General features: G+C 38.2%; 1 protein-coding gene and 1 pseudogene across 1 annotated transcript; both read left to right on the plus strand.

Moving 5' to 3' along the window:
- The first annotated feature begins 4,709 nt into the window (after positions 1-4,709).
- Positions 4,710-179,458, plus strand: ADGB (androglobin). The gene is made up of 36 exons (XM_087425200.1): positions 4,710-4,783; positions 31,811-31,973; positions 37,733-37,825; positions 41,337-41,408; positions 43,522-43,731; positions 52,665-52,804; positions 54,993-55,079; positions 70,216-70,427; positions 74,445-74,570; positions 76,913-77,007; positions 81,405-81,579; positions 84,625-84,715; positions 89,140-89,269; positions 93,374-93,407; positions 94,402-94,585; positions 95,362-95,425; positions 99,149-99,251; positions 101,163-101,304; positions 102,668-102,782; positions 107,172-107,339; positions 114,260-114,395; positions 115,015-115,152; positions 117,199-117,292; positions 119,643-119,777; positions 120,057-120,210; positions 125,959-126,146; positions 131,297-131,481; positions 140,397-140,596; positions 142,706-142,817; positions 153,638-153,813; positions 160,161-160,337; positions 161,276-161,369; positions 164,750-164,953; positions 172,222-172,312; positions 173,351-173,534; positions 179,031-179,458. The coding sequence occupies exons 1-36, from the start codon at positions 4,710-4,712 to the stop codon at positions 179,214-179,216; spliced, it is 4,932 nt and encodes a 1,643-aa protein (XP_087281326.1). The 3' UTR covers positions 179,217-179,458.
- On the plus strand, positions 155,465-158,176 carry LOC106803630 (calcium-independent phospholipase A2-gamma-like; annotated as a pseudogene).
- Positions 179,459-288,358: the final 108,900 nt, after the last annotated feature.

A 288,358-nucleotide genomic window follows, 5' to 3' on the forward strand; every position in this document is an offset into this window, starting at 1 on the left:
GGATTGGGCAGACGGAGAAGTTAAACTGCAGTGCTGTTGTAACAAAGGTCTCCACCAATAATAAGGGAGCTCTGGAGAGAGAAGGACCTTTCAGAGTTGTCCCAATTATATCCCCTCCCTTGCACATCCCTAGTGAGATGCAGGAAGCTCTCAGGGAGAAGCCATAACTTGGGTTGAGTGAGGAAGCTTCCTCTGGTAGGGAAGTGAGGGCCTCTGTCCAGAAGGGGGATCTCGATTACTACCATGGCATCCACTGCATAGGTGATATCAACGTTATACAGATGCAGGTTAGTTTGCATCATGATGAAGTGTTACATGACAGTCAGGAAAACTATTGCTTCTTATTTAAACAGCTTATCAAAGATGGAAATTATTTTTCAGCTTGTATCATGAAAATATCTTATTTCCTTATTCTCCCATTTTTTAAGAATTCCTACTCAGAATTTCCTTTCAAAGATAATTAAAACTATAAGTCAAGGTTTACCTAGAATAATGAGGCTTTCTCCAGCAGGGACAATTGGTTTCACATCTGTAGGATCCAAATCCTCCATAACCAGTGGGCTCTGAAGAGACTGAACATTAGGGGACAAAGCTGAATCTAGGTTGCAATTTTTAATAATATTTTCAGTGCCATATAGTAAACATTTTTTTCGACTCCCTCTGTTTGAAGGCAGCAAAGTAGCAGACTTGAGAGCGTGCACAGGTATAAAGTTTTAGTTATGTAAGGTGAATAAGTTCTAGAGATCTGCCATACAACATTGTGCGTACAATTAACAAAACTACATGGTGCACTTAAACATTTGTTGAAAGGGTAGATCTCTTGAGAAGTGTCCTTCCCACAACAAAAATAAAATAAAATAGCTCGCATTTACATCCTGGATCCACCCCTTCTGGGCTTTGGATTTGGGGCATGTTGCTATACCTTTCTAGAGCTCATTTTCGTTCTCTATAAAATGGGCTGATTGCAACACCTCACAGGATTGTGATCATGGAGGGAGTAAGAGGCAGAATAATGTGGTTAAAAAGAGCATGGGTCTGGTGCCAGAATGCACGGGCTTGAACTCTGCCTGCCTAATTTAATTTAACTTCTCTGCCTGTTTCCTTATTTTCAAAAGAGAGATCGTAATAACAACATATTCCGAGGGTGTTTATGAGGATTAAGTGACAATACAGAAAAAGAGCTTAGTAGCATGCCAAGCATACAGCAAGTGCTCAATAAATGTGAGCTCTGATTATTAGGTGTTGAAGGGGCTTGCAGAATTTGAACTGAATTTGGTGAGGAATAGAACAGGTCCTGCCGGAAGTGACCTTACAGTCTAGTAAATGAGAAGGGCCAGGGCATGAGCAATGATGAAAATAAGGCCGAGTATTAGAGGAATTTTAAAAGATGAACAAATAAAACTGTGGAAAATAAGGGAGGAGGATATTAATTTCTAAAGAAAAGTGACAAAGGACGGAACTTGAAAGGACAGTTACCCTGAACCTTAAGCAGAACGTCAGAATGTAGGCTTCCTCATTTGATTGGTTAAATTCTAGACAACTTTATAATTGACCTAATTGCAGAGGTGGCTGAACAGCACCGTCTATATAATTTCCTACGGCTGAGGGACCAAATGTCTGAAGCTGCCCAGAGCTATGGCTTGAAGAAAGAGAAGCACTGCCCCTCTCCCTGCCTTACTCCCGCCCAGTTCCAGTTTTCTGGGACTCCCGACGTGGGGTGGAGAAGCGGTTACCAAAGTCACTTCCCCATTTCAGCAGATCCCCAAGTAGCCCAAAGAGAGAGCTCCTGCCTCTTCTGTTTCTGCTGACAGGGAGAAGTGAGTATTTCTAACCACTTCCCTGTGGAGAAGGCGTTACTGCTGCCTGAAGCCAAATAATCCTTCCTCAGAAAATCAAGTATAGAGTGGAGAGAGGCTCCACTCCTCGCTCTAATAAAATATAAGTCCTGTTTCTCAGACTTTGAAAGTTGCTAAACAGAAAGACAACCTGGAATTCACTAAAGTGAGTCTCAAGGCAATCATCTGCATTTGCTGTGCTCAGGAGCCACTCTGGAAGATGACAGCAATGGTAGTCAGCCTGGAAATCCTACCTTGCTCTGCCGCCTGTCCCATGCCAGGCGAGTCCCCTTACCTCCCTGCACTTCAGTTTCTTTACCTGTGAAATAAAGATAAGATTAGCTGTTATTATTTGAGTGCTTATGGTGTTCCAACACAATATTTGAGGTATTATTCTTCCTTTTCCACAAATAAAGAAAATGGAATTCAGAGAGTGTGAATAACTTACCCAGGGTAACTCAACTAGTAAGAGTCAGCATTCAAATTCAGGTCTGTCTCTAACGCTTATGCTCTAAAGAGCTAGCAGCCCTTCCTCAGCCTGGTGTACAGCAGGAATTCAATAAATCCCAGCTATTATTAACGTTTCAAAATGACATTGATCATGATTACCATCTGCGCATTAGAATATGGGTTAACAAAAAGATAGATGTAGGGCCAATTGTTCTTTTTGCACTGGCACATACAAATACCATCTTATGGTTTATAGAGGAACACATTTGCCTCTTAGAATCATGGCCTGACAAGAGTTTAAGTCCAGAAAGAAGATAAGTTCCACGTATGCATGATGCATACATAACATAATAAAGGAGAAAGAACATTGGATTAGAAATTAATAAGCACTTTATACTTCTCAAAAAACTTTTTATTATCTCATTGTATTCTGATGTCAATCCCCTTATTTTTATCCTACTTTAGTAGATGAGAAAGCAGTCTCTGAGTGGAGCAGTGAGATGTTGGACTTAAACTGATGCTCCTCCCTTCAACGCGTGTGGTCCAAATTCCACCACTAAGTGGCCATGCAACTTCTGGCAAGACACTCTCTTGATCTGGGATTCTTCATCTGTAAAATACGGTTGGGCTGTAGATCATTTGATTTCTAAGGCTTTTCTTCTCTAATGCTCTTGCCATCTTGCAACCATTAACAATGGCTTCAGGGATAGCCCTGGCTCAAGGTGAAGCTTACCTGCCATGGGCTGGTTGCTTAAAATTGTGCTATTTTTACCCAAAAGTCTTTCTATATGCTTACGGCTATGCATTGGATTATTCTGGTAAGATTTGGCATTGAATAATATTTTCTTGAAGTTTGGCCCTCTATTTTCATTCAGGAGACTTCTCTGGGAATTTCAATCCTGGAATAAATGAGGCAGAGCCCTCAAGATGTCTTCATTGTCTTCACATATATAAGAGATGGTTGTAGGGTGTTTCTTCAGTCATAACATTAACACTGACTTTTAAGTTATCTTGCATATAGAAATACAATGAAGTTTCTGTCTGTCATCTATGTAACAGCCAATAATAATAAGATTGGGATAGTCTGACAAAGCAAAGACTATGCTGAGTGGAGAGGGCTTGGCATTCATTTGTCAAAGCAGTTGCAAGATTTCCTTTGCAGAAAGCTGCTTCTCGCCTGTACAGCTGGGCCTCTGAGCAGTGCCCGGTCCCAAGAGCAGAGGGGATTGCTTTATTTAACAATTGTTAATTATTTCTAGGCTCATGGGAGAAGCCAACTAAACCTCAGGCCTGTGCATGGTCCAATCTCTCTGAAGTGAGGTTGTATTGGGCCAGTATACTATTTTGTTTTGTTTTAATGAATTTCCAAGTTTTTCCAGCCTAAGAGTTTCTCAGCTTCATTCATTCATATTATCTCTCTGCTCCTTGAAGGCATTTGAGCTGTCATCTCTGAAATAGGGGTTCCTATCTTCTGTGCTTTCATCGTATGCTAAATATTTTACATCTTATTTATCCTCAAAACAGAATTGTGAGTTAGGTATTAGTCTTTCCTGTTTACAGATGGGTAAACTGAGGTTCAAAAGGAAGAACTTGCTGAAGCCAAAGTAACTAATCAACACCACTACGGATTAGCTGAGCATTAGGCTGGAACCTTAATAGGTCTTGGTTTGCTTGGACATGAGTCATCTGGATCCACTGCCTTTTCAAGTGAGTGTATCAAGGACCACTCGCTTCCATGACTTGAATTTATTCTTTCATATGAACGACTGAGACACCTGACTTGTTTAATCACAGACATCATCGAACCTTAAACGACTAAGGGTGTCACATCTTGCCTTCCCTGCAGGCATCCCCTTGAACTCACTGTATACATTTCTGGACCCGCGCTTTTCAAGCCATTGGCAACTTCAGTGTGTCCATAATGTCTCCTTAGTTATTACTGAAGGAACTTGTTCAGCGGAGAGAAGACCTGGGGAGAGGGGACCTCGCATCATTCCATCTTCAACTCGTTGAAAACCCACGAGAGAGTCGATATGTGTCTGTGGTTCCGAAGGGCAAAGCCAGGCAGAGGAGGCCTGGTAGAAGAACTCCAATTTGTCATAACTACCCATCAATCCTACTGTCGAGTCCAGGCCCGGGAAGCCCTGATTCCTCCCCAGACAGCAACCTCTGGGATTCCACCTGGACTTGGAGAGCTGAGCCCCTCGCTCGCGTCCCTGCCCCCGGCTTGAGCCCCGCCCCGGCCTCAGCCCCGCCCCCGATAGCCACGCCCATCGGGAGCCCCGCCCCCGGCCTCAGCCCCGCCCCCTGCCTCAGCCCCGCCCCGCCCCTTCCTCAGGACGCGCGGCGCCGTCGCCTGGCAACCGCAGACGCGGAGCCGGCTCCTCGCTCCCAGCTCAGCCCCTGCCTGGGTCCGCCTGGGCCATGACCTCCAAACCAACCAAAAAGAAAGAGGTGCATCGTATCAACTCGGCGCACGGATCGGATAAATCTAAAGAGTAAGGGACCTCTGTCTGTCCGTCCCACCATCCCACCCCTGGCCTAACCCCTTGGCCTTCCGGCTCCCCTGTAGCAAACTCTGCCAGGGCAGGAGTTCAGCCGGCCTCCTCGCAGCTTCTCCATCTTCTGCGGGAACCCAGATCCCGGAGATTCTTGCCCCCATTCGTCCCCTATGCCCGCCTCCACCCACCTCCTTCCCCGAGCCCCTGGTGTTCCTGCCTCAGCTGGCTCCCATCCGTGAATCTGCCACCCTTCCCCTTCTCCCCTCCTTCACGCTCCACCCAGGCACTCAGAAAGATTACAGCTTCCTTACAAAGGAGGCGCAGCTCAAAGGACTGCCAGTTAGGGCCTCATCTTCCTGGCGCCAAAAATAACAGAGAGAGAGAGAGAGGGAGAGAGAGAGAGAGAAACTTTCACCTCAAAGCTGATTCCCTAGTTTGTATCTGCCCCAGCCCAGCAACTAAAGACCTTTAATCAGATGATATCAGACACAAAATGGTTTTTAAAAGTTAAAACTATGTAAATATTCAGTCCATGTTACTAATGTTTCCTCCGAGAAAGTATACAGACGCTAGCTCCCGGAATCTGTATAATGCCTCTCTGTCCTGAGATGCTGTTTGTTGTGTCTGTGTATGTACCTCAATTTTTTTTTTCTTTGGTCTTTTTTTTTTTCTCTAGAAATAGTATAGTGTATTATTATTATTATATTATTGTGTATAATAGCACAGACTTTGGGCTATTGTTTGAACTTATAAAATTTCTAAAATTTGTTCCACTCTGAGAAAGTGCCAGCTGCCAAACCTTCCTCGGTGGGATCATTCATGTTCTTCTCGCTATGCCTGTGGGGTGTGTGCAGTAAATTCTTTTTAATTGGATTCTTACATTTTGGAGGCCTACTTCGTCATCTCCTTCCTTGCCTGAAGAATCTCATATTGGACTTCTGTGTACTGACCCCTAGTATTCATACTCTTTCCCTCTGTGAACTCCTCTCCCTCACTCATTCCTATGTCTGTGGATCTCTAGTTCCTAGTTCTGTCCTCTCTCATGAGCAGGCTTCCAGCAACCTGGCAAATAATCCATTCATTTTATTCACTTAAATTTCAGATACTATATTACATACATAAGTGATTTTAACAGGATCGCTCTTCTGCTGTGTACCAATGTAAGCGAGGTCATTTCAACGTTTTCTAATGGTTTCCATTCTTACAGGTCCAAGAGCTACAAGGCCCTACAGGATCAGGCCCTTATTACTTTTCTGACTTTACCTCCCTTTTGTTCACATACTAGCCTCTTCTCGGCTCCCTGGAACACCCCAGGCTTGTTCCCACCTCAGGGCCTTTGCACTTGCTGTTTCCTCTGCTGGAAAGCTCTTCCCCCTGATTTCCATATGGTTTTCTCCCTGCTTCTTTAGGTCTTTACCTAAATGCCACTTTCTCATGTCAGTGTCTTTGGTCAGCTGGTTTAAAATTGCAGCCCCCCGCTTTTATGCCAAAACAAAAACACTCCCTGTTTTCTTACGGTGCTTTATTTTTCTTCATTAATTTTTTTGTTTGTTTAACATACTATATATTTCACTTTAAAAAATTTATGTTTATTAATATGTCTTCCTAATAGACTGTAAGTTCCATGAAGGCAGGGATTTTTCTGTCTGTTTCATACACTGTTGAATTCTTAGTACCTAGAGTGATTCCTCGGTCATACATAGCAGACGCTCAAAAATGTTTACTTAATGAACGAATGACAGTGATTAAATAAGAGATTATAACAGGCTTGCAAACATTTTTTTGTGTGTGTGGTAACATTGGTTTATAACATTGTATAAATTTCAGGTGTACATCATTATACTTCTATTTCTGCATACATTACATCATGTTCACCACCCAAATACTAACTACAATCCATCACCACACACATGTGCCTAATCACCCCTTTTGCCCTCCTCCCTCCCCCCTTCCCCTCTGGTAACCACCAGTCCAATCTCTGTCCCTATGTGGCAAACATTTTTTTTGAATAACAACAACAACAACAACAAAAAACCTTAGTTGATGATGGTTATAATTCATGCACGTTGAAGGCTCACGACTCTCAAGCATGGGGAAAATCTTTGACTTTAAAGAATTTATATCCTGAAAGAGATAAGATTGTTAACTCCTGTAAAGACAGTGATCAAACCGGATACCATAAAACACAGTAGATGGCCTGGTCTTGTGATGGTTGTATCACAGGATAGAGATAAGGTCCCTGCTGGTAAGATGCTAACTCTTTCCTTGCTGCCACGTCCCATTTCTTTTTGAGATGATAATGTTACTTCTAACATGTTTATTTTTTCTAGAAAATATCTGAGTTGAATTTTATCAATAAAAATGTATGTGTGTATTTATGAAAATAGAAGATGCAAATAGTTATACAAAATCTAGGCTTCGCTAGAAACTATCGAGTGTTGAACATCAGATCATTAGATTTTGCTGTAGCATTATAAGATAGGATGTGAATTTCATTATGAATCAAGTCTATCCTCTAAATTTTACTGAAGAACTAATCATAGATAATCATATGAAGAACTAATCATAGATAAACATCGATAAACAAATTTTATCTGTGACCAGGCAAAGTCATAGTCAAAGACAAATAAGGTGTCACCCAGCATGGGGCGTAGGGATCAAAGTCTTAGCAAGGCTCCAGCATAATTATCATTTGAAGTACACTGGGGACATTTAGAGTAAGTTTTTATATGTCATTTTACCACACCTTGTGGTTACACAGCCAATAAATGTAACCAACTCTCACATGGTTCTGGATACGGAAACGAAAGAAAAAGTTTTCAGAGCCTTGAAAATGACCATCCCACAAAATCTTATCCTCCTAGAGCTGCCATCTGTAGCATATCTCTTTTATTCCATAAAATTACATGTCAGATTGGGGACAAGGACCATGTCTGGCTTTTGCCTAGCCTGGAGGCTGGCACACAATGAGCATTTGCCATTTGTTTTTTAAATGAATTGCTGGTTTAGTTACCTAGCTTGGTTTTCCTTCCTTCTGAATTTGATTGATGCCCAGTTCTCCCTCCCTTTCTGATCTGATCTGCTGTTGGCAAAGTTCAACAACTGAAATGTTAACAGCTGAGAAAGCAGAATCATCTACGACCAGCTGTGACCAAATTCATAAGTAAATACGACTTTGAGTCACCCAGAAAAATTATGCCAGGTGACTAACCTATATCTATTTTATTGATTCTCTATTTCTCTGAATCAGGAAGAATGAAATCTCCTTTATAGGGCTCACTCTGGCACAATTTTTTGTGACATTGGACATATTTTTCTATTCTCACATGCAATTTTCTCTTCTCTAAATGAAGGGCCATCTAATTAAAATTGCTCCCAATCCAACACGCCCTGTCCTCCCTTCTCTGATTTATTTTTTTCTCTAGCTCCAACCTTCCATGACTTTATAAGACTTTTTTTAACTCCACTAGGTCCATAATTAAAGTGAGGGAGTTTTGTTATAGTTAAATGTTTAAAACTTTGATTTAATTTATTTTTCTAATTCAATTTATCTTTTCAAAATTTTATCTTTGGGAACAATATTTTTTATTGTCATAACTGTCACAAAGTATAACTCTCATTATCAGTACCTAATGATAATTAGAAATTATAAACCAACCTAAATTAATCAATTTGAAAACGAATAGGCACTGCAAAGGTCATTTCACTAGTTAGATGCCACTGGAAGGATTTATAGTGATACCAAGACATAAATTTGATCTTCTTGGAAGTACTAAATATAAGTCTTTGTGTAGATCATGGATAACTCAAAAGAGGTAAAAGAAGGCATGCAATTTACGTGTTAATAGTCATTAGAAGTATTAATGCTTACACTTTAAATGCCAAAATATTTGGAACTTTAATGGGCAGTTTGAGATGGGGAGTTTATAGTTAATTTGGTGTTTATAGTCACAAGATTTTGTTCCACTTCCAATAGCGTATTCAAACCAGGATCAAACAAACAGATAAGTTGTTAAAATAACAAGAATTATGCAACCTTCCAGATTCTTAATGGTGATGAAATATCATTATACCTCTTTCCAAAACAGAATGAAATATATTTCATAACTCTCAAGTTAATCTATCTTTACTTACTGAAAAGCACATCTAAATTTCATAGAATTCTCAAAAAACAATCAACATATTTGTCTATACAAAAATTTGAAAACAGGACTATTACAAAAGTCGAATTATGATCAGTACTATGAAAGAAACATAAAATAGAAGAATGGATATCTTACTGAGGATTAAATTAAGTGAGTTTTTAGTTATCTGAGGTCCGAGAGAGCTGCTTCAATGAAACCATGAGATAGTGATTGGCAGATAATATGTTCCTCTTCCTCGAGAGATCAGGAAAAAAAAAAGAGAGAGAGCAAGACACAGTAGGGAGTTGTCTCTTATAGCTCCAGGTCTGGTCCTAACAGCTCCACCTAGAAAGACACGTACGAGGAGCAGGAAGGAAAACAACCCAGGGTTCACAATGGGCTTTGTGATCTCCCCAGGCGACCTCTGTGAACCTCAACAGGGTCATAAGCACTCACCAGTTAAAAGGTGAGGTCTGGGGACAGAAACTTGTCTAGAGGACAGCCTATTCTTTTTGTTCATTTCTGAACTATTTAGTGAGCACTTCTCATGTCCAAGTCACTGGTAGGCCTAGGAGGATACGGAATTATGAAACATGGTACCTTCTGCCCAGGGATTTGCAAGCTGGGGGGAAAAAACTAAGATTCAAACAGAAGTAACTAGGAAATAAATGGTCATGCCAAATTTGTCAGGGGCAACTTGTGGGATAATAATAGGAGAAACAATGCATTGGCCTGGGGTTAGATTAGAGAAATTGTGATATTCCTAACGTGAGGGCAGTATGAGTTAGAGCAGAGGAAGATCATTGCCAGTTGGAGCTGGTCTTTCATCAACTCCCTCTAACAGCCACTCTCCAATTCCAAAGGGCACAGGTTAGCGAGATGGTTAGTGCAGGCAATGGGAATGTTTGGGACACAGAAAGTCATCCAGGTTGGCTGGGGTAGAGGGTCTGTGTAGGATGTTCTGGCACGTAAAGCATCAAAGGTGAGTATGCAGCAGAATGAGAGGGACAGATGAAGGAATTTGAACTATATGTAGTGGGGAACCACAGATGGTTTTAAACGTCAAAATGGTGAATTATGAGGAATAATTCAACAATTGTCTGCATGGAATTCATAGTGGATTAAGAATCAGGGTAGCAAGAAGTGGGTGGTGGTCTGAGATAATGGGGATATGCCTGATTCTGGGAACTCTCCAAGAGAGTGAGGAACATTTTTAAGGTGGGGTGAGTGGGTGCAGAGTAGATCCGTATTGTGATTGTGGTCAGAGATGACAAAAGCCAAGTTTCGGATCCTCTGTTGCAGTGGTAATATTTGCTGATGATGTCCAGATGGTGAAGCCACCGTGGCTACAAGGAGAAGGAAGACCATGTAAATAACATTCGACGACAAGTTTCTGAATGCCTTGCCTTATTTATTTTTGCGTTGTCTTCAGGGCCTGGCACAATGTGTGTTTAATAAATGTGTGTGTAATTTAACTGAGTTGAACTGGAAACCTGGTGTGGCAGCTTAGCCATAAAACCCTCTGACTCAGAACCAAAGAGAGAGACTATGAGAGCCCAGAGGGAAGAGGCCCTGTCAGTTGTCCCCAGAACGCAGGGCAACGCTCTGCACAGAGTAGGGGGTTATGGAAATGTCTGTTGCTTATTTTTAACTATAAAAATCTCAGCCAAAAGCCCTGCTTAATGTGGATAGAAGTACCTTTTAGTCCTAGTGGGGTCTGCCATCAGTTCTCCCTTTAAAATAATCTTAATCTGAGCATTTAACAATTCATTAAAATTTGACATGATTTAAGTATCATCTCTGGCCGTGAAACCTTTTTGTTGTCAACTAATTTTTAGTTTGCTTAGTTGTGGAGGAGAAATGGTTTCAAGTTTACTCTACAGCAATATTAGAGGAGGAGGAGAAGTTAGATTGAAAAGATTTAAATTCACAAACTCATGGAGTTTGTACTTCGTGGTTACCTGAAAAACATAATCAAATTTATACTGCGAAACTAAAAGCATCATTGCTAATGCTTCTAGATGAGCAAACTCATGTTGCCTCAATCAAAAGTGATTATTTAAAAATATTTTAACTGACTTTAATATGACTTTAACATTTCCAGGTCACAGATTATTTAAATTAAGGGATTAAATGATCTATGAAATGATTAGCTACTTAATGTGAGATAAAATGAATAAAAACTGTATCCAAGACAGATTAAAAATATACTTTTGAGGGGCAGCCCTGTGGCGCAAGCAGTTGAGTGCGCACGTTCCGCTTCGGTGGCCCAAGGTTCTCACAGGTTCGGATCCCTGGTGCACACTGGCACACCGCTTGTCAAGCCATGCTGTGGCGGCGTCCCATATAAAGTAGAGGAAGATGGGCACGGATGTTAGCTCAGGGCCAGTTTTCCTCAGCAAAAAGAGGAGGATTGGCATCAGATGTTAGCTCAGGGCCAATCTTCCTCCCCCCCAAAAATATGTATATATATATATATATATACTTTTGATATGATTTGTGTATATAGTCTGTATAATGTGAAAGATTGGATAGAAATATTACTAACCTTTTTCACTTTCACCCTTGACAAAGAAGACATGCGTATGTTGTCATAAGAAGCATCTGAGTAGGTGCTCTGAGATTTTATGAACATTCCTTCCCAGAGTAGATCCAGGCTAATTAATTCCAGGTTCTGAGGCTATAGCCATGCTAACTTGTATGGCTGAATTAACATATGGTACGTTTCTGAAGTAAACAAATATTTGTATTTTTTTTTTTTTTGCTGGTGTCAAAATGAATGTCATAGTCCAAATATTTTGTAATTATTTTTATTCCCTCTGTCTGACCTGACGAATATCAGAATTACATATATTGCTTCAGTTAAAGTTCTCGAAATGTGAATGTGCCCTTTCTGCCCCCATTTCTTCACCTCTCAATCTTCAGTCTGGGGTACGTGGCTTCCATCCTCAGCCTCCAGCGAGACTCTCCAAGACTGGAGACTGGGGTAAACTCAGAGCGTCTCAGTTCTCTTCATCTTCAGACTCTCTCCAGCTGTTGTTTCTGAGTAGTACTGCTTAGGAGGGGAGCTATGCATTGAATCCGAGAGGAGGAAATGTATCTGGGTTTGTTATAAATTAATGAAAAAGGCTACAGGTCATCAAGCCTTGTGGATACACAGGCAAAAGGAGAGGAAGCAGGAAGAACTGTGGACTGTTCTGCTTGCTTTTGCCCCAGGTATGAGCCAGAAACACAGTGAGAGTGTAACCGGGTAAGGTCGAGGTCAAAGGTGAAGGCTGTCCTGCACACACTGCCAACAGGGCCCTTTCCACATACTATTCTAAGGAATTAATTAGAAATTGGAGACAACGCCACATGTTTGCTCCACCTTGGGTCAAAGTCTAGGAGGAATTGAGGACTGGTTTGCACTGTAGACAAAGAATGAGGTTATGGTGAAAATAGTTGGAGCTGTGTGTAAAAAAAAAAAAAAAGTAAATTGGAACGTGTACATGTACTAGCCTGTGGGTCCTGCAGAGCTGTTGTTTCTCTCGTGGATTAGGGTTAAAGTCATTATACACACTATCCATGTATTTGCAGACCATATTTTGTGCTTGCTCTTTATAAATATCAGCTTTGCTACCGGAAAGTGTCAGGTCCTGGGAAATGGCAGAAGCTCGAGCTCCCAGTGGCCTGTGTACCTTGTCTTGGGACCAGCAGAAGCAACTGCCCCTTATTCTGCTCTCTCCATTCCTCCTGTCTCTCAAGAGGGTTCAGCTGCCTACAGGGGACCATGTGCCACTCCAGCTAAGTCTCACCCCCCTTGTGCTTTCCTGGAGTTCTCTTTCCTCTCTGCCCTGCCCCTGCCTTGTTTTTCTTCTCCTACCTCCCAAATCAAGTCATTCTGCATTGCTCTTCCGTACCTCTCCTTCCTGCCTCCCTTCTCAACCTTTTGTTCATCTAAAACAACCATTCCTGATTAAAGATGACTAAACTAGCATCTGTGGTCCTTATCGTGTAATTGAGCTCAAGTACAAGTGCGCAAACCCACGTGGATGTGGTCTCCTACTCCAAGTTAAATATGTCCAAAATGGAGGTCATCGTTTTCTCTCCCAAATGTATATCCGTCCTGTGTTGTTCATTTTAGAGACTCTTCATACCGTCTTCCCTGACACCTGTACTCCAAACTTCAGTCATCTTGGACCTTCCCCTCCCCTTTGCCATCTCATCAACTTGGTTTCCACGTTCTTTGAATTTTCCCTTCAAATCGCTTCTCTACCCTGGCTCAGCATTCATTTTCTTCCCTGCCATCCTCTAGGTTGGGCCTTTATTAACTCTAAGTAAAACCACTGAGAAAACAGTCTAATTTCCTTGCCTTCAGTCAAGGGTTTTTCTTATCCAATTCACTTCATATGTAATACTGTTAGTAATTTTCTGAGCACACCATCCCACTGGTAGGATGTTCCTGCTTTGAAGGAAAAAAAAAAAGAAAGCAGGAAGGAGGCAGCAAGAGAGACAGAAATTGAGAGAAAGTGAGCTAGCCAGCCGTCAGGGCCAACTTGAGCTCCCTCCTAGTCTCTGTATCAACCAAATACTAACGTGGTATTTGCATGCTTCCGCTTTTCTGCCCCTGTGCTTCTTCCCATCCTCTTTTCTCTGTTATGGCTGCTTTCCCCTACCCCCACTTCTATCCATATCTTAAGACCTGCTTTTCCCTGAAGCCATCATTGATTTGGAAGTTGGAAGCCATTTCCCCCTTTTCTGTGCTAATAAAGCACTTTGTTGTAACCCTTTCCCTTTGGCCTGTGCATTTCTGTTATCGTGTGTTTTTATTCTCACTCATTTTAAGTTATTTGGAAATAGGAACTGAGTCTTACTGGCCTGTATATTCACCCAAGCACAATGTAGGGAGAAAATAGATAAATGTTGATCTGTTAAAATTAAGTGCCCAATTAAATGATTTTAATAAAACCAAGAGAACAAAAAGTCAGCATAACAACCTGGCTTTAACCATTTTCAATTTAAATTTTTTTTTAAGATTGCAATTTATTTCCTTACATATTTGATGTTTCTGAAGAGTGTGGCTCAGAATGCCCCCAATCCAAGTTAAGTCAATTGTGTGATTCTATTCCTACCCTAATTCCTTCAGGGTTTCAGCTGACACTACTGTGCCTAAGAAGGCATGCTGATTGCACAGTGCATAAGTAAACTGCCTCCCTCTATGAATAAAATCATGTCCTTCCTCTGAACAGCATGCTTGAAGAAAACAATGGCAAAATTCCACGCCCTCATTTTATTGAAGTTTTACTACCTACAGTGAAAATAATCTAATTAAAGCACATATAGGAGTGTGTGTGTAAATCATATTCTGCTCCTTTTTTTTTTTTTTGGCTAAAAGTCTCTAATGACGTCATACCAGCTAAAGTTTTCTTTGAAGGTTTTCAACTCTTATACTTTTTTTTATTATATGATCTTGTTAATTGATTCAAGAATTTTTTAAAAATCATTTTGTCATCTTTGCAAAGTATGTGATTAATGAGTGTTTTAAGTTTTAAAAAATTATTTAAGGGCCAGCCCTGGTGGCCTAGTGGTTAAGTTTGGCGCACTCTGCTTTGGTGGCCTGGGTTTGGTTCCCAGGTGCAGACCTACACCACTTGTCTGTCAGTGGGCATGCTGTGGTGGCGGGTCACATACAAAAAGAAGATTGGCAGTGGATGTTAGCTCAGGGTGAATCTTCCTCAGCAAAAAAAAAAAAAAAAAAGTTATTTAATTAGTGTTTTGTTAATAATTGGATTGTAGGGGCCAGCCCGGTGATGCAGCGGTTAAGTTCACACACTCCACTTCGGCTGCCTGGGGTTCGCCAGTTCGAATCCTGGGTGCAGACTTACTCACTGCTCATCAAGCCATGCTGAGGCAGCATTCCACATAGCTGACTAGAAGGATGTACAACTATGTACATAAAACTATCATACTTAACTAGAAGGATGTACAACTATGACATAAAACTATCTACTGGGGCTTTGAGGGGGGAAAAAAAAGAAAAAAGGAGGAAGATGGGCAACAGATGTTAGCTCAGGGCCAAACTTCCTCAAAAAAATAAATAAATAAATGATTGGATTATAAAGTATATTTAAATACAATTATGGATTACTTTCTTTATATCTAAAGATAATTTTGACTTTTTCCCAATTCCAAATTGTACAGGGTGTTTAATTTACCAGGAATAGGTATACATGAAAGACAAAATATGTAAACAAAACATGTTTTATTGCATATGACTTGGTAATCAAATATATCATAGAATGTAGATTTAATTCAACTATGTATTTTGACTCTAGGAACAGATACTATTGCTATCACAAAGTGATGTTTGGAATTTCTTTAATTTGCATTTTAACATCGCCAGGCTTCTTTTCTTTTTTAAAAACGGGTTTGTTGATGTAAATTTGTCATATCGTAAATTGCACATATTTAAAGGATGCATTTTGATAGGTTTTGCTGCACATCTACACACATGAAAACATCAACATGATCAAGATAATGATCAGATCTACCATTCAAAAAAGTTTCCTCGATCCCTTGGTGATCCCTTCCTCCTATCCCTCCCTGACCCCAGTCCCCAAGCAACCACTGTTCTAGTGTTTTCTGTCACTATAGATTAGTTTGCATTTTGTAGAGTTTTATATAAGTGCAATCATAAACTATGTATATCTTCTGTATGTCTTCTTTCACTCATCATAATTATTTTGATATTCATCCATGTTGTTGCCAGCAGGTGGTGTAGAATTAGTATTATTGTTTCCTTAAATATTTAGTAAACTTCACCAGTGAAGCCATTTGGGTCTGGAGTTTTCTTTGTGGGAAGGTTTTTAATGACAAATTCACTTTCTTTAATATATACAGGAATATTCAATACCTCTAATCCAATTTCTCTCTTCTTTAGTGAGTATTCTTAGTTTGTATCCTTCAAAGAATTGATCCGTTTCATCTAAGTTATCGAATATAAGGACATAGAGTTGTTTGTAATATTTCCTTATTATCCTTTAATGTCTATAGGATCAGGAGGCATGTCTTCTCTTTGATTTTTGATATTGGTAGTTTGTGTCTTCTCTCTTATATTCCAGACCAATCTAACTAGAGTTTGATCAATTTTTTTTTTTTTGTGAGGAAGACCAGCCCTGAGCTACCATCCAATGCCAATCTTCCTCTTTTTTGCTGAAGAAGACTGACCCTGGGCTAACATCCATGCCCATCTTCCTCTACTTTATATGGGATGCCGCCACAGCATGGCTTAACAAGTGGTGCATCAGTGTGTGATGAACCAGTGAACCCCGGGCCGCCGCAGCAGAGCACTCGCACTTAACTGCTTGCACCACCGGGACAGCCCCTAGAGTTTGATCAATTTTGATGATTTTCTCAAAGAAGTGGGTTTTGGATTCATTGACTTTTCTCTATTATTTTTCTGTTTTCTATGTCTATTGATCTGCTCTAATATTTATTATCTCTTTACTTTACTTTGGCTATAACTTACTCTTTTTTCTACTTTCTTAAGGTGGCAACTGAGTACATTGTTTTCTAATACAGGTATTTTGTGCTATAAATTTTCCTCTTTTTATTGCTTTAGTGGCATCCTGTAAATTTCAATATGTTGTGTTTTCATTTTTATCCAATTCAAATCCTTTCTAACTTCTTTTTTTTCATTTCTTCTTTAACACATTGGTTAATCATAAATGTTTTATTGAGAATCCAAATATCTTGGAATTTTTCAGGTTTTTTTGTTAGTGATTTCTAGTGTAATTCCATTGATCAGAGAATATAGTTTGTATGACTTGAATTCCTTTAAATATATTGAGACTTATTCTACGTCTCAGATTACGGTCTATCTTGATAAATATAATGCGTGTTCTTTGTTTTTTTTTTTTGAGGAAGACTGGCCCTGAACTAACATCTGTTGCTAATCTTCCTCTTTTTCTGTTTTTTTCTCTCCAAAGCCCCAGCACATAGTTGTATATCCTAGTTGTAGGTCCTTCTAATTCTTCTATGTGGGATGTCACCTCAGTATGGCTTGATGAGTGGTGAGTAGGTCCATGCCCAGGATCTGAACCTCGGGCCACAGAAGCAGAATGCATGAACATAACCGCTACACCACCAGGCCGGCCCCTAATTGTGTTCTTGAAAAGAATGTGCATTCTGTTGTTATGGAGTGTTCTATAAATGTCAGTTAAGTCAATTTTCATGGATAGTTTTCTATATTCTATATCTTTTATAGCCTTACTGATTTTTGGTCAGCTTGTTCTATCAATTATTGAAAGTAATACTCCTCTCTTCTACTATATTTATGAGTTTGCCTATTGATTCTTGTAGTTCTCTTTTTGCTTCATGTATTAACAAAAGTTTAGGATTATTACATTACTTCTCAATGAATTTTCTTTTTTATCATTATGAAATCACATTTTTTTAATCTCTGGTAATATTCTTTGTTCTGAAATCTAATTTTGAAGAAATATTTGTTCTGATCGACGTTAGCATGGTACATATTTTTTCATCCTTTTATTATTTGTGTCTTTATAAAGACACAAAGTGGATTTCTTGTAGATGGCATATAGTTGGACCTTTTTTTTTTTTTGGTGAGGAAGGTCAGCCCTGAGCTAACATCCATGCTAATCCTCCTCTTTTTGCTGAGGAAGAACGGCTCTGAGCTAACATATATTGCCAATCCTCCTCCTTTTTTTTTCCCCAAAGCCCCCCAGTAGATAGTTGTACGTCATAGTTGCACATCCTTCCAGTTGCTGTATGTGGGACGCGGCCTCAGCATGGCCAGAGAAGCGGTGCGTCGGTGTGTGCCCGGATCCGAACCCGGGCCTCCAGTAACGGAGCGCATGCACTTAACCGCTAAGCCATGGGGCCGGCCCCAGTTGGATCTTGCTTTTTGTCCAATCCAGCAATCAGTCCCTTTTAATTGGGGTGTTTAGACCATTTACATTTAATGTGATTACTAATATTGTTAGGTTTAAATCTATCATCTTGCTATTTGTTTTGTTGTTGTTGTTGTTGTTCTATCTTTTCTGTGTTCCTTTTCTTTCTTCTGCCATATTTTGGATAAATTATGGTTTTTAAATATTTCTATTTATCTCCTTTGTTGGCTTTTAGCTATATCTCGTTTTGTTCTTTTGGTCATCAGTTTACGGTTGATAGTACACACCTTTAACTTATCACACTCTACTTTCTTTTGATATTATACCAGTTCACGTTTAATACAAAAACATTATAATAGTATACTTATCCACTTCCCACCTTTATGCTATTGTTTTCGTGCATTGACTCTTATATGTTATAAACCCTATACTACATTAGTCTGAGCAGTTAATTGTATTACTAAGATATTTAAATGATAAAATAACATGTGTATTTAGCCATTAGTTACTACTTCTGATTTTCTTTATTTCTTTATGTAGATCCATGTTTCCATTTGGTATCATTTTTCTTTCTGCCTAAAGACCTTATTTAATTTTTTTTATTGTGGTGAAAATTTTCTGTTGATGAATACTTTCAGCTTTTTATGTCAAGAAAAAAATGTTTATATCATTTTTATTTTTAAAAGATATTTTCACTAGTTGTAGAATTCTAGCTTGACAAATATTTTTTCTTTTAGTCCTTTAAAGATGTTTCCCATTCACTTGCATTGTTTTTAAGGAGAAATTTGCTGTTTTCCTTTTCTTTGTTCCTCTGCATGTAATGTGTCTTTTTTCTCTGGCTTTTAAGATTTTCTTTTTGCCACTACTTTTGAGTAATTTGCTTATGTTGTACCTTGGCATGATTTTCTTTATGTTTCTTGAGTTTGGGGTTCATTGAAATTGTTGAATCTGTAGGTTTGTAGTTTGCATTGAAATTTTAAAATTTTTTAACCATAATTTCTTCAATTTTTTTTATTTCCAGTCTGTATTTTGATGACACCAATAATGCTTAGATTGTTTGAAGTTGTTCCAGAGTTCACTGATGCTCTGTTTATTTTCAATTTTTTTTTTATATTTTATTTTGGATCATTTTTGTTCCTATCTCTTCAAGTTCATTACTCTTCTCCAGTATCTAATCTACCATTAATACACTTCTTGTGTATTTTTTCTCAGACATTTAAGTTTTCATTTCAAGTATTTCAGTCATCTTTTTTTTTTTTTTTAAATTTCATGTGCATGAGAAGCTACCCCAGACCAGAGAAAAAAGTACCCAAAAGGCTTGAAGGACTCACACAGGGCCAGGATATGTCCTATTGTCACCAGTCAAAGCTAGCAGAAGGAAAGAAAGAATAAAAATTAGAGCAGAGATAAATGAAATAGAGAATAGAAACACAATAGAGAAAAATCAATGAAACCAAAAGTGGCAAACTTTTAGCTAGACGGACTAAGAGGAATAGAGAGAAAACTCAAATTACTACAATCAGAAAGGAAAGTAGGAACACTACTACCAATTCTACACAAATAAAAAGGAATATAATAGTGCTATGAACAAATTGGATAACCTAGATGATGCGACAAATTCCTAGAAACACAAAACCTACCAGACTAAATCATGAAGAAATAGAAAATTTGAATAGACCTATAACTAGTAAGGAAATTGAATCAGTAATCAAATATCTTTCAACAAAGAAAGTCTCTGGATTTGATGGCTATACTCGTGAATGTTACTAAAGATTGAAAGAAGAACTAACACCAATCTTTCTCAAACTTTTACAAAAAAATTGAAGAGGAGGAGACACTTCCTACTCATTTTATGAAGCCAGCATTACCCTGATACCAAAGCCAGATAAAGACGTTACAAGAAAAGAAAACTACAGACAAATATCTCTTATGAACATTGCTGTAAAAATTATCAACAAAATACCAGCAAACTGAATTCAGCAACATTGTAAAAGAATTATACACCCTGGCCAAATGGGATTTATTCCTGAAATACCAGGATGGTTCAACATATAAAAATCACTCAATGTAATACACATCAACAGAATAAAGGAAAAAACCACGTGATAGATTATCTCAATTGATGCACAAAAAGCATTTGACAAAATTCAACACTCTTTCATGATAAAAACACTCAGCAAACTAGGAGTAGAATGAAACTGCCTCAGCATAAAAAGCCATGTATGAAAAATCCACAGCAAACATCCTATTCAATGATGAAAGTCTGAAAGCATTTCCTCTAAGATCAGGAACAAGGCAAAGATGCTCACTTTCATCATTTCTATTCAACATAGTACTGGAAGTTCTAGCCAGAGCAATTAGGCAAGAAAAAGAATTAAAGGCATCCAAATTGTAAAGAAAGAAGGGAAATTATCTGTTTGCAGATGATATGATCTTATAGTTAGAAAGTTAAAAACTGTTAGAACTGGAGCCAGCCCAGTGGCGTAGCAGTTAAGTGTGCGTGCTCCACTTTGGCAGCCTGGGGTTTGCAGGTCTGGATCCTGGATGCAGACCTACACACCACTTATCAAGCCATGCTGTGGTGGCATCCCATATAAAGTAGAGGAAGATGGGCACAGATGTTAGCCCAGGGCCAGTCTTCCTCAGCAAAAAGAGGAAGATGGGCAACAGATGTTAGCTCAGGGCTAATCTTCCTCAAAAAAAAAACCCAAAAAACAACTGTTAGAACTAATAAATGAATTCATCAAAGTAGCAGGATACAAAGTCAACACACAAAATTCAGTTGCATTTCTGTACACAAACAATGAACGATCTGGAAAGGAAATTACAAAAACAATTCCAGCTACAATAGCGTCAAGAATAACATACTTTGGAATTAACTTAACCAAGAAGGTGAAAGACTTGTAAAATAAAAATTACAAAACATTGCTGGAAGTAATTAAAGACAAATAAATGGAAACACATCCCATGTTCACGGATTGGAAGATTTAATGATGTCTTAACGTCATTACTACCCACAGCAATCTGCAGATTCAATACAATTCCTATAAAAATCTCAATGACTTTTTTGCAGGAATGGAAAAACCCATCCTAAAATTTATATGGAAGGGGTGACCCTCTGAAGATCTCAGGAGTTCTCTGTCTTCGAAGCTCTCTCCTCCAGTACTCTGACCTGCAAACTCTTGACTTGGTCTCCCACAGACTCTCATTTCCTTCTCTACTCAAGGAATCTGCTGGGATATGCCTGGGTTACCTCTGCCTGCATTGTGGCCTCTGCACTGAAAACTCTCTTAGGTCCCTAAACTGAGGCAATTATAGGGCTCAACTAATTTGTTTCATATCTTTCAGGAGTCACTATCCTTCATCACTTAATGACTGTGTCCTGAACACCGATTTTATGTGTTTTGCACAGGTTTTTGGTTGTCTCATATGGGAGGGTAAATCCAATCTCTGTTATTCCAACTGAAATGGATGTGATATCTCTCAGGTTTATCACTCAAATTTTGCATTTTATTTCTAAATATTAAGATGAGAGATTTTAAAGCATTATTTACAAATATGTATCCACAAATAATATATTGCAAGCACGGATAGAAATCTTTCCTTAAAAATGAAACCCCAAGTTGGATATGATTGCCAGTATATATTATCTCTTTAAACATTGGTTTTTGATGTAGTAGAGACATCGTTATATAAGAATTTTAATTAAAAGAATGCAACTTCCAGATGTGATGAAGATTATATCAAACCAAATTTTCATAATTATTATCATTATGCCCTTTGTTTTTTGGTGAGGAAGATGAGCCCTGAGCTAACATCTGTTGCCAATCCTCCTCTTTTTTGCTGAGAAAGATTGGCCCTGGGCTAACATCTGTGCCCATCTTCCTCTGCTTTATGTGGGTCGCTGCCACAGCACTGCTTGATGAGCAGTGCCTTGGTCCGCGCCCGGGATCCAAACCTGCGAACCCCGGACTGCCAGAAGCCAAGCACGCGCACTTAACCACTACACCACTGGGCTGGCCCCCTCACTGTGCTCGTTTTTAAGTTGTATTTCAACCTCAGTGTTCTTCAATCTTCCTATTTTAAACCAGTGGCCCATTATGGGTAAATGTTAAACAACATATATTTAAGAATAACGTGTGGGTCTCTGTGTAATGGGCGAAGTCAACACTGACTAGAAAATAAGGTTCAAGTTCCACAGCAAAGTCCTAGCTGGGGAGCTGCCTGCCTATTTTGTGTTTCTCTTCAGCCTGATTTCCCCCTGCCTTATACTATATGCTCATGCGGTCCTGAAGAGCTCACAGTTCTCTGCGTCCACGCTGCTGTTTCTTGGCTCTGCACTGTATCTTATGCTGTTCTCTTTTCCTACTGATGCCTGTTCTCTTTTAAAGCTGGAAAATTTTTAGTTATCCTCCAAGACAGCTCAGATGCTATTTATTGTAGAAGTTTCTCCTAATTGCCTCACAATGGGCACAATGCCCCCCTCTTCACCAGCTGTGAATACCTCCATCTCTGCACATACCACATTATATTGAAATTGTCTGTTTACCTATTTGCGTCCCAAAATAAACTCAAGAGCAGAGATATATATTTGTGTATCTGTAACCCCATCATCTAGCATGGTGCTTGTCACAGAGCAGGTGTTCAATAAATGTTAGTTAAAAATAAGTGAACTGTTAGTTGAGTGAGATTTCCTTCTCATTCTGAAACTGTTTTTCTAAAATGTTTTAGTCTCCAGACATATTGGTTGATTTGATCCTAATTAAAAAATTCTGCATTCCCAATTTCCCTTCTATTTAAGGCACAGTTTGCAGAGAGTTTTTCCCTGATGTCAGGTCCATTCTTTCTGTTCTCTCTCAGTTTGGAAGTTTTGTATTTTATTTCTTAGAATATCCTTGCAGTGGACTGAATGTCTGTGTCCCCCGTAAATTCATATGTTGAAATCCTAATCCCAATGTGATGGAGTTTGGAGGCAGAACTTTGGGGAGGCAGTGGGGTCGTAAGTGTGAAGCCTTCATGAATGGGATTAGTGCCCTTATAAGAAGAGCTAGCTAGCTGTCTTTCTATGTGGAGACACAATGAGAAGTTGGCCATCTGCGGCCCAGAAGAGGGCCCTCACCAGAGCCAGACCACGCTGGCACCCTGATGTTGGACTTGTAGCCTCCAGAACTGTAGAAACTAAATTTCTGTTGTTTATAAGGCACCCAGTCCATGGTACTGTGTTATAGCAGCCCAAAGTGACTTAATTTTTAAAAATATGTACCTATCTTTAAATACCTTCCTACAAAGTCTAGAGTTACTCAGTATTACTCCTAAAGAAAAAACAGGCACACTAGTGTCCTTCAGAGTTCCCTTCTGAAGGAAAAGAAAAAGTAAATCTTTTTTATTTTTGATAACTTCTAAAAGCACAAAGTTATTGTTATCATTATTTGTTTGCAGGAAATACTTCTTAGAATTTTACCATAATGTTTTCTTGACTCGTTTGTTTACCATTTCTACTTGTATCCCACACTTTCATTCTGGGTTCATTTCCTGTCTTCCTGAAATAACTCCTTCCGTAATATTTTTTTTTTTTTTTTTTGGGAAGAATCTGTTATGGTAAACTCACACTTCTAAAATGTTTTCATTTAATTTAGGATAAATGTTTCTATGTCGCTTTTGAATAAGAGTTTAACTGGGTCTTGATTTCACGATTGACAGTTATTTTACCTCAGCTTTGAAGATACTGCTTCATTGCTTCCTGGCATCTATAATTGCTGTCAATTTGATGGGCAATTTTTTATTTTCAGGTAATTTGTCATTTCTTTTCGTAGACAGATTCTTGTCTTCATCATTAATCTACAATTACGTTTGATATATCTAGATGCAGATTTCCATCCCCTGGCTTCCCATTCATCCTTTGTATTGCTTGATGAGCTTTTTCCAATCCAAAGACATGTCTTTCATCATTTCTGAACATTTTTCAGCAGTCATATCTTCAAATAATTCTCCCAACCCCCACTCCCCCCATTTTGACAATTTTATCCTCCAGAAACTTCTATTATGCATATGTTGGAGTTTGTCAATCTATCCACTTGTCTGTTTCAAATTTTCTATCTCTTTATCTATGCAAACACTTGATTTTTAAAATTCTACCTTATAAATCCCTAGTCCTCTTCTCTCTCCAACTTTATTTAGTCCACTCTTTCAACATCTGCATTTTTTATTACTAAAATTTTCCAATGTCTCTTTATTCATTTGGTATTATTTTTGTTTGTTTGTTTGGTATCTTCCTGTTCTCACTGCAAAGCAGAACCTTTCCCTCCTTTCTCTTTTTGGTAATTCTAAACATATTCATTGACCTTTTAAGTTTGCTACATTGTTTCTCTTTCCTCGGGTGTGATTTCTTTCTTTTGATATATTATTGACTGTCCTTCATAGTTTTAAGTTTCTTCTTTTGCTCTGTAATGTTAGTTTTTTGGTTCATCTTTTGTAGATGTTTTAAACTCATGCATACTGTTCTGTGCCATGTGGTTTGGATGGCTTTCCAGGATGATTCCCTCCCTACCCGTTGCTGAAATCCAGTTGAGATGTGCTACCGAAAAGGACAAGATGGTTGTTACAATATTGAAATATTTCCTCATCAGTTGGCAATTAGGTGCTTTTTTGAGGTCCCTGAAGAATGTCTCTCTCTCCTTGAACTCTGGCCCCTCTCTGAAAACCCCAGGACCTATCCACAGTTCAGATACTAAATGGTTAATGGACCAGCAGAGGGCCTCTAGCCCGCTGTTCCAATACAAGAGCAGAGTCCTTTCTAACTGGTGGGTGCATCTGCCATAAACTTTTAAAATATTTTTATATTACCCCTGCTCCCACCCGAGTCTTCACATTGGGAGGTTGGAGGCTTTCCTCCCGTGTGGGAAGTGCTTTTCCTGATACCACACCCACGGTGGAATACGCACCCCCATCCTCATCTTTTCTGTCTTGGCCAGCCTGTCTATTTCCTCATGGAACCACAGGAGAGAGGCACATTGTCTGTTACACCATAAACTATAGAGGGATATACCAGCCTTAGTTCAAAGCCAGGAGCTCATGAGTAACTCTAGCCACTTGCTCGTTCACAAAGCCTGTTTCTGGCCTCTTGCTATTTACAGGGAAAATTCAACTTCTTTTCCAAAATAGACTTGTAGACTTCTAGGTTTGGACTGCCACTGCTAAAATCCAATTCCTAGTACCCACTTGAGGATTACACTATTCCAGCCTCCAAGACACCATGCAGGTTCTTTCTGTAATTAGTCCATTGACACTTATTTTTCACTGAGATATAATTGACGTCTAACATTATATTAGCTTCAGGTGTACAATATAATGATTCAATATTTGTATATATTGCGAAATGATCACCACAATAAGTATAGTTAACATCCATTACCCTACGTAGTTAAAAAAAATTTTTTCTCATGATAAGAACTTTCAACGTCTATTCTCTTAGCAACTTTCAAATATACCATACAGTATTATTAACTATAGTCATCATGCTATTTATTACATCCCCATGACTTATGTATTTTATAACTGGAAATTTGTAACTTTTGATCATCTTCACCCATTTCACCCACCCCCAACCCCTTCCTCTGGCAACCACCGACTCACATTTTTCAGTGGCTTTCAATCATGATCAATTTATTTCAATTATGAATATACATATATAATATATATAATAATCATCTTAACATCTTTGCATCTGTTGCTTACTTGACATATCATTCTCATGTCCAACTATTCTGTGTGAGTTGGCCTGCTGTTATAATTTTACTTCCTTTATGCTTCCTATCTTTTCCCCAGGATCACTTTCATATTTTATATTTCTACTCTGGAAATCAGACTTGTGCCTGGCTATCTGAAATTTTTCTGCTCTTCAAACATCAGTTTCCTTTGGAATATCATTTGGCGTTTGGAATATACAGATTTTATGTTATAAACATTCCCCACTGAATTTTATTAAGTTTTTTAAAAATAATAAATTTCCACAAATATGTTTTGTATACAGATTTCTAGCCTCTCCTTAAAGGGACAATGATACTCCCCCTATCTCAACAGCATATTTAGACTTACTGTTTAGGAAGGGAGCTTTTAGCCGTATACTTACAGAATATATGTATCTTTGAAATCTTTTATACAACTTATAATTTTAATTAATTAAGTCATTTATTAGTACTTGGGCATATTGCTATGTGAATAACATAACTCTGTATATAACCCTGATTTTTCAGCATGGCAGGTGTGATTTCTTTGCATGTTTGAATTTTCTAAATTTTGGCAACATTTATTTCCTAAATCTTCAAAATTCCTGGGTTACTTTTGTGTTTAAAGATTATCTTGTTCTCAGAATTGATGAGACCAGGAATAACGTGCTTTGAATATTTAAAGGATTCCAACTACGCTGGAGCGGTAGACACATTCTGGCAGTGAACTTCAAAAGCATACTCTGATGAGAGTTTCAAAAGAACATTTGTAAATGATCATTTGGAGTCTGCAGTATATTTGACATTGGGCTATATTTGAGCACTGTTAATATTGTGTGTGTAATATAATAGGTGAGCTGTTGTGCTGGTATATGATACCTCTAAAGAGAGTCTTTTTAAGTGATCTTCAATATAGATGAAAACAAACTTGACATGTCATAAGGAAAGTAGGCCAATTAGTGATAAAGCTTAACAGCTTAAGGGAGGGAGCCAGAACATTTACTTACACTTGACAGAATGAAGATGAAAGCAAAACATAATCTCAGTAGAGCCCTTATTTTTTTAAAGAAATTACATCTTCCTTTTGCAAAAATAGCCTTTAAGATTTTGAGCTTCCTGGATGAGGTAATTGTATCGTGGTTTTGTTGGATACAAAATCACCAATTTCTTTTTATATGTAGGGTTGTACCAATGCTCAATAAAACAGAGATACTATAATGTATTATTTTATGCCTTGATTTTTCTATTAATATTATGAAAAAGTTCCCTTTCCCCCTGAAAACTATTCTAATCATCCTTCTCTCATATATTTTCTTACATGATGCTTAGGAACAGTCCTTTACAATGTATATATTCTCAGGCTTTCTTTTTCAGCAAGATGGTGGATTAAGATATTAAAAAAATAATAATACTCAGAAATGCCTACATAGAGAAATAAAAATCTTCAAGATCCAGGAGCCGGCCCTGTGGCGCAAGCGGTTAAGTGCACACGCTCCGCTGCGCGGCCCGGGTTTCGCCGGTTCAGATCCCGGGCGCGCACCAACACACCGCTTGTCAAGCCATGCTGTGGCAGCGTCCCATATAAAGTGGAGGAAGATGGGCACAGATGTTAGCCCAGGGCCAGTCTTCCTCAGCAAAAAAGGAGCAGGATTGGCAGATGTTAGCTCAGGGCCGATGTTCCTCAGAAAAATTTAAAAAAAAAAATTTTTCAAGATCCAGAAATGAGAAGGGAACTGAAGGTCAGAGTGTCATGGCTCTAAGCTGAATCTGCTGCTTCTCTAGGGAAGGTTTATCAGTCTTAAGAAATTAGAATCTTTTGTTTTAACATATATGGGACAAGGTCGTGAGCCCAAATGAGGAAAGGGAGTACTCCAGCCTTAGGTAAAGACATGGCTTTCCAAGAGTTTAATTTTCTTTAAAAAGGTGAATGAGAAAATCCACTCAAGGCCAGAAAGACATCATAAGAAAGCTGGCTTTTCTCTGCCTGGGGTCTGGCTGAAAAAAAAAAAAAAACTTCTTTGAGAAATGGGAACCGTTCGACTGAGACTTACTTGGTTTGAGATCTGATTTTAAAATATTTATGGGTTCCTGGATAGCTTATTCATTTGGGGTCTCTGAAAGAAAAAAACTAAATATTACACTGAAAGAACGTTCTTTCAACACAGGATTGCCTTGGGGGAAGGAGATTGGGGGGAAAGAAAACCCTGAAAAGATGAGCTCATAGTAACAGTGTCCCAAAACACAAGAATATGCAAAAGATAGGCAGAAGTCACTACAAGCAAAAGAATGAAGTGTCACAGATTTAAGATACTAGAAAAATAATCTGTAACTAATTTACCATGTGTGTGTTTATAATGATTAAATATAAAAGAAGAAATCCAAATTCTAAGAAAAGAATCACACCCTTCATATTAGTCAATGCTAGTAATCAACACTAGCTACCATATCGAAGCAGCAAGTAGGAAATCATGGATACTGGCTAAAATATCTGACAACCCCCAAATCTCAGTGACTTAACACAACGAAGAATATTTCCCATCCATACTAGAGTCTGAGCAGGAGTTTAGTGGTGGCTTTGTGTGTGCTAAATAGGGGTTCTTGGCTCCTTCCATCTTGTACTATGGCCATTTTCTAAGATCTCCTCATAGGACTGAACCATGCCTCAAGCAGGAAGAGAGTAAGAATTATCTCACGGAATGTTTTACGAGCCTAAATGTGAGATACAACACATCTCCCCATGTGCTGTTGTCCAAAACTCCATCACAAAGTACCAGCCAAACTGCAAAGGAGTATGGGAAATGTAGGAAATGGAAAACAAGATTGCTGAGCATCTGGTCAGTCTCCCCCTACATGTAAAAATTTGAAACGGTTCTAATTACAAATGATAGAAAAATAAAATAAAGACATTCATTCTTTTATTTCATGGAAATAGATGACAGAGAGGCAAATAGATTCCCTGTATTGTCCAATTGCTGGAGATAGCAGGGGTAAACAAATATCAAACCTGGTATTCCCACCACTGTGAAACTTACAAGCCCTACTTATGGAAAAACAGTAAGCCCATAAATAAAGGACTAGTGAGAGAATAGTCAAGTGCTGTAAAAATGAAGCAATATAAAAAGATGCAGAGAGGTGAGAGTTGCTATATGAGGTAGGATGTTCAGGAAAGTCCCTCCCACCTCTGCCCGCAGAAGGTGAAATTTGAGAGGGATCTTACCCTTCTTGTTGCTAAGTTCAACATTTATTTGTTTCTACTTCATCTTGTTTGATTTGTTAGAAGCATTTAGATCTGTCGCTCATTCTCTCATTTTTGAGAAAATTGCATTACTTAGCTTCCAGGGCATCACCCTCTACCCTGCCTTTCTACCTCACTGTTTCTTATTGCTGCTGTAACAAAATATCACACACTTAGTGGCTGAAAAGAATACACATTTATTATTTTGTAATTCTGGAGGCCAGAAATCCAAAATGAGTCTCACTGAGCTGACATCAAGGTGTAAGCAGGGCTGCCTTCCTTTTGGAGGCTCAAGGAGAGAATCCATTTTCTGGCCTTTTCCAGCTTCTAGAAGCTGCCCACATTCCTTGGCTTGTGGCCCCCTTCTTCTGTCTTAAAAACTAGCCATGTCGCATTTTCTGTCCATTCTTCAGGAGTCGCATCTCTCTCTGACTTCTTCTGTCTCCTTCCAATTTTGAGGACCCTTGGGATTATACTGGGCCCAGCCAGATAATCCAGGATAATCTCCCCATCTCAAGATACCTAGAGATATCTACAAACTCTCTTTTGCCATGGAAAGTAACACATCCACTGGTTTTGGGGACTAGGATGTGGATATATTAGAGAGACCATTATTCTGTCTACCACAATTACTGACTGCTTTTCTTAGTTTTCTTTTTTTTTCTCTTCTCTCTCTCCTGACATTTAACATGGAGTACCAAGGCAAATATATAGCTGTATTGATTATTATAGTATTGAAATATTTTTATATTGATTGGTGAGTAGCCTTAACAATAACCTTATCAATAAGACATTCCGCCTCCTGCCCTGGATCCTTGACCCACCCTGAGGACCTTACGTCCCTGACCCCACTACTTCAAGTAGTGAATAAATGTCTGGCATAGCTGGTGGCCTTGAAGACACTGACCCAGCATTGTGGCCAGTGTCTACTTAGATTGGTCAATGCTCATTCCTTACCAGTTGTTAGGCGTTTTGAATAGCATCCCTGGGAATGCCTCTTCCTTAGGATAGTCATTTTCTTGGTGATTTCATCCAGTCTTAAGACTTTAAATATCATCTAAACACTGATGACTCTCAACTTTTCCCTTTTAGCCTAATTCTTTCTCCCAAACCTCAGAATCCTACATCTAACTATCAATCAACATTTCCATGGATGTGTGATAAACATCTAAAACACAACGCATTCAAAAGTGAAATGCTGCTTTACTCCCTACCTCAATTTTGCCCCATCCCCCAGTCTCCTGTCTATCAGGAAATAATAACTCAATCGACTTGCTCTACCTTAAACATATACAAGGGGACTATTTCTTGCCTCCTCTGTTGTTACCAACCTGGTCCAAACCACCATCGGCTCTTTCTTGTTATTTCGAAGCTTTCTAAATGGTCTCTCTTGTCTCCTTTAGTCTTTTCTCAGCATAGCAATGAGTGGTTATAAAATTTTAGTCAAGTCATGTTAGACCCCTGCTCAAAACCCTCCTTTGACTTCCCATTTCATTCAGACTAAAAACCAACATCCTTCTCTCTGTTTAGATGACCTTTACAATCTTTGCATCTCCTGCTGCCTCTCTGAAATCATCTCCCTTTACCTCCCTTTTCACTTGCTCGGCTTCAGCTACCCTGACCTCCTGATTACTCTTCAGATGAGCCAGGATGCTCTCCACCTCTGGAATACTCTTCCCTGCTCTTTACTTGCTGTTTCCTGCTTCTGGAACATTCTTTCTACAGATTTCCACATAGGATGATTCTTTATTTTCTTTCACTCTTTACTTAAATATTTCTCTATCACAGGCACTTTCTTTAACCAATGTATTAAAAATTGTAAACCCTAACTCCTCGGTTCCCCTTTCCTGTTTTATATTTCCCTGTAGCAATTTTCACTTTCTAATATACTGTATATTTTACTTAATTTATGCTGTTATTTTGTGTGGCCACCCACTAGAATATGAACTCTATGGGGGTAGAAATTTTAGTGTGGTTTCTTCACTGCTTATCTCAGGGTCTACAGTGCGGTTCTAGCCCCACGGGTAGTTAAAATTCGACAAATCAAACAAGATGCCTATTTTAGACTTTAAAATTCATAAAAATGAAAAACACAAGTCAAAGTTAAGGTCTAGAGATATGAAGCTGTAATATACTAATGATGAGAGTATTAAACAAGTCTAACTTTTCTATAGAAAATTAGTCAAAATATATCACAAACTTCAAATACACATATATTTTGGTAAAGTAAATCTCCTTGTTAAAATCTATCCAAAGGAAATAATTAATAATATCTTCAAAGATTTTGCAACAGGGATAGCCATTTACAGTCTTTTTTATAATAGTGAAAAATTTTTTAAATCAAAACCCTCAAATTTCCAAATATTGAAGTTTGGTTAAATGAAAGGCAATATATTCATACGGTGGAATATTATGCAGTCCTTAAATTTGTGTTTGGATAAATACTTTTTGACTTGGAAACCATTAAAAATATACTGATAAGTGGAAAAAAGCAGTCTATAAAAGAGACTATACTGAATGATGTCATTTTTTAAGAAAAGATGTATATCCTTGTATATTAGTCTGAGAAGATGGATGGTTGTTAACAAAGTGGCTTCTAGAATGAAGTGGGTTTGACTTTCTTATTTATCTGATTTGTATTTTTAAATTTTCTTTTAAAATAATTACATAGTACTTTTATACTGGGAAAAATCAAAATTATATTTGTACTGATCTTCAGAAAGCTTTTACTATTATACATGTAAATGATTTTAAGTGTGAATTGTATATAAATATTCCCCTTTATGGCATCTTATGTATTGATGATGAATGTCCTGCATTAGTAAGTATGGGCTAATGCTCAAAATTTGTTTCTGGAATAGTCTCTTTTGGGTTCTTCAGTCTTTAGAACCCTAGCATGTGGAAGCCATCTGGCCACAGGTATGACTTTATTGAAAAATGTGTTTAACATGACTGCTGACAAGATAATTAAATTTATGTCATGCAATTAATCCAATGTTTTACCTCAGAGATTTGAATTAAAGCTAACCCACTCCCCCTTCTGTCTCTAGTCAGTATTTTTTGGGCAGCAGGGGACAAAATGATTCTGTTGAACAGAAGAAGGGGAAATTCTCAATCTGGCCAGAATGGAATGAAGCTGACGTAAACGCAGAAAAGTGGGACGCAGGCAAAGGTGGAAAAGAAAAGGACAAAATGGGGAAAAGCCCTATATTTGTAAGTAGACTTGAATGTGATTGGATTTCATTTCGGTTCTTATTTTTTTTTTGTGAGGAAGATTAGCCCTGAGCTAACATCCATGCCAATCCTCCTCTTTTTGCTGAGGAAGACGGACCCTGAGCTAACATCTATTGCCAATCCTCCTCCTCCTCCTTTTCCCCTTTTCTCCCCAAAGCCCCAGTAGACAGTTGTATGTCATAGTGGCACATCCTTCTAGTTGCTGTATGTGGGACGCCGCCTCAGCATGGCCGGGCAAGTGGTGAGTCGGTGCACACCCGGGATCCGAACCTGGGCCACCAGTAGCAGAGCACGCACACTTAACCACTAAGCCACGGGGCCAGCCCCCGGTTCTTAATTTTTTAATGGAATGAGATTTGTTACATGTGAATGTACTCATCCTTCTCCACAATCTCCACCCAAAACAGAAATTTTGTCCTTCTAGACTCCCCCATCCTACCTTCTCTTTTCAAGCCTTGGTCCTGAGCTTTGGTGAATACCATTTGAGTAAATGGGAGGAGAGAGATGACCAAAGAGTCATAATTAAATAAAGGGAAAATTGACAGAGCAGGTTAGCTAGTGATTTGGGGCAAAGCTGGGAACCAGGCATTTAGAGACAGTGGTTTAGAAAATAAAAGGCCCCAGCGAGCCTGTAAGAGATGTCACTGTGAGATAAATATTGAATCCCTCTTAATATCCCTCCCAAGATATTTGGGTAAAGATCTCAGTTACTCTTCATGTACCTGTGGCCATTTAAATATGATGTGTCCCTGAGATTGGAGCTCTAGCATTTTCCAGTTACATTATTTTAGGTTCTTTTGCCTATTTAAAAATGTTTACTCTATTTCTAAAGGCTTCTTTGTTGAGGATACAGGTCTGGGTTGCATTTAAAATATGACCTATTTATTTGGTGCTGCAATTCATTAAACAAAAATATTTATAGAACACAATACAATTTTCAAAACACAAACAAAATTGCCAGAATGGCTAGGTTGAACTCTGGTGCCTTTATTTGCAGAGAGCACTCTGAAACGCTACTTATTAAATTCGTATTTTGTTCACAAAATACAGAATCACAAACTGCATGATTCATATCAGTAATTAGTTTACAAAAGATATTCAATAAATTTAACTAATTGCTGGCTGTCAGTATTTGAACAATTTCAAATGAGCAGTGTGTGAGGGAATCCATTCTTTGTACCGTGCCTAGAGTTATTATGGAACTTTTTGATACCAAGGGCTTCTGAACTCTCTGGCTTCAAATGAAAATGTTCATACTGTATGTATTTTTAACAGAAATTCAAAATTTATGGGGATTGTGTGTGAATTTACATTAGGAAGGCAGATTATACAAATCCTCCATTAAGCAGTTGAGCTCTGGAAAAGATCTAGAGATGAGTTATGCTAAAATGTAAAGGAACAACAGGGAGAAGTGCCGACGTGCCTGAAAATTTTGAAATAGGAAATAGGATATAAAACATAACATTTTAGGGACCCTAGAGTGCAAGAATGCCTTTATTAGCTAAAGGCTAATATGAAAACACCTTGCAGATCTCTGGAAGGTTATGTATCAAATCCTGGGAATTATCAGTGTTTGTTGGTCTGCAACCTTGGGAGTTCCCTGGGTGAAATTCAAACCTGGCCCCCATAGATGGAGGGCAAGGCCAGACTGAAGAAAGAGGCAGACCACTCCAGATTGGTAGGTGGCAGGTTTCACAAGCAAGGGAACTTACTTATGAAGCTTGTCTTGGGCGGCCACGAGACGAGATCTCTGCACCTGCCCACCAGCATCTTAAGAGTTTATGCAAAGGCCTTAACGCGGTTCAGTCATGCACACAGTCCAGATGGTCTCAATAACACATTATTCTCTCAAGGTTGCATCCTTGAAGTGGCTCCTAGTGCAGGAACAGTGGGCAGAATGTACACTCCAAGGACAGGGAAGAGTGAGGAGCCTCTGATTGCCTGTGTCCAGTTCAAAGGTCAACCAGTGGTAGTGTTGTCTTGATGATCTCCTCTAACGGTGTTATGAAAACAAGGGCAAGTCTGTTGGAAGAACATTTACAGAAGGAAAACCATTGAAACAAACATAGTGGTCACCTGATGCCCATTTCATTTGGGGGCAACATATAGGAATATTGCTGTCTGAACATCAGACCCCAAAATAAATACTGCCGCCCTTGGACTAAGGAGCTGTAAAAAATGGCGTGATTAAGGAAGCACCAGCCCCACCCTTGATGTGAATAGGGGCTGTTCCAATGGAGTGTGACACTTCAGAACTTTAGCCAACACCCTATTCTGCTACCACAGCTTTCACACTGTGTGAGAGCACCAGCGTGAACCCTGGTTATTACGACAGTGCAAAGTGACACTATCTGGGATAGAACCTTGCTCCCCACCCCAGGTTCTGTTCCACAACCTCAGCATTCATGGCTCAGGAAACCACAGCCCCTCCACCGGAGTGAGTGGTGGACACGCCAAGTCTTGTGATTACATTTCTGTGATGTGGAGGCGCAGTAGCTCTTAGCCATGATTTGCAGCTTCCATATTTTACCAGGATTAGTTGCTTTAAGCATCCAACTCTGCCAGGTTTCCTTGGAATTTCACAGAAGGCCACTTCTCTAAATGTGAGGCTAGTGATCAGGAAATCAGCCTCAGATGAGCTAACCCTTCCTTGAAAGTCCAGAGTCAGGTCTCACTTCTTCAGCTAACTGATAGCAATGAAACGATATGATGCTGAAGATTTGATGATGAAGTACTGTAAGGTGGATATAAGAAATATACCCAAAGCACAATGACATGGAAAGATTACCGTTAACTTAATGTATGGGGCTCAAATCCTGGAGAAAAGGGAATTACACCAGGATGAACCCCACATTCACCTTGTTTGTGTATTTTTTCTCAAGGACATTTATTAATTCAAGACACGGAAATTAGAGGCCAAGCAGAGAGTAGCGGCCTGGGGCTTGTGTCAGTTTCTCTGGGCTGAAGGAGAGAGGATATTGTTTGGGGCTGCCAAAGGAGCCAGAACTTGAACCAAAATACAGAGAAGTGATCTGAAAATTTTGCATATAATTTTATTTCGAGAGTCCCAACTCTTAAAGCTATGTGTGTGAAGCTTCTGCTGCCGAGCAAATGAGTAAAACGCGGCAGCTTGGAGGCTAAATAACTGAGAAAAGATTTCATGATGCTATGGCGAGAGATTAGAATTCAGGATACACAAAGGTGAAGGGACCCTGATAAACACTCCAGCTTTTCAGTTAGTGCCCCAGCGTGGCTATAGCATTCTGTATTGAGTAAGGGTAAACCAAAATTCCACCAGCCCTGTTACATCCTGAGACCCAGTGTTGAGTGGGTCAAGTTCATCTTGTGCTCTGCCTGCCAGAAGGCATTAAAATCCTCCTCTCTGGAGGAGGACATCATTATTTAGAACGTGTATAAATTTTTACATCCAGTGTATATCATACAATCAAAATTTACCAGACATGAAGAGAAACAGAACCAAGCAACTGAAAGCCACGGGGAAAAATCACATAATAGAAACAGATCTGCAGGTGACTGATTTTGGTACTGTCAGATAGAGGACTTCAAAATAAGTAATTTAATATTTGCAAGGAAAAAACAATGTGAGGGAACCCCAGAAGTTTAGTACAGCTCCTGGAGAACTCAGTCTATCTTTCAAGAACCATTCTTTGATCATTTTGACTAGATGTTGGGGTTGCCTTTGTCTTCATTCAAATTATTCCAGTATCTTAAATGTGACAAAAAACCATATGCTCCAGATACACATAGACATTTACTGATTTTTTTTTTTTTTTGCTTAGGAAGCTTCACCCTGAGCTAACATCTGTTGCCAATCTCCCTCTTTTTGCTTGAGGAAGATTCACCCTGAGCTAACATCTGTGCCAATCTTCCTCTGTTTTGTATGTGGGTCACCGCAACAGCATGGCTGCCAACGAGTGGTGTATGTCCGCACCCAGGAACTGAACCCACGCCACTGGAGCGGAGCACACTGAACTTAACCACTAGGCCATGGGGCCAGCCCCTGACACTCACTATTTTTAAAGCTGAGACTGCCCTCAAATATAACCTATGTCTCAGGCCATACCAGCATTAGGATAAAAATATGATTACCATGAAAATCACAAAACAGTATTTATTTGCCCCTGTCCGCATTACATCAGGTGAAATTTAGCTACTCTTTTTTTCCATACATGTAATTTATATTCCTTGAGCATTTTGTGTCCTCCCAGAACTTTTCATATTATGTCTTGTAAGAATCCACCCCCCGCCCCACGCATACACACACATACCGCCATAGCTTATGAGCTGTGAGAACTTTTACATAGTAGCCTCCTGAAGTCTCTCTAACTTACTAGATTGCTAGCATTTGAGAATAGACATTTGGATATCATTCTTTCTTCAGAGCTCACTAATTGACTCAGACTAGTGGCTCAAAGATTAATGAATTAATTGCATTCTTGGGCATTTATCCCAGAGAAATGGAAACTTATGTTTACACAAAAACCTGTAATCTATACGCAAATGTTCATGACAGCTTTATTAGTAATAGCCCCAAACTGGAAACAGCCCAGGTTTCCTTCAATAGACAAATGGTAAGCAAACAAATTCCATATCATAAAATGTTACTCAGCAATAAACAAGAACAAACTATTGATACCTGCAGCAACTTGAATGAATTGAATCTCCAGGGAACTAGGCAGAGAGGAAAAAAAGTCAATCCAAAAGGTTACATACTATATTATTCCATTCATATGACATTATTGAAATGACAAAGTGATAGAAACAGAGACGAGATGAGTGATTGCCAGATGGTAAGGATTAAGTACAGAGTGGGAAGTTGGAGGGTGAGTGAGCTAAAGAGCATAGGAAGGATCCTCGAGCTGATGGAACTGTTCTGTATCTTGGCTATGTCAATGTCAAAATCCGGATTGTGATGTTGTACTATAGTTTTGCAAGATGTTACCATTGGAGAAACTGGATAAAGAGAACACAGGAACTCTACATATTATATTATACAATGGCGTGAGTCTATAATTATCTCGAAATAAGTTTAATTAAAACAATTAATAGGGCCGGCCCCGTGGCTTAGCGGTTAAGTGTGCACGCTCCGCTACTGGCGTCCCGGGTTCGGATCCTGGGCGCGCACCAATGCACTGCTTTTCCGGCCATGCTGAGGCTGCGTCCCACATACAGCAACTAGAAGGATGTGCAGCTATGACCTACGACTATCTACTGGGGCTTTGGGGGAAAAATAAAAATTAAAAAAAAAAAAACAATTAATAAAAGAAAGTTAGATCAAAGGTACAAATTTCATTTACATATAATCCTGTTTATGCTTCTAACAGCTGAAAATTAAGTAAATATTTTTCAATCTTCTCTATTCAGGTAACAAAAAACAATATTTTCAGTGGAAAATATGGCCATATGTGGCCCATCCAAAATTGTTTTTCCACCGTACCTAATTCACATTCCAAAGCAGCTCTTGCTTGTTTGGACGACTTGCTCTGCGATCAAAATGCTACTCAACAATCAAGGTCTCATTAATTAAATACAGTATTGTTAACTTCAGTATTCTTCAAGTACTCCATGAATTAGCTCTGAGAACAAACAGGCAAATTGCTCTATAGAGGCTTATTTGTTGATCAGCTCTATGCACTTATTAATTTTTATTAGAATTCAGCTGTTTTTATTTTAATAAAACCATATGGAGAAAAAACTCAATATATTTTTTTATATAGCATTTTTTTGAAGACCCTGAAGGAAAGATTGAATTACCACCATCACTGAAAATTTATTCCTGGAAACGTCCACAGGATTTTTTAATTAATCGGGTAAGAAATAGTTTTACTATTGAAATACTATGGGATATAATATCCAAGTTATGAAAATTTTCGTTTTTAAAACGATATAGGGTAATTTTTTTCCTGTGGTATTCGGTAAGGAAATGTATTTACTTTTTGGCATTTAACTTAGAAATAAATGTTTCTCAGTATAGTTGAATATTTCTTCCTCTGGTTTCCAAGAGAATATTGAAATTTTGTTTAAAGGCTCTAGTTTTCTTCTTCTTCTTCTTTCCATGATGTCGAATTATAGCCTAAAATGTTGTGAGAAGTTATTCCTTAATTTCTGACACTTTCCCTTTTCTGCTTCTTAGCTGGAACTTATGTGGCGTGAAGGTCTGTTTACTCTAGGGTTTATTGGCATTAATTTCCAGCCCAAGAGATTTGCACTTGGATCTCTCTATTCTAGGGGTTCTTGAAGCATTTTCCAAGGGCCGCCTTCATTTCTGGACCCCATGCACAGCCACTTGAGTCATATTGACTGGGACATTGCCCAAGAAACCTTCATTTTAAATAGCACTTGTGTACACTAAAACTTTAGACCCACTGGTCTATCTTCCTAATAGTTACGTTAGTTTGAATATATTTGGTGTTTTGAAGGATTTAATTATCACGAATGTCTTTTTTCCCTTCTTGACTCTCCTGCTATTTTCATTTAACTCATAGAAAACCAGTAGGCTGAATTAGTTACTTAGTGCTAATCAAATGGTTGTAATGGAGCGGGTTCTTCCATGCATTATAGAATCCACTGCATCTCTGTTGCTATACAAAGTGCTTTTATTCCTAAAAGTTTTAGCCTTTATATGCATGGCTACCAAACACAATTTATCCACCATATTTTCCAATTACTGTCACTATTTGAGAAAGTCAGATAATCCTAAATTAAAAAATATTTACTAAAATGAGAAAATAAGAAGATACATCTCTATCTATCAGAGTATTTATTGAATGCCTACTTGTAAGACCTTTTAAATAAAAGAAATGAAATATACATGAACCATGTCATTAAATTACTTATAATGTTGGGTAACATTGACATGAAGAATATAAAATCTGTGATGTTAATATAAAGCACTTAATATTAATGTAGCCAGCCCTGGTGGTCTAGTGATTAAGATTCCGTGCTGTCACCACCATTGCTTGGGTTAGTTTCCCATCAGGGAACCACACCACCCGTCTGTTGGTTGTCATACTGTGGCGGCTACATGTTGCTGTGATGCTGAAAGCTATATCACTGGTATTTCAAAGACCTTTAGAGTCACCCATGGTGGACAAGTTTCAGTGAAGCTTCTAGATTAAGACAGACTAGGAAGAAGGACCTGGCCACTCACTTCCAAAAAAGTTGGCCATGAAAACCCTACGAATAGCAGTGGAGCATTGTCTGACGTAGCACTGGAAGGTGAAAGGATGGTGCAAAAAGACCGGGCGGGGTTCCACTCTGCTGCACACAGTGGCGCTAGGATTTGGAATTGGCTCAAGGGCACTAACAACAAATATTAATGTATTATTAATAATATTCAGGCACTGCTCAATATAAATGCAAAGTTTGCATTCCATGCAAATAAAAGATATGAATTCCATGAAGTGGGAGTGTTGTAAATTTGAATAAGTAAAAAGTTTTATAAACCATTTCTCTTTTTATTTTTAGAATACCTTAGTTCTGACGGATACATTTGTACTAAAAATAAATTCATTCATTGTTGTTGACGATACTTCCACCTACATTTATTATAATGCTGCCATCCATCTACCTCTACTCTCCCTCTGCACTGACTCCTTCTCTTGATCCATCGTGCTGTAGTATGGACCAGAACTGCCAGAAGTCAAAAGTCTAGCTAAGTAGGAAAGTCTTAGAATAGTGTTTTTCAAGTTTTAATGTCCAGGTCCACAGTGATAAATACATTTTACATTGAGACTCTTTAATTATGGACACATATAAAGTTTAGACAAAAGTTTTACAAAACAATAATGACCTTTCTGTGTGAGATTTACTCTATTCTATTATATTCCATGTATATAGTCCTGCTCCATTAAAATGATTTCATGAATCACTAAATGATTGCAACCCACGATTAAAAAGCACAGTCCAGCCTAGAAACATACCCCAGAACAGTCTAAGCAAAAGATGAAGTCAAAGGGCATGACTTAAATCAGAGAGAAGCTAAGATATGAAAAAACTTAAAAGCCTGGATTTAAGATATCAGAATCAATATGGGCCATTCCAACCAAGGAATTAACAAGCCCTGATCACAGAGTGAGGGATCAGATCTATTTATTTCTGAGCACCAGATATTGGTGGCCCAGGCCCTTGAGTGTTAATTATATTGAACAGATGTAAAATGTCTGAAGATTTATCTTGCCCCAGGTATAGGCATAGGAAATGGAGATGCTAAAATACTGTTGTAGAGACCTCTGCCTTAATATTTGTTGTCTTTTACAAGCCGTCAGTTCTTCCTTTTCATTTGTCAGTATGTGACTATTAGGTAAAACCCTTCAAACTTTAAAATAAGGTGTCCAATACTTATTTAATCTATAATTAATCAATTATAATTAATTGATCAGTTTTAATCAATTATAATTAATCTATAATTAATCAGTTTTAATGCACAGTGGTGCTTGCTGAAAGGTATGGGCATTTTAGAAGTGTTGCATAGTAATGTCAAACCAGAATATGTATATATAAAACTTACTATGTTTATAAATTATGAACATAAGAGTCAATTCAAGCTTTCAAGGTAGTTTTAGGTAAATTTCTCTCAGACATAAAAAATTATTTTATTGAGTTTCAAGATGCTAGTTGTATAGATGATTGAGGATAATTGATGGCATTAGTTTCCATAAAAAGTCTGTTTCACTAATCAAAACCATTTTTATGTTAATTGGATATGTTAAATATATAAGCTTGATATGAAATGTAACTCATTTTTTAAAAACTGTTACAAGTTGTGTTTTCCCCTATTATGTTTATTCCTTGCTGGTCTAAATATATAAAAGCAACTTCAATTATATTCCAATGAAATAATGATCATCAAATTAATTTTTAAAAAAATAACTGGACTTAAAGTTGGGCAAAACTTTAAAAGCTGTCACAGCTTGTATTTTTCATGCAGGATGAAGATAGTTTTCCAGCTACCAGATGTTAACTAAGCTTCAGGTTTAACTTGAGTGGTTAATTTAAATTTCAAATCACTTTTTAAACTCTCAGTTTGTCTATGTATGCATACTAAGTTTATCTACATATATTTTCGAACATTTTATTTGTATATTAAAATACTGTATTTTATAGGCATTACATTATTAAGTTAATGTCGCCTACTTTTCTAACCAGATTATCTTATGAAATAATATGCCTACTTTTTATTTCTTCTAATTCCTCTGGTTGTGAGAAATGAAATCAGATTTGGCCTATTTCCAGCACATGAAACTTGATTACATTGAGCAACATTTTCTTTATTTTTCCTAAGGAGTAATATCTATTTTTATTTTCTTAATTTTATTTCAGGTTCCAGTAGTCGTGAAAAATGAAATCCTGTTTGACTTGTTCTCAGCAAATGAACATTTGCTCTGCAGCGAGGTGCGTAATGAAGTGTGAGTGAAAGGCTCGTTCTGGCGGGCCTTCCCGCCCTGCTTACACAATTCCCAGTCAGGTTCAGTTCTCCCGGGCCCTCCCTCAATTTTGGTATAACCGAGCATTTTATCCGCCAGACAAGAGAAGCCCCTTTAATTGGGTTTAGCGTGCAAATGGCGGGAAAATGTTAGTATTCACACTGCTGGTGCCCCTATTCTCCAGCCCCGGGAACTGGTTTCTCACAATCTGGGCATTTCTCCCCCAGACTCATGTGCCTAGCAATTGACATAAAGTCGCTGCCCCTCTCGCCCCATGTCCAAGATTTGCCCCGTGTTGTGATATTGTTTGATGTGCTAATGTGGGGAAAATCATGGGGTACAGTTTGATTTCAATACCTTGTTGAAACAAGCCAGATTTTCAGCACAGCAATCCTACTTCCCAGGGGGACACACCTCCCCAGGTCTCCACCCTGGGTTTTATCCATCAAAAGCAGACCTGTTCCACTCCTTTAAGGTAGTTACATCAGAAACAGAGACCTTTTGATTATTTTCTCCTAAGCACCAGTCAGAGGAGTGGCGCATAGTCAATTATCGATTCAAATACTTTGTCTTTCTTGTCTTTAATATCTTGACCAATATTAAAATCAGCATATTTATTTCTTCAACCAGGTTGTACTGATTAGCATAAAATTATCTCCAGATTGTTTCATATGATAAATTTTAGTCTAAAATATACTTATTTTATGAAGCCTAAACATACATAATAGTTTCACTGTCCATTTTTCAAGGGAAGAAAAGTATAAAACATTCTATAGTAAAGTTTTCAGATATATAGGAGGATATCTGATTTGCCTTTTTCAACTCAACCAAGAAATTAAAAGAACCAAGAAATTAAGAAATTTCCTAGATAATGCAAATTAAGGAAAACGTAAATCTTATGAGGTCAGTCTCAAGTATTTAATCTCCTTATAAGCCAAGCAGTAAAACATGAGATGAATATTTCAGAAAATCCAGTAGTATTGAGGGTAATAATGGCTTTACTTAACACCCACTGTGACCCAGAGATTTCTTAAACATCGTTTCTATTCCTCATAAAAATGCTGAAAAATAGATAGTATAATCTACATTTAACAGCTGAAAAACTGCAATTTAGAGGGCTGAAGTAACTTGTCCAGGGATCTGAAGGAAGATTCAAGTCCTAGTCTCTATTTCTGCTCTGAGGCTCAGCTGAGCCGGTTAAAAACACTGCAAGTTTTGGGCTGGCCTGGTGGCATAGAGGTTAAGTTTGCGCGCGCTCTGCTTTGGAGGCCCGGGGTTCGCAGGTTCGGATCCTAGGCATGGACCTATGCACCGCTTATCAAGCCATGCTGTGGCAGTGTCCCATATAAAATAGAGGAAGATGGGCACAGATATCAGCTCAGTGCCAATGTTCCTCAGCAAAAGAGAGGAGGGTGGGCAGCAGATGTTAGCTCAGGGCTAATCTTCCTCAAAAAAACAAAACAAAACACTGCAAGTGGGAGTTTTCCTCGGAGCACTTCTGCACCCACAGATCCACACATACAATATGAGACTTAGAGTATATTTAAGTGTAATTTTAATTCTTTCATGTCTCATTCGTTGTCTAATTGTCCTATTGACATAAAAAACATCATTTCCTTCTCAAACTTCTCAGCATTTCTAGAAGAGTAGTTATTTATAAAAAGTTAATTCCAAAATAAAATCATCACTTCTCTCAGAAGCACTCAGTCTCTCTGTCTGTCTCTCTCTCTTGCACACAGACACACACACACACACACACACACACACACACAGAGCTGAAATGAAGGTCAAAGTCAAACGGAAGTCAATGTCAAATCATTGACAGTTGGCTTTGGAAGGCAGCTCTAGGTTAAGAGTGTGTTTAATATTAGACTTTTTAGCTTGTATTGTGACTGTATTTTCTGAAAACAAAACCAAGACCTATGATTTTATTCTGTAGGTCAGAAATCAAACTGTAGAATACATTACCTGTAGAATTTAATATTACTATTGGAAATAGATTTTTGACTGGTTTTCCCCTAAACTACAGTGCCAACAACTGAAGAATAACTAATTTTAACACCAATGGTTTTTGTCTCTAGCTGATGAGATGGATTATCAGCGAAATCTATGCTGTGTGGAAGATCTTCAACGGGGCTCTTTTGAGCAATTATTTTAAAGGGACTGCAGGGGACCCTCCTCTTCTCGTCTGGAAGCCCTGGGAACACATATACTCTCTGTGCAAGGCTGTGAAGGGTCACATGCCTCTGTTCAATAGCTATGGAAAGTATGTCGTGAAACTTTACTGGATGGTAAGTTCGTTCATGCACATGCACATTGAAACTCATGTGTCTTTCATGTTTCAAGTCTGACCTGCTGTGAACTAGGCTAATAGAAGATGACTCAGTTTACACAGGCTATCAGTCATGAAGCTACTGGGGAAATATCCTGCCTCTGTAGTTTGGAATTAATAAGAAACACATTTGTTTCTCCTGCGATCCCAGTCCCATGTGCTTTTTAAACTGATTCTCTTTGGAGCACGGAGGGGCAGCCGTCTGCTGCCTCTGCCCTCTCAGGCAGGTGGGCTGGGTAGCAGGTGGATGCACAGGCCTCTCTTCCTACTTCTATCCTCTGTGATGTGACATCAGGTCATGGGCAGGAAGGAGAGCTTGAGTGTGGTCTGGTCCTTCTCTCCTGGCACTTGCTGCTACTGAGGGGCCTGATCCCATCCGTTTTTTGTCCTAAGCTTGAGATTTGTTTTCGTGTTAACAAATCTTACTCTGACATACAAAGTTTTTACCTCTGTCTGAAAGGAAGAAAATGGGGTAGTAGGAAGTACAAATAGAGATTTAAAAATCCCTTAGTTAATATGACAAAGAAGACTCACGCCACATTTAGCAATGCTAGATTATACTAAACACCTTTGGGTTTTTATTTTTTTTGCTGAGAAAGATTAGCCCTGAACTAACATCTGTGCCCATCTTCCTCTATTTTGTATGTGGGTTGCTGCCACAGCATGGCTGATGAGTGGTGTAGGTCCGTGCCCAGGATCTGAAACCGTGGACCCAGGCTACCAAAGTGGAGTATGTGAACTTAACCACTAGGCCATAGGGCTGGCCCCACCTTTGGGTTTTTAGTAGTGGAATACTCTTTCTAAAGGTCCAAAGTCACAGGAAGGACCAGCTACATGATTTGCAGAGCCTCTTGTTCAAGAATTATTACAAATTTCAAGAGAGTGATAGCAGCACTTTAAACCAAGCATGGGGTCCTTCTGAGTGTGAGGTCCCAGGTGACTGCACAGGTCACATACTCATGAAGCTGATCCTGGTCACTGAGAAAGAATATTCTTGAACATTTGAGGGGCTGAGGAAAGTAGGAAAAATTAATCATTCCATTCAATATTTCTAAGAACATGACTTTTCTTTAATGAGCCCAAGCCATCTATCTTCCTGGGATGGGAAATGTTGAAAGGCCAATGGTTAGGAATTAATAGGATCATTACAGAAGGAAGGTAAAGGTAAAAAAGATAATCTTAGCCTCTGATATTCAATATTTTGTTTTTTTGATACAGCAAGACAGGAGAACTTGAAAGTCAAAACGTTGTTAGGAAAGAAAATAAATTCCTAAATTCCCTTATCTTCATTTACCAATCAGAGGGCAGATTTGGCAGACTAGACTTGAGAAATTGAAAGTGTGCAGAGAGGACTGAGAGGGAGGATATGGCATTAAGAAGGTAGATACACAGTCGATAGAGTTGAGGGCTTATAGAAAGAAGGTAATCAGGGGAAGAGTGAGGGGGTCAGATGCCTGGGTATTTGGCCCCAACTTCTGCACATTTCCATAAACTTGAGGAGGGAGGGAGTTCAAAATTCTTAGGAATTTCAAAACGGCATCAGCAGAACATTAAACCAACCCTGTTAGTTTCTCTCTCTCTCTCTTCCTGCTTCCTCTCATCTCTCCTTCTTTTCAAATTTCCTTCTGGAGAGGGGTCAACAGCTATTAACACTACGTTCCATTTTGCAAAGAAAATGTGATTTATTTCTCTTTAACTGTCCTAATTCCTCACAAGCACAAACTCACTTGGATTCAGAAATTTAAAAAAATATCTATATCTTTAGTCCAATTTGGAAATCTCGGTCTGATCCAACCATTGAACTTGTCTCTTTAGATAATGCCACTCTTGAGGGAAGAGGGCTAGGAATGTGGCAGTGAGAGAGACTGAACCTCATGTCCAATGGCTTCTTCTGGTTGCGCATTGATTTCCCCTGAGGAATGGCTTGTTGGGGATGCTGCTAGACTGTTCAGCACAGAGAGACAACTGGTTCCATGTGAATTATTTTGGTAGGCAATTTATTGGCACTCATTGCTGAAGTACATGGCCATAGTCTTGCTCACTGAGACTGAGAGGAAACTTTGCTGGCCCTCAGCATTTCCAGATCTGTTGTTGAACCACATGGGCCCTTTAGAGTCCCTTGCACACAAAAGGAAAGGACCACATCCCTCAAGATAACAGACATGTAACATGTCATGGAACGAATATAGGTGAAGATAAAATGTGGTAATTATGTAAAAGAACCTAGCAAAGGTCCTGACAAACAGTAGATTCTTAACACTAATAGTTTCCTTCCTTCTTTCCTTTATTATTTGATTCCTTCTCTCTTTCCCATTGCTACCTCCTACTATGGAAGCCAAAGAGATGAATCATTCCTCTTCTTGCCCCTTGGTAGAGCTGAGGGAAAAGCATATGATCAGTTCACTAGGTGCTCACTTGCCCAACAGTGGTTCTTTTGTGTGTGTGTGTGTGTGTGAGAGGAAGATCAGCCCTGAGCTAACATCCCTGATAATCCTCCTCTTTTTGCTGAAGAAGACCGGCCCTGAGCTAACATCTATTGCCAATCCTCCTCCTTTTTTCCCCCCCTTTTTTTCCCCAAAGCCCCAGTAGATAGTTGTATGTCATAGTGGCACATCCTTCTAGTTGCTGTATGTGGGACGCAGCCTCAGCATGGCCGGACAAGCAGTGCGTCAGTGCGCACCCGGGATCCAAACCCTGGCCGCCAGTAGCGGAGCGCGCGCACTTAACCGCTAAGCCACGGGGCCGGCTCCACAACAGCGGTTCTTGAGCGACGATGTGAGGATGGAGGGGATCTACAGTGCTGGCTGGCAGTGCTCTGACTGCTTCTGCAATATGGCCTTCCTCTGCTTCTTTTGCCCAGACTTGCTTAGTTTCTGCCTTGTTTTGATTCTCGCTCCTCTAGTATCCCATCAAATCTGTACATCCATTATATACTTCATGAACTGCCTACTTATAAAACAGCTTATTTCAAGTTTTGCTATGGAATTGTAAGTATCCTTTTATATGTTGTAGATAATAATACATGTGGGTGTAGAGGAAGTGCTTTTGAAATTCATCTTTTAACTTTGCATCTTCCAGCCAACTGAGACTTGCAATTTTTATGTAGTCGATTATGTCATTGTTTTTCTTTACAGAGTCTAGGACATTTTTGTCATTTAAAGTAGGATATCACTATCTCGAGAACATGAAAAATATTCTCCCTTAATTTTATCTAGTATTTTTTAGACTTAAAAAAATTTTTTTTTTTTAATTTTACTGTTAGGGCCTTTAATTTGTTTTATCTACTGTGAGAAATAAAGATGTGGTTTATTTTTTATTCCAAAATCTCAGCCAGTTGCCCCGGCATTATATATTGAATGTGCTACCTTTTACCCACTGATTTTAAAAACCACTTTTGTGGTACATTAAATTACAATATGATCTTGTATTTGGTTCTGGACTCTATTTTCTTCCACTATTTTTCTTATCCTGTTCAAATACCGTATTGCTTTAATTATTATGAACTTATAGTTTGTTTTGATTTTTTAGGACAAAATCCACCTAATACTCTTTTGTTTCAATGTTTTCGTGGCATATATGTTTTTCGAATAAACATTTCTACTGGTGTTTATCTTTGAACACATATTTGTAATTATTTATCCTTTATTCTGTGTATAAAAGGGTTTAGTCTTCATCACTGGTTTTTTCCTACTACAGCTTCATTATCTTTTTTTTGTGTGTGTGTGTGAGGAGATCAGCCCTGAGCTAACATCTGCCAATCCTCCTCTTTTTTTGCTGAGGAAGGCTGGCCCTGGGCTGACATCCGTACCCATCTTCCTCCACTTTATATGGGATGCCGCCACAGCATGGCTTGAGAAGCAGTGTGTCGGTGCGCGCCTGGGATCCGAATCGGCGAAGCCCGGGCCACCGCAGCGGAGTGCACACCCTTAACCGCTTGGGCCACCGGGCTGGCCCGGGCTTCGCTGTCTTCAGTATTTTATTTTGATTCATCTTTCAGTCAGATGGAGTATGCATTCTAGAATTTTATTCACTTAGAATATATATTTAGTATATTTTGGGAAACTTTGAATAGTACAATTTTTCTGTTTTCCTTTCTACATGATTGCTAGATGAATGATAATGTGGTTACATATGGAATACTTGGATAATAAACTCTTTGTTTTAGAACACAATAGCCAACGCCTGAGTATCTTCTGGTGTTAGCGTTACAGACACACATTCTGAGGCCTTTCCTCTCCAGCCTACCTTAAACCCTGGTGCCCCCGTCGCCGGCCCATGCCTCATTTTTGTCCGTAGCACTGAGAATGGAACATCCAGAGCCCCATCCCCTTAGCGTGTTCATGAGTGTATGTGAAAATATATAAGAGGCTGTTACCCTCTAGATGCTTTCTTGTTCCAGGCTTTTGCTTAAATATGTATTTCTTATATTCGTATACTGGTCCAACCTGCCGTTCTTTTCATGTGGTAAATACACAAGCCAGATTACTGTGTTCCCCTGCTAGTCCTCCTCTGCTTTGGTCCATTCTTCAGAATTGGAATCGTAGTCCTCAAAAGGGTACAGAAGAGCAACGACAACAGTGATAATAAATAAATAGATGGATGTAATTTTTAAAGGGCAGAAAGCAAGCACTTGGCTGTCTCAGAGGCTGTATCCATGTGATGGAGAGGTGGCTGCCTGTAGAAATCAGTGCAGTGTCAGTAGAAATCTGTGCTCTCTGGGCTGGGGGTGGAAATTTCTACCTAGTTCCCAAGTGATAGGGCCGAGTCAACACCTGTGTGCGTATTAGGTCTAGTAAAGAATTAAGTAAATTCTTTCTGACAAGACGAATTATATTGTTATTTTTCTTCCTTTCTTGTCCCTTTCCAGACATACACAATTTAATTTATTTTTTTCTCTTCCAATTGTAGCTCAGTATTTAAATGACTATCCTTTGCTTTTCACTACAAACCATGTTCATCAAAATATGCTTTGTTACCTTGTAATACTTGACTCAGTATGATATACTGGAGACACATCTTCTGCCCTACATTTATTTTCCTTCCTTTGTCATGTCTTGTATACCTTCAGTCTCCTCCCAACAGTTTTTCTTCTTCAATTTTTCTTTTTTTTGGTCAGGAAGATTGACCCTGAGCTAATATCTGTGCGGATCTTCCACATTTTGCATGGGGGACGCCGCCACAGCATGGCTTGATGAGCAGTGTGTAGGTCCGCACCCGGGATCCGAACCTGCAAAACCAGAGCTGCTGAAGCAGAGCGTACAAACTTAACCACTACGCCGCCAGGCCGGCCCCCTTCTTCAATTTCTTGATGCTTTCTTACTTTTTTCTTATTGGACCCTGATTTTCCTTTTCTGCCTTATTACAATCCTCCCTCAGTATTCGAAGGGGATTGGTTTCAGGATCCCCACAGATACCAACGTCCGGGATGCTCAAGCCTCTCCTATAAAATGGCGTAGTATTTGCATGTAACCCATGCACATTCTCCCCTACACGTTAAAATCATCTCTAGATTGCTCATAATACCTAATGCAATATAATTGCTATGTCAGTAGTTGTTATATACTGTATTATTTAGGGAATAATGACAAGAAAACAATCTATACATGGTCAGCTCGGAGGTAACCACCATCGGCCTTTCCGTCTGTGGTTGGTTGAATCTGCAGATGCAGAAACCGTGGATAGAGAGGCCCGGCTGTACATATTTCCTTCTCCCCCTATCCTGTTGTCCCTTGAAGCCTTCACCTGAATCCCTGCTTTGAAGTAAACCAACCTCTCAGAGCCTCTCTGCATGACGTTTAAAGTTCACCTTTTCACACTAGCATATCATTTTCCCCATAAAAGTCTTCCCACCATTTCTGGTTTGGATTCTAAGTAAATAGTGTCAAGGTTCTTTGACATCAGCCAGGCAAAAAAAATTAGTGCATAGCATAAGGAACGATGTCATAAAATAGAGAAATTTTCCCTCTTCTTTCACCTGGCAGTGATAATGCCGCTCCTGGGTACTTGCCAATTTCAGTATCCCTCTGGCTCCTTTGAAAGAAGCAATTCAGATATTACTATCTCTTCGCTTGAAGTATGGATTGCTCTTGGCAGCCTTTCTCTGAGTGTCCCAATGCTGTATTTGTCTCTGAATAAAGACAGAACACACACACGTTGGGACCGATAATTTGCCCCAGTCGCCGTCAATCTACTGATATAAAAAATGTATTAGCTTTTGTTTATGATTGACCCTTGACTTTTTTCTCTTTTTCGTGAGGAAGACTGGCTCTGAGCTAACATCCATTGCCAATCCTTCTCTTTTTGCTGAGGAAGACTGGCCCTGGGCTAACATCCATGCCCATCTTCCTCTACTTTATATGGGATGCCACCACATGGCTTGATAAGCAGTGTGTTGGTCCACTCCTGGGATCCGAACCTGCGAACCCCTGGCCGCTGAAGCACAGTGCGTGAACTTAACCACTATGCCACCAGGCCAGCCCCTAAGCCCAATATTATTGTAGAATTCAGAGTTTCTTAAACTGTGGGGTGCAGAAACCACCAGCATCAACACCACCTATGGTGCTTCCTGTGCCCCAACCCAGACTCCCTGAGTCGAGGTCTCTGGGCAGAGCCCACATCGGCATTTGAAACAAACTCTCTCCCACCCAGTGACATTTTTGTTCTTCGAACTTGAAGAACAGTGTTTTCAAGATATATACCATGACAAATTATTTTGCTATCATTCATTGATTTTTTTCCAAAATGGAAATGTTTTTATTCTTATTTCATCATTATTAGCATCATCTATGCTTTTAGTAAAACAAATTCAAACACTATTAAAATGTTCAAAGTAGAAAATGAAAGTTCTCTATGATTCTACCTACATAGACAAACATTTTGATGGTCTTTTAAAATTATGTGGTGCTAACACAGTAAACTCAGTAAAAAACATCCAATATACATCATTTATGTGCAGTAATAAAAAATAATAAATGCAAAAACAATTCAATGTTCTATAATAAGGTCTCAAATAAATTATTTATACTTATATATCCGTATACTGTTTTATTTTTTCATAACTTTGAGGCAACCAACCAATGAACTAATATCAATGAATCAAAAAAATTCCAAGAAAATTGTTATAACTCTAGTAATTATAATTCTATAATTATAATAATTATAATCTCTATAATCCTATAAGTCAAATGATGTTTTATATATGTAATACTGAACATTTGTCCCTGTGTATTTATTTTGTAGCAGCTTTATTGACATAAAATTCACATACCATACAGTTTACCCATTTAAAGTGTACAGTTCAATGGTGTTTAGTAATCAAAGCGTTCTTAATTGAAATATGTTATCATTAACCACCCGGAAACAGGTGATATTTGTTGAACTGGTCTAACTTAAGTTCTGATGGCTGCTTAAAACTTCCCCTTCATAGGAATCCAGCCCCTTTAAAAATTTTTTTGAAAATCACAGTGTAGGAAGGGGACTCCTGTTACTATTCTGTTATTGTGGTCTAATATGCATAACATAACACTGAGCATTTTAGCTGTTATAAATGTGCAATTCAGAGGCATTGTGTATTTTCACTATGCTGTGCAATGACCACCACTATGTATTTCCACGACTTTTTCATCATCCCAAACAGAAACTCTGTACCCATTAAACAATAACTCCTCATCCCCCTCTTCTCCCAGCCTCTGGTAACCTCTATTATCTTTTTTGTCTCTATAAATTTGCTTTTTCCAGGTACCTCATGTAAATGGGAATGATTCCACTTACAATTCCAGAATATTTGTCCTTTCGTATCTGGCTCATTTCACTGTGTATTCTTTTGGGTCATTTCGTTGGAATTAGAAGAGGCAGTGGCTAACACCTGTGCCTTTAACCCTGTCTTGTCCTACATCATCTATTAGGGAAGAAAGAAAAAGACATATAACCACTAAATAAGGCAATGTGAGTTCAGAGTTACAAGTGTCATACAAAGAAAACATCTTTCACCTTTTTCCTCCTATATGTCTGGGAAAAATATACTGTTCTTTGGTTCAAATGTTACCGTCTTATGAAGACTTCCCCCAAGCAAAATTAGCCACACTTTCCTTTCTGGTCCTAGAGCACTTTGAACATATATTTTATATGCTTTGCATATATGTGCCTTCTCTCACTGCACTATAAGCAGTTCAGTGGCTTAGGCCATAGTTAGGTAGATCTTTGGGTTCACAATGCTTCCATCACTGCTGAAAATATTTCTTGCAGAAGAAATGAAGAAATAAATTCATAATAAGATTTCACATGTAAAACCAAAGTTTAAAAAAGACTTTGCGTTCACAATCATTAATGTTGTCATTTGTCTCAAGCTTTTAATTATCAAGTAATAAGCATACAGGTAAATATAATGATTTTATTAAAGTATTAATTAACTTCATGTCAAAAAATTAGCTCTTTAATTAGGAATAGGGGTAATATGATAATTGGAGGTATAAGGTCACTGAACCTATCAGGATAAACAATAATTACCAAAGTTATATTTGGAGAATTTGCATTATGACTATATTAAGTTATTTAATTTTGCCCAAACTCATCCATGGTTGTGTAATGTTTTGGTTCTGCCATTTGAAACATTTTAATTTACTGCATTATGCAGGATGGGGCACTCAAGAATGTGCTTACAAGACCTCATAAATAATGACGCTATTGATATAGATAGGGATGTGCTGTAATTACATTAAATAAAATAATAAACTAAAATTGTCAGCCAGAATACTTTTGAAAACCAGTATATCAGTCTTTCAATGTAAGAAGCTAACATAAAATTGTAAAACAGTTATGTCAGAAGTGTACAGTACTGTATGAGAGAAAATAATACAAATCATTGATGCTATATTCCTTTCTTTTCAATTTTAGGGTTGCTGGAGAAAGATAACTATTGATGACTTTCTGCCTTTTGATGAAGATAACAATCTGTTGCTTCCAACTACAACCTATGAATTTGAACTCTGGCCAATGCTTCTGTCTAAAGCTATCATCAAGCTGGCAAATGTTGAGTACGTAGAAGGAGGGATTATCATTCACTTGTATAAAAACAAAAAGCAAACTACAACAACAACAATTATACATCTATATTGCACAGCTTTATTTTTTAAAAAGTAAATTAAAAAAGCTGTCTTTACAAACAATGTAAACTTTCTAATATAAAAATGAATATGCCAAAGTCACTGATTTGAAGTATTGGGTTGACCAGCAATAAGTTAAAATTCCTCCCAAGAAAAAAATACTGAAAAATTGTTCTATATCCAGTGCTCTCTTACTGTGAACGGAAAGTCAATCAGAGTAAATAGTGTTTCAGCTTAATAGGAGAAAGAAGTTATTTTGTAGGGGGACATATTGGTTCATGTACCTACTGAATAATGTATGCTGGAATCCACTTAAAGTTTTAAGTTCTGTATATGCAGCAATAATTTACTAATTTTGAAAAACCTGAACTGTTCCGAAGGATGTCAATGTATCTCTGATGCTTTTGTTGACATAGTCCCTTTTAATACATTCACGATGAAAGCTATTCATATTTCTTGAATATTCTTGTGAAATCTGCTTGTGTCATATTCCTTCTTGCCTATGCACCAACATATAAGAGACATGTCTGCTATGGTTATCTGTCAGCTTCCACTTACAGAGACTTGTGGTCATTCCATCCAGGCCCTAGCAATGCAAAAACCTTGGATGCTTGAATTGTAAATGCATGGCAACTTTGTATCGTTGCTCTGCAGGAGAATTCTCACATACACTGCCCCATCTTCATTTTGATACACTTCTCCCCCTGCAGCCTGTCACAGCATCTCATTTCCAACAGAACACACCCACATGTTTTTTAACAGACCATTTTAGCCATTTGTTCACAGCTCAGCCTTCTCCCCTTTTATAAACATAGCAGTGTCAGTCAGAAGCCAAGTCTGCTTTTTGTGGATTTCTTTTGGCCAGCTTTCTTTGTCTCTCCCGAGGCTCCACAACAAAAACAACCACTCCCGCTGCCATCCTCTTCATCTCTCTTTTCTCTTACCAACCCTCAATTTTCTAGTGGGTATTTGCTTCACCCAGCTTGCAGCCCTTAATTTCAGTGCTTTCTAAAAAACTCAGCCGAGATCTTTTTAGGTAGCTGAATATTGCTAAGTATTCACACTGGTGACAACTATGTTTGTTGATTTTGAAAGAAAATAAGATTCCTAATATTCCTAATTCTCAGACCTAACTTGGAGTTCTGAGAATTAGAGCTGCAAGTCCAGTGAAGCATGAAATGCATGGCCTGGATAATTGGAGAGGCGTTTTATCTTCCTTAAAGCTATAGGTCGGTAGAACTTTCTAGCAACTTGAGTAATAGAATTATTCTTATTTTTAAGAAATAAATAAATCCAGCTTGGAAATAAAGGATCAGACTAAATGTAAGACATTTCTCAGGCTTTCTAGTGGAAATCTGCACTATGTGGTATAATTTATAATTGTCCATACATTCGTCTCAGATTTTATAGTATATAGTGATTATTTACATGAGCTTTAACTTTCTACATTAAAAAAGTTAGTATATAGGGGGATGGCCCCGTGGCTGAGTGGTTAACTCCGCGCGCTCCACTTTGGCAGCCTGGGGTTCGCGGGTTCAGATCGTGGAAGTGAACCTATGCACCGCTCATCAAGCATGCTGTGGCGGCATCCCATATAAAGAAGAAGAATATGGGGACAGATGTTAACCCAGGGCCAATCTTCCTCAGCATGAAGAGGAGGATTGGCAACAGATGTTAGCTGAGGGCTAAGACAGCCTCATAGCCATCTTAGAATAATTACTGAAGTCAGAAATATGAAAGACCCTGTTCTATTTTTAAAAGAACAACGCGATAGTATATTGAATACATAAAATATATATTATCTGTATTTACATATTTTATAGTATACAATATGTATGAATATGTTTTATGTATGACATCAATATTAATTTACATATTTTTAAAATAAAGGCTATACGCATGTTTTGTAAATAGACATGGATTTCATCATTGGATCTAAGTGCTTTAACAAAACAAGTGATCTGGCTGTTGGAATAGTATTTCTTGTACTATAATGTATAACCAACAGGACCCCTACCTTTGTGATTACATGGCTTTTTATTAGAGATTCCTATTCCTTACATGCCTCTCTGTGTTTTCAAATTTTATTAACTGCACTACTGTGTCTTTGCTTTTTTAGCATCCATGCAGCAGAGAGGAGAGAACTGGGAGAGTTTACAGTTCTTCACGCACTCACAGGGTGGTTACCAGAAGTCATTTCTCTCCAGTAGGTTTGATCTTTAAGTTGCTTTATATTTTCTTGTTTCTTCCCCACTAAGGTTTCTTTAACTAAAATGTTCTTAGTCTTTAAAAAAATTTCAAGAAAGGTCACATTTTACAAAATGTTTGGGAGAATAATATTTTACAGTATTATATAAAATTCCTTGAGAATTTCAGGATAAATTCTGTTTCCTTATATGTACTGTGAATTTAATTCTTAAATATCTGAATTATAAGTATTAAAACAATGTTAATTATTTATTATGGTAAAATATTTACAGCTGTCCCTTTATACTTATACAGCTATTACATTTATTCAGTATAGATAAACAAAGGCAACTTTTAACTGGCCACACATATTAGGAAATAATTAATAATAATAAAACACCCCTTAGGCATTAGGCACTTTAATATATTATTTCTGATTAAAAACCACAGTCCAGAAAAGATTATTGTATCTAATCATCCATATGACCCCATCAGCTAGGTATATGTCATTACAAACGAGGAAACTGAAGCTCAGAATAGTTGAATTCCCCAAAACTGTGCACATTATACCTGGAGGAGATAGAATTTGAATCTAAGTCTCGCTGGATCCAAAGCCCACAGTCTTTCTGTCCTATGATTCTAGATATACAGAGATTGCTGATCTATGTCCAAAAAAGAGAGATCATTTAATGTAATGCTTACTTAAAAATTCACAAATACTTTTATTTCATACATAAAAGTTATAAACATACAATTTGATTGTATTGCCATTGCCAGTGGCAATTAATCTGGTTAAGGTGCGTAGAAAAGAATTATATCAATAGATCTGAACATATCAATTCAGATGCTGATTTTTACAAGGAGATCAAATCCATGGTACAGTTATCAATTTGGATCATCTCTGATCTTTGGTTGATGTTGCAAAGCTATCATTCCCCAGGGTGCATGTTAGAGGAGATTGAAGATAGCCCTTATTAACTTGGATTCTACCATCTAAAGCATCTTTTCAGCAGGATAAACTAGCTATTGCTTGGTTCAAATAAAAATATTTGCAGGGAAAACAATGGGAGGGTAGACATCCTCTTCAAAAGACCACTTTCCTGAAGGAGAGCTGATCTTGTCTTTTTATCTTAGGGAAAGGTCCAGATGGCACCTGGTAGATCTCATGGAAAATCCTTTTCTGATATCTAAGAGAAGAGAATATTTCCTGACATAATAGAGACAATGTTAGTGGAGAGAAGTAGAGAGAGAATGGGATTTACAAGTATGGACTTTTCTAAATTTTTATCTTCAGTGTTGATGGAATGCTTACAATTTTGCCTTAATTTTCCCTGCACAATAAAGGGATAAAAGTCAATAAAGATACCAGAGACATAAAATGATCAGAAGTCTGGCAGAGAATGGTAAAGAAACAGGAGAGGACAATAATTCACAACTAGAAAATCAGTAAACTTTTTTTGTGTGTGAGGAAGATCAGCCCTGAGCTAACATCCATGCTAATCCTCCTCTTTTTTTTTTTTTGCTGAGGAAGACTGGCTCTGAGCTAACATCTATTGCCAATCCTCCTCCTCTTTTTCCCCGAAGCCCCAGTAGATGGTTGTATGTCATAGTTGCACATCCTTCTAGTTGCAGTATGTGGGACTCGGCCTCAGCATGGCCAGAGAAGGGTGCATCGGTGTGCGCCTGGGATCCGAACCCGGGCCGCCAGTAACGGAGCGCGAGCACGTAACCGCTAAGCCACGGGTCCAGCCCGAGAATCAGTAAATTAACAATTGTGAATTGTCTCTTGCTAGAATCATACAGTGAATCATACATAGAAGTTGAGAATGGTGTTCATATACTTTCATAATTATAAGTAGACCACTTTAATAATTAATAATAAAATTTTGAAGGATTTTAGATGTCCAATTTGCATGAATTTATGTTTGCTTATGAAATGCCTAAGAAAATGATGTAAGGGGAAAAGGCTTGAGCTTTGGAGCCAAAAGTATAGCTATACTTACATTCTTATACTTTCCATTTCAAAGTGAGTGAATTTTGCAAGTCATGTAATTTCTCTGGGCCCCAGTTTCTTCATATATTAGAGGGATAAAGTGATCTATAGTCTTGGGTTGTTCTGAAGATTAAGGGAATAGGTGAGAGTGTCAGAAAAAGTAGCTAGTGTAAGGTGAGACATAATTAGTGAAAGTTTCCCTTCTCTAATGACTTTTGTTAGGTTATTTAATGTTATCTAGAAATATGTATGGTAGTTAGTGATGGACCTTTGGAGACAGGAAAAAGTCTAAAGAAGAATAAGAGAGACTGACACAGACATTCAAATTTATCAGTTTTCTTCTAAATACAACTACAAAGTAAAAGCTACTATCTTTGGTCTATGGCATGATTTGTAGGACTTTTCCTTGTGAACATTCTGCCACATTATTCATATAAATTTAAATTACAATTATACTATAAAATTACAAAGTTAACTTGCATGTGTGTATATATATATGTCATTTTAAATGAAAAGAGTATCATGAAACAATATACAAATGATTGTCCAGAAATGTTTAAGTTGAAATATGGGAGCAATCACCATCTGCCAAGGGTGCAGGCAGGGGTCAGACATCGCTTCGTGGAGAAAGTTCTGACTTGATCTGAGCCTTTACTCTTCGCTGGGTGTGATTTGAAGGAAAGGAAGGAGGGGCCGTTGAAGGCAGGAGAACAATATAATCAAAGCCATGGTATGTTCAGGGTTGGGATGTTTCTGTTACTAAGAAGGGTTAGAGGGCCGGCCCCGTGGCTTAGCGGTTAAGTGCACACGCTCCGCTACTGGCAGCCCGGTTCGGACCCCGGGCGCACACCGACCATGTTGAGGCCGCGTCCCACATACAGCAACTAGAAGGATGTGCAACTGTGACATACAACTATCTACTGGGGCTTTGGGGGAAAAATAAATAAATAAACAAACAAACAAATAAATAAATACATAAATAAAGGGTTAGAGTGTTCAGAGAAAGCCCCGATGGGCTTGGCCAGTTGTGGTCACGGCTTTACAGAGGTCAAGGAGAATTAGAGTATTCACGGTTTTACAGAGGTCAAGAAGAATTGGAATATTAACAGTTTCAAACTTCCATTGACTACTGATTTTTTTCCATATGAAAATCAGGGTGAAAAGTGTTTTGTGGCATTTCCAACAAACTCCTTCCCTCCCACTCTTCCATAGGAATACCAAAGAGAGAGAGTGCTCTGTTTGCTCTCGTGGACCTTGCCTCTTATGTTTGCCTGCAATTAGTATAGTTTTACCATTTGAAGGAAAAAAAAAAACCTTCTAACTCTCCATATTACAATAGAAATACAGTCAATGACATGTCTGTGTGGACATTAGAAGCCTGACAATTTCAAATGAAGAGATGACTCTTTTCTCGGCAAACTTCTCTGATCTTGGTATATATAGTTCATTTGTGAATATAGCACTCCACCACCCCATACTTAAGCTTAACTATCCAAGAACTTATAGGGTGTCATTCTGTGATATCTGAATATTTCTTTCATAGCATAACGTTTTTTATATTCTAGGTGGGGAAAAAAACAAAAATAGGTTTTGAATTCAGAAAGATCTGTTTGAATCCTGACTCGATCATTTGCTAGTTGTGTGACTGCATAAAATTTACAACCTCGTAAACTGCAATTAGAATTGTAATGCCTGTGTTGCAGAGCTGTTGTGGGGTTAAATGCAAAAATAAAATATACTGAATGCTCGCTATCTGCTAGGCACTGGAGATCCAACCATGAATAGGAGGCTGTTCAGGCACTCAGGCAAGTCACAGATGCACGAGGAAACTGATTATTATTTTTAAGTTACCAGTTCACTTTGATTTTTTCCTTCAAAGAAAATCTTAATGAGTGAGTGGTCTATACACACTGTTTTTATCTCCTCACCTCCCAGTAGCTCCTTGCCTGACTCGGTGCTTCCTTCTCCACCACACCAGTGAAACAGCTGTTCTTAAGGTCAACAAAGACCTTAACACTGAAAATCCAATGGTCACTTTCTTGCTTCATTTTCTTGGCATCCCAGTATTTGACCAACAACTGTTTCCTTTTGCAACACTTAACTCACTGTCTTCCACAACAACACACTCTCGAGGTGTTTCTCTTCTCTTATTTGCTGCTCTTTCTCAGCCTACTCGGATGTTTCCTCAACCCCTGCACAACCACTGAATGCTGGTGTATAACAGGGCTCCTTCCTGTCCCATGACCTTAAATAACAATCTATTGGACAATGACTTTCAAGATTACATGGCCATGCCTGCTCATCTTTTCCTGCAGTCTATACTGTATTTATACACCACTGCTTAAATTACACAGCTGTGTGGGTGTCAAAAATTTATCTCAAACTGTAAATATCCAGAAAAAAACTCCAGATTCTCAACCTCTTAAACTTGTACCTTTCTTAGAGTGCCTCATCTCAGTACATTACACCATTGTTCACCCAGTTACTCAAGCTGAAAAAAAGAGGAGTCTTTTTTTTTTTTCAGTAATCCTCTTCTTTTTTTTTTTTTTTTCTGCTGGGAAGGATTTGTCCTCAGCTAGCACCTGTTGCCAATCTTCCTCTTTTTTTTTCTTTCCCCAAAGCCCCAGTGCGTGGTTATCTATCCTAGTTGTAAGTCCTTCTAGTTCTTCTGTGTGAGCCACCACCACAGCATGGCTACTGACAGATGGGTGGTGTGGTTCCATGACCAGGAAATGAACCCTGTCTGCTAAAGCAGTGAAAACGCCAAACTTTAACCACTAGGCCATCAGGGCTGACTCTAGGAGTCATTTTTTTTTTTTTTTTCTGGTGAGGAAGATGGGCTCTGAGCTAATACCTGTTGTCAAACTTCCTCTTTTTACTTGAGGAAGATGGTCCCTGGGCTAACATCTGTGCCCACCTTCCTCCATTTTGTATGTGGGATGCTGCCACAGCATGGCTTGATGAGTGGTGTTTGTCCACGCCTGGGATCCAAACCCGTGAACCTGGGAGGCCAAAGCAGAGTGTGCCAAACTTAACCACTACGCCATCAGGCCAGCCCTTCTAGGGGTCATTTTTGATTGCTCATTTTCCTCACCTCTCACATACACTCCCTGACTGATCTTTGTCAGTAGTATCTCCTCCACTCGTTCTGAATATATTCATTTTTCTGCATCTCTATTATTACCATCTTAGATCAACTCACCATCACTGCTCAAGACACTAATGCAATAACTTCACGACTGGTCCTCTTGTGTCTCATGTACCCTCCTCTGGTTAATTCTCCATTTGGCAATCAGAATAATTTTTTTAGTACATAAATCAGATCATATTGCTTGCCTTGCTTGAAACCTTTCAGGGGTTAACCATAACACTTGAAGGACATTTTTAAATCTTCACGCTGTGCCTTAGGGATCTGCACCGTCTGACTCTTGCACAACCTCCACCCTTATCCCTGACCTCATCTTTGTCTTGGCAACCACTCCCTGGCGGCCTACATCTTCGTTCTGTTTCTCAAGCATACTAAACTCATTGTCTCTTAGGGTCTTTACATAAGCGGTTCTTTTTTTATTATGCCTGGAATGATCTTTCATCAGATATTTACTTGGCTGGGTATGTCATAATATTTAGGTCTCACCAAACTTAAATATCAACTCCTCAGACAGGCGTTCCTGACCGTCCAATCTAAGTTATTCCTTCCCCAAGTTATGCCATATTCCATTGTCCATTATTTCATTTTCTTCATGGAAGTTATCGCTGCCTGTTATAATCTCTCTCTCTCCCTCTCTCTCTCTCTCTGTCATATCCATCCACCGGGATGGTAAAGTGCATGAGAGTAGGGGCCCTTTTTTGTCTTGCTCAATGTTGTGCTTTCTGTGCCTTAGAATGATGACACTGAATGGCTGGAGTACAGTATGTTCTCAATAAATCTTTGTTGATTGAGTAATTTGAAAAGTATTTTAAAAGACTATTCTAGAAGTGTGTAAAAGATTCTTTGGGAGCTTAGAGCAAGAATATATAGTTTAATTCCCCCAGAAAGTAATGCTTGAACTGCCCTCAAGGGATTAGTTGAAACTAAAGCAGCTGATTGGGGTAGGGAAGCCAACTCAGAGAATAAGAATTCTCTTAGCGTGGAAGGGGAAGAGAGCAGGGTGTACTCGCAGAAGCATGCATGATTCTACATGACTAGATTGTGTGCTGCTGGATTCTGGAGGAGGGACGAGTGTAGGGTGCAGGGGTAAGCAGGAGCCGCGTAGACAAAGGCCTTTTAGGCCGCGTTAAGGAATTTTCACAACTTCCTCACAGTGATAGAATGTCATTGACGGATTTCAGACAGGGAGACAATCTTATCTTAACAGTCTTGTGATTTTGGAAACTCACTGGGAGCAGTAGAGCAGATGGCAGGACTGAAGCAGGAGGACTGGTTTGTGCGGTATTGCGGACAGGTTTGGCAAGGGCTTCTACAGAGGAGGTGCTGATAAGAATGGAGAAAAGGTAATCTACTGCACTAAGAGGAGATAGGATCAAAGGGACATAGAGTTTTACTTGACGAGTGTCTCAAGGAGAGAGACTTGGTCATCCTCAATTTTCTAAGTTGACTGCTAAGTAGAAGGTAGTGGCAAGATGTTTGTTTATTGCTTGATTGATTGTTTTTGGACAGGTGTCTGTTAGGCGATGTATACATGGGCCTGGGTATCTGGAGAGAGTTTTGAGCCGGAGCTAATAATTCGAGGGTTATATCCCAGTACTGGTGAACTCAAAAGGTGTCTGTGGTTGCTCACTGAGGAAAGGGTATATAAGATGGCAAGAGCATTAAAAAGGAGTGCTCTGGGGAAGCAACCCTAACTTGCCAACGTTGAGCAGAGGGAGGGGAGTGTTCAAAGGGGTCTGCAAGTAATTTCTATAACAACAAACAGAAACCGGAAAAGGGTGATGTTTTGGAAGCCTCAGGAAAGAGTTTAAAGAGAGAGTAACAATATCGTTAAATTCCACAGAGAAGCAAAGTAAGATAAAGACCTATTACACAAATGATAATGTGTAGGAAAGTGCCTGACACTTAAGAGATTCTCAAATACATATTCTTTCCCTGTCATGGTTGTAACATGCCATCTCCCCTCCCAGACTGATCCTTGAGATTAGGGCCATGTGTTTGATCTGTTTGTTTATTTATTTATTAATGAGATATAATTGTCATATAATGTTATATGAGTTTCAGGTATACAACATAATGATTCGATATATGTATATACTGCAAAATGATCACCACAATAGGTCTAGTTAACATCCATCACCACACATGGTTGCAAATGTTGTTTTCTTGTGATGAAAACTTTTAAGATCTACTCTCTTAGCAACTTTCAAAGATATAATACAATATTATTAACTAGAGTCACCATGTTGTACATTACATCCCCAGGACATATTTTATAACTAGAAGTTTGTACGTTTTGACCCCGTTCACCCATTTCACTCACCACCACCCTCAACCCTTGCCTCTGGTGACCACGAACTGTTCTCTGAATCTATCAGTTCATATTTTTTGTGTTTGTTTGTTTTTAGATTCCACATATGAGTGAAATCGTATGGTATTTGTTTTTTCTCTGTCTGACATTTTACTTAGCATAATGCCCTCAAGGTCCATCCATGTTGTTGGAAATGGAAAAATTACTTCTTTTATATGGCTGAATAATATTCCATTATATATACATATATATATATATTCCATTGTATATATATTCATACACCACATTTTCTTTGTCCATTCATCCATCAATGGGCACGTAGGTTGTTTCCACGTCTTGGCTATTGTAAATAATGCTGCAATGAACATGGGAGTGCATACATCTTTTCAAATTAGTGTTTTAATTTCCTTTGAATAAATACCCAGAAATGGAATTGCTAGATCATATGGTATTTCTATTTTTAATTTTTTGAGGAATTTTCACACTGTTTTCCATAGTGACTGTACCAGTTTACAATCCCTGCAACAGTGCACAACAGTTCTCTTTTCTCCACATTCTTGCCAAAACTTATTTCTCATCTTTTGGATGATAGCCATTCTAATAGTATAAGGTGAAATCTCATTGTGGTTTTGGTTTGCATTTCCCTGATGATTAGTGATGTTGAGCACCTTTGCGTGTCCCTTTGTACCTTTGGCCCTCTGTATGTCTTCTTTGGAAAAATATCTATTCAGATCTTCTACCCATTTATTAATCAGATTGTTTGGGTTTTTTTTTTTTTTTTTTGCTATTGAATTGTATCAGTTCTTTATAGATTTTGGATATTAACCCCTTATCAGATACATGATTTGCAAATATTTTCTCCCATTCAGTAGGTTGCTTTTTCATTGTGTTGATGGTTTCCTTTGTTGTGCAGAAGTTTTTAGTTTGATATAGTCTCTCTTCTTTATTTTTGCTTTTATTGCCTTACATTTGGTGTCAAATCCAAAAAAAATCATTGTCAAGACTGATGTTAAGTACCTTACCGCCTATGTTTTCTCTAGGAGTTTTATGGTTTCAGGTCTTACATTCACGTCTTTTATCGTTTTGTGTAGAGTTTTGTGTATGGTATAAAACAATGGTCCAGTATCATTCTTTTGCATGTGGCTGTCCAGTTTTCCCAACACCATTTATTGAAGAGACTATTCCACATTGTATATTCTTGGCTCCTTTGTCATAAATTAATTGACTGTATATGTGTGGGTTTATTTCTGGGCTCTATATTCCATTCCATTGATCTACGTGTCTGTTTTTATGCCAATATCATACTCTCTTGATTACAATAGCTTTGTATTATAGTTTGAAATCAGGGAGCATGATGCCTCCAGCTTTGTTCTTTCTCAAGATGACTTTGGCTATTTGGGATCTTTTGTAGTTCCATACAAATTTTAGGATTGTTTGTTCTGTTTCTGTGAAAAATGCCATTGGAATTTTGATAGAGATTGCATTGAATCTGTAGATGGCTTTGGGTAGTATGGACATTTTAACAATATTAATTCTTCCAATCCATGAGCATGGAATATCTTTCCATTTATTTATGTCCTCTTCAATTTGTTTTATCAATGTCCTGTAGTTTTAAGTGTACAAATATTTCACCTCCTTGTTTAAATTTATTCCTAGGTATTTTATTCTTTTTGATACAATTGTAAATGGGATTCTTTTCTTCATTTCTCTTTCTAATAGATCATTATTAGTGTGTAGAAATGCAACTGATTTGTGTATATTGATTTTGTATCTTACAATTTTACCAAATTTGTTTCTTAGTTTCTAACAGTTTTTTGGTGGTGACATTAGGGTTTTTTATATATAGTATCATGTCATCTGCAAATAGTGAGAGTTTTATTTCTTCCTTTCCAATTTGGATGCGCTTTATTTCTCTTTCTTGCCTAATTGCTCTGGCTAGGACTTCCAATACTATGTTTAATGGAAGTGGTAAGAGGGGGCATCCTGTCTTATTCCTGATCTTAGAGGAAAGATTTTAGCTCTCCACCGTTGAGTATGATGTTAGCTGTGGGCTTGTCATATATGACCTTTATTATGATGAGATACATTCTCTCTATACCCACTTTGTTGAGAGTTTTTATCATAAATGGGTGTTGAATTTTATCAAATGCTTTTTCTGCATCTAACGAGATGATCATATGATTTTTATCCTTCATTTTGTTAATGTGGTATATCACATTGATTGATTTGTGAATGCTGAATCATCCTCACATTCCAAGAATAAATTTCATTGATCATGGTGTATGATGCTGTTAATGTATTGTTGAATTCAGGTTACTAATATTTTGTTAAGGATTCTTGCATCTATGTTCATCAGGGATTTTGGCCAGTGATTTTCTTTTGTTTTGGTGTCTTTGTCTGGTTTTGGTATCAGGGTAATGCTGACCTCCTTACCTGAATTAGGAAGTGTTCCCTTCTCTTCTATTTTTGGGAACAGTTTAAGAAGGATTGGTATTAATTCCTTAAATGTTTTGTAGAATTCACCAGTGAAGCCATCTCATCCTGGACTTTTGTTTGTTGGGAGTGTTTTGATTACTGATTCAATCTTTTTACTAGTAGACATTCTGTTCAGAATTTCTATTTCTTCATGATTCAGTCTTGGTAGATCGTATGTTTCTAGGAATTTATCCATTTCTTCTAGGTTGTCCAATTTGTTGTATAATTGTTCGTAGTTTGTCTTATGATCCTTTGTATTTCTGTGGTATCAGTTTTAACATCTCTTTCATTTCAGATTTTATTTTTTTGAATCTTCTCTCTTTTTTTCTTCGTAAGTCTAGCTAAAGATTTGCCAATTTTGTTAAACAATTCTCAGTTTCACTGATCTTTTCTATTGTCTTGTTAGTCTCTATTTCGTTTATTTTCACTCTTATCTTTGTTATTTCCTTCTTTCTGCTAATTTTTTTTTGTTGTTGTTCTTCTTTTCTAGTCCTTCAGGTGTAAACTTAGGTTGTTTGAGATCTTTCTTGTTTCTTCATGTCTTCCCTCTTGAAACTGCTTTTGCTGCATCCCACATATTATGGTAATTTTATTACCATTCTCGTTTTTCAAGATTATTTTTTAATTTCTCTTTTGATTTCTTTGTTGACCCATTGCTTGTTCACTAGCATGTTGTTTAATCTCCACAGATGTATATTCTGTTGCTTTTGGATAGAATGTTCTGTATGTCTGTTAAGTCCATCTGGTCTAATGTGTCATTCAAGGCCGTTGTTTCCTTATTGATTTTCTGTCTGGATGATCTATCCATTTGTTAAAATGGGCTATTAGAGTCCCCTGCTATTATTGTGTTGATGTCTATTTCTCACTTCAGTTCTGTTAATATTTGCTCTAGATATTTAGGTGCTCCTATGTTGGGCATATAAATATTTACATTTACAAATATATTCTCTTGTTGGATTGACCCCTTTATCATCATATAATGACCTTCTTTGTCTCTTATTACAGTCTTTGTCTTAAAGCCTCTTTTGTCTGATATAACTACTCCAACTTTCTTTTGCTTTCCAATGCATGAAATATCTTTTTACATTTCTTCACTTTCAGTCTGTGCCTACATCTGAAGTGAGTCTCTTTTAGGCAACATATATATGGGTCTTGTTTTTGTTTTTTTTTAATCTTTTCAGCCACTCTGTGTCTTTTGATTAGAGAATTTAGTCCATTAGATTTAAGGTAATTATAGATAGGTGTGTACTTACTGCCATTTTGTTCATTGTTTTCTTTTTCTTTTTTTTTTTTGTGAGGAAGATCAGCCTTGAGCTAACATCCATGCTAATCCTCCTCTTTTTGCTGAGGAAGACCAGCTCTGAGCTAACATCTATTGCCAATCCTCCCCCTTTTTCTCCCTAAAGCCCCAGTAGATAGTTGTATGTCATAGTTGCACATCCTTCTAGTTGCTGTATGTGGGACATGGCCTCAGCATGGCCAGAGAAGAGGTGCATTGGTGCGTGCCCGGGATCTGAACCTGGGCCGCCAGTATGGAGCGCGCGCACTTAACTGCTAAGCCACGGGGCCGGCCCTGTTCATGGTTTTCTAGTTGTTTTGTACTTCTTTTGTTCGTTTCTTCTTCTCCTGATCTCTTCCTTTGTGATTTGATTATTTTTCTATAGTGATGTGCTGAGATTCCTTTCTCTTTATCTTCTGTGTATCTACCATAGGTTTTGCTTTGTGGTTACCTTGAGGCTTATACAAAACAACTTCTATTTATAACAATGTATTTAAGGTTGATAACAACTTAAGTTTGAATTCATTCTAAAGCACTACATTTTTACTTCCGCCCAACATTTTGTTTTTGATTTTACAATTTACTTATTTTTATCTCGTGTATCCATTAACAAATATTGTAGTTATAGTTATTTTTACTACTTTTGTCCTTTAACTTTCATACTAGCTATATAAGTGATTAACTCACCACATTTACAATGTTACATTATTCCAAATTTTACTATATATTTACTTTTACCAGGGAGATTGATACTTTTATATGTTTTCCTGATACTAATTAATGCTATTTTGTTTCAGCTTAAGCAAGTTCCTTTAACATTTCTTTCTTTCTTTTTTTTTTTTTGGTGAGGAAGATTGGCCCTAAGCTAACATCTGTTGCCAATCTTCCTCTTTTTGTTGAGGAAGATCAGCCCTGAGCTAACATCTATGCCCATCTTCTTCCGTTTTGCATATGGGGACACTGCCACAGCATGGCCTGATGCATGGTCCACAGGTTCGTGCCCAGGATCCAAACCTGTGAACCCCAGGCTGCCAAAGCAAAGTGTGTGAGCCTAACCACTATGCCACTGGGCTGGCTCTTACTTTAGCATTTCTTTTAAGGTTAATCTAATGGTGATGAACTCCTTTAGCTTTTGCTTGTCTGGAAAACTCTTTACCTGCCCTTCAATTCTGAAGGACAGCTTGTCTGGTAGAGTATTTTTGGTTGGCAGTTTTTTCTTTCAGCACTTTGACTATACTGTGCCACTCCCTTCTGGCTTGTAAGTTGCTGCTGAAAAATCTGCTGTTAGTCTTATGAGGGTTCCCTTGTACTTAACAAGTTATTTTTCTCTTATTGATTTTAAGATTCTCTTTTTGCTTTACCTTTTGATGTTTTAATCTTAATATGTCTTGATATGGGTCTCTTTGGGTTCATCTTGTTTGAAATCTCTGGGATTCCTGGATCTAAATGTCTGTTTTCTTCCCCAGGTTAGGGAAGTTTTCAGCTATTATTTCTTCAGATAAGTTTTCTTCCCTTTTTTTCCTCTCTTTTCTCTTTCTGGGACCCCTATAATGTGAAGTCCCTTATAAGTCCCTTAAGCTATCTTCACTCTTTTCCATTCTTTTTTTCTTTTTGCTACTCTGATCAGGTGAGTTCCACTGCCCTGTCTTCAAGTTCACTGATCCTTTATTCTACTTCACCTAGTCTGCTGTTGAACCCCTCTATTATATTTTTCACTTTATTAATTACACCCTTCAGCTCTGTTACTTTATTTGGTACTTTCTTATATTTTCTGTCTCTTTGTTAAAATCTCACTTTGTTTGTCGACTCTTCTCCTAAGCTTGGTGTGCATCTCTATGACCACGATTTTGAACTCTTTATCAGGTAAATAACTTATCTCCATATCATTAAGGTATTTTTCTGAGGTTTTGTCTTGTTCTTTTGTTTGGAATATATTCCTTTGTTTCATCATTTTCCTTGACTTTCTGTATTGATTTCTATGCATTAGATAAAACAGCCACCTCTGCCACTCTTGAAGAAGTGGCCTCCTATAGGAGATGAACCTTATTGTTCAACCCTGCCCTAGCTCTTGGTTGTCTCTTAAACCTGTGTGATGGTCAAAGCAGCCTACTATATTTTTAGTGGCTCCCAGTGATCGAAGGTGGGCCAAGACCTGTCAGTGTCCCAAAGGGGAAGAGCTCAATCAGCACCTAGACTCAGGCTGATTGGAAGCTAGACCTCCAGGCAACAGTTTTTAAAGTGTGCAAATTGACTTCTTTCAGAGGAAGACTAAGAGATGGGCATTTCTGTCTGCTCCCTCTGTGCTAAGCCCTGGGATGATATTCAGTTAAGAACTGTGTCTTTCTGGGGCCGGCCCAGTGGTGTAGTGGTTAAGTTCACATGCTCCGCTTCAGTGGCCTGGGGTTTGCAGGTTTGGATCCTGGGCGTGGACCTACGCACTGCTTATCAAGCCGTGCTGTGGCAGGCGTCCCATATATAAAGTAGAGGAAGATGGGCACGGATGTTAGCCCAGAGTCAATCTTCCTCACCAAAAAGAGGAGGATTGGCAACAGATGTTAGCTCAGGGCTAATCTTCCTCGCCAAAGAAAACAAAAAAAAGAACTTTGTCTTTCTTTGCTACCATCCCATTGAACCAGTGAACTCAAACCCCACTGGCCATCAGAGCCATGCTTTCAAGGGGTGTGTTCTCTGGGCTGTAGACACAAAAGTGGGGCACCAGATGGTTACACAACCTCCTTTCTTGGAGGCACTGACAAGGAAGAGCACAAAAATGGCACCCACCGAAGAGGATTGTAGTTGGCTCCTAGATGTACATTTAATTAGAAGTCTGCCCCTCAGGCCACAGCTGTGAAGATAAGCTAATAGACCTCTTTCACAGAAAGAATAAGGGTACCTTTCCGTCTGCCATCTCTGCACCATGCCCTGGCGGGAGTGGTGGGGAGCTGGTTAAGAACCATGTCTCTTGTTTATAACTGTCCTGCAGGACCCATGAGTGCAAGCCCTGCTGACCACTAGAGCCATTTGGTCAAGAGGCATCTCCTGGGTGGCAGCTGCAAAAATCAGGGCACCAGATGTAAAACCTAGGGCACCAGATGTGTACACAAGCTCACCTCCAAGAGATACTGGCCCTCCAGAGAATGGCAGAGGGAGAACATGAAGATAGTGCCCACCCTCCAAGGCCTCTAAAGAGATTACAGTTGTCCCTTAGATGTGTGTTTAATTAGTAGCCAGCCCCTCAGACCAATGTTTTAAGATAAGCAAATAACCTCTTTCACAACCTTTGGATGCTGCCTCTGCACTGGGCCCTGGGGTGGGTGAGTTGTGTGATCCTTATAAGAACTCTGAGTTTGCTATAGCCTCATGGGTCTTGTGGATGCAAGCTCTGTGGGCTTCCAAAGCTAGGCATCATTTTTGAGGCTCATCTGTTAAGTGCAGGTTGAGGTGCCACATGTGAGCTTCAAACCCTTTGCTCTTCAGGGAGAAGCTCAGGGCTGTGAGTTTCCTCCAATTCCTGGTCACCATGATGGGAGTGGGGTTTGTGGCAACACTGTATCTTAGCCTCTCTTACCTGCATCTAAGTGGGTTTTTTCTCTAGATGTATAGGAGCTGCTCACCTAGTTTTTGTTTTTTCTCAGAGGAAATTTTTCTGTATGTAGCTGTAGATTTGGTGTGTCCAAGGGAATTGGGGAGTTCAGGATCTCCCCATGTCGCCATCTTGAACTAGAACTGCATGTCTAGCCTCTTTGCATCAGGAAAGCCCAGCACACAGCAGGCACTCAATCAAACCTCGTTGAATGATTGAATGCCTAATGGCGTTTTTAACTAAAATTTGAAGTAACTATTGGAATTAGTCTTGTGAAATAGCAAGTTGATTTTTTCTGTAGGTAATTGCTTGATGTGGAGTAAAAAGCTTAATTTGGAAGCTTAATGTTGTTGTGTTTTATCTAAGCCCAGGATATATGGACAAAGTTTGGGAGCTCTTGAAAGAAATATTACCTGAATTTAAGCTGTCAGATGAATCCAGCTCTGAAAGCAAAATAACAGTGATAGATACCAAATTAAAAGAATCAGGGAAAGAAGTGAAAGATGGCAAAGAATTCAGATCTGAAAGTTCAACAACAACACTAAAGGCACCTGAAAAAAGTGACAAAGTTCCAAAGAGTAAGACATTTTATATCACAATGTTATTCAATATGGATGTTGTATATAAACACTTTACAATCATTGCTGAATTTAATGATTCTTTATTTTCATTATCATTTATTAGGTGTTGTGCAAATAATTGAGATCCTTCCTTTCTAAGATTTTAGAATTTATAATAGTGTTTACTAATGTTAATTATATTCCATATTTTACTCCCTTTAAAAATCAAAGGCAGTTATCTATTTTGATGATACTAAATTAATATAGTATTAATATATAAGGAGACATTAAGTTTTCAATTTCCATCAATCACATCTTTCTTATATGTTATATGTAGAGTAGAATAGATCAAAATAGCAGAGGAGAAATGTTATGCTGTTTGTTTCAGAAAATATGAAATGGACACAGATTAAATTATGATTTGCTAACCATTTATTGTAAGGTAGAAGTCCAAATTTGAAAAAAAATTTCAAGTTATTTTACAAAGTGTAGCATTATTTCTCTTCTTAAAGTGGGGAATATATTGAATAATTATTTAATTTATATTTTCTAAAGTATTTCATATAGCTATACATATGAACAATAATGCTTGTATAGTAAAGTAGAACTAAATACACTAGACAATACTAAGCTTTTTTGTATACCTTGATAGCATCTATAATGATCTTTCAAATATTTGTGTTTTATAAAAAATTGATATATTGTCTGAACTATTCTTTATCAAGATCTTATCTACCAGCATTTCCCACAGTATACTGTACAGAAATTTTTGCTGTAAATCTTCCTCAAAAATACACTAAAATCAAGTGAGTGATATCTGCCCTTCTTGAAATGACCTAATGTGCATTAATTTATAAAAGTGAAAAAAGAAGCCTAAACAAATTTGTTTTATCCAATATATCCCAAATTAATCTGAACCTAGAAGCCCTTTCTCGTGTATCAGAAATTAACATCCATCGATCCATTCAAATATACTACTTGCTTAGTAGAATACCGATAAGTGTTCCAGGAATTAGTGATAACTTGGTAAACAAAATCAGATGTGGAACTCACCTCCTAGAGCTTATATCTAGTGAGAGAGTCTAACATTAATTAAAAAAATCATAACCATATACTAAGACATGAGCCTTGAAGGGAAATATATGAAACTATGGGAGTTCATATAGGGCACCTAGTCTGGGACATCAGGGAAGAATTCCCTAAGGAATTTTGAACTGTATTTGCAAAGATAAGAGGGATATCTAGAGAAAGTTGCAGGACTGGGGAAGGACGAGCATTCTAAGTAGAGGAAATAGCAGATATAAAGGTTATGAGGCAGCAGGAGGAATGACAAGGTAGAAGATGTGTTTAGCTAGAGAAGATGTGAGGAATAAAGTGACTTGAGAAGAGCCTGGAAAAGTAGGTAGGAGAATGATCGTATCAAATCTTCTAGGTCATGTTAAGATTATTGATCTTTATCCTAAGAGCAATTGACAGCTAATGAAGAGTTAAGAATAGAGTCATGATCTAATTCACATTTTCAAAGGATATTCTGGTTCTGTGAAAAGAAGAGACCTTGGGGTGGGAGTGGGGTCAGGGACCTTGGGAAGCTCAGTTACATGAGTGGATATAGAAAAAACAGTTTGGAGACTGTCACATCAGCTCGTGTCAGAGATGATGGTAGCTCGGAGTAGGGTAGTAGGGTAGTCATGGTGGAGTTGCAAATAAGGAGAATGATTTGAGAGATATTTAAAAAGTGAAAAGTGTGGTACCTTTAATTGAGATGGGAAATACTAAAAGAGGAATGACTTCATGTGGAGAGATCACAAAATGATTTTGACCACATTGAATATGAGATGCCTTTTAAGAAAATCAGTTGGACTTTTCATGTCAGAGGTTTGAGGCTGGTGATATACCTTTGAGAATCACTGAGAAATGCCTGTGAAATTAAACTATGGATGATATTCCCGAGAAGACAGCAGAGAGTGAGAAGATGAGGAGCTTGAGACTGAGCCTTCAAGAAGCTAAACATCTGAGAGCTAGGTACAAAATGATGAGCTGGCAGAGGAGGCTAAGGGATGCAAGAAGAAATCCAGCAGAGCATGTTGCTATTGAAGTCCAAGGAAGAGACTGTTTCAAGAATCAGAGAGAGAGCCCATGTCAAATAGTGAGGGTTGGAATATGATGAGAACACCAAGTTCTCTGTTGGATTTTGTGATGTGGAAGTCATTAGGCAATGGTGAAAAGTGGGAGTGGAAGACATATTGGAGAGGGTTAAGAAGTAAGTGGAGGGTGAAACAATGTACAAACAACCCTGTTAGAAGTTTGTGAAGAACAAGAGAGCTACCGAGTGGAAGCTGACAGGGGTATGTGGACCCAATCAGGGTATTTATATTTTTAATCTACTGAGGGAGAACTGAGTATTTTTAAGCGATGATTGAGAGAAGACAGTTGAAATGACAGCAATATTGTACGTTTCCTGAGCAGGCAGGAAGAACAGGATGAAGAGATCCCGGATGCAGGGATTGGACCAACCCAGGGGACCAACAGCTTCTTCATTCTACCGGGTGTTCCCAGGGCATGGAAGAGGATAGATGCAAATGTCAGTGGGTGAATGGGTTCATTAGGGAGAAGTTGAGGGTTTCTGACAAAACGCTTCTATTTTCTCTCTTTATAGGCAGTCTATCCATGAGCTGAGAGTGAGGTGGAGGTGAAAGACGAAGGTTCTCATGGTGATTTAAAATAGATATGGCAGAGATTTGCAGAACTAGGGGGGTGTTATCTGCAGTAGGACTCAGCTGCTAATTTTATTCAGAGTGAGGTTTGCTGGATTGGAGGGATGAAATGAGAGAGGAGCGACACATTTATTTAGGGTGTAGGCAAAAACACATTTTGGTAAACAGTGTTGCATACTATCCAAATTTCTATGTGAAATTGTATATTTTTTCTATTTATAATTTTTACTATTATTTTATTTCTAAGTTATGAATTCTGAATAGGAGTTTGAAGGCTTTTAAGGTCCTATTTTAAAGTCATACATGAAATCATATATTGCTATCTAAAATTAATTTTATTGAGTTGTCAAATATTTATAGAAAACCCATAAAATAAAATTCTGATAACTTATTTTCTATATGTTAGTTTCCCAGTTAAGTGTCTCATCCTGTGCTTAAAGTTACAGTTATCTTCACTCTTGTATCTAATATAGATGATAAATCTACTCTAAAAGCTAAGATATACGACAACTTTAGAAGCTAAGGAATGTTACAAGTTATTAATGTTATAGTATTTATTTGTGCAAATTAAAAAAGTGAACAATCTGACCAATGGTAATTACAAATTTAGCAGATGACAAAAGAATGAAATGGCAGAAATCTGAAATTTCTGTTTCAGAATTGGAAAGACGTTGTTAGGGAATAAAAAATCTTGTAAGATTTTTTTAAGTTGAAGGAAAACCTGTTTCATAGAAATGTATATATGAATGGAAATTCAAATGGTGCAATAGTCCTGGGTACAAGGTTTTACTACATAAGTCAGGTTAGCAATAAGATGTTGGTTTGTGGATTTTGGTTGCCATCCAGGCTCCACCAGAAGACATTCTGGAAATAGGAAGTTGCATTTCCTTGAGATGGAGGCCCCAAATAAGGAAGATCTGAGAGGGCTTCACATTTAGGACTCGACTTTAAGTACATGCTCTGCTGTTCTTTGTTTTTAAGATGATAAAATTAGCCTGACACTATAATTTTATATAAATAAATTATATTTAAATGTCATCTCCATTTTCCATAAGATTATGTATAATAAATAATAAATAATGCTACATATCTTTCACAGTACATGTCAATTTTCAAAGTTTGCTCTTGCTTTATTTTAATGTTTCTAATTAGAAGTGAGTAGTGTTTGGGGAAATTTGTGGCTATTGTTTTACATTTAAATAATATTATTGCCCTGGCCTTTTTTTCAATATAACTGGATAAAAAATATAGGTATTTTAACTATAAAACAAGATTTTGTAGTTAAAAGATTTATTATATATTTTTAATATGTTCAACAAAGCAGATGCAAAAGACCTTGGGAAGAAGAGGAGTAAAGATGGAGAAAAGGAAAAGGAAAAATTCAAGTTGTCACTCCACGGTTCAAGACCCTCATCAGATGTGCAACACTGTCTGTCTCTTTCAGACTGTAAGCTCTCAGTCTCCTCGAATAATATTTATTTTAGCTGCTTCCTAAAATGTTGGAAAACTTGGGAGCATAGAAATGTATTTTGTGTTGAGACATATCTAAATAAGCTTGTTCAAGGTTGGCCATAATTGTTACTCCTTAAGATGGGTCTGCATCTTGGGGCAAAGTCCTACGTGTGAGACAGAAGCCAAGCTGTCCAAGCTCTTATGGCACAACCATCACGGAGAAGTATTTACAGGAAGGAGGACATATACCAATAAACACATATATTCTAATATATGATACATTATAATATATAACATATACTAAATGAAATATAATATACATTATATATTCTATATAATATACATACATATTAATATATAATCATATTAAATATATCAATAAATATAAATATATAATTATATTCTTATACATAAATATATATTAGTATATATGTCCTCCTCTGTATAAATTATATTTTTATATATATAATCTTTTGCTAAGGCTTTATATTCCTAACCTTGGGTCATCTATCTAGATGCTTGGGTCATCTATCTTGATGCTTATATTGTATAACTTATAATTTAAGTTATAATTCTTAGCTCATCCTTCATTACATGGTTGAAGTTTACTTCCAGCACTATGCTTTAATTTTTTTTTTTTAATTTTTGTTTTCTTTCTTAATATATTATTATGTTTTTGTGAGGACATTTTAATAATTATGGCTTTTTATTTTTACAGAAACATGTCTGGTGGTTTGGTAGAGAAAGGAGTTACTAGTCATTGTATTTTTAATTCTATGTTAAAAATTATTTTCTTGAATTGATGCCTTAAGCAATCTTTTTTTGATAGTGGATGACATAACATCCCCAAAGTTACTGATAAGTCGTCATCTTTGTGAAACTAAACCCTTCTCTGAGTTTCTTTCTTTGTAGAAATAAAATAAAGGTGACAATGCCTCTCTTTCTACCAAACTCAGTTAAGGTCAATCTCAAGATATAGAATGTGAGGGCCGGCCACATGGCTTAGCGGTTAAGTGCGCCCGCTCTGCTGCTGGTGGCCTGGGTTCGATGCCAGGCGCGCACCGACACACTGCTTGTCTGGCTATGCTGAGGCCACGTCCCACATACAGCAACTAGAAGGATGTGCAGCTATGACATACAACTATCTACTGGGGCTTTGAGGGGAAAAAATAAATAAATAAAATTATAAAAAAAAAACAAAACAGAATGTGGTTCAGAGTTTGGGCTGTGGAGTAAAACTGCCTAGGTTCAGATCTCTGCTCCATCAAAAATATACAAAGTTTAAGTTTTAAATGTAAAAATATGTTTTTAAAAGTTTGACATATTTCACATCTTAATCCATTCTAGAGAGATCCTGGGCTCATATCAAATCTATAATTTGCAGCTCTAAAGGTATTATTCTTCAATAAACATATTATCTAATATAGTTAAATGTAAGTGCTTGAATTTGTAAAGGAATAAAACAAAAATTTTAATTAAGAATAAAGATATGGGCCGGCCCCGTGGCTTAGTGGTTAAGTGCGCGTGCTCCGCTGCTGGCGGCCGGGGTTCGGATCCCAGGCGCGCACCGGTGCACCACTTCTCCCGCCATGCTGAGGCCGCATCCCACACACAGCAACTAGAACGATGTGCAGCTATGACATACAACTATCTACTGGGACTTTGGGGGGAAAATAAATAAATAAATAAAATTATTAAAACAAAAGAATAAAGATAATAAAGGAAAATAAATTCTGTTATTTTGGTCAGAATCTTTAAAGAACAAAAGCATACTGAATTGAATATAGTAATTTCAGGGATGTTAAGAAACACATAAATAACTAAGTGATGCTCAGAACCAAATTCTATAAGCATTAAACATTCCAAACTAAGTTACTTATCTTTTCCTTTTTCATGGGAGGACTCATTTATGTTTTTTTTCCTCCTTGAAATAACATAGAAACTCCTGGACTTTTTAAAATTCAAAATAAAGATTCTATTTATGAAAGCTAAGGAAAGTCTCAATTTTAAAATCATTCATTTTAACATAGTCATTTGTAGACCATTCTAAGTTACATAGACTGATAGCTAGTAAGTTTATGTGATAACATTTTTACAGTAAAGTAACATGATTTCCTAAGCAATTAATGGTACTATTATGAAAGCAAAACTAATGAGACATTCTATAAAATAGGTGTACATTTGAGATTTGACATTTATTAAATACATTTAGAGTCATTTACCTGTTTTTCACCAGCAAAGATAAGTTCATTAAGGACTTGGAAGAATCTGGGAGGGCCAGTGACAGGCCCACTTTGGCTAGAATTTCCATGACACAATATATGTTTGTTTTTACAGGTTCTTCGGGAATACAGTCCCCTCACATGGTTGTATATGCTACCTTTACACCTCTCTATTTGTTTGAAAAGAAGATCTTTTCGTTAGAGAAGATGGTAAGCACTCAAGGGCAGGAAATGCAGTATCATTGACAGTGTGTGTGTGTGTGTCTGATTATTTGTTGTGGTACAAGGTATACCAGAATTTAATTAAAATGCTACTCCTGGATTTCAGTCTCATTATCTTTAAAATTAGGCGCTTGAACGTAGGGACTTATAACATCCAAAATTATCTTAGATGATTGCAATAGTTCCGTCTAAAAGAAAAAAGGATGTAGTCTCATATATTTTTATCAATTCCTTCCGTGACAAGCAAAAGAAAAGGCACATAAATTATATATTTCAGTAAGAATCATTTCTAAATAATAATAAATCACCTTTCCATAAACAGATTGTACATATTTTCTTAACTAAGATGATTTAAATGAACTCACATCCAGAGCTGGTAAACCATGGCTGTAACCTCCTTGTATCCTAAAATTATATACCCCAAAAATGTTAATTGCTTTTTTCTTATGAATCTGAAAACTTATAGAAAATTTAGAAAATATAGACAAAGGGAATGAAATTAAAATATTCATAGTATAATTACCTAGATATAGGTACTGTTAACATTTTGGCATATATTCTTTGGGTTTTTTTCTTCTGAACGTATAGTCTGTGTGTGTATATATATATATATATACTTTTATTACACAGCAGAATTAAATTTTACGTTCTGTTTGGAAACCAACTTTTTCACTTGACACTGTATCAGTACCATTTGTCCATGATGTTAAATATTTGACAAAATGATATTCAGTAGTTGCATGGAAAGTATGGGTTTCCCATCATTTTTTGAGTTATCTTTAGTTCTTGGACATAAAAATCATTTTTCTCCTTCTGTTACAAAGGGGCAGCCCACCAGATTCCTCTTCAATCTACCTATGGTAATGCCCTATTGCATTTGGAGTTTATTGAATGCTAACCCTGTGGGGGACTTTTACATCTACCACTTTATTTGTAGAATTCCACGTTATGAAATCACTACATTAAAGTATAAGAAGACTAGATGGTTCAATGATATAATTATGTGTTGAAATGTTCATTTGGTTGGTTAGGAACAGCGAGTCTAAGAATTCAATGGAAGTTTGGTTGAAATGTGAATACCCCAATTGGATGATTGTTGTGCTTTGCTGTGTGGATTACTTCTGTCGTCTAGATGATTTAACCAAGGGGCATAATGTTATCATTACTTCTTCCTTCTTCTTCCTCTCCCCCCTTCTTCTTCTTCCTCTTCCTTCTTCCTTTTTGGATAGAAACCATTCTTTCCTGCAGAAGTCTGCCATATAACAGGAGTAATATTGTCAAGGCAGTAGGACATAATGTGCCACTACGAACGTAAAGATAGTGGCAGTTTCTCTGTTTTAATTCAAAGTTAATTAACTTTAGTCATGATTAAATCCAAGTCTGCTTCCAAGGCCTCTGTCCAACTTGAGTCTCTTGTGAAGATTCAAGCTGGCCATCTCAGCCCTAGTTTTTTTTTTAAATCTCTTTACAAGGCACTGGCCGAGGTGCTGTCTTAAATATTCCAGAGAGACTAAACGCTCTAACACTGGACAACAAAACACATGAGCTGTGCTTTGTGGAGTGCCATCGTCTCATGTATGGGAAGTACTTAAACACTTTTTAAAACTACAAAATATACGTATGGGATGAATGCATTATCAAAAAAAGGGGCACAAGATAATCCATTTGAGCTTTTGGCTGTCCTACTGGAAAACTAACATTTAAACACAAAGTTAGTTTTGAATTTAAAAGACAAAAAACTCACGTGCTTATTCATTAATTCAACCGATGTTTATTAATTATCTATTACATGCTAAACAATGCTCTGAGGACACCATGATGAGAAAGATTAACATGGTCCCTCCTCACAAAGTTCAAGTCAAATGAGGAAGGCAGACAAGCAATAAAGTTAAACAATTGGTATAACAGAGGGCATACAAGATGCCTGGTATATGGTAGACGTAGTGTTCAAATACTGCATGTTCGATGAGTGACCAAATGAATGAATGAATTAATGAGTGGAAAAATGAATATATCACTCATAGCGGAAATACATATTTCTGTCTAGTGGTTGACTAGGGACATCTCCCCAAAGGGAGAAATGTTTAAGCTATGGCTTTAAGAAGTTAGCTTAGTAAATAGGAAAACTTGTGCTTGAAACAGAGGGAAGCTTATGTTGGAAAGTGTGGAGGTGAAGGAGAGCCCACTGGGTTCAGGGAACTACTAGATGTTGAATAGATTGCAAGAGGAGAAGTCTTAGAGGCAACTTGAGATGTGGGAGGGAGTCACGACATAAAGAATATTATAAATCCTCCCTGTGAGGGATGACAATGACTTACGGGGCCCAGGAATTAGCCGAGTGTCTGTAACAGTAATTAAATGAACCTCAAGGCTGTAATGAACTGACTATAGTTCACCGACTCCCTGACTTGCCTACTGATTATTTTATATTAGCTGCTAGGATGATCTAGTTCTGGTAAAAATCGGAATATAACGGAGATATAATGTTTTAAAGATAAATCAACAGCAAAAATCTTTTGTTCTAAAGGAATTTTGTTCAATGGAGTACATTGCTAGAAATTATAGCCCCAAAGACAATGAGACCAATATGTAAAATAAAGTCAATATCTAACATTAATTTAAAGAATTGGTGAAGAACATGAGAAAACAACAAAACTTGGGGAGAAACAAGGTGTCATGAATTACCCCCAGGTTATCCCCCATCCTCTTGCTGTTGGGCATTCTAAATAGTTTTAGTTTTATTTAAATGGGTGATCTGGGAGTTCTAAAAAAAGCCCCCCACCTTCTCAGCTCCCCACTTACAGAATGTTTGAGGTGGGATAGGGTAAAGCAGTGAAAGAGCCTTAGGTAAGCAAACTTCTAATTTAAGTCTGCCACATGAATTATTCAAACATTTTTTTGAGCGCCTGCTCACTATTTCACCAGAATGTTTTATTATTCTAAACCTCTCTCCGTCCATAACTCTAATCTAAGGAAATTTGAGATCCTTTAACAAAGTTTCTCAACATCAAACTATAACTATTATTAATAGCATTACTTTGTATCATTCAGAGATATTGGGTAGTATGTTGGAAATAAAATGTATGAGAAATTAGCCTACACACCTTAAATCAACTTGTACTTTTGCTGATTATTTAAACAATACAATAAGTGCTAATACCATACTTAATTATTTGAGACAATACCTTGCCTTTTCAAAATGCTTTAAATTGTTTTATTTTCTAATACTCTCTAGCTTAAAAAAGAAAGCAAATAGACTACAACTTTGGTTGTGATTGTAAGAAGGAATTGAGATATGTAGACCAAATTTTATGAATAGTAAGCTATCTGGAAATGATTCAACTTATAAATATTACTTTGGCTATGACTTCTATTTTGGATCTTAAGTGAAAATTTTACAATGATGTACTTTTTTTTTATTACTATACTGAATCAATAAATTCTCCCATAAATTCCCATTGAAAGATTACTTTCAAGTGTTGGGAAACCTAAAATTTGACAAAGTTGTAGAAAAAGGTTTAGACTTTAGAACATCTATGAAAAAAATTTTTAAGCCACTATAAGGCACAATTCCAGAGATTTCTGAATTTTTTCAGTAAATTGCTAACGTTCACGAAAGGGATACAAGGGCTGTGACAATTTTCTCTACTCTTGAATTAGGTGATTTCTTACGGCGTATTTCAGCCGTCTATCAGTAACTAAAGTTCTGCTTAAATATTATTCTGAGTTGTTCCAAAGCCGAGTGGCTTCAGGAGATCTGAACAGGGAAGCATCTGCCTGGGAAATGACTTGATCTGGCAGAACACAGCGCAGCCTCTCTCCTCCGTTCTCCTGTGAATGCCTGCATTGTTAGGAGTGGTCATGGGGATTTCCTGGGGGAGCGGCTGATTGGGAGGCAGGACATAAACCGTACCCAAGGCAACTGTACCTCCTCCTCGATCTGACACCCTAGTGCAGTGGATTTTTCTGAACACTATGTAGCGATTGCTGGTGTTTTAAAAAAAAAACAGCTTTACACATTAAGCTCTTGTATCAAAGCTTTAACCTGTAAAAATAATAGTTGATTAATTTTGGACCAAAACTGATGCTAAGATTTTTGCAATCTCATGGAATCCTAAACTTTTACCTAAAAAGTGGCTTCTCTTTCTAGTTTCTCATTTTTTAAATAAGGCAATGAAAAAATTTAAAGAAAAATTAAAAGATGGAAAGAAATACAAGGGTAATACTGCTTATTTAAGGGAGGTGGAAATATGGGCAGTTATTTTTTTCTTTATTAGCACTATATGTCTATAGTGGTGAGAGTATTTTTACAATGACAAAAAGTATTATTTTAAATGCATGAGGCAATTGCAAGAATCCTTTTAAATGTGCCTTGCCCCTTGTAGGCCGATTCTGCTGAGAAGCTGAGAGAATATGGGCTTTCCCACATCTGTAGCCATCCCGTGCTGGTGACCAGAACCAGATCTTGCCCCCTGATAGCACCTCCGAAATCACCTCTTGTCCCTCCCTGGAAACTCATCCGTCAAAAAAAAGAAACTGTTATAACAGATGAAGCTCAAGGTATGGTTCATGTTGTCTGAAAATCTTTCTAATTAATATTTCTCTGTACAAAGGTCTAATAGTTCCATTTGTAATGAAAGATAAGTCTCAAGGCAAACCACTCAACATTACACCTACAGCCCACATTTCACTCATATCCAAAGTTCATGTCTTTAAAGGATTAGTTCTCCACATCTCAGAAGTCTGGTTCACATCTAAGCTGACTGGATGTGTCAAGCCCATTCTTTGGGTGATAGCATTGTTATTATTATTGTGATAAAAAAGTGGTTTGTAACAAATACTCTAGAAACTTAATAGCATAAGTTAAGGCACTGGAGTGAATTTCTAATGTGGTAATCACTCTATGGTACCCTGTAGGACGTAATCTTTGAATTAACTGATTTCTATTTAGAACTCCTGTGAGAATTGAACTGCTTCCCTGGACTGGCTCCTGTGTCAATATTGTCACACAGCCACAGGAATGGCAGTTTTCCTCAGAAATAAGCAGGCTCACACCGGCCGAGAGTGGGGCCGAGGGACTTTCCCACCTTGTTTTTATTCTCATGGTTCTTTTCTAAATTCATCACAATACACGTCTAATTCTTTACTCCTTCAATCTTTTTCTCTACAAGTCTTCATTCTTACTCCTTTTTCCACGAGCCCCAAGTCTGGATGGAAGACAGACCAAGATGGCACGAGAAGAAATGAGCGAGACCATAAATCAAAAATCCATTTGAAAGCGATTTGAATCCATCGCGAACACGAGAAGAGAGGACTAAAAAAAAAAAAAAAAAACTCACTAATAATTTAAAAATTTCAGCCTAACAGAATAACTCATAATTTGTTTATGTTTATTCAACATACGTATACCCTTTCCCTAGCTAATTTAGTTCTCGAAGTTTTTAATGAAGGATGATAGAGAATTGGAGTGCTATGGATTATATATACATACGTATGTGTGTGTATCTATACATAATATAAATATATGTTTCTCATGCTAAAAAGCTTAAATTATGTTTAATAATAACAAAAACTATTTTGTTATGTTTTTTTGTGTTCATTTCCTTACTTTTGCATTTTCTCCCTCTGTCTTTTCTAATATCTCATTATTTTCTGGCTTCATCTAGCAACAGTACACCACATTCTAGAGGTTAATGCACTGGGGCTGTGTTCACCGCCTGCCACCTGAATGAACAATGAAGGCAGAGCCACAATGAACATACCTCATGCTGGTTTACTGAAGGCATCACTCTGAGGCTTATAAATATGCTTTAAGCATTTGGTCCCATGCACCATGGCTTGTACCCCTATTGGTGGTGTTTGCTGTGGCTCCTGATACCAGTTTAAGTGTTGTTGATCTTTCATTGCAGGTGACGAGAGAACCATATCTTGGTCACAGTGTAATACATAAGTCTCTGCGGTCCTCAGGATCCTAAACTGCAATAGCCACACAGATTGGAATACGTACCTTTTCCTTGCCTCCTACTTCCATCCATAATTCCCACATTTTTAAAATATAAATAACAACTGTTAACCATGCAATTTTCCTCACATTTGCTTTCTGATTCAGCCAGGACAGCTGGCAGCAAAGATTTCTAGCATAACATGTTTTATTCTTGCCAGAAAAGAACAAAGATGAAAGAAATGTCTGGTTTGGATGGAGAGGAGAAATGGCCAGTTTGTTTTTTATTTAGGCGTGTCTCCCGCTCTCCGTGCTGCTTGATTATTTCAGTCATTTCTTTACACTCCTTGAGTGTCTGCAGTGGGCTGTTGGTGCTAAGAAAGTCACATGATGCCCAAAAGGAAAGAAAATCTTTTACAGTCACGCGCCACATAACGATGTTTTGGTCAACGATGGACCGCATAGACGACAGTGGTCCCATAAGATGAATACCATATAGCCTAGGTGTGTAGTAGGCTCTACCATCTAGGGTTGTGTAGGTACACTCTATGATGTTCGCTCAACAATGACATCATCTAACGACACATTTCTCAGAACGTATCCCTACCTTAAGCAACGCATGACTGTACTTTTAAACTCTGTATTTTAGTGAAATGCATAGAGCCACACTTAAAACAGCTGTTCATTCAGAGCATCAAGGAGCAGCTGGATGAAAGGAAAAATATGGAACATACAGCTATTTCCTGATTTCACTACTGCTTGTTGTGTAATTCTGTGTTAGTGACAGCTTTTGTCAGCCGGGGAAGAAAATCTAAGGATTGGTGCCACTCCATGATTGCAGTGTCCCACCTCGAGGCTCACCACGTAATTGTCTTTCTTCTCTCTATTGGGTTTAATATTTAAAGTGAAAATTAACAGAAGATCAATTTAGAGGTTACCCCAGAACAAGCACAGAAAAATCACGTGCACTGTGTCAGAGCCTCACTTTTTTCCCTTCAGTGGGCATCTTTCCACCACTGCGGGAGCATTTGTTAAAATAATCCTCCACACTGTTTAATGTCAGTGTCCACCATGTTAGTGCATGGGCTGTGTCCCATATCCACTGAGAATTTCTTACTGCTAGGTCAGCTTGAGACTCCCTCAGGACCGCCCACCCATCCTCCTTGACTAGCCGCCTTCTTTTCTACTCATGGTCTTTACTCTGTTGCATATTCTGTTCTTCCACTGCTATCGAGTGAATCAGTCCACATTTCCTCTTCACATCCTGAGCAATAGTGTGATAGAGGTTAACTAAGAGAACACACGTTTCAGTAAAACACTTATAAAAAGTCATTCCTGTACTCGAAACAGAAGCAAACGCCAAGGAGTAACTCCTGAAGACATTGCTGACTTTCTCCATCGGGACTTCATTGTGTTACATAGTAAATCTGGAAAGCAGTTGAGGAGTAGACTAAAGAAATCTAACACTGGCAGGATCCATCAAGCTTTTTCAATTTAAAAAAAAAAAAAAAAAACCTTATGTGTCCTAGTACATTCCTATTTAACTTTCTTGAAATTTGTCGGGAAAATAGTAATCTAATGAGAACTGCATTAAATTGTTAAGTTTCACATGTAATCTTGGAAGATTTTTTAAAAAGTACATCACACTGCCTGTTTCTTTTTAGAACCAATAATAAAGAAACCTGAACAGTTTCTCGAGATTTCAAGTCCGTTTTTGAACTATAGAATGTCTCCATTTAAAATTCCAACAGAAACGTAAGTCCATAGCATTCTTTCCCACAAATTCATCTTGTTCTCAAAAGAAGTATTTTGTGATTTGTGTGGCTAAAAATAACACTAAATGGGAGCATTTTGAAGAATATTCATTTAACAAAAAGGCCAAATATGTATGAAACATACTAAAGGATAGTTCCTTGATCTGGTATAGCTTATGATTTCGCTAATCCACTGATCTCACAAACATTTTCTGGGCTGCTTTTATGTGTGAGTGTTATGGGCTCAGTGTTTATGTTCCCTTAAAACTCATCTGTTGAAGCCCTAACCCCAGTGTGGCTGTATTTGGAGATGGGGCCTCCAAGGAAGTAAGTACAGTTAAATGAGGTCGTAAGATTCGTGTCCCCAGAGGACTCTCTCTCTTCTTCTCTCCATGTACTGAGGCAAGACCATGTGAGGACACAGTGAAAGGGCAGCTGGCTGCAAGCCAGGAAGAGACTCCTCACCAGAAACTGCCCAGGCTGGCGCTCTGATCTCGGACTTCCAGCCTCCAGAACTGTGAGAAAAAAACTGCTGTTGTTTAAGCCCCCCAGCCTGTGGTATTTGGTTATGGCCACCCTAGAAAACTAACACAGCAAGGCACTAGATTTCACGTGGAGATAAAAAGATAACACACTTGTCTTGACCCATATAGATACCAGCTTCTGGAGGAAGCCAGATATCTAAGTAAATGATTACAATAAAATGGAATAATTGCCATGACAAAGGCATGTCACAAGCTCTGTGGTTGTAAAGCCCTCAAAGAACCTATTTTGCAGAAACAATTAGAACCCTGAATAGAGGCGTCCTGATGTCAGTGATGGTGAAGGAGGTGGAAGAATGTGCCGTCAGCCTGTGACACAGGTGACTCTCCTTCTGGGTGTCGTGCCTCGTCATCTTCCTGGTGGAAGTGTTTGAGGTCTCACCTTGCCTCTCTTCCTCCATCACCCACGCATCATCTTCAGTTTAAAGTTGCACTTCAGAGGCTCAACGGAGGCCTTACCTGAGGCCAGTGTTGGAGTGGCTGCTGTGAAGGCGACTGGATAGTTACATCATAGGAAAACCAAAGGCAAATGTAATACAATAATATGTTGATATAAAGAAAGAAATTCTGCTCCAAAAATCAACGTGGATGAATCTCACACACAAAAAATGGACCAAAGAAATCTGGTATAAAAAGTACACGGGGGTCTGCCCGGTGGCGTAGTGGTTAAGTTCATGCACTCTGCTTTGGCAGCCCAGGTTCGGATCCTAGGCACGGACCTACGCACCGCTTATCGAGCTGTGCTGTGGCGCATATAAAGTGTCCCATATAAAGTGGAGGAAGAAGGGCACAGATGTTAGCTCAGGGCTAATCTTCACCAAAAAAAAAAAAGTACATTGTTTGCTTTTTATTATTCTATTTTAAACACTGAGAAAAGAAAAATAAAAAGCAATATATGGTGTTGGAAGTCATGATAGTGATTATCTTTGGTGAGGAGTAATGGCTGTGATTGGGGGATATATCTGGCAGGGCTGTGCGGTGCTAGTCATATCAGTATCCCCTGATCTGAATAATGGTGATATGGCCATTTTTACTTTGTGATTTTTCAACAAGTTTTACATTGATGGATTTGTGTACTTTTTTGAATGTATTTCAGTCTTCAATAAAAGTTTAGTAAAATGTTTGAATGGCGTATATTATAGGTCACACATACAATGACCATTAGACATGGTTTAGCCTTCTCTTGGCTATATTAAAATCTATGACAGGAGTATAAGCTGATGAAGAAAAGCAGTCAAAATTCAGATCAGAAGCCTGTTCATTATACTGTCCTATTTTTGAAGCCTCTTTATGTCATAGCCAGTTAATTTACATTTTATGAACTCTATCAAAGTTGAAAATATTAGAGATATTCTTCAAATCTTTTATCTTTAAGGCTTCTGTCATTTCTAGACATCAATGATTGAACATTCAAAAGCGTGTGAGGAGAGACCCCTGGGCAGCCCCAGTAGACAGACGTTGGCAGTTAGCGATGTCAAGCCATGAGGGACAGCTTTGTAACAGAAAAGACAATTTACTGCTACTTTGGTTTTAAAAATTTGTTACTGTTAACAAATTCGTAAATCTAGTTTTTCTCAAACTTTCATTTTAACTTATAATAAATCTTACTTTATACATAAATCTATTAATGTCTATAAAATTTTTAAATAAATTTAATTAGCAACATTTATTTAAACATTTTAAATTGCATTTACAACATTATTATATTTTATTTTCTCTTAAAGTACTTTAAAAGCCAAAAATTATAGCAAATAAAATCTTGCCAAGTATTTAAATCATCATAAAAGTTCAAATACTCAAACTCATGTATTTTGAGAACCTTAATTTTTCCTATACATACTATTAGCTTTTACAAACCAAGATTTTCTTATACCTTTTAACTTACTAATAAAGCTAAAATTAAATATTAAGATATACATTTTAGAGCCTAATTTGTTGGATTATGTAACATGCTAAATTCTTTCATATGTTAAAAAAGGCAAAATACCACATACACACAGAATTTTCCTAAACCGCATAAAAATGTGAATGCTTCATCATTTTTCTAATTAATTTTATACTTAACACTACCCACTAAGATGATGATTTCACCATTCCAAATAATTTTTGGTTATCAGTCAGCAGATGAAGTTTGCATGCTAATCAGAGACTTTGTGGATCGTAAGAAGCAGAGCTACAGACCACCAGGACAAATTCTTTCATGATTCAAAATGCCACACCCAGACTTCTAGAATCTCCGTGCCATTAGGGACCACAAATTGGTTGGTCTCGTAACCTGAACTCTCCAAGTTACTCCCTTACTTGATTTTCTTATGTCTCTTTCACTTTTCTTACTTTATTAAGGTGGATAAAATTCTGTAACCCAGATCCAGGTGACTTCGACATTTGACGGGCTTCAACTAGTCTATTCACCGCTTGGATCTGTTATGAATTCCCTAGCATACTCCTCCTATCTGCCAGAGCCCGAAGCAAAGATATGTGAATGGCATTTCATCCTGTGAGAAAGACACGACCCTCGTCCCGCTTTGCTGTACAGTCAGAGTCCTCAGATCAGCATAAGAGCAAGCCCTTTCTTTGGCTAGCCCTTGAGAGTGGCTGCTGTTACAACCGCCCTTCACTGAAGCACCATCTTTGTACCCACACCCAGATTTGCCCCGTTCTTGCCTCCCGGGCTTGTTTGAAAGAATCAGAGCCTCACAAATATGTTTGTGCTACCCTCTAGTGGCAGTGTCAGGTAAATCAGAGAGGTTTAGCTTGAGGTGAATTAAGTTTTACCGAACTCTAGCAAGGAAAAAATCTGTTATTTTAGGAAACTTGTATACATGAAATTTAATTTTATCTTTGAAATACACTCACCTAAAATATATATACTATAACAAATGTCTTTTTATTGTGCCTATAAGCGACTAGCTATGGCAATGGTGACTTGGGTCACATCAGCGATTACTTGAAAGGAAACACTGTATGTTTGGGTAGCTGCTATGAATGTCACAGTTATAAACTTAAATGCTCAAGACTCGTAATTAAATTTCTGGCTTTGAGCCTTATTTCGCTGATACATTACTCTGACACTTAGCTAAATCAATTCTAAATGTTGTCCACTTCCCATGTTCTGACCATCAACATTCAAAGATGATGACCATAGCTTTAAAATAAATAGTGTCCAGGAAATTACACCAATGCATTGACTAATAGAAACTATCTCTTCAGTAGTGTAGAAAGCAGTTCAACATTTTTAACATGAAGCAAAAAATATTAATGGTTGTAAAAGAATGAGAATGATAGAACAAAATCAGAACATTCTCTTGTTGACAAAACTGCAGTTACTTAATATACAATGGAAAATTTGCTATTTTTGACAACGTGGATAGACCTCGAGGGCATTATGTTAAGTGAAATAAGTCAGACAGAGAAAGACAAATATCGTATGATCTCGCTTATATGTGGAATCTAAAAAAAACACAAAACTCATAGATGCAGAGAATAGATTAATGGTTGCAAGAGGCGGGGAGGGGGGTTGCAAATGGTGAAGGGGGTCAAAAGGTACAAACTTCCAGTTATAAGATAAATAAGTCCTGGGGGTTAATATACAGCATGGTGACTATAGGTAATAATACCACATCGTATGTTTGAAAGTTAAGAGAGTAAATCTTTAAAGTTCTCATCACAAGGAAGAAAATTGTAGCTGAGTGGTGATGAATGTTAACTAGACTTGTTGTGGGGAACATTTTGCAATATATATAAATGTCGAATCATGTTGTACACCTGAAACGCATATAATGTTGTATGTCAATTATACCTCCATTAAAAAACAGCAGTTATTTATTAGTTACTTTCAACAAGAGATTAAGATAACAGAAGTCTCGTTTCATTTTTCCATTAGTCGTTTTGTACAATCTTTTATTAAGAAAGGGGTGCCACTAGGATCTGGTTTACCTTCCCTTATGGAAAATGATGAAACTACCGCCGTTAGCCAGCAGGACTTAAGTCAATTGACGGGAACTGTATCTCAGGTAACTGTTACTATTATTACTCACGTTTATAATTCTTAACCATAAAAGATTTTTTGTTAAATTGTGAAATATATTCTACATAAAAGAATGTATAAGATGCATCTGAGCAGAATAAAGAATACTATTAAACAAGCTTCTTATGTATCCGTCACCTAGATTAGAAAATGGAATATTCACCTTTTAAGGAAGTCCCCTCCATGTCTGTTCTGGGTTGTATTTTCTATCTGCCATTCAGAGTTTGGTATTGATCAACTCCAAACTCTTCTAATTTTGCCAATTATGTATATATTCATTAAAATATATATAGGTTAGTTTAATTGTTATATAATTTTATTTAAATGGGTTTTTGTGTTAATTCTTCTGGGACTTCTTTCACTTAACATCGTTGATGAGATTCGTCTCCCTTGTTGCATGTCACAGCTCGTTCATTTCACTGCTGGAAGTTATTTCTTGTATAACTAGCCTACCATTTTGTTTCATCTTTCATGATGTTAATGACTATATTCATTGCTTCTTGTTTCTCACGACCACGAGCAATGGTACCACGACTATTCTTGCATGACTCTGTGTACATGTGCACCTAGCTATGTAATGATTATTACCGCTGAGGCAAACACGATGACATGTCTTTTCTTATACAACTTTTTGTACAAGCTAATTACTGCATTTTTTTCATTAGATTGCTTTTCTATGACACATTAGTAGGCCTTCCCAAACCTTAAAAAAAGAAAAAAAAAGAAAATCCCTCTAAACACCATTTGTCACACAGTCAAACACATGAGATATTCTATAAATGCCCATTGTGTTCCTGGAGACATCACCTCTTGAACCCTTTGCCCTCTTGCTCTAGTTTACGCTGATGGAAACTTGCACCTCTCTCCTCTGACTGATTTCCTCACTATGTTCTCCTCTGAGTATATACCCTAATTTTGCTGGAGCACACCTTCCAATACTTCCTGAGAAAAGATGTAGGAGAAGTGAAAATTGTGAGAACTTGTATGCCTGCCGATGTCTCTCTTCCACCTTCCCGCCTGATTTATGTTTTGGTGGAATATAGGATTCCAGTTTCGAAGTCATTTCTTTCAGAATTTTTGAAGCTCTTTCTTGATCCCTTGTCTTCTACCTTCAAGCATTGTCCTTTCTTTCTTTTTTTTATTCAACTTTATTGAACATCACCACACACACACAAAAAGAAGAGTTAACTGTGTTAGTCATGTGAGGTGATGGGTGTATTAATTACCTTGATCCTGTTAATCATTCTACCATGTGTGTGTATAGCAAAGCACTGCTCTTGAGAATAGAGATGACATTGCGATTCTTGATCGTTTGTATGTGACTCTCTGTCCTCTCGGAAAGTTTTATGACTTTCTTTTCATTCTTGGAATAATGGAATTTCACAATGATTGGCCTTGGTATGAGTCTTTTTATGTAAGTGTCTGGGTACTCCCAAGGCGTACCTGGAAACTCGTGTTTTTCAGTTCTGGAGGATTTTCTTATACTATTCCTCGAGAATTTCCTCTTCTCAGTACAATAATATTAAGTACATTCACATAACTGTACAGGCGGTCCCCAGAACTCATTTCGTCTTACAAAACTAAAACTCTATACCCATTAAACAACAATTCCTCATTCCCCCTCTTGTGAGCCCCTTAAAACTACCATTCTGCTTTTTGTCTCTGTGAATTTGACTACCCTAGGTACCTTGGGTAAGTGGACTCGTACAGTATTTGTATTTTTGTGACTGGCTTATTTCACTTACTACAGTGTCTTCCCAGTTCATCCATGTTGTAGCAGGTGTCAGAATTTCTTTCCTTTTTAAGGCTGAATAATATTCCATTGTATGTAAATACCGTATTTGGTTTATCCATTCATCCATCAATGATCACTTGGCGAATAATCCTGCTATGAAGATGGGTGTACAAATATCTCTAGGAGATGCTGCTGTCATTTCTTTTGGGTATATACCCACATGTGGAATTGTTGGATCAATATGGTAATTCTATTTTTTTTCCCAGGAATTGCCACACTGTTTTCCATAGCGACTGTACCATTTTATATTCCCACCAAGAGTGCACAAGGGTTCCAATTTCTTCACATCCTCACTAACACTTATTTCCTGTTGTTGTTTTTTAATAATAACCATCCTAATGGGTGTGAGGTGATGTCTCATTGTAGCTTGGATCTGCACTTCCCTAATGATTAGTGATGTTGAACATCTTTTCATGTGCTTGTTGACCATTTCTATGTCTTCTTTGGATAAATGTCTATTCAAGTCTTTTGCCTATTTTTTAATCAAGTTTTGTTGTTGTTGTTGCTCTTTGTAGAAGTTCTTTGTATATTCTCTATGTTAATCCTGTATCAGATGAATGATTTGCAAATATTTTTCCCATTCTGTAGGTTACATTTTCACTCTTGATTATGTTCTTTGATGCACAGAAATTTTTAATTTTTGTGTATTCTAATTAATCTATTTTTACTTTTGTTGTCTGTGCTTTTGGTCTCATATCCAAGAAATCATTGCCGAATCCAATTCCATGAGGATTTTCATCTATTATTTTCTTCTAAAAATTTTCTAGTTTTAGTCTCTTTGTCTTTTATATAACTTACTGTCCAAACTTTCTGTTGAATTTATTTCACTTTTTTCCTACTTTTAAAGAGCTTTCTCTTGTTCTTGATTATATTTTTGTAGAATATCTTATTTGATAGATGGATATCCTTTTATCTTTCTGATATTGCTAATTTTAAAAATTGCTGTCTATATTATTGTTTTTGTTTTCTGGGAATTTCCCCACCCACATCCATTATTTTCTTTCTTTCATGTAAGAGTCTTTCCTCAATTGTCTGGTGATACTTTGTTGTACATATGTGTTTAAGGAATTTACGACAGTAAAGAGCTGCTAATGGAAGCAGCTTTATAGCATGGATACAGTTTGTCAACTGGAAACTTTAATTTAGGTAACTGGGGATGAATGAACTTCATTTTGGGGTATGATTAGCTCCAAATGTCAGATTCCCTGGGCTTTTTCTCTGGCTCTGATCAATTTCTCCAGTTAAGGGTCCTCTAATCTCCCTGCTGGGCTTGAATGGGGTCACAGGGGTTGGTGTGCACTTATCCATCAGTGTTACTGAGGCCAAGCAGCACAGAGGAGCTGGGAGTTCCAAGGTTCAGCCTATGGTCTTTCACTTAATTCCTCTGCTCTCTGTAGAGTAGCCTCTCCTGCTTCCCATGGTATCTGTGAACTCAGATCCGGAGATTTCTCATTTAATTTCTGGACTTGAAGCAACTTCTAGTGGCCTGTTTAGACAGAAGAGGGCTACATACTAAGCCAGAAGGGATTAGGGAGAAGAAGAGGGGATTTGTCTGTTCCTTATATAGACATTCATCCCAATCTTGTATTTTCAGCCCATATCTCATTCTCTCCGTCTCAGATGCCTGCTAATTGCTTCTGGGGTCCTAAGACACGGATGGGCTTGCTTCTCACTAGCCCTTAGTATTCACTTATCTCTACTCTGTTATCTCCTTCATCCACTTTACATCATCCAAAATATTGTTGACATCACCCATTATCGGTCTATATGAGGTTATACCATTTTATCTTTTAACCTTATTTTAATTGTATTCCAGAGAAAACAGAGCTGTACATGTGAATTCAACTTAATTTCCGTGTTAAAATTTTGAGGAACAATTTTTATAATCTGAAACCAGCCTTTCTAGGTTCTATACATTAATTGCCAATTATAATCTCATTATACTCAATCCGTATTAATGACAAGTGCCTCATACCAAGTACCATATCTACTTAGAGATACTGTTTTAATTTAACTTTATTATAAGATTCAATCATATGATAAATTCACATATTCTTTGTTTAAATGTCAATAAACTTAAACCCTCAGCCAATTTAATTAAATTCACATCTTTTGAATTTTAAGGTTAAAAGTAAATTCTCTGTTTTACTGTATTTTTTAGTAAGTATTTGCAGAAATCTATTTCTTGAATATTTAAAGACTATTTCCTCTTTTAAAAAGTTTGATGCTTTAGACAGCTATAATATTTTGTTGAATTTATAAGTGGTTTCTTAATGTGTTCCTTTCAATTCACAGGGTAATGTTGCTTCACAAGTTATACCTGGAAAAGGTAAATTAATAAACTTCTCATGATTTTTTTCACAGACATCAAAGCACAAAGCAGTCTCTGCTTCTTGATAGCTTTTAGCTCTCCCTTCTCCTGGCTCTCTGCCTCTCTCCAGCCTCCTCTGATGTGTTGAGTCTAGTCTGCTCTGGACTAAAAAAATCAGATAATCTCACTTGTTAAATTCAAGCTTAAAGTCCAAATAAAAGACGATTTGATTAAGGGCCCATGAGTAAAGTCCATGTGTTTTGATGCATGCACGTTATGAACCATTACAAATTCCTCAGTTCCTAAATAGGGACTTAGCCAAGCCTCAAATTCAAAAAAGTATGTGGCATGTGTCTATATAAAATTCTGGTTCAAGAAGTCTATAAGAATTTTATGCATTACTTGATAAACATAAAATAAGATCACAGAATCACTGACTATAGGGAGCAATTAAGTGGCTTAATTGAAATAATAAATGCATTTATTGCAATAGATCTTTGAAATAATTGAATAAATGTGCTATTTTTCGCAGTAATCAATAAATGCAGTAGATCTTTGCAATAATGAATAAATGCATTTATTGCAATAGATCTTATAGAAATACATTTGTTGCAATAAATCTTTCAAGTTTTTCTGTCTTCTTCTATTGTCTGAGCCGTCCCTTATATGAATATGTCTGTCTATAGCAGATTTTAAGTACATAAGCTAGCTAATTTCTGTTATAACTATAATCTATAAAGAATGTGTGCACAAATTTATGAAAATGATTTCAAAATTTCTGAATACTCTACTGTACGTATAAATTGTGATTCAATTCTCCCAAGAGTATGAAAATGTGTCTCTGTATGGACCTCCACAAATTTGAGGGCTGCACGTAAATGACTGTATCAGTAAATGTTTTCTCAAAATAAATTTTGATATGCGAACTTCCATCTATAAATTTCCCTTTCTTAATAACTTCATATTTAACCACATAGGTGTATTTGACATGTTTATCTTCTGCTATGCACAGATGAGCTAACAGACCTTGGATTGAATGATGCAGCCCATCAAGCTGAGAGAATTAGTTTGGAAAGAGATTTGGTCAGCCAGACGACAGAAACACAGGAAAAATCGCAGGAGGAACTTACAGCAATAAATACTGGTATTTCTAAAGAAATATGGTTAGATTTTGAAGACTTTTCTGTATGCTTTGAGTAAGTATAATTTTTTTTGTGTGTATTTAATATAGTGGATATATAAGCTATTAATTTTTATCTATCATTTAAAAGAGTTAAGCCAATATTAGTCTAGTGTTGATATAGTATCAAACGAAAATGTTAGAAGAAAAAATGGGTGAGTCGATTGTCCACATAGAGAACATTAATAGCCTAACCACGCTAAGTCCCTTTTCAGCTTATCCTCAAAGACTTATTTAATGATGAAGATGAGGACACTTTATTCACTGAGAGAGATCATTTTTGTCCCTTTAGGGCAACTAAGTCAATACAGTTGTTGTTATTTTTTTCCCAGCTTTGTTGAGGTATAATTGATAAATAAAATTGTAAGATATTTAGAGTGTGCATGGTGATGAATTGATACATGTATACATTGTGAAAGATTCCTCCCAGTGAGTTAATTAACACATTCATCAACTCACATATTTACCTTTTTTTGTTGTTGTTGTTGAGAACATTTAAGTTCTACTCTCTTGGAAAATTTCAATTATATGATACAGTGTACCATGTTATACATTAGATCCTCAGACCTTATTCCTCTTATAACTGAGAGTTTGTACCCTTTACCAAGCTCTCCCTATTTTCCTCACCCCCCAGCCCTGGCAACCACTTTTTTCTCTCTGAATTGCTACTATTTTTTAACTTTCATGTGTCTTTACCTTGTTCTACCTATCATTATTTGATTTTAAGAAACTTAACATGTCGTACTAGTCTGTTGTGTATAATGACAATAACCTGTTATAAATGTTTTTCAGGAATATATATATTTTCCACAAGCCAAGTTCATATTGCTTTAACTTTCAAAAATCAGAATTCAAGGTAAATATATTATAATCTCTTCTCTTTCCCTTCTTATACCTAAATTTTTGATAGAATCTTGCTAGTGAAAAACGCCTTCAAATTTGTCAAGCCTTTCTAAACTTGTAACAAAATTATATTTTAAAAATTAATTCTTAGGGTCTTCTACTAATCTCTTCCCCAGACAGTAAGCAAAACTTCGCTACCTCATATCCTTAAGTGGGATCCATCTGGTTACATCATAGTAGTTCAATCCTGAGCTGCATTACTATATAAATTCACATTCAGACAATTTTGATTTATGAAGTAATGAAGGGGAAGCACAATAAATTTATTATGTTTGATTTCAATTAGTGTTCACGGAATTGTGTGCAATTCCTAAAACATAAGCACATTTTCACTACCATGTCTGTTATTTTTGCCCACATTCTTCCCTCTGCCCAGAGTTTGTTCCCCTTCATCCTTATTGCATCCATCTGGCTAACGCCTAGAATCCTCCAGAAGAGCATGGAGGTCCTTGACTCTGTGAGACCTGCTTCCCTGGCCAAAGAGTCTGAGTCAAGTATCTATGTACCAAGTATTATTTATCGCCCCCAGACACTTACCTCCCTCCATCCTAACTGTCTGATTACTTCTCCGTGCCCCTCCACTTCCCCACTCCTTGGTGTCAGCATCTTTAGAAGAAGGACACTGTCCTTGTGTTTAATTGCAATACTGGTCATGACATGAAGCAAGAACTCAATAAAAAAATTGATGAATGAATGAATTAACAAATCTCACATTGAGTGGAATTTGGGGGAAAACATAAAACGTATCCTGGGAATCTAAAATGTACCGAAACTTGCATGTTGCCTGTATGGGGCCGTACAAGCCCCCCATGAAAATCCCGTATCTCCGTGAGCAGTGTGCAGAGCTGGGGGAAGTAAGGAGTCTTGGAGATGACTTTTCCCATGGCACTTGTCCTAGAAGAAAATGCAGGCAGAGAAAGCTTTTTGAGCAACCTGTGTTCTGTAGCTGGCTACCTGACCTGAAAGTAAGAATCAGGTCTCTTGTAGTGACTGGGCGGGTAGTGGAAAGAAATGGTCGACCTAGTCCTGAAGTCTGTCTTAAAAGCACCCAGAGGAATGTTTGGACTTATGAAGATAACAAAACTGTTAATTTCAAACGACTGACCGCAGAGCATGGTATGAGAATAATGTGTAGTGTACAGTTAATCTAGGCGTGTTTACATATTCAAGCTGTTGGCAATAATAAAATGACAGTCATTTATAGGTTCCTACTCTGTTGCCGGCCCTGAACTAGGTTCTCTGTTACATTAACTCCTCATAGCAAACCCTATGAAAGGATTATTATTCTCATCATTTTTCAGGTAAGGAAACTGAGGCAGATCAAGGTTGAGTGAATTGGATAGGATCACAAAACTAGGAAGTGACACAAACATCATGAGAACTGGTTGTCTGACTTGGCGCCTGTGCCTTTGTCACTTGGGATGCCTGAGGAAGAAGCAGATGAGTGGCTCTGGGGCTAGACTGCCTGGTTTTGAATCCAGGCTCCACTTGGGGTGGGACTTTGGGCACTTTGTTTAAGTTCTCTTTGCCTCAGTTTCTTATCTATAAAATGGCAGTAATAAAAGACATATATCATAGAGTTGAAAAATAAGTGAGATAATGTATGCCAAACGCTTAGAAGAATGCCTATTAATTAGTGAGTGAAAATAAATGTTGGCTGTCATTGTTACTAAAGGCAGTTTGCATATGAGTTTTTGTTATACATCACTGTCCTGATATATATGTGTAGATGTTTGCAAAATGGCCAAGTGTTCCTTATTCTGATCTTATTTTTAAAAAGTAATGGTAAATAGAGGCTTTTTTTTCCTTTTAAAGTCCCACCTTGGCAAAATAAAATGATGACATCCCTATGAGTCCCTTCTTTTCCCCTGAAATTGTGTGTGTGTGTGCGTGTGTGTGTGTGTGTGAGTGAGGAAGATTAGCCCTAAGCTAACATCCATTGCCTGAGGAAGATTGGCCCTGGGCTAACATGCATGCCCATCCTCCTCTACTTTATATGTGGGACGCCGCCACAGCATGGCTTGATAAGTGGTGCATAGGTCCGTGCCCGGGATCCGAACCTGCGAACCCCTGGCCGCCGAAGCAGAGCGCATCAACTTAACTGCTATGCCACCGGGCTGGCCCTCTCCCCTGACATTTTTTTAACATCAGTGGTGTGAGAAAATGATAACTTTTTCTTACAGATTGTTGAGACCCAAGCTTAATAGCCTTTAGTATGACCTGAAAGGAAGGACTGTGGTCTGAGGCCAGACATTCTTGATTTGAGTGGCCAGAGGAGCCGCAAGCTGAGTTGAGGGCATGGAGCCTGCGGCCTATCCTCTGCGCATTCCTTAGCTGATCCGTTGGTGCTCAGCGTAGGGCCGGGGCAGGGGGCTCTCAAAAGTGCCTGGTGGGTGGCACCAGGGCAGAGTCCCTCCATGTGGTCTCTGGGGCCACTCAACCCCCAAATTCTCAAACTCTGAAAAATGACAGCGTGTGAGCTCTGCTGAAACTCCTCCTCAAACACGCACGCTGGGCTGGCAAATTCAGGGGTCCCGCATAGTTTGAGATAGTGAATATTTGAAATAACCGTCTCTGTCACCAACATATTGCAGATAAAAGGAAACACATGAAGTAAAATGTCACATGCTAACTATAGGAAAATATTGGGGGAAGCAATGGTATATAACATCGTTACATTGTATCCAGCATTTCTAGCAATCTTGTCGTGCTTCATTGAATAAAAGTGTTTCCTTTTTCACAGTATTCCTAGAGATTTTTCTCATTTTAACTGGTTATTTTAATATTGTTGTAAAATAATGTGAAAAGCTTTTAAAGTATAACAACAATTAAATTCATGTAACTCATTTACCATATACCACAGTCAAAATTCCTTTGAAGTACTGAGAATATGAGAGGCAAAATAGCACAATAGTTGAGGAAACCAGGCTTGGGGTCAGGTAAATAGTTAGACCTACTTTGGAGTCTCAGCTTTGCTACTTGCAAACTCTGTGACCTTTGGCAAATCACTTACCCTCTCTGTGTTTCAGTATCTTCCCCCATAATTACGGATATAATAGTACCCATATAGGATGAATTGTGATCGTGTTCACATAACCCTATGTGGCTTTCCTTTAAGGGAAGTTCTGGTTTTACTCAGTACTTTCTTGCATCTCCAAAATAAAAATCCAGTTTGGTGCATTAACATGCAATGGGTATATTTCTGAAGATCTTGTAGAAAGAAGGAATAGAAGGTTTTTGTCACATACCACTCTGCAAAATACCGTAAAGCATCCCCTTTAGACATTTCCATGCTCTGCCAAAGTTACTCTGTGGGCTGCCTACTTATCAGGGACCCGTTCTCTGAGCACTGCTCAGCCCTGAGCCCAGTCTCGTCCTCTATTTGTCACTTCTGGAACAAGCATATCCCTTTTGTTTAGTCATGGAGAAGAGCTTGACTCTCTCTAATACGGCAGCCAGTTTCACACAGGCCCTGCAGACCCAGCTTCCATAGACTATTGCCGACATTTGCCAGGTATGATTTTCTTCATATCATTAAACCTGTAAAGCACTTACTGTGGTGTCTAGAACACAATAAGTTCTCTATAAATTTTAGGTATTGTATTATTATTATAAGTGGGAAATACAGCATTAACAGACTAATATTAAGTACAATGATTGTTCTGATTTCTTGCAGTTCACAGGGGAACGAGTGTCCTACTATCTATTTGTGGATAGTCTAAAACCTATTGAACTACTGGTTTGCTTTTCTGCATTGGTCCACTGGGGAGAATCTGGAGGTAAGAGGGCTCTAGAAAAGTATAATCTTAAAGCCTAGCTCACCTTCAGTCCAGGGGAAATGCATAGGAAGATTTTTAGGCTCTGGATGAAGGAACTTATTCCCTCTCCAGACTCTCTAAGAGAGTCACACTTACACCACCTCCTGAGATCGTCTTCCTCCTCCAATTCCAAAGATCCTTTCCCGCCTCCCACCTTGGCCCCCTACTTTCATGATTATACGTTAGAATTTATCATACCAGTAACTACATCCTCTCAGTTTCAAGCTCTCTGACCACCACCCCCGACTTTCCAGTTGACTCTCTATACATCTCCCACTCCCACAATTCTTTGACTCCACTGGACCACCATTGACCCTACCACTTTTTCTCTGTCCATCTCTCTCCTCACGTCCTTATTTCTCTCCTTCCCAACATAGTCTCCATGGTCCACCATTGTGGTTGTATCCTCACATATACCCTCAACACAATTGCTGTGTTTACCCTCTTATCTTACTTTCTTGGCAAAATCCTAATGTTGGTTAAACCCAACAACTGAACCTAAGCTGTGGTTGCATCAGAGCAACTGAATGTGACTAGAGAGAAAAAAAAGAAATCATACCAGCTAGCCTTAGTTTAAATTGAGGACAACAGATCTCAAAAACGCCTCTAAGCACTGCCAACATTTCCCTAGTGCATTCATTTTTCCCAGTCTCATTCTCAAGCATGACTATTTCAAATTTTCAAATCACTCTCTCTCTCTCTCTCTCTCTCTCTCAATCTCTAATACCCACTCTCATCCTCACTCATATTCAGCTGATGATCTTGCTGCTGTTTCACAGAAGAGATAGAAGGCAGCAGAAGTGACCTGCCTCATCTTCCCATAATGAACTCTCCTAAGCTCTTGTTAGCCTTCTCTCCTGTTCTAATGGATGGACTGTCTCTGCTCCTCTCTAAGGCCAGCCCTTTGCACACACACGCACAAAACATCATTCCTTAATTCTTTGGCCTGTGTTGTTAAAGCATTTTTCTCTAACTCAAATTAACAGTACCTGGCACTGAAGAGGTTCAATAAATATTTGCTGAATGCTTCACATTGAATGTCTTGCCAACTTTGAGAGCAAGGCATATGATTTTTCACCAAGATATCCCCAATGTTTTGAATAGTGTCAAGTATATAGCAGATGGGCGATTAACACTTGTTGAATAGACTTTCCAAACTTTAGTGGTGTAAGCTTAGTATGTCTGCCTAACCAATAGCTCCTAAGCCACACCATGTTCTAGGACATTCTCTGTGTGTACAGGTGTTTCGGGTTATGGTGTGGCCATATAGCCTCGGCTTGAGTGTTATGTGGAAATAGGGTAAAGAATATTTTGCCCTCATCTACTAATGAAGAATAGTTGATATTCTTTATTCATTTGCAGAGAAAAACTTGATATTAAAATTAAATTTTTGTTAAATATTTGCTATTTCTACACACAAAGTCAAAGCTAAGAATCAAATGTAAAAAGTTAGATAATGGGATATTTTGACCTTACTTTGCCACTTTCTCTTATTTTCCTAGATGTGGTGTTTTTCCTCCTTTAAAATCACAACTAGAGGAATAGTGTGATTATGGCTGTAGATAATAAAAGTGATGGCATACTCCATTGAGATGTACCTATCTGTCCTCCTCTTGCTAACTTTCCCGTTCCTGGTTTCTTCACCCAAGGGGATGATTATGAGGAGGAAAAGAAGACAAGGGAGGAAGGTCTGGGTTCCACTTGAGTATTATTTCCAATAGTTATTTATCCAGAGTAATCAACATTTTTAGAATATCTCTAATTCCTGATTTTATTATTATTATTAATGTTGTTACTGGATAAAAAGCAATACCAGTGAAGGCCAGCTATATTCTCACAATCAAGTTTTAATATTTTTCACTTTTTCTCAAGCTTTAAGAAAAGACAGCCCTCCCATAGAGCCTGGACTACTTATAGCTGAAACAGTTTCTTGGAAATCTCTGAAGCCACGCAATCTTGTTCTGAAGATTCATACATATGCTACCAAGGCTGCAATCATTCGCCTGCCTGTTGGGTATGGAATAACTTCATTGTTCCCATACTAAGAATTATTTGAAGACTTGTAAACTGTTGACTACTAAATAATTAAACAATATAGAATCTAGGATGTTTTTTCTTGAAGTGATTTCATAAGGCACAAATCTATCATTGTGATTTTTGAGAAAAATAATTACATGAACATGTAAATTAAAGAAATGTTGTACATTGAATCCCCTTTTGGAAGATTCATAATTGTCAAACAGTCTGGTAATTTCTTTAGTAAAGAATATGGTTTAAACTTCTTTAACCCAGCATTTCCTAAAATTAATTTATTAAGAATACTTTTCGTTTTCTTGTAAGTCTTACTATATTCTTTAGCAAGAACTATGATTTTATTTAAAAACAGATTGAGAAACATAGTATTTTCTCCTACCAATCTATAGTTTTACCTGTCGTCTGTTTTGGTAGATTTTATTTCTAATTAAGATAAAGTTGGCTAAACACGTAACATTTTCCATTTTAAAGACAATACGCATAATCAAAAAGTTTTCTTGATTTTGATAAATAAAATTCAAAATATCACCTCATATTTCAGAGGAAATAAATATTTTTGCTGGATTCCCCAAGATCAATCATGCTAATTCTATGTGATGAATAAAAAGCTATGGCTCTTGAGAAAAAAGCAAAGCCTAAGCAACAAAATCCAATGCTAAAATAATGTATGGCAAGCATCCAATATTCCTAGAAAATAATAAATTTTAAAACTTCAATATTTCTCACACCTGCCCTAAAAACTCTGACATGGAGAGATTCTCCCAGAAATCATTAATTACTCTGTCTGAGTGTCTCATCCATTGAGACAACCAAGGACAAGGAATTAATAAAGAAATCATTTTACCCCACAGGACCTAACCTATCAACACGTATGTTTTAAACATGCTCTAAATGTTCAATAACTGAGAGGCAGTGAATGTCTCTGCTCTTAATGATACTGCCACCTGGTAGGAGAGACACAATTGTCACACATTAAATTATGCATTGGTGAGAAAATGACTATAAAATCTGCAAAGCCCTACAACACTGTGAATTATTGCTGTTGTCAGGGAAAAATCAAGATGAGTCTTGTGACTGCAGTGTATGGGAGATATCTCCAGTGTGTGCAAGTTTGTCATCTAGTGTCACAACTTTTGTCTGACATAATTAGTGAAATAGAGATGCCATGATCTCTGAGGGTTCTTTGAGAGTGAAAATCCAAGGGTCTTGATCATATCTGTGTTAAAGAATTCAACTCTTAGTAACGTTTGACTTTGAGCACAAAGTGTCATCAAGAAACTAACAGAAGGAAGGACCACAACAAAGGAAATACTTTGTCCTCATATATCATCCATTCTCTTTAGGAGACACATGGTGCTGTTCACTGCATATTCTCCTTTTGGGCATTCCATAAACATCTGCAGCATGGTGACTTTCGTCATGGGAGATGAAGATGCTGTGCTACCTTCCTTTGAGCCGGTAAATATTTTAGCAACTAAAAATCAATTTTAGTGATTTTTTTTGTGTGCTTTATTTTCAAAGAATTTGAACTAAACCACATTCCTGTTTTTTATTCAACTTACCCATTTTTTACCTTTTAAAACTATTAAGTATATTCTGCAAGAAATTCCCAAATATGACATGTACAATAAACAATCTAAACTCCATAGAGATACAAATAAAATAATTTAGTTTTTCTCTGACAATTGCCTTCACATCTGTTCTGTTGAATCCCCTTTCACATCTGTTAACGTCTGTTATGAGAGGTTCGGGGATTCGATCGGAGACGTAAAAGACACTTTCCACTCCAAACAAATGGACTGAAGGTATATTTTATTATATAGAGGATAGTTAAGGTGACAGTCTGCAAACAGATCCAAATAGGTCAAATATTAAGAGGGAAAAAACATCAGCCCGACTGGAAAGGGAAAACACCCACATCGGCTGAAGAGAAATGACACAAATCAACCAGAAAGAGAAACACCAGGTTGACCGAAAAGAGAACACATCAAATCAATTACTTCATATCAAATCAATTACTTCACATCAAATCAATTACTCACAACATCCACGCCCCACTGCCGGGAGAGCCCTGTCAATCAACGCGGCTGGGCACCTGGAATCACACGTCCTGGGCAAGGTGTCCCTTCCACAGGTGGAACTCTCACTAGGGCTCAGTTTCCAGCAGTTTTTATACCATCAGTAATTTTCAGAGTAAGCAATTATAGAGTTTGCAGAGCAAGCATTTAGTGTTTCCATGCACAAAATGGTTATCAGTGGCGTACGTGCACTGAGCCCCCTGGCTAACGTCCCAGCCCAGTAGTTGTGTACGTGCATTGTTCTCTTTGGTTATTGTCCCAGCCCGGCACAGATGGCCAGTCCATCCCGTGCTACGACGCTCCAAGAGCCTCGAAATGTTACAACTTGCAACTCCCTCCGTGAGAGAAGGGCCAGTTCCCAACACGCAGAAAGCAGCTTTTATATTTTTTTTGTGTGCTGGTGGCTGTTGGTCAATGGAGCGGCCAAACATGGCTGTACTCATGTCAAGACAACGTCTCAGGTAGATCTTACAGTGTTCTTGGTCTTTGGGGAGGTATAAAGGATCAGTACAGTCCTTTTTTTTTTTTGGTGAGGAATATTGTCCCTGAGCTAACATTTGTGCCAGTCTTCCTCTATTTTGTATATGGGGCACTGCCACAGCGTGGCTTGATGAGCAGTGTGTAGGTCCGCACCCGGGATCTGAACCTGCGAACACTGGGCTGCCAAAGCAGAGCTTGCGCACTTAACTGCCATGCCGCTGGGCCGGCCCTGAGTACAGTCCTTTGTAATACAGTTTAAAATTTTGATATCATGTGCTCCATTTACCCCTTCCTCGGCCTAAGGAATTTGGCATGTGTGTCTCCGGGATTCAGGGGGAGAGGATCCAGGGAAGGTTCCGTCGCTTCTTCTTCATCTCCTCTTTCTCCTCTTGGCCTCTCCTTAGTTTCTCTTGCTCCTCTGCTCTGACAGGGTCTGAAAGAAGAGACAAGGTAAACTGGGCCAGATATCCCTGAGTTCCTGTCTTGGAGTTAGACGTCCTGGAAAGGACATCCTCTTTAGAGGTGTAGGCAGGTGCATTTTGGGGAAGGATTTGCACAGGGCCTTCCTACTGCATAATTCAGCTTTACCCTCTCCCTCAACCCATCTCCACATAGCACGTTCTCACATTAACGAGATGAGATCCTCTCAGCCAGTCGGTAAACCTCTTGGCCATGGTCACAGCAAGATAGCTGAAGACTAACTCCTTCATGCTCTGTTTCCACGGCCCAGACATGCTCCAGTCCTGCATTCTTGCCTCTCGAGGCCGTGACTGGGCAGGATTCCCCATGGCTGCCTCTTCTTTTTGCTGCACCATCTCTCACCCCTCCTCTCTTTCCCCTTCAATGGACACAGAAGGAGGATCAGTAAGCCTGCCTTATAAGTAGATGTCTCTTACTCCCTTAATTATGTTCAGCCTGCTTATTTTAAAATCTTGTTTTCTCTCTTTTTTTTTTTTTGATAAATAATAATTCTGCTTTAGATAGCAGGGATTATCCAGTTTGTTTCTTTCTTTATGTGATCTAACTCTCTAGGTGCTTAGTTATTTTTTGGTCTGTGAACTCATATTTCCCTGGGGTTATCAACTCCTCTATCTTATGAACATTGTTAGGGCTCGAGGCCAGGCCCCAGTATTCTTCAGTTCTAGTGAAGAAGCAAAAGAGGGTGGACTGATCCAAGAGCAGAGAGACTCAAGCTCCTCAGAGCCATACTTGATCGCTGCCAACTGACCAGACAACGTTTCTGGTCATGGTTTCACCTCAGGGAGAAACACCATTGAGAAGAGTCTTTCCCTAGGCTTCCGGGAGTTTGGGAGGAGGTAATGGAGAAGCCAGCCTTGGTGGTCTAGTGGATAAGATTCGGCCACTGTGGCCCACGTTCGTGTTCCGGTCAGGGAACCACACCACCCGTCTGTTGGTTGTCACACTGTGGCAGCTGTGTGTGGCTGTGACGCTGAAAGCTATGCCACTGGGATTTCAAACACCAGCAGGGTCACCCGTGGGGGACAGGTTAGAGCAGAGCTTCCAGACTAAGAGACTAGGACGAAGGACCTGCCACCCACTCCCAAAAAGATTGGCCATGAAAACCCTGTGAATAGCAGCAGAGCACTGTCTGATATACTGCTGGAAGGGGAGAGGATGGTGCAGAAAGACCAGGCAGGGTTCCGCCCTGCTGTACACAGGCTCGCTAGGAGTCAGAATCTACTCAACAGCACTATCAACGATGGAGATGCATTAAGGTGGCAAATCAGTGGCATCTGTTTTCATCAGCTTCTCATTCCATCGGGGAGTCTGGGCTGTCCAGACATACCTCCTGGGCCACCCTCAGAATTTCTGCAGGGAAACATGGAGCAATGATTGCACCTGATTCCACCACGGTTCCCACTAGAAAAGGGGCAAAAACAGACTTTACAAAGTTTTTCCTCCAACTTCACCCTCTTCGTGCTACCTCCAAGTGTTCTCTGCTTCGGGCAACTCCTCCACCACCCACTAACTAGTCCCCACACACCAATCTAGAAAATCTGCAAACTCCTCAGGGTTTTCTCCTTTTGATTTTTGTTTCTAACTACATATTTATTGCAATTTCTTTTTTTCCCCTAGCTTTTTTGATGTATAATTGACAAATAAAATTGTAACATATTTAAAATGTACATTGTGGTGATTTGATATAAACATACATTGTAAAAGGATACCCACCACCCAGTTAATTAACACATCCATCACCTCACATATTTCTTTTTTTTTGATGAGAACATTTAAGTTCTACTCTCTTAGTAAATTTCAATTATACAATACAGTGTTATCAATGATAGTCACTTCTTATACATTAGATCCTCAGAACTTATTCATCTCATAACTGAAAGTTTATACACTTTTACCAACCTATCTCTATTTCCCCTACCCCTCAGTCCCTGGCAATCACTTTTCTACTCTCTGTTTCTAGGAGTTTGACTTTTTTTTTTAGATTCTACCTATAAGTGATACCGTGAAGTATTTGTCTTTCCCTGTCTGACTTATTTCACTTAGTACAATGCCCTTAAGGTCTATCCATATTGTCACATTTGGCAGGATTTCCTCCTTTCTTGTGGCTGAATAATATTCCTACATATATAGATCACATCTTCTCTATCCATTCATCCATTGACAGACATTTAGTTGTTTCCATGTCTTAGCTAATATGAATAATGCTGCCATGAACATGGGAGTGTAGATATCTCTTCGATATCCTGTTTTCATTGCCTTTGAATATACAGCCAGAAGTGGGATTACTGGAGTGTATGATAGCTCTATTTTTAATTTTTTTGAGGAACCTCCGTAGTGTTTTCCGTATCCTTGTCTCCTTGTTTTTATTGTTTCCTCTGAGTTGATAGCAGGAGGGAGCTGGAGTCCATGCTAGTTCAAGCTCCTGTCTTTTGATCTCTATTGCTCTCTCCCTGAACTCTTCTCTGCCCATCAATCCTCAAATCCCCCACAGTTTTTATCAGACTAATCCCTGGACATTCTTTAGAACTAAGTCTGCATGTTAATCCTGTAGAGAGATTTCCCCTCGCCCCCAATATGGGGTAGATGTTCTTCCTATGTGTTCCCGCTACAGCAGGAATTGGGTTCCTTGCTTTATATCTGAGACCACAGCACCCAGCAACGTGCCTTGATCATGTAAGTCCTCTGGAAATAACTATTTAATCAACCATAGAGCAGAGATTTACTATATTCACAGAAATTAAATTTTTGTAAACTTAATTACACTTGAATAAATGAAAGTGAGGCTGGCTGCTATGTTTTCTCTTCACAGGAGAGCTGTCGATTCACAGAGCAGTCTCTAACGATTTTGAAAGCTGTTGGAAATGTGATTGCTAGTTTCAAAGATAAGGGCAAACTTTCTGCAGCTCTGAAGGATCTACAAGCAGCTCACTACCCCGTACCCCTCCACAACAAGGAACTGACTGCGCAGCACTTCAGGGTGAGCGTGTTCAGGACATGATGCTCCTAGGAGGATACTTTCTATCTGAAATAGTGTACCTTATATTAGGTGACCCCCAAGTCAGAGCCTGAGAAAATATTTTGGATAGAGATAATTTATTTGAGAGGTGACTTTGGGAAGCAGAAATGAGGGAGAGAGAAGAATGAGATGAGAAAGAGAAAAGTATTCATTAAAAGATGTGATATTTACTGCTGTGGGCTACTGGGGCTCAATGGTCCAGAGTATCCTGATAAACTGTGTAGGACATCAGAAAGGTCCCACTGAAGGATGTGGAGATTGTGACACTTACACACCAACTGTTTTCCCATTGATAGATGGTTGCCCTCAGGAGCATTAACTTTCCTACAGTTAAAACTTGTGGCTCTGCTGGGGCTGAGTAGCATTCTGGCTTCACAGAAAGCTTTAAGGGAGTGAAACAAAGAGACTTCATGGTACCCCCAAGTCCATATTTTTCAACCTGGGCGCTGTTGACATCTTGGATGATTTTTGTTGTAGGGCTGACCTGTGCACTGTAGAATATATGGCAGCATGGTTAGCCACACCTTCTAGACACCAAGCATCCTGTTGTGACAGCTAAAAATTAATCTAGACATTGTCAATTGTCCCTTGGGGAATAACATTCCCAGATTTAACAAACAAAAATAGAAGGCACCCGGTTAGATTTTTTTTTTAATTAAATATTTTATTTTTTTTTAGAGCGGTTCTTGGTTCACAGCAAAATTGAGAGGAAAGTACAGATTTCCCATATCCCACCTTCCCCACACAGGCAGAGCCTCTCCCATTATCAACATCCCCCACCACGGTGGGGCAATTGTTACAACTGATGAGCCTACATTGACACATCATCGCCACCCAGAGTCCATAGCTTACGTTAGGGATCATTCTTGTAGTTGTATATTTTATGGTTTTGGATAAATGCATAATGACATGTATCCACCATTATAATATCATAAAGAATATTTTCACTGCCCTAAAAATTCTCTGTGTTCCACCTATTCATCCTTCCCCCACTCCAACTCTTGACAGCCACTGATCGTTTTACTGTCTTCCTAGTTTTGTCTCTTCTAGAATGTCATATATTTGGAATTATATGGTATGTATCCTTTCCATATTGGCTTCTTTAACTTAATAATATACATTTAATGTTCCTCTATATCATTTCACGCCTTGATTGATAGCTCATTTCTTTTTAGCACTAAATAGTATTCCATTGTCTGGGTGTACCGTAGGTTATTTATCCATTCGCCTACTACAGGACATCTTCGTTGCTTCCAAGTTTTGGCAATTATGAATAAAGCTGCTATAAACATCTATGAATAGGTGTTTGTTAGTTTTGTAAGAAACCACCGAACTGTTTTCCAAAGTGGCTGCACCAATTTTCATTCCCACCAACAATGAATGAGAGTTTCTGTTGCCCTACATTGTCACCAGCATTTGGTGTTGTCAGTGTTCCAGATTTTGGCCATTATAATAGATGTGTAGTGCTATCTCGTTGTTGTGTTAATTTGCATTTCCCTGATGATATATGATGTGGGGCATATTTTTGTATGCTTATTTGCTATTTGTATATCTTCTTGAGTGAGGTGTCTGTTAAGATATATGGCCCATTTTTTAATCAGATTGTTTGTTTTCTTATTGTTGAGTTTTAAGATTTCTTTGTATATTTTGGATAATAGTCCTTTATCATATGTGTCTTTTGCAAATATTTTCTCCCATTCTATGGCTTGTCTTCTTATTCTCTTGGCTTTTTCTTTCACAGAGGAAAAGTTTTTAATTTTAATAAAGTCCGGCTTATCAATTTTTTCTTTCATGGATTATGCCTTTGGTGTTGTATCTAAAAAGTCATTGCTATACCCAAGGTCATCTAGGTTTCCTCCTATGTTATCTTCTAGGAGTTTTATAGTTTTGCATTTTACATTTTGGTCTGTAATCCATTTTGAGTTAATTTTTGTGATGTGGATAAGGTCTGTGTCTAGAGTCATTTCACCCAGTTAAGTTTTAATTTCATATAAACAAATAGTATGTGCAATATATAGGACATACTTATATTAAAAATTATTTATACAAAAAATTCATTTTACCGGTTATTCCAATTTAACTGGGTATTGGGTATTGTTCGATAGAAATAATTAAAAACAAAATCTCCTCCAAACCAAGAAAACCTCCTCACAAAGGTAGAAGAGAAAGAAGATAATTTTATTGTGGAATAAGCATTAAACTATAATTTGACATTCATCACAGGCAATCCACTAAAGAGATTACAAAGACAGAAAGAAATCTCACACTTTTGCATAGCCAAGCAAATGTCACCCATTACATACATGTTCTCAAGATAAACTATAACTAGTACTCCAGTAAAAGGACTTGATAGCACCGTTCCTCACACATAATGATTCCTAAATTCACTTGGTATTTGGAGTGGTTATCTGCATTAGCTAATTTGCTTTACTCAAATGAAAAATAAACTTCTCATATCTTTATGACAAAAGGTAGTTTTGCAATCTGGAGACAGGTGCCCACCAAAGTTAGGCTCCTTCCCTCCACAGAAGCTGGGAGATAGAGGTGCATCTCCCTTGATGATTACTTTTCAAAGAGATGGTTCCCAGGTTCCTGCAAAAGATATTCCTGAATCTTAAAGCTAGCAAGAGGCATATTTAGCTTTAAAAAAAATTTATATACATTTCAAAGAGAGAGAGAGTAGGAACTTAGAATGACGAGTTTTCTAAAGTAAATGCTCTAAGAAAAGGGAGGGGAGGAGTCTCTTCCCTTATTTTCCATGGGGAGAATTAAGCCTCTCATTTTTTATTTGTACTTGCCCTTATAGCGTCTTGTATTTTATCTGGCAACCCTACCTGAGATGATGGAAATAACTCCCAATTGAGAACCACTCGCCTAGGGCGTGAGTAATATACAAGAAATGTCTGCCACGATCTCCTCTTGAACAAGTCTGATCGGGCCTCCCTAGGTGACCTCTGTCATCCGCTCTTCAATGTGGTGGCTCTAGGTGCCTCAGGGTGGTGGTCCCCAAGCTCTAAAAGTGATTAAATCACTCTACGACAAGAAACCTCTATTGTCCACTGCTACAGCTGGCCCCAAGGTCATAATTGGTATTCAACATCTCTCTCCTCTACCACGCATTTTAGTTTTCCCTTTCTTCCCACCAAAGCTTCATCTGATCTAGTTGTTTGCCTGGTAGGTGACACAGACCATCAATCCTGATGGATACAAGACCTTGATTGTCTTACTCTCATTAGGCCATGATTGCTGCAATTAATCATTCACCGTGGAAGCACCAAGAACTATCCCAGCAAATTCAGACATAATTCTTCCTGTTCCCATTTTGTAGCAGAAACCCTATTCTCCTCCCCTCCACTGTTATATTAGTTCCTTTTTTTTTTTTTTTCCCTGTTTATCCACTAGGATGAGGAACTCAAAGCAACCAGGCATATGTCATAGTTAAGGTTTATTGGAAATCGTATTGTGTTCCCTTGCGGAAACATTCCCTGTCATCCACCTCCAGGAATTAGGTCCTCCAATCTAGCAAACTCCTTGATGTGGGGACAGAAAACATTAATTATTGCAAATTGGCCATTGGAAATGATGATGAGAGAGACCCATCCTACTTCCAATTGCTAAATCCCATCTCGATATGTTTTAATTGTTACAGACATAGTGCTACATATTGGTCTTCGGTTCTGCACGTATATACTGCATCCTGGGAGACACTGCCTCAGTTCTGCAGGGTGTCATCTCCATGCTGACTTCTGAGCTGAACCTTTTATATGCCATTCCAATCTGCCAAGAATTTTATCAATTTTATCTGTGGTGTATGTTAGGACCAATGGGTCCTAAACATTCCTCAGTGGTTAAGTCTTCACTGTATAATGTGACCCTTGGTCCAAGGGGATGTATGGCTGGACCCCTTATTTGTAAATCAAATTTTCTATAACCCCTGGAAATGATGCTGACAGAAATACTGAGGACAAAGAAAGCAAACTCATATCTGAGGTAGATGTCAATTCTAATAAGGTATTGCTGCCCTTCCTGGGTAGAAGTCCACTGAAATCAACTTGTCACCAAGTGGCTGACTGGACTCCATAGAGGGTGATACAATACCAAAGGAGTCAGTTTCTGCTGCTGACAGATTAGACAGCTAAGCCTGTGTGAAAAAGAGCCTATGCTGTTGGGCCATTCATGGGCACCATCCCTGCTACCAAGATTACTTGTGCGTGAACCTATTGTTGCTAGCCCAAATCTAATCAGTGAGGGCCTTTGTGAGTGCATCATTTACATAAAAGGAAGCTATTTTGGTAATGAAACATCTCTATATTATGCTTTGATAATTACACAGCCAGGTAACATTTTTCAGAGAGCCATGTCCCATAAATCAGTTGTAGACGGATCAGGTGCATCATACTATCTGTATCCCACAGATGAGGATTCACTCACTAGTAAATAACTTTAGTGTATTTGCTGGGAGGTCTTCCATTAGCATATTTATAACAGAGTTGGACCAGGTGATCTTTCTTTCTTTCCTGGGGTGCCCAAATCTCCTGCAGATCCCTCTCTTGCTTTGGATCCCACTCAAAGCTGGTGGTTTTATGAGTCACTCAATAAATTCATTGGAATAATATTCCCCAAAGCAGAATATTCTACTACCAAAATCCAGAGAGGACCATCGAGTACTGACCTCTTTCTTAATTGCGATGTCTTATCCTTTACCCAGCATGCCCAGCCCTCTGGACACCTAAAATCTCCACTGATGTGGTAAGTTCATGGATCTCTGTAGGGTTTATTCCTCACTCTCTGGCATGCATGTGTCTTAATCAGGAATTCAGAGTACTGGCCCCTTTCTGCCCACGGGTTTGAGTTGACTGTTGTCATCAACATTCACGTGTAGACCTTCACACACTGCAGAATGTCAAGATGATCAAGCGCTCTGAACACTCAACTGTAACAGAGAAGAGGAGGATTAACATAATTATGTATTTTTCTTATTTTTATCTTAGATGTTGAAATATTTGGGGCATTTTATCAGCATGTCACAGAAAACACATCTAACTCATTTAAGCCACAACAAGGAGCTGTATGTGTTGATTTATTATAAGGATACAGGGACATCTTCTTGACACCTAAAGATAAGAAAGACTCAATGAAGAACTTCAGAGAGGGAACAGAAGGCCCTTAGAACTGAACTTCTCCCTTTTTTCCTACTTTTCCCTACTCCTAAATTCTCATCATGGAAAATATGGCTCCTGCATTTTACATCCCTTTCCCATATGAGGCCAGTTTAGAATGTCTTGATCCTGATTTCCAATTGTTGGTCAAAGCGACAATGATTTGCTCAGGTTGGGTTAGTTGCTTGCTCAAAGGCTTGTCCACTATTGCCAGCTGATGGGCAGGTACAAATATAGACTGTGGGAATAGGTCCCTGTTTCTAAACGTATGGGGAGGGGTAAGGAGTTGTCAGGAAAAAATGGACTAAGCAGGAAGTACAATAGTCATATGCCTTTGAAGGGCAATGTATTTAGCCAATTCTAACATGCACATTTCTTTTCACACTTTAACACCAGAATGAAATTAGAGTGTGTCTTATAAATGGTAGTTCCTTATAATCGTTGCTAGCCAGGTGGCCTCCAGAATTCTCTACACAGGCATGGACTTGTTCATAAGGGTTCATATTGTCACTGCTTTAAAACAAATACATGTATTGTTTGATGAAAGCCTAATCCTTAATGGAAGAGAATTAAATGGCATAATAGAGCCTCTCAAAGAAACATGAAAGGAAAAGGATTTTCCTCACACCAGAATGACTCCCCCAGGGCTCAGGAAAAGAGAGAAAGGGAGAGGTGTGATTGGCTAAAAGTCACCTCAAATAGTACCCCAGGGTCCTACGTAATCCACCAAGAACATTACCCCCTGTGGACATACAAATAACTGAAAGAAAACCAGCAGAAATGTGTCGTGGCTTGGTTGTTACTCTCAGTAGCATGACTGGATAAATGGAATCCTCAGCATTCCAGGATAAAAACCATGAAAAAATTTGGAGCAAGGAATATGTGTTCTTGTTGTTGTCTAAAAACCGTCCGTCAGTTCTCTTTGGTAAGATCAAGGATGAGTCAGCATCAACACTTACTGAATGGGGGTCAGATGCTTGAAAGAAACCCCAGGGAGAAAACTCGAATGCTCTTTAGGCAATGATGCATCTTCAAAGCTTTTGACAACATGAAGGACAAAACTGCACAGGAAAACGCAGATGTTAAGCACTTTCAAAAAGTGATTTACAAGACTAGGAGTTTGAATATGAACAGTTTTGAAATACTTAACCAACTTATGTGACTTATTTTTTCATGTGTGTTTCAGCGTGACATGAAAAAGCTATGTCCAACTAAATCTAAAAGAGCTTTTCAATAAGAAGTCAATACTTAGGATGAGAAAGTGATTAAAAGCTCTAAGTAGCATATTTTCTTTCTTGTGGCACGTGAAATAATAATGTGTCTTACAATGGACAGCATCTCAGAATCAATGAAATATTGTATTTAATGTGCTTAAACACAAGGACCATATTTTCTGTCTTATGCTATATCTCCTCGACCAGTTTAATGTTATATTTTGATTGAGTGTACGTGACAAACATTGTTGTACTGATTAAATTTTATTAAATTAAAAATGGTCAAATGATAAATAATTTTGGCCTCTTACTGAGTGCGACTTTGAAGAGTCTTCTGTTAGATTGTGTGTATATCTGAGAAATATGCATATTTTTTACTTTTTAGAGTAGCGAAAGATTTTTTAGAGTTTCTCTGACCTCTAGGTCAGAATCTAGGTAATGGTATTAACCAAGGTAATGGTATTTTCTTGGTTTAAAAAAATATACTAATGTATTTTATCTTTTTCAGGTTTTTCATATATCTCTATGGCGTTTAGTGAAAAAAACTCAAATGACAAAACCTCCTCCAAACTTCAAGTTTGCGTTCCGTGCGATGGTTTTGTACTTAGACTTTCTTGATTCCTCCTTGGAAGACGTTTCTTTAGGTACTGATTGATTTAGATATTTAGATATAGGGATTCCTAGCCTTATATAAGAAATAATTTGAGAAAAGTGCAGACAGAGCATTTGTGGTGCGGACAGAACAGATCTGCATCAACAGTTGTGGAGTTCAAGCTGTGCCCCGGGAGGCTCAGAGGGTTCCAAGGTTCTGCGAAGTCTCCCTGACCCCACATACTTCCAGAGGAGCGCAGAATTCCCCTGTTTTATTTGTCTCTGACCTTAAAAAGGAGGAAAGTCACTAATCTATACAGAAAGATTGGAGGAATTCTGGGAAGATCCTCTGATCCAAAGAACCTTCCCTTCCTCATCTCTGGATGCTCTGTTGCCACCATTGTAACATTTTCTTTCAATTTTGAAAGAAATCTCTTGCCACCTTCACAGAAGAATCAATCAATTCACTACAACGTCAATTAAGTGTGTTTCCTTTCTCCAGAATGTTTACATTCTAAAGAGGACCACCTACAGAGGGCCACATTAAACATAATGACAAAGCTGTCATTGTGGCACATTATGTGTCCAAGGACTTTAGTAGTTAAAGGTGTTGAAAATTGGGGAAGGAGTCAAATATATCTTTCAGTCCAAAGTTTGTTTTTCTCTTTCCAGCGGAATGGGTAGACGTGAAATATTCTGTGCCACCAAGTGATAAAGAGTATTCTCCTGAGGAAGTAGCAGCAGCAACTAAAATTCAAGCCATGTGGAGAGGGACTTATATCAGATTGCTTATGAAAGCTAGAACACCAGGTATGATTTTTCAATCATTTATAAAATGAACTTGTGTATACAAGAATGAATATTAGTTTGTGTTAATGAAAAGTGTTTTAGAGTCATCCTACCTTGTAGCTCGGCTAATTATTTTTAATTCTATAAGTACCGAAATTCCTTGAGATCAGGATGCATATCAGCACACCAACTCGCTTGTTCCCAGAATTTAGCACAGTGCCTGGTACAGAGTAAGCATACCACAAATACTTGCTGAAAGAATGAACGAATGAATGAGTGAATGATCAGCTATGTTTTCCCAATCTATTGTGAGTTCTTTAAAAACAGGGAAACTGGTCTTTTCCTCTATACATCCCCGGTGCCCACTAGAATGCTGCAGCAGTCAACTTCAGCTAAACTGTAGATATTTTTACATTTCTTGACCGTTTTTCAAAGAAATGCATGAATGAGTGAATGAAGGAATGAATTGAATGAAGAAACTTCCATGTATGTCCACAGCGATATACATTTAGAAGGCATAAAATGCATTTCAAGTGTATGATTATATTTATTAAATAAATAATATTTATGAATATGAAATAAACTATTTTGTGAAAAGATCTATTTTGTCAGCTTAAAATAAAATGCTACAGAGGCCAAAATTATATTCAATTATTTTCATTCTGCTTTTTTTTTTGGTTGACATTTTTTTTTTTTGATGAGGAAGATCAGCCCTGAGCTAACATCCATGCTAATCCTCCTTTTTGCTGAGGAAGACTGGCTCTGAGCTAACATCTATTGCCAATCCTCCTCCTTTTTTTTCCCCAAAGCCCCAGTAGATAGTTGTATGTCATAGTTGCACATCCTTCTAGTTGCTGTATGTGGGACGCGGCCTCAGCATGGCCAGAGAAGGGGTGCGTCGGTGTGCGCCCGGGATCCAAACCCGGGCCGCCAGTAGCGGAGCGCGCGCACTTAGCTGCCAAGCAACGGGGCCGGCCCCAAGTTGACATTTTCTTAAGCAAAGCTTTACTTCCAATGGAAGTCTTAGAGTATATTGAAACCTTTTGTTGTAAAAATGTCTCTATTTGAAACATTTAATGAGAATCATCAAAATGTTCATCTAAGCAGTAAAAACTACACAAATGTAAAACAAACAAACTACATTGCATGTTTTGTGATAGAAAAATATTACTGTTGCCTGATTTTTATTTTTTTCTATTAGAAAAAATAATTATAAATTCGTCAAATAAAATATATGGTAAAATATACTTTTTATTGTCCATATATGCTGTAAAAATTATATTCATGCAACGATTTTCTTTCTCTTTATAGAGAAAAAGCTTGAACAATAATACTGTTTTAATAGTGCTGCATTTCTTTCACTCAGCACGTATTTATTGAATAACTCTTGTGTGTACAGCACTATTCTAGCTTCTGGCCTTATATAAATCAGGAAATCTGAGGAGGTTTATGCTCTGAAGAATCTTGTGTTCTGGTGGTGGTAGACATTCAATAGACAAATAAATATGTTAAGATATCAATTTCAGATACTGGTAAATACTATGAAGAAATTAAGATAGGATAATTAGAAAAAAAAGTCAGGTTCTGACATGTCAAATTTGTTACTTACTATGGATTTGCATTTTTCTTGGCAAATCATCTACTTTTAAGCCATTTGTAGATTATGCTTTAGATTGAGCTTTAGTGGGATCCTATTAGTCATTGCTTTTTACAAAAATTAGATGGATTATTTTTTCTGATTTAAGAGTTTTCTTAAGAAATTTTTAGTGTGGTAAAAGATCTGGTGTAAACTCTTTGATGAGTATCTTCAATTAGATCAAAGAACGTTTTGTGATTTTTAAACTAACGATGAAGGGAACGAGCATAAAGTGGTGAGCAGAGCTCTCAACTAGAGGCTTATAGCTTTATATTTTAAACATGATTTTGCTGCTAATAAAGACTGTGACTCTGGATACCATGTTAATCATGAGTTTCAACATCATCATCTGTAAAAGGAGGGCTTTGAACAAGATGATCTTTCACGCACCTTACAGCTGCTATATTGTTATTTTTTGTTGTTGCATTTAGACACAAAGGAAAATACCAGTGTTGCAGATACTCTTCAAAAAATTTGGGCTATATTGGAATTGAATATAGAACACTATGCGATTTCTCTCTTAAGGTAAAACAGCATAATGATATTTCTTGTTGCGGTATCTTGGTACCCTGCAAGTTTCAATTCAAATGCTACCATGTTCATTGAGTTTTCTGTAATTACTGCAGCTGGAAACACTCCATTGCTTCTGAACTTCCACAATATTTTGTCTGAAACGTTTCTGTGGTGTTTACTAGTTTTTGTTTGTCTTAATTGCACTTATCTAAAATTCTAAGCAGAAGACCTCTGAGAAGCAGAACAGAGTTTCTTGAAGTCTTAAGGGACAGAGAAGACAAAGTTAGCACTTAGGACCTGCTGGAGGATGGGGAGGGTGGTCGAGACTCCAGTAAACAGAGTTGTCAGTTGAAATCCCTGGAGGGCAAAACTCTAGAAACAGAGACAAATCAGAAGAAGATTGACTCTTGGGAAAACTGCATTCTAGCCACAAACTATGTCCAAGAGGCAGGATAATCTGAAGAAAACTAAGAGAAAAGTATATATATATATGAAAGAAGCAGACTCTCTGGTGGTGTTGGAGTTAGCAGACAAAATCTCTAACATTAGGTGTAAAGGAAATGCCGAAGAAAATAAAGAATAAAGAAAAAGCACATAGAAGAAAAGTTTAGATTACTAAAGCACAGTCAAATGTAAATTACATAAATAAAATGTTTAATAACTTAAATCAAAAACTTATTACTGGATTTCACAGCAGATTAGGCAGAACAGAAGAAGAGCTTAGTGAACTGGGAGATAGGTCAATTGAAAAATATTCAAACTGAAGCACAAGGGAAAAGGAGTGGATAATAAGGAAAGAGAAGAAGAGATATGGGCAATATCCTCAGAAAGTCTAGTATTTTTGGAATTTTAGTCCCAGAATGTAAAAAGATAATAGCTGAGAACTTTCCACAACTGTTTACAGATGATATGTAGAAAATACCAAAAAAAAATCTACAGAGAAATTATTAGAATTAATGAGACAACTAAGAAAATTTGCTGGATACAAGGTCAATATAAAATAACAATTGTATTTCTATTTATAAGCAAGAGACAAATAGAAAATTGTATATGAAAATATATTAAAAAATTAAATAACCTAGGGGCCACCCGGTTCAAAGAACTATGGGCTGAAGTTTCTCTGCATTTGCCCCCTGGAAGGCTGTGGCATATTCCAGAACACGATGGAAGTGATGTGAGAGATCCTCCGGGTCCTGTCCCTCCCACTCTGCCAGGAAGTGGATCTAGCCTCAGAAACACCAGTAGTCTAGAGTCTTTTATATAATGTCTTGGGTATTAGCTGGAATGTAAGCCATTATAGCCGTAGAAAATTGTTCTCTATTAGAGTCTAGAAAGCCTTTAAATCCTATCCTTATCTTAGAATGGTAGTGGATCCCATTACAGTGAATTCCCTATGTGGCCTGCTTAGGTCCTGTGTTGGCTAAGTCAACGCCCATGCTTAGATTAGGCCATTCCCCATGTGATTGATGGTGGTTCTCTGCAGGGACAGACCACTGCATTGTAGTTCCCAGTTAGGGTGATCAGGTTATTTATTATCCAAACTGGGGCACTTTTAAGTGGAGAGAGGGAGCACTATTAATAATTATACCAAGACTATGAGCATACACTAGGACTGCCCACGCAAACCAGGATACATGGTGAGTCTGTTCTTGTGATTATTTTAAAAGACTTAAAACCCTTCCAAGTATAAACCTATCAATTTCCTCCCACTACAAAAGACCAATGATCAAAGGGAGCATGTGAATCTATCCTCCATGAGAATCTCCATGGCTTTGCTTCCCACTGACAGTACAATTAAACCATCTGCCTTCTAGAAACCAAGAACACCTCTAGCTCTGTCTAGATCTCTAATAGAGAACAATTTTCTACGGCTATAATGGCATACATTCCAGCTAATACCCGAGACATTATATAAAAGACTCTAGATTACTGATGCTTCTGAGGCTAGATCCACTTCCTGGCAGAGTGGGAAGGACAGGACCCGAAGGATCCCTCACATCATTTCCATCGTGTTCTGGAATATGCCACAGCCTTCCAGGGGGCAAATGCAGAGAAACCTCAGCCCATAGTTCTTTGAACCGGTGGCATGTACCACTCCCTCATGCACCAGAAATCATGTAGAAGGAAAATTGGCACTCTCGCCTTGTTCGTGGTCTTAGGGTTTTTTTAAATTTATTTTTCCAAATCTATTTGTTACTTTAAACTCCATTCTAGTATCAATTCTCTATGTCAATTTCATCAATCCAGCCAACAATGCACTACAGTATTTTATGCTATTTTTTGCCTATTTCTTTTTTGTAAATAAAACTTACTGTAAATTTTGTTTTTGCCATTAGTACTTAAATTCTTTTTACGTTTCTAGACTAATGTTTAAAAGCAAATGCAAGTCTATTGAATCTTATCCATGCTATCAAGATGAAGAAACGAAGGTTGTTTTTGCTGACTATACTGTGACATATCCTGACCAGCCACAAAACAGTTGGTTTATAGTATTCAGGTGAGGCTATCATATATTGGGAAGTGATGTCACCTTTAAATGGCATGCAGTATTTATGTGTGTAGAGCTTTATTTATGATAGTAGTAAAAGTAAGAACTTTTAGGTTACTTTTACAACTTAGTTAAAATTACTTCCACATCTGCTATGCATAATATCTTTATGTGTACCTTGTAGTTATTTGGAACTTTAAACTTTTTTTTATTTCTTAGCATCAAACCTAATTTCAAATTTTCTTTACAATTCGTGTCAAGGGAAAATTCATGGTTTTGTAATTACAGAGAAACATTTTTGGTTCCTCAAGATATGATTTTGCTTCCCAAAGTATATACTACGCTTCCAGTCTGCATCGTCCACGTTGTTAATAACGACACAATGGAACAAGTGCCGAAGGTGTTCCAAAAAGTGGTGCCCTATCTTTATACCAAAAATAAGGTAGGTGTCAATTTTATCCTCCCCATGTGATAGAAGGGCAGTGAGAAGCCAGCACCTTGTAGAGGCTGCAGGAGAAGTTAGAGCCGATGTGCTTTCAATCTACTTAACAGAGGAATAGGGTCCTGGTCTTTCCCCATAGAAGTCCCATGTAACTGACAGCAGGAGGTACTTAATGTGAGTGATAGAACATTCACCTCTCAGCCCTATTCTTTCTTCTCTCCAAAGAAAGTATGACAAAAGGAAAGCATTGGGAATTTTCATTATTAAAATCACAAAATCGTCCAAACCCTTAACATGGAAATGGTTCCAAAGAGCTCATTTAGTCCGATTCCTAAACCAAATCTGCTGGCTGTCTCAGCTTCCCACTGGGCTTTCATTCTATTCCTATGTATTTCGGAAGACTGTGATTACACAGCCACTCACCACCCACCACCTCCAGTCTTTTCTTGGGCTACACAGCTTCCTTCCAAGGTTAAAAAACCTAATAGTCCTTTTGAGTTGTTTTAGGGATTTTTTTTGAATAAGACTTTATTTTTTAGAGCAGTTTTAGGTTCACAGCAAAATTGAGAGGAAGGTACAGAGATTTCCAGCTACACACTCTGCTCCTATACGTGCATAGCCTCCCTCATTGTCAACATGCCCCACCAGACTGTACATCCATTACAATTGGTTAACCTACATTGACACATCATTATCACCCAAAGTCCATAGTTTACATTATGATTCACGGTTGATGTTGTACATTTTGTGGTGTTGAACAAATGTAAAATGACAAGTATCCGTTATTATGATATCATAAAGAGTATTTTCATTGCCCTAAAAATCCTCTGTGTTCCACCTCTTCATCTCCCCTCCTCCAACCCCCGGCAACCACTGATCTTTTTACTGTCTCCATAATTTTGCCTTTTCCAGAATGTCTTATAGTTGGAATCATACACATGTAGCCTTTTCAGATTGGCTTCTTTCTCTTAAAACATGCATTTAAATTTCCTTCATGTCTTTTCATGGCTTAATAGCTCATTTCACGTTAGCGCTGAAGAATATTCCATCATCTGGATGTCCCACAGTTTATTTATCCATTCACCTACTGAAGGAGATCTTTGTTGCTTCCAAGTTTTGGCAGTTATGAATAAAATCCATCCACATCCATGTTTGTGTGGATGTAAGTTTTAAACTCCTTCGGGTGAATACCATGGAGCACAGTTGCTGGATCGTATAGTAAGAATATGTTTAGTTTTGGAAGAAACCACCAAACTGTCCTCTAAAGTGTCTATACCATTTTCCATTCCCACCATCAATGAACGAAAATTCCCATTGTTCCACATCCTTGTCAGCATTTGGTATTGTCAGTGTTCTGAATTTTGGCCCTTCTAATAGATGTGTAGTGGTATCTCGTTTTTAAAATTTTTCTGATGACATAAGATATGGAGCATCTTTTCGTATGCTTATTTGCCATCTGTATATCTTCTTTTGGGAGGTGTCTATTAAAATCTTTGGCCCATTTTTAAATCAGGTCGTTTGTTGTCTTATTGTTGAGTTTTAAGAGATTTTGTATATTTTGTATAACAGTCCTTTATTGCCTGTATCTTTTGCAAATATTTTCTCCCATTCTATGGCTTGTCTTCTTCTCTTGACATTTTCTCTCACAGAGCTGAAGTTCTTAATTTTAATGAAGTCCAACTTATCAATTCTTTCCTTCAGGGATTTTGCTTTTGATGTTGTATCAAAAAGTCGTTGCTATACCCAAGGCCATCTAGGTTTTCTCCCGTTGTCTTCTAGGAGTTTTATAGTTTTTCATTTTACATTTCGGCCTGTAATCCACTTTGAGTTAATTTTTGTGAAGGGTGTAAGGTCTGTGTCTAGATTCTTTCTTTTTTTTTGTTGGTGAAGAAGATTGGTCCTGAGCTAACATCTGTGCCAATCTTCTTCTATTTTGCATGTGGGACGCCGCCACAGCATGGCTTGATGAGTGGTGTATAGGTCCACGGCCGGAGTCTGACCCCGTGAACCCTGGGCTGCCGAAGCAGAGCCTGTGAACTTCACCACTACGCCACCGGGCCGGCCTCTAGATTCGTTTTTCGCTTGTGTGTATACGTTGTTTCAGCACCATTTGTTGAAAACACTATCTTTGCTCCACTGTATTGCCTTTGCTTCTTTGTCAAAGACCTGTTAACTACGTTTATGTGGGTCAGCTTCTGGGATCTCTATCCCATTCTATTGATCTACTTGGCTATTCTTTTACCGATACACCACTGTCTTGATACTACAGCTTTACAGTGAGTCTTCAAGTCCGGTAGTGTCGGTTCTTCAGCTTTTGTTCTTCTCTTTCGTTATTGTGTTGGCTACGCTCGGTCTTTTGCTTCTCCAATATAAACTTTAGAATCAGTTTGTTGATGTCCATGAAATACGTTGCTAAGATTTTGGTTGAGATTGCATTAACTCTATAGATCCAGTTAGAAAGAACTGACATCTTCACAATATTGAGTCTTCCTATCCACCAACATGAAATATTTCTCCAATTATTTAGTTCTTCTTTGATTTCATTCATCGGAATTTTTTAGTTTTCCTAATATATATTTTGTATGTATTTCATTATATTTACACCTAAGTATTTCATTTTTTGGATACTAACGTAAATGGTTTTGTGTTTTAAATTTCAAATTCTGCTTGTTCGTTGTTGGTCTGTTTTAGGGATTTTAGGAAACTTTTAAAGAATCAGGGCAAGTAAATTCTTAATGAAATCATTTAATCCATTTGCTATATATACAGATGTGTGTATAAATATTTTTAAAACTTGACATTTTTCTAATGAATTTTTTACTGTTTCATTATAATAAAAAACTCATATATGTTTTATTAAAACTTTATCATTTTTTCTATTATTTTTCATGAGATATAAATTTTCTTGTTATTGTAATATGATTTTACTAAATTTGAAGATATTGCCAAATTGTAATTTGGGCTTAAATTATTTTTAGTTTGTGTTTGGCACATTTAATTCACATTTACATTTTATGATAAAATCTGATAAACATCAGTATTTTTGTGTGCAGTTATCTATATTTGGAATTATTATATACCTAAACATAATTTTTGAAAACTCTCTTAAAGTCAGTGCATCAATATATTATTTTTTGTTTAATTTCTTTTGAAAGGGTATTCATATTACACTTAAAAATATAATTATTTGCTAATGAATCAATTTTTGTACTTCAAACATGTATTTATGAACTTTATTTGACCCTAATACAATTTGATCCTACATACAATTTCCTTTTGCACTATATTTATTCTCCCCCATGTCTTAGTAAATAGCAATTTATTAAAAAGTACAATATTGGGAAATTTGTCTATAAACTTCACTTCTCCGCAGCAGAATACTTTGGGTTAAACCAAACACTATAGGAGAGAGCTAATTCTTCAGTAACAAACATGTCTTCACACCAGAAACAATTGATAGGTTATTTTTTGAATGTTTGGTTTGTCATGTTTGACCTGGATTTCCTTTTGAGTATAAAATTTTATTTAGAAATTATATAAAAAACATTTAATTTAATAGGAGCTCAAAACTCCCACAAGTCAGTACAGAAAAGATGATTTCATTCAAAAGGAGACTCTATCAAGGTCATAGATGTCATCAAATTCAGCAAGTGGGCTCTTTACTTCACTAGATAAGTATACTAAAATAGCCATTGATGCTTAATTTTGGTAGGGACATTTAAAGGCTTTTTGGTTGAACCAAGTAAGAATCTGATACTTATTGACATCTAGCATACTTTGTTTGGGTTTGGTTTGGTTTCTATTTATTAACTCCAGTGAAGACCTCCCTCCCTGGACTAAGTTTCAATTTGGGCAGTAACTCTAAATGATGCATTTGAGTGAATATGCAGAACAACATTTTATCTCCGTTTAACTATTATTTATAAATTGCAAATTCAGGATTGCAATAACCTTAGCCATACCCTTTCTCTAATACCTCCTCTCTTCTACCCTCTCATTTGAGTTCTTTTAGAAAAGAACGGAGAGAATGGAGAGGAGAACGTCGGGCTTTATGAACAGAAAGCTAGCCTCAGTGGTCCCTTTTGTGGTATAGTTCTCCTCTCTTCATGATTCTATGAATGTTTCTCCAAATTATCTATATCCCGTCTGAAATGTAGTTCCCAAAACTGAATGCAGCTTCGAAAGGGAATTCCAACCCACCCAAATGTAAGGAGAATCACTACTCCATTGTTTTGTAGCCCATGATTGCACTAGCATTTTGTCACTTGGAAGGCATTTTGACACATATATAGCCTATTTTAGGTCAACATTTTCCAGTGTATGTCCATGGAACTAGTGTCCTTCAAGATATTAATTTGTTTTATGTAAAAACAAAAAAGTAGTGTTCTAAGGTTAAAAAAATTAAAACGCAGGGTTAAATATTTATTCCTTCAGAACTGTTTGCTGTAATTTTTTCATAATTTTTCAAAGACCGTAGACTGTGATTCGGAATACTCCTCTATGAAGTTTCTCAGTACTCAGTACTGTATTATGTTGCTCTTTTACTCAGGAGTCTTGAAGTTGTTTGGAACAACCAGGTCCTCTCTTAAAATCCTATCACAGATTTGGCTTTAGACTTTCATTTCCCAATATCTATCTTTCCATTTTATAACTCTTTTTCCCTCTCGAAATTATTCTCTAAGCCTAGATGAACACAAAATCAGAGTCACGTAATTTTGTTTTGCTTCTTTAATGCATTAGCACTACAAGCTCAAATAATAATGAAAACAGCAATAAATCTGTGCATTACACTTTGCAGGTAAAAATACTTTAGCATACATGATTTATCTTCTTTTATTCCTTGCGCCAAACATAATGTCATCAGGTCCTTATTGGTGTTGCAATTCTCATCTTATTATTGATACTGGCATTCTGATTAATATTCCTAGACATTTATTTCATGTTATGAATTCATTCTGTCTTGTGTATTTCTAATTTTTGTTTCTGGAAATCCAAACACATCAGAGAGCTTCCTCTGCATCGGAAAGCAACTGGAATACAAATCTATATTTTTCTTCCTTATGAGAAGTGTCTGGAATTATAAACTCAGAATTACTTTGAAATTTTATATCTCATTAAGTTATCATGCTCTTGCTTCACTGACTTCTTGGCCAGATGTCCAATCATGTAGAACCAGGAGATTACCCTCTCTGATGTTATCACTCTCCCAGGTTCCTTAGCTGCTTCTCTTCTCCCTCCTAAAGAGCTCACCTCCAGATTCACATCCAGGTTCCACGGAACCAGATCTGCTGACAATCTGATAGCTTTACCTGCCAATTGTCATTCTGCGGGAACTACATTTTCATCAACTCTTGTGCTTTTCTCATCTCGTATTTAGAAAGATGACTCTGAGAAGACAGAGAAATCAAGTAGGAAGCTATTGGGCTATTCCAGGATCTGCCTTAGGAAGCATTAGAAGAATTAGAGGAAAACGTAGTATTCATCTACCACAGTTAAGCACTTTATTTTATAGCTAGGGGACCACACACACAAAAAACATGAGTCATTCATTTTCTCTGAAAATATGTAAGATGGCAGTTTCTAAAAGGGATTTCAAAACATAATGCTAGTCATTTGACATCTATCAAGAGATCTTGGAATCTTTATGTATATCAAGTTAGTAAAGCATTTTCGTACTGTGAAACCATATATTGTACATTTGAGAGCTACATTTGTAACTTCCTTCTGCATAATTTTTCTTTCCTATAGAAAGGGTACACATTCGTGGCTGAAGCATATACTGGTAACTCAGCAGTACCATCCTCACGATGGAAACTACGCCTCATGGGTCCCTATCATCCATTCCCCTGCCTCTCTCGAGACCCTCCATGCAACACCTTCACCATAAACGAAATCAGAAATTACTACGTACCCAATGATAAGAAGATTTTATTCAGGTATAAGTAAATGACAGAAGAGGCAATGCATTCCTTTTAAAACATTAATATTTTTATTTTATTAAATATTTTATTTTAAATCCTAGTATCATTAAAAAATAATAAATTTCATAGTAAGCTCCTGAGTCAATTTTGAATTTCAATTTCTACATGCTTTCGGAAACAATTAATTTAGAGAGTAACGGGATTCTATAGATGTTATACAGGATCAAGCCCGTGTGGTTGCATGTAATGGTAATGAGATTTTCTTAGTCTTCATCCTATTTGACTTTTTTTTTTTTTTTTGCAGTGCTCCTGGGATTGATTTATTTGTTGTGGTAAAAATCACAGAACATAAATTTACCATCTTAACCCACTCTTAACTGTACAGTTGTGCAACAGATCTCTACAACTTTTTAATTTTACAAAACCGAAATTCTGTACCCATTGAAGAACTTCCCAATTCCCCCACCACCCCAGCCCCTGCAACCACCATTCTGCTTTCTGTCTCTATGGGTTTGACTACTCTAGTTACCCCATACTAGTGGAATCATGCAGTATTTGTCTTTTTGTGACTGCTTTATTTCACTTAGCATAATGTCCTCAAGGTTCATCCATGTTGTAGCATGTGACAGGATTTCCTTCTTTTAAAAGACTGTTAAATATTCCATGGTACGTATACACCACATTTTCTTTATTCATTCCTCTGTTGTTCATCCTATTTGACTTTTGTTAAACATTCTTCATGACGTTCTTTCCTCTTATTATTTTCTCCTTGTTCTGCTTCATCTCTGGTCTCTTGTGTGAGTTTCTCTTGGTCTGCCAATTCAACCTTCTCGTCATGGTTATCTGTTCACTCTCCATGAATAGCCTCATCATGGACTCCACTCTCTTTCATTAATCAGTCCTTTTGATTCAATTCTAACATACCTCTCATCTCTATGCCCTCGTCTCTACTCTCAGTGTCCCACCAGTAGTTCTTCAGGGCCTCACTATATTTTCTCTATAGAAATGTTGTATTTCTTGAATCCATGACTCCATTATATTCCCTTTTCTCACTCTCTCTTTCTCTCTCCTTATTCATTTACATATCCATCCTTTACTATCAGAGTAGTTACCTTTCTAACACACACATTTAAATGTGATTTTCCTTATTTAAAATCTTTGGCAACTTTCCATTCCCATAGAATAAAATACAAACCACGTAGCATGATAGTCAGCCCTCTTGCCCAGCCACCAGACCCACAGTGCTCTCTTTTGATGGAACCAGGCACCATCTCCTGACATACATGCCATGTGATTTTATTTTTCTAATGTCTTTCCTCTCATCTTTTGATATCCTATCTCCATTTCTCCACCTAGCAAAGTCTATCACTTTTAATGATGATTTTCAATAGTCAAATCCATTGTGCTTAAACCTCTAAATATAATTAGTTGGTCGTGGTCATATTTCTATAGTTCTTTCTTCTTTTTGAGTATATGACATATCAAATTTTAGCTGGTTACTCTCGTATCAGCCTCTGTGAGAATTAACATTTATTAAAGGAAGGAACCACATCTTAGCAATATAAGACCTAGCATAGTGCCTGATACATAATTGGCCTTCATTAAATATTTGTTGTTATTAAATAAATTGTTAGAATTATCATCTCTTTTTCATGTATATCATTCTACACAGAAAGTTTGGAAAATATATAAATATATTATTAAGGAAATAAAAGTCACCCATAATCAAAAAACCTAGAAACAATCATTATTATTATTCTACTATAATTTCTTATAGTAATTTTTCTAGTTACAGCTTAACATTATTAAAATTATAACACAGTTACAGTTTTATAATCTGTCCTTTTTACTTAACATTATAGTGTGAGCATTTCCCAATGACATTAAGACATTTTATGAACTCTTTGTCATGATTGCCTAGTAATCATTCATATGGATATATAACAATTTACTTGGTTATTGGTTATTCCTTATTGTTACAAATTTCCATTTCTATTTTTTCAATGGTATTACTAGAGATGTGGTGGGCATATTTTATTGTATACTTTAAAGTAAATTCCTGATTATTTCCTAGGGATTTATTATATTAAAGAAACTATATGTTTTAGAGACTCCATACATATTGGTAAATTGATTTAAAAAATCTAAGTCTTTTTGACAGTATATAAACAAATAATAATTTATTGTATTCTGGCTGATTTTTCCCTGTAATTCTTACTTATTTGTACTTTTAAACTTTTTGCCCTTTAAAAAACATACATACATTTTCGTAATGAAAAAAATCAGCAATAAAATTAAATTAGAGAACAATATATACAGTATATCCCAAGTATATTTTCTTACGTTTATATTTGTTTATATATTTTATATGTAGGTAGAAGTTTAGAGAAAATGCTGAAAGAAAACACATAAACTGAAGGCAATAGGGTGAAAGATTCTGTTTTTAATCTGCCTGCTTCTTGTAATATATTTGTGTATCACCCATTAGGAAGAAAGCAAGAAAAAGCAGGAAAGAAGGAAGGAAACATACCAGTTAGTAAAAATAAAAAATTAGAAATAACGACTGCGATACAATATTTTAACTCCTATGGTAAAAAACCATTGTATCACCTAGCAGGGCCACCAATAGACTAGGAAGTTACACTTAACGTGAGACCTAAATTAGTCCTAGAAGATAAGGTGGGGTGGTGGGAGCTGAGTGGGAGGAGGTGAGGAGGAAGTGTTTGACTAGCATATGTGAACGCTCAGAAATTAAAGAGCATATGACCTTTTCAGGAAACTAGAGACATTTGTTTTGTTTGCAAAGTGGGGTTCTACGGTGCTATGACAGACAGTAAGGCAGGAGAGGTTGGCAGAGCCCTTTCCTGAGGGCCTCATAAGACAAGAGATTTAGATTTTAACTTAGAGGCAATGAGATGCTTTGAAGGATTTTAAGAAAAATGGCATTAATAGACTTGTGTTAAAACTTTGTCTGCTAACCATAAATTGAAAAAGTACTTTAAATATAATTTCTAAGAACAGAAAAAATGTTAGAACCATATTCTTGTGAAATTATATTAAATCATAAAAGGTACAGAATATGAAAAAAAAAAACCTCATTCAGAAGATTGCAGCATGTTGAATGGATGAAGGAGAGCATAGCTGGCGACAGGGAGCTTCAAAATAACCCAGGTGTGTGATAATGGCAACCTGAAGTCAGTCAGAGTGTTCGGTTCCCAGGGCTGCCATAACAAAGTCCCACAAACTGGCAAAGTAGGTGGCTTAAACAACAGGCATTTATTGTCTCACAGTTCTGGATGCTAGAAGTTGGCGATCAAGGTGTCAGTGGGGTGGGTTCCTACCGAGGGCTGTGAGGGAGAATCTGTTCCAGGCCTTTCCCCTAGCTCTGGTGGTTTGCTAATCATCGTTGGCATTCTCTGTCTTGAAGATTTATCACTCTGATCTCTGTTTTCATCTTCACGTGGCGTTCTCTCTGTGTCTCTCTGTTTCCAAAGTTCCCGTTCTTATATGGACACCAGTTATGTTGGATTAGGGCCAACCTTAATGATCTCATTTTAACTTGATTACCTTTGAAAGACCCTATCTCAAAAAAAAGTGACATTGGGAAGTCCTGGGAGTTAGGAATTCAACATAGCTTTTTGAGGGGGATGCAGTTTAACCCATAACCATAGTGACAGTGGATCTAGAGAGAAAGAAAGGATTTTAAGACATGGGGGAAGTAAACTTAACAGTCTTGATTGATTGGGACTCATGGGGTTTGACTTTTGAGCTATTGGACAGTAAGTATCATTTACTTAGATGGAGTTTACAGAGAGAAGATCCCATTTGCAGGCTGAGCAATAGGAAGACAATTAATTCATTTTTCCATGTTAAATACGGTAGGCCAGTGAAATGTCCAAGTGACGCTGCATGGGGAGTTGGGCTGGAGACACAGATTTGAGAATCCATATTCTGTTTCTGCCCATGGAAGTGCCCAGGAAAGTTTGTACAATGAGACTCAGATCCAGGACAGAATATTAAGACTCTCTGACATTTATGGGAATGTGAATGGGAGAGAAATCTGAAAAACAGCAGCGCCCAAATAGGAGATACAAAAATTGTTATGCTTACAGGGGAAGAGTTTTTAAAGAAGGGGGAAATGAGGATTGATTCAACCGTTTCGGATTCTCCTGAGAGGTCAAGGAAGATGAGAACCAAAGTTTCTACAGGGTGGTGACAAGCTGCTTGAAGCCATGGCAAGGGCAAACTCAGCACCTTGGGTGGGGGCGGAGTGGAGCGCTGTGAGCCAGCGGGAGGTGAAAAATGACGGCGATGGAAGTGGGCGACTCCCCTTAGATGGGAGCTGGGCAAGAGCGAAAGAGAGCCGTGTCTGCACTGCAAGCCTGATTGAAGATTTTTTTGGTTTGTTTTTTGTCTTGTTTTGATCTGTTTTTAAGACGGATGAGACCTGCGTTTGTACAAAAACCAATGACAAGAAGGAATGGAGGGGAAGGTTTAAGATATGGGAGAGAGGACACTCGGAAAAGTAAATCTCTAGAGAAATTGAAAATCGATGGCATCCTGAGCATTTGCAAGGGTTCACCTAAAATAGGGGAAAACAAAACAAAACACCTCTCTGAATGCCTTAAGGGAGGAGATGGGATGGAGTGAGGCTGCATGATTCCAGTCTTTTTGCAAGAGGTTCCCAGCCTGTATGATAAAGGGTGAAAGTACAGGCGATAGGTACCACTCTTGATTTCTCTGTATTTCTCTGTATTTTTGTGAATCAAAGAAAACAGTGTTAACAGTGAAGCTTTGAAAGGTACTGTCTCTGCCACTTGTGCTCTTTGTCCGGCTGGAGAGGAGGGTGCAATGGAAAGATTTCATGTGGCAGTAGTTCGCAGACTTATCAAGTTTTATAAGTGAGGGCTTAGCATATCTAAACAAAAAGTTGCGTATCCAGTTTGGGATTTGATGGTAACAAACATACTACACTTACTTCACTTTACCTTGGCATATTGGGGTCTTTTGCCAAAGTCTATAATAGCACTAATATTTCCAGGGTTTTAGTCGACTTTACAAAGTGGTTTTACTTTTAGATTATATCAGCAAATTATACAGTTTCCTTTACTGATTTAAGGGAAAGACAAATATACTTGCTTATAAAGCTGAATTTTTTTTAATAGGTATTCAGTTAAAGTTGCATTACCACATCCTGTTACAATACACGTATGCACATCCAAACCAGATGCATTCATCAAGATACAGGTCCTAGAGAATGAAGAAACTATCGTGAGCTCCACTGGGAAGGGCCAAGCCATAATCCCAGTGATTAACTTCTTGGGAAATGAAAAAGCTTTGAGCTCCCAGTGTAAGTGTCTTTTTAAATTGGTTATTTAGATCCATAAATAGATATTTATGTTTATGTAACTGATTTTAAAAATGTTTTCTTTAAGATAAACTAGCGAGTAAACATTTAAATCTGTAAAACAATATTCTAGTAAAAATATTTATATTTTAAAAATATAAATATATAGTAAAAATATATTTAAAAACTATTGCATTTGTATGTCAAATTAGTCTCTGAAGATTGATAGATTTATTATAATTGTACTTTCAAGACTATCTTATTACATGAATCTTCTTAGATTTCTGGATAAGAAATAGCATTTTTATTATTTTGAAAGAATTTTTTACTTTTCTTTTATTCTCCATTCATTATTTTTAGACAATTTCTACTTATTAAAATTAACAGGAACTTTAAAGTTATTGCTTTCAATGGAATAGTTACAAGAGTTATCAATTACTAAAATAAAATTATTTCCAAAATAATGGATAACAGTGATACTGTGAGACATACTTTCTGTTATTTTAGTAACTTGATTCTGAGTATAAAAATAACATGTGCCCAATGTAGAAAATATGGAAAAATAGAAAATTGTAATCAAAGGAACATGAAATTCATTGTAATCTTGCTACCCAGAAAAAGTACTGTTAATTAATTTTAGCTCTTATGCATCCATTCTCCATTTTTGCATTTACATTTTAAACAAAACTGAGATTTTATCTTTTTGAGAATTGGTATTTTTTTCTTAAAACAACTTTTTTCTTATTTGTTGCATTGGTTGGGACCTCCAAACCTGCATTAAATAAGAGTTATGGTGATACATTTCCTTTTCCTCAGTAGGAAGGTTTATAGCATTTACCACCAAGTATTAACGTCTGTCATTGACTTCTAATAATTGCCCTTTATAAAATTTAAGTTCTTTCTATTGATAGCTAAGAATTGTAATATGAAATGGATTTGGAACTTTATTAATTACCTTTTTGTTGTTTATAGAAATCAACAAATTTTACCCCCTTTGAACTTCATAAATTAATTTTTAATTTTGAACCATTCTTGGAATAAAACCTATCTATGATGTTTTAATTCATCTCTATGTTTGGAATATCCTATTTTATTTAGTTTGTTAGATCATATAAATAACTGTCTATCTCTATGGGTGTTTTTCTGTGTGTGCACCATACACTACTCTTTTCAGGTTCTCAAGTTAGAATTATGACAAATTCTTGAAATTAATTTGGAAACTTTCTAATTTTGGAAGCCGTTTAAATATTACAGGAATCATTTTTTTTTTTAAGTTTATTAAGTTGGACCTCAAAAACTATCTAAGTCTGATGTTTTCAGGGGATGACTTTTTCTTTGTTTTTAATTCCTTTGTAATAATTTCCAAACTTTCTATCTTTCATTTTTACCATATATATTTTTATTTAAAAGTAACAGTTTCATCTGGTATTTCAAATGTATCTGCATACATTTGTATATAGGTTCCTTTTATAATTTTAAAATCTCTTCTGAATATGTTTGTATGGTCATTTTGAAATATTATTATTTATTTGTGTTTTTAGAAATGTATTCCTGATCAGACTTTTCAAAGGTTTCTCTGTTTGTCTCTTAGAATAACTCTTGGACTCATTAATCAAGCCTGTTGGCTTTTTATGTGTGTAATCTGCTTTATCAATATTCATATTTATCTTTTAACACTTTCTCTCTACTTTTTAAATTTAGTCTAATGGTTTTTTTTTGCTACCTTCACCAGTTGAAAGTTTAGTTCATATTTTAAGTCTTGGTTTTAAGTCAACATTTTTAATGATATACATTTTTCTAAGTATAGCTATATATATTACATTATATTTTATAGCAAGCTACAAAATTTCTATGTAATGTCGTTGGCTATGGTCTACAATATAATTCTTATTTTCTCTTTAAATTTAAACATTGATAATATTTTTACAATTTCAAAATAATAAAATAGATTTGGTTAGCCTTTTGTTATTAATATCTGATTAAATTTTGTGGCGCTAGAGAGTGTGACTTATGTATTTTCTACTTTGAGGATTTGATTCATATTTTTCCTGTGGCCTGATTCAAATCAGTTTTGCTTAGTGTTACACTGAGGTTTATGAAGAACATGTCTGCTCTGTTTTGGAGGTAAATAGTTTGATGTCTAAATACATGCACCCTCTTTCTAATAAAAAGAAAACTTGCTACTTGTAATATTTAAAAATTTCAGGATTGTCATTTATATTTTATTTTATTGGCAGGTAAGTTTCTGAGAAAGGTATGTTACGACCTCTTACTTTCATTGTAAAATGTATAAAAATTTATCTCTAGTAGTTTTAGTTTTACATATTTATATGCTATGTTGCTAGTTGTGTAAAGTTTCACATTAGCTTCATATTTTTTGATACGTTGTATTTTTAAAATGAATACAAAGCAGGCTTTCCTCAACTTTAATAGGTTGTCTGATACTAACACTGATTCTTCCGTTATCATTTGCCTGTACGCTTTGTTCATCCATTTAGTTTTTCAATCTTTCTCTTATAAAGGGGTATTTTTTTCTACTCAATCCAAGATTTTGGCCTGTAAAATAGAGTAATGTAACACATTTAAATTTATTTTGATAAATATGCTTTTTCTGAATTCTGCTATCATGTTTTATTTTTGTAACTGATTGTATCTTCTAGTTGACCTTAGTGTAACTATTTGGTAGCCAGGACCCTTCCTGGACTCATTGTTCCCAATAGTGTTTATGCTGATTGTCTTAAGTGTACAAGCAAATTACTAAAAAGAACTGTCTTTTTACCTGTGTTCTATTTATATGTTTCTTGTTTTGGTTTTTTTTTTTTTCTTTTTAAAATGGATGCACCCAAAGGAAGGCTCTCTTTATCCTCTCTTATTAACCCTGGAAAGAATGTGTGAGTTGTCATTGTAGCCTAGGGATATACCTTTCCAATATGAATAAGAATTTGGAGGAGCAGAGAATTGAGAAGACACCACACTGTGATGGCACAACTAGGGCGCAAATGTAGCGCATTAGACATAGGGAGGTGGGAAATGCACTATGTTATACTTGTAAGGCTGAGCTTGGGTAAAATTGCAAATTAAGCAGTTCTTTTGATTGTACCTCCTTTCTCCCATCATTTGCCCTTCATCCCTGAGTATGCCCTGAGTCATTTTCAGTACTCAGTTCACATTACTACTTTGTGGTTTTTCATTCAAATCTGCCTGCACGCCATTTATAGATTTTCTATCATTCGGATGTGTTAAGACCATGAGAGTACTAAGCATTGCTAGTCTGAATACCACTCTTTCTCTTTAAGATGGCTTTATTTTCTGTGCTCTAATCCATTCTATATGGGTTTCATAGTTTACTTCATGCAGGAATACCTTAATTCTAAAACTTCAGTAGGCACCTATGTGCAACTCTCCTATGCTGTTTATGGCCTCATGTTTTCTCTAAATAATTAGTTACCACCAAGATTCCTCTCCAAATCTTTTAATTTAAATTTGTGGAGGCAAACACTGTTTATAGTTTGTCATATAGTTTATTGTTATTACACTTCAAAATTTACCATTTACAAGAGAATTATACATAAACATTTGAAATAATTTTATGTTTATTTCTGGCATAGAAAGAGACAGAAAAAATGGAGTAGAAGGACAATTGGAACAGAATTCAGAAATTAATCCAAAATTAGAGCCATCATCCTTGATTGTTCTTCTTTTACAAGATATTTCTATTTTTATATTATATTTCTAGATGAACTTTATTACATTTTTTTCAAATTCCCCTCAAACCACACAAAAATCTATCATTGTTTTCCTTCTCTTTGCCTTGAATATATAGGTTAGTTAATTTAAGGAGAACTGATACATTTATAGTATTGAATTTGTATGCAAGTAGAGAATATTTCTTTCCATTTATTCATGACTTCTTTTATGTTTCTCAGAAAACATTTAAAAATTTCTCCATGGAGATTGACAGAGTTGTTATTGTGCATTAGATATTTTCTTTATTTAGATTTCAGACAGGATATTATTTTTAAGGGGATGCTGTCAATTTGTGTTTATGAATCATACAAGCGGACATTGAAATTCCTTTTTTTTCTAAACACTTTTCTGTTGCTTCTCTTGGAAACATATCCATTTATGAATTATTTACTATATATATTTCTGGAGTACCCCCACCAAAAGTACATGCATAAAAATATATGTGTGTGTGTTATGTTTGTAGTGGAACAGGATATGGCGGACTGTGTACGTATTCTGTAAGCAAATATTCTGTGGTACTAAAGAAGAAATACACTCCATTACAGAGATGTAGAGGCTCTGAAGTGAGCCAGCAACAAAATCTTAAAATACAGTCCTCTTTAGGTTTTGTATTATCTCACGGTAATTTTAAAGAATGTCCGTCTATCTCATATAATTTTCAGGAATAAAATCTTATACCAGTACTCATGCCGTAGGGTTAATATAAAACTTGTAATTTCTCCCAAAATTTACAATCTAAGCAATTGAGTGTTTGAGGAAGTACTATGGACTAGGAATAGTAAAATATTTTATTTTATATGGTTGTATAATATTCAATGTGTTGATAATATATCATAATTAACGTAACCAGTCTCCTACTGATAGTGATTTGTGATAATACTAATCTTTTGTTTATACACAGTGCTGAGTTTTTTCTTTAAAAATTTATGTGTATAATTTTCTGAACTTGTGTATGTATATGTATTGGATAAATGCTTAAAAGTAGAACTACTGGGTCGATGGGTACATGCAGCTTTAACTTTGGTATATACTGTCAAATCGCTCACCAAGAGTTTTGGTAAATTTCCCTTCTTTTATCCATACTCCCCTGAATGACAGTGAATTATCATATTTCTTGACTTTTGTCAATCTGAATGCTAAAAATATTAATTTTTATTTCGCTTGTTAGTGAAGTTTAAGCATGTTTTTATATATCCTCCTTTTATATTTCCTTCTTCATAAACTTTTTTGTGTGCTTTGTCCACTTTTCTATTGGAATTAGATTTTTTTTCTAATTGATTTGTGGACTCTGTTGTATTAAGGAAAATTTTTCCTTTTTTCGTATGTGTTTCATATATTTTTGGTAAAGAATGGTCATGAATGACTGACTGAATATCTGAAGGAGGTAATGAAGGAATTACTTCACAAGGACAGAGACTTTGTGTCATTCATTTTTGATTTTTTATAGAAATATAATTTATATGCACAAATCTAAGTTGATGAGTTTTGATAAGTGCATACACTAGTGTGACCCACACCCCTAACAAGATATAGATCATTTCTATTACCCAGAAAGATCCCTCAGGCCATTTCCATTCAATTCCCCAACCCCTATAGAGGCAACCGCTGTTCACATTTCCACCAAGATAGAATAGTTCTGCCTGTAATAGGACTTCATGGAATTGGAAGCATGTACATACTCTTTGCCCTGGTATTTTTTGCTAATCATAATGTTTTTAAGAGACATCCATGTTGTTACTACTCTGTTCCTTTTTATATTGTTGAGTATTATTCCATTATATGGATATACCACACTTTGTTTATCCATTCTTCTTTTGAACATATGAGTTTATTACACTTTTAGGATATGGTAACTAAAGCTGCCAAGAACATACTTGTATAAGTCTTTTTTTTAGCGGGGGGAGACTTGTGTTTTCATTTCTCTTGAATCAATACTCAGGAGTTGAATTAATGTGTCATGGTTTGACATAGGTAAATATATTTATATATTTTTTTAATTGCCAAAAAGTTTATCAAAGGGACTGTATCATTTTAGACTCCCACCAGCAAAGTATGAGATGTCTGGTTTCCCCCTATTTTTTCTGACGTTTGTTGTTGTCAATGTTTTTGATTCTAGTCATTCTGGTGGGTAGGTAGTTATATTTCTTTGTAGTTTAAATTTGCTAACAAGTGATGTTGAGCTCTTTATGTTTGCTTATTGGCCATAAGTATAACTTAGTGGGTGAAGTGTCCATTTGCACATTACACTTATACTTTTAATGGTTTGTCTTTGCTCTTTATTTTATCTGGATACAAGTCCTTCATCAAATACATACTTTGCAAACATGATCTCTTAGTGTAAGATTTGCCTTTTCACTTCCTTAATAATTTTTGAAGAGCAGAAACTTTTAACTTTGATGAAATCAAAGTTGTCATTTAAGAGAAAATCACTGGTGCAGTTTGTATTTTATCTAAGAAATCTTTTCCTAATCCCAGGGCATGGATATTTCATTTCATGTTTTATGCTAGAAGTTTCATAAACTTAGCGTCTATGTTTAATTTTATGATCCTTCTTGAATTATTTTTTGTGTGTGACATAAAGTGGATGGTCAACGTTCTTTTTATTCCCATATGGATGTCCAGTCGTTCTGGCACTATATGTTGGAAAGCCAATATTTTCTCCACTGCATTACTTTCACACGTTTGTCAAAAATCAATGGACTGTGTGTGCATTGATCTAAATATCTACTCTTAGTCAAATACCACATTTTCTTGAAAATTGTAGCTTTAGATTTGGGAAGGGATTGTGTTGAACTTGGGGAGCATTGGCATCTTAACAATATTGACTTTTCTGGTCCATGAACACAAAGTATTTCTCTCAATTTATTTTAGTCTTTAATTTCTCTCACCAGTGTTTTATACTTACGATGGACAGATTTTGCACATACTTTATTAAATTTATACCTAAGTATTTTATTTTTATAGGAACTCTATCTAGGACTAAGAATACACATACTTCAGATCACTTGATATCTGTGTTAGTTTCCTAGGGCTGCTGTAACAAATTACCACAAACTGAGTAGCTGAAAACAACAAAAATTTATTCTCTCACAGTTCTGCAAGATAGAAGTCCAAAATCAAGGGGTTATCAGGGCCACACTCCCACTGAAGTCTCTACAAGAGAATCTTTCTGTGCCTCTTCCAGCTTTTGGTGGCTCCTGGCATTCCTTGCCTTGTGACAGCATGACTCTGCAAATCTCTGCCTCTGTATTCACATGGCCTTCTTCTTTCTGTGTGTCTCTATGTTTTCTCCTTTTCTGTGTCTTTAAGGACACCTGTCATTGGATTTTGGGCCATGCTAATCCAGGTCGATCTCATCTTGGGATCCTTACCTTAATTATGACTGCAAATACCCTTATGTCAAATAAAATCACATTCTGAGGTTCTGGGTGGACATATCTCTTTTGGGGGGTCACTATTCTACCCACTACAATATTATACCATGGATCACTTAGATGCTGTTCAATTTTTTTCTTCACTGTCTGCTTCTATTTAGATCATTTCAGTTGCATGATTTAGGTTTACTAATATTTTCTTCTGAATTTGGCAATGTGTTTTTTCAGTCCATCTAGGAATGTCTCATTTCAGATATAGTCATACTTAGGATTTTATTTTGATTCTTTATATATTTAATTTTTCTGTTGATATTCATTGTTTGTTCTTTCATTATGTTGATCTTTTCCATTAAATCCTTAAACACATTTTTAATCATTATTTTAAGGTCCTTGTTTGCTAAGTCCAGCATTATGTCAGCTCTATGGTTATTTCCATTGACTTTTTCTCAAGTTATAGTCCCGTTCTCTGCTTCTTCATATATCAAATAGATTATGTTCTGTACATTGTATATGCTACATTGCTAAGAGTCTAGATTATGCTCTCTTCATTGAAAGATTGCTGGATTTCATTCTGGCAGGCAGTTTATTGACAGTTTAGCTTAATCCTATAAAGACTTTGGTTCTAAACTTTCTTAAGTCGAGTCTAGAGTTTCCATTGCTCCAGGATTAGAGTAGCTCTACCCTTAAAGAATAGCCTTTCTTGAGTCTCAACTGAATGCCCCGTATGTCTATTAAATTTCCCTCATTTTGGCAGAACTCCAATGTCTCCAATGTCTCTCAACACCGTGCAACCTTCAGAATCTCCGTTAAGCCCACAGTCTCCCAGGAGTTGTTGTCTGCCAGCAACTATTAGGTGTTTGTGCAAATGAAGTTTCCAATTCTGCTAAAGACTCAAGTGGACCCCATGCTTCTCTCTGGGCTCCTTTGCTGCTCAGATGCCTCCTCTCTGATACCCCCCTTCACAAATTTTAGTTGTCTCAGGAGCCCCAAACTCCAATCGTTTCTTCCCAAATCTGGCAAAACTGTTTACTGTTTGGCCTCCGCTTCCCTGTGCTGCAGTTGAGATGGTGCCCACAGGCAGAAAGCTGGGGAAGTGGAGAGACCCATCTTGTATGTTTTTCTTCTCTTAAGGACCACAGTCTTGGGCTATGTATTGTCCAATGGCTTAAAACAGTTGCTTTATACATTTTGTCCAATTTTATCATTTTTTATGGTGCATTTATTTTTAATAAATGCAATGCTCATTATTGTGTCATGGCTGGGTTTGGAATTTCCCTGTGTCATTCACTTATGTTCCCTCAATACACATTTGATTAATTAGTTAATAACTTTCAGCATGTTTCTATTTTTATCCTTTCCAATGGTACTTATATTATCTGTTAATTATAAAATAATGAATGTAGAAATTAAAAAGTAAAATGAAACTCTCTTATAAGTGTGACAACGTACATACATATAGTATTAAACACTGAAGAAGTCAGAGTGTATAGTATTAGTTTAGTGTTATTCTAGTGGCACAGAATGAATGAGAAATTGTTGAAGTGCTGTATAGTCTTTTAGTAATCACTGTTTTCTCAGAATATGCATTGCTCTGTGCAAGTCACATACTATTATAGTAAGTTTTAAGACCATAATATTTCTAAGAAGCCAATGATGTTGGTTTTTAACTCATTAAAACAAAACAAATTGACCTGTTCCTTTGCGTGTTGTATAAAAGGGTACAACTAAATAATACAGTCAGTAGTAACTATACATTTCACATATTTTAACTTAAATATTAATATTTCTCCTATTTAGCTAGCAAGCAAATTCTTTTAAGTCATGCTTCATCCAAGAAAGAGCAAGAATTGTACAACAAGAAGAAATCTGCCCAGGGGAGTCAGAAATCCTACAAGGGTAAACTTGCAAGTGCAATAGTTGACACTGGTCAGCCTATTTTGGAAGAGGAAACTATCAGTGTGCCCACCATAGATGAAAATGCTAGCACGCCACAGCAGGTATATCTATGCTTAAAAGAATTATTCAGTGGTACTGCTCCTAAAAATCTAAAATAAATTACAACCATTCTCTTCCTAAAAATTGTCAATGTATAATACTTTCTATATGCAATGCCACTAGTATATAACCAGAATTGATGAATTAGACATTATTGAACTGTTTTTCTATGCCAAGATTTTTAAATATGTGTGTGGCAAATTTTATCTGTACTGTAACCCTATAATGTAGATGTAATTATGTTATGTTACGTATAAGTTAACAGAAGCTATATAACTTTGAAAAAGGTCACATATTAACAAAAGCTGACTTGTATGTGGCTTAAGTTAAAGAAATAAAGGACAATGCATATAATTTAAAGGAGTAGAAGAAAATATGACCTATCCATTGGAAGCCAAAAAAAAAAAACATAAAAAGAAATGAAAATAAAATGCCAGAAATAAATCATACTATGACAATAATTACAATAAATACAAATGGTTTATTAATCAATTAAAAGGATAAGATTTTAAAGTTAGATAAAAAATAAGATCCAACTATAAGTAGCCTAAAAGTGACATTTTAAACAAAATGGCACAGAAAGTTTAAAGTTGAGTGAAGAGAGAGCTGTGATATTTTAATATATCAACACATAGAATCCATGAGGGATATTATATAAAAATAAAAGGAGGAATGAAACAAATAAATATGACCTTAACTAATATATAAGTACCTAACTGCACAGACTCAATGAATAAAAAGCAAAAATTATTAGAGCTACAAAGAAAAAGAGATGTTAACAATTAATACTTGAAGATTTTAACACACACCTCTCAGAAACTGATAGATCAAGGTGAAAAACAAAATATGTTTATCATTAGGCTTTAAAAATTTTAAGTGTAAGCTTAATCCTTTAGATATCTATATAGAACATTTCACCTAATAAATAGAGAATATACTTTTTCATAGCATGTACAAGAACCTTCAGTAAAAATCAAATGATATTGTATAGATGTTTTCTGAACATAATGAAATAATATAGAAATTAATAATTAGCAGCAAAAATCCCATAAAGGTGGAAACAAAATTAAATATACTAAATAGTCCTTTAGTTAAAAAGAACATGAAAAAAGGAATTATGAAATACAAAGGATTCAATAACCATAAAAAACTACAAATCAAAATTTGTAGGCCACATCTAAAGTAGCATTCAATGAAGTGTTGACTTTTAAGTTAATTTATCAGAAGAATGAATGATCAAAAACAAATGAGCCAAGCTATTGAAACAAAAAGTTAGAAAAAGAGCAAAAGGATAACTCAAAGACAAAAGAAGAAAAAAATTTAATAAAAGGAGGGTGAGAATTAATGAAATGGGGAACAAAATTTAGGAAGATCAATAAACTCAGCTTTTTTAAGATTAATAAAGTACACGTGCTTCTTGTAAGACCAATCAAGAAAGAGAAAGAAAATATAAATAAATCAAATACAGAACAAAAAAATAGGGTGGAGGTATAACTGCAAATAACAGGTTTTTAAAAAAATTTTAAGGGTTGTGCACAAGTCTATACTAGGAAATGTAGAATTTAGAAAAAAAATGCTAGATTTATAGGGCAAGAGGAGGAATGGAAAAGCTACTTCACTAGAAAATATAAAATAATAATAATAATGAATAATAAAACTGAAATGATCATCAAATCTTGCTTTTCCAAAAAGCCACAGGCCCAGCTCTTTTTACAGAATGGATCTAACAGACTTTCAAGGAGCAAGTTGTTCTAAAAAACAGAAAAACAATACAAACTTGACAGTCCTTTTTAGGAGATTAATGTAATCCTGATTCCAAAACTGATAAGAGTAACAAAAGTTAAATAACTAAATTTCATCTATAAACATGGATGCAAAAATTGTAAATCCTAGAATACATAATGGCAGGTGGTGTTGGGATTGTGAGGATAAACTTTTAAAGACTGTGATGTTACAGAATTTTGGAGAACATCTGACAGTATTTAATAAATTATGATTGTATAATCCAGAGAAATATGCAAGTATTATGTGCCTAAAATAATAAATTAATTGGCACATATTACGTTCTTATATTCTTATCGTTTGTGTTTAAACATCGCATTATTTCACAGGTTTACAAGTATATCATACAGTGTTTGGTGTTGTATAACAGTTGGCCTCTCACCGAAAGTCAACTGATGTTTGTTCAAGCACTGAAAGACTTAGAGAAAAGTGATAGCAAAGGTATGTCACCCTAAATATTATTCATGCATTTTATATAAATATTTAATAGTAAATGTGTCATGTAATTATTAAAACGTTATTGCCTGTGATTTGTATTTTATATCCAGTGGCATTTCCTGTTTTGTTAATTGACTACATATTTTGAAATCTTTACTGCTTGGTTTATAAGAACCAAAAATATATGATAGTTTAGACCTAGTTTAAGCACCTTTTGTCTAGTTAGTAAAAGTTACTTGATGATTATCTAAGAAATGTACAGAACACTTTTCTACTTATAAAATTATATTTGTCCGAGTTGTTGAGAATGCATAACCCTGAAGATAAGTCCTTAAAATATTTAAAAGAAAGAGAATCTCCTAGTGAAAGAAGATTCAGCTTTATTTTTCAAAAAGCTACTCTTGATATTCCTGAACAGAAATGATAGTTTGATGCTTTAGAAAAAGAGAAATCTCAAATAACCTCTACCCCTAAGCTTTATATCACATTACACAATATAATAATTGTATCTGAAGGAGTATTTTCAATTTATGTTCTTTTAAAATTTTAAGCCAGATTGCCTACTCATAAAAATAACATATCTACATTATTTTTAAAATAAAATAAAGCCATATAATACAAAAGGGCATAACAGAAACACCAAAAGCTGACAAGGATGTGGAGCAAAAGGAACTCTTACGCATTGATGTTGTGAATGAACAATGGTACAGCCAATTTGGAAGAGAGTTTTGTGGTTTTTCACAAAACGAAAAACACACTTACTACATAATCCAGCAATCATACTCTTAATATTTACCCCAAAGAGTTGAAAACTGACAGTTCTGGTCCAAGATGGTGACATAGGATGCTCCTGAATTCACCTTCTCACACAGACACAAATACACAAGGAGCAATGTTTCTTTCTCTGAAAGAAACCCAGAAACTAGCTGATTGATTCCTACACATCGGGCAACAAACAAAAACATTACATCAAAACACGTAGGAAAGACTGAGATACACTCTCACCATAAACCCCGCCCCACCACAGTGACATTCAGTTGGAAGGAAACTTACAACTTCCCAAGTGAAGGGTTTGGACCCAACATCTAGAGCCCCAACTTTTAAGACTTCCACCTGAAGGACTGGTCCCAAAACCACCTTATGTGTTCAGCAAAGCTATTCTTATTTTTTTTTTTTTCCAGGAAAATTCATAGTACCAGTAGATTTTACATTACGTTCCTGAGTACCAGGGATTTTAGTAGATCAGAGTGAGACTCAAACCCCATTTTTCCATCTATGTGGGCTCTTTCATGAGTTGGCTGTAGCTCTTGATGCTTCTGATTTCTATATTATAATATTCAGTTATGCCTGTCTTGATGAGTTAAAAATAGTCGTTGCTACTATTGTTTATAGCAATTATAAATGTGAACTCAGACCCTACGTGATAGGGAATAAATAAACCCAGAATAAATCATGAAAATAAAACTGCAGAAAGAATCTTACTAAATTCAATTGGGGATCTTGTTCACAGGGAAAACCTGTTTCTAAATAATGTTCCAATGAGATACAAGAACATGCAATGACAAGGGAGGAAATATTTGTAAAAACATTTAAACTTTTCAGGGAAAGACAGCACTGTATAGTACAATGCTGTTAGAATACTGAATGAGTTGCTTTCTTTTCATCTCTCCAAAGTAAACTGTTAATGTCTAAAAAGGTATAAAATACCTTAAAATACCCTGAAGTCTAGTCAAATGTATATTTTTAAATTTCCGTGTGTATTTTCTTCAGTAATTAGAAATTTGTTCCCAATATTTATAAGTTGTGTGAAGTAGGTAAAATTATGTAAATTGGGGACATTCAGAAAAAGAAGAAATGACACTCTGAAATAGGAGGAGGGCGGGGGGAATAGTTTGTACAATGACGTCTTAAAGAATACCAAGCATGGGAAATGAACTGTTGCCTGGGAAGTGGAAGTGGGGAGAAGGAGGATGTGTCTCATAAGATGCCCAGGAGCCCGTTTTGGACACATGTGACCCACAGGACCACCCACCAGGCATCAGGTGAGACCCAAGAGAGGCTGATTCTTGTCAGACAAACATGAGGAAGAAAGGAACAAGGAAAACTATGCACATGTCTGGATATTCGAGGCCGTTCCCCTTCTCCTTCTAGGTTGGAAATGATGAGGAAGAAAGATTCAGAAATGTTTTCCCATGCTTAGTTCACAGAAATGCGTTATTGTTAATATTAAGATTTTGTATACCATTAGACATTGGCAACCCTAAATTGCCACCACTCTTCAAAAATATATGAGTGAGTGGGAGACAAAAAGGGATACACACAGAAAAAATACGAAGAGTATTTACCAAAAATGTTAAAGTGATTATTTCTGGGTACTGGAATTATTAGTAATTTTACTTTCTTATTTATATTTTTCAGTATCTAAAAACAAAATTAAATTTAAAATTAAAAATGTATAAATCAGAAGTTTTAAATGAGCACATACTATTTTAATCAAAAAATGCAAAGAATATACTTTTATTTTGTAAACAAAAAGAAAACTCTGCAAAGACTTAGAAGTTTAATTATTATGATTATGATTTCTTTTAGTGCTATTATGCACCTCTTACTCTACTAAGTACTTTTCACGCGTTATTCTCAATTCTCTGGGAGGTGGTTATTACCATTCCAGTTTTAAACATGAAGAAATAAGGCTTGGACGCAGTAAATAATTTGCCTAAGTTTAAACAGCTAGGAAGGAGCAAAGTGAAGGTTTTAACCTAAATCTGATTTACTCCAAAGCCCAGAATCTTTCCACTGTACCATGTAAGCTCTTAGAGACTTTCTAGCCAGTAGTGTTGCCATAGTTGTGATGGTGGTCCTGTAGTAGCTGCTAACGTTTATGCCAGATGCTTTCTTAGGGCTTTTTTTTTTTTTTTTGGTGAGGAAGATTGGCCCTGGGCTAACATCTATGCCAGTCATCCTCTATTTTATATGTGGGACACTGCCACAGCATGGCTTGATGAGCAGTGTGTAGGTCTGCACCTGGGATCCAAACCCACAAACCCCAGGCTGCCGAAGCAGAGTGCGCGACCTTAACCACTACATCACCGGCCAGGCCCCCTCAGGCTGTATCTATATTGACCCAATTAATCCTCACAATAAAACTAAGAGGCAGATGATATTACCATTATCATTTTACACACTAGAAAACTGAGGCACAGACTATTTATGTAACTTGCCTCTGGTCACACAGCTAGTTACTGCCATAGCTAGGATCTTGAATGGGAATTAATTATCTGGCAAGGGCTTTTGAACAGGAAAAAAATATATATATATATGGTAGTACCAATTTCGGATCTTTATTTTGTCCTTGATAAATGTATTTATTTAGGGAGCTGTCTGTATTTCTTCAGTGAACATAAAAATTTGTATGAAAGCTTTTATGTTTTTCCTTAAGATCTTTTATGTTTCTAAATTTAAGTTGTCCAATGCACATAGAGTTCCAGTAAACAAACCACTATAACAAACTATCATATTCAATATATTAATGAATAAATGTTAAAATCCTAGAGGAAAACCAAAGAAAAATATTAAGATCTCAGAGGAACAGGGTAGTATAATTAATGAAAGAGAATAGTGTGAAAACATAGAGTTGGGTAATGGTACAAAATTAATAATATGAATTAAGTTATTAAAAGGAAATATTAAGTGGAGAAATACAACATAGTTAGATAAACCACCCTAAGTTTGTCTGCCTGAGGCTGGGTTATTTATCACCCATAAAATTAGAATAGTAACTTTTATCTTTCAAGGTTGTTGTGAACGTTCAGGGTAATATATATGAAATTTCTAGAACCTAGTAGCACTCAAAAAATGGTGTTGTCATTATCATGTAGAAAATAAGTCTTCGGGAGTAATTATATGTCTTCCTTTTTGACATCACATTTGACAATTTTATGTGTGAATGAGCAGCTGCTAAAATTAAATTACACCTGCATTCTGTAATACATTCGTTGCTGTAAGCAGCAAACAAAGAAATTCAGAATTGAATTGTATTTAAAATAAACCAGGAAAATTTTCTATTTGAAAGAATACGTTGTCCAATCTTTTTGAAAGTTAAGCAGCTTTTGAATTCACAATAATCAGTCTCTATTATCATGTATATAGATGTGGATTTTTAGGTAGCCAATTTGTTTAAATTAAAACATATCAGTATGTCAACTTCTGTGAGCCAATTATATTTACAGAACCTACAAACTTTAATTTTGAGAGTATGATATATTTTAGAAAAATTCATTGACTAATGTTTTCAAATTATAACTTAGCTTACTTTTCAATTATAAATACTATATCAAGAATAAATTGGTCAAGTGATTTTTTTCATTACTATGTTGGTGACCTAATTTAAAATTTTATGTACATCCTGAAGTCAATGGAAATGTTGCCTCATTTACTCATTTACGCTCAACATTTAAATTCTATGAAAAATAAAATATATAATTTTTCAAAAAATTCACATCTGTATAACTCATTATAAAAAGTCAGGCCTGAAATACAGCTATGTACAATTTAAGATATTTGTGTTATGAATTTTTAGGAAGCTTGGCCTCTGGTTAACATAAGGCAACAGTGCCACCTTTAGTTATATTTCAATACCTAAGTTTTATTAAAAATTGCTTACTGAGACAGGTGACTTTGACTTAAGGAAGTAGAAATTCGAGGATCTTGAGCAGGTAGTACATAGTGATATCATGTGCCTTTATATATGGTTAGTGATGTAGTTTTAAAGTCCTTTTGCCAATATACTACATGTTTATGTTACTCGCCTGCACCTTTGAAGTTCTAATCTATTTGCAAAAGCACGTGTAAACTTTATCATTCTCAATTCAAGGTCTAATAATAAAACATTACTAGATATGTATGTATATAGATGTATATATATTCCCATTTATATTTACCAAGTGTGATTGTAGTTGGTAAATGTATACTTTGTCCTAAACAAGTGTTCTAGTTTAGAAATTATGTTAATGTGCAAATCCCAACCAGTTTTTAGTTCCTGGATTTATAAATCTAAGCACCGAATTTTAATCATAAAATTAAAATTTTGTTTCTGTAATTTTCATAAGTTGTATTATCCACTGAAGATTTCTGTCTACTGTAATCAAAGGCCTGATGCTTTCAAGTTCATTTTATCAACAGATACTCCCTGAGCATTTCCTCTCCGCAAGAGGTATATTAGTTTATTCCAATGGTCATTTCTTCTACCACTCTTCCAATTACATGAATATACAGTGTAAGAGTTACATTTTTCATAATTTTTGAGTCAGTAAGATATTTATTCTTGCATCTTACTGATATATGTCCTTCCAGCCCATACAGATTCCCTATAAAGCTTTACATACTAAAGTTAAACAATCTGATAATGAATACATACTATGAGTTCGGCATTATACTAGGTGAAACTAGGAACTTAAAATCAGGTATATAATGATATTCTGGCCTTCGAAGAATTTGTAATTTATGGGAGAAAAAGATTACCATATTTTATGCCATTAAAGAATATGCAAATTATTTTATTGTATATATTACTAATGTAAGAGGAGGGGACAGTGCACACCTGCTGTGTGCCTGACACTTGAGTAGGTGCTCACGTATGTAAACTTGAATACTAGAATATGTTATTGGAATGAAATCGAATGCACCCAAATGTATGACTCAAACACTAAGATCTGTGGGTAGTAAGAAAAAGGGAGCCCCAGAAACAATGCGGAGCTTGAGATTCCATTTCAGCTGACATGTGTTAACATCTTAAAAACCCAGCTGTGTGATACTGGATATGATCCTATTTTCAATGCTCCATATGGATTATTTTAAGCCCTCTGGGCATGGTGTTAGTATCTCCATTATACAGAGAAGGAAACAAAATCAAAGAATGTAATAAACCTGCCAAAGTTAACCTATCCAGTGGCTGGTCCAGGATTCACTTGCAAGTCATTTGATTATTTGACCAAAGGATTTTCCCTAGCACAACACTTCTCAGCAGCTGGCATTGTTGGCAGAAAGGCAATTTGTCCCCTTGTAAAATTGCGGTGCTTAGAGGCCCCTTGCAGTCATGCAGGATGATCTGCCTCCAATTTGAAAGTAGCTAATAATGGGCAGCAAGCAACTGATAAGATCTGGATTCTTTACAATTACTATTTTACTTTGCTAAAGGAGTGACTTACAAGACTCCAATTTTGAGTCTGACTGAAAAGGGTCTGACATGTCCTTTGGACTTATATTTGAATGCTGGTTCAACTCTTACCAGTTGAGAGCACCTGAGTGAATTACATAACCTCTCTGAATCTGCCCTGCGGGATGCTTTGAGAATTCAAAGAGAAAGAAACATAGTAGGGATTGAACAAATATTATTAGTTCCCCTGCCATTGGGTATTTAGTCGTTAGAAATAATTAATAGAACATAAGGCAAATCTCTTCATGTTGGGCAAAGGTAATTACAGCCTCCTAAATGCAGTCCTTGGAATAGCAGCCTCAGTACCACCTGGGAACTTGAATGCAAATTTGGGGGTTCCACCCAAGACATAATAAATCAGAAACTTTAGGAGTGGTGCCCAGAAATCTATTTTTTAACAAGGCCCTTCAGGTGATGCTGATGCAGGCTAAAGTTTGAGAACCACTCTTGTGAGGGACCCTCAGCCTCATTGAATTCTAAATCATTGATATTCTTCCCTTCAGCCCATCCCTTTGCAACACTTGCTTCAAACAAAAGGGAAACTGTATACATTTCTTAAAGCAGTATTTCTCAAAGTATGATCCACAGGCCACTTGAATTAGAACCACTTGAGGTAGTTTTTAAAAATGTAAATTCCTGGCTCCCCTATCAGACTAAGGAGTTGGGATCTCTGGGGTTTGGGCTTCGAGATCTACATCCTACAGGCTCCCTGGGTGATTTATACATTCACCAGGATTGTGAGTTTCTGCATTACAGTAAGCACCACAGTACTGGAAACAAAGTTGTCTGGCAGTACAAGGTGAAAAGAACGAATTCTTCTACCCTAGTTTTTATGAGGTACTATTATCTAGTGCTGGCCACAGGTGGAACTCTAAAATACAGTTAGCTCCTGACTCTGTTGGCAGTAAGGTCTCTGGGACCTGGGTTTACTGGGGCAAGAAGCTGAGGTAGTGGTGGTGGCCACTGAAACTGGTTGAAGCCCAGTTACCTCATAAGATGGGCTTAAGATGAAGACTGGTGCTGCCCCATCTCTGTGAAGCAGGGCAGCGTGAGGAGACTCTGGAAGGAAGTAGCAGAAATAACGTGGGCTAGGATGTGCAACTACGACATACAACTATCTGCTGGGGCTTTGGGGGAAAGATAAATAAATAAAATTATAAAAAAAAAAAAAAGAAATACATGGGCTTCCATTTCTGTGCAAGCAACGTTTCTTCAACCTCAAAGTTTTTGGCTGGCAAAGGATGCCAAAAAACCAAGGAGAAAATGTGTTCTCTGCAGCCTTTCTTACTTTCTATCCTGAACTTTTGATAAAAGGTGATTTTACTGTATGGCTTCCCATGAAAATCCTTGTCTTCATTTCTTCTTTCTTCTTTATCCAGTTTCTGTGGCTCATCATCTCTACCCTTATGCCATGTCCTTCGTCTCATTGAAATAACCTTATTCTCTTTCTGTGGTCTCATTTTTCTCACTTTTCCACTCACAAGTTAAATCAGTCCATTTTTGACTTGTCCTACTTGTCACACTCAAGAGCTGACCTGCTTGGAATGGAATCTCACCTTCCTCCACAGAGATTTTTGTAATTCCATGCTGTAATGACAAGGTCTCCAGGCAACTATGAGAGATCCAGCCTATGTGAATTCTCCATTCTCTCAGGACTCTTCCCCAGACAAACAGCATGCAGAGATAACTCAGGAGGTTCAGACAAGAAAACAAGTCCAGCAGGACATCAGTGGAAATGACAGAGTAAGGACTCTGAAAACTAGCTCCTCCATAAAAACAATGAAAAAAACTTGCAGAAATGATCAGAATCAACTTTTTCAGAACTCTGGAAATTAGCAAAGGTTGTGTTAAAGAAAAACAGCCCAATCTCTTTAAAAACAGTGAGCTGTATGGCATTTTAACTTGTCCTAGTCTCATCCCCTGATCTCCAGCTCAGCAGTAGCCTTGAAAAATAACAGCCTATATTCCTCCTGGTGCAGGTAGGCAGACACCAGAGAGAGTAAAATGAAACTGGATCTCTTTTAAAGTCTCATTCGCAAAGACTCATTATTATTTGACTTGTCTGTTGATATCCTGGAAGACGTCAACTGCAGGGCTGACTCAAAATCAGCTCAGTGAAAAGCCTTCTCCCCAAGATGGGAGATAGTTCAATTGAGATTATTCATCTGAGGAACATTAAGAAAAAATGAAGGAATAAAGAAAAAGGAACAGGAACAGGTCCTCAGAGACTTGTGGAACACAATCATGTATACCAACATATACATAATGGGAACCCTAGAAGGAAAGGAGAGAAAATCATAGAAAGGCTATTTGAAGAAATAATGACTGAAATTGTCCCAAATTTGATGAAAAATATCAATTGGCACATTCAACTTGCTAAACACACTCCAAATAGGATGAACTCAAAGAGATCCACAGCTAGACACATCATAATCAAACTGTCTAAAGACAAAGACAAAGAATCTTGAAAGCAGCAATAAAGAAGTGATTCATCACATACAAGTAATCCTCAATAAGACTAACAGCAGATTCTTTATCAAAAACTAAAGAGACCAGAGCCATGGGATGACATTTTCAAAGAGTTGGAAAAAAAGATTAACCAAGAATTCTATATCCAGAAAAACTATCCTTCAAAAATAAGGGAGAAATTAAGACATTCTCAGGAAAACAAAAACTGAGAAAATTTGTCACTAACAAACCTGCCCTACAAGGAATACTAAAGGAAGTCCTTCAGGCTGAAATAAAAGGACAGTAGGCAGTAACTTGAATCCACATGAAGAAATTAAGTTCACCAGTAAAGGTAACTACATAGGTAAATATAGAAATCAATACAAATGTATTTTTTGTTTGTAACTCTGATTTCCCTCCTATCAATCTTAAAAGACAGCAGCATAGAGCAATAATTATAAATCTGTGTAAATGCACACAACATGTATAAAGACTAAATTTGTGATAATAACAGCATAAAGGGGAGACAGAACTATATAAGAACAAAGAGTTTGTATACTATAGAAATTGTATTATTCCAAACTAGATAGTTATAAATTAAGATGTTAATTGTAATCACCAGGCAACCACTAAGAAAATAACTCAAAAATATATAGCAAACAAACAAAACACAACAAGATTAAAATAGTATAGGAGTAAATATTTATTTACCACAAAAGAAGACAGTAATGGAAGAATATAAGAAAAAAAGATAAGACATATAAGAAAAGAAATAGTGAAAAAGCAGACATAAATCACCATGCCAGTAATTACATTAAATTTAATTTGAATAAACTTTCTAGTTAAAAGAAATAGATTGGTTGAAGGGATAACAAAAACATGATCTGACTACGTGTTGTCTACAAGAGAGACACTTTAGTTTCAAAGATACAGATAGTTTGAAACTCAAAGGATGGAAAAAGCAATACCATACAAACAGTAACCAAAGAGACCTGGAGTGGCTATACTAACAGCAGACAAAATAGACTTTAAGACAAAAAAAATTTACTAGAGACAAGGATATTTCACAATAGTAAAAGAGTCAATCCATCAAGAAATATAACAATTATAAACATATATGAACCTAAAAACAGAGTTCAAGATACATAAAACAAAAATTGACAGAATTTAAGATAGAAATAGACAATTCGACATTAATAGTTGGAAATTCAATACCCCAATTTTAATAATAAGTAGAAAACTAAGCATAAAATCAGTTAGGAAATAGAAAACTTGAACAACACTATAAGCCAACCTGACCTGACAGATATCTATAGAACACTCCATTCAGCAACAGAAGAATACACATTTTTCTCAAGTGCACTTGGAACATTCTGCAGTAGAGATGATATGTAAAGCAATAAAACAAGTCTCAGTAAATGTAAAAGGATGGAACTCATACAAAGTATGTTTTCTGATCACAATGGAAGGAAATCAGTAACAAATAAATTTGGGAAATGCACAAACATATGGAAATTAAACAACACACTCTTAACCAATGGATCAAAGAACAAATCATAAGAGAAACTAAGAAATATTTAGAGATGAATAAAAAAGAAAACACAATGTACCAAAACTTATGGGAATCAGGGAAAGCAGTGCTAAGAGGGAAATTTATAGCTATAAATGCTTACACTTAAACAGAAGAAAGATCTCAATAACTTAACCTTCCATCTTAAAAAACTAGACTAGAAAAGGAAGAGCAAACTAAGCCCAAAGCAAGTAGAAGGAAGGGAATGATAAATATTGAAGCAGAGATAAATGAATTCAATATTGTACTGGAGATACTAGCCAAGGCAATTAGGCACGAAAATGAACTGAAAGCATCCAGATTGGAAATGAATTACATAATGGTGATGTTTGAATAACTTTATGAGTATACTAAAACCCAATTATTTATACACTTCAATGGTGAGTTTATAGTATGTGAATTATTTCTCAATTTCATAAAAGAGAGTCACACAAATCTTTATAGAAGATTTGTCTGTCTGTTTAAAAAAAGAAAAGAAATCCAAACCTGTTAGACTAACCACTTTTTCATGATTTGTTTCCTTTGTTCCTATATGACATGATTTTATTGTTATATTATGACTCACTGGTTTCTGTTTTTATGTCTTTCTAGGTCATGGAGAGAAACTTGAGGAATCATCAGTTACCTTGGGAAGCCCAGATTCCCACACTATCAGTGAGGGTCAGAAATCTTCAGGAACTTCCAAAACAACAAGAAAAGGCAAAGAAAAGTCTTCCGAGAAAGAAAAGACAGCCAAAGAAAAACAAGCACCTCGCTCTGAGCCTCAGGTGCGTGTGGTACTTTTTCTTACTGAAGTCGCTTAATAAATATCGGTTCATTGGATCCCATTTCCCCTGAGAACAAAAGTAAAAATACCCATGTCTCTGATTCCAGCAACCATCTAAACACCTTAAGGACATTTCTTGGACACTTTCTGCAAGCTGCCTTCCCTAGTTTAGTATCAAAAAGCATTAGTTGAACTTTAAGTAGGTAAGACACTGTTTGGGTTTCTAATATTAATATTATACAGTCTGCACCTTCAAAGAACTCACAATCTAGTGGAGGAAACTGAAGGCTAACTGAGAGTTTTAATGTTGGATATAGTATGTGTAGTGGTAGAAAGAATAGGTACCTATTCCAGGCTCTTCCTAGAGGAGTCAAATCTTGAACTGAGTCAATGAGCAAAGACGTTCTAAGGCAAAAGCCAACACAATCTGTTTTTTGAAGCATTAAAATATGAGAGATGAGGCTGGAGGGGTAAGTAAATGTCAGATAGGGGAAGGCCTTTAAGCTTCATTGGAAGGCTGGGATTTGATCTATAGCCCAGAGGTCATGATTCCAAATTCCTTCAGGGTCAGTTAGGTGATTACAATGATTAGAGATCAGGAAGAGAATGTGGGTGGCAAATTTGAGGAATTCAAGCACAGGCCTAGAGATACTCAAATTCAAGTTATTTAAAAACACTAAAGTCAAAACAAAATACCTCTGAGGACAAAATCTTCCCATCATTTGTGATCACTGCTTAGGCTAATCAGGGTTGGGTGGTAGAGGATTTAAGAAGTGTATTGACATGATCAGATTTACATTTCAGACACCCCGGTGGCTTATAAGGGTATGAATTTAAAGGAGAAAGGCTAGAGATGGGGAAACCATTCAAGAAAGTACAGCAGTAGTCCAGGCAGGAGAGTGCATAGTGTACCAAGTATAATTCAAAAGAAAAGAAGAAGGCAAAGAATTATCCAGGAGACAAACGAGGTATGTAATTATCAATCTGGAGTGGGTGGTAAGGAACAAGAAAGAACAAAGGATATCTCCCAGGTTTGCAGATGGATTAACTGAATAGGATGTTGGTACGACTAGTAAAAGACAATAAAGGAAAATTAACAAATTAGGAGAAGAGATGATGATCAGTTATCCCAGACTTCAGTAATGGAAAAACCTGTCCACTTGCGTTTCCAGGATTTAATTTCCTAGTTGGAATCTACCCTTGGAAACATTGTGAAGTAAAGAAGCTTTAGGCTGACTTTCGCTGGGGGTGGGATGGAACTGACAGGCTGGTCCCTGAGCTACTGCTCTTCTGTTTGTGTCGGAAGCTCAGCTGACGCAGGCCGGCCCTGGTCAACATCAGTGCTGGGAAGAGCAAGTTGCCACTGCTGCATTAGCAGGAGCAACCTGCCATCTCATAATGCAAGAAGTCTTTGTGGGAAGCAGAGAAGCAAGCAACTGCATTTCTTGTGCTCACCCAAATATTGCTGGAGGATAAGTCACATCAGTCTACAAAGAGGTTTTCATATCAGCAAAATAAGATGTAAATGGACCCAAGGTGAAGTAGATGCTTGCAGTAAGCACTGTTACTCTCCAAGCAACCACGGTTTACACACTGGAATTTTGAAACTTAGCACTTTTGCTCCCAAGGGTCTTGCAAGAGTGAGTGTTCATATGTCCCATCTTAAAAGTACATTGAACTTTGTTTCAAAGGCTGTTTTTGGCAATCAGAATGAAATGATTTCACGGTTAGCTTAACCTAAGCCAAGTTCTCGAATATTCTAAAAGTATCAGTTAGTGGCTGGTTAAAACAGAAAAACATTAAACAAACCATAAAATTTCTGAAAAAATCTAGTACTAAATCAGCAGAAAAGAGTTTTCCAGAAAAGAAAAGTCATGGCATAGGTAGAGACAAAGGTAGAGGTAAGCAAAGCCTTTTTCATACACGAATGGTATGACCACAAAATTTGGAGAATCATTCTACTTTTTATCAAATCATATTAATTCCTACTTCAAATGTAAGGGGAAAATGTCTCAAAAAAAGGAAAATAAATGTTTCCAGGACAATTCAGAAACTGAAGATAAAACCTTTGAAGAATAAAAAATGAGTAATCGGGGGCCAGCCTGGTGGCATAGCAGTTGAGTTTGCATGCTCCACTTTGGCAACCTGGGGTTCATGGCTTCTGATCCTGGGTGTGGACCTACACACCGCTTGTCAAGCCATGCTGTGACAGGTGTCCCAAATAAAGTAGAGGAAGATGGGCACAGATGTTAGCCCAGGGCCAATCTTCCTCAGCACAAAGAGGAGGATTGGCAACAGATGTTAGCTCAGGGCTAATACTCCTCACGAAAAAGAAACAAACAAAAAAATGAGTTATCCATATTCTGGCATCTTGACTGATAAGAATCCATGCTCAGAATCTTCTTTTTATACTGTGGATAAGCCTGCAAGTCTCAGTGGGACATCTGAGGTTTTTCCAGTTTCTACTAAACAAAGTACTGCTAACTTACTTTCTTGTCCCGCTGAAGGTGTACAGGCTTCAGTAGGTGGTTATATTGGTGGACTTGTCTCCAAATTAAAGTATGATTCAGTCGGAAGGCTCAGTCAGAACAAGAAGAGGCAATTAAAGCTGAGAAGACTGTCAGCAAAAACAACAAAGCAGAAGAGCAAAAGCATGTGACCACAAGAGTGAGTACAGTAGTCCCCCATTATCTGCGGGGGATATGTTCCAAGCTCCCAGTGGACGACCGCGGGTAACTGAAACCACAGACCGCGAAATCGCGGATAAGGGGGGACTACTGTATTGGTGACTGAACTCGAGCATTAGTTCAAGCATTAAGAACAACTGACCCAAAGCTCTGCACTTATAGGGTTGAAAAACCGACTCTTCATCTTCCAGAACTTCCTGAGGGAAAAGGAGTGGCTTCCGAGGAAAGAATTATTCCATATTTATTACGACTGGGACAAATTAAGGATGGCACTCTTCAAGTTGCAGTTAGAGAAATTTTGGCCTTAATTGGCTATGTGGCTCCAGTGCAAGAAAGAGGCATCCGAATTCTCACAATCGACGGTGGATGAGCAAGGGATGTGGTTGCTCTCCAGATACTGCAAGAACCAGTTCAACTCACGCAGAAGCCATTTTGTCAGCTCTTTGATTGCATTTGTGGTGTAAGCACAGGTGCCATATCAGCTTCATGTTGGGATTGTTTCATACGCCCCTCGATGAATGAGAGGAACTTGACTGAAAATTAGCATCACATGTGTTTTCACAAAATGTTATTGTTGGAACAGTCATAATGAGCTGGAGCCGTGCACTTTATGAGTCAAATGTGGGGAAATATTCTTATTTATTTTATTTATTTTTTTGTGTGTGAGGAAGATCAGCCCTGAGCTAACATCCATGCCAATCCTCCTCTTTTTTGCTGAGGAAGACCGGCTCTGAGCTAACATCTATTGCCAATCCTCCTCCTTTTTTTCCCCAAAGCCCCAGCAGATAGTTGTATGTCATAGCTGCACATCCTTCTAGTTGCTGTATGTGGGAAGCGGCCTCAGCATGGCCGGAGAAGCAGTGCGTCCGGGCGTGCCCGGGATCCGAACCCAGACCGCCAGTAGCAGAGCGCACACACTTAACCGCTAAGCCACGGGGCCGGCCCGGAAATATTCTTAAGGATAGAATGGGATATGCGCTAATGATTGACACAGCAAGAAATCCCACATGTCCTAAGGTAGCTGCAGTAAGTACCACGGTAAAGAGAGGGATAACGGTGAAAGCTTTGGGTTCAGAATCTATGGTCACTCTCCTGAAGTCAACTCTCATTGTTTGGGAGGCTGTTGGTATAAAATGTGGCCAGTCACTAGAGCCTCATCTGTTGCTTCACGCTACTTTGTAGAGTATGTATTTGGGAAATGACCTTCATCAAGATGGAGGTTTGCTTCTGCATAACCCTTCAGTATTAGCAATGCACGAATGTAAATGTCTTTGGCCAGGCGTCCCATTAGAGTGCATAGTATCCCTTTGCATTGGATGTTGAGTATGTAAGAAAGACCATGATATACACAAGCTTGAAAACCACACTGTCTAATGTTATCAACAGTGCTACAGATATAGAAGTCCATGTAATACCTGATGATCTGTTACTCCCTGGCACTTATTTTATATTGAGTCCTGCAATACGTGAAAATATACCTCTAGATGATGAAAGTCAGAATGAAAAGCTGGATCAGCTGCAGTTGGAAGGTTTGAAGTACATAGACAGAAATGAAGAAAAAGTGAAAGATATTGCAAAAAGTATTGAAAAAATATTGTCAAGAAAAATACAATTCTGTAGAAAATTAATGATTGGATAAAACTAAAAACTGGCCTTCCATTCTTTTCAAAATTGTGATAAATGTATGCATATATTCTCAAAAAAGAAAACCTATTTAGAAGATCCACCAAATTTAATATAGAATTGTGGGGTTCAGCGTGAGTTAACTTTGAAATACTTATGAATTCTGGGGAATCCTGAAAAAGATGGCCTTGGACTATCTTGCATAGCGCAAAGGGTATTTTTGGTTACGGAATTCATATGGGAATTAGGTTTTTATTTCATTAGTAATTAACTAAGCTTTAGGAATCTTAATATTGTGCTCATTGGTTTTAGTGGATATTGGTATTTTATAGTTTGATGTTCGAAAATTTATTAATATATGTGCCAAACAAGAAACTGAAAATTATCATAATATACTTTGTATTTTCACTTTAGTCACCATCATGTTGAATTTATTTGATCATTGATTTTATTTCATTTGGAAATGCTAATTTCTTAAATTTACATTACCTATGTTTTCACTAACTACATTCTACAATCCAAATGCTGCCTTTTATTGTAATATCATCTAAACAGATGCAGAAAAATGGAATTTTCTTTATCAAAGGACTATTACTTTGAAATATAAAAGAACCAGATATAGTTTTCTACTCAAAATTTGCTTATTTCAACATTGATTCAAAAACATAGGTGAAGTTCCAATCAACCACTTTTTTCCCTTGAAACTTCAAGATAATCCTGTGTGTTAATTTTTCTAGGTGTAGCTTCAGTTTATCATTCACTGTTATAAAATCAATTATTTGAATTCACTTAGAAAATATTCTTATCATTAGCAAGAATAAACTATTAAAATTTAAAATAAGCTTAACTCAATCCATTAATTCTTATAAGACATGGCCCTCCCTTAGTCCTTCACAGTGTTCCCTTCCCTGATCAAAATGTGATCCCAGAGAAGTTTCTGATTAACTCATTTATCAAGCAATATGAAAGATGAGAAAAGCTTATGTACTGTTTTTTAAAAGGAAGAAATGAAAGAATTTCCAATTGTGAGATTTCAGTTCTCATCAGAATATTAGGGGAATATCGTAGAAATCTAGAAGATCTTTCTGGTAACATTAAAAAAAACTGCACGTGAAAACTTTATTCAGTGACCCCCCCCCCCAATCCCCGCCTCCTCACCTGCGTTATTTAACATGGATAATTGACATTGTCCATCTTACGTAGAGTGCTAGTCACCACATCAGATTCAAGCCTTTCTCCCTGCCAGATTGCCAGGAATGAGCCTCACGTATCTAGACATTTTGAAGTCCTGTGTCAATCTGCTCCCAGCCTATGGTCCATGAAAGTGATCCCATGAGACATCAAAATGTCGTTAACTTTCATAATGAATATATAGCAAGTATATCCAGACTTGGAAATAATCCACTATTCCTGCCCTCATTTTTGTGAAGAGATGCTATGAGTTAGCCTAAGTGTAATTTAGAATTTTTTTTGTTTACAGCTTTTAGGTAAAATTTGCATAGAGTGAAATGCAACAATCTTAAATGTACAGATCAGTGAACTTTGACATGTAACCCACGTCTCTATCAAGGTATAGATTTTAGACCATTTTTATAAGTTTAGAAATTCCCTCCAACCTCTTTGCAGTGGATTCTGTCATCCCCATACCTCACCCCCAGGCAACAGTTTTGCTTGTTCTGGAATTTCATATGGATGAATCATGCAAGATGTATTCTTTTGTGCTCAACTTCATCTCAGTATAATGTCTCTCTGTGAGATATTATTACTTTTTAATGTTAAATAGTATTCAATCATATGAACGTATTACAATTTGTTTATCCATTCATCAGCTGATAGACATTTATATTGTTTCCGTTTTTTTTGGCTATTATGAATAAGGCTGTAATGAATGTTCTTGTTCAGGTCTTTTTGTGAATACATATTTTCATTTCTTTTGGGTAAACACTTAATAGTGAAATTATGGATCACAAGGTAAAATATAGACCCATTTGAAAGGAGAAAAACATCTGACCCAAAGGTTTTCATTTTATTTTATCAGTTGTCCACTGCTCACTCTCAACCAGAAGACCCAAATAAACCCTACTGGATTTTGAGGCTGGTCTCTGAACACAGTGAAGCAGACATTTTTGAAGTGAAAAAAGACACAGAAAGAGCAGACGAAATCCGAGCCATGAAGCAAGCCTGGGAGATGGCTGAGCCAGGGAGAGCAGTCAAGGTCGCGTGAGTTTGAAAAGTTGTTCTTTCGCTTTTCCTTCCTGGGCATGGTCTGAAGGAAGAGCCATGTTGGTGAAACCCCATAGTCTTTCCTTTAGGAACGATACCTGGAATTTTGTCAGATCTGGACTAAGTGTCAGGCCACATTTTGACACCTTGTGAAATGTTACCCTCCTGATACCCGGCTCACTTTCAAAGCGAAGCACGCAATGGTGCCACTAATCAGCTCAAACTGTGGGTTACCTCATTCTTTCTGGTAGCAGGGGCTGTGTCCACATCTGTCCTTCACACTCCCAAGTAAGAAAGCATAACAACGTATAATATGTGCTTTTATGTACTTTAAAGAGCCTCAGATAAAAAGCATATGCGTCTCCTTGTGGAATCGACATACCTCAAGTCTCCCTCCCCCCTATATTTTATGTAAGAATCATTGCCGTGGTGAAACATTATTACTTGTATGTGTTTCATGTCCCAGCTCAGGGTTATTGAGGCAGATAAAAAAGGTTCAGGAGCAACTGGATCTAAGATAGCACACCCAGTGCATTGGTTTTAGGACTTATTCTTCACTAGTTCTCAAAATAACTGTCAAAATCACAGATGGTTCAGAAGTTGAGTTTATTTGATAATTAATAAGAGCTGGCCTGGTTCTAACTGCCCTATTCATTCACATTTTCCTGGGTTTTTTTGTCGAGGAAGATTGGCCCTGAGCTAACATCTGTGCCAGTCTTCCTCTATTTTGTACGTGGGTCACTGCCACAGCATGGCCGCCAACGAGTGGTGTATGTCTGTTCCCGGGATCCGAACCCGTGAACCCAGTCTGCCCAAGTGGAGTGCACTGAACTTAACCACTATACCACGGGGCTGGCACCCCTGGTGTTTTTTTGAGTACTGTTAAGATGTTGTTCCTCTACTGTTTTGTTGATAGTGTTTGTTCTCTAGGCTTCTCAGGCTCGTCTACGTTACCTCAACCGGCTCTTTAAGAAAACACCTGATGCTGAGAGTTTGCCCGTGTGTGGAAGTCAAACTAAAGAAGGTCAGTTGACTCTGCCCCAGCTGCCTCAAACACAGAGCTGTTACTTGCACCTCTTAAAAGACAATCAGCAAGTCATGCTTGGCAAAAGCACATTTCAGAATCTAATTTTTTACAGGATTGTAAAAAGTCACATATAATCCCGTAAGAAAATAGATTCTGAAGTGTGTTCTTTTTACCAAGCAGATGTTTACTTTTGCCCCGGGTAGATAAGATTTTCCCCACTTAAGAAAAATTGAAGCCAGAAATAACAGTTCATCCTAGTTAGAAGATATCAGTATGCGAACTTGAAGGCAGGCCTACTACTATAAATCTGGTGCCTTTCTAGCAATAATAACAATGAATAATAGCAATAAGAATCACAGTAATAAAGCTGACTACTTTTATTGAGTGATTGCCTTGGGCCTGGAATTGTGAAACACTAATTATTTCATTTAATACTCACATCCACCCACTGATATATAATATTATTTCCAACTTACCAATAAGGACACAGGCCCAGAGTAATTTGCTCTGGAATTTGCTAAGCTCACAAGATGCCCAGAGACAGAGCTAGCATGTGGTCAGAGCTCTCCATCACCCCAGCATCCTCTCAAAACCACGTGGCTGCCTCCATCTATCACCGCACTAGGCTGTCCAGGGAGGCTGAAGACGTTCACATCCCAAATTGTGCTTTTCCACTTTGACATCTTCAGGAGTGTAATTCAATAACTTTTATAAAAATCATGTCCCTTAACTTTTCCTATGGAGAGGATAAACCACAAATATCACCCTCATCCTGTGATCCTGGGATGGGCACTGTTCAAAGGGCTTTATGTTTGTTATCTCACTTTAAGCTACAGCAACTATGAGGTAGACATGACTGTTCTTATTTAACAGATAAAGAGACCAAAGCTCAGAGAGTCTTCCTTTTTTTTTTTTTTCCTTTTTTCTCCCCAAAGCCCCAGTACATAGCTGTGTATCATACTTGTAGAGTTGTAGCTCTTCTATGTGGGACTCCACCCCAGCATGGCTTGATGAGCAGTGCGTAGCTCCGTGCCCAGGATCCGAACTTGCGAACCCCCGGCCGCTGAAGCAGAACCCATGAGCTTAACCACTATGCCACCAGGCTGGCCCCACAGAGAGTCTTCTTATTCTTCCCAATTCATACATTTAAAAAGTGACCAAGTTGGGATTTGAAATACTCCTAACTCCTAATGTAATCACTCCTCTAATCAATAGGGTCTAATGTTATGTTAGCAATACAAAGGTGAATAGAATATGATTCTTATCCTTTAGGCTCCAGGTTTTATTTTTAATTTTAAAAATGTTATATTAATCTATATGTAAAGGAAAAGTTATTCCCTAGACACTTGTTAAGAATGGCAAGAAGGGGCCAGCCCGGTGGTATAGTGGTTAAGTTCACGTGCTCCACTTCAGCGGCCCAGGGTTCGCGGGTTTGGATCCCAGGAGTGGACCTACGCACTGCTCATCAAGCCATGCTGTGGTGGCATCCCATAGACAAAATAGAAAATAGAGGAGGATTGGCACAGATGTTAGCTCAGGGCTAATCTTCCTCAGTAAAAAGAGGAAGATTGGCAATGGATGTTAGCCCAGGGCCGATCTTCCTCACCTGAAAAATAAAAATAAAAATAAAAAGAATGGTAAGAAGACTTGATTCAAGACTATCGTGACAGGAGTCAAGACTGTTGCAATAGGAGAGAGGGGTTGAACTCAACTCTGAATACAACGGGGACAAGGCGGGACTGATAGCCAACAGGCAGGCTGAGGGAGTGGATGGAAAATTACACAGAGGAACTTGGTTAGGTATCAAGGCTCAGGGAAGAGGACCTTGATTAATATTGGGGGTGGGGGAAGAGGACCTTGATCTCAAGGATGGGGAGTTCTTGATAAACTGGTTTAGCAGGATTCTTTGCTAAAACTGAGATCTTTTACAAGCCAAGGATGAGGCGCAGTGAAGCACAGGGCTCAGAGGAACCTGAGTTCCTCATACAACATATGCAGTAAAGGCATAAATCTTAATTGCACAGCATGACGAGTTTTCACATTTGTGTACAGTCCGGAGCCACCATTTAGATCAAGGCACGAAACAGTTAGTACATCCCGAGAGTCCTCCTCCTTCACCTTCCCAGCCATTTCCTTCCTCAAGGTAACTTCTAGTCTGACCTCTACCACCAGGAATTAATTTTTCCTATTCCTGAACTTCATGTTTTGGACTCATACAGTATGTACTCTATATGTCGTGCTCTTCAGCTGTTCTATTTCTTCCTGTGTTGGGATTAGTAAGTTGTGTTTTACAAGGAACTTGTCTATTTTAAGTAATTTAAACTTCCTAGAATAAACTTCATTTTAACCTCTTTTTTTCCTCAATCAGTCTTGCTCTAGGAGTGCATCAATTTAATTAATTAATTTATTTATTTATTTATTTATTTTGATGAGGAAGATTAGCCCTGAGCTAACATCTGTTCCCAATCCTCCTCTTTTTGCTGAGGAACATTGGCCCTGGGCTAACATCCGTGCCCATCTTCCTCTACTTTATATGTGGGACACCTGCCACAGCATGGCTTGATAAGTGATGCATAGGTCCACACCCGGGATCTGAACCCGCGAACCCCGGGCTGCTGAAGCGGAGCACGCAAGCTTAACTACTTTGCCACCCTGCCGGCCCCAATTTTAATACTATGTTTAAAGAACCAACTTTTGACTACTGAACATCTGCCTTTCATTTCAAGATTTCTCCATGCTCTTAAGTATTAGCCCATCACTGCCTTTCATTCAAAGCAGAATATAGCACCAATTAAATCATCTGCAATTGATAAATAGAGGGAAACGTCTGTATAATGTGGAAGTCGTGGTAGGTTTTGTGCAGTTTTTCGTAGGCATAAGGATCTGGAACAGTGGGAATAGAATCATAACGTTAAGAAAAAATCTTCCAGCTTTGCAACTTTACAAGCAAGAGCCTTTTTCAGCTCTGTTTTAAGAAAATTTTAGACAATTGCCTACACAGAGGGCCCCCCTCCCAGAAGGGAGAACCCTGTCCACGCACAGTTCTCACATGGGATAGATTCCCTTCCTCCAGGGGCCGCCCTAACAGCAGCCCAATGGTTCAGAGACCCCATTTCCATTTGTAATATCTCACCTTCAAAAAGCGTCTATTTTTACGTGATGTTTTCACGTCCCGAGGCAGCTTCCAGACGCACTGGCTGCCTGGGCCGTCCACGTCCCCTTCTGAGGTACCAGTGATTGTTGTCGCCGTGGTTAGAAGTTGCAAAGGTTTCGAGTCTTCCGCTCCAAATCTGTGCTCCCACGAGCCCTGTTACATTTCGTATGTGATTTCATGGAATGCAAGTTTTTTCAGTAACGCACATGTCGTGTCGTGGTAGAAACATCTGCGAGTGCCACAAAAGTGCCCGACGTAAAGAACCCCATGAGTTTAGAGAGCACACCACCAGGGAGTACGCTGTGGAAGAAGTGGCAGCTAACCAAGGGCTTGAAGGATCTGACAAAATCGGTGAGCAGTGAAAGTGGAGCGGTGTCTCCGGCAGGGAAAGAGGAGCGTGAGCAGAGCCTTCGGAAGGACGTTATCGGTAAGTACTGCTCTGGTTGGCAAGACAAGTACCTATTTTGAAATAAAAATTCTAGAAGATACTAACTTAGATATGTGATGGCTAGGGTTACAACATAGAGAAATACGTATTTTGTATTCATGGGTCTTCATTTTGCTCATCAGAGTTGATAATCTGCTCAAGGTTCTGATTATAAAATACCTATCCTTAAGATAAAAGTGGGCAAAAAAAAAAAGAGTATCGGGGCCAGCCGGGTGACATAGCGGTTAAGTGCACACGCTCCGCTTCAGCAGCCCCGGGGTTCGCCGGTTCAGATCCTAGGAGCAGACTTGCCATGCTGTGGCGGCGTCCCATATAAAGTAGAGGAAGATGGGCACGGATGTTAGCCCAGGGCCAATCTTCCTCAGCAAAAAGAGGAGGATTGGCAACAGATGTTAGCTCAGGGCTAATCTTCCTCACAAAAAAATAGAAAGTATCTGATATATTTTTGTATAGTTTTCTGAGTCTACAAATACTAAAAATAAAATTGCAGTTATTGTATATACAGTGATTCACAGTATATATGTATATGTATATACACGCACAGTATATGTGATATATGCTAGTATATATTCACTATAGTGAATCACACATATTCACTTAACACAGATCCCTTTTGTTCTATCTATAGTATGGTACCTGATAGGTTTTCTTTTTACCTTTTATAATGAATTTTTAAATATTTGGTTTCTAAAATGTTGGAAGAGACCAATTTTCAGTGGGGTACAAGCCACACTGACTTGATTCATTTCTGTATAATACGGATTCGTATTTATTCACTAAAATGAACCTAAATCCTCAATGGGAAGTATTACAGAGAAATGTCTTTCCGCATTCCTGCCTCCATGAGGAAGGGTATTTTCCCTAAGCAACTCTTGGACTTTCTGTTGCTAAGGGGGCTAAGTGTCTTATCTGATTGATATATTTGGAAAGAATAAATTTTGGGTTGCCCGTGGGGAGCCTGAATCCACTGCTGGTCCCTGAATTGGAAGCACTACATATGACTGAGGGGGGCTGTAGGGGTCAGCCAGCTCTGGCGTTCTGTGATTATGGCCCATTTTTCTCTCACTTCAAGCTATGTCCTCCAATTATACCTACATCAATAGTAAAATCTTACTATTTATTTCTCTACTTGTGCAGAACCCAGGCAGGAAAGAAAGATGTTTTGGAAGAAAGCATCCTCAGAAACACCAACAATGGTTCTTTTCTCAAAATTGATAAACTGGTCTGAGAATTTTCCAATTAAAAACTGTTTATGTGGGGCCGGCCTGGTGGCGTAGTGGTTAAGTGTGTGAGCTCCGCTTTGGTGGCCTGGGGGTCGCAGGTTCGGATCCCGGGCACGGACCTGCACACAGCTCATTAAGCCATGCTGTGGTGGCATCCCACATAAAATAGAGGAAGATGGGCACAGATTTTAGCTCAGGGCCAATCTTCCTGAGCAAAAAAGGGAGGATTGGCCACAGATGTTAGCTCAAGGCTGGTCTTCCTCATCAAAAAGAAAAAAAAAAAAACTGTTTATAGCTAAAACATGTCCTTTAGTGATTTCCACAGTGAAGAAGAAAATCCCAAAATTCGAAGGGCTCTTTTACTCTACTAACAAGAGATTCTGACATTTCTGAACCAGTATTTTAAGAGTAAGGGCTCATTTCATAGATAATAACACACATGCCAGTGGCACTAAAATTTATTAGAATGATACCTATCATTTTGTATTAATATTTTATTGGTAGAGTGCTTTGGCATATATTAACTCACTTGAGCCTCTATGAACTAGAAAAAGCATATACTGCCCTCTCTGCCTCAAAAATGAAGGAACTGATAAATGACTCACCCAAGGGCAGGAAGTTGAAACATTTCAGGTAAAATCAAGGCTCAAACTTTAGTTCTTTTGATTCCACACTTTGTGATTTCTTATCGAACGCAACCTTTCCCCCACGCTTCGTTAAAGATCTTAAAAAGGAAAGTATAATTAAATTCTGATATCAAATTGTTTGTTTATATGCTAACAAGGTCATCTTCAAGTTGAGAAAATTGAATGTAATCATGATTCTTCACACCAGCCTCGGATGGTGTGTCCCCGCTGTCATGGGGTAGATGTCATTTTTTTCCCAGAGCCCCAGACCAGAGTTGTGAGGGCGTGAAGCCTGTGCTTCCAGATCAACTCTCCTGTTTCTCATTGCATCATGCCTTTGGCCATGAGAGTCTTCAGACATTTGCACTAAAGTTCACGTAACTGTAAAAGGGTGTGCTTTTGGGTGGGAAGGAGAGGGCTGGAAACAGGGAGGAAAGGGAAGAGACAGCAGGAATGCAGGACTTAGACCAACTTAAAAACATTCTTAAATGTGTTTTATTATCATTTTAATTTAATATAAAATGATAAGTTTAATTACACGCCATCAAGAAAAATTAACTTCCTCTCCCTCTGAGAAGGGGTGTGCTGTTGTGTGCTTTCAGTACCTCCTATAGCACTGAGGCGCTGCCGTGTGCCCCAGTACTGTGGTCGTAGAAGGAATCACACTTGAGAACCACAAGTCAGGCTGTCCAGCTGTTCTCTGCAGTTCCGTGCGCTGCTCCCACCTCTGCTCTTGGTGCACCACAAATTGGCCCTCCCTCCTGGAGAAGCATCACCCATAAGAGATTACAGACCCTGTGAGAGCTTTACGTGGTCTGATCTCCACATTCCCATGGATATTTGTGACTCCCGAAAGCTACCTTAGTCTTTCGACTTCCTATTTTCATATAGTAGGTAACTTAGAACAACTTCCTTCATGATGCCAGAGGACATAGAAATAACATCATTATGGATTTCACTCCTAACCATTCTTCCTCAACACCACGCCATCGTCAAGATCAAGATTGCAAACATTGCTTTCAACTTCCCTTTTATTTCAGGGGGCTTTCCCAGAAGTTAGAGTGATCTTTGTCTTAATTTCCAATTTTTTGTCCCAGGCTTCACAATCAGTCAAAGTATTCTTCACTGTGTCTTTTTTTTTTCGTGAGGAACATCAGCCCTGAGCTAACATCCAATGCCAATCCTCCTCTTTTTGCTGAGGAAGATTGGCCCTGGGCTAACATCAGTGCCCTTCTTCCTTTATTTTACATGCGATGCCGCCACAGCGCGGCTTGACAAGTGGTGCACGCCCGGGATCCGAACCTGCGAACCCCGGGGCCGCGGAAGCGTAGCGCGCGCACTTAACTGCTATGCCACTGGGCTGGCCCCCCTTCACCATGTCTTTTAAACAGCGATTCTCATAGTCAAACTTCCTATGATGAAAGAAGTTTTCTCCTCTTGTCTGTTGTAAACCGAAACTTTTGTAAAATATAATAAAATGACTAAGTTGATGATAAATTGCTATAAAAATATTTCTAAATGCATACTCTCACTTTCAGAACTTACCCCATAGAGGACCAGTTTGCAGATGGAGGATGGTCCATACACACACATACACTTTGAGCTGCACTGTTCTAGAGTTCTAAGACTGTCGTACTATACTCATACCCTCTTCTGATATGACAAAGTTTTGTAGGTGAACGTGAAGATTAACCTTCTCTGCCCCTTTCCCACTCTCTCTCTTTAAATATATATTATTTGGCAAGATATAAGAAAACACAAACATCTAATTAATCGGAAAACATTTTCTTTCCAGCCAGAGTCAGCAGAGCTGGTGTCTTATAAAAACAATTCAAGTTTGAAATGCCAAAAATATACCCAACAGAAGTAGATGTGTTTGTAAGAAAAGCAAATGAACTTTAGAAATCTGAGATCCCATAGTAACCATGATGAAAAAAGAAAACTTATTGGCCACTGGTTTCTAGAAGAGTCATGTTATAAAATGTCCATACTTCAGGAATGTTTTATTGAATGTTATAAAATGAATTCGTGTTTTAATGATGGAACAGAGTTGGAATTTGTATTATTATATTCGTTTTTCTCACATGTATTGTGACTTGATGTATTTTTGAAAAAATGAAAAATTAATTTGGATGTTATTGTTTTTTAAGTTTTTTTAAAGGTTTACATTAGATTATATTTCCAAATGAATGATCACTTTTAGCAAGTTGTTATAAATTAAGCACTTTACAATATTGCTGAGACTATTACAACCACATGTGAAAAGCAGGATTAAATACAGTGCAGAGTGGGACCTGTTGCATTGCAGAGTGAGAACTTGACATATCTTCTTCCCAAAAAGCAATGATAAACTGGAAAAAAAATGATTAAAAAAATTTCAAAACTCTGGGGCCGGCCTGGTGGAGCAAGCGGTTAAGTGCGCACATGCCGCTGCGGCGGCCCGGGGTTCGCCGGTTCGGGTCCCAGGCGCGCACAGACACACCACCTGTCAAGCCGTGCTGTGGTGGCGTCCCATATAAAGTGGAGGAAGATGGGCACGGATGTTAGCCCAGGGCCAGTCTTCCTCAGCAAAAAGAGGAGGATTGGCAGATGTTAGCTCAGGGCCGATCTTCCTCACACAAAAAGAACAAAATTTCAAAACTCTGAAAGCAAACTAAATGAAAAATAATTATTAAAAATAAGAACAACAAAAACAAATGAACTTAATCCTACTTGTTTCCTATTGCTGCTGTAACAAATAACCACACACTTAGTGACTTAAAACAACACAAATTTCTTACAGCTCTGGAGGGCAGAAATTTGGAAATTAAGGTGTTGGCAGGGCTGCATTCTTCCTGGAGGCTCTAGGGGAGACTCTGTTTCCATTTTCAGCTTCGAGGGCCATCTGACTTCTTGGCCTGTGGCTCCTTCCTCGTATTCAGGGCCAGCAGCATAGCATCTTCAAATGTCTCTGTCTCTTTGTCTCTCTTTCCCTCCCTTCATCTGTATTTCTTCTGTGTCCATCTCCTCATCCCCTTCTTGGATTCTTTGTCTTCCACCTGCCTCTTTTTTCCCTTATGTGTTCTTGTGATCACATTGAGCCCAGCTGAATAATCCAGAATCATCTTCTCATATCAACATGCTTAACTTAACTGCATCTTCAAAGTCCTTGTAAGGTAACATGTTTATAGGTTTCGGAGATTAGGATATAAGACATCTTCAGAGGTGCATTAGGCTGTCTACAACAATTGGTAGGGACAGCAAGGATCTATGGTTTAATGTGAGGTTTTCTCATCAACCCAAGCTCTGCAGCATGGTAGCCACGAGGACCGGCAGCCTTGGTGCCAATGCTGGTAAAGGTTTACCCGACTTGAGGCTCCAGGGAAAAGTTCCATGCCCATGGGCATTGTTGCAAGTAATAGTGAACTTGGTGGCAAACTGGGAATGGCCAACATCACAGCTGCCTGGGACTGTGACACTGGTCAGAGTGAGCAACATATCAGCCAAAAATTGAACAAGGAGATCTGGGTAACAAAACAGACATAGTGATTTCAACCTAAGATCAAGAACAAGGCAAGTTATCCACCCTAACCACTTATGGAGGTTCTAGCCACTTCTATCAAAAAAAACAAATAAAACACGTCTATATCAGAAAGGAAGAAGTAAAACTGTATTGGCAGACAAATTGATTCTACATCCTGAAAATCCTAAGGAATCAGGGAGAAAGAACCAAGAATATCATCTAGAACTAATAAGTGAGTTTGGTGAGGTCACGTGGTACAAGATTAATATACAAAAATTACTTCTATTTCTACATATTATCAATAATAAATCAAAAAATCAAAAAGACAATTTCATTCCCAATAGCATCAATAGTAAATGTATGGAAATAAATTTAACAAAAGTGCAAGATGTGTATTTTGAAAAGTATAAAACAGCATTGAAGGAAACTTTAAAAGATCTAAATAGAGAGGTAGTCCATGCTTTGGACTAGAAGACTCAAAATAGTAAGATAGTAATTCTCCCCAAATTGGTTTGTAAATGCAATGTAATCCCTATCAGAATTCTAGTGGACATCTTACAAAATTTGACAAGCCAACCTCAAAACTTATATGGAAATGCAAAAGACACAGAATGAACAAAATAATTTTGATAGTGAACCAAGGGAGAGGATTTTTACTTCGTGATTTCTGGATTTGTAATGAAACTAACAACAATCAAAACACTATGATTTGACAATTTCTTAAAAAGGTAAACATAATTTTACCATTCCCACTCGCATGAAGTGTCCAGGAGAAGCAAATCTGTAGAGACACGAAGTAGATTAATGGTGGCCTGGGGCTTGTGCTGGGAATGAACAGTAACTGTAAAAGGACATAGAAATTTGATGTGGATAGTGGAAATGTTCTGAAACTGGGTTTTTGATGCTGGTTGCACAACTCTGTAAGTTTAAGTATTAATTATACTTTTAAAATGGGTGTATTTTATGCTATGCAAATTATACTTCAATAATTTTTTTCAAAAAAGAAATTAAGTGGTCTGGAAAGGCTGAATGGTTAACGTCTTAGACTTTAAAGTTTCTTTCTTATATCTGTTTCTTGTGGGTTCATAGGGGTCTATGGAGCAAAAAGTTCCTGGTAATTTGATTTTCAGTGTTTCCTTATTATATATTGCCTACTCCACTGGACTAAAAGTTTCTTGAAGGTAGGGTACTGTATGTTAAACATTTTTATATTCCACCCCCATAGTGCTTAGTATAGCTTTTCACATTAGAGCAAGCACTTTAGATACTGGGTCATTTAATTTGTTTATCACAAATTTTTTTTTGTGAGGGAGATTGGCCAAGAGCTAATATCCATTGCCAATCTTCCTCTTTTTGCTGAGGAAGATTTTCCCTGAGCTAACATCTGTGCCCATCTTTCCTCTATTTAATGCGTGGGACACTGCCACAACATGGCCTGATGAGCGGTGCACAGGTCCGCGCCTGGGATCCGAACCTGTGAACCCTAGGCCGCCGAAGCAGAGTGCGTGAACCTAACCGCTATGCCACCTGGCTGGCCCTATAATGAAATTTTGTAACTTAAAGTATAACCTTTTTTGTCTCTGTCTTCATTTAACTATAATTAGAATAACATTTTATTACTTTTCTTATACAGTATATTCATTTTGTCTATTTTCATTTTCTCATCTCCTTCATTTAACTGTCAGTATAGTAACACCAGCTAGAGGATAAATATGAAATAATATTGTATTTTAATAAAGTTGTATTAAATCACATTAAAATCACATCAAATAAGGCAAGTCCTATCAATGGTTGTTTTTTAACAGAAAATATTATTTTCAATTCAAATGAGATATAACAGTCATTTAGTCATTGTTGATTCTTTCTTGAAAGCCTGGGACTTTTTTTTTTTAACAGGGCCTCATTCACGATCCCCAACACTTTTGGAAATATCTCCACGACTTATTCGAAAAGAGCTAGAATGTGTAGACTTAACTCAATATGTACGGTAAGTTTTAATAAACATAATTAACACAGACAATTGGTGTTCATAGAATTTTGGGTATATTGCCAATAGGCAGTAGATAAACAACTGAAATTTGAAATTAAATGCTTAATATATTTTTAGTGTATCTACATTTTTAGAAGTACATGATTTGACATCTCAAATTTGGCAAATGTTTTATGAAGTCAATCATAAAAGCATTTAAATGCTTTCTGCAAAGATTTAATTTGTAAGCTCATTAAGGTGAGTTGAGCTACAGAAAATTCCCACCATACTTTCTGCTATTATTTAATTAGATTCAATTTCCTTAAGAGCTAGACAATAGGATTAATAGAGAGAGATAGTTACTCAAGCATATTTACAAGTTTGAAAACATTTTCAAAATTGTTTAGCTTCATAAATTAAAAAGGAAAACCTACAAGATATTCCATAGTTTCGAACACCCATTCCACAAACACCTCATCAAATGGTATATCTAATTTTACTGATACTTTCATAAAATAATTTCCTAAAATATCATGATTCGATAGAGCAAAGCCCATCTAAAAATAATGGTTTAGGGCCGGCCCCTTGGTTTAGTGGTTAAGTGCGTGCGCTCTGCTACTGGCGGCCTGGGTTCCATCCCAGGCACGCACCAACGCACTGCTTCTGCCGCCATGCTGTGGCCGCGTCCCACATACAGCAACTAGAAGGATGTGCAACTATGTCATACAACTATCTACTGGGGCTTTGGGGGAAAAAGGGGGGGGGGAAAAGGAGGAGGATTGGCAATAGGTGTTAGCTCAGAGCCGGTCTTCCTCAGCAATAAGAGGAGGATTAGCATGGATGTTAGCTCAGGGCTGATCTTCCTAAAAAAAAAAAAAAAATACTTTAAAAATAAATAAATAAATAAAATGGTTTATTCCTTCTATTCCTAATATTTGATTTCATTCAGAGCACCACACTGTTGATATGATTTTAAATTATTTGAGTTCTAAAGTCAAGTCCATTTCAGAGTTCCCAAATGACTTAATGTATGTCTTTTGATATTTTTATGTCAAGGAAAACAAAAACTGAGCCCCTGCTGCAAACAGAGGAACTGAACAAGCAGCAGGCAATGCAGAAAGCAGAGGAGGTCCATCAGTTTCGACAGTACAGGACCAGAGTCCTTAGCATTAGAGACATTGACCGAGAGGAACGACTTAAGTTGAAGGATCGGGTCCTGGAGATGTATGGGGAAATGCGGGTGAGTCTCAGGTGCATACCTAGATCAAGTTGACCAATTCCTTTTAAAAAGATATCATAGAAGCATATAGTAACCGGGTAAAAAGAAGTCTTGAAAACATTTAGTTCCCAGCTTCTCAGAAAAGATGGCAAATTGACAATACACATCTAATTTTACTTGCTCTCTAAAGTCCCTCTAAAATGCAGTATTGGGAATCTATCCACAAAATGGGAAGAATGGGAGAGAAGATAACAACAAAATATTTGTGAAGCTGGAAAAAAGCTGGATGAAGATTGCATTAACAGACCTGAGGCAGCCAAATCCTAAGCTGGCTGTAGAAAAATTCTTAAGAATCAACTCAGTTTGCTCCCCAGATTCCCCAAAGGGCTCTGAAATTGGTGACGCCCACCATGTTAGGAAGTGAAGGTCCAGGGGGAGGAAGATAAAATCATTGGATTTGTTTGGTTTAAAACTATTTAAGAAGCAGTTAGAACTGCTGATCACCACCTCAACTTTTTGTAGACAGTTGACTGTCCCTTCTCCACCCCTGCAGAAGACTAGAGGTGCTTTATTTAGACATGGTCCAAAAAAGAAGGATTTCTGTAGTGTGAAAGATCAAGCTTAACTAAAAATGGAAGTATTGTACTAGAAATGGGGAAATTTGATAAATATATATGAAGGACTTCCACTGTGGAAGATGAAGATTTATTTTTTTCTCCTTTTTTCCTACAACACACACACACATTCACACATGCTCCAAAGACACCAAAGGCTACAAGACTTTCTAAACATTTTAGCCACAGTGATATTGGGTTCTCCCTGTCATTTCCAGTATTGGCCAATCTGAGGAATACGCCTTTTTGATGTCTCTTCTTGTTTTCCAATAGGTACATCAAACTGAACCTCTCCAAATCCATATTCTGTAATTCCTGCTCTCCCTCTCATGTCACCACAGACATAACCCTCCACCAATATTCTCCATGCCAGTAAAGGGCAATTGCAATCTTTCAGTTGCTCAAGGAGAAACCTTGGAAACATCCTTGACTTCTCTCACTCGTTACCTCTCATCCATTAACAAAACTTGTCAGCATTACCTTGAAAATAGATCCAAAATTCAACCACTTTTCACTCTGTATCCCCACCATCTAGTCCAAACGGTCATTATTTTCCATTCAGAGTATCGCTAAAGCCTCCTGACTCATCTCACTGCTTCCTTCTTGCCCTCCTACAAGGTGGACTCTGCTCTGCAGCCAAAGTGATTGTGTGAGTCAGGACAGACTATTGTATCCTGTGGTTACAAATAGTCCCAATGTCAGGGGTTGGCAAACTGGTTTTCTGTAAAGGGCCAGATAGTAAATATTTCTGGCCATATGTTGCACCTACTCAACTCTGCCATTGTTAACACAAATCAGTCAAAGATAATACCTAAATGTGTTCCAATAAAACTGTATTTAGAGAAACAGGCAATGAGCCAGATTTGTTCCACAGGCCTTAGTGTACCAGATCCTAGATTAAAACAGTAAGAGAGTGTTGCTCCTTCTAGCTACATGGCCAGTGACTTCAGTAGAGGGTCCTCATCACATTTACTTTAATAGTCACATTTCATTAGCCAAAGAGAGTCACATAATCACATACAACTTCACTGAAGGAATCAACCTTGCTGACGCCTGGATTTCAAACTTCTAGCACCAAGAACTGTGAGACGATAAATTTCTGTTATTTAAGCCTCTCGGTTTGTCGTCCTTGGTTATGGCAGCCCTAGCAGACCAATACAGAGTGCAATGCTACCAGGTGCCCGGAGGAGAACCCCAAGTATTTTAGGAATTGCACTAAGGGTTATCAAAGTACGTCCTTAAAATGGAGGGTGGGCTCATTTCACTCCTCTGATGGCTTCACATTTCACTAAGAAAAAAGCCAGAGTCTTTATTATGATGTCTAGAGTGCTACGTAATCTAGTGCCCACTTTCCTCTCCCATCTTTTTCTCTACCATCCTACCCTCTCTTCTCTTTTTTTTTTTTTGGAAACTGACTTTGCCCTTCCACTAACAGCCAGGCATGTCCCCACCTGTGGGCCGTGGATCGTGCTCTTCCTGGAACGTCCTTCCTGCACAGAGCCAAGTGGTTTACAGCTTCTCTTTATGAGCTCTCTCATCTATTGTCACTTCATTAGAGAGATCGTCTCTAGCTACCCTTTCCAAATTAGAACCCTTCAAAATTTGTATACTCAAGCCTGGCTTTATTATTTTCTTAAAAGCACTTATCCTGTATATATATTCATTTATTGGTTTAACATGGAAATGTGTGTATATTGCTTATTAAATATGCATACATTTTTAATCTATCTCCACTAGAATATAGACTGTATGTGAACAGGAACTTTGTTTTGATTCACTGTTGTATCCCCAGAGCCTAGAAGGGATTCTATCTCACAGAAATTTGTTTCATAAGTGAATCAATAGATGAATCTTAAAATTATATAGATTCAATTCATCATGTAGAAAATAGTTTAAATTAAAATATTATAACACAAAAGGGAATTTCAGGATTGCCGGTCATGTTTTCCGTGTTTAATAGACAAGAACAAATGCAGTAGATGGGGAGGAGATAGGGAAGAAATATTAACTTGGATAGTTTTGAATTCAGATCCCATTCTTTAAGTGTGAGGTACAGATAAGCACGTGAAGAGAAAGTTGTTTTTTTTTTTTGTTTTTTTTTTTGTGAGGAAGATCAGCCCTGAGCTAACATCCATGCTAATCCTCCTTTTTACTGAGGAAGACCGGCTCTGAGCTAACATCTATTGCCAATCCTCCTCCTTTTTTTTTTCCCCAAAGCCCCAGTAGATAGTTGTACCTCATAGTTGCACGTGCTTCTAGTTGCTGTACGTGGGACACGACCTCAGCATGGCCGGAGAAGCGGTGCGTGGGTGCGCGCCGGGAACTAAACCCAGGCCGCCAGTAGCAGAGCACGCACACTTAACCGCTAAGCCACGGGGCCGCCCCAAGAGAAAATTTTGATTGAAGCTACCTTAAGAGAAACATGATCAGTATTATATTTCTTATCAAATGGGAGAAAACATAAGGGATTACTGACGTATATTAAATTACATAAGGGATAAGGGATTACTGACATATATTAAACTACTTTTCACTAAACCCTTAAGATGGCTCTCTCTTTCTTTTTTTTTCTATGTCCCTACTGTCATCTTGTATTTGTGCAGTTGGTTTAGTGAAAGCAATTTTGTTATGGTAGATACAGTCTTCTTTTGTCAAAAGCTTTGGTAAGTCTGATTCTGACATTCAGCTGTTCCATCATCTCAACCCAAAGTCATGCAAGTTGCAAAACCATGGAAAATTTCTTGAAGAATTCAGTGATGAAGACGATAGAGTCATTTCCTGAAGCTTCTCTTCCAGCATCACTTCATTAATTCTTATTTTTTCATTATACCGTTTTTGAAACAGTAAACACTCAACAAATTGAACCATAATTGTGGCCATAGTATCAGAATTGCAATGATTTGCATTTACAGGCCTCTTAGTAAACCTGCATCAGCACTTGGTAATCACTGCCTTATTTGTAAACACTTTTAGGGAAGCCATTTCACAATCCATTTCTAGAATGTTGCCTGGAACTGACATTAAGTGTTCTCGTCTATAGTTTTGAAAATTGAAAATTATTCTTCTTTTTGAAAATAGAAACTATATTTACCTGTGTATAATCTCTGACACTTCACATTTCCACAATTTATTCACTCAATATATATTTCTGGGCCTTTTTGTACCAGAGACTGTCCTAAGCATGAACAAAAGAGATAAACCCTTGCCTTCATGAAGCTTACATTCTAGTGAGGAAATAGATGCTAAAATACAAGCACAATACATAAATACATTGTATAATATGAGAAAAAGGGATAAATGTTGAGAAAAAAAGAAAAGTAGAACAGAATCAGAACACAATGATTCAGAGGAGATATTAGCTAGAGCAAAGGCCCTAAGGCAAGAGCAAAATTCACGTATCAGAGGAAGGATACTAAGGAGACCTGTGCCATGGAGCAGAGTGAGCAAGGGGTAGGTGAGTGTGAGGAAGCCGGAAAGGAAGTGGGGGGAGGGGATGGGGAAGGTAATCATTAGGACTGTGAAGGCCACTGAAAGGACTTTAGCTTTATTCTGAGGGAAATATGGAACCATAACAAGGTTCTAATGAGCAGAGGAGCAACATGATCTGACTTACGTCTTAAAGGGATTGCTTTGGATATTGTGTGGAGAACAGATAAGTGTAGAAGGAGGCACATAGAAAAGACGAGAGTTCTGTGACGAGACCATTGCATTGAGCATGCAGTGGTGATGGTGGTTCACACCAAAGTGGTAGGGTGGAGGTGGTGAGAAGCAGTTGAATTCCGGATGTATTTTCAAAGTAGAATCAACTGGATTTCCTGATGGGTTGTTGGTTTATTATATGAGACAGAGAAGAGTCATGAAATACTCTAAGTTTTTTGCCTAAACAACTGAAATGATTGAGCTGCCATCAAATCTGATGGTTTGGGAGGGAAGATAAGGATTTCAGTTTGGGACATGTTTTGATATAGTTATTGTATCAAAATGGACATCTTTACATATCCAGTATACGGTCATGTGAAGATGTTGAATAGAAGTTCCATATGTGATTCTGGAATTTGGGAGAGAGATCTGGGCTGGAGATAAAAAATTGGGGGACCCATCAGTGTATAAATGGAATTTAAAGCCAAAGATGAGATCACCACGGGAAGAGGCCTAAGATCTGAGACGTGGTCACTTCCAAATTAAGAAATGAAGGAGAAATCAGTTAAGGCAACTGATAAGGAGCAGATAGTGAAGTAGGAGAAAAATCAAGAGGGTGTGGTGCCCAGGACACTGAGTTAAGTTGGTTGATCCAAGAGGAGAGAGTACAGGTAAGTAAGAATAAGACCAAAAAATGATCCTGGATTTAGATACCTATGAGGTCAATGGTGTCCTTGATGAATATAGATTTTTTGAAGCAGTGAGAACAAAAGCCAAACTGATAATAACAAAGATATCCAGTGGATTAGGTGATATTATTTGGCTGTTCTTTACATACAAGTCAGATACATTTTGTCTGGGCTAGAATATGCGTGGGGAACCAGTAATTTATTGAGCACAGTCACTGTGAGAGACACACTGGGCTGCATGTTTCATATAGACTATATTTAAACTCATTTAAAGCAGATTGTTGCTTTGCCAAAATCTCTGCCTATTTCTTTCTTCCCCTTTGTTTTCCTCCTACTGAAGCTTTTATTTACCATTCTGTTAAAATCTCATGTACACTTGGTTGCTTGCTCATGTTTTATGCATGGATGAACATTTGAGACCATAACCCAATTTTCATCTTTCTTCAATAATTTCCCACGGGAATCTATTGGCATGAGAAAAGGGTAAAGGGATTGCTTTCTTCTTTTATTTTTTTTCTGGAACCATAAGTCTTTATTAGAGGACCTCATTTGCTTGGGGTTTTGTTTTGGAGTAGGACTCCTTAGATGAAGCCCGGCAGAAGATCTTCAACATCCGGGAAGAGTACAGAAACAAGTTGCTGCAAGCAGAGCGCCTGAGGCTGGAGGCGATGGCTGAGGAGGAAGCAGCCTTAAAGGCGGAGTCCGAAAAGAAGACCTTAGCCCCTGACGCACAGAAAAAAAAGAAAGGAAAGAAAAAGTAACGAGGAGATGCCCAGTACCACCCTTCTTCTGAAGAAGAAGAAAAACCAGTTTTTAATGATCTATAACTTTGCTTGTTGATAAGGTATTAGGCCAATTGAAAATAGAAGTTTTCTTACCTTAGAAATAGTTTCTGTATTTTGGTGTTAATGTTAGTTTTTCTCAGAAAGCTATTATTTGAAGCCATTAGAGTTTAAATTTTTGTAATTTCAATAAATACATTGCTTCCAAATATTTAGCTGGAATAAAATTTATGTGTCTGTCTCTGAATTGCTGCCTTTTTACTTAGTGCTAAGACAAGATTACAAACGAACCAACAGGATTGCCTTTCAAAAATTCAACAATGAGGAAAATAGCTATTGTTCTTGGAGAAAATTTTGCCTCTAACTTTAAAGACTGTAAAGTGTTAAAAAATACACTTCAGACTTGTGTTTTTTTTGTGTGTGAGGAAGATCAGCCCTGAGCTAACATCCGTGCTAATCCTCCTCTTTTTGCTGAGGAAGACCAGCTCTGAGCTAACATCTATTGCCAATCCTCCTCCTTTTCTTTGCCCCAAAGCCCCAGTAGATAGCTGTATGTCATAGTTGCACATCCTTCTAGTTGCTGTATGCAGGACATGGCCTCAGCATGGCTGGAGAAGTGGTGCGTCGGTGCGCGCCAGGGATGTGAACCCGGGCGGTCAGTAGCGGAGCGCGCGCACTTAACCGCTAAGCCACAGGGCCGGCCCCAGACTTGTGTTTTTTTAAAAGCTGAACTTCAATAAACTTTACTCAATGGGCAAAGACTATTGCAGGTCCTAACAAGTCACAGTGACCCAGGCATAGAGTGTGTGATCACAAACACATCCCTTGTCATGTGTGCCAGCATCGTATTTTTTGTAAGACAGAGAATATGTTCTTGTATGCTAGTTTTAGAAAAACACAATGAGTGGATTAACTGAGGCACATAGTAGGAAATTGACTTCTCCCAAAAACCCGCTCCCAATTCATGACTTTCTCAGATGAAAACTCCTATAGTATGTTTCAACCAGTCAAAGCTGTTTTACTTTGATAGGTGATTTTCCTTTTTTTCATTTACTTAAATCTTTATAACTAAAAAATTTAACTCTTGGGGCTGACCCAGTGGCATAGCAGTTAAGTTTGCACGCTCTGCTTCAGCAGCCCAGGGTTCGCAGGTTCAGATCCCGGGCGTGGACCTACACATCGCTTGTCAAGCCATGCTGTGGCGGCATCCCATATAAAGTAGAGGAAGATGGGCACGGATGTTAGCCCAGGGCCAATCTTCCTCAGCAAAAAGAGGAGCATTGGCCACAGATGTTAGCTCAGGGCTAATCTTCCTCACACACAAAAAAATTTAATTCTTTATGTGTATGTAATTTTACTTAAATATGTAAACACATGCATTTTTTCCTTTATCACTCTTTGCCTATACTTTCCTTCACAGCCCTGTGATCTCCCAGCCCCCCAAAATAATACATGGTAACAACCTAGTATGAATGTTTCCATATTTTTCACTGATCTCATCTAATCATACATCAATATTTCATATTATATCATGGCTTGTTTTACAAAATGACATTTTAGTATACATACTTCACTGTATCTTGATTTTTCTCACCAAACAATACAAAATCTCTTCGGGTCAAAAGTAATGCATTCTTTTTAATTGCTGTGTGATAGTCCATGGTGCAGATATATCATAATTTATTCAGCTAATTCTTTATGGGTGATTATTTACTTTGTTTCTAAATATTTGCCATACAAGCTGTCTACTTGAAAATACATGTATGTGTGTGTCAGAATATCCAAGTAGTAACATTGGTATTATTTATTCTCAAGTTAGATAAAATCCAGCTACAAACATATCTTGTCCTTATAATTAAATTATAAATCTTTAATCATCAATCACTTCTGTCAAATCTTTTTTATTGCCATCATTTGATTTTTTTTCACTTTCTTTCCTCTTCTCTTCTTTTCTTGCTATACTTTTTAATCTTTGTGAGTTTTTCACTTCTGATTTTTCCTATGCTCTGATCATTTTGTTAATTTCTGGTAGCTTATTTTGAATTATTATACTACATTTTTCTTCTGATTAATGCACACTTCTCTGGTATATTCTCATTTTCCATCTGAATGTGATTTACTTCATTTTCATCTCATTACCTTTAATAACTTGCATGGAGTTAGACAAATTTTACCCAATATTTTAAAATGATTTGTTTTTATGAACCATTAGGAGGACAGATGGTATGAATATCTTTCCCAGCTTTACAGATGGAGGACTCCTCCTCTGTTGTAATCATCAAGTATGGCCTTTCTGTCTAACCATTTCTTTGTCTCTCACCGCTAAGCTTGGTATATAAAGGTTTTTGTTTTGATTTGGTTTAGTTTTGTCTCCACATCTCTGTTTCCTGGATTTCTATAAACCTTGGTTTTCAAGGCAGAACTCTCATCTTTAGATATTTTATTTTGCTGCTACAGTACTCCAGATCACCCTCTCTTGTGCACTGTTGGAGGGATTGTAAATTGGTGCAGTCATTATGGAAAACAATATGGAGGTTCCTCAAGAAATTACAAATAGGACTGCCATATGATCCAGAAATTCCACTTCTGGGTATACATCCAAAGGAAATGAAATCACTATCTCGAAGAGCTATCTACATCCCCATGGTCATTGCAGCATTATTCACGATAGCCAACATATGGAAACAACCTAAGTGTCCATCAATAGATGGATGAAGAAAATGTGATATATATATAGGTGGAATACTATTCAGCTATAAAAAGAAAGAAATCCTTCCATTTGTAAAAACATGAACCTAGAGGACACTATGCTTAGTGAAATAAGCCAGACACAGTAAGACAAATACAGCATGATCTTACTTATACGTAGAATCTAAAATAGTCAAACTCATAGAAGCAGAGAATAGAATTGTGGTTATCAGGTACTGGGGGCTGGGGGAAATGAGGAGACGTTGGTCAAAGAATACAAACTTTCAGTTATAAGATGAATATGTTCTGGGGAATCTAATGTACAGCATGGTGACTAGAGTTAGTAATGTAGTATTGTGTACTTGAAATATGCTAAAAGAGTAAACCTTAAATGTTTCCACCACACACCAAGAAAACACATGGTAACTATGTGAGCTGATGGATGCATTAATTAGCTTGATTGTGGTCATTATTTCACAATGTATACATATATTAAATCACAATGTACATTCTAAATATATATAATTTTTATTTGTCAATTATACATTAATAAAGCTAATAAAAAATAGTTATAATGATAACTAAAAAAACAAATTACAGTGCATTCTTGGGTTTATAGCTTACAGAGAAGTAAAATGTAGATAACAATCACCCAACAGACAGGAGGGGGAGATGAAAACACTACACCAATGTAGTGTTCTTAAATAATACATAAAGTGTGAGAATATTATTTGAATGAAGGTTCCGACAACTACACAGGGTATATTGTTAATCTTAAACCTTTAGTAAAAAATAAACAAAAATAATAAGTCATTAGTGAAATGAAATACTAAAAATAATTCAATTAATCCAAGAGTAGTTTAGAGAGAAGGGGGAAATAACAAACAAAAACTGGTAAAAACATAAAAGAGATAGCAAGATGGTAGATTTAACAAAGTATTTTCTAACAAATAAAAAATAAATATGGCTCCCAACTCTTAACATAAGGTAAAAATAAAATCAATATTTTGTAACGAGATACTATGAATACTGTTGTATAAATGTTTGGAGTGACTACACTAGAAATACCTGGTACATAGAACACCAGGTATGATGTTCATGCCTATACCTGGAGTCACTGGGAATGCAATAGGTACAAACGCAGACTGATTTACAAGTTTGTAATTGTGACTGAAATATCTGGAATGGGGTTGCCATTGGCGATATATTTCCAAAATAGTGAACAACCCCTGGTAAAATTTCAAAGATAACAATGTTTAGTCTGCCCTTATTGTACACAATGGTTGCATTCCTGAAATATTCAGTGATCTTTAAAACAGTGCAAAAAATACTTTGGGTTTATATAGCTTACAGAGTAGGTTCTTGGGTCATTAACCTGGTTTTAGACTACATGAATGATGGGCCATTAAAATTATAGAGAAGGTAAGATAATTCTTTGTTGCATGTGACTCTTTCAAAAATTGAGGAATGTCTAACATCCTTGCCTTCAACCCCTAAAGAACAGGACTTCTGTCCCATTTTGGACAACCCAAAATGTGCCCACATATTTCCTAAATATTCTCTAGAGGTGGCACTGTGCCCGCTGAGGTCATCCTCATGTAGAAAAAGAGTCAAGATTGCTAAGAAGCTGAAGATAGTAATGTCTATGGACCATAGTTAATAAATAACTCTATTAAAATACATAGCCATATAAATACCCTCCATTGTGTTCACTGAGTTAACCAGGGTATGTCTATAAAGCATGGCATAGTTCCTACAATCTCTAGACCACCATCTTTGACAAAGCATATGGCCCACCATTCAGCTTCTTTCTCCTTAGTCTCCTACCATCTACCTCTTTACATCCCCCCAAGAACTTCAAGGTCAATCCCTCCATCTCAGGGCTCTTATAAAAGAGAGAACAGTTTTCCTCTTCTGCAGTCACAGGCCTGCATCTGAGTCAATAGTAACAATCCCCAGGGTGCAACTCTGGTGATAGTGAAACATGGTTATAAGAGCAATTTTACTCCTCAGTGACTTCAACACCTCCACTGAAGAACAGAATTGCCGCTTTCCCTTTTGCAAAGCCAAAGTATTCACTAAAGTGTTTTGTGAAATGTAACAAAGGGTAGTCTTCATGTAAATGAATCAGAAAATTGCTGACAACTTCGATAAAATTTTAACTGGCTTTTAGAAATCAAGTTTTCAAAAACAGAAAACACTGACTTCTAGTCTCAGAGCCCCTCCTATATACTGACGATTTGCACACATAAGAAAACGTTGCATAATGTTCTGATACGTTAACTGATGTTTACCTTGTGTCTCCGTCTCGTTCAAAAGAAACCCTTGCATCCACTGCCTCGTGGAAAATAGGAAAATAGCGGGAGAAGTGGCAGGAAGGGTCATGTAGCAATGGAATTTGCCTCAGAGGAAACTGTGCCCTACCACCCCCATCCTCTGCTTGGGCTGTATCCTGGGTGGGATTATTTATACCAGATTAAAGAAAGTTTTCAATGACCTTCACAGCACATTTCTGAAATTAACATTATGAAGGAACTTTGTTTCAAGCTGTTGTTATAACATTTTTTGTCTAATCAATTGCAAAACAGATTTTGTTCATCTTAATTTAGATAAAATAGTTTCCAACCCTGAGTGGAATAGCTTTGTTATGTATTGTGCTCAGACCTTTAGGCTAAACATCCTTGTTTTTCGTATGGGCCCAGATGGCAGCGTGACCACACGTACGATTTATTTTTTAAGTGAACCTATATAGCAAATCACTCTACCATGTACACATTTTTAATACATTTAATACATGTTGCTAATTATAAAAATTCAATTATCTAATCTGTAAATCCCTTTGCCGTCTAGTATATAATACAATGACACTCCTTATTTTCAGTGTTTATCAAATTGTTGATTTCAGAATGACCAATTCAGACAGCATTCTTCCATTCTGAAACGGAGCATGAAGAGGTTAAGAAATCTTCCTTGGGCTAGAAGAAGAGAGCAAAAACTTTCAGATACGCTTTGCTAACTGCAGCTATGCATATTCAGCATAATCAACTGTTGTTCAAAACTAAGCCGGTCTTTCCCTCCCTCCTTAGTATGTGAGTGAGCTGTCTTTCCCAGGAAGTCAAGGTCCAGACATCAAGATTCAGCCTGGCAAGGCCAAACACAGGCTGAAGATGAAAACTAACCAGAGAAGTCCAGACAGTCAAGGGAAAGAAATTCAGTCTTCAAGGCCAAACACAGGCTGATGGGGAGATGCCAACCGGCACAGCCACATACTCCGCCTCCCTTACCTAAAACCCCAGCACATGCTCTCCCTCACAACTTTTAAACCTCTTGCCTCCCATCTTTCAGGGAGATGGGACAAATTTGAGAGCTCTCGTCTCCCAGCTGATGTCAACTGAAATAAAAACTCTTTCCTTGCCATAAACCTGGTGTTCCAGTTTTATTTGGCCCTTCTTGTGTGGTGGGTAAAGAACCTGGGTATGTATCCGGTAACAATTCCACTGTAGATGGGTGATATATTTAGACAGATACAAAGAAAACTCATAAAAAATGATGTTTGCCTTTGTGGAAAAGATCCCAAATTAATATGTTACACAGTAAAGACTTATCAGTTAGTAGTTAAATGGATAAATAATATAAATTATGATTATGGCTCATTGGGCTAAGTTGGTTAACATCTCTATAAGATTTGTGGGAGATCAAAATTGGCCACCTCTAAATGTGTCTTTTTTACCTTGGTTATTTTATTGATAGACTGGGAAGGTCCTTCCTAAGACCAAATGTTTACATTTATAAGGGAAATCTCCATTTGTAAAGGTATCTCCCTCTCTGTACCAGGAAGAAAGGGGGATGACCTCATCTTTAGAAACTCTTATCACTGCGGAAGGCGAGGACTTAAATCTGCATACTCTTGATTGCTCTGCCTTCTGGTGGTCTCCCATGGCTGACTCCCCCACCCTCAACATCCTCCTTTGTCTACCTGAATATGCTGTTTAAGGTGAAATCCTCTGCCATTTGTCGAAAAACTCAGTTTCCCTAGTTTCTCCCATGTATACATGTTATAAAGCTTTGTTTGATATTTTCCTGCTATTCAGTCTCATGTCAATTTAATTTGTAGCCCAGCCAGAAAGGACCCAGAGTGGGTAGAGGATAGTCTTCCTCCCCTTCAGTTTTTATGGGTTTGAAAATAAAATTTATGTACTATTTTCACCAGGAAGATTACTTTAAACTTGTGTAAATGGCCAAAATCATATTAGACACAACCTCACCAGTGACCATTCATTTCATGGATTAATAATGTAATACAAAATTGTTGTTAAGTATTTTTTTCTCAAGGACCTTTGGAGTTTTTATGTATTTCTCCATGAACTTAGCCAATTTTTAACTCAGTTGCTTATCGAGTAGCATGTGCCCAAGGTCTGCATATTTTACAATACAATGTGTGGAAAACAACCTTTGGCAAATGATACTAAAGTTTTTCTAAAGACCGTCATTTCCATAGCGAACCATCTGAAGTCATTAAACTATTAAAATAAGACTCCTTGAAAATAGTTTTTAGAATAGTCAACCTGAATTTGAAAACTGCTTTCCAATTTGTGATTCACACAGCTGCCTTATATTTACTCTCCTTTTTTCATTCATCAACATTTAAGTCATCTCTGGCTCCATAAAGACAAAGAGGAAGAAAGCAGGGGAAAATCCAAAGAGTTTCATATGTGGTTTGTAGTTATGAAAAAATTTCCTAAAGGCAAGTTAAAATACCTCATGAGATGCTCACAAATCATTTATAGATTTCAATAACTCTTGGCCTTCAGTACCCTGGATGCTTCAAATTTGGCTGATATGTTTTATTTCTTCAATTGTGCCATCAACGTTTAACTAGTTTATCACATTAAGACCATTATAATACTTTTCCCTATCATAAACGGGTTAGATTCTCTCTTAGTGCAAGGACTACATCATAATTGTCATATATTATGCATTTTAATTACCCACAGACCACAGCACAAAAGCTCACAGAGTAAATTAGAGTTGAATAAACTACACTACTTGCATTATTTAGGTTATTAGCCTGATGTTAAAATGGGTCTATATCAATGCTTATGATCATTTTCAAAAATGTATCAGATTGGCCTTCTATTGAAAAATATAGTTTGCAGAGCTTAAAAAAAAGACTCACACCTTTCAAAGACTGTGATAACCCCAGATGTCGGATTGTCAACAACGGTATGTTGCAATGTTCACAGAAGACATATCTCATAGCCTAGTCACAAAGCTTCATTTTCCAAATGGGATCTTAATTTGTACACCACTAAAGCAACCAGGGAGCTCATGTTCACACAGTTAAAGTGAGAATGTTCCAAACTTATGTCAGTATATATTTTTACTGATGTCTTTGACCAGAAGGGCATCCCTTTGTTTGTTTTTTTCCTGTTTCTCCAACACTAATCCAATACACAATTGTGGATCAGAGAATAAACAATAAACATTCTCATTCAGAAAGGGGAAGAATGAGAGACACACCCATTGCTGCCTCATAGCAATTCTGAAATCTCTCAGGGTAGACATTGCAAAGTCCTCCACTGAGAAGTTGGGAGGATCCTTGGTCAGGTCTGATTTTGTACTGTAGGAAGACTTCTCTGTTCAATTGATCTCCATGGTCCCTGGTTCCACCTTCTGAGGATTTCTTGTTGTCTGTTATACTCTTTGGTCACATCCGAACTGGTTGTTTTGGAGGCTGACCAGTGTTTCTATCCTGATTCCTCAAAATTCATATAGATATGTTGCATATAGGCATATATTAATAAGAAGAAAGAGAATAATTGTGGCCAGAATAAAAGTATCAAAGACAGTTAAAATAAGGGATAGCAATAGTTACCATTCTTACCCATCCAAATATCTGTGGATACTGTAACATTTCTTATTTCTGCCTGCCCCGAATCCCTTCTACTGTTTTTTGGGGGGCAGCAACAAAAGAGCTGAGGCTTAGTTATTACGAGCATCTCGAAGAGACTTGTCCCATACATTAGTATCTGCTACCGCACTTGCTGTCCTTCTGGTTTGGGTTCTTCTTCAAATCTATGAGTTACTCAAATATATCTCCAATGACGTTTTTTTTTCTCAAGTTAACCAGCATTTGTTTCTGTTATACATAATCAAAGAATCATAATTGATAAAATCACACCTTATTTTGGATTCTGCTCCCTGAATTAGCTCCTATTTTGAGATTCTGAAATTTAGAAGATACACTTTAGAAGTTCTCAGAGAAAATTACTTACACTCCAGAGCAAGAGTTCTTAACCTGCGGGTTCCAGGTGGGCCTTAGGAGACCCCTAAGCCTTCTGCAATTATATATATTTTATTTTGGTGAAATCTATAGCTTTCATCAGATTATTAAAGGAGTCTGTAACCCATAAAATTCTAACAACTACTGCTCTAGAAATTTATTTCTAGTTTCAATTAGCATAAAGGATAGTAAGATATTTTCTTCTGGTTCAAATTGTTTTTTTCTTTGAAGAATGGATTAATACCTAATCCACTTGGAGAAATTTACTTGGAAATAAAGCCATCCAATATTAAGATGTATCTGCAAATGATATCATGGAATTTATTTCTCCAGAGGTTCTTAAACATAATGTAAATTGTTTGGTGTAAATTTGTCCTCCATAAAAAGATTAAGTTGGACATTTTGTGAATTTTGGACCCTTTCCAATTCTATGTTTTTAAGTTTCTGTCTTTTGAGAAAAAAATAGAATGGCACCTAACTACAAAATACTGCATGGTGTCAGAGCTCTGGGCCAGCAGTTATTAAGGAAACGCGAGCAAAGAGATTTAACTGGAAGGTGTTCAATTAGGAAGAGAAGGTGGAGACTCTGTCTGCAGTAGAACAATTATGAGAAGGTAAAGGACCAAGGTGTGCTTGCATTCATTGGCAGGAGCCAGGACCCTCATCCAAATGTTGCATTTGAAAATGTCACATGATTTTTTCTTCAGTAAACAGATCTGTTTATTTTCATACAAGTGTTAAACAGATTCAAAAACAATGGCAAGCAAAATAAGGGAGTTTTAATCAGGGAGAAAAACAGAGTGTTGATTCACATACACAGCTTTGCGGGCTTTGGCGTTTTGTAAATCTGGTGAGATAATTAATTGAAAGGTGTTTCATGTCCAGGCAGCTCCCAGTAGAACCTGGCATCTATCTCAGTGTGCACAGCCGTCCTGTTCCACTAGTTAAAGACAGAACGTGAAGAAAACTGCCTGTGGTTTACACTGCCAAGGGAATTTGGAAGATCGGTATACTTATTCAAATTGGAATTTATCCCAGACCCTATTTTTGTCAAAAGAAGAAAAAGAAAGAAAAAACATTCAAGCATTTTAATAAAGCCTAAGAACTTTGGTTCATTGGGGATTTGGCACACATTTTCCAGGCTCTGAAATTTCTGTTCAATGCTGCATAAAGGGTCCAGTGCTGCTCTGGATATACTAGCATCCTTTTGATTTAAATAAGCAGTTGCTTATCTATTTGTTTTTAAAAATATCTATTTGACAGACCTCGACTTCTAGTCTTGTCCTTGCTCCTCCCCACTGGGCATAATGGAAAACTCTGGAAATGATGCCACTGGCAACCAAAGGAGGACTCTGGAAAGTGGTAAGAAGGCGAGCTGGTTTTGGATCCCACGACTGGAGGAATAGCACAGCAGAAGGACATCTTTCTTCCCCCCACACAACAGAGGACGACCACCCAGACCCTTGTTTTCTGATCATCAAACTAGGACAAGTAGGCAGCCAAGGTAGGTTCACTGCTCCAGGTTAGAATGAGAGTCCTTCTGACGACACCAGGTGAGCTGACACCACTGGCAAGGATGATCAGTTGGGAGCCCTACCACAAATAACCAGCTTGAGGAAGCATCGCCCTTCCCTGCTGGGCCTGTGAGTCCTGTTTTACACTGAGATACTGAGCCAGGTCAGTGGAGCTGGCAGAAGGGACCCAGCTGCAGCTGGTGCCTGGCTAAGGAAGCCTCTTTGTCCCCATGGGTCCAAAATTCTCTAGGGCACTAGCACCAGAGTAGCTAAAACGATATTGACAAAGGAGGAATTACTCTACCCAGTATTAAGGCTAACAATCTAGCTATTGCAATGAAAACAGTGTTGATATTGGCAGCATGATAGACAATAGATCAATGAAACAGAGTAGAGAACACAGAAATGGAGCCACACAAATACTGTGTGCTCAACTGATTATTGACCAAGATGCAAAACCACTTTAATGGAAGAAAGAGCACCTTGCAGCAAGTGGTGCCAGAGAAACTTGACATTCACAGGCAAAAACAAAGAAAAAAGATATAAGAACCTCTACCTAAACCTCTTACCTCAGACAAAATTTAATTCAAAATGGATCATAGGTTTCAATTGGAAACATAAAACTAAAAAACTTTTAGAAAAAGCATAGGATAAAATCTTTGAGATCTTTGGCAAAGAGTTCTTAGATGACATCAAAATCACAATCCATAAAGGGAAAAAAAATTGATAAATTGGGTCTTATCAAAATTTAATTAAAATCAAACATCTTATGAAGAGAATAAAAAGTCAAGCTACACACTGGGAGAAAATATCTGCAAACCACATATCTGACAAAGAACTAGTATCTAAAAATATATAAATAACTCTCAAAACTCAATAGCAAGCAAACAATACAATTAGAAAATGGGAAAATGACATGAAGAGACATCACCAAAGAGGACAGAGAGATGGCAAGTAAGCACAACAAATGACGTTCAACATCATTAGCCATCAGGGAAATGAAAATTTAAACCACAACGAGATGATATTACATACCTATCAGAATAGTTAAAATAAAAAATATTGACAGCACCGAATGCTGGTGAGGATAGGAAAAAAACAGATCACTCATCTATTGCTGGTGGTAATATAAAATGGTACAGCCATTCTGGCAAACAATTTGACAATCCCTCAAAAAAATTAAACATGCAACCACCACGTGACCCAGCAATTGAACTCTTGGGCATTTAGCCCAGGAAATCAAAACTTAGGTTCACCCAAAAACTTTTACATGAATGTTCATGGTAGCTTTACTCACAATAGCCAAGAATTGGATTCGGCCCAAATGTATGTCAACAGGTGAATGATTAAACAAACAGTGGTAGACATATACCATGGAATACTACTCAGCAATAAAAAAGAATGTACTATTGATATACACAACAACTTGGATAAATCTCTGGGATATTTATCTTGGATAAATATTCAGTGAACAAAGCTAACACCAAAAGGTTATATATTGTATGATTCCAATTATACGACACTGTTGAAATGACAAAATTTTAGAAATGGAGGACAAATTTGTGGTTGCCAGAGTTTGGAGAAAGGAGCCTAGTTTTGTTACAAAAGGGTAACACAAGGTACACTCATGGTGTAAGTGCTCAGCATCTTGATTGTGGTAGTGGATACACAGTCTACGCAGGTGATAAAATTGTATAGAACTAAGTACACACACACAGATAAGTACAATTAAAACTACAGAACTCTGAATAAGATCAGTAGATTGTATCAATGTCGATATCCCGGCTGTGACATTATACCATAGCAGAAGGCTAACTATGTCCTTGAAGGATTTGGGGCTTGGGGTTTGTTTAGGGTTGTCCTGACTAGCTGTGTTTTTCTTGCTTAGTTCCTGTGTATGAACAGAGTTGACAAGCACCAGGTTGACACCAGTAGTGTCGGCTGCTCTCACCAGCAGTGAGCAGTGCCATGCTCAAGCCAGAGATCGGTACCTGGGGCGGTGGTGATGACACATGATGACCATGATAAAGAGCCGCCTGAAATGGGGAGATTTCCTTAAAGGCTCAAAAGAAGCACTAATCACTGCTTGGATTTTCAATCCACATCTCTATGTTCCAAAACCCAAGGATTTGAAATGTATCCTCGGTTATTTGAAATTAATATATTAATCCTAGCTTGCAAAAAGAAAGTAAAGCTACTTCATTAGTGCTCCTTTCCAAGTGAATTTCCCCATCTGTTATCCTTGAATTTGGCTGGAATTGTGTGTGTTAAAACAAAGTGGAGGCATGTCAATTATCAGATAACTTGATGCTACGTTTCAAGATCTGTTGAAGTGTGAAATGATTCCCAAGCCTCAGATAAAAGGCCAAGTTACGGAGCACCTAGAGTAACTCTTGATCTCTGAAGATCGAAAACCAAGGAAGGCCACGGGGGTGATAGTTCGATGTTACAAATTGATTTACTTCAATTCCCAGCAAAAGTAAAGTTCATTATGTAAATTTTTTCATGAACAAAGCAGGGAATAAAAGCTACATCTTTTTTTTCAATTATTTTATTAAGGTCATAATGGTTTATAATGTGTAATTTCAGGTGTACATTATTATATATCAGTTTCTGTATGGACTGCATCGTGCTCACCACCAGTAGTCTAACTTTTATCTGTCACCATATATATATGTGCCCCTTTACCCTTTCACCCCCCCCAACCCCTTTCCCCTCTGGTAACCACTAATCTGTTCTTTTTATCCATGTGTTTGTTTATCTTCCAAGACAGAAAATAACAAGTGTTGGAGAGGATGTGGAGAAAAGGGAACCCTCATACACTGCTGGTGGGAATGCAAACTGGTGCAGCCTCTATGGAAAACAGTATAGAGATTTCTCAAAAAATTAAAAATAGAAATACCATACAATCCAGCTTTCCCACTATCCGCAGAACTTGAAATCAACAATTCAGAGACTTATGCACCCCTATGTTCATTGCAACGTTGTTCACAACAACCAAGACGTAAAAGCCGCATCTTTATAAACCTGCAGTGATTCAGTGTCCTCCCCTCAGCTCTCCCATATTCTTCCTCTTAATTTCCACCTTCCATCCATCCTCCTCTCGCAATTGCTAGGAGACATGCATATATTTATACTGCAACAAAAAGAAGGCCTGTTTGCTCCATGCTCATTGAGTACTTCACATGTAGACCACCCTCTACGGAAGAGTGTTGTCACTGGGTAGACAATCGAAATCTAGCTTAGTGCTATTTTGCTTGCCCCAACCCTTATGAATTTACCTCTAAGGGCCCCCGTATCTGATGTGGCCATGGACAGAGGTTTTCTACCACATCTCCAGGAGCTTCCAGCTTCCTTACCCAATCCCATTTATCAGTCTCCCTGGGAAGCAGGTAAGGGGAAACCATGAACTCAGAGTTTCCACATGAAAGTGTTCTCATTACCACGTCTCCTCTACCCTCAAAAAATGAAAACAAAAAGCGACGTGAGACAGAAGCAAGAATTAATAAATGGTAGGTAATTATACCTTATGTGAAGAAAAAATATATTCCATTTGTCTTTTAAAATTACGATACTCAAAATGAGAAGATCTGCTTTACCTGCGAGTCCATAACTAGAGAAGCATCACTATCAGGCAGTAGCAGAAGTGTCGAAACAGGACCAGCACTAGACCCAGAATCAATGGTTGGTTCATATAAACATTTATTCAAATATATTCAAATTTACACATCTATTCAAATTCTTCAGGAAAGAGGAGGCATACGGGGAATAGAAAAATCTGTTCCAAAAACTCAGCACACCTTATAGATTTCTTTTAATTTTTTTACAAAGTTAACACATGTTCATTTTAAAATAAATGTGAACAGTACAGATGTAGCTAAAATAATAGCAATAGCTGCAATGTGTAGGTTATCTACTCGGTCTGGCAGTTGATTACTTCATTTAATCATCACAACCACCCTGTGAAGTAGAATAATTATGATCCCTGATGTTCAGATTGAAAAAAAAAGTGCGGGTTGGCCCAGTGGTGTAGTGGTTAAGTTCGTGCGCTCCGCTTCCGCGGCATGGAGTTCGCTAGTTTGGATCCTGGACACAGACCTACTCACCTCTCATCAAGCCATGTTGAGGCGGCATCCCGCATAGAAGAGCTAGAAGGACCCATAACAAGGATATACAACTATGTACCGGGACTTTGGGGAGAAAAAAGAAAAAGAGGAAGATTGGCAACGGATGTTAGCTCAGGGCCAATCCTCCCACCCCCCAAAAAAAATGAGGCAAAAGAGTATAGTTATGTTGGCCAAAGTTTGACAGTTAACAGGTTATGGAGCTGGGACGTGATCCTTAGCACTGTGTCTCAGGATCTTATAACTAATAACTAGCATTCTATAAGCCCAGACATAATCACTATGAATAGTATCATTCCAGATCATTGGGGTTCGTTTTTACAAAAATAAGGTAATAACTCATATAATATTCAGCAACTCGCTTTTTCCACTCACCAATCACAGATAACCTTGCACAGTATTATGCATAAATTCCTTCAATAACGCTCATGCCCCGCTGAACAAATTTGATTTGTAACTGAAACTGTTCCACCAAGTGTAAAGTCTTTAAATTGAAAAGAAATATTTATATCAATTTTAATGGGAAAAATTATGATTCCTTTCAAGCCAACCTAAGATACCAAAATGATTTTCACACAGAAAAGTAGATTAATTGACAAAACCAAGTTTATGTAAGCTATAAGAAACAATTTGAGGGAAAACAAAATCAGCTTTTTATGAATGAAGTAAGTGTAACAACATCATGAAAGTTTAGTGTACTCACTAAGGAGAAGACAGTGAATGGAGAGGTGGAGGAGAAGTGTGGCATTCTAAGGAAGACTGAAGAAGTTTAGGTAATTGACTTTCAGCCAGGCATTCAATCTCATGTGTTAAGCAGAGTGAATTCTCCTAAAAGATTGCAGAATCTTTACTTCTCTCTCCTGCTTCAATCCTCTTTTATCACACTCATCCTTTGCCCCATGCTTAAAGTTTTTCTCACTTTTTTTTCTGCAACAACATTTACTTTGTCAATTTGGAGCCATTTAGGAGTTCACAGTTAACTTTAATTCAAAGTGGGCTTGAAAATAAAGACTAAGCACAAGATCAGGTCAAAACATTTGGAAATAGGAGTGCATGTGCATAAAAAATCAAAGAGTCATAGAAGTTGCTGCCTCCTTATCCCTCTTGTGCTGTGTGCCTACATAAACAAAGATGCCTTGTGTTCAGACAAATCCGAGAGCAATTCAAATTTGTCCCACATATCTTCTCTGCATAGAAATTGTTGTGTCGAGTAAATTTTGAGTGTCACTTTGTCTAAAATAGTAAAGCCAAAATATCATTTTCAGATTGTATTTATCTTGTATGTTTTTAGGTGAAAGCATTGTCACTCAAAAAAAAAAAAAAAACCCAGTCAACCAAAAAGTATAAATTTTCAAAAGCCATTGTGGTAAAAAGTTAGTAATTGAACAATCATTTTGTGAAGTAGGTCTAGAATTTTGGTGGCTTGTAGAATTGCATACAGTGGAGAAACTATGAATTGTTTAACCAGTCCCCTATTAATGGATATTTAGGTTAACACTTATTTTCTACAATTACAGACAATGTTGAAATGAGCGTTCTTAAAACTTATTTCCTTCAGGCTCTGTACAAGTATTTCTCCATGTAGATTTCCCTACATAGAATTACTGAGACACAGGACAGACATATATAAAATTTGAATACATCACGTCAGATTACTTTCCACAAGGTTAGTATAATTTACACTCCCTCCAATAGTGTGTGAAGCTAATATCTATTTCCCTATTACTTCACTGGAACTGGAAATTATCAATTTGAACAAATTCTGTGGTTCTCATGGGTGAAACTTTTCACTAATTACTAGTCAAGATAAGCATCATTATCAATTTCCTAGCCACTTCAATAAATATTCCACAAGTATCTTTCTCCATTTTTCCGGGTTTCTTCATTTTCCATTTATTGGAGCTTATTTGCACATTAGGGACATTAACATTTTATTACTTACATTTCAGTTTGTTTAGATTTGACTTGCTTTATGGTGTTGCTTAATATACAAACATTTTAACATATTTTGTAACTAAATTTGTCATTTTTTTCTTTATGGCAGCTGAATTTTTTATCTTACTTAAATAGATTTCATCCACCATTAGTTTATCACAAACAATGGCCAATATTTTTTCTACCATGGTTACAATATATAATTTATATTAGATCTATCTGACAATTATTTTTATTAAGGTATGTGTGATAGACGTCGTTACTGCCCACCAATATCTGTTTCTCCTCTCCTGCCTAGCCCTCCAGAAGATGATACTTCCCAGTCTCCAGGCAGGTAAAAAAGGCTTTATGGTGAGATGTGACAAGTGGATGTGAGTTGATGTGATGTGTGTGTCACTTCCACGCTGGAGCTTTAACCAGTCCCTTTGTGTTTCACATCCTTTGCTTCCCTGTTGGCAGCAAATGTAGAGGCCATGTATTGAAATGTCAGAGCCATAAGATCCAAGCAGCTTGGGTCTCTGAGTTATGTGAGGAAGACGACAAACACGGAGATTCACGTGACCCTCTGTAGATTTTGCATGAGCAGGAAATAAACTCTTTGTGTTAACCCACTGTGACTTTATGAGTGTTTTACTATCTATAAATTACTAACAGAAGCTTAACATACCCTGATTGATACAATATCATATAATATGACCTCAAAATGAACATGATGGATGATTGATAGATAGGTAGATAGATAGATAGACAGATAGATAGATGAGAGATATAGATAGATAGATGATAGATGGATAGATAGATAGGTAGATGATAGATAGATAGATAGATAGATAGATAGATAGATAGATAGATAAATAGATAGATAGAATTTTCTTTCAAATGAATAGTTGAACCCAAACCAACAACATGAATAAATAATCACAAACATAATGTTGGACAGAAGAATGAAGACATAGCAGAATTCATATTAAATAATTTCATTAATATAAAGTTTAAAAACAAAACTAAACTATAGTGTTAGAATTGGGTTAGTGGTTACCTTTAGGAAGGGGAGAGTTTGTCAGGGGACAAGAGAAGAGATTGTGAGATAATAGTATTAATCCATTTTTGACTTAAGTGATGGTTACATGGGTGTTACCTATGTTCAGCTGTTTTAACACTGAATTTATATGGTGTCATTATTATATATTCTACAAAGCAATTTTTTCATTCAGATTATGCTATATGTATGCCGATACATATAGATTTAGTTCATCCAAAATTTTTGTTCTCCAAAATTTTAAAATATTTCATGGCATTTTTCTGGCTTAGGTATTATAAACCAAGGCAAGTAAAATTCGCTTTCCAAGTTTTTTCCTTCATTATGGTCTTTCATATTCAGGAAAAAAATGACACTACTTTAGGACAAACCTACTCTCTTTTTCCTTAAAAAACAGAAGCACAAACACATCTATTTCTCTGACACTATTGCTCCTAATATCATCTCACCCACTCACATTAACTATAACTTTTAATCAAAATAACTGACTTCCTTTTCTCTGCGACGTCTGGGGGTGTATAATTGAAGACTGTCTTTCATAGGTCAACATTTTAACAGAAGAGCAAAACTCAGAAATATGCACAGCTCCACTTTTCCTAAACGATTTTTCCCTGCTCACTACATTGTCTGGAATTCTACTTACTCCCTCTGGGCTGACTCTTTTCTTGTAATAATAAATATATTCTTCAATAATTATTTCAGGGAGAGACCACAGTGACAAGTCCTTAGTCCATTTGTCACCCCTGAGAGTTTAACCACAAAGGGGACTCTGGGTAGACAGTTAAATTCCTGTAGCTTTTTGAAGCTATTACTTAAGGACTTTTGGCATCCATTTTTGCTGATAAGAAGTTTGATGTCAGTTTTATTGTGATTCTTTTGTATGCAATGCAATATTTTTATCTCTGGCTGCTTTTAAGATACTATTTTTACTCTTGTTCTGCAATTTCACTCCAATGTGTATAGGTGTGAGTTTATTTCTATTTATTCTGATCTGCATTCAGTATGTGCTTTCAGTCTAAGGAATTATATCTTTGTTTGGTTCTGAAAAACTCTCAGTCGATATCTCTGCAGATATAGTGTTTATACAGTGTTCAGAATAGTATTTCTCAGGAATTGTCTCAAGTCTGTATTTTGGGGATTCCTATGAGATACATGTTGGAATCTCTCTTTTTGTTCACTATGATTACTAACACTTGCTTCATATACTAGATTTTTTTAATCTTGCAGTGCCAAGTTCTAGGTAAACTACTCGGTACTACTTCACTAAGTCATGAACTTGTACCTAGTTGAAAGTATAACTATACCTAGTTCAAGTTTATCCTCTATTTAGGATATTTCCCTGACCATCATTTTTTTTTTAATTTCCAAGATTATAATTGGTTCTTTTTAATCTACCTATTATTATTTTGTGTTTAGTTTAATTTCATATTCTTGCTCCTTTTAAATTTCATAATTTGCTTTTCTTGTTCATAATTTCTTATTCTTATTGAATCTGTAATTCTGCAGTCTCAGTAAGAAGATGTGTGTCCTAGAGTTAGTTCCTAAACTTCTCTGTGCCTTGATTTCCTCATCTGTAAAATGAGGTTAATAGTACTTACTTCATAGTGCTATTGTCTTGATCAAATAATATAATACATGTAAGGGTCTTAGAAAAATGTCTGGATATTAAACACAACTATGTTTTCAGAGTGCCATATTACTTGTATATTATTGAAAATAGGTTTTTGAGTTCCTATGTTGGTTTTGTTGGATGTCTTCTTAGCAGTGTTCTTCCTTGCAGACATTCTGACTTTGGTTTGCAGGCTTAACTTGAATGAAGCTTTCTTCCCTGTCATAATTCCCCAGCGAGCAGTTTTGCAGTTTCCTTCCAATTGGCCCGAGGTCTCACACTGTCATGTCTTGCTGCTATCCAGCAATTATATCAGAAACATCGAGGGTCCATGCATGGAGCTAGCAGCTGGCTTGGCCCAGGTACCTCTTCTCATCACGCAGCTTAGACAAGTCACAGCCCTTGACAGTGAGTGGGTTCATTCCTCAGTATCCTTTTATGGGAGGGAGAATGCGACGCTCTCTCCCAGTTTTACACCGTGACTCTGGCTCTCCCGTCTGTGGGGTGTGTTTGGTCTCCACCACCCTACAGAAGTCAAATTTGTTTCTCTTCCTGGAAGCTGATATATCTGCAGATTCAGCTCTAGTTTCTACTGTGTGTTTCTGTTCTATAATTCTTTCAAAGAGAATTTAAATTTTGAGTGGGCCGTATCTTTTTTATTAAAAATAAAAAACTTTATCTGTCATTTCTAATGATTTGTTTCTTGGGAGGGAATGCTAGTGGGGATGTGTGGGGGTGTAGTGGAATTTAGCTTAATGCAACTAAGAAGTAAATGCTCAACACCAACTTGACTAGAAAATTCCCAGAAGCCTATGACTAAGGATTTCCCACTGTGCCAGAAACAAATCCATACTAAGCAAAGAGATATTCATTTTGTGAAGCTAAAATTCCGTCATTCCAGGACCATATACCAGAGTTCTCCTAACAGTGTTTGATACAAGCATGGTTGATCTATATCGACAATCAGATTACCTAAAACATCTAACCCCCATTGAGCTCGCCAACCCTAAATCTCAGGTCCCCCCTGCAAACGCAGAGTGTACCCTGGTAATCACTCCATCGGATGCATGATTGGGCATCTTGCAGACAGAGCACACACTGACCCTGATACACTTATCTCTGATGAGAGAGCCCAGCCTTGGCTGAGTCATCCACTCTCCGTTCTTTCTCTCAAATTCACTAAGCAGCTCAGTACATCTTCTCCAAGGGAAGAGAGTATAAGGGGGAGCAGAGGGAAGGTGATCTAGGTTGGGTGTTAGGTTTTCTGAGAAGCAGATCCTGAGACAGAATTTGAGCACACAAGATTTATGTGGGGTAAGATTCCAGGAAACATCAGCAGTGGAGTGGGAAAGTGAGACCTAGGCAGGAAGGAAGCCACTATAGGGCATCAACGAGTGAGTTAGTACTGTGGACTTGTGGAGGGCTCCATCCTGCTGGGACCCCTGAGTTACTGTGTAGAGTGTATCTTAACGTTGTCCCACCCACTAGTGGAGGCAACTGAGGCACTCATTCACCAACCCGTCCCATCATCGGAGGAGAGCTACTCCTGGAGGCAGTAACTCCCCAGGAGTTCTGGTGTACCCCATTCAGGAGAGCAGGCTCCTGTGGCCAGAGGAAGCACTCACGTGGAGACTCAGTTGCTTGCAAAAAGAAGCAGTAGTACGGAGGGGAACGGTGAGTGTTGTGGGGATATGGTGGGACATGGACAGGTTCTGCCACACACAAGCAACTCCACCTGGTACCTCTCAAAAGGTGAAGTTCCTATTTCATGGGCCAAGAGAGTACACCAAGATCTTAAATATGAATCTTCCTGTATCTCACTATGTCTGTGGTTCAGGAATTTGGGAGCAATGTAGCCGGGAACTTCTAGCTCACGTTTTCTCATGAGGTTCCAGTCAAGATGTTGGCAGGAGCTGCAGTCATCTGAAGGCTTAACTCTGCATGGACGATCCATGCCAATGTGGCTCACTCCAATGGCTGCTGGCAGGACACCTTAGTTTCTTGCCACATGGGCCTCTCCAGAGGGTTGTGTGAGTGTCCCCACAATATGGCAGCTGGTTTTCCCCAGAGCAAGTGATCCAAGAAAGAAAAACAAAGCAAGCAGGAAGCCACAATGCCTTTTCATGACCTAATCTTGGAGGTCTCAAATTGTCACTTCCGTTTTACTCCATTTGCTAGAAGCAAGTCACCAAGTCCAGCCCATAGCCAAGGGTAAGGGAATTAGGATCCACTTTTCAAAGGGAGGAGTATAAAAGAATTTATAGAGATATTTTAAAGCGGCAGCAGGTGCCAAGCTCCTCTAAAGTGAGGTGTTAGACCTCCCTTGCGTCTTTTATGAGAGTTGGAAAGGTCCAGAGAACAGATCTGGAGTTGTTGTTGTGTTCCCTACATCCTCCCATCATGGGAAGAAGGATGGGTGTCGCCCCCACCTTAAGCCCAAGTGAGAGGGGTTGTAAGGAGACTCTCAGGAGAATTCGACCTGTGTTTCCCGGAATGTGGGGAACATTTGGACTAAATTCTGAGATATACGTGAAAAGTCTAAAGGTGAGAGGCCTGTGCATGAGCCTCAGGTAGCAGAATGAAGGGACCAAACCTCACTTACAGCGAGCTTCCTCTCACTTAAGCAAGGAAAAGGATTGAGATTTCTAGAAGAGAAGTGTGAAGATATGGGGGGAGTGGACTTGAGGTGATCTAGAAAAGACTCACCGTTGGGGAATACCCGAAGCCACAGGATGACCCCAAGAGAAGGGTAGAGCACTATGAGCCTAGGGGCTGAGCTGGGAGGCACAGCCAACCACCAGGAGACAGGCGACAGGCATTTCCCATTTCTAGGGAGCTGCAGGTTAAGGTTTCCAGAGAGAAGACCTCCAGAGACTCGCCAACAAACATCCCACAAGAGAACTTCCAGCATCTAGTGTGGCCAGAGGTCATAGCACTAGATAGCAACTGTACCAGCCTCTAACCCTTCCTCCCTCCCCCCATTCATCTATTCCCCCAGACCCAATTCCAGAGGAATTAAAAAGAAAAAAAAAACAGCTAGCAAGTGAGAAAGCAACGAGAAGGTCAATCCTGCTCCCACTCTCCCCTCTGGTCTCCCAAGCCTGGGTTAGGCCCACGCTGGGGGAAGGAAGAAGTTTCAGATGGTCGGAGCGTTCAGAGTCTGTGTTATAACAGTGGACTGGAATTATGTAATTATTAGACTGGGCAAGGCTTTTTAATGCCAAACTAGTGACTATTTCTTAGTATCCAAGATCTTACCACCTTCTTCTACCCCAGGAGGGAAAAAGAACTTCTTTTCCTTCCATTTTTAGCTAAGCTTCCACTTTTACCCAACAACTCCAGTGAAGTAAACAAACCAGTTGTATTTGAAATGTTAGCTGGGGAGAGAACTGATTCCTTAGAATTAGGAAGCAGATCATTCTGAAGCGACAAATGAGACGTTGCTTTGCCTGACCATTGAGAGAAACTCTCTTACTGATTCTATTTTGAATACGGAGAATCGAAAAATGAGAAAAAAAACCAGTCTTAGTTACTTATGAAAATTGGTCAGCTGCAAATCTGGAGATACAATTCCTGAGGACCAGCCAAGTCCTACCCGAGACTCATTTTCTTTCTGGCTCCTTTCTAGCTACGCCTGCCCCGGAGAGGCTCCATTTGGTTCTACACTTGACTGCTTGAATTTTAACCATTTGCAATCCCACTGAATTTTAATTCTGTCCTTAATTTTTCTGTCAGTTCTCCTCTTTCTGGAGCTCGCTTGAGAAGCCAGTCCACTCCCACATACGTGGGGAAACAAACTTTCCAGAAAGGGTCTGCGAAGGGTATTGCTCCTGGTCTCAAGGAGTTCGCCGTCTAGTTTGGGCGGGAGACTGGTCTTGCCTAGACTCCTTGAACATGCATTCTTGTGCCTGGGTCTCTCTGATGAGTTTGTGTCCTGCCTCCCCTAGACATACCTTGCACCTTGGTCCTCGACTTCAACCACCCCTGGGCACCCCAGTTCCATGAGCTCTGTGTGCTCAGCAAGGGCTTCTGGCAGCCACTGAAACACTGGTAGCACCACTACCCTCTCTTCGTATCAGTTATGACACTGGTCCCCTCTCCCCTGCTCCTTCCCACCCTGCTGTCCTCCCTCCCTACTCTCCAAGGAGGAAGGGAGGATTTGACTGGACCAGTACCGACAGTAAACACAGCTTGCTTTGGGGCCTTTTCCATCAGTATTAGCCACCCAACCCATCCCCTTAAGCCTATCCTACAAGCTTTCCTCTCCTAGCGTGGGGACTGCCTTTATTGTATGGTCTACTTTTAGTTATTCATTAATTCATAAATCACAAATTTTTAACGTATTTGTCATAAATGAGTCTACATTTGTTTTTGCCCTTCCCAGACCTTATTCATTCATTCGTTCATTCATTCACTCACTCGTTCATTCATCAAACATTGATGACTTTCTATTTTGTATAAGGTCATGTCCTACAAGTTGGGAAGACAAAGACTAGGGCAGTAGTTCTAAGCCTCGGCTGATCCTTACAGTCATCTGAGAATCCTAAAAATAGTACAGGTGTCCTGGCTCTACTCCCCAGAGATTCTTATGTGATTATTCCGGGGCAGAGCCTGAGCCTCAGTAATTTGTAGAAGCTCCCTGGGCGATTCCAAAGGGCAGCTAGGATTGAGAACCAGGAGAAAACATGAACATAAATAACTTGGGCCAAAATTTAACAGCAAGATCCCTCAAAAGATTCAGAGAGAGTGCTCTGGGGGCCCGCATCCTTCCCCTGCACAGCGCTGCTGGCCCCTCATCTCTACTCAGCCCCGCCACACTTCGCCACAACTCAGGTGAGCGATGTGTCGCATCTCTCACAAGCTGAGCAAAGAGAAAGTGACAGTGCCATTAACTCTTCTCAGCTGATACCACCTTCCTCCAGAGAAAGTGCCTGGTGCTATGGGAAATTTTGTGCCTGCACAGCCCACCCAAGCTCGGGGGTCGACAAACTTTGCAAGAGAACATTTAGAGGCAAGACTGAGTACCTCTGATATTCTTAAGGCCAGGTGAGGGCTATGGCTTACCCTTCAAGGCAGATCACTGCAGTTCTATAGAAGTGACAGGCAGTTTGTCGAGACTGGAGAAATGGGCATCCCTGCCATCTAAGGGTCTCTCCGATTCTACGATGTGATGCGGAGTGAAAGGCAAGAGAAGGCTGTAAACCAGACTCCTTCACCTTCCCCGGGGGCACTATGACATCCTGCCTGGCCCCTCTTAGCTCTGTCAGGCGGAGGTCTGGCCTCTCCAGTGTTGGGGTCACGTGGGGAGACTGCTGAGCATGAGCCCTTCCTCCCGGGGGAACTGTCCACCGACCACGCTCCAGTGGAGGCTCTGTGCTGCGGGGTTAAGGTCCATGGCTTCTCTTTCTCTGCAAAAAATTCCCTTCTGGTGGTGGCACAGTGAAAAAATACTGTACTAAAAGTAGAGACAGCCCGGGGCAAGGAGCAGATGTCAGCGGAAGCTCCATTTTCCCGCTTCTCCAGCAGGGGGCGCCGACGACCAGCGCGCGGGCGACAGGCAGCCCGGGATGCTGATGCAACGCGAGGGCGCATGCGCCGCGCGGTGACCGCCCCGCCCGGGGATGCTGACTCAGGCCGCATCTGAGAGCGGGGCGCCGCTGGGGCGTGTGTGGCCCGTGTCCCCAGCGGGGAGGGCGGGCTCTCAGGACTGTGCATCCTTCCCGTGAAACGGCTCAGTGGTTCTGGTTGACTGGCTGAACCAGATGACCCGTTTGTTTACCAAAAGGAAGTGTCCTGTGTTTATTTTTTATTTTTGGACCAAATAAAAATAGTTATTAGAGGCACCCTTTCCTGGGCAGCTCCTAGATGCCTTCACTGACCTGGGGTACTTAATAAGCACCGGGTATCTTTTCCTGCTCCCCATTTTTTTCTGTCCCCTCTCCTGCAGCAAGGGGTGCCACCAGGGCTGATGGCAGACCTTGCTGCTGATTTAGATACAGCTTGTTTGTGAAAAGGGAGAGAGGCAGGTAGCGAGGAAATCAGTCCCCACATTCACTAGAGGTGTCAGACACAGCGCTTGAGTTTAGAGAATGAACAGGAAACTGAATATTGTTTGATTTTCTTCTTTTGAAATCAGTGGCATCTTGCTGCTGTGTGTATTTTGTTTTCCATTTCCCTCAAATGTGTCAGTGATCTTTTTCCATACTGTATTCTAAAGAAGGATACTGGTTAAAAGGGAGAGAAAAGGTATTATGGAATTCTTTCTGGCTTTTTTTGATCATTTCCCTTTCTTAATTGTGTCATAAGGAAAATCATGAAATTATTATTATTATTATTATTATTTTGGTGAAGAAGATTAGCCCTGACCTAACATCTGTGCCCATCTTCCTCTATTTTGTATATGGGAGGCTGCCACAGCATGGCTTGATGAGTGGTGTGTACGTCTCCACCAGGGGGTCTGAACCCAGGAACCCCAGGCTACAGAAGCAAAGCGTGTGAACTTAACCACTAAGCCACCAGGCCAGCCCCAAGAAATTATTTTTAAAAGAAAACTAAGAAAGAGGTCAAAACCAAACTTACTTCCTTAAAGACATGTTAACCATAAAAATTTGGAAAATATAGCACTGGAAAAAAAGGATAAAATTCACCATAATCGCTTAACTTAGAGATCGTTGTTGTTATTTAATTTAGCGTGATCACTTTTTTTTTTCTAACTTTATATATACTATGCTACAAAGTATTATAATATTATACATTTGGTTAAAATGTATTATTTTCTTCATTTAGTATATTGTGATTTTTTTGTGTGTGTGAGGAGACCAGCCCTGCGCTAACATCTGCCAATCCTCCTCTTTTTCTGCTGAGGAAGACTGGCCCTGGGCTAACATCCGTGCCCATCTTCCTCTACTTTATATGGGACACCGCCACAGCATGGCTTGACAAGCAGTGCATCGGTGCGCGCCCGGGATCCAAACCGGCGAACTCCAGGCCGCCACAGCGGACCGCGCGCACCTAACCGCTTGCACTGCCAGGCCGGGCCCATATTGTGATTATTTTTAATGTCTGCATAGTATTCTTTATCATGTGTCATATAAATGTAGCATAATATATTCTGTTAATCCCATGGGGATGGACATTAAAGCTTTTCCTACTTTTTTTACAATGGTAAACATCATTGGGATAATAATCTTTATATACATTTGCATTTCCTTAGAAAAAATCCTAAAGGAGAAATTGAAGATCAATGGATATTTTGAGATACTCAGTGTGTGTTTGTAAATGCCCTTCCAGAAACATGTTGCCAATTTATATTTTCACCAACAATTATGAGTGAACATCAGTCGAGTTCCTTTCCTTTGCCAGTTTTATAGGTTACACATAGCATCTCGTTGTTCTGTTTTGTATTCCTCTGCCATTTTCTTTTGAATTTCTCAGATTTCCTTCAAGGACCTTTCCAATGAGCTTAGATTCTGTTATACGCAACAAAAGATAGGAGTTTGAAGCAGCCAAAGAAACAAGAACATGCAATGGGAGACACTGGCATTTAAGACATTTGAGGCTTGATCAAACAATATCCCTTGCATAGACTGATGCTTTTATAAAGACTAGGGAAGGACCCTTAGTGAGAAAGATTCCCAGCTGAGAAGATTGGGGAGGGACTGTGCGTGGGGATCCAGGTTGGAATAATTCTTAAATTTAATGACTCAACTTGCATAACTAAAAGAACCGTTGTGGTCAGACAGACTAAACACAAGAATTCTGGTTGTTTTTGCTCCCAAGGTGGCCTAACATAAGGCAAGACTGTAGCGTTGGGGAAGTCTTTTCTTCAATGCACAACTCAAACTCCATAGCTGGTCTGTGCACACAGGTGTGCACGTCATCTTGCGGTGTGCATTTTTGCATCGTTGGGTGTGCATGTCTTCACAGATGTCCGTCCTCCTTATTTTAACTGAGTGTGAAAGAGACAGGAGCCTGTGCTAGGAAAGAAAGAGACAATTAGGAGATAGCTCTGCTTTGGGGAAGCAAGTTGATTTACTCTGCCAATTTACTGAAAAACAATTTACCAAATACCGAATTTGCCAAATTTGGGGGATATTTTAAAAGTTTTAGTTTCATCCTTGCCTTGTGCTTTCCCTTGCCCCATCTCAGAGGTTCATCCAGGCTGTTTTGTTAGAGAGACAGGGTTGAGTTCAGAGACAGGGGCAACAAGAGGCAGAGGGAGGGGCAAGAACTAAACTAAAACTTATAAACAAAACCCTCAACCAGTCAGGAGAGTGGTCATTTATGAAGTTAATTTTAGTAAATTGGCTTTCAACAAATTGGCCCAGAGCCCTGCTCTTCATCTTCTTGTGGAAATATTTCCTTTTCCTTTTCCAGTCCGTCCTCATCTGAAGTTGTACCTCACCTAGGCCTTGAGATTGTGCGGTTCAGAAGTATAACCCCGACACTCGCCATGTGCTTCGGGACATACAGATTTAACTGTTAGCTGGCTAAATACTTCTGTGGAATCTTAGAGGACATTTAATAATGTCTAATAAAGCATTCAAAGTCCACAAGATGATGATGATTTGGAAATAACTTCTCTTACCTATTCCAACCTGCCCTCATAGGGCCCTAGTGAGTCTCATTGTTGCACGGAGAGCACCCTCATTCCTCGCCCTGCATGCCTTTTCCCGAAGCCCCTTTGTAGCTCTTCTGATGACCACCTGGTAATCAAAAATAATAAATAAATAGCAATCATTGCAGCCTCCACTTGCCTTTGCCCCTGGGGTGAGTTACTAGGTGTTTGATCCACTGCTGGACAGAGGCCTTTGGAAGCTCAGAGATGGGCAAGGAGAGCGGGTCCCTCATAGTGATCTGGCCTGTGGAGGGGAGACAAAGGAATAAGCAGACATTTTGCACTGAGATTAGCTTCCTGCCAGTTTTTCATGAGTTTTCCTAAAATAAAAGTACATCTCCTTCTCAGTCTGATTGCATTTTAAAGGTCCTCTCCTACTGTCACAACCTTGATAGATGCCAGACTCTAGGATTAAAGGTGGTGAGGATGGTGAGAAGGGAGAATCTTCTGAAGTAAAAGCTGTCCCCACCACACATGGGGTCATAGCAAAAATTGGTTAAGCCTGCATTATTTGAGTGCACCATTATGGTCTCTGTATGAGAAATGGAAAGTTTGGTATGCTTAAAGCATACAGTGGGATAAAAAGATATTTATGAAGACTTCAATATCATGTGTTATGTGCTAAATGGTAAGGTGCCAGAACGATCATAAACTTGATGGGGACACCAAGGATATTGGCAGAGGTGACATAAGAAGCAAAATTGTGAGCCAAGTGGTGAAATGATGAAGGAAGCTGGAGGAGTGAGATGGAAGGCAGTGTCAAGGGCACATTAATGTATGGCCTGAAATGTAAAAGAGGAGATACAACTGAGTAATGGATGCAGAACACTTTCAGCTATCATGTTGGAAATCTAGCAAGTGCCCATTTAAAGTCAACCCTATAGACCTCTAGAGCTGGGGATAATTTATCTGCAGGGACAAACCAGATTTGCTTTAAACCAAGCATGAAAACATGTTAAATATGTAGCTTTTTAAAGAATCTTATTGCTATATTTATAGATACAGATATAGGTAGATATTTGTGAATTGAGGCAGATCATAACATAATAAATAGGTAGCAAACAATTCGTGTTCCTTTTTTTTTTTGATCCTCATTCAGCCCAACAGAAGGAACACAATTTCATGCTTTACAAAAGGCAGCACCACCTCTGATCTATGAGCCATTCTATTTCAAACACAACTTACTGTCACAATTTTGTCTACTACTCCTATGGGGGAAGGCCTTTCCATATCTCACTCGCTGTAGAGCAATCCAATTTTCTTGTAATATCCATCTGGTGTGTATAGCCATCTCTTGAAATGTAGGGGCTATGAGGATTAGTTCAGAAATATTCCATGTAGAATGGAGCGGAGATTCATATCACTGACAACTAGAGAGAGAGAGAAAGAAAAGTTAATAGCATCACAGGGACAGAATGGACTCCCTTACAGATCCTTGGAAGGCTGGCGCCGTATCCTTCCCGATCCATTCCTTGCATGACTAACTGAGGTCTTGGATGATGGTCACCTTTGGCCTGAGGTAGCAGGGCCCCTGACCCACTCCGATATAGACCATCTGGTTAGTTTCTTTCTGGACTCACCAGAATAGCTGGACTGGTTATACCATGTCATTTCTGAATGTCCATCTCAACTGTCACTCCATTTATTTGTTGACACTAGGAATTCTTTTTTTAAGAAGAATGAACCTTTTTATTCTGGTTAGAAATAAAGCTTAAAGAAAAATGGTTGGGAATGACAACATGTTGCTTTAAGCTCTCACCTGGCTCTATAAGGTGGGTATCAAACCTTGTCTAGGAGCAGGTTTCCGTGCAGAAAAAAACAGCTCAATGGCAGTGTGCTGTGGGCAGCTCACGGCAGCGAGGAGGAGAGGCTGGAGGTACCAAACCCCTCTGGGCACTCGGCGTTTGGACCAGGGCCTGGCTTCCTTTCCTCTCTATAGTCTCTGTCCTAGCACCTTATACTTTCTAGGAATTCAATATGTGATTTAAAGCCCAAACTACTAAAACTGTAATTTTTTAGCATTAATAATTTCAGTCTTTAAGTTTTCAGTTTGTGAAGGACTGTGTCAGTTTGTATCTGAAAAGCAAGTGTTTTTCTTTCAAGTCAGGTACTAATGCTGCTGGTGGTGCATGGCAGCCCTCCAGCAAGAGTTATGAGTTGTGTGTCAAAACAAGATACATCATCTCTTTATAGAATTATGGTATCATCAAGTAGGAAGGGAGCTTCCAGGTCACCTAGGATGATCTCTTAGTTGACTCAGGAATTCTCTTTACAACCTCCCTCTCAGGGGCCCCTCAGGTCTCTACCTGTGTGTTCATCCAGACCTGGGCTGTCTAAAAGTTAGAGAAAAGCCCATTGTGCTACTCAAAAGCCTCAATTGTAGGAAAAGTTTTTGTTATTTTGAGTCAAAATATACCTTTGTATAACTTTGGTTGATTGGTTCCCCTCTAGCCACCCAGAAAACAGTGGACTCTCTTTGACATCAGTGTCCTTTGACTGAAAGTCAGCCATAAAACAGAAAGAGCCCCGGAGGAAGTTTCCAGAGTCCTGAATTTGCTCCTTAGCCTGACTGCAAACCAATGTGTGACCTGTGCTTAAATTCAATCAGCCTTTTCCTAAAGATTTCATTGTTTTCTCTTCTTGGTGAGTTACTTTTTTAGAGATCTGTGTCTGTACATTTCAAATAGAAATTTTTTTTTTTAGCAAATTAAAATATTTTATTTTAAATTGAGAGATTTGGTTTAACTTTTACTTTTTATTATGGAAAATTTCAAACATATACAAGAGTCAAGGTAATAGAATAATGAATGCCTGCTGTAAATATATCAACTTGTGATCAATCTTGTTTCATCTTGATCCTCATCCACTTTCCCTCCTCCCTGGATTTGTTTTGAAGCAAATCCCAGATACTGTACAAAATTATCCATAACGATTCACAGTTTCTCTAAAATATAAGGACTCTGACTTTGTAACAGCTACAATACTGTTATTATTCTCTCCCAAATTCAAAATAATTCCTAAATATCTTAAACTATGCAAGCAGTGCCCACATTTCTCCAACATGCACGTGCTCTCTCTCTCTCTCTCTCTTTCTATCTCTATCTCTATATCTCAGTTTCTTGTTTGAATCAGGTTGCAAATAAGGGCCTATTAATAATTGGTAACATACTACTTAAGTCTCTTTTAACCTATAGGTAGGTGCCCCTGTCCATCTCATTTTTATTTTTTCCTTACGATTTTATTTCTTAAAGAAACTAGGTTATATGTAATTAGTGTTCAGTGGATAGCTTTATGAATTTGTACTCTTTGTTGCTTTTTTCATTTTCACCAATGTATCTTTTCAGTAATGTCCTAGAATTGAAATTTCTGGATCAAAGGGTAAATGCATATGTAATTTCTCACAATATTGTCAAATATTGCAGTATTGCAAAATATTGTCTCTGTAGGTCTTATACCATTTTGCATTCCCACCATACCTGAGAGGCATTAAACTTATGATGTTGGAACCTGCTAAAGCTCTACAATTATAGAATAAGTATTTGATGAAACCTCCCACGTTTCCATGAGTCCTCTCTTTTCCAGCCTAAACTCACTCAGGTTCTTGCATTCATGGAGCCATCAAGAATCCATACTTCAATCTTTATCCTTCACTATACTCAACATATAACTTCCCTCCTTTAGACTATGGCATGTTTAAGAACAGGAGTTGGAAGAGAAAAGAAACAAAAGGGCCACTCTTCCCAGCTGAGTGATCTCAGTCCAACCAGAACACCTGCTCTTATAGTTCACATTAACACATTAACACCTGCGTTTATACTTCATTGACCAGAATATAGTCACAGAGCCATATCAAGCTGTAAGAGGTTGGAAAATGTATGCTTTTTGTTAGATGCATTGCTTCCCCCAACTGAAATCAGAATTCCGTTACTAAAGAAGAAAAAGAGATTAGCTACTGAGGTGGTCAACTAGGTGTCTCTGCCACAATATTTTTGCTTCTTTTGACACCGCTCTTATTCTCCATGTTTCATCCTGTATTATCCACAGCGATGCTGGTATCTCATGAGCAACTTATTATAAGAACCCTGGATAAAATTTCTTCAAACTGTAGAATCAATGAAAGAAACGTGGTGACCCTAACATTACAGTAGGTACTGGAGTTATGAAGATGAATAAAATAGGGCTACACTTTAATCTTTTTGGAAAACACTGCCTCTTATGGGTCTGTAAAAATTGATTCTTCTCTATGTACTGATCCTTCCTTTCTCTGGTCAAAATTCTTCTAAAAGTAGGCACTGAGCTGTCTCCTGATACACTAGTTTCTAAAACTGCCTTTTTATGAAAGTCTTCTAAGAGTGTATGATGTGAATGTCTTGAGAATCTTATACCTTTTGAGCTGTCTTTACTTTTTAAAGCTTTCAGCCATGAAATTGTACCTATTTTTTTCTCTAAGTTAAAAATCTGTGCATTGTGTTATTCTCTGAATTTTCCTCCTAGTTTATTATGAACTCTAAGATGACATGGTTAATTCTCCAACATTCTTTACCATTTCACTTCACCTCACATTTCTTCCCAGTTTCTCAGACTTAAGTTCACAATAGCAATTTTCTTCTTTTTTCCGCCTTCTGAAAGGTGAGCCTGATGACAAAGTTAAGAATTGCTCAGAAGACCTGTGTTTGTCAGAAAGAATCTTTCTGCCAATATTCAGATGAACAAATTTTGAAATTCAGCATTGACAATGATTCAGTTACACTGTCTGCACACCATAAAATCAGGGGAAAAAACTACCACCGTGTGCACGGGGTAAAGAAATCAGACAAAGTGATCATTATGTGATAATGGATTAATAATAGATGGTATAACGAACCAAAAATGAGCTTGGCAAAACTCCCAGGTACTTTTCATAAAATAATTTCCATGTTCTGCTTTGCCTATGAAGAATAAAACACATCATCTCACATTTACTTGGGGATGGAGAGGCTGGCACAGGTCCAAGGAATGGAACGGTGACTCTGTGCTTGGCTCCACACCTCTCCAAAGTCCTTCACCTCTCCCCGATTTGAGTGTACGTATCTGTGGGAAGGAGCCTAAGAGTCTGATTGTGCTGCACAGAATGAACTCCCATGTCCCAGCAAACGTGCATGGCAGCCCCCCTGATAGCTGTAGCAGTTCAGCTCCTGGGAAGAGCGGATGAGTTTCCATTTTCCATTGGAATGGTGTAGCATGAGCGCACAAAGCAAACCGTATGAGAACTGGGAGTGTATTTCCTGGCTACGTTATCCAGCGATGCAGTCCTGAGGTGGTTGACCCAGGGATGAGGCTGACCTTCAGAGGTCCAAGCTTGGCACAAAGCACGGGACGGAGGTCACAGTTACAAAAAGGGAAACTGGGACTTGCTTCTCACTCCAAATCCCAGATGCCATCCCACAGCAGGATTTGGTACCTACTTAGGTTGTACCAATCGTCAGGCCCTCTCAGGGGTTGTAGCATATGTCCCTAAATCTTCTGAATATGGTTTTATGTGTTACACTCAATGACATAGGACAGGTCATGGACAGCACAGAAGAACTGTGGCTGGAGTTTCGTGAGTATTCTGGTCTGGACATCAGAAACATGAAACCACCACCGATATCTCCAAAGGAAGGATCATTAGGTCTTTTGTGTTAAGTGGCCTTGCTGACATGTGCCAGAAATGCTGCTAACAGCCCTTGCCATGAGAAGGGCAGCGGAAGTGACGCGGATCTATTCAATAGGAAGCTCAAAACCTTAGTTGGCTTGCAGAGTGTTTTTGTCTAGCCACATGCATTATCAATTCCATATTTCAGGTCGATTTCCATGAATAGGATTTCATTCACATACACACACTCGTTTAACCCATTGAGTGGTTCTAAGTTATGGGCAAATATAATCACCAAAAAGGTAATTATGTAAGGAAGAACAGAGCAAAGCTCTCAGGGACCTGTTCAATTATCTGACTTATGCAGCGCCTCTAAGAAGTGCTGAGCAAGGCTCGGTATGGTGGTGGAGGAAACCGTCTTGTCCATCTATTTCCAAGTTGCAAAGGCTATTGTGCACAAAGCGATGAACTTCTGCATTGGAAAAGCCAATTAGCAAGTTAGTAGGTGAGGTCAGAGTAGATGTACATTCTCCGGGCCCAGAAACTAGCCAAGGAAGAGACCAAATACCTCCTAAATCATCTTAATGGGACCTAAACCCTCAAGTCTAAAAAGCAAATGCATGCTTAGATATAACATATTTACTAAAATAAATTGGGGTTTTGTTGTTTCCTCTGTGACTTTATCTTGCACACATTTCTCTTCCCGTTAGCCAACATGGTATTTTTAGAAGTGTATTACTTACATACAGTGTTCTGTGAACACTCAGATTGGGCCACCCAAAAGGAAGTCCAGAGAGCAGTGCCATAAATTCGCCTCTTATCTCCTGAGTCACAAGGAGAGCCATTTCCCCTGCAGAACTACTCATGTTGCAAGGGGGGCCCTTCTGACATTTCTGCTTGAGAACGATCTCCTCTACCATAACGTATGGGAAAGGAGTTAGCAGAGTTCTTCTCTCAAAGCTGCTCCCTGGAGAGTCGCAAAGTGTCTTCTTCTACTTGTTCCAAGGCATTCTTCCCAGGCCTGTCTATTTCAGCATAACATCCACCAATACATTTAAAGCCCATGAGCACCTTAAAAGATTGAATTAGAGAACCTCAGAACAGAAAATATCTATAGATTAGTTGAGCTGATATTCATGTGTAGCCAGGATGAGTCACTTTTTCAGCTTGTGATTTAAATAAGATCATATCTCTTTTTACTTTATGCTCCCCCTCAATTAATTTTTGAATCTCCACAATTTTTCATTAGAAAAATATCCAGCATCATTTTATTCAGGTTCCCTCCTACCAACTTATCCAAAGACACTATGGGCTTGCTCATTCCAAGGTGTTCACTCTATATGACAATGACTCGTGGTAGGTTAGAGAGAGAGAAAACTAGAAAGTCTGGTCAATGCGCTAGCAATGCTGGCTCCAGGCTCTACTCTTGGAGACTGGATCTGCATAATCTGAACCAGCCATCCCTGCCTACACTAGAAGGCTTTTTGCTGTACCAAAGTAGCCAGTGTGATTTAGCCCAGCCCTTTGCATTAATTTCTCCTTGGGATGTCTGTTCTTGCCAACAGACTTTTAAGTCATCGAGATACAAGTTATTGAACTTCAAAGTTCAGTCCTCAGTCCTTTGCTTCCCTGAAGCCTCAGGAATTCTTTTTTTTTTTTTTTGAGGAAGATTCACCCTGAGCTAACATCTGTGCTAATCTTCCTCTATTTTGTATGTGGGTCACTGCTACAGCATAGCCACCAACAAGTGGTGTAGGTCCACGCCTGGGAACCAAACCCTGGCTGCTGAAGTGGAGCACGCTGAACTTAACCACTAGGCCACATGGCCGGCCCAAGGAATTCTTATGCAAACCAACACCCCTTTTCTGTAGATCTCAGGGAGGGCAGCTTTCATCAAGTGGCTGCAGGTCCTGGTCTGTTCTTCCCCCAGGACAGTAAGTGTCTCTCCAACCTACATAGGCCTAACCAAGAGGGGCTTGGTCACCCTGTGCAAAACCAAGACTATCTGCCCCAAGGTACCTCAACACAGAAGAAGATGGTGTGCTTACAGAAAGGTTCTATCGCACTCAACACCTAGTAACACCTGGCATGCCTTTGTTTTGCACAGATTCTAAACATGAGGGGTCGAAATATCCCCAGGTAACGTTTTTCCTCTAGTCTCTGTTACTTTTTGTGACCATGGGCCAATCACCGAGTTTCTCTGTAGGAATGAATAGACTAGGAACTTTCATACTTCTCTGTTTAATAGATCAGAAGTTTTAAAAGTTTTTTTCAGCCTCAGGATCTTTCTTTTTCCCACTCAAAGTCTTACAAATATGAACTTTTACCCCGATATTCTCAGGTGTTACTGAGCCATAACTTTATTTTCAAAGACTAAATTTTAGTGTATGACTCTGAACCCATAACTTGTCTTATGTAGAAAACTTTATCCAACCAATTCCACTTCAATCTAATAAGATTTGGTGACTTCTTAGTCACTCTAGGTTGAGAATTCAGACGTATTCAAGATCATTTAGCTTTTTCTACTTCCTCATCTGGAGAGGAACATGGTAAAATTCAACATGGTAAAATTGAAGGCAGTGTTTCAGAGTGGAGGCAGGACACTACAAGTTCACATTTGCATCCCTGTCTGGCGAATGTTCCAGGATTTGTTCGCAGAACTAACTTATCCTCTGGACCTACAAAGCCATGCTCAGCCCACGCTGCTCTGTTCCTTGGCCTTGACCAATCCACTCTTTTCCCATCTCATCTGTTGCCACTTCTAATGCTTTTTCTAAAAGAACTAAACACCCAGGTCTTCATTCCCCATCAGAAGTGGTGTGATGGTTAATTTTATGTGTCAGTTTGACTGGCGGGGTGCCCAGATTAAACATTATTTCTGGGTGTGTCTGTGAGGGAGTTTCCAGATGAGATCAGCATTTGAATTGGTGGACTCAGTAAAGTCCACAGCCCTCCCCAATGTGGGTCGGCATCACCCAACTTTTCAAGGGCCTGAATAGAACAAAAGGCAGAAGAAGGAGGAATTTGCCCTTTTTTTTTTTTTTGCTCCTGCCTCATTGTTCAAGCTGGGACATGTCATCTCATCTTCTCCAGCCTTTGGATTGGGATTTGTACCATCAGCTCCCCTGGTTCTCGGGGCTTTGCGCTAGACTCAGACTGAATCACGTCACTGCTTTCATAGGTCTCCAGCTTGCAGATGGCAGATCGTGGGACTTCTCAGCCTCCATAATCGTGTGAGCCAATTGCTTATAATAAATCTCTCTCTCTCTCTTTCTATATGTATACATATATATATAATACATGTATATATATTTATTTTAAATATAAATCTCCATATATACTTAATAAATCTCCATTTATATATCCTACTGGTTCTGTTTCTCTGGAGAACCCTGACTAATAAAGTAGATTAAGAGTAAAGAGACCTAGCCCTCCCTCCCTCATTCTCCATGTGACCTTGGCAGTTCACCTAATCTCTCTGATCCTTAGCTTCCTCATCAGTAAAATAAAGAAGTTAGATGATCTAAAGGTTTTTCCCACTTCTGAAATTCTATGACCTAAGAATTCTGAATACTCAGGTTCTTGGACTCTCCCCAGTCCTTTAGAACCACGCCTGTAACTCCTCGCAAATAAATATCAGCACAACCACAGCCATTAGCATTTCTGCAATTTGCGTGCAGTTCAAGAAGCCCAAGCACACCCGGCTGGCTGCCACTTATTGTGACTATTACAGTCATCCTGAACATAAAGGTTTTGCCTTTCCCTCTAAAATCAAGATGAGGTGTTTTAGAGCCACTGGGTCACAACCCGGATTTGAGATTGGAGGTGCATTGGAAGTCAGCCACGCATGATTCGGATACTAGTTCCAGCTCTGAAATCGATTCTCCAAGTACCCTTGGTGTTGTCACTTAAATCTGAGCCTCATTCTTACCACCTATAAAGTGCACATAACAGTACCTTCACTACTGACCTCATAGGATTCTTGTGAGGTGCTGAATCCCAGAAGCTGACCCACCAGATCAGACCTACATTCACTTAGTCACCTCTGCCCCAGGCAGCATAGCCAGAATGTCACCCCAGACCAGAGAACCCCCTATTCCTGTTAGGGAGGTCTGACATCAGCGAAGAGCTAGAAATCCTATTCTTATCCCAGTTACCTTTGCAGCTTAATCCCTTGCCTACCTGAAAATACATTCTCTAGCATACATTTGATCTGATATACATATCGCATATATACATGTGTGTGTATGTGTGTGTATATATCCCCCTAGCACACAGTAGAAAATGGAAATGAGCTATCTTTCATTATTACAGCAATCATCTTTAGTACCCCAACACCTTGTTTATGCCATTTCTTCCTCTCTGAGTGCCTTTTTCTTCAATGTATAATTATCCAACAAAATCCAAACTTTTTGCTGAGAGAAGTAAATGTTCTGAGCGCCCACGTTTCCGTAGCTCTGAGAGTAATTTCCACAGTTACTTTTGTTGTGGTTATTTCTGTGTGTAATATTTTTCCTGCTGTACCTGTGCTCCTGGGGGTCACCAGACTGTGCCTGAGACATTTTTAGACAGTCTCAAAGCACCGAGCCTACCACACTTCACATGTAGAACTCAATAAATACACAATACGCAATGCATAATTGATAAAGAGTTAATGAAAACAGATCCAAGAGCCCAGAAAGCATTTCTTGGCTGTGCAGGTTGCTCGATTTTGGCTTGCCATTTGGCTTAGGCAGGGCGGAAAGTATTTTCAGACTTGCCTAAAGTGGGAGTCGTTGGGTACCCGATGTCATTAAACCCATGGCCCCATCTGCCCCAGAGTCCTTTCCATTTCTGAGCATGTCTGTTGGGCTGAAAGCAAAAATCTTTATAACAGGACTAGACATTTTAATAGCCCCCGGAGAAATAAAAGCACTTCTTGAAGGTTATGTTTTTTCTTCTGAATAAAAGTGGTCTATGCACAGAACAGCTAGAAAATTTGTAGTAATTAGAAAAATATTATTCTGTTCCCCTGAAATTATGATACTGATAAGTGACATTTATTGAATTTTTATCATACCCCACATCTTCAGATGCATTATCTCATTGAAGCTTCGCAATGACTATGTTGTAGGAATCCTTATCTTCATTTTCCAGATGAGGAACCTGTGATAAAGAGATGGCAAGTAAGTTACTCAAGGTGGCACAACTAGCAAGTGATGGAATATATGACTTGGGCATGGCTAGAGCCCTCTACTGCACGTAAACATTTGAGGAATTTCAAAACAAAATGGTTTTCCTACTCTAGACTCTTAAACTTTGATCTCCAATATATCTGAACATGAAAATGGATGGGAATTTTCACGGTCTCTGTGCAACCTCTGTTCAGTTAGCTTTGAACTTAGATTTCTTTTCTCTCTCTCTTTCTCTCAGATTTTATCAAAAAAAAAAAGAAAAGAAACTTGGTTTCCAACAGTTGTCATCAGTGGTCGCTAGAGAGGGTTTCCGAATACTCAGGGAAAACAGGTCCTTCAGACTTTTCTCCAGGGTTTTTCTGCACATGACAACCATCAGCAGCAGTCAAAGCCCCAGCAGCAAGGATTCCTGTTGTCAGGAAGCATTGTCCCTGGACAATGCTTGTCCCTGGACAGGAAGCTTGTCCCTGGACAAGCAACAGGGGCTCCCGGCTTTCCGGTACTGCTCTCCCAAATGCTTGAGGTACAAGGTCCTTCATGCCACTTTCGCCCACCAGGACAGGTGCCAAAAGGCCTGTTAGTAAAGCCTCCTGCCCAACAAGGGATGCTGAGAGGCAGCTGCTAGTCCAGCCAGGGGCTGGAGAGCAGAGAAGGCGAGAGGGCTGCAGTGGAGGAAGGGCGTGTGGGGCTCAATACAGAGGGAGAAAACCCTTTCTTCCCAATCGTGGTGCATTTTTTTATTAAAAGGAAATACAGCTCGGAATGCCTTCAATGAAAAGGCCACGTGCATAGCACAGGAAACATAACTGGATGTTGAATCCTCCACAAAGGACCTCAGTGTGACTGAGTGACATCTAAACCATCACACCGTGAAAAACTTTGCCCATCTTGTTCCATCACCTCACCCAGCTCTAACAAGCTGAAAGTTGAAAGCAGTGTGTCTTTTCTCCAAACAGCTCTGGAGGATCAGTTATATCACAATTGCCTTTTTTTTTTTTTCCACTATTACCTGATAGCTCCATCTGTTACTTATCCATAAGAGATGCACATTTTTGCATAATCATGCATTTTATAGACATTGGCAGCACTGGACATTTTCCTGTTTATGCCACTCTTTAGCATTATTTTTCTCACTCCAGTTCCTAGGCAGATATCTCTTCCTCCTAATAACACAGGCAAGGCACACAATATTGATCTGATTGCAGCATGGAACCCTCCTGAAATATTGAAAGCCAATGACCTCACACTGCACCGTAAAGTGAAATTTAGGATAGCCTTCACAGGAGTCAGTCAAGTGTTTTATAAAAGAGAAGAAACTATAAAAGGAGTGTTCTTCAGTTTCTTCTCTTGCTATAATGCAGTCAGTTCATATTTTATTGGTGCTCATTACCACGGTGGAGAGTGATAAGTGTGGAAACCATGGAAACGTATTATGGCCAAATTGATGTTGCTTCGAAACCCTCATGCTGTGGAACACTACACATTATCCATTAAGGCGCCTCTTGGACTTTCATCAGGAAGGCCTTTTACACGCTCATTCTAGGTTCAAGTTCAGCCACGAGCTTGCTGGGAGGGTGAGTGTGCTATCTGAAGTAAAAGGCATTATAAGTCACCAAGCTTGTCCCAGAACAGAAAGATACCACAAATTGCATATAGTCCTTGATCAATTTTATTCAACTTAATACCTTGAGTTATGCGGAATATTTATTTAAATATTTAAATTCCCCTTCTCCTTTAAACCCAATTATTTGCCTCCACTTTTCAAAACTTCCAATAAGAATATGCATTGTCAAAATAATTATATCCATGAAAGTGTTAGATTTCAATATTCTGCATCTGATAAAAATAAATAAATCTCAATAGGTCATTAAATTTTGTGAGTTCCCCAAACCTTTGAACACATGAAGCCACACCCCACTTCAAAGAATGCCACGAAAAAAGGGTAGATCAAGGATTTCCCCTTTATATATAGTCCTGAAAGTTAAATCTGTTTCTCAACTAATATATGAGATCAAAATATAGTATTAAATAAACAGAAACTTTCAGGTAGTTTACACATAAATGATGGTTTTAAAATTTTGATTATACTTTTTTGTCGGAATCAACGATGCAAGGTTTCTGCAGTGTAAGTCAATAAGAGTAGGAATTTTCAAAACAAATCATCAAATATGTATTGGCTGTGTACAAGGTACTTCTTATTTAGGCGATGCCATCTCGGTAGGATGTACAGCAAAGCTAGATTTGAAGAGTCTTGGCTACTACACAAGTCCTACTGAATATTTTCATTCTATCTCATCATCCCATTTCGTAAAATGTGCCAATCTTCCACGACTACAGCAAATCATTAATCAGAAGACTGATTCTTCTGATGATGGTGTGTGGCTGAAGTTTGAATCAACACTGAAATAACGCTTGCATAAATATAGTTGAATAAACTGTTTCACTTTTTGTATTTTAATAACATCTGTCTTTTAAAAGCAGTTACAAAAGGAATACATGTTCAGTGCAGATAACTTAAAAAACAGAAAAATCACAGAGAAGAAGCAAAAGTTACCTACATCTAGCACTGATGTATAATCATTTACATTTTACTGTTTACTATTTTTTAATTTATGTATTGTTTTATAAAAATAGTATCGTATTCTTATATCCTGCATTTTATTACTTGGCTCCACATTGTGAATATTTTCTTTTATCAGTGAGTATTTTCTGTAGCACTTTCAATGACTAAATAGAACTCTATAGCAAATATATAACAGAATTTATATAATCCTCTACTTTAAGAAATTTACATTTCTTTAAATGGTCTCTTTTATAAATTATGCTGATTGGATATATTTAACTTTGATTCCATCATTAATTATTTACTTAGGATAGATTCCTAAAACTAGTGAAATGTGTGGACATTTTAAAGGGCTAAGAAATCCATTTTCAAATTGCCTTTTAAAAGTTTATTTCAATTCACTTACTCCTCAGCAGTAAGCTAGCCAGCCCCAGGAGTTATGAATCTTTTTATCTTGAGGGATCTTGCTGTTGTTTCAGTTTGCATTTCTTTATTATTAATGATCTTTAACCTTTTTTTCATAAGTGTTGTGGGGTTTTTTTGTGTGTGAGGAAGATCAGCCCTGAGCTAACATCCATGCTAATCCTCCTCTTTTTGCTGAGGAAGACCGGCTCTGAGCTAACATCTATTGCCAATCCTCCTCCTCCCCCCACCCAAAGCCCCAGTGGATAGTTGTACGTCATAGTTGCACGTCCTTCTAGTTGCTGTATGTGGGACACGGTCTCAGCACGGCCGGAGAAGCGGTGCCTCGGTGCGCGCCCAGGATCCAAACCCGGGCTGCCAGTATCGGAACGCACACACTTAACCACTAAGCCACGGGGCTGGCCCCATAAGTGTGGTGTTTTATAAAAATAACCTATATGAATTGCCTGTTCACGCCTTCTACTTTTTAAAATATATAGATATCTATCTTTCCTTATAGATTTGTAGGAGTTTTCCACTTGTTCAACACTGACACATATTCCCCAGTTTGTTGTTTGTCCTTTAATTCTATTAATCTTTTCACTGTTGAGGTACAGAAATCTTCATTTCAGCTCATCAAGTCTCATTTGTTTTCCTTTATTATTTCTATCTTCTGCTTTATTCTTCCAAAGACCTTCCTGAACCCAAGATACTTGTTCATATTTCTGGAATTTCTTTTACAGTTTCATTGCCACTTAGGTTTCAAATCCATTTTAAATTTATTTTGGTGTATAGTAAAAGACAGTGCATTCTACCATGTTTTGCGTCACAGTGCACATAGAAGAGGATTATTTTAATGGCACTCTGGGGTCAACAGATGAGGCGGCTCAAGGTCAGAGTTTATCTGCCACCCTGGTCACTAAGGGGGTCACATCCCAGCTCATCTGCAACCCACTCCAGGCATACCATTTGGCACTTCTGGTACAAGGCAAGAAAGGACAAGACCTTTTAAAAAATAATTAACCAATTATCCAAGTTATTGAATAATTCATTCTTTCCTCCACTCATTTGAAATATCATCTTAATTCTATACTAAAAGCTTCTATATCTGGGTCTTTTTCTGGTGTTTCTGCTCTGTTTCATTGATTTCAGTTCCTGTCTCCACACTGTTTCATATTTTGTAGCTTTATAATATGTTCAGATCTATGGCAATGCAAGTTCCATCTTACAATTTTCTTTCAAAAATGACAATTCTCGCCTGTTTATCCTTCCAAATGAACTTTAGAAAACTTTTCAAAAATTCAGGTGTTCAAAGGGGACTACATTACATGTAAACATCATTTTGGAGAACATTGACATCCATAATATTTTGTTTTTTCATTTGGAAGACATTTATCCAAATTATCCATGTGATTCTCGATGAAGTTTAGTAGTTCTCTCCACATACATGGACATTTCTTTTAAGGTCTTTCCTGTGGATTTTCTATTTTTGTTGCTATTTTTAATGGTATCTTTTCCCCATTATATTTTCTAGATGATTATTATTGGCATAAAGGAAAACTATACACATTTATTTTGTATACAGCCACCAGACCATTAAATTCATTCCATCTGCCTTGCCATATTCCATCTGTAAGGACATTAATATGGAGGACAATATTGTCCTCTGATAACAGTCTTGGGAATATGCAGCATAACTCAGAGTAGAATTCCACATTATCTGAGTGGTTCCTTATTTTTTAAAAATATATTTGTATAAAAGACATCCCATTGAAAGACAGAATCACAGAATATTCTCTTCATTTTCTCAATTTGATTTTAGCCTTTGGATCTGAAAATGTTACTAAGATACATTCTTAAAAAACAAAGGGTATGAAGGCTGAAATATTCAGTATAGTCACTTTAGAATTTACAGGCATTTAGATTTTTTATAACTCTCTCTGCTTGTTAAATTTCCCCTAATTATTTCCGCATTCCATAGTAATTTCACCTGTGGTGTTTGTGATGGCAATAGAGATAATAATTAGCGGCAAATGGATGACTTTTGTCTGCAAAACTCCTTTTCCTACAGTGGTATCGAAAATTAAAAATCAAAGATTTTAATGAAAGCTTTCGAAAGATAAAATCAACTCTTCAAATCAGGAAACAAATGACTGATATTTCTTCTTCCAAAATTGTGTCTGAAGAAAGAGGTTGAGAAGGTTGTGAAAAGCTACCTCCATCTGGCAGAGGGCTAAATGTTTTCCAGGTTTGCAGACAATATATTTTAGAGAAAGGAAGAGTAATCAGCAGATCCTGACTTTTCTTGGGACTAGTCTAAACAGATTTTTGAACCTGTAACACTCAGCTACTTCAGGGGCACGAAAACTGCTCTCAGGCTTTATTGAATTGCTGGTTAATACCCAGGAACTAAATTAGGTCTATAATTTCAGATGCCCTTTTTAATGACTCATTTTTCTGTAAATGAAATGAACAACAGAGACCAGCACGGTTCCTTTGCCCACCTCTGATGGGCCTTGCTCAGTCACGTGACACAGTGGCAGGTTGCCAGATATAGGCTGTCACTCTCCACTGGCGTTTTCATGGAAATAAGATTAGAGAAATGCAGCCTGCGTGAACCCAAGGAGGTTTTCAGCAGACATGAGGGATGGCATCAATCATTCACCGGAAGGTCTCACATAAGACGTTTTCATTGATAGTGCAGACTTTATTTATGTATTAAAAGATGAAATAGTCCCTTTTCTCATAATAATGCACTCCTCCACTTTAAGAAGAGAAAAATAAAGACCCCCAGACAAAACTATGAGAGGTCAAGTGCAAATGTGACAATTTCTATCACTAAGATGTAAATTATGAATACATTTTAAGTGGTGTTAAAAAGGAAAATTTTTAAATTAATAATTAAATTGAAATATAGAAGTTAAGAATAGTTTTTAAAAATGAGGCTGGCTCTTCAAGAAAAGAAAAGTGACTTTAAAATATATAAAATGCTCATTCTCATGGAAAGTAAGAAAGATGAAAAATAAAATATCGTGATAAAATTAGCATGGGTTGAATTGGCAATAATTTTTTTTAAAGTTAAATAACATGCTCATTGACTAGAGTGTGAGAAAAGTGGCATTCTCCTTCTTCATTGTTATGAATATAAGATCGGAGAAGTTCTATAGAGAACAATTTGGCTGTATTCATCAAAATTACAGATACACCCTACCGCTTTACCCAGTAAGTTCCAATTTTAGGAAATGATTCTACTGATATACTCCCACTCACGCAAAATGTCTTTGAAGAAAGATAATAATTGAAGCACTGCTGGCAATAACAAAAAAAAGGGAAACAACTTAAATATGCATCAGTTGAGGGCTATTAAATATACATCTTTAACTTATAAATATGTACAATGAAATATTATACCGCATCTAAGAAGGATAAGGCAAGCAACTATGTAAAAGTTCATATGGCACGAGTGTAATTACAAAACCAAAGTGCAGAATAATGTGCAAAATATAATTCTATTTGTACATGTATGCTTATCAATGTATGGATCAGCTCTAAAGGGAAACATAAGAAACTCAACAAAAGTAGTTACATACGGGAATAACATGGGGAAACTTTTAAATTTCTATCATGCACAGATATTACCAAGAGCAGAAAAAAAAGAGATAGTTAATAAAATAATTCAAGAGAGAAGGAAATAAAGAAAGAACATAAAAATAATTCTCTGTGTACAATCAATTTAACATGATGAGCAAAGAGATTACTATGTGAAAGGCAATGGGCTTTTATTGGTAATTATTCTCTCCATTTTTATAGGATTTTAGAGTTTGAAAGCATTTTCCCAGAGCTGATGCCAAGAGATGTATATTCTAAAACTTATACCCATGCTGACTCATTGCCTAACTGTGAGGAAGTCGTTTTATCTTGTTATACTTTTATATCTTACTCTTTGTACAATGATTATAAGACTTCTATCCTGTTTTCAAATCAAATGTAAATGTTGAAAAATAAAGCACAGAATTAAATGTTTTTTTTTTTTTAGCAAATATGCTCTATAGGTCCAAAAGTTGTTTCCTTAGGATCCTTAGGGAAAGTAGAATAGTTTAACGGTAATCCCTTTAATATGAAGAATGATTTTCTCAAACCATTTCTTTCTCTGGTGTTTTCTCTGATTTGAGTTCATATATTTTAGCTATTTCTGTTCTCATTTGAGTATTTGTTGACAGGCTTCAAAAACAGCATTTATTTATCTCTTGCTGCCAATGCAGTGAGTTATTTAACTTTTTAACCATTGCCAATCTAATCCATGTAACCACAGCGTGCCAGCCTAGTCACTCCTTGGATTGCCTTTGGCACTCTGTCCTCTTATAGTTCCACCATATTTTCCTTTCAGATTCCCACCAAGCCAGGTTCTCACTCAGACTGTTGTTAGCTCTGCTGAGGCTAGGGGCTGCTGTCAGCTCTGATTAGATCTTATTTCTCACTACAAGCCTATTGTGGAATGTAGTTTCATAATAAAATTTAGCCTGAAATAGACTGTGTGCTAAAGGTCAAACTAAGATAGCCTTTGGCTTCCTCCTAGATGCTAAATTGATGTTCTAGTTCATGAATCTCCTCTTTTATATTTGTTTGCAGGATGGCATAACCTAAATGGAAAAGAGTTCTGATAATCCACCCTTCTAGTTCCATGGTCTTTTGGTGGCTTTGCTTGGAATGGGCTAGATTCTGGGAGTCTAAAATCCTTGCTGCTCTAAAATTGGGTAATCAAGGTCGTTGTATCTCTTTGTCAGAGCCTCCTCTAATACTTCTTGCCTTAATTGTATAGGCTGTCCTTCTTCCCCTTGATTATTTTGTAGAGTTATACTCTTGGGTTAGTCCTTGATACACTTCTATAGCACTAGTACCACAGGGGAGTGGGGCAGCTCTTTAGGGTATTAATCTGTAAGAGATAACCAAGACCCCAGTGAGTTCCCAAGGATTATAGCTGAAGTGACTCTCAATTAACAGGCTTTTATTAAATACCTATTAGGTAGCCTCAGATAGCATACGATGTAGTTGGAGAGATGAGACATGGACTCATGAATAGGCTATGGAAACCAGTAAATGAAAATTACCAAATATATGGTACACAATTAAAATATCATGAGAGTGCATAATCAGGTAGCAGTCACCTCCAGCTGGGATAAGCTTGGAAGACTTCTTGGACAATTTCAGTTGAGTTTTCAAGGATAGGAAGGATTTAGGCCATTGAAGTGAGGGAAGAGAGACAACCAATAGAGGAAATGGTGTAAACCAAAGAATAAAAGCAGTAACAAAGTATAAAATAGGTGTGGTGTGCAGTGAGCACACACACTGGCTGGAATGGATGCCTTTTGGATATGCTGATCATTGGGCTTGCCATACCCAGAGACACCTTCTTTCGAAAACTGCCCAGTCTTCAGCCTTCTGCTCAAGGGCAGAAGCCCCAGCAACCCCCCACTCCCTTTTTTTTTAATTGCATGGATGGACAACCACTGGTCAAACTGGATTTGGGCTAGTGACTCAGAAGCAACCCAATCAATTACCACTATGGTGTCCCAGCATGACAGCGTCTACCCGGAAGAGGTCAGAGTGCTTAGCTAAATTATTTATACCAGCTATCTTTGGAATGTGAAGACTGATCATGTGATAACAAAGGGAAGCAAAGACAACATGGCAGGGAGACCACACAGGATGATGACCCCTCATCCACTCCCCTTAGATCTTGAGTTTCTCTTCTTTACATACATAAGAAGCCAAGGATCCCAGGGATTCCTATATGACACGGGGAGGTTAAGGGTTATCGAGCAGGGCCATTTCTATTTTGTAGAAATATCCATAATGCCTCAGTTCCCCCACCTCCATGGCCAGAGAGATGTGAAAGTGGGCTAACATGGGGGGAAGATGGAAATAGCACAATGGCCTTGCTGTCTTTCAACATGTGAGGCTTCTTTCCAAGTTTACAAATTTCAGGATTTAATCTGTTCATAAATAGCATGACCTGGAAGTACACATATCCTATCTTCATTTAGAGAGACAGTATAGCATAGGGGTTAAGCACCCTTAAATCTGGCATCTGAGAGTTTGGAATTGAATCCAGCTTCCCCACTTACTAGCTGTATAACCTAGGACAAGTTACCTAGTTTCTCTCTGCTTCAGTTTCCACATCTGAAAAGGATGAGGAGGATGCTAATAGTTATATCAACCTCATGGGGTTGTTATAATAATTTTAAGAAGCACTTAGAACAGAGCAAGGCACATAGTAAGAACTACACATTGTGAAACAAACATAGTGTCTTTTTATTTCCAAAGATTCCTTATAAGGACCGTGGGTACTGCATGTTGCCCAGATTTGTCCCCCAGCCCAGGCCCCTGGACTGATGAGAAACACTAAGTCATTTTCATGATGAATATATGATATGATGGTATAAGGAATCCTGTTTAGGTAACCTGCCAGCAGAATATACTAAAAAGATAAATTTTAAAAAAGGATTCCAGAATTTCTTTCTTCCCACAACGCGGCGGGGACAGCAGGGAGAGAAAACTATGAGAACTTGTGTCAAGAATGGGAACCTCATGGAGGGACAGCAGTTCTAGGTACTTACAGCATCCGTTGCATCTTCTCTGTGTACAAATGCACATGGTCAGCCAGGCGGCACATTGGAGTGGAGAGAGAACATTGCAGGGGACTCAATTCTTTCTTTGCAAAGAGCGAGCAAGAGCTAGCAATACAGAGGTTACATCCATGAGGTATTTTTTAAATCACTTGTTATTTGAAATTCTCTGAAACTAAACAACAACAGCAATGCCTAAAATGCATGCCTCAGCAGGCTGACAATCACTGCCTTGACACCACCTCTGTCCCCCCTCGTAGTGGGGGACCACAAGAGGGTCACTGGAAGCCCTGCAGCTCTGAGACGGAGAGACGGTTCTTCCACAGCAGCTCTGGGGGGAAGGAGAACCAGAGAGCAGAAGCCAGCGATCAGCAGTTTTCCGATGATGATTGGGAGTGACAAGATCTTAAAAGCATCGGTTTTTAATGCTAATCTGGTTTCCCGTCTCATCTGACACACATGAGTCTCACATAGATCTGTCTTTCTTTCCAGGCTCCCAGAGGGAGTCTTTTCCAACTTCAGATCCATTTTAGCCTTCCTTTGTTCCCACACACCTAATGTCTATCAAAGCCTTACTTCTTGAGTGAATGCCCAGCTGTGCTCTCAAAACACCCATTGTCTCGGTCTTAACATCGCTGATCAAAGTGAGATCTTTATTTCCCTGAATCTGCTCTATCTTAAAAACCTCCTTCCTCTTCTGGTTTCGATTGTCCACAATCTATTCAAAAACTTAAAAAGACTTCATCTTCCCAAGCGTCACTTGGTCACAATATTTCTTTTCTTAGAATCCTACAGTTGCTCTTTATTGCTTCCTGAATCCCATTAAAATCTAAGACTATGGGCTTTATTACCTTCCAGCTACTGGACCTCCCATCCTCCCACATTTTCTTCTGACCCCAGCTGCCAAATTTCCTATTACTGCACCATTCTGTTGCCATCTGGGAATTTTGTGTGTCATCCTCCTTCTCATAGCTCATCACTCATGCTACATTTTCCATTTAAATACACCTGCTTGGCCCCTGGTCCAACCATGTCTTTATAAATCTTCTGTATGTTGGTTTTCGCTCAAAACTTGCTTATAATTAGTTTTCCCAAACAGTAAATGGTTTTTCTTCTTCCTTCGCAATTCCTAAGAATTCCACCGTTATAAACATAGAGGATGATGAAGAAGATGATGATGATGATAACTTGGATGAATAAAATAATAATAACAACTCACATTTGGGCAGAAGTTTTCAGTTTGCACAGCAATTTCACACGCGCACACACACTGTCTTATAGTGTTGTTGTTGTTGTTGTTATTATTATTTAGTTAGCAGAAACTATGTCCTAAACTCTTTTCTTCCTCACATCTTCCTATATTTCACATAATGCTTCATATACATGGGGTAAAAGAAAGGTAGATGAGTTTCTATTGCATGGTTTTAGAAAATAATTTCCCCATAAGTCCTCCTGTTTTCTTGCTTTACAAGGTGGGATGATAAATAATTTGCCACTCCCTTCTCTTTACCAGGAGAGCTTTGAGGATTAATAGAATTATGAAAAGGACTCATTACAAAGTCACCAAGAGAAATAGTGGAATTCAAGAAAATCATGCCCAAAGGGAACCAATACAGAGCATATTCCTCCTTTCTTCTTCTCACATCCATTCCAGTTTTAAGGATGTGAAGTAGGCACAGCAAAATAAAACATACCCCAGAACTCTGGGGTCTTCATCTTAAAAATCAAGACACACACTGGATACTAGTTAAGTTGACCAACTGGTTTGGCAGAAATATCTTTCAGTGGTGTATAATTAACTGTGCACATAATTTAGGCCCCTGAGGAAACTTCCAAATAAATGTTCATCATTTCCACAGGCACTAAAGCCTAATACCTTGGGGAGAAAAGCACTAAGAAAAGATAATCTTGGTTTTGCATTACTAAATCAGCACTCAGAGTGTTTGCTCTATTTTGGTATTGATTGAAAAATGTTAATATTCTGGGTATTATTTTTTTTCTAAACTACTGATTTCTTCCTCTTAATTCTGTAAAATATTTAACATGCAACACCCTGGGATGTCCCTTTTGGAGAAGAGAACAACCTTGCAGAGCAGCCAATTATCACTATTCCTGGCATTTTTACCATGCTCTGCCCTTTTAGTGCTTTATGCCTTTTCAGATACTACGGTTTTTTTTTGTTTTTAGGGCAATGTAACTAGACCCAAGGTATATTTAAATAACCATAATGAGGGTTTATTGTGATTGGGAAAAGTGAACAAGCCCGGTAGAGGAAGAAGGGAGAAAGAACAAAAGGTCATCAACGCAAAACCAGCATAGATGTGGTGCCTGCCGTGGTGCTGGGTGTGTTACTTTAAATTATTGACACAGTAAACATTTTATTTTGAAAAATTTGAAAGAATAGTACAATAAACACTTATATACTCTTCATTTATATTCACTGATTGTTGACATTTTGCCCCATTTTTACACTCTCTCTGTAAATATCTATATCTATATAATATACACAATAAATATATACGTAGACAGAGAAAGAGTGAGAGAGACATATATATTTATGAGTATATATAGAGAGAGTATATATATATATATACACACAGAGAGAGAGTATATATAGAGTATATATATAGAAAGTATATATGTATATATAGAGAGGAGTATACATAAGTATATATATACACACACATATATATAATGTATGTAGATGAGTGTGTATATATGTATATATATATATCATATATAGTGTTTTTATCTGTTTTTTTTTTTCTTTTCCTAAGGAAGGTTAGTCCTGAGCTAACACCTGTTGCCAATCCTCCTCTTTTTGCTGAGGAAGATTGGCCCCGGGCTAACATCCGTGCCCATCTTCCTCTACTTTATATGTGGGACACTTGCCACAGCATGGCTTGACAAGCAGTGTGTTGGTCCACACCCAGGATCCGACCCGGCGAACCCCAGACCCCCAAAGCAGAGCGCAACCTTTACCGCTATGCCACCGGGCCGGCCCCTATATGGTGCATGTTAAAGTAAGTTGTAGACATCATGACCCTCAACCTCTAAACACTTCAGCATGCATCTCCTCAAAACAAAGGTGCTCTTCCAGAGAATCTCTGTGCCATTATCACTCTCATTATTGGTGACCTTCAGTTTGATCTCTTGGATGTGTCTCAATGACAGGATCACTTATAATTTCTCAATTGGAAAGACAGATTTTCCCTTAAAATTCAAAAGTAACACGTGGGATGCTACTTTGAGAATATCCCTTTCTTCAACAATGTTTCTCCTATTTTAGCATCTCTTGGTGACTCCGAATCAATTATTATAAAAACATTATTCCTGTTTTACCGATGAGGAAACCAAATTGTATCTTCCTCATATTAACTAGCTAGAGGGTGGCTGAGCCAGGCTTCAATTCTAGTCAGGGCCTCGGGCTCATAACTGGCTGCCATCTGGATTAAAATTTATAAGGTTGGTCTCAACCTGGAGAAAATCCATTGCCTTTCTTAAGACTCTTGTGACTTGCTCTGGGACTTACATTCTCATGGACTCTCCTGGTTCCAGCTTCCTGGCCCACGTGAATTGATGTTTCCTGTTCCATACCAACTCACATGCTGACCTCAGTTTCTTTTTCTGATTTCCATACATAAAAGAGCCTCTGTGTGGGTAGCAACCTTTACTAGTTTTGTAGCGATGTTAAAGGAAAGGAAAAGGTTTGCTTTGCATCTTCACCAAAAATCTAGAATTGAATATTAGGCATTTCTATTCTTAAAAGTCATTTGTCTTGCTCTCATGTTCCCAGCCTCGCCCACCCCAGCTTCTCTGTATTCTTCTTCTTATGAACAAAATGATTAACTTCCTCGTATATTTTTATGGGAAACAATTCAGCACTCTCCAATCCTTACATTAAACCCAGCTGTGCCTGCCTCTCTACATGTATCCAGACTCAGCCAAAGATTTAAATTACACCTGGTCAAGGCTGGATTAAGCTTTTAGCTTCCATTTCTTTCCCAGTCATTCTGAGGAAGACTGAGTGTAGAAGGAGTGGAGTTCTTGTTACACAGTATCTTAGATCAGGCCCAGGAAAATCTGCCAATTAGCCTAAGGCCCTAAATAAAGTCAGGGCTGGGCTCATCTACCTTTGAGTTTCCGTGAGGATAAAATTAACTGGAAAGAGTCAACAGGTGGCACGGTAAAAGGTTGACAGTCTCAGTAGAAATGATGTTGTGTGTTGGGTTTCAGATTTATGGTGACTGGTTGGGGCTATGCATGGAGTTATTCCCACCCACAGAGGAAAGTGACCCTTATATGTATAAAGAGAATAAGAGAAAGGGAAGTTTTTATAGAGATATTAAAGAATAAATATAGATACTTGGGAAGCAGAATCAAAATAAGTGAATTATTTTCTGCCTTTGAAAGAATCAAGACAAGATCTTGTAAAAAGAGAGAGACACCAAACGTCCCCAAGCCAGACCAACACTTCAACCATGGCCTGATTTAACATAAGAGAAAAGAAAGCCATTCAAGATAACAGGAAAATTTGCAACAGTTGCCTTAATTTTGTAAATATTTTTAGAATGCTCTATGAGGTTAGTCATTTTTCAAGCATTTTTTTTTTATCACAGAGACTACAATACAGAAAAAAAAATCAGAACTTTAGGCAATTTCGATGCATGCTTAAAAATTTGTGCACACATCTAAAGAAACTTTTATGAGTGTTAAATATTAATGTATTTTATTCAAATGATATTGCCAAAAGGTTCCTCCCAATAGGACCTGTTCCCAAAACAACCAACTTTCCCAAAGCAGCCACTTACTCCAGCCTTTTCTTTCATACAGTCCAACTTTGAGGCATCAGCCAATGGGGCATCCAGTTCATTTCACATATAACCCTCCACTTTGTAATTGAGAACAGCAGTGTCAATTTCTATGTTCTGTTTTGGAATGGAAGAGAATACAAAAGACTTTCTAATAGGCTACTCCATCAGCTTGTCACAGGAGAGCAAACACAACACATGAAAGAGGGCAAGGTCCCTGGTTCTGTCTGCACTGCCCTGAAAGACAGCACTTTGAGATGCCTCCACTTTGCTTCCTGCAGCCTGTCGATACCTCTGTCCCCCTCCCCTCTCCTCCCAGTTCTCACATCTCTGTTTTTTCCAACCACTGACTGCTTCCTAGCTTCGAAAAAGTTTTCTCCCCTGTGGACAGCTCTGTGCCAGAGTTAAGATTTTCCCAACCTCTGTGCCTCTCTGCTGACACCATCTTAAGAGAAAAAACTCAGGTGAGAATTGTTCCTAAGAAGAAAAGCTAGGGAGAATTAAGCTAAATGTAAGGCACTCATCTTTTGAAGACCATCTCTCCTCTGCCAGGATCAAGATGAACTATTTCTCCCCTTGGTGCCCTCCCCCACTCACTTCAAATCATTGGTATAGTCTCTTGTGGACAGACCTGCTCCATTTTTATCTACATCTAGCTTCCAGAAATTATGTGGACTATAAGGAAATGGCAGAAAGGGTGTGGTGACCAAGTCCAGGGTCAGCCAGAGGGATGACTTGAAAGACTGGGGGGACAATGTAAGGAAGTGTCAGTAGTTTTTTGAAGGGAAATTTCAGAAAAGGAAGTAAGAATAAGCAGAGGTAGCGTAAAACTGGTTTGCTGTTGGTCACAAAATTCAAATAGGAAATCATAGTCAAACTATTTTTTGTTCTTAAGGAAGGGTGTATTTTCTTTCTAGGAGTAGAAAATAAAACAAATTATGAACATTTTTCAAAAAGTTTCAAAGGAGTCTGTTAGCCTGATAAAAAGATGCAATTTCCTTTTATACATTTAACTATCAAATTATGATTGTTATGAAACAATAAATAGTAGTTCACAATTTTTTAATGTTTGGTATGAGCTAGGCGTTATTAAGTACTTCATTTGGATTACTTCCACTTTATAGATGACCCAAGTTTCCAAATTTATGTAATTAGTAAATGGTGGAACCATGTAAGCCTCCATAGCCTACTCAAGACTCTAACTCTGAAGCTGAATTAGCCAATACAGGAAAACTCCAAAAGAAAGGTTTGGGTCTATGGGGATCAAGAATCACATGATCTTAATATCCTATCTATGGCTCTACCAGATCCTTCCAAATCAACTTCTGGTTAATTTCATTGGTACCACTTTTAGGCAAACCAAATAAAAATGTCCAAAAAGAGATCACCAAGAAAACGTGATGAAGTAGTACTGGTTCTAGGTTGCTAGGAAGCTACCCAGCTATTCTTTCAGAGTCGTAAATGCACTTGCCCAAAAGAGATTCACATGCAGGGTCGGGGGGAAGAATGACTAAAGACTGTTTGCTGGAGAGAGAGCATTGCAAACCGGCCTGATGGTGAAAATGCTCACTTTGAGGAGGTCCCCTTGTGACTGAGGTAGAAGGAGAAGAGGGAGCTCTAAGAAAAGCAAAGCTACCTCTGTCTCCCTAGAGGAAAAGATATGGGGAGCTCCCTGGTGTTATCCACAGGTGGCGAAGAGTCTGGCATTATACTTGGAGCAATAAGATGGAAATGCGTATGGGGCTCTCCATGGTTTCCAGATCCCAGCTTCATTTCAGACTTCTAGGTTAGTAAACACCAGCAACGCTTTCCAATCAAACTGGCAAACATTTTACCTTTGTGTTGGCTCACAGTCGATAGTTTGTCTTTGATATTTCAGCTGGGTCAGTGTTCAGAAATAGAATGTTGGAGGATCCAGGCCTTTCACTTTTGCATTAATTCCTCTGCCTGCCCAATAACAGAAATAACACTGCACTGCTCAGAAACCCCACTGCAGATAAATTAGCTAATGTCTGTAGAGGATAACGAAGACGAAAATTGTGCGTGCACAATTGTGATCAATAATGAACCCATTAGCTCTTCGTCATTACTCCAAACATATGTATTAAAGCTTATCGACTATGAAATCTGTGACATTTTTCTAGATGATGGTTCAACTTAAAAGGAGGCCCTTTTGAAAAATGATCTATTAGCATTAAATAAGATTTTAAAATAATTTTCATATTTCAAACAGTTAACTGTTTATTTAGGATCCCGTTTTCTGTAGTCACTCATTGTCTGCCAGGTCATTCTGAGCATTCTACAAAAGGACTTCAAATAGGGCCAGATGTTTTTTTCAACCTAGCTAGTAATGGCCCTTTCTACATAGTGAGAAAAAAATTAATTGTTCTGATTTATGGGAGTTCTACCCACTCATTGGACCTCCTATGTCCTTCTGTGATGGCCATTTACACTATCCACCAGCATGACCCACCTGATGTGCTTCTCCTAGCAAAGTCCCAGAGTCTGCTTGCCTCTCCATTTAACTGCTTATCTCACCCCAATTCAAATATCTGGATCCACGATGAATCATTTTAACTTTGCTTTGTGGTTTACGTGATCAATCAATCAATCTACGCTAAGGGATTCTAGAGTCACTTCACCTAAGTCACATCTTCACATTTTTCCTGGGACCTGCTAACAGCGTGATGCCTGTCCTCCAATGTTTGTGTACATAATGGAGATTGTGGGCACTGTGACCATCTTCTTGGTATCTGCCAACTCTGGGGCCCCCTCCTTCTCACCACTCCAGGGCATCCTCTGCGCTCACCTCAAACCCTCCCTTCGGGCTTCTTCAGCTCTTTATTTATTGCGCAAACTGTAAATCTGTTGTGACATGTCCCTTGGCACTTTTGCTTGACGAGCTTCTTTCCGAGAACAAATTTGAAACTAATCTGCTCTCTGTGGCTGCTAGTTGGGAATTTTATATTCTGAGAGACAGAGCCACAAAGGAGAAAGCTAGTGAGAAAGAGAAGCTCAAGTGACTCATTTCTGAACAAGATCCTAAAATAAGCAAGCTTTCCAAGTGTGCATACAATTTCTACTGCCTCTGTAGGTCCAGGACGTGGCGGGGCGTTGTATGTTCTGTTTATCTCTGGTACAATGAGGCATATTAAAACTGCCTCTAGGACTTACCCCCACCCTCCAGTAGTATTGACAGTGCCTGTGCAGTGTGGCAGGGCTGGAGTCCTTGTGGAGAAGGAGATGGAATGTCTACGGAGGGCAAACTGGAGGATCTGCCTCTGGGACACTGCCGCTGGCCATTTGCAAATGCAGGGCTGGCTTTGGAGCATCAGAGGTGAAGGTGAGGAAAACAAGGTGGCAATTATCTACATGGGATTCATGGAGGAGCAAAAAAGTTTCCTAAAGAAAGTCTTTAGCTGAAGAGTATAATTTGGGAAGGGTGTTTCCTCATCCCTGGTGTTAAATGAGGCTTCTTAAAGCAGAAATTCTTACTTGGGCTCTAAGGAACCCCTGAGGGTTCATGGGACAATTCTACAATTGGATACAGAATCATGGAACATGTGTGTATGTTGTGTGTATATTGGGTGAAGAGAATATTTAAAGAATAGGACTCTTAAATGTTATCAGAGTCTCAAAAGAGAGTTCATGACCTCTAAGCATTTATAAAATTGAATAAAAAATTATAAACTTAAAGATATTCAAAGACAGACATTCTGAATTACGTGTGAGGATATTATACCTAGGTATTGTTTTATAGGGTATGGTAAATGATGACCAAGGTAAATGAAAGACACTATTTACTTCTTCTTATGATTATGATTATTTATCCTTTCCTTTCTTATGCAGAAACCCAGTGAAAGTGGGTTCCTCATGGAAGACAGAGGATAAGCAACAGAGTTAACAGTGGTCTGGGATCCCAGAGAGTCATGTAGACCTTCTAAGCCTCTTCTCTCAACTCTAGAATACGGATTAGATCTGATGATATTTCAAGTGACTTTCAACTCTCAACTCCTATAGCAAAACCCTTTTCCATACTATGATTTAAATGTTTGTTCTCAAATATATATTCAATGCAAAACAAAATTTTTAAGTAACAATGAAAACACAAGGAAAAACCCCAAGCTTTTGCATTCTTCTAAAACCTTTTCAAAAATCAAGACACTCTGATGTCAAAAACCACTTGGGAATATCTACAGAATTTGGCCCAAAGAACTACTTGCTTATGATTTGATGACAGTCATTGAAAAGAGAATTGAAGTTTGGGGGATTGCCTAATTTAGTGATTATTAAACACTAGCAGTGAGTCTTAAACTTTAGCCTGCCTCATAATCACCTAGATGGGTTGTTAAAATACAGATTTCTGGCACAACACCCAGATGTCTGGCTCAGTACATTGTCAAGGTGGAGCCTGACAACTTGCATTTCAAACATGTTCCTAGATGATGCTGATGCTCTTGGTCCAGGGACAACAGTGTACCCTGCACTGCACCCACCCTACACTGCCTCTGCACTAGAAGGTTGTCTGGGCCCAGGAATAACCCATGTGACTGTCATAGAGGAGGCTTGTAGATCTATTTTGTTTTTAATCTCTGAGGGCAGATAAATGATGTTTAGAAATTCATAATTCTCTCATAACATCTTGCTCCCTACATCCCGGTATAGATTAATTCTCTGGTTAACTCATCAGTTTCATTGACTCATTCTGACCTCCGGGTGGCAGCAGCTGTAATCTTTCCCATTTCCTCAAAGAGGGAAAAAAAAAGGTTAATGCCACTGAGCCTTGAGTCTTGGCCAGCAAAGGCAGAAGGCCAACATTTGGTGTCACGGCTTAGGAGGCATGAAATGAGCAGCGTCTGGGGACCACCAACAGACAGGTAGCACATGCATGGTGTCAGGAATTTGCCACCTACTCATTATAGCTCGCTTAAAATAAATTGGAACTTTTTTGGTTGTTGTCTTGGGCTTGAACTTAATATTTTCTTAGCATCTGTTGTTTAGTTCCACAGAAGATGCTACTGCTTCTGAGGAGGAGCAGAAGTGTAGCAGATGAGCATGGGAGACTAAAGACAGATGAAGCTCTGGGTCTGCTGCATCCTTTGCTATCTGACCTCTCTGGGCTTCCATTTCCTAGTACCGTGGGAACTACCTAGATTTCCTTGAGTCTTTGAGGAAAATTTTTAGTTTCCTTTCCCTCCAGTTCACTGCAGATAGATCTTCATTCATCGTGTGCTCTGTCACCCACTTGCAAAGGTCCCAATACATATCAGAACTGCTTGAATGACACTTAAACATAAATTTGTCAGCCTTTAGAGATTATATAAACTCCACTCTCCTACATATTTTTAAATGAAAACCATTATATTTATTTTCTTAGACACTCTGTAAATGTCTTAATAAAACACCTTCTTAATTTTCATTCATATGGTAAGTATGACCATATCACCTACCCAACTGTCCAGTAAGTACTTGTTGAGCCTACTATGTTTAAGGCATTATGCTAGATCTTACATAGCACAGGGGTTTCCTGATCTTCAGCAGCAGCATCAACTAGAAAGTTATTAGAAATGTAAATTCTTGGGTTTCACCCAAGAGGTACTAAATCAAAAACTCTGGAGTGGGGCCCCACAATCTATGTTTTACCCAGCCCTCCAAATAATTCTGACCTTTGCTAAAGTTTGGGAACCACTGCCGTAGGAGATTCAAGAAAGTGTTACAAGCTGATTGAAGTGCAGCTGGTTGGAAATCAGAGAAGAATTCAAATAGCAACCACACGAGGCAGTGTGCAGCAGCTCTACGATGTGATGGAGCTTGGGAGCTCCGTGGAGGGACGGGGCACTCCAGGATGGAGTATTAACAGAGGATTCATGCAGCGGGTGTAGGAGAGGAAGGACCAGAGGATCTTAGATGCAGAGGAGTGGGGAGGACAAAACCAGGTGCAGGAACAGCCCGAGCAAAGCTTTGGAGGGAGGTAGATGGTTAATTCAGAGAAGAGCTGGGTGATGAACCAGGAGAGGTAGAAAGATGCGATATTACAGAGAATTTGGAACACCGCACTAGAAATCGACTCCCCAGGCAGTGGGAAGCCATTGTAGGCTTTCGAGGAGGAAAGTTACTTAAACTGACCTGTGTTTTAAAAAAATAACTCTACCAGAAAGGTGAAGGATTTGACATACAGGAGTTTAGAGGCAGATCATGACGTGTTATAGCCCTTCTATGAGGGACTCTGAGTTCTAATTTAAGATCCCGGATGTTGTTTAAAAAGTGCAGTGTTAAAATAAAGGTTGTTGTGTTTAAATGAGAAATGTTGCCAGTCTGATTGCATTCTGATGTATACCATGTATTGTTACATAAGTCTAGGTCATTTGATTAAATTAATAAATGCTTATTTGAATGCTTTTTTTGTGTTTCAAAACAAATCAAATTAAATAGGATAGTGTTTCTCTTCCCAGACTTTCTTGTTAAGCAATAATATTCTTTCAAGTCAGTGGTCTTGTGCTTCTGCATCATCCCAACTTCCTCTTTTCTGGGAAGATGACCTAACCTTCCCTGCTTATCAGTCCATCCGGCATATTTGTCAGTTCCCGTCACCCTTCATGAAATGGGTCCCCTCAGAATTCCCCTACATTATGCATGCCTCTCCAGGCAGCTCATCCCACGAACCACAGGCAGATCAAACGTGACCTCGCCTCTTCTTTGCTAACTGACCCATCCCAACCCCCAAAAGTCATTCTTCAGCTGGGAAATATCTAGGTGACCTGGCAGAATCAGTCAATTCAGTGGAACCTGAAGGATGGGTAGTGCCTGATAGGCATAAAGGAGGGAACATAGATGTTCAAAACATGCTGGAAATTGCATTTGGATTTTTTTAACCCGACTTCTTGTAAGCCGTAATGTTTAGTCCCAGCCAAACTACTTATTGTGTGATCTTTTGGTTTCTCATTTTCTCTCAGTCTATTCATACTCAAAATGGGGATAATCCTTAGAGTTGGAGCAAGATATGATGGTGAGCACAGGAACTGTTATTATCATTTTTGAATTGTTGCAAGCAAATTGAAGTTTGAGAAAAAGTATCAGTCTTGATCACTAGATTAGTTAACAATGGAGAAGATGCACATTAGCTATAATTCAGTGATGTGTATTTTATTCTAGGTATTTAAAAGGAGAATAGGGGGTATGTTGTTCAGTAAATATAAGGGAGAAAGACTTTAACTCTCTAGTTATGGAGTTGATGTACAAGAATTCTTCTTAAATTGCAATATACATTAACTTTAAATTTTATGTTTTTGTTTTAAATATAGAGAATGTAATACATCAAATTATGCACAAAGTAGACTTTAGGGTTTATTCCTATAAAATGAATAAAAAGCATAACTTGGCTCTAGAAATAAAATTTTAAAATTTCCCTCAAGTTAAATTTTACCCTAGAATCAGAGTACTTTAACCAACACTTTGGGCTGCAGTGACAATTATTGCATTTCACACTGAAGATGTTAGAGCATCAAAAAGAGAAGGAAGTTGCTTAAATTCACATATCACATGAGCAGAATCTCACACAAGAATTAAAACTGAGTCTCAAGGTTGGAGGAGAGACTATAGGCAGAACATGGAGGATTTTTAGGGCAGTGAAAATACTCTGTATGATGTTATAATAATGGATGTATGTCATTGTGCATTTGCCCAAACCTGTAGAATGTACAACACCAAGAGTGAACCCTAGGTAAACTACGGACTTTGGGTGATTATGATGTGTCAATGTAGGTTAATCCTTGTAAAATAATGTACTATTCTTGTGAATCATGTTGATAATGGGGGATGCTATGCACGTGAGGGGGCAAGAGATATATGAAAAATTTCTGTCCCTTCCTCCGAATTTTGTTATAAACCTAAACTGTTCTAAAAAAAAAAAATAAAATCTTAAACAAAGAAACTGAATCTCTCTTTCCTTAGGATGGAGCTGGGGCTGATTGGACCATAGAGATTCATGAGGATGGAGCAGGGATTTTGAGGAAATTCAAATCAGACATGGGAAAAGAGCAGAGAATTCTGCAGGAAGTCAAAGCCTATTGAAGTAACCAAGATGGGATTTTAGAGTTATTCACTGATATGTAAGAATATGAATGTCAATACTAATTAGTAAGTTCTGATACAGCATACTCCTGGCACATGGTGGAATACGTAGTGATGAGAACCACAGAAAAGTACTCATTGTGAACTTGAAAATGAGAAATATATGATCACCCTGTATTATATAAAACCATAAATCTATTGTATAAAACCATCTTCTATTGTATAAAACATAATGAATCATAGAAGAGGTATCAAAGTCATCTAAAAGATCTAGGGTGATTCCAGGCCCTCGAGACTAAACAGCAACCTGATATGAACTCATATCACACCTAAAAAATGGCTCATTAGAAGCGGGGTGACTAATCATGGAATCAGAGAAAGAGAGGTCAGCATTAAGAGCAAATACGGAAAAGACAAGAGTGGGGTTGGAGACCATAACATTTGAGCGTCATGAATACATTTGGCTGTGTAATATTCACCAGAATCGTCAGTAGTGAGAAGAAGGAACTGAGAAGACCTATAGCTAGATTGATCCAAGGTTGGGATTTAGCTGGGCAGGTGAAATAGGGGGACAGGCAGGCAAGAACACTGACAGAAAGTGACTGAAGTGATGTACAATGGCGTCTACATTGGATGAGAAAGCAATAAAGGCAGGAGAAGGTTGATGGATAGAAAGACAGAGGAATAATGGAGGGACTGAATCTCTTGATGAGGCTGAAGAACAGAAGCTGCGAGCCTCAAGGGTTGAGAAGGCTGAAAGTGTAGGACACTGTGATCATACAGGGGTCTTGGTGAGTGTGGGATCATGAGAATAAGGAGCAGAAGTGGGGAGAGGTGAAGGTTATTGCATCTGAGAAGATCCAAACTTCAAGAGGCCAAGATGTTGCGTGGTGATCCGTGTGAACAGGAAAGTAACCCATGATGGAGATGAGGCTTGGGGAGGAGAGCAAGGCTGTGAGCCAGGTGCTTCCAAAGAATTAGGGGCAGACCTAGGAATTTGCTAAAGGAGGAAGACGAGGAGAGATGAGGATTTAGTTGGATATCCCATGTCTCAAAAGAGCAAGGGTTTTTATGTAAGAGTGGAAGACTCATGGCCTGGAAGTAGCTTTGAGGATGAGAAGGACGCTCCCCAAGTTACTGGAGTTGGGGAGTCAGCCACCTATATTTGAGGGAAACAATGTCCTCAGGGCCAGTCAAGGATCAGCTAAGGCAAGGATGTGGAGGGAATGCTCAGTGAAGAAGCTGAGGGCATAGGAGTTGTGGATATAGGACAAGAAAGGGCACAGAAGAAAAGCTGGGGATGGAGGGGAGAAGGGAACAGTTGGATATTAAGAGGAAAAGCACGGTATTTAGGAATGAAAAGATGGGCCCGACAGAGGAAGAGGAGCTTACATTTTGGACAGTCACCAAAGTAACAGGGGCAGGAGGCATTCGTTCCATCAGTCCCCAGGGGATATTGTCAGGGAGGGATGGATAAAGCTTCCATGGAAGGAATTAATCATGACCTGTGTTGATGGCACTTTCTATGGGACTGAGAAGGTTGGGCTAGATTTGTCCCAAGAGAACAGAAACAAAAGGGAGGGAAAAAGTTGAATTGGAGCAAGATACCTTTTTTTTTCACTGTCTGGCCTGAAAGAACCCTGAACCCAAAGGCATGTTAACTGAATGTCTCCATGAAAGAAAGCTTAACCCCATCTCCATTCCCTCCTGGGGTTCACTCAGCTCTGCACATCTCCTCATATAAGTCCTATGAGCCACTTGGGTGTAAAGCAATGTAGATCACAGAGCAGTGCAAGCAGGGAGAAAAGGTAGGGATCTTACAATACGCCCATAATGCTGTGAATATTTTAAAGTCTAGCAACCAGGAATTAGTGTTTTGAATCCAGAGGAAAATAATATAGTATGTTTTGTAGCACCCCATAATATTGCAAAGCAGCACCTCTTCGTATATTCTGCTTAGCATTCTTTCAAAAACATAGCAGTTCTCCTTGTAGATGGTGCTTAAAACAATATCTCACAAACAGAAGACTTTCTGAGAAGAGATAAAAGGATTGGGATTTTCCTAGTGCAGCCTGTGCAGACTCGGCTCTTATCTGCTCAGATTCCCTTGCCTTCATTAACTATTAAATGCCAACCTTTCCTATTTAACTAGAGCAAAGTCTAATTTTCCGCAGCCTGATCAGAGATATGTGGAGGTCTATGAAGGCCACGTCTTTCATATGTCTGCTTTCCAAAAGATACAAAGAAAAAAAGCTCATTAAACATTTCTAACCATTGTCATGACTATATCTGCCCTTCTCCTAACCTGGAGTTGGTTAGCTGACTTTGATCTTCTGTCATTATGTCTACAGTGCTCATGGAAAACAGTGGAAACAGTCCTTGTAGTTACTTTGGCAGCACTGGGTTGGTCAGATCCACCGAGGCATAGTCTCGCTTTGCCCTGGGGGTGCCCAGTGGTGCTCCCGAGCTGTGGCTCAGTCCATTTTCCTTGGCATTTCACTTTTCAGTTGTGCATTTTCTCCTCCAAAGTCTTTGAACATTGAGTGCTTAAGACAATCTGAGTCTGATCATGGAAGTTTACGATTCCTGAAGCAAAATGAGGAGAAATCATGCTGAGAGTTAGATCTTTAGAAAAGTGTCAGTAAAGGGCTCCTTTACTTTCTAATAATCTGGTTACAATTTTAATTTTTGCAAATTAAGTCCTGAGACCCAGGGCTGACCTAATGACTTGTTGCCCCTTCAAAATGATGGTTTAAAAATATTTGTTTGACATGCTTTAAGGAGAGAGGCTAAATGATCTGTGGAGTGGGGCCAAGAAAGAAGGATGCTCCTGGCTGTGCTGAACTGTTCTGAGTAATTCAGTCCTGATCCTGGACATTCCTAACACTCACTCTGCAAACATATGCCTGACCCTTACCCGACCCACTATCCTCAGAATCAGCTTAGAGATTTCTTACTGTAACCTGAGCCTGAGTCTTGGAAGTCTCTACCTTCATCCCCAGAGTCGTATCAAAGTAATTCTTCCACTGCCTTTTCCCTAGAGGAATTCTGGTAAATAGGATTTCTTCTTCTTATATTTCCATTGATCTCTTTGCATCCAATGACATTTAGCTCTCCGCATAGATGGATGCCTTGGGCTGTCTGCCCTTTGACTCAGCTTGGTTAATATCTAAGGTCCTGAAATATACGCAAATGTTCAATTTGGATGCTATGGCGGTGCTAAAATAACAAGGGAATACTGTTTTATGTAACAAAGTTATGGCCAAGATTGGAAACAAAACAAACAGAGATTTTGATAATTTTTAATGTTTCTTTTTCATTTAATTTTTTAATTACTAATTCCAATTTCTGAGGAATTCTGAAATTTACCAGACAATTAACCAAGAAGAATGTTTTTGACAAAATGTATTTTGATTTCAGCAAAACCCTGGGCAAATTTTTTCCTGTATTGTTAGATAAGTTGGTTAAGACTAAATATAAGCAGGAAGATAATACATGAGTTTGGGGTTTTTTTTTTTACTTTTTATTTTGGAAAATTTCAAGCATATACAAAAATAGACAGGATGGTAGAATGAGCCCCTATGTACCTGTCATTTAAATTCAACCATTTTCATCACACGACTAATTCTGTTTTGTCAGTGTCAACACCTTCCCTATGGCCACCAAGATTCAAAAACATCTCAAAGGCTTAGAAGATATAGTGATACTAACAAGATGAAATTTCATCAGCATAAATAGAACATTCTCCTTTTAACGATTTTTAAAGGTATGCTTTTTAAATTAAATTTAATTGATTTTAATTTTAAGCATAGAAGAGAACTGGTTTTTAAAGGAATTTGTGAGGAAAAGATCTTTGCTGGGTTAGCTCAATATACACCAGTTTGGTGAGAGAATTGCTAAGCAATTGGACACCATCTAAGCATAAAAAGTGGTTTTCAGATAAATGAAATTATCATGAATTCTTGTCTTGCAGGCTCCTATCTGAGATACCATCTTTAACTCTGAACACTACATTTTAAGAAGGATAACGTATACCCTGGGAGAACCACAGAAAAGGTGAAAATTCTAAAAATCATACAAGGAGTAGATAAGAAATTGGGCATGTCTCATTTGGACTAAAGATAATTACAAAGTTGGGCCGGCCCCATGGCTTAGCGGTTAAGTGCGCGCACTCCACTACTGGTGGCCCGGGTTCGGATCCCAGGCGCGCACCGACGCATCGCTTGTCCGGCCATGCTGAGGCCGCGTCCCACATACAGCAGCTAGAAGGATGTGCAACTAGGACATACAACTATCTACTGGGGCTTTGGGGAAAAAAAAGGAGGAGGATTGGCAATAGATGTTAGCTAAGAGCCGGTGTTCCTCAGCAAAAAGAGGAGGATTAGCATGGATGTTAGCTCAGGGCTGATCTTCCTCACAAAAAAAAAAAAAAAAGATAATTACAAAGTTGAGAAACAAGAAAACTGCCTTCAGTAACTGAACCAGTCGGTGTCCACAGAAAAGGGACTGGTTTTGCCAAATTAAAGATACTGTTTTTTTTGTGACCCTTTTCAGGCTTCTAGTGGTTTAATTTGGTGATAAATTTTAGACTCTTTAACGTCCTTTATTTCAGTATAAGCTAAATACCAGGCATACTAAAAACTATCTTTCAGATGCTACTGTTGGTTGTAAAGGATGAACAGATCAAATTTAGATCTCAAAAATGCAGTCAATATTGAGTATAGAAATGAAAAATTTAAACATCCTTAGTAACTGATATCATAGGAGTCTGCTAAGGTGGGATGAGAATTATTTTTAATAAAAAAGATCTGGGTCCTGAGAACATTGCTCCACAACTAGAACTTTCCAGAAAAGAAGGGTAGGTTATTAAGGGAGACAGAAGGGAAGTGTGGTTTACAGCAATCATGTTAGCATTTCCAGAGCCCCGCACAGGGCTTGGCAGTTGCATGTGCTCCATAAGTGTTGGTTGAACTGACATGAACTAGGGCAATACGCTGCATCCAGGACAGATGCTGAGAAGACCCTAAAATCCAGTGCGGTTTCCTCTCCTGTGTCTGGAGGTTCCACTTTGGAATCCGTTCCTTCACCTTTTGAGTGTGTTCACGATCAAAATGCAAATGGTTCTAGAACAGGTTGTCACCCAGGCACAGAGCGGTCACACAGTATAGAAGAAAGACAGCCTCCAGAGTCTGCCCAATTTGGGTTTAATTTTCAGCTCTGCCCTTTCGTAGTTGTGTAAATTGGACAGATCTCTTAGTCTCTCTGCATTTCTTTCCTTCTACGCTAAATGCAAGATTTTTATAAGGACTAACAATGGGAATGTTTAAATGTCACATATGCTCAAGTAATGGTAGCTGTCATTAGTCCTATTTCTTATCTGCAAATTTGGAGAAATGAAGAAAGAACCTGAGGACAGCAGGACCCAGGAGGTGGGGCAGGAAGGCATTCTATCCAGAAGGGGTGGCAAAGGAAGCTACTTCAATTTGGGGCTGGGCCAACAATAGTCTTTTTGGAGGTCCCATCGCTGAGGCAGCTCACGTCCCCTTTTCTGCCTTGTTACCCTATCATTTTCCCGTATGGCCGTGACTCTCCTCTGTCAAAACTCCTTCCCTTGAATCTCCACACAAACCATTTGCCTATAGTTATGCTTATGGCAGAATCTTCCATGCTAAAATTATGGATAGGCCGGATTCTTTAAATAATGAGGATTCTTCTCCAAGAGACAGAAGGAAGCCAATGAGATAAGAACCAAAAAAAAAGAGAGAAAGAAGCTGGGAAAGAACACAATATATCTAACCTATATCACTTTTTAAAGCAAAGAACAAAAAATGGGATTTCTAAACCTCACTGTGAGGTAAAACCAGATTGTTTAGGACAATTTAATGGTTTTCAAGCAGTCAATGAATTAACTTTAGAAATTGTAACTATTCTTTCAAAAATAGGAGAAAAAAGAAACTTTAAAGAAGGAAGAGGAATATTAATTAGGTTCCAGAAACCTTTCTATTGCTGTTGTTAGATATTGAAAAGGGGTATCAAAAGGGGGATCAAATCTTCTCAGAAAGGCTTTAGCCTAGATTTGATTCTTACCTGTGACCTTTTGTTTGTAACTTTGTCAGCAGCGAGTTTCCAGATACCCTTGATGATCGGCCTGGTGACTCTCTCAGGGAATGAGAACATTATTCTACGGCAGTAAAACCAGTGACTGTAAAGCGCTTTCTAAAGAATAATGGGGAATACAACGTGACAAAATGACCTCGTCCGTGGCTAAGCAGTGTTGTCCCACTCACCATGGGAATGCTGATCTTGGCGCTGCCTGGCCTGAACAACAAGAGTTGTGTCATATGCAGAGTCATTAGGGGGCAGCACCCACACCAGGTAAATAGTCTGCTCCAACCACCACCCCACTCAGATTGTTCCCAGGTCTGGGCAAAAGAAATCCCTCCTAGGACACAGGACAGGCTGCAGGCGGTGATTGGTGTTAGCTGTGCTGCCTGTACCCAATGCCAAATGGCTGGTGGTGTGAGCTGTGTGTTGGGCTGTGTCCAGGGTGCGGGTGAATAGAATGTGCTTCTCTGTATGTCTCTGCTCTGAGCATGTGCTGTTGGCTGACATTTGTTTCTTCTCTACGTTGAACATAAATCTAATACCAAAGCCACCTGATATGGCAAGACAAGGGTCAACTCCTCTGTAGTATGGTGGGCACACAGTTACTTTATTTTCCTTATTCCTCCCCTTCAAGAACTCTGCATGACCCCAGGTGGAGCATCACTGGGTTGGAAACTGAAGCTGTGTGTCCATTTACTGTAATTATATTCAATTTTATTTATACCGTCTAATTTAAATATGAAAATGTGGAAAATCAGATGCGGTCAAACACTGAAATTCTATATCTGGACTTATGAAAAGAACATCGTCTGTGGGGAAAGTACCAATTGTTTTTTACAAAATTAAAAAAAAACAAATCCTTAAGTGTTTCCAGGCTCTGCCCTAACAACACCCTTTCCTTCTGAGCCTGGCACAACTCTTCCTCCCTAACCCCCAAGAGAGACCCATTCTATCAGCTACTGGGCTTAGTGTGTAGAAACATCAAGTTCAGGCTGGGTACCCACCTAAATCCACCAATTACCAGCTTCAGTGCATCGGACAGCCTCCTGGTGTGCTGTCTTTCTCTTCTGTAAAATGGGATTTATACCAGATTCTACCTCACAGTCTTGTGGAGAGGATATAATGAGATAAAGTGTGAAAAAGAACCTAACCCAGTTGTCTGGTAATCTAGTTTTTTTGTTTGTTTGTTTGTTTGCTGGGGAAGATTCTCCCTGAGCTAACATCTGTGCCAATCCTCCACTATTTTTTTTATGTGTGGGACACCACCACAGCATGGTTGGTGAGTGCAGCATGTCTGCGCCTGGGATCCGAACCCGCAAACCCGGGACCACTGGAGCAGAACGCGCAGATCTTTAACCACTTGGCCACAGGGCCGGGCTTGAATTCTGTTCCTTGACATAAGGCGACCTGCCTCAGGGTCTTTGCTCCAATGTTCCTCTGCCCCACATCTCTGCAAAGCACGCTTTCTTTCCTCCTTCAAGTTTCAACTCAAATGTCATGTTCTCAATGAGGTCTTCCCTCGCCACCTTATGTAAAATTGCAACAGTCTCCCTACAATGTTCCCTCTTCTCCTTTCCTGCTTAATTTTTCTCCTCTGCTCTAATTTTCCTCTAACAAACAGAATATTTTACTTATCTATTGTCTGTATTCTCTCTAGAATGCAAGCCCCTTGAGGGCGGGGAGTTTTGTCGATTCTTGCCTATTTGAACTCTTGCATTATCCATAGTGTAGATTGCACACCGTAATCATGCCATAATATTTGTTGAGTGAGTGAATGAAAGGATACACATAAGCTTCTCTGACGAATGGTGCCCTTTTCTGCCTCACTGTCAAACACTGACGTGGCTACCCTTTTCCATTCCTCATTTGTGTAATAGCTACGAGAATACCTCCCACCCCTATGTTGAGTGATGAGCTCCTATTAGTTCATTGTGTTCACCTAACATTTAGTGGAAACCGTTTCTCTATAGACTCTCGCACCCCCAGAAGGAGAACAAGTATCCCTGGTCCTGTTTGCACTAGGAATAAGTAAGCTCACCTTCTGATGTGTATCTAGATACAACAGAGTGTGAACAGGCGTTTGCCCGTGGACGTATCTAAGGTGACTATCCAATAGTGCATTACTACTGCTTGTAGGACGATACACGTGGATAGGCTACCAGGTTGTGATGCCAGTTTATCGAGAGAAAGTAAAAATGTTTGTCTTAGGATCCATCAACTGAGCTTTTGTGCATGCACAGCGTGTGGACAATGTGAGAGGATTACATTGTGGAGACTGGTGGCTGCAGCAACATCAGTGGGTCACAAGGCAGTGTCATCAGGTGTCCTAGAGTCTATTATCATAATTATCATTAATCGTCACAACTGTTGAGACTTTTGCCTGGGCTGGGGTCATAGTGAATGCCTTTTCTACTGACTTGCCCAATACCCATTTCCAAGAACATAGTTCATCCCCTAAGGTGTACCCCAGCACACTGGCCATGACATTGTTTGTGTAGTGGACACATTATAATTTGGATCGACAACTTGGAAAGGTAGGAAGACAATGTCTACTCCAAGGAATATTGGTTTGGCCTTAAAAAAGTGTGAAGTAGAGACAATTTAGAAAATGTGGTGGCAGGTTTCTCCACGAGATGGCATCCATTGTTTTCCTTACCTTTTATTGAAAGTTCCTAATGTATTCATAGTGACAGAGTATGTATGTACATATATGCATATACATACGTAGGCATATACACATACATATATATACTGTGTGTTTATAATTTACCTAGATCATTCATATTCTTTTAATAGTTCACTCCCATTTTTCACAAAATTGTCCTTTATTTGGGTCCCTCAGGGCCATTGGGACAGGTAGTAAGTAGGGTGCTCTATTGGTGGGTGTAGAGAGGGAATAATTACCTTCATCCTCTTCCCTCCCACCCGATGCTCTGCTTATGCCAAAGAACAAAAGCACAAAGCTGCCTTTGATCCTAGGAATCTAGGCACAGTAGGCAAGGATGAAGCACAAAACCACAGAGGCAGAATAAACAGGAATATAATGAGATAAGCTACTTATAGAAGGTTGTTAGGGGACTGAGCAGGCCAATGATTTGAAAAGCTGGTAACTTTTTAGGAAAAGCATTGAAGTTCACTTCCCCCAGGAAGCATCTTGCTCCTGTTAGCATCTGAGGCCTGAGAGTAACTCTCTTTTCCTTTGTTAGTAAGGTCTAACATGAACTGAGCTAAGAGCTCCCTTTCTTGAAGTTCTCCCACTATCCACTGCAGTCCTGTGGTCTCGTTAGAATGCGCCGCCAGTGACAGACTTCATACAGAGTCTCTCCGGTCAGAGACTCAATTACAGTCAGCAGGAGAATCAACTAGGGCTTTGGCCCATCATGAAATAATTTTGTTTTTATTATATTAGCACTAAAAGGGGGAAAAAATCAGGGATTCAGACACTACAGAAAAGCATATCAAACAGTCTGTGGGGGAAATACAAGTTTCTCAGCAATAATGACATCAACACATAGCAGACTGGATAGCCAACTCACATTGCCTTTGTAGGCACTCGAACCAAGTGGGCACTTAGGAGACAGAGACAGAAAAGGCGCTTACAGCACTCTCTCATGTCGCACGCCTTAAATAATGGCAGCCAGTCCCCCCCTGCCTCTACAGGAGGCTCTTCCTCATACAGCCTTTTCCTCACTAGGAGAAAGCTCCACACTTTCTCCTTGCATGCATGAGTTTTCCCCTGTGAAAACCCCTCACATCATGGCTTATATTTATTTGTTAATTTCAAAATGCTTTAACATCTAAGAATCTTCTTTGTTCTTCTTACCCACAATGGTATGGAGGTTGAAATGTTCATCCTATTTTTACAGTTAAGATTCCTGAATAGGGAAAGTGACTTATCTGAGGTCACAAACTGGACAGAATCAAGGCCTAAAATGACGAGAACCTGATCCCCAGACCAGTAGCCCCCTCTGCCTTTTGCCTGGTCATGTAAAAACCACGATATTGGTATATCATAGGAACTAAAGTTTCCATTTTCTTCTGTAACATGTGCAGGAGTAATGTGGGTTAAAGCTCTCTTCCCAGGGGATATTTTACATGTAGCACTGTCCACCCCTAAAACTTTTTGCTGTAACCTTCTTGAGGATAGAGTCATGACCTCAGAGAAAAGACATGGTGTATTAAATGTCTCCTAGTCCCCAAACTGGATTTTCATTAAAGCCACTGCCTGATTCTTTTTCAGTACTGCCCCAGGCACATGGCAAAGAGCTTATTTTCATGGCTAACGAGGGCATCATTCAAATGACAATTTGAATGTGGCCATCTATATATTTCTTTCCAAAGCTACTGTTTGGATAACCTGCAGGGAAATCTCTAAAACACCCTGAAAATGAATGCCATTTCCTATCTGGTAGACACACATATATAGAATAGTGGATAATTCTGAGTGAGTGTTTGTGTGTGAGTGTGTGTGTCTATGTGTGTGTGCGTGTTTGGAGGAAGAGAAGTGTTGGAAATAGCTGGTCCAGAAACTCTTATTACTTCACAGGCCAACAAGTCAATCCTCTATTTTCCAGCCCTTTCACACTAGATTTAAGGAATCTGAGGATGTAGAGGCAAACCAAGAAAAATAACAACCAAAATTCTGAGGGATAAATACTATCAAAGAAACATTCAAATTTGTCTTCTTCAAAGATTTTCTTCTGAGCTACTCAGGACTGCCTGAGACATGTCAGACCCTCAAGATGTGGCTAATCCCACTCTATTAAGTTGCTTTCTGCTTGCTGCCCAGGCAACCAAAATGTCATTGTGCACACGTGTGTGTGTGTGTAGACATACAGATGTATCTCGCACATCCTCATTCTTTGCGTGCTTTCTGTCTGTGTGTGTGTGGATGTGTGTACACGTGTGTGTGTGCCGTATGTACATTGAAGGTGATTTTCCTATTTGAATTTTTGCTGCTTCTTGTTTTTGAAAGACCACTGGAAAATGGTTTAAAGATATCAGATTGCATAAAAAAAAATCTGTTTCACCAAATTGGCTTCAGATTCTGGGTACATTGACTTATATGCCTACACAAACACACACACACACCTCTTTGACCTCCTCTGCAGTGATTTAAATCATTAATAGCTGCTTTCTCTTAGGTCCTTTGAAAGAAGCATCCTTAGGCATTAGAATCTCCACCCTTCCTCTGCCAAAACACAGCAGTTTCTCTTCAAAGCTGTGACTCTGTTGATTTTGCTCACTGCCAAATTTCACATCATGAAAAACATAGCTTGATATTGGAGTGATTAAATTTCAGAGCGAGCTGACAGAATGGAGTTCTTCAAAACCTAAATTCTGCCAATTTTGATGTCTCTAATTTATTCCAACAACGCTTTAAGTCTAAATGCCTCCATTTTAATCACATTAACAGTATATTACAACGGGACTGAACACCCAAAGAACTCCAGTTGCAAAACGAATTTGGCTCTTTCCCCTCCTCTTCATGTTTGGAACGATCAAATGTCTTCTGGCAGAAACCATCAACAGGAGCCAGTTCTTTGGCAATTTCCCTTTGACTCCCTCTGTTTCCTTCCCCAGGGGCCTGGACCTTGGCTCCTGCCCAGATAGCATTGGGGAAATAAACACATCTACTATCCAAGCAACAGCAAAGGTGTTGAGCTCCCAGTGCTGGCATTCAGCTCACCTGGAGAGCTCGCATTTTCCTTGCATTTGACTGACGCTACAGAGAATTAGCTGTATGAAACCAACCCACATCAGTTCACACCAACCCAGAGCCCAGGTCTGATTGGCATCATGCTCTAACCTCCTGGCCTCCCTTCTGGATCCCACCAGTTGATAACATATTGGGCCTTCAATAGAGCCAGTGTAGAGATTTGCCCACGCCAAGCCTCAGCCTTCGCCAGCTTGCCCATTCCTCTGGTAGTGTACTCCCATAAAGCTGCAGGAAGGCTGAATATTTAATGCAGATATTTTATTTGAAACCAAGTGCCTCTGTTCTCCAGGGTCTACTTTCTGTCACCAGCCTACATCCTAGGAAAGACAATAAACATTTTTCTGCCCTGCACAAGCCAAACTATTTTCGTATTTTATTTCCCAGCAGCCATCAAACTACATGGGTGCACAGACCCTTAAAACTCAAATAGCTCCTTACTATTTTGGCAATATTGAATGGTGGGTACAAGCCTGGTATTCCCATTGGCCAGCCTGTGCTAGCGTCTCAGCTCTGCCACTCACGGTGTGACTTTCAGCAGGTTATTTCTACTTGCTGACATCCCATTTTCCCAACTATTAAGATGGGAAAAATAATTGTATCTACATCACACAGTGCTGGTGTGAGAAACAAGTGAGATAATTCACAAAAAGTTCTTAACAGAGTCTGGCTTATAGTAAGCGCTTAACAATGCACTTAGAGGCCTGCCCGGTGGCATAGCAGTTCAATTTGCGCCTTCTGCTTCAGCGGCCCAGGGTTCGCTGGTTCGGATCCTGGATGTGGACCTACACACCGCTCGTCAGGCCACGCTGCAGCAGTGTCCCACATAGAAGAACTAGAAGGACCTACAACTAGGATATACAACTATGTACTGGGGCTTTGGGGAGAAAAAAGAAAAAGAGGAAGATTGGCAACAGATCTTAGCACAGGGCCAATCTTCCTCAAAACAAAACAAAAAAACAATGCACTGAATATAGTAAGTGAATAAGTAAGTGCTTAACCAGTGTTATTGTTAACATGATCATTCTTAATATTATTCACTTATAAACTGCTTGAATTCAAGATTTATCATGACTCGATAATAACACAGAAAAAGAGATGAGGAAGCTACAAGTTACAAGAATTTCTACAGAGTATGGACTTTAGGGCAGCAATATACTTGGAAGAGGAGAGAGGGGATTGTCTTGAAGTTTCGTTTGCATACCAAGCCCACACATTTTCCTCAGACTGTGTGATTATTTAAGGCGGTTCGGTAAATACAGGCACTGATGCAGACTCAAGAATGCCCTCCTTCAGTGTCATCACATTGCACCCCTTCTATTCTACACCTGGGTTCTCCATACTTCTCCTGAAATTTTATCTCCCATAGCCAAGAAGAGCTAAAAAAATATTTTTTAAAGTTATTTTACAAAGACCCTATTTCCACTTAAAAATCTTTAAAAGATATACACTGTGAAAATAGAATTAAATACCTAAGCATAAATTTTCTTTCCTCCTTTTTGTTAAGCCAAGGAAGTATCTTCTAGAACCAGGCTCTATTGATAACCTTGGGAGATTTCATCACAACCGTTATGGGTGGAATCCTATATTGAAAGATGAAATGACTGAGTCAAACATGAGGTCATTGTCCTCAATCAGATAATAAAGGTGGTGAGAAAAGAAGATTTTTTTTTTAAGTTTACCTTTCCTTCCATCAAAATATACTTTGGAGTATAAACAGGAGGGCTTTGGGATTGTGAAAGTGAAATAGAACCTTTTGGGTACCACGAAGTGGATGGAGTATTCGAATTTCTGTTCAAGCTGCAGATCTATTTTCCTGGTAGAAATCAGTAATATTTCCTTATATATTGGTTTGATTATGGATTAATGATTTGGTTTGATAAATAGAGCTAGAATGGGTTCTTTTTTTCTCTCTAGACAGTTGACCCTTCACACAGAGACTCAGACTCAAAAGGAATGGAAAAAACACTAGGAAGTATTAATGCCACCTCTGAAAGAGAAGATTCCCCAGCTAAAGAGAAGTGTTAAAATTTCTCACCTCTCCCAGGAAAATTCTGAGGTTTACATTTGAGAAGGGAGAGTGGAATTTTTGGGACACTCATGGGTCCTCAAGAAATCAGAGTCCACTCTTATCTGGCTGGAGAACTGATAGCACTTCCGTTGATGGAACTCGGTAGTGCTAACAGCAGTAAGACATTGAGATTGTGCTCTGCTGTCTGAGGCAGTCCTGGAATTAGGACACTAGGTTCCCTTTCTTTTGGGGCCAGTGAGGTGTATTCTGACTGTATTAGGTGTAACCAGGCAATCAGAGAACAATCAACCCAGTCATTTGGAGGATCATTGGATATCTGCATCAGTTTGATGAAAAACATCAATAGTAAAGGGGTATTCAGTTGCTGAAGTTCCCTAGGGAAAATGTTACTCAATGATCATCTTTAAACTATAGCTAAAAACCAATCACACTTATATTACAAATATAGCATTGACTGTGTATTGTAATAAACAAATAAATAAATGACTTCAGACAGTTATATGTCTAGGGTCTATAGGGCATAATCCATTGACAAAACAAAAAGTCTTTTAAAATTTGGTATTTTTTTAGAGGGTTCTAGGTCCCAGGGACTGGAAACCCTTTCAATAAACAAGAGGAAATGAAATGAAATTTATCAAATTGTGATTCTGAGCATTAAATTCATTGTTTTTTATAGCAAGTTCTTTTAGGAAACTGAAGATATTTGGAAGATACTGTTTCTTGTAGAGTAGTTAACTGACCACAAGTAACTTCAGTCTATGCACAAGAGGACATGAGTATTAACTGGTTATTGTTTGATGTTAAGATACATGGTTTATCTCCTTCAGGACAACCTGCAAAAATGTAGTAACACCAATAAAAATAATTTTTCTCATTTACCCTTTACCACCCCATTTCTGCCAAGATTTCTTCCTCTTGGACACGTGTACTCTGAATTTTCAGTGTTTATTTCCTTATTAGTGTTCTTCTAAATCCAGTTTTGCTTGTAGATTGTTCTCTCTTTTTTCTTCCATCCTCTTGGCACTACCTCTCTGAGATATTGACTAATCTCTCTTTGTCTTGTCATTCTCTCTGGCTTACAGAGCCTGAGTCATTTATGTGCATTTAGAGCTATCTTTGGATGCAGACCTGTTAAAGCACGAGGCAGTCTGATGATGAAGTACTGTACCCATTTACACTTGTATGGAAGAATATCATCCACTTATCTGCAGCGTACTTCTCAAGTAAAGCAAGTTGGAGATTTGTTCCTCTGTTGGCCCTTGTGTGCAATTTCACTTTTAACTCTTGATCCTTCTGGCAGCAAGTACATCTGACATTAAGTGCACCACACACTGTGTCTTTGCACATGGTGTTGCCAAGTATTTGGGAAAATATGAGTCAATGTTAGAAAAAGAAATGTTTTAACCAGGGTGGGAGAAACCCTAAAGTCAGTTACTTATAGGAAAGTATGCCCAATTATAATATAATCTATGCACTATGTACCATACGTATTTTAGAAATGAAGCAATACCTGTCTGTTGGGAGAAGTGAATGCTCAAACTGAATAGTTATAGCAGTCTGAGGAGCAAATATAAATAAATGAACTAACTCTTAAGACCTTGGCACAAAGAGTACAATAATGTGTTGTTTTGATGGGTCCAAGAAATGTTTCTGTCTCTCCTCTTTCCTATAATTTGGCACCTCCTTTACCTCGTGTTGATTTGTTCCTCATTTCCCTTGTAACAAAATTTACCTTCTTGTAAACATATCATATGATATTATCTCCACAAAGACTATTTCTAGCACCTCTACCTTCTTTCTAAACGGTTTACTACCTTTTCTTTCCTACCCTTTATTATTCTTCCCCGCACTGAAAAATCAAAACCAAAAACAAAAATTTGACCCACACAGACTAAAATATTGTATTCTCCCAATAACCTGAGGAATGAAGACAAAGTTAGGTGTGGTGTTCTGTGTGGATGGATTCCTCAGCTGTACGAGATGGGGACTACCAGAGCTCTTTTCAACTGTAAGTCTTTGTCTTGAAGACTTTGTCTCCAAGTCTGTTGTATAACTGGATTGTTAATAACCGTTCTTCCTACCATTCCGTGTCACTGTGGGTTGACACGTCTGTTCCTATTACTTCCCACCCCTGATGCTTCTCACATGCTCAGCTACAGCTGAGAGACAGGAGACAAGACGCACTTCCAAGGAGAGATGCTGAATTCGGCCAACAGAATTGCGAGAAACAAGGCCCATATCATGATTGACACTTAGTCACACTTTCCTTTTAACGTTTAAACTCTATCCAGTGTTTCCCGACTGGGAGTTCCATTCCTTTCCAAGTGCTAAGTTGTTTCTCAAAGATAAACTCTAGAGCACCTTGTTCTCATCGTCCTCACCAAGGTTAAGTATTCCTCAGATGGGCAAGGTGCTGTTTGAATAAAACATTCGTCTCTTCAGGCAAAGCGTATGTCCTCCCTATGGATTGCATAGCAGGGTGCTGTGTCCCTCTTCTGCCTTTTCCTCTCCCCTGGAGGGATCATATTCCTTATTTGGAAACCACTATTTTCAAGAAATTAAAGCTGATTGAACTATTTTCTTCTGATTATTATCAGGCCCTAAACTGTACTAAATGAGCTATTTTTTGAGATTTAGAAGGTGAACTCATCACATTTCTTTTCGTTAGATGGTTTTAAAACCTGTAATGTGCCCCAATCCGAATCTTATGTTTTATAAATAAGAAAAACAAGGCCGAGGAAGGTTAAGTGACTTACTATGACACAGCCAATTTGGGGAGGAAAGTGGACACTATCCCAGATTTTCTGATTTTTTTTCATTCACCATTACATAAATGAAAGAATTTTGCTATAGTTCACAGATAGATATGTGAAGACCACGCACACCCATTGAATACGTTTAAGTGAATCTTCATGTTGAGAATTCTTTCACATTTGGACCAATGTGGTACTTCCATCAGAGTGGAGGAGCCCATCAGTGCCATGATGACGTCTTTATCCTCTAATTAGAAAAGAGAGCTGACACTTGCACAGCGTCTACATTTATAAAGAATTTTCACACACATGCCAGCATTCTACTCTCACTCTAACCCTAAGAGGTTGATATTGTTAATAGGTCTACTTTATAGATGAGGACACCAAACATTCTCAAGTAGAAACCTTTCTATTGCTCAAGTCGCATGATTCCACACTCAGGGAGACCTTTCTCTAACTTGGGATCCATTTGCAGCCCATTTAAAACTAGTGGATGTGTCCATACTTCCTCAGCTGGCATGCCCTGAGAGAGAAAAGCTCTAATGGATGAAACGCAGCAACAGCACCATCTGACTTCACATTTTTGCCCTACCCAGCACATCTGGCCAAGCACACATGTGTGCTTACAAGTAAGTTTTAATGACAGTGCTATAACGATTGGTCCCCAAGTCTCTAACATTTACGATGATGAATCCTACATTGTGGTACCCCAGTTTTCAGTTTTAAATTAGGTATGAGAAAAGCAGTTACAGTTCCCATTAAACTATTTTTGACAAAAACATCTTACAAATAACATCTAAACAAATATTTGTTTTAATTTCTAATTTATGAATTATTCAAGAAATGTACACAAATCATGAAAAAGTTTTTTTCCTCTGGGTGACTTTTATTTACGCTTTTTTGTCTTCAAGAAAATTTTCAATAATTTATAATCACATTTTATAAAGTGGCTTTTCTGCTAGAGCCAAGATAAGATACATGTATTTAGCTTCACTATGTTTTATTTATCTCGTCACCCTTAAGAGGTCTGGTTTCCCAAGAGGGCTGTGCTATCACGAGGGGGTATTCTAATAACTCTAGACGTATACAAAAAATATTAGTACCGTTTCTAAAATGAAAAAGAAAGGTAATGAAGGCAGTTTTCAATATGCAGGTAGAGAGTGGTGCACATTAGTGGTTTGTGCTCATCCTGAAGAGAGGCCTAAAATATGACCACTTGATTTGAAAATAAATAAAAACTCCCACTGCTTGAAGGGGCCCCAATGCAGACAAAATGTTTGTACACAATTCGTTCAGAAAATAAGCAGTATATCATTAATAGGAACATTCTGACTTTGCAGAGAGCCGTCAAAATAATCCCATTGGCATGAAGTTGTGGGCGTTATAGAACCAAGTGGGAGAGCCACAGAAAGATGACACCCCACACAGACTGGGGAGAGAAGGAGGCGTGAGCAGAACTGCGAAGAAAGTAGGGTCTGGCCTAAGCATTGTCCATCTTCCTCCCCTGCTGCCCCTCTTGTGAACACTCAGGGGTCCTGCATCTATATGCCTCCCCTGCCCACTTCCTAAACACCATCCCATTTCTGCTCTAGCCCTGCCCATCTCCTTTAGTGGCAACTGCTCTCAACATTCTGACTCATTAGAAAACAGTCTGATACAATGAAGCTCTCTAAGGGGCTCACGACTGATTAGGGGGTCAATTGACCATGTGCCGCTGATCACAGACTCTCCATGAGATGTAACGCTTTGGCCTAAAGCCATAGCCCAATGTGCTGACAAGTAGGAGAGAGAGTTTTTGACTGATAGCCTTGTTAATTGTGGTAGAATGAGAAAGCTCTGAAAAACCAGATCTGGGTTCAAGGCCTGGCTCACCAGCAAATGACTCCCCTCTCTCTGGATAAGTCACTTGAGTTGCCTTGCCTGTGTCTTAGTTTCCCTCTGTAATAAATGAACACTTAAAGGGTGTTTTTCGAGGGCACAAAACAGTCTGCCAATTACCTATATTACTGCTAGCATTACAGGAGATTTAAAATCATTTTACATCTCTTGTACATTTATGGTGCATGACACAAATCAGCTGTACTACTAGCATTGCTTTCAAATACCAATGATATAAAATGTCCAAAGCAAATCAGAGTAGATGAATTTTCACTTTTTTTGGCCTTAATCTCTGTTTCTTTCAAATACAACGATTCGTACATAACTATCGTCAAATGTATTTTTTGCCGTTACAGTTGGGCAACACTTGGTAAAGGAGTCAGGAAGATGCAGATGTGAGGGAATGAGGAGCTTCTGTATCGTGGGTCTCCCCACCCCCTTCGGTAGCCAGGGATGGATGCAATGCACCGTGGATGTGGCGAAACTAGCGCCCAGGCAGGAGAGAGTTTTCCTGCGTGCTCTGCTGGCTCCCAGGCCTGTTTCTTCCCCAGCTGTGCAGTTCAAAACTGCTGATTCATGCTCCTGATACAAGCCTAATGACCATGAACATGCTCTGATTTTTTTCTCAGACACATTTTCTTGGTAATCAGGCGGATGATATGCTAATGCAAATTGGCAGACTTGAACTGAAACTATAAAAATATGAACCAAGAACAAAAGAGACTTCAAGGCTGCCCTTTGCCTTGGGTTTCTATTTCTGTTGCAATGGTACACAGTAAGTGCTCAACAAAGAGAGCTGGTATTTAGGGGAGACCCGTGGTGACTATTAGGATTTTAAATCACTATGAGCAGTAATTCCTTTCATTTAAAATAAATTTCCTTTGAGCCCTTTTAATAACCCCTGCTTTAAGAGACTTTCTGCTAGTTTCTCTCTTTGTGTCGAATAGCTCCGGGTGAGCAGTGTATACTGAATCCAGTGAGGCAGAAAAGTCAAAATTTGCCTTTTTCCAGAATCCATCTTGGCCCCAACCTGGCGGCATCTTGCTTCGGAGTTATATTGCAAAGGTTCATTGGAGGTCACCCCGTCCCATGGACTAATTTGGAGCTTTAATGTATTGCTGTTGAAATAATGTTTAATCTCTCCTCGTCAGCTGGCAGGATGATAAAATAATATTACCCTCCGTTGCTACACAAGTGATGAAAGGACAAGCTCACAGCAAGCCCTGCCTCCATACCCTTCTCACAGGAAAGCAGAGAAGATTCTGCAGGAAGAACGAGCCTTCTGCCACAGACAGATATTCCCAGAAAGACAATTCCGAAACCAGCTTATTAGTGCCTGTGTTTTCATTGCACTGACGAGTGGAAAGCCAGGGCTGTTGGCTCCTGTTCTATTAAGGTTCTCTTCTGTCTGACGGAGACATATTTTCTGACCACGGACTTGAAATTTACTGTCAAGGGAGTGATCTGATAGGAATCAATCAAAACGCTCCAAGCAAATTCAGCTCAAATTTGAAGTTGTTGTTTCTATTCTGAAATAAGCTTTTTCTTCATTGGCTGGGAACTTGTCCATTAGGTGGGTCTGAGTGAGTCTTTTTTAAGATGTTAAAATTAATAAATAGATCATCTCGGGTAATTTCATGCCAAAAGCCACAGCCTCCTGTTGATGAGAAGGAAGATGTTTGGTTTCAATTGGAAAGGTCACAGTCACTCCGCTAAGCTGATTTTAAAAGTGATATGGTGATAAGCACAGAAAAGGGTGAGGAAATTCCTTACAAAGCAAATAAAGATGAGGAATTTTTTTTTTTTTTCATCACAAAGAAGTAAGATTCAAATCAGTCCTGAGAAAGAGGTCATTTGGAGATACAGAGAATTAAAGATTGGCTATAATAGGTTTAAGTTTTTATAAGCTGCTTATAACTGGTTATTTCCTTAACCAGTTCAGCACGTAGAACGATTTTGAGATTTTATAATAAAAATACCAGAATTGAGAGTTTCTCTTCTGTACTCTGGAATGCCAAATCTTAATATTGTCCAAACAGCTAAATTTCTACTTTCTCTCTTGAAGAGATCCAGAGCCAACAATGTAGCATAGACCCTTACTGTTTATAATCATGGTCATCAGATTAGCCCTGGGGCTCCCATTGGATGATGAGCCAGGAGAAAGCAGCTGCCGCAACCCCTTCGGGTCCTCAGGGCTGTCACCAAGGGGCACCGCAGGCAGTATCTGAAGGCTGATCACCATGAACCTGGAGGGTTCCAAACACCACCCAGGATGAGGGTCCAGAGCCACACAGTCCCAGACAGAATGGTCCTTATGTTTAGACTGTAGTGAAAGTTGTCCAGGCTGGAAGCTTAAAAGGAGGAAATTATATTACAATTCCTATCCCTATTATCCAAACGAGGAAAACGAGGCATAGAGCAAGTCTGTACCCCTCCACATCCCAACAACCAGGGAATGCACTAGAATTGATTTTCTCTGCCCTTGTACCTTCAGTTGGACATCCATCAGACCACGCTACTTCTTTTTGGGAAGGGAAAAGAAGAAACAGAAAATTGGATAAACAAGCACAAAACCTGAATTCAGAGGTTAAGGAGAAATCTAAGTCGACACAGTAGGAGCGATTTTCCAATGACCTGTTCTTTGAAGATTGAGGAGTAGACATGAGTTCCAGGGAAGAAGCAAGACACAAATTTCATTTAAAAAGTAATATTTGACTCACAGCCAGGATGTTGAACCAAATTCTGAAAAGTTGATCCTCACGTATGTTTCCTTGTAATAGACGGCTGGGTTAGCGAAGGAATTAAATTCTCTATTCTTCCCACTAAAGGAAGGGCTAATTCAATTCCTTAAGAGTATGTACCTATATCCCAAGGGACTGAGCAGCAACAAACGATTAACATGGAAATGGTCAAAACAGCATGTCTCTCCTATGCAAAAAATGACTAATGGAAGAGAAAAATCTTGGGTTGAGAGCCTACTTGTTTTCAGACAGAATGTGTGAGAAGAGAAATAATAGAGACATAAATTAGGAAAATATGGAAAACATGGTAATAAGAGAGGACAGGGCAGACCTAGCCCTTACCTGGGAGCACTGACTTCTCTGATCTTGCCCTCCACAATGGCCACCTTGTGACCTCTGTGCCCAGCCCCAGTGAATGCATTGTTCCCTGGAAGTCTCTTGTTCCCGTAGAGTATTGGAGCTGTGGTCCAGCTCTGTTCAGGAACTGCCAGCCCCAGTCCAGCTTTTAAAAGGAAAATAAACTGCAGAAACTGAAACTACCCCCTAAAGAAGGGTTACTAAAAAAATTTTTTTTTTTTTTGCTGAGGAAGTTTCACCCTGAGCTAACATCTGTTGCCAACCCTCCTCTTTTTTTGCTTGAGGAAGATTGGCCCTGAGCTAACATCTGCCCCAATCTTCCTCTATTTTGTATATGGATCGCCATCACAGCATGGCTGATGAGTGGTTTAGGTCTGTGAACTACACAAACCCCAGGCCACAGAAGCAGAGCACGCCAAACTCAACCACTAGACTGCGGGGCCGGCCCCAAGGGTTACTAAAATTTAACTATGAGCAACTGACTGAAATGACAGAAAGAGCAAGCACTTGTTATTGAGCAAGTACTATATGTCAGTTTTCATACCAGAAAGCCTATCTGTCTTCTCATTGAACGTTCTTAAGAACCATATGAGATGTGGAACCACCCCCATTTTGTAAGAAACTGAGACTCAAGGAGATTCAGTTACTTCCTCAGGATCATACAGTTATAAGGGAAAGGATGGGGATTCATTTCAGGTGGGTTTTAATTTCCAACTAATAAAGATACAAGTGGAATTTCTGCACGTATAGTATGCATGCACAACATGTAAGCAAATATTTCAAAATGTGTGATGATTAACTAACACCTTTGTTATAAAATTACAGCATCAGAGGCCAGAACTTAATGAGGAAAAATTTTCTGTTAGTACATCTATAATTCAGAGTACAGTGAAATATAGACAAGTAGTTCTCAGTGAGAGGGGGCAGGGGAAGAGGAACACATCAGGATCACTTGCCAATCTGTTCAAGCACACCTCCCATTCCTGTCCCCTCCCCAGCTCACTTCACTTCTGTTGGTCACTGTTATCGGTAGAATGTGTCTCATTCCTTAGAAGTACTGGGTCAGAACAAAACACAATATTGTGACATCACTTTGTAAATTTCCACAAGAGTGAATGTTTCTGTGCTTCATTATCCTATCTGCTTCAAGTAAAGGAACTTCTAGATCATCTGTACTCAAGTTGTTTAGGTTGTCATATGTTTTGGTAGTTCATTTATCTCACACACAATTTTACATGTAACCAATATTGTCACAATCATAGGAATGATTTACATCTTTCGTTTGCTTTGCTGACATATTCTGCACATACACATGCACACAGCTTCATTAATGGACTGACTTCTGATCAGATTAAAAGTAGAGTAAATTTTACATTAGAAAATAGCAAAACTTTTAAGGATGCTCTAGGAGTGATTTCAGTGGATATGGCTACTTTATCATCTATTCACTAATTTACTCAACACATATTTACTACCAAGCACCTACAGTATGCCAAGTAGTTGGGTTTTACCAGTTAAAGTAGAATTTACCCCCTCTTTGAGATAGTCATTTGCTAATGTTGGAGAAACTTCTTTCCGACTAAAGATGGACTTGATACTGAAGATATTCAGAAATATCACGGTAGCTGTTGGTTTGTTCCTGAGTGACTCTATGTTTATTGCAAATAAATCACTCATGCTTTTCAGCTGACATGTCCCAGATGTCAGCAATTAGTAATAATTATTAGTAATAGTGGAAGTCACTACCACTCATCTTATTGTGTAGGCTGAAATTTGGCTTTGAAGTATATTGGGTTGGCTAAACCCTAACAAAAACATGAACCAGACATACTGAAATGGGCTGTTCAGACTCTAAATTCCTTAGTGGTGCTATTTTAAAGAATTCATAGTAAAACTCTCATCTGTAAATCAATCTGTACCAGTTATGTGCACTGTACCACCCTTCACACCAGAAGAATGGGAAGGCACCTGGGACTGGGAATCTGAAGGCCCATATCCAAATCTCAGTGTGCAAGTTTGGGAACCACAGATAAATTGCATAATCTCTCTGAGTTCCAGTTACTTCATCTGTGGAGTAGAGAAAATAATGGCTTTGCCCATACCACTGGGATATTAGCAAGATCAAATGATCTAGGTTTGTGAAAATGTTTCTGAAATTGTAAAATGAATGTTAACATAAAGTATTAGTTTTGCTATTAGACTCAAAATTTTATCTTTGATTTTATAATCCTATTTAGGTTTATGTAATATAATATCCTTGTTCATTGTAAATAATCTACAAGATTCAGAGAAGAGGCAATGAGTATAAACTCAAGAACTCAAGGCTGGAATGGGCTGAACTTGAATCCCAGTTACACAATTAGTTGGCCAAGATTCTTGGCTATGTTGCTTCTCTGAGCTTGTTACTTGATCTGTAAAGCATGCATAACAACAATTACCTGATTAAAGGATATAATGTTTGCAAAGAATGTAGTTCAGTTTCTTAGTCCATAGATTCACTTTATGAGAATGACTTCTATTATTACAAAGTTATAACAGTCTTTGTTCTCCCCACTAACCAGAGTCACAAATGTCCATATGACTCAAGGATTGTATCATATTCTGCTATTTTTGCAGTCTCCTCTTTATTTTTCTTTTCTCATTCTCTTCCAAAAGCAAAGGATTTGCAACTGCCATAATTACTATGAAAATTTATTGGATGTGCAATTGACAAGTTAGTGTTACAGTGATTCTTTATGCTAAAGGTTATATCCCACTGAGATATCTGCACAGTGAGTCTGGTTTGAAAGATAAAGCAAAGGGAGAGTCATGCGCGGTTGGAGATGTGTTCTTGTCAAGGTTATAGCCTCACTTTTGTATTTCTGCATTTTATATTTTCTTGTCTTGAAGTCAGTGTTTTGAAAATATTATCCCACCTGGAGGAATTTGGTAATTGGTAAAATGAAGGCCTGTCTGAGAAACAAAACACTGCTGCAAAGAATCTGATTTAGTATCATGACTTTTATTCATTTTTAATATAGAATTTCATGGCTCATCAAAGCATAAGCCAATCTATCATAAAATGTGGTCTTTTTGTTGATGTGAGAAGTTTCCCTGCTGTTATGGTGTGTGTGCTTTTGAAAAATCAACACAGTTTAAAAGGAAGGAAACTGGTACTCTGCTGTCTTTCCCCTCCTCCTTTCCAAATTCACTGTGTTTGCCCTAAAAGTCCCTCTCACAGTTTTATCAGTCCCTTCCTGCAGCTCGTATTAATGAGTGTCATAGCTTAGCAACAATCATCATTTCATATTAAATGTATAGTTCAGCTGATGTGATGGAATGATCCTCATGCCAGAATCTCTTCATTTCTTTTCTTTTCCGTTACACAACTGCAGACTGGAACGAACTGCTCAGTCAAATATCTTTCTTATATAACTAACGAGAGATGAGTGTTTTCCTGTTTCTCTTTCCCTCTCATCCTTATTCTCTGTCTCCCTCCGTATTTATAGAACCAGCCTTAATTATAATTTATCAGTGTGCTGAGGGCACATCATTGATTCTCTAGATGGCTCAAACTGACCTGTGAGAGTACATTTCTTTTCACATTTGATCTTAGAATAGCCAATATGTTCCTAGCAAGAACTGACTAAGCAGTTGACCTGTTTATTTGCAGTTAGTTTCCATTTAGCTGCTTTCTGATAATGAATACAAATATTTCTTGATATTATCAGTCTCCTACGCATCTCTCTATATATTCTCCTTTTAGATTTTCCTTTATGCTTAATCTGTGAATCAGTAGAAGGGAATCCTTTCATTAAAATAATATATATATTTGATTATTTAAACCAGCTTTTCCTTCCAGTCTATGTTACAGCTTCTGAAATGAAGGTCTTAAACTTCATGTCAAGGAGTGCCAGGTATTTATTCTAAAAGCGTTTCTGAGAGAGTGAAAAGTATAGCTATAAATAAATAAAGAGAAAAGGAAGATGGGGAAGAGAAAGGTATTATGTTTTATATGTTCTTCCATTTCCTCTGATCAAATTCTCTGCCAAATTGTTTAAAGTGGAGTTATGTGATACCAATTTAGTCATCAAGTATGCTTACCATGAGTGCCGATTCTGCGTTTCTTTAATTCCAAAATAATGGAAGGCAAGTGCTCCAGAATGATCCTAAGAACTGTAAATAAACCAGAGATGGCAAAGTGCTCATTAGAAAAGGTAATGCATACATATAAAGGGTTCTCGTCCCATTGCTTTCTCTGGTCTAAAACCAACTAAATGTAACAGAATAATATTATTATAGTAGGTGAAAATATTCTTTCTAAGTTTATTTGAATTTTCAAAATGTTTTTATTGGGCCAAATTGGAACTAGGGAAGTGGAACTACAATTAAAATCATTCTAACAGAATTTAAGAATGTTAGGATGTTTATGTTCATATATAAGAAACCTAAAAGCTTTAGTTTTCAATGCCTCTTCCAAATGTTCATGGTAATTCTACTATACCGTTTATTCAATTATTTATTCACCTCACATACCTACCATGTGCCAGTACTATAAATATGTATTGGGGGCAGGAATCGGGTAAGAAGAAGAAAATTAAAGAAATGTTGAGGATATTTCAGGCAGAGTGTAGCAAATCAATGGAGAGGTGAAGCAACCTGCCATTTATGGTATTTATCTTCGTTTCCCAGCGGCATAGGAAGAGAGTCAGAGTGGATGTAGATGGGAGACAGAATGTAGATGCGATAATCAGGAACTTGGATTTTGTCCCTTTTCCCACGGTAAAGGGGAAAACTGACACATTTTGAGCAGGTGTGTATCACATATTATTGAACTTCCTTAGCTATTCACAATGGCAGCAGTGTGAAGGGTATCACGGGAGTGTATGAAACTGCAGACAAATACGTATTAGGGGACCATTGCCATAGCCACGGTGAGAGACGAGAAAGGCCTGAATCAAGACTAGACGATATAACTTACAGGACTTGGTGATGATTAAACATCAGAGTTGAAAGAAAGACACAAATCTAGAGTGACTCTTGGTTCTTTGGCTTGAACAGCTTGCTGAATTTCTAAAATGAGGAATGCAGAAGGAGAGGTAGGTTTGTCGAAGATGGTGAGGTCAGTTTCAGACACGTTGTGAAGTACGTGAAACACATCTCGGTGGCAGACAGTTGAGACACATAAATCTCAGGCTGAGGAGGGAGAGTCCTGAAACAGATGAAACGATTTGTTTGTCAGACTGGGGAGTCATCACCACCGGGGGTTGTTGAAACCCAGAGAGTAATGAGCTTGCCCAGAGAGAGCCTGATTAGAGGGAAAAGTCCCAAAAGTGGAGCCCTGGAGAATACAAACACTTGAGCCATCATTAGAAGAAGAAAAATTAGCACAGGAGAATTTTTAAGTAGGAAGGAGGATGACCAGGAGAGAGTCATGATTTAGAAGAGAAGGGAAAAACAATTTCAAAATTAAATAAGATGAGGACTGAATGATAACATTGTCTTTGCCCATAATTATGTCATTGGTAAACTTTGCCAGAGCAAATTAGTATGGTAGATTGCAGAGGCTATGACCAGTAAAATTTAATATGCACCAATTTTATCAATGGGTCCAGTCATCAATTCTAAAAATTATACAGAAATAACTTATTCAAAAGAATAAGTTCATTTAAAAATGAAAAGTGTTTGCATACACCACATAAAAAATCGATTTAGAAATTACATTTTCTAGAAGAAAATTCCTTCAAGCTAAAAAAAATTGTGACTGAAATAATTGTATTTGGGGATTACAAAGCCCCACTGTTGGCCATCATGGAGCAACTTATACTGGACTAACTCTCTGGCTGTCCACAACTAGAAAGCTAAACAAAATGTATAAAATAATGTATTTGGACAATAGGCAGCACAAGGCAGTATCTCTAAGGGAAGGGAAACAAGAAAAAGGTGAGCCCTGTAATAACTCAGGCTTTCTGACAGAGGCAGAAGCAGGAGAGGACTCCATCCAAAGCAGAGATCTCACTAATCAGAGTTTGGAGAGGTTGAGGTGTTTGGAATAACAAGACAGAGTAACGGAGAGAAGGAACTACACAGAACAAGAGCTCTGGAAACCTACACAGAGCTATCCTGGAAACTTTGGTGCAATACAAAGTTGCCATGCCTAGGGACACTTCATGAGGTTGAGATAACCACCAGGGAACTATAAATTCAACAACTTTTGGAGCTTGCATAGAGCTCGACTACATTCAAGTTCCAGCCCAGTCAGAGTGAAGAGACCTTGAGGCACACTCTGAATATTCAGTAGAGATCAGAGAAAGGCCTTGACTTAAGATAAGGCCTAATCTATCTGGACAGTAAAAGATGCTCTAGACAAGCCCTAACCAACCTTAAAAAGAAACATTGAAAAGACCAAACTGATTCCCAAGTAAGTAGATTTCTAACCAAAACAAACTCAATACTCTTTAAAGGAAGACAATAAAATCCAGAGTGTCAACAATTAAACGTTGAAAATGTCCAACATCCAATAAAAAATTATTAGAATGCAAAGAATCAGGGAAATATGACCCACAAGTACAAGAAAAATCAATCAGCAGAAATAGCCCCAGAAATTACTGAGGTGATGGAATCAGTAGACAAGGTCTTTAACGACTATTATAAATATATTCAAGGATTTAAAGGAAATCATGTAAAAATAAGAAGAGAAATTGAACCTATTAAAAAAAAACAGACAGAATTTCTAGAATTGAAAAATGCAATATCTGAAGTTAAAAATTTACTGGATGAGTTTAAAAGCATCGGTTCCATTAGATGGTACAGAAGAAAAGATCAGCGACCTTAAAGTCAGAACAATAGACTCCAAATGGAAACACACTGAGAAAACAGATTTATACCAATAAATTTGATATTTGAGAAGAAATGGACAAATTCCTTGAAAAACATAAATTGCGAGAGCTGAAATAAAATAGGAAATCCAAACAGCCCTATACCTATTAAAGAAACTGAATTTTCAATTCAAAAATCTTCTTTCAAAAACAAAAATTCTAGGTCCTGATGGCTTCACAAAATTTTATCAAATATTTACAGAAAAAATAATCTCAATCATACAACCATTCTTTAGGAAAATAGAGAAATAGGGAACACTTCTCAACAATTAAAAGACAGTGAGAATCGTTTCAGTAAGGACTTATAGGAGTTCTCAGGAAGGAGAGATCTCTTCTGGATTTTACGATCAGGAGTAGAGCTGCAGAGAACCTGAGAGTTGAACTTATATTTAAAGGACTTCAATAGTAGGGGAAAGGGTCTTTCTAATTTGAGAGAATGACATAAAATGTTATGAAGCAAGGAAGCATATGTGCATGGAACAGTAAGTACAATTAGATAATGTCATCAAGTCCATTTCAGAGACTTTCAGGGCTGGACTTAAAGCATAGATGACGTCATAAGCATGGAGAACCTTCAGTTCCAAGTGAGGGAGTTTGGATTTTATTCCATAAGCAGTTGTAAAGTTAATGAAAGCTTTTGAGCGTGGGCGTGGCACAGCCAAACAGAGATTTTGGAATCTTGATTTCATAAAGCTCTTTGGACTGGAGGAAAGAGATTCTAGTGACAGAAGACAGGAAAATTCTTGCAATGGCCTGGTGTGGTTCTTTGGGCACGGAAAGAAAGACACAGCGCCCAGAGGAAGCCTTAGAGGAGATTCAAAGGGCAGGAGCCACAAACCTAATCACGTTTTTGTGTGCGTGAGGAAGATTAGCTCTGAGCTAACATCTGATGCCAATCCTCCTCTTTTTGCTGAGGAAGACTGGCCCTGGGCTAACATCCGTGCCCGTCCTCCTCCACTTTACATGGGACGCCACCACAGCATGGCTTGACAAGCAGCACGTTGGTGTGTGCCTGGGATCTGAACCTGAGAACCCCGGGCTGCCGAAGCAGAGTGTGCACACCCAACCGCTAAGCCGCTGGGCCGGCCCCCTAATCACATTTTTTAAGTATTAAAATTCAAAATATATAAGCTAGTGCAGACTGTTCTAAGCTCAGACAGAACCTCATATGGAGTGGAATTTTACTAGTAAGACCTTACCTGTATGAGAAGATAAATATTATTTCAATTTATGCCATATTCTTGGTTTGAAATGACACTTTTAAATTTAGTCCCAAGTATCTGTGCATACAAATTATTTTAGAGCCATGAAACTCTCTGCCACAATTTTTAAACATGAGGCTAGGTTCAAGCAAATTTATAATGGGAAACAATTGATTTGTATACATTGTACATTTACTAGATTTTCAATTGATTTTAGGAAGGTGGATTTATCTACTGAATTTGAAAATGATCAATGCTGATTAAGTCAAATATATTTGATGTCATCCGTTGTTTTATTCTTTTGCTGTCAACATGAAATTTGACTAATGCATTTTTCTCTCCTCAATTAACCAAGGTTCATCTACACATATCTCTGAGGTGGCTTCTAATCCTCTGTGTTTCTCTAGTGAACATTGTCAGGAGACTAAGGCAGACAAGAATTTAATGTGTTGTGATTTTGTAGCAGCAAATAAACTACAGTTGAGAAAGCAGCAATTAACATCGTGAATTTGTGAACACCACAATTGATATAAAAGAATTTTCATGACAACCAGTCTAAAGAAAGCCGTGCTTTTTCCATGCTAGTCTATCTAAACAAAAATCAAAACAAACAAACAAAAAATCTTTAAGAAATGAATAGTTAAGGGATGCAGGATTATTTTGAATGTTCTGAGTTTATTCATTTGGCTGAATATAGAAAATAGTCCCTCACCCATTCATTCATTTATTCAGCAAGCATATGCTAAGCATTGCTCTCTCTTCGACACAGCACAAATTGGAAGTGAGTGAGATTCAGAGGCTACCATAAAGGGAAGAAGGACATGTACTCACATAGACTCCAGGAAATTACTATAGGTGATATTGTAAGCAAAAGCTCCCATTAAAACATGTCCCTGTTCTTGAAAACCATTCCTTTCAAACATCATGGAAACAAAAGGATGCATAAAACCTTATAGTTTCTGTTTTACTATTCACATCAAGTTTTGTAAATTTTAAATATTTTCGTAGCCTGGTGCAAACGTCTTCCCGTTAAGAAGCCACATTGCAAAAAGTTAGCGAGTATTTATCGTCTAACAGACACTGTGAGAAGAGTCACCTCTTCCCTGAAAAAACTCGCAGACCAATGGTAGGACACCTCCCATTTGCACTGCACTTTACAACTGACTAAGGGATTTTTTTTTAACTCATTTGGTCTCCACAACATCCTGTGAGTTGTGCAGACAGGCAGTTCTGTTTTTCTAGAGATAAACTGGATCTCTAAGACTTCGTGTTTGTACTGCTGATAAGTGGTGGAATCAAGACATATACAGCAATCATCTGACTTAATTCAGTATTCTTTCAAACACAAGACCCACTATGTATGTATGTACGTGTGTGTGTGTGTGCGTGTGTGGTGTGTGTGTGTGTCATAGGAAATGGGATTCATGTAAATACATTCTCTTTCAAGTTCTCTGTCCCAAATAATTCGTGGTTATGGAGTGGTGGGTTTAAGAAAATATTTTCCTAAGTGTGGTTTCTCACTATCTTAAATTATGACTCTAAAGTCAGGGGGCTCATGTACAAGGAGTAGCATAAGTTTTACAGTTATGTAGGGCCTATTACATGCCAGCAACGTTTCTTACCACATTGTGTGTGTTAAATCAATTAAACATAAGACAACCCTAGAAAGTAACTTCTCTTATTACCCTCATTTTATATATGAAGAAACTCACTTTATGTAAGAAGCACGGAGAAGTTAAATAACTTGCCCAAGATGATACAACTAAAAAGTAACAGAGGTTTAATTTGAGGCAATTTGGCTTTAGAGCTAGCCCTATAATATATAGTGATATTTAAGAAGGAAAGAGTCTCATTAGCCGGGTCCAACATCAGACACAGACTCCAGTAGCTATATCATTTCTAATGTACATTTCAAACCATTGCCTGATAACATTTTAGCATAAATTGTTAAATTGGGTTAGCTGATTGCTGTTACATAGCTTGGCTATTAGGATTGGGTCACAGGACAGAAACATTTTAAGGGGGATGGATGTAGAATGATCAAAAGCATAGAGAAACTTCTGGAAGGTTACAGCTGTATGGGGGCTGTTGTAGAGGAGCCCTTGGAAGCCAAGGGGGTGTCATGAGGGAACTAAAAGCTTAGTCAGAGGCAAAAGAGAGTTGACAACCAGGCAGAAAAGGGGTTATAGTAGGTGGGTACTGCAATGTTTGTTTCCAAAGCATTGAAAAGTACTTCAAATGGGTAAAATGTTTGAAGAATTTTAAATATGTAATAAAACATTTTATTTTACTGTTAAAGACAATGTACTTCAAGAAATTATCAAAATAACTGAGAACAGATTCTGTTCTGCCACAAGTTTGAATTGATAACAAACCAGGCACAAGGCACCAAGTGTCACGAGAATTGGGGGGAGAGTAGCATTTAATAAACTCCTATTACGTGGTAGTTTTTTTGCTTATATCCCTTCACTGAGTTTTCAAAACAACACTCAGGTGCTATGCCCATTTACAGATGAGAAAACAGAGGTCTAGAGATATAATTGCCATTAGAAGTGATAAATCTAAAATCTGAATCTAGACAGGTCTGATTCCAAAGTTCGTGCTCTTTATAGGGTATCATTTGATCCATTCACCCTGACTTTTTCATTCTAACCTCCTCAGGAAATGCAGATAGGAAAGTTCCATCAAGGACCTAAAAGAGCCTCCTTCAGCAAGGCCCAGCAAACCCTTGCTTAGGGTTGGCAAGTGGAACCCTTGCGAGGAAAGAATCAGAGATTAGCAAATCTCCCTTCCTCCTCCTGCATTCTCTTAGTCTTGGTAAGATTTGGAGCAAGGTGTTCTTTTTATTGCTACATGCTTTCAGCTCTGGAGACCTGATAGAGAATTGAATTCTAAAGTTATATTTGTGAGTTTCTAGTGAAATTACTTTTCTAGCACCTGTGGCCACGGGTGTCAATGACAAAGCTGGAGGTATAAATTGCTGTGGATGAAAACCCTTGATCCTACATACCAGTCCAGATCCAGTGAGCAACCATGAAGATCTTCATCTTCCTTGCTCTCCTGGGAGCCACTGCTGAGTCTCTATTAACAAATGAATCAGTGGTCACCTATCACTGGGATGATAGGACAGAGGACCAGGGAGGACAAAGAAAAGAGGGCTACCTAGGACTTGGCTATGCATAAGGCTTTCAGGGAAAGGAGAAAAGATCTTGAGGTTTCTGCTTTGCCTAACTGAGTTCTCCAGGGCAGAAGAGCAGAGAAGGTTTCAAAGGAAAATTCCCAGGTAGGAAAAAGTCTGAATTTACTTGTATTAGCACCTAAGCACAATTGTAGGTGGCTGGATAAAGCACAAGTCTTGTAGACGTGAGGGTTCCCTCATACACATCATCAGAGGGATAGATAACTGCAGCAGCAAAGATGCATTCAGCCAGTCTTCTCAATTCTTCTGCCCCTTTTCCAGCATTCTCCTCTCGCTTCTCTTACCAGGACCATGATTCTGCTCTGAAATCTTCCATAACTTCTTTTTGCTTACAGAATGGTCCATGCTTAGGCAGGCATTCAATATGCTCTACAATCTGGCACAACTTCCCTTTCCAACCTGGTCTCCTCCTCTTACTACAGGAACTCTCCTCCACGTTAAATTTGTGGATGCTCCATTCCTAAATACTTTTTGTCCTCCCCCACCTCATGCTTTTGCTATCTGTGTTACCTTTGCCTAAATGCTCCTCTCCCTTATTTCCCACTCTCTTTCTCTCTCTGAACCTTATACACGGTATGGAGTGCGTGCAAGTTGCCCCGTGGAACTTGCATTGGGGTTACATCTCTATGTCTTATCTCCTTTATATTTTGTAAACTCTTGAAGGCCAATAAAATGTCCATATAACCCATTATTCCAAGACGTAATTCCTTGTACATAACAGGAAGTCAATATATACCTGATAAATGAAGATGTTAAAAAGAAATAATGACTATATTAACTAAGGAGATCTGGAAGGATCATTTGCCAGAATCTAGTCCAATGTCTTCATTTTAGAGATGAAAAAACTGAATCCCAAGGAGGTTAATGATCTTAATCTTTATAATAACTAGTTGAGCCAGAGCCAAGACTAAGAAAAATAGCTAACATCATTTGAATATCTACTATGTACCAGGCATAGCTATAAGACTTTACTTATTTCAACTTTTTTAACATTTAACAATCCTACCAGGTAGTTAATAGCTCATTTGATAGAAAAAGGAAGTCACACAGAAAGATTGAGTAATTCATGTCATGTTACATAGTTTTGTAAACAGCAGAATCAAGATTTGACCATATTCAGACTGATTGCAGAGTACCCATGCTTAACCATGACTCCATTCAACAGGACCTTCTGTTGATCTAGTTCTCTTTCTACTATGCCATCCTATCCCTATTTGCTAGCTCAATAAGGCATAAAAGTATTGGCTTGCCCAGGTTCTTGCTATAGAATGAAAGGCTTGGAAAAATCACGCACATGTAGGCATTCACTGATATTGCTAGTAAAACTAATAAAGAAAATGAGGCTAGTTCAAGTGATGAGGCACATCAAGTGATGTGATTCCACTTGAGAAATGAAGTGTAGACCCTACTTAACAATTTAGTATTTTAGTCTCTGCTATTTAGTCTTCCCCACAGCAGGTAATAAACAGAGCCATCCTTTGCCAAGACATGACTTGGGTATTCTGAGTCTACCATTCCCTCAATTTTTTTTTGTTATCTACTTGAAAGGAAAAATATATATACCATATTGGTAGTGCTCATGGAGGTTTTGGGGTATATGTTCTTGTTGTTGATGATGATGTTGTTGATGATGATGGTGGTGGTGACAATACATAAATTCCAAATTTTTTCTATATATGAGTAAGCTTATTTTCTAGAGCTTCAGAAACTAAAGCCTGTCTCAAGCAAGCCAATTCTGAATTGTTTTATGATTAGTTTCCCCTGCTTATTAGAGTCCAGTTTGTAATTTATTACAGTGTTCCTTTTTCTCATTCACTGTATTTTTTGTGTAAGCTATTTCTAGATTAGACTTTTGAAATTTTCTCAAAAAAATATAAACCTGGCCTTTCTGTTTATTATAAGAGCAGCTGTGACCACAGATTATTCTGGAAACGCAATTAAGCAGTGTTTCGATTTTCTCCAAAGATGGACATTTGTAGTTAAAATCCGCACATCTTAGAGGTTACCCCGCTCACTGGGAGCAACCTCTTCTCGAGATCCTGTTTGGATGGCAGCCTCTGCGTTCCCAGTGCAGCCTAAGAGATTCTCCAAAAATACAAACTGGTTCCTGTTTCTCTACTGCTTACTGTCCTCTGTGTTCTCTCATGATCCACTCTCCTTAGCATGGCTTACCCCTCATGCCTTGGGCTCTTTCTACCCTCCAGCCTCATCTCTCACCACCTCAGGTCCTAGCAATCAACTCACCACCATGTTGCAATTTTTGCAATTAAAAATCTAGAGAACAAATCTACTCAAGACCATCTCTTCCACATTTAAGTACAGCTATTGTATATTACCAAAGTTTTCTATTTGCCAGGTTAATTTCCCTGATTCTGGCCATTCTTCAATAATTATGCCCTAATGTGTTCATGTCTTGGTAAAATCTGATAAAACCGAATCCAGTATTTTGGTCCGGTCTACTCCCTTCAGAGAACAGTGAACTTTTACTTTCCTCGTTCTGGGCACTAAATTTTCATTTATGCGAAACAAAATTTCGTAAGCCTTTTCATCATCTTCATCCACTCAGTTTGTACTGAACAACTAAAACCTTACATCAATTTTCATTATATTAAAGTTTCCAAAATCTGTTCGTTGCATTTACTGTTTTAAACATAGATATGGTAGTTTATATTCATTTCTGTTGCATTGCATCTCATTAATTTTTGATTCATCACTTTACCCTATTGAGAATGTTCATCTTTCAGAATCCTATGTTTGTATCATTCAAACATTGGATAAATTGGCTGTCTTTGTCTTCATTCAAGTTATGGATAAAAAAGTTGAAAAGCCCAGGGCCAAATACTCAGGTTGAGGGCAGCTGCTATATTACTATGATTAAAGACATATTTCACCATCTCATTTGTGAAGAAATTTAGAGACTTTAACAAATACGCTCTACTCAAGAGTATCATATCACATTACATATTCTTAGTGAATCCATATGAGCTCTTTGTGATCCAGAAATCATTCTCATAACCCTTTTTGAAAGTGCATTAAGCATTGAAATCACATATATAACCCCAGAATAGACATTTTTCCTCTTAGAAAACTTAAAAAGGAAAAAGAAAGAAAGAAAAAAATCTAAGAAACCTCCTCTACTTTCCATAATTTTTTGAAGACAGTTCATAACAGCTCCACAATCATATCAGCAACTTCATCATGAGAGAAATATGCTGTAATCATCTCCTCACCTGTATTGTTATTTGATATTTTTCTTAACCACAGGGACTCTACTCTTACTAATGTGAAAATTATTCCTCTTGATAGACAAGATAGAAACAAAGCAGGAGTTAGATTTCTAAAGTCTGGACTGTAGACTAATGTAATTTTATATAATTTTATTTTACATAATTTTTATAAAGTTTATAATTTTTATTTTATATAATTTTATTATAATGCAATTTTACCCATATTTTCCCAAATCATAGTAAATGAGAGCTGAAGAATGCTCAAAATTGTTGTTCAAAAAACATTATTTTTCTAACTCAGTCCCCTCCAGCAGAATTTCAGAAGGCCATACCCCGTCTTTCATCAGCCCCCAATTCCCCAAACTCATTAAGGAAGGAACTATGGACTTTGCACATGTGCTTCGGAAAGTTTGCACGGATGAATCCCTTGATCTTGAGTGGGCAGTGGTGCTCCTTCATCAAGGCTGTTCCTGCTTTCGTGTCCTTCCATCTCCTCTGTTGCTCCTGTCCATGGTGTCACAGGCCCAGCTTGCCACCCCAAAGCCTTCTGCTACACTTAGGTGCACTGCTCAAGTCACCATGCTTTCTCCTGCTCCTGACTACTCTGATGTCATTTGCTGCTTCCTTGCCTTGTCTCCTTGACACAAACAAGTCACCCTGAGGAAGTGGAGGAATGCCTTTCCCTCACAACAAGCTGCATGGGTATATGCTGTTACTTCCTTTTATTTCCAAGGTTCTAACACAGACCCTGGTAGATGAGCATGATGTTAATCTGAGCAGTACACACCCAGGCATACTCCAAACTTTCCCTCTTTTTTGACAGAGACTCATTATATTTCAGCATATTCCTGAACCTAGACTCTCCACTACATGGGGCCCAGGATAATCCAAGATAATCTCCCACCTCAAGGTCAACTAGTTACCAACCTTAATTCTATCTGCAGCTTTAATTCCCTTCCCATGTAACTAAACATATTCACAGGTACCAAAGATTAGGACATAGACATTTTTAAGATGCCATTATCCTGTCTGCTATACCCACTATCCAGTAGGCCACAACTGTCCATAGGAAATACCTATGCCTTGCTTGCTCTGACAAACAGAGTGCTGCCTGATCCCAATGCAGCCACTTTGATGTACTACCACGGGGCACTCGAGCTTTCTTGGGCGTGACCAGGCACCAAGTTCTCTGCAACATTCAACTTCAAGGAACACATTTCTGAGTGGTCCTCTCCATGGCACCCAACTTGGAGTGCTATTATATCTCGTCTTCTCCCTCTCAGAAATAATGCCCTTATAGATCCACTCTCCAATCTCCGACTCTTCCTTACAATCTTTGACCTGGGATGATGGGTTCAAGAGTCACAAAACCATTTCCATAACATTTTCTTTGTAAATCCTACGTAAGGAGATGTATCTTAGGACTGTCTTAGTATTTGAAATTCACTTTATTGGCACCTTAGAAGAAATTTCATTTTCCTGTTACATGGTATCTTCGATTGTTTGGTATTATAAATGATTCTGCAGTGAATGTTCTTGTACATGCATCATTTCAGAAATGGTCAAGATGTTAGGTAATTAAGTGAAATTAATGGCTAAAGCTCATCAATACTAAATTGATGTTTATACAGGTTTAAACTCCTACATATACAGGTCCTCCTATACATACAGGTATACACTACTTTGCACCCCTAGAAGCAAAAAATTGAGGGAAACTGTTTTCTTACACTACCACTAACAAGACATGATGTCTACCTTTTGAGTTTTGCCTATTAAATTGATGATAAAACATATTTTATGGTATTTCTCTTCCTCTGATTAGAAATGGACATGTTATGGATGTGAGATATTTGCAATAATAGGTGTTTCCTATGTGTTTTCATATGTTTTAGAATGCAGAATATTCTGGTAATTTTTAACTGACTTCTTAGAATTCAAGAAGCATGAAGCCAAAGTGTGGCTAGAACTAGTTTAGAGAATCTTCCCAGGGGAAAGAATCAGTAAAAGAGAATGTGAGACAACAGGAGTCGATAACCAGAGCCAGGAAGCCCCAGACTCTATTGAAATTTTCTGATTCTTCTAAATTTTGCTTTGACCATTTCAGCTTGAAGAGTGATAACCAGGAAAATCTTCTTATGACTCTAGTATTATCTCTTTCTCTCTTAGAGGAGGATACAGAAGGAGAGGCTCCATTCCAAGAAATGTAGAGGAAGTCTCTCTTTGATTGGTGCTCAGTTTGATAAGGGCAGAGTTAATATTACATAATCCCGAATTAAGAAGGAATATTCTTAAGAATGCTGGTATATGAGCAATCCTTAAAATGTGCAGAGATTTCTAACCACAAGTTTCTTCTATTTAAATGTTAGGAATGGATGGGAAACAGATGACCAAACTATTTAGGCTTATTTTCAATCTAAAAACATTAGGAGTCTGTAAATATCAAAATAATATTGATGCCTACTTACAAAACCTAAAGTCTTATGTTCTTTCTCAAGTTGTATAAAATGACTATAATGCTCTCTGTGTTGTGTCAGATGAATGCTGACATTCAGTGCCCTTGAGTGCGGGATCTCTCACAATTCAAGTTCTATATTGAGCACATAATTTATGTCCAATGACACGCTCTCTTGAACTACTGAAGGAAGAAGAAAAGACTCTTTTCACTCCTTCCCCATGAAAAATGTAGGGCCAGGAAATGAAAATGCAGACTTCAGGTATTTTGATCTATTTAGAGAATCCTCAGTTCTGAATAATCCAAATAAATGAAGTTTTGTGACACTATTTAATGGTGATTAAATGTTGGATCAAAAAACATCCCAAGGAAAGAATAATTTACTACCTTTGAATAAAACCTTTATTGTTTTCAAGATTCTTGCGCAACTAGCATAATCATTTTGCTCAGACGATCTTTCCCATCCATCTGATTGGATTAGCCCTGCCTCCAAAATAGTACAGGCTGCCTTGACTTTGCAAGGTAGTGCAGGACTGTGGAAATGGCCGTGCAAGCTGAGACCATACAAAGTGATATTAACAATTGATGCGAAATGTTACGATTGTTCCATGACCTTTAAAAATGTTTGTCAAAACTTGAAGAACTCTTTTACTATATTTATAAATGTACAGGGAAATGTAAAAAGGAATAAAAATAATATTTATTTAGTACACTGTAATTTAAAATACTAGAACCACTGAGAATTAAAATTATGTCTTTGTACTTCCGTCAAGAGTAGTCTGAACAGTGCTTGCCTTCTCCTTGTCATTGTATAACTTAAGATACACAAAGAGCATCTTTCCCACTGTGGGGAATTGTCAGAGTGCTTTCTAAGTTTTGATCAGCTTCAAACATTTTAGCCTTTGTTCTTCCAATATTGTGAAATATTTCTGAGAGTTCTTTGAATGTGAAGAAGTCACTTTCTCTAGGACAGCTTTATCCTTTTTTTGTCACAACCACTTTCCTCATTTATGTTGATAAGTTCACCTTCACTAAAGTTTTCACTAAGTTCCTCTGGCTGTATAACTACAGTCTCTCAAATGGGCCAGTGTCAACTAGCCCACAGTGAGCTATGCCTTCAGTAGCTCCATTTACGTGCGTTCAATTCACAGTCACTTGTCTCTTTATTGCACTTTCATCTGTGTTGGCCAATTTGCTCTGTTGATTATCCATTTGTGTAAAATATCATGTAGGTCTATCCCTGGGAGACAAGGAAGCAACACAACTACACGCTTTGCTGTCTGTATGTGAACTGAATAAAAATGTGCAGGGACCAATCCCTGACAAATTTTGAAAGAAGTGACATGATTGGTCACTGATCATCATGGGCATCTGTTATTGACTAGCAATTGTGGACTGAAGAGTTAGCAGGAAGTTTGCACTGTGCACACTTATTCAGTTAGTATGCCGTGGTAACTGAAATTTGATCTGTGTTGTTGGAGGACTGCTGTTAACGAACCTGTGGTAACTGAGATTCATGCATATGGAAACTGTGCAAAGCAAAGACTGACTTGCTATAAATAGGAATGATGTGTTTATTTCTCAATTCGTAAGGCCTGCATTTTGGAAACAATTAAATACCTCCCTTTTCTAGGTATAGTTTAAGAAAACAGGAGAAAAAAGTAGACAAAATACTAGAATCTGATGAGAGAGCATTCCCATGTACATTTCTGCATTTTACTTTATCTATCAAATAACTTACATAATATTTACTATGCCAGACATTTTCCTAAAAGCTTTACAAACATTGTCCCTTTTAATCATCTTAACAATGATGAGGTAGTTGCTATTATTTTCCCCCTCTTAAAGATGAGAAAATTGGAACAAAGAAGATAAGTGACTTGCCTAAGATTACACGGCTTGTACACGACAGAGCACCAAGCAGCCTGGCTTTGGAGGCTGTGCGTTCAACCTCTGCACATGACTGCCTGTGTCATTGGCCTATGTCACTAATTCTACAAAGTAACACATTATCAGGTCATTGCTCTTCCTCGTAGAGTTAGGTCTATCTCATTTATTGTTGTGGTTTATGACTGTAGATTCAAAATGCAGTACACAAAACTGACATTATTTACCACAGAGATTACTAAGGCTCCACAGAGCTTAGGGGAGAGGTTGTGTCTTTCTATCAGAGGATCTGTGAATGCAAAGGGAATGGCTGGGAGGAAAGAGGATGCAGCTGGTGACATCTCAGGGTTTGAATCCACTAGTTCAGACGATCAGAAGGTTGATGGTCTGAGCAGGAAGCTCTACATAAAGGTAGAAAAATACATCAGGGGTCATGGAATAAATAACTTACTTACTCCATTTCTACCCAGATTACAAGGGTCTCTTTAGAGAAATATTCAAGCCAACTCTACTGAAATTTAAATGACATAAATTTTGCTTTGCTTTGCAGACAACTGTCCACTCCTCCACCCAATAAACCTGAAAATTATAAAAGTAAATTTTAGTGAACCTGACAAACATAATAGGAGGAAAAATAATTATATTAAGTAGACGCAACTGATAGAGCACTGCAAGTTCAAAAATAGTATCCTATTTCTCTTGTTAAATGTCTGTTTGGAGAATTCTAGTAGTCAGATAACTTAATCGACTTCATTGAAATTGTGGTTAAAGATTAAAATGGTGTTTATTTTTAAATCTTCTTGTGTTTCATTGCCACTTCCTGGATGTCTGCTTGGTGCCTAGCAACTGCCAACCATCCACTTTTCAGTGCTATCCTTTTCTCCCTTTGGCAAATAAAAAGAAAAAAATCAAAAGGCCATGTGGATTTTTACTAGAAATAACTTATTTCATAAAATAATATGAATAACCTAGAATAAGCCATTTGCGAATGTAAGGTCACAAAGAAGAGTACAGTAGAGGGTCTATTTCTCATGGAGTCTTTCTTTCCAATTTCCAAGTCCAGTTCCACTAGTAGTGAGAATTTCTTTATTATCTGTACAATAGATATTGGTTCCTGAGTGATTTCACTTAAAAGGAGGGAGAAAGGAGAGGATCAATACTGAAGAAAAATTAGTAAAATTGTGTACAGTTGGTAAGCAGCACATAAAAAGCATATAAACCAGAGACAAGAGACAGATTTATGTCCCAGACAAGTGAATTAACCAATGTAGGCACAGTTTCCATTAAGAAGAGAGAAACCGAGCTATATGATCTCTAAATTCACTTCAGGTTCAAAATTTGAATAATACTACAAAAGCACTTTAATCATTTCAAGGTCAGCCGGTAACTGTAACATTCGTTAGCTCATGCCACTCAATGCCGAAATGCCTCCATTGGCTTCCCATTTCTCTTAGAATATAATGCAAATTTTTTACCATGGTCTAGAAAGCCCCGACTGATCTGTCACCCCACCACCTTCCCTCCATTCACACCCCTCTGTTCACACGCCTGGTTCAATTATTCACACTTGCGAAGCTCATGTCTGTCTTGAGGCTTTTGCTCTGCCTTTTCTTTAAACACCTTCCGTTCCACATCCAAGCTTACCAAGGCTGCCACCTTCTCGTCCTTCAGGTCTCAGTTCAAATGTCACCTCCCCCTTCTCAAAAAGGCTTTCCTTGTCCAGTTGACCTAGTGAGCTTTTCCCCAGTTGATTTCTATCGCCTACTCTGTTTTAATTTTCTCTACAGCTCTCACAACTTGCAATGATCTCATGCATTTACTTGCTCTTTGTCTGCTTTCTTCCGTACAAGAGTAAGTTATGTGAGGACAGGGATCTCATCCGTCTTCTTCTCCTGCATATCCTCCGGAACAGTGCCTGGCAAACAGTAGGTGCTAAATAACTATTTTGAGAATAAATGAATGGTCATATAAAATTCACTGATGCACCATCAATGCTGAAGCACAATGCCTGGTGTGGAGTAGGCATTCAGTAAATATATATATTTAATTTTTAGTAAATATTTTCTTAATGTAACAATGAGTGAACTTGATCACCTCCTTTATAAAGGTGTCAGTATGAATTACTTATTGTGTATTCTGTATTAGTTTCCTATCACTGCTGTAACAAATTACCACAAACTTGATGGCTTAAAACAATACAGTTAGTATGTTATAGTTCTGGAGGTCAGAAGTCTAACTCAAGTCTCAAGGGGCTAAAATCAAAGTATTGGCAGGGCTGCATTCATTCTGGAAATTCTAGGGGAGAATCTATTACCTTGCCTTTTCCATCTTGTAGAGGCCACCTGCATTCCTTGGCTCGCAGCACCCTTCCATCTTCAAAGCCAGCAATGGCCAGTTGAGTCTTTACCATGCTGTATCACTCTGACACTGATTCTCCATCCTCTGTCACTTATACGCACCCCTGTGATTCTATTGAGTCTACTTGGATAATCCAAAATTATCTCCTCATCTAAGAATTCTTAATGTAATCACATCTGCAAAGTCCCTTTTGCCATGTAATATAACATATTCACAGATTCCAGGGATTAGGATGTGGACATCTTTGTGGGGCCATTATTCTGCCTGCCACATTGTCATTTGGTGTGATTCTGGGAACAAATCACCCTTGTCTTGGGTAATCCCATAGGAACCTCTTCTCTTATCTTTCAAACATGTGCTACCTGATCACATTCTGGAGAGGAATTCCCCATAAGTAACCTTGTCTCTCATTTTCCCATCTCAGGGCTGTGGCCTGAGGGTGTGAATAATGCTTCTTTGCCTAAACTGAGCAAAGAGTTTAGACTACTCCCTCCTATGCATGTAAGCAGCCTAAAAATAAGCAAATGTTGATGTCTCTGCATAAAAGCTGAAACTCCATTTCTGTTGCTGGTAGAAAAGAATTACAAGAAGAGAAAACACATTCTGTTCCTATCACCAAAATAAGAAGGACAACGCCACTGTATATTGTAAGAAGATAAAATCCAGTGAAAGTCAAGCAAATTGCATCATTATTAGAAGGATCTATCTTAAGCCTGGGAGTTGGCGGGGGGCGGGGGGGGCGCGGGCAGTGGCAGAATGATGGGCTCCAAAACCTGCCTTGAGCTAAGGCAATTGTCCTCGATTGCCTGGGGTAAGCCAGTCTGTACAATTAAGCAAACCCAGGGCCTAACACATTAACTTGCCATCCATATATTCTATCTGCCTTGGCACAGCTACTGTTTCTGGCATTATTTATGAAGGCAGTCTTGCTATATTTGCACAGCATGCAGCATTGTTCATAGCAGGCTCCAGATTATTGTCAATGAATAATGCCCCAGAAGCTCCTAACCCTTTGTGCTTCCACCTAATAACTAGATCAGCAATAGCTGTCTCTCTGTATTCTGCTTAAGATTATAGCACAGCCATAAATAAACTAGCGGTGGCAGGGTCCATTGGGTATCAGTGACTTCCACTGCAAAGTTACAAGTTCATATTGTTCCCTGTTACACTATCAACAAGGTTCATTACTAAGATCTTTTTAAAGTGATAAACCCTAAATGCGGACATCAGAATTTTCTGAAATCTCATATGGCTTGAATTGTTAATCATGCCAAAGTCTACATCGGTTCTTGTTTGGGAATTTACCTGTGAGAAATGGAAAGAATAACCACAGAGAAGCAGAAATTTCTACAGTTACTTTTCTCTCTAAATTATTAAAAATTGCGAGGAAATTTATCTTCTAACATTCAGTGGAGGGTTGGGTTTTTTCTCCTGCCAACTGACATGCCTCGTCAGACAGCTTCAGAAGAAGCCACCAGATCTCAAAATTCTCATTTCACAGCCCAGTTTGGTAAAGACAAAAATCCCTCAGAAATTTCCCCTTTGTCTCTTCCCAAAGGCTATGTAGAAACACTTTACCAAAATTAATAGAAAAACCAATCTCCTTTTGCTAAAACACCATGAGGACAATCTCTGTACCTGGTGCCTAGTTTAAATGACTCTAATGAATATCTTTCGAATTCGTGCAAGAAGTAAGCATTCAGAAAGATGTATCAACCTCTTCTATGAGATCACTAAAGGCACCACTCAATTTAAGACTCATGACTTATGAAGACAATATAAACAAAGTGCCACGAGCTCTAGAGAGGGAGGCAGAGCAAGAGTCCCGGGGACAGCACTGTCTTGTTTGTCAACTGCGGTGATGAAGGACTTCACCACCAAAGGGCTCAGGAGTCCCCCATCCTCTCTAGGACTTTATGTGGCCTCATCACCAGAGTCTATTAGTTTCCCAAGACTGCCAAAACAAATGATCACAACCTGGGTGACTGTAAACATTAGAAACTTATTCTGTCACAGTTCTGGAGGCCAGAAGTCCAAAATCAAAGGGTTGGCAGGGCCCTGAAAGCTCTAGGGAAGATTCCTTCCCTGCCTGTGCCAGCTTCTGGTGGCTCCAGGCGTTCCTTGGCTCGTGGCTGGATAACTCCATTCTCTGTTTCCATCTTTATGTGGTCTTCTTCCCTGCGTGCCTCTGTACCCAAGTCTCCCTCTCCTCTCTCTTATAAAGACGCCAGTCTGATGATTGCATCATCGAGATTCCTAACTAACTACATCTGCAAAGACTCCGTTTCCAAATAAGGCTGCATGCTGAGGTTTCAGGAGGTCATGAATTTTTTTTGGTAGGGTGAACACTATTCAGTCCCTTTCACAGGGTCTGGTTCCTCTGCCTGGGTTAGGCTGCTATGGGAAGAATTTGTATTCCCATGGCTCCCAAATCTCCCTTATCCTGCAGCTGCCCTATTCCCCTGGTCCTTACAGGAGGTGTAGGGAGCCTGGGGCTAGATTGATGCAGAACATAGCACCCCCACCCTGCTGGCTGTCTTTCTCACCCCGCTCCACATCAACCAGGCTTTCTCCCAGTGGAATACTCAGGCGGGCTGGCTCCACTCCATCTCCCACCTTCTCTGGGAGACAAGCCTCTGTCTCTTAGGTTCCCTTCTTCTCCCTGGAAGACCCTGCAACCTTCCACTCAGCCCTCGGGCAACCGAGAGGAACTCAACTTTTTATTTAAAATACACTTTTTTTTTCCTCTATAAAGGTAATGTGACTTCATTACAAGATGATTTTCAAAAAACACACATCAAAGTATTAAAAAGATAAAAGTCCGGGGTCAGCCTGGTGGCGTAGTGGTTAAGTTCCTGCTCTCTGCTTCAGTGGCCCGGGGTTTGCAGGTTCAGATCCCAGGCGCTGACCTATGCACCGCTTATCAAGCCATGATGTGGCAGCGTCTCACATATAAAGTGGAGGAAGATGGACACAGATATTAGCCCAGGGCCAATCTTCCTCAGCAAAAAGAGGAGGATTGGCAACAGATGTTAGCTCAGGGCTAATCTTCCTCACCAAAAAAAAAAAAAAAAAAGATAAAAATCATCATTGTTCCCACCCCATAGAGGTGACCACTGTTACTGTTTTGATGACTTCCCCCGCAATCTTTCTCTATGAAACATATAATACGCTTTTTACACAGAATTAGGGCAAGATTACACAAATTGCTTCCCCACTCCTTCAGATCTCAGATGCACAGAATTAAATGAACTCATAAATTTAATTTTACGATATAACAAACACCAATGAAGACAGCACTCAAGAATTAGAATTTTTTTCACATTATCTGTCCTAATCGTTTCCTCAAGTCACTGAATAATTTCTAATGGCTACTTATGATTTCATGCTACACTTGCATTGCAATTAACTTAAACATTCTACGTTATGAACGTGTAGACTAAACCCAATTTTAATAAAACAGTAATAAAGCAACGTACAACTTTACTCACAAACCTTCTTAAATAGCTCTGATATTACATTAAAATGCATTTGTTAATTAAAAGACAAAAAAGTTTTAACATTTTTGATACACGTAACTAAACCTCTAGCTTAAAAAAAATTTATTCGCAATCTGGTTGCTTCCTTATTCTCTTTAAACGCTATTAACTGTGTCAGCTTTGACTAACTTAAAAGACAGACAATGTTATAGCATTTTAATCGGCATTTCTTTGATTACTAATGAGGTTAAAGATTCTCATCATATATTTATGAATCGTACTTCTTTTGTGATGCTGTCTTCAAATCGTTACCTATATTTTCTATTGGGATATTTATCTTTTCAATGATTCATTTGTTCATTCCACAAATTTTTATTGAGTATTAGCAATGTGCCAGACAGTGGGCTGGGTTGAGAGAATGTCAAGGGGCAAGGGGGAGATGGTGTGTTGGTTTCTGCCTTCATGGAAAATTGTGTTCTTTGCTCATAAATTTATAAAATCTCTTCCTGTATTAAGGCTATTAAAGCTCATGTGTCACCAAGATTTTTACTAATTTGTAATTTTTTAATTTCGTACGTGGTAAGTTTTGTTTTATGGAACTTTGTGCGGAGATCATTTGTATTTTTCTTTATTTGTGGGGCAAGGAAGGAGTTTATTCTCTGTGAGAACTTCCTCACCAAAAATATCCAGCTATTGTTCTTCTCATTCACTTGTGTTTTCACTCTTTTCATATAATTTTTCCATTCGGATTTTATTTTGATATGTCAAATGAGATTTTAGAGCCGTATTATTTTCCAAATGATAATTAATTATCCCAGTACCATGTATTAATGATCTGCCATTTTCTCTTGTTTAGAAGCTCATATTTATGATACACTAACATTTTATAAACATCTAAGTCTGTTTCTAAGCCTTTTATTTCATTCCCTTGTTCTGTCTATTCTTAGGCCAATGTCACAGTATTCATTATTAAAGCATTATTTGTTTTAGTATATTGCAGTGCAAATTCTAGCATTTAATTTTTTTTTTAATTTCTTGGCTATTTTCACTCTCTTCTTTTTCCTGACCCAGGATAAATTCACTATAAACACCAAACATAGGAACAAAAACCTCCCATGGAGACTTTGATTGGAATTGCCATAATTTCCCTGTAGACTGTAAATCCAGTTTACAATATACAATATTTCACTCACCTCTATTCCCAGTTACTGAACAATTCTTCCTAATTATCTTTTACTCCACAACCCTTAATTTACCTGACCCGAATGCCCCACCTTACAGAACCACACTAAACAGATCTGTCAATTCATGTCATCTGTTTCAAACTCAGCATCATAACCCAGGAGAGTTGTGGGACAAAAAGAAAGTTGCTTAGAAGTTAAAAAAAAAAATACTGAGTTGCAAATCCAAATTTTATTAGGAATATAAGTTTATAAATCAAGATAAATAAAAATCCACTTAACCTTTCCTTTTTATTGATTAAAATAGTTCAAGCATTTTGATATATTTTATTTCAAATGCAAGGTATTTCAGATATTTTATGATTACTGAAAGATTTGTTGGCTAGCCTCGTACAATACAGCATTGTTCTAGAGAACAGAACAAAATAGAAGCTCCCTACCATTCCTATTTATAATAAACTATAAGACACGCACTGGGTTCAGATGGCCATCTCTTGGAGCTTTTCACTAAGAACATCTCCATGAGCCTTAGTTCCTTCTGAATCTTCTACTTGTCCCACAGTGCTCTTGTTCCTAGCCGTCTGGTCTGCAACATTTGCCTCTTGCTTCAGTCATCTTCTTTGTATAC

Source organism: Ceratotherium simum, chromosome 38, assembly GCF_057802395.1.
Source record: "Ceratotherium simum simum isolate JZ-2026a chromosome 38, ASM5780239v1, whole genome shotgun sequence".
NCBI lineage: Eukaryota > Metazoa > Chordata > Mammalia > Perissodactyla > Rhinocerotidae > Ceratotherium > Ceratotherium simum.

Bases quoted from the DNA above. Each gene is read 5' to 3' on its own strand.
- ADGB (XM_087425200.1), top strand. From the start codon at position 4,710: ATGACCTCCAAACCAACCAAAAAGAAAGAGGTGCATCGTATCAACTCG. The intron at 70,428-74,444 runs GTAAGACATTTT...TGTTCAACAAAG, and splicing joins AAGTGACAAAGTTCCAAAGA to CAGATGCAAAAGACCTTGGG. The intron at 99,252-101,162 runs GTAAGAGGGCTC...CTTTTTCTCAAG, and splicing joins CCACTGGGGAGAATCTGGAG to CTTTAAGAAAAGACAGCCCT.